The sequence below is a fragment of the Lethenteron reissneri genome, chromosome 4 (genome assembly GCF_015708825.2).
Source record: "Lethenteron reissneri isolate LAM-NWPU_2019-01 chromosome 4, ASM1570882v1, whole genome shotgun sequence".
Classification (NCBI taxonomy): domain Eukaryota; kingdom Metazoa; phylum Chordata; class Hyperoartia; order Petromyzontiformes; family Petromyzontidae; genus Lethenteron; species Lethenteron reissneri.
This window is the reverse complement of record NC_083782.1, coordinates 1866087-2090244: the sequence shown is the minus strand read 5'-3', so window position 1 is coordinate 2090244 and position 224158 is coordinate 1866087. Positions and strand designations below refer to the sequence as shown.

The following is a 224158-nucleotide window of genomic DNA, read 5'->3' as shown; positions in this document are numbered from 1 at the left end:
ACCTCGGTCCACAGCGAATCGGACATGCAACATGACTTGCTCGAGCGGCACCACAGTGGCGAGATGTTAACTACCTCGCCTGGTATACAGGAAGTCGTGGGTTCATTTGTGTTTAGATTATTTGGCTGCTATACATTTCCACATGATAAGCATTCATTGAGCTATGATTTGTGGCCAGGTCGCTTCTGAAAAAACGCTATATAGCTCAGTGGGCTTATCTAGTAAAATAAAATAGCTGAGTTTAGTTTCTGCGCTTCTACTCGGGAGTCTGTCTTTGCTGCCTCAACATCAAAGGAAGACATTTTAAGCATTTCAGTCCATCTCAAAAAATGAAGATATTCCAGAACTTGTGACTTATGTTTCCCCCGCAGAAGTGCTGCCTATAATGCGACAGAGGCTGTGCACATGAAAAATGTGAAAAAGAAAAAAAATCACACGTCTCATCTTGAAAGAGGAAATAGGGTGAGCTTTAACATCCAAGTACAAAAAACACCCATCGACACGAAATGGCTCCAGAACTTGCCACCGCGCACATAAAAGGAAATGGTGGAATCGGCACTTGGAACAAACAACGCACGCACACAACACGCACGCGCACACGTGCCCGTCTTGCGCAACAGTCAGAGGGTTCTCGTGACCACAACGACTGCCACCACTACAGACAGACAAGAAACGTGTCCACTCGGGCTCAACAACAGGGGTAGTTTTGTTGGCTTTCAAAATAATAAAGTCACGATAGTGCTAGGCGCATGAGTAGTAAAGAGTGGCCCATAGGCGTGCCACCATAATTGCCATCACGTGAGCGTTTTTGGACACAAATCCATGATGTTATGTATACCGTACCATGTAAAAAAAAAAAATTCCCGGTTATAATTTTAAATCGCTCATGATTGATATATCCGTTCTCTCGGTTGCAGGATCTGCTTGCTCTGTCAAATAACGTGGGAATAACCCTTATATGCCTTTTGAAATGGTCCTTTAACGCAGCACTGTGCCATGCGGTATACGAAACATTTTCCATAATATAGGCCTTATGGGTTAGATTGCGTAAATACAAATGTGTCGTTAAACCCGCCAGCACCCGACACAGCCAATTAGTAAGGTTTGTCACGTAAACAGAACATGCCAATTCGTTACTAGTGTAGTGCCGTACAATGAGGCACTGGAGCGCGTACCGCCGGGAGATTAGACAATAGAATTAGGGGTAACAGCGCGTTCTACGAGTTGCACATGTGGGCAAGGCACGGAGCAATCTGGGGGATCCAGAGGTGTGCGGGGGGGGCCTGGCCACGCTGTTCAGTATATAAGGCGAGCTCCGATTCAGTCGAGGCTGTTGCGGTGGGGAATGAAACTGGTCGTGTGGTCGGCGTCGGCGCAATCTTGGCCACGCTGCAAGCCGTGGGTCTGGCAGCATGCTGGCTGTCCTGTCCCAGTATGGAGTTACCCCGGAAGGCTGTGAAGGCCGGAAATAGAGAGAGGACCTCCAAATAGTGTCTCGCGTTTAGAACACTACACTAGTGTAATGGGTTCGATTTGAGACGCACACTCAACTTGGAGGCGACACTTAACGCATAACAACCAACTGGAACATCACTAACACTCAGGGAATACTATACAGCGTGACCAGGGCTGGTGATGGGCTGCCTGGTCACAGACGAAGGTCGGAGACTTCCAAGACTGTTGATGGCGTCTTCATTCCGGGGTTGAACAGCCCAGGCCACGCCCCCCTTCTCGATCCTTCGAGAAGGTCTGGGCCCCCAACCACGTGACCCCCCAAGCTCCCTCCTGGGGTCATGTGTCCTGTTGGGTTCACGCAGAGTGTCACGGCCTGACACGACCCCTGTGACACCCGCATACAGCCCCCATATTGAGCCAACACAATAGTGGCGTCGTATGTCCCTACGCTCGTACAGTCCCGACAGTAGTGACGTCTTATGTCACTACATCACCCCCCCCCCCCCCTGTGTAACACACAGCCGTTGTGGCTGTAACGCAACTGTGAAATTTTTTTTAAAGGTGTGCTTCCCAACAAGCAACATCAATATATAACCGGCGACCGATAATAAATACCGCATATAAAATATGTACACATTCTGAGAGGGTGGGGGGGGGAAGAAAAGGGAAAGGAGAACGCATGAAAAGAGGGGAATTAACAACAACACAAAACAACAGTCCAGACAGTAGTGATGTCGTATGTCACTACACTAGTACAGCACACCGGTGTGTTGGAGAACGGATCCACAACATTTACAATCCGAGTCTGACGTTTCGCCAGTAATTACAACTCGCATCATCAGGCGGACAGCCAGATTTATGGATGCTTTTGGTCGCGAAAGCCGACGTGTTAAATTGACGAATCATTGTGTTGGAATGGGGTTGTGTAATCAGAGGCAGTGCGCGGAATGGTGTTTACGCGAAGCTGCTGTTTGCTCACGAACTGCACGCGAGAAACAACGAAGCAGCACTACAACTACCACCCCAACTTGCTCTGCCACTGCTACTTACTGACATGATGCAGTGGCAGGGGTGGGGATGAAATTTCAGAAACCTGTCCATCGTTTTCGCCAGCAGATCGAACCAGTGTCCTCTGGATTGCAAGTCGCATCGAATGCAGGAGATCGTGGGTTTGATCCCGACTCTGACGCCTCTATTTGGAGTTTGCGTGTCACTATCTTTCTCTCTCTCCCCATGGTTGCGTGCACTTTTCTCGGGGTCCTCTGGTTTTTCCCTACACATTTAGAATCAACATTCATTTAGAGTATTTGGCTGCTATACATGTCCACGTGATGATAAGCCACTTCATTAAGCTATCATTTGTGATGGCCGTTTCGCTTCTGAAAAAGAGCTACATGGCTGCTCCAGTGGGCCTTACCTGGCACAATAAAAGAAAATAGTAAACACGGTGGGATCTCATTACAGGAAATATAGCGTCTCTCACTGAACGTCCCAAACTAGGGCCTCCACTAGAGGGAGCGCTAGAGGGCCACTCCCGCGATGTATTTGGCCTGCTCTTCCACGCCGGCCAGATGTCTTGGCAGGGGGAGTACTCACACTTTACCCCACCACACACGGCCTGCCATTGACTGACACTGGTGTACACATGTATACTCGTGGCTCTGGACAGAGACCGGAGGGAATTACAAAATGCGCTCCCATTAGTGATAGGTTTTTACCCTTTCAACTGGTACAAAAACTGACACCTTTATACGAGGCATCATGTTTGCAATAACCACAACACACGCAGTCAAAATGCAAACAAAAAGAAACAACTCTGATGATGATAATGATATGCACTGCCCTTGAAGTTGATTGGTCCACACCCGAGACAGCTTTTCTTAGAGCCTAGTCTCCATTGGTGTTGGACCAGATGACGCCAAAAGACGCCTTTTGGCGAACCCGTGAACCTCTAGATTGCAAGTGCAGTGTGTGCTGGCCATGGATGACACCAGGGCAGCATACATACATCTGCCTTGGCGTCATTAAAACTGTACCAAACTAGCATTGATTAACTTCACACAGGGAAGACAGTGTGTTATGTTTATTCTCAACAGCTGCCCCCCAATACACTTTAGAGAGCCAAATGTCTCACAGAAGCCATTTAATTTATTATCTCCAATAATACCGGTGTTTTTTTAAATCAAAGCTTAGCCAGCGTCGGAGTTTTTTAAACCTCTAAACAAGAATAACATCGCGGCTTTTCATCCAGCACCTCACTACTCCGAATTACTATTTTGCAGTGTTTTAAAGTTAGTGTGGTTTGCATACTTGTCAATCCCTTATCAGTGCCCTACCTTATTACAGACCAATTCAGACCTTATTGGTCACCGCGTGCCCTAAACATCTCAACGTTCATCCTACAAAGTCCCATCACAATGGAGAAACACAAAAACACAGCTGTATGCCATATGGACCTGAAACTCAATTTCACTGTACAAGAATACGTACGGGTAAACCGTATGAGTTGACAGGTATGGGTTTGTACAGAATATTGTTTGGGGAAGCGTTGACCCAGTGGTTAGCACACTTCACCGTGAACCCGGCAACCTGCCGAGTGATATGTGAGTGGTGTCGAGTGAGTGGCGAGCCATATCTGATCCAGTGCTGGGCTTCTTCATTATCAACCGGCAATTATCAGTGTGGTGAAGTAAGGTTAAACAACCTCCATGGCCTGTATGTATGGACGTATGTTGAACTGCTTGCGCACCGTACGGATCCAATCGTGCTAATCGGAAGTGCGGGCCTACGTGGCGTGGGGAGGTCTTGATCCTAAGTGGATTGACAAAGGCCTTAAAATATTATTTATTATTATACGAAGATTATGTGCAAATATTGGTTGTTTACTTTTAAATACTGAATAATGCTCGTATTGTAATTGAATGTAACAAGGCAAAAAGTTGGATAAACATTCATCATCAGACAATCTATTTACCGCTGAAAGAAGGCCTCCCTAAGCCATGAACATCTCTTAATCGTCATTTGGCTGCTGATGTAGAGCAACGGCGATTGATTTACCGTGAGGCGGTCGAGCCAGATGACTGCGTCAGGAGCAGCAGAGTGCATCGCTGTGATGATGCCTCCTTCGGATTTGTGAATCGGGCATTGAGTCGTTGTATGTTCCGAGGTGCTGTTCTGGGTGACCACAGTCTCCGAACACCGGAGAGTTTATTTATTTATTTTATTTCCATTTGTGCATTACGCATTCGCATCTGCCATGATTTGTGCAGTGGATGCGGTTTAGTGTTTGTGCCCATTAACTTCGCAAAAGATCCAAACCATCTCAATCTCGTGATGGATCAATCAGTTGAGCTCTGGCACACAAGCTGATTTCAATCGGTCCATGTGCAAGATGGATGTCCTCTCGTGCGGCTTCACTCCTTTGGCCGCCACTCCGTCTGTATTCTGGACCAACGATCATTGCTCCTTCTCGCGACGCGTACTGCCGAAGCACACTGACATTTTGCTCAACGGTCAATATCATCTTGCTACCTTGTGCATGTCCCACTGATCCATATGTTCAAATTTTTTTATCTCAATGTAATTACAAAAGTGCGCTTATTTAAATGCTTCTGTTTCACTTTTAAGCATTCCATTAAAAAAAGTATTTTAATTTTACCAGGTAAGGTAAGCTGTATAGCTCATTTTCTCAGAAGTGACATGGCTATCACAAATGACAGCTCAACGAGTGGCTTATCTTCTGGAAATGTATAGCAGCCAAATACTCTAAACGCATGCTTCTAAATGTGGAGGGAAAAACCGGAGGACCCAGAGAAAAATCCAAGCGACCACTGGAGAGAGACATGCAAACTCCAAATATACAGGCGTCAGGGTCGGAATTGAACCAATGACCTGCATACTTGGCGAGGTAGTTTACATCTCGCCACCGTGGCTTTGGCAATGTACATGTTGCTGCTCATAGCAGGTAATGCCTGCTGTATTTCGTTGTGTATTAGACCATGTAAAGATAAGAGAGACACATGAAATAACAACTTGTAATGTTATGCACGGATTGCTTCTCCTGGTCAATATTCTGGCTTACTTGTCTTAAGAGTCTCCCACAGAGAGCTAATTCGATATTTTAAAACCTCAAAACATTCATCAATAATACCATAACCTTAAAAGGAAATGTAGAATAGGTGACGTTTTAGACAATAGCCCTTATTTAGAGCACTTACATAATTTCTGTTCCATGAAACACATCCGATAATTTAACCAGTGCCAATGCAGCGTCGTCAAATAATGTACTTATATATTCGGTAGGATTATACATTCTGTACACAGAAAGTGTATCCCCATCATCCACACATTTTCTATGCCATGCAAACTTTGTTTGAGATGGGGACCTCTAACTATGATATGCAAACATTAACATCGCTGTCAGTAAACTCTTTGGTTATTTCGGTAAAATCACGTAGGTAAAAAAAACAAAACAAAATAAAAAATAATATATCACGACGTTTCGATCGCAACACAACCGGTCGTCCTCAGGCGTATGTACGTTGAACTTCTTTCGCACCGTATGTAGCCAACCGTGGGCGCCACGGTGGCGAGATGCTAACTTCCTCGCTAAGTATACAGGAGGTCGTGGGTTTGATCCCGATCCTGATATCTGCATGTCTCTCTCTCCGTGGCCGCGTGGATTTAGAATCAACGTGTGTTTAGAGTATTTGGTTGCTATACATGTCCACGTGATGATAAGACACTTAGTTGAGCTATAATTTGTGACAGCCGGTCGCTCCTGAAAAAGAGCCACAGTAGACTCTCGATTATCTGCACGAATGATGGGGAGGACGACCGTGGATTATTCAAAATCGTGAATAATCCGAAAATATAAATTTTCCACTGATCTCTATGCCAAAAACTAACGATCGAACGATCGACCGATCGATGCGCGTGCTCAGTGATAACAATTTCCTGCTCCCGTGCAGAAGACTGCCCACTAAGTGGATAGCAGAGCCACGCCAATCAACATCAATCAAACTCTGCCCACTATTGTAGAGGTATGCAACTACTGTACTGTAGGGGCGATCACGTGGATTTCGGATTAACCGGAGCACATATTTGGTAGATTTAAGCACGTGACTTGTAATACACATTTCAAAGAATAACAATAATAGCTTTTTTAGATAATTAATTTATTTGAAAATCCACGAGTTATTAATTTATGTCAAAATCTCAGGTGCAAGGTTATTCCGCTAATCGGATGAACAGCACACGGGTAACCGAGTCTACTGTATCGAGCTCAGTGGGCCTTACTTGGTAAAATACAAAATATAGTTTAAATAGTTCAACCGTGATAATCGGAGGTGTGGGGATAATAGGAGGTATTTGACAGGTAAAGGGGCAGTCCTGAACTATCTTGCTCAGGGCACATACCACGTTTAGGATACTTTAGACCCCAATGTCAATGCCAACGGCTCCAACAGCCAAACTAAAGCAATGTATCTGAGGTCATAAAAGTCGGGAGACAGATGCCCCAAGCCATCCTAATGGCTCTCTAACCGTGGTGGTAGTGAAGGCGGAGGAACAGTGAAATTCAATAGGAGCTTGCCGCAGCTTGTTTAAGAGGTGCGTGCAATGATGCCAAAAGCACCGCGCGTGATTGTCCCTCGTGTTGCTTCTGTGTATTGATTCGATGGGGATTAGGTAACGCTTGAAAACTGCATTATGGCGAGGTGGAGAAGCTGTGTCTTGAGAGCCCATAATGCCGAAGATGCCTTGGGTTTACGGGGGTTATAAATATAAATGTTAACCTCCCCCGCCCCCATTATTGTATACCTGAATCCTTAAGACATCCTTGACTCGCACCGTTTGTAGCCAACCGTGCGAAACAAACTAAACACAAAAAGCAGTTATAAATAAATGGATCTCCGTGTGAGTCTATGGGTCTTTGTGTGAGTCTATGGATCTCCGTGTGAGTCTTTGTGTGTGTATGTTGAACTTCTTTCGCGCCGTACGCAGCCAACCGTCCTAATCGGAGGTGCGGGAGGGAAGAACAACAAACTAAAAATAAATAGCAGTTCTAAAGCAGTGCATGCCGGGTATATGTACTGTACTGGATATTCAAACTCATTTACAGAATCCATACAAAGACGAAAATCTCCTCTCAGTCTGGTTGTATTGATGAAGGTGCCGTTGTTGAGCACATATTAAGTCGAGTACAGTGCACGAACAAATGCATTCGGCAGCACCAACACGTATCTACATTCTTTTGTATCCCGTTCCCTAATGGTTACTGTCGTTTTGTAACTCACACTCGACTGTATGCTACATAAGGGCAGGACCATTGCTGGTTCCGACGCCAATTGCAATAATGTACAAACTGGAGTGCATAAACAGGAGTCGAACTTATGTACCTGACATTATAGCACAGGTGCCTTCATCACCGCAGCACTCCTCAATCATCACCATTATCAGCCATGATCCATCCACGGCTGAAGATATCCTTACGCCGTGTCGATCATGGGCGTTAGTTGACCATACTTCACCATCCCTGCTGGTCAGTGCATCGTGGAGGGATGTACAGGGCTGCTTCAGATATCACAACGTCACTAACATTAGCCATGGCTGGGAATTGAACTCAGGTGGTAACCAATACTATGGCGCCACTGCTCCAATCTTTCCCGCCCTGCATTCGACAAATATAATCACGCTAGCAAATTAATTGGCACGTGTATATACGCCTATTTAAGAACTTCTCCCACCAGGATTCACGTTTAAAGCAGTAACTGATTAAATAAATAACAAGAATAACAACAAAACACGCACACAAAGTGCTTGAGTCAGTTGGTGCCCGGCTTAAAATCCAGACACATTCCCACGCACGGTTCCCTGGGGAGACACTGTATACGGTGTGTCGTGTCGCTGTTTTGCAAATCAAGAAGCACACGGGTGGCGTGCCGCACGCATCAACAAGCAAGCCCGAACAACATCCATTTTGCGCCGCGAGGTTAGAGGTCAACCGAAAGAAGAAGAAAAGCCCCCTCGGTGGCAAAAAAAAATACCCAGCGACTATTCTTGGGGAACGGTAAATGTTGCGCAATACCGCAAGACCTCTCTTGCCGCAAGACCTCTCTTGCCGCAAGACCCCTCTTGCGGTGTACCGCATGACCACTGTTGCGGTATTCCATGGTTAGTTATCCCCATTGCTACCTGTAAATACTTCAACTCGATTGAGAGATGTGTTGTTGCTCAACCGATAATCCCAGGAAGACTACCATCTGATTTCCTAGGACAGCAGCTGCCTCAACAACGAGAGGACGACCCGGGGAGAACACGTACAGGTGACAACCGAAGTCGCGTTACAGTTTTCCAAGGGCATCATCTGCTGTGCATGGAAATTTATCAGTGGGGTTTATTTAAAATTACAGCACGAACTTTGTTCAATCCACTGCTTCACCACACTGGTCATTGCGGGTTTATATTAGTACTGGTCGAGATATCCCCTTACTTTGCCACGCCCTCCGATATATTCTATGCTCTTTAGTAGTGTGTGGTCTGTCAGCGTTCATGTCCTTACCCTTCCTGTTGTGTTGATGTCTTTTCGACACCTGACAATCTTAACGTGTCGAGACGGTGGGAGTAGTGATGCATTGGTTAGCTCGCAGCACTGTGAACCAGGCAACCAGCATTCGATTTCTGGCCACGGCGAACATCAGTGGCGAGTGATATCCGAACCTATCCTAGTAGGCACATAACTTCAGTCGCCCAGCACTGACCAGGGTGGGGAAGTAAGGTCAAACAAAACCCCCCATTGACCGACGCGTCATGGGGATCCCTTCATCTAGCAGTGCATTGACAATGGGCCTGAAATAAAACAATGAGGTATAAGATGGGACCTTTTTTCCGGTATCAAAGTGTAGTGACATATAATGGGTCACGATGGCGCCTAGCGCCAGTTACTGGTAGAGAGGGTAACTGGGAGTGTAGTAGCCCTCTCTGCCAGCAGGGTACGCTATGTCATGGAAAGGGTCCCTCGGGGAGCATGGTTCTGGTGGCTGGCAGAGAGAGGGGATCTGAGGACATAGCAGCCCAGTTGGCTGGCAAGGGAACGTGACAGGACAGGGTAAGGATGTGGGCCAAAGGTGACAGAAGGGACACGTGGTGTATGGCCCAGAACCTTCTGGTAGGTTCCAGAAGGGGGCGTGGCCGAGGGTGGAGCCAGGCCACGCTGGGGGGGATAAAAGGGAGGTCCCGGGATCCCATCGGGGCTGTCTGCTGGAATGGAACCCGCCGTGCTGCGTCTTCTCCTCGGTCTCCGCTCTTCGTGCTCGGCATCGTGGCTCAAGCAGTGTGCGGATTGACCTGACCCGTTTATATACTTACCCCGTGGTGGTTACTGGTTATGTAGTTATCCCGTTGTGGTTACTGGTTATGTAGTTACCCCGTTGTGGTCATAGAATACACGTTTTGCCTTCTGAATTAGTGTGTGTCTAAAGTGAACCCACTACAAAAGTATGAAAATTAAGAATAGGTTTTACCCTTTCTGGCAATGAGATGATATAGCTGCTCACCTCGAGCTACAAATGCTCTGAGAGTGCATTGTTCATGTACAATTCGCCTTTTGGCGTCCTCTGGTCTAACACTGGTGAGACTAGACCATAAAGAAGGCTGTCTCTGATGTAGGTCAATCGGTTTCAAAAACAATGCATACCTTATCAGAGTTTGATTGCATGTTAACGAGTACCTGTTGTTAATGCAGACTTGATTCATTGCAAAGGGTATCGATTTGGTGTTTTAACTTCTTAACACCTCATGTTTTGTCGCCAGAAAGGGTAAAACCTATTCTTATTTTTCACACCGAGGTATAAGATGTCTGCTTTAGTGAATGTATACAGCTTAAATATAAAAAAAATACAAACAGGGGGTGTTTTTTGTTTACATCGCTTAGATGAAAGACGTATATAAACACTTTGTCTGACCGGCATTATTCATGAAACTATAGAGCTTCACAGCAAGAGAGTCTTGAAGAATACTGGAGAGGATGTGAGAGGGTTGGGTGATAGATGACGCCAGATTTGATGAACAGGAAGTGGTAAACTCACTGAAATGAGTCCTCAGGAATTTCATTTCATAAACGCCTCTTCGAAATTGGAGCAGTGGACGCAGGGGCTAGTCCACTGCATTACAAACCCAGCCACCAAAATGTTATTCCAGGTCAGGGCTAAAATGAGTGACGAGTGATATCTGAAACCTATTTTGCTTTACACGTTGTGTAAATATAAACTTTAAGCACTTGGTATTTATCCAGTCGTGGGTAGAATGGTGGTGCTGTGGTTAGTTAGCACACTGCGCTACGAAACCCAGTGACCTGAGTTTGATCATTACGGGCCATGGCTAACATGAGCGGTGAGAGACAGCGGAACAGGATCTGGGTCCCTCCTTAACAGTAAGTTACCACCTCTGAGGCTCAACAAAAACTGGGACATATCATCGAAAGAAGAAGGGAAAACTCCATGTAATTGACAGGTGGCAACCCAACTTCATCGAACCCACACTGAACAGCATGGAGAAGTATGGTCAAACAGACATCACGACCTGCACGCTGTTGGCAGGCCTTCATCCAGGAGTGGATTGACACAGAGCTGTACATTTATTTTGTTATGTGAGTCAATCATCTGCACAGCACACAACTTCAACACTAAATCTCTCCATTAATTTATATTTAAGATTCTCCCAGTGCAAACCATGATACAGTATTTAGTGAAGAAGACCAGCCTACCAAACCATAAACATCCTTATTTACTCTCAACGACAGTGAAGAAACCCTGTCATTACTTGTAATGAGCTTTATTGTGCTACAGAGCTTTAACTTAACAGTTTAAGTTAATAAAATTTACAATAAATTATAATCGACTACTGGTTTGTGGTTTCTGTTTAATGGCAGCCGCCCTACATCCTGTCTTCTGAAGGTGGAAAAGCCCCATACAAGGCACGCCCAGTTTAACACGTAGGATTTTGCGACCAATATCATCCATAATATAGGGTTTTTTGGGTTAGATCGCGTAAATATAAATGTGTCGTTAAACCCACCACCACCCGACACAGCCAACTAGTAAGGTTTGTCTCATAAACAGAACATGCCAATTCGTTACGAGTACAGCAACACCGGTGTGTTGGAGAGCAAATCCACATTTACAATCGGAGTACGACGTTTCGCCAGGAATTACAACCAGCATCATCAGGCGGAAGCCAGATTTGTGGAGAAATCCTCCTCCTGTTTCGTTCCTTTCATAGAGGGATAGATGTGAGCCCTTCGTGTGCGAAATCACAATGGTTATCCATTTCCGGTTGGGTATTCATATGGTAATCAACGTATATTATGCATGCACTTGTGCATGTCCAGTTTACTGCGGCTAATTATGCGATGACATCACCGAGCCACGCCCATCACCTACCCGTCCAGCGGCACACGTGGGAACAGGGACGAATACAGCGCAATTGTTTCCAGCGTTTTTGGGGTTGTTGGTCCAGTGACAGAACCAATTGTGGGAAAAATCAACCTCTTGCTGCACTTAAATAATCTCAGAGCCCAACACTGTATACATATACAATACGGCCCCTGTTCCCAATCCACTGCTGCTTGAGTTCGTAGGGTTTATTTCGCCATACTTCATCATGTTGGTCAAATTAACCTGCCATTGATACAACCATGTGCCTACATTGTGACGTACGTGTGAAATAGAGTGGTTTGTGCTTTCAATAAAAAGTGATTCGATTTTTTTTAAACGCCATCCCTTCTTCTAAGCAAGTCGAAGTATATCGAAGCCAAATACAACAGTATAATTTCCTGAGTAACCCGGGGACTATTTCTGGAAATGACGCCACCACTTCCATGTGAATCTGTAATGACATTGACTCCTGCCAAGCATTCTGCTTACGTAACGTTCAGCATCCATTAAAACCTGCAGACAGGCGGTACATTTTTTTTGTACGCAGCCACGGTAGCTGCTATTACATGGCCCAAAACCGCACACAATATACACCGCCTGTTAACTATCGAGTAACCAAAATCACTTTGTGATCAATGAGCTGACACTTTGTTCACGGAAAGATGTTGTGGCTTCCGCCAATTTCCGCCAAGCCGAGGAACACTCCAGGACTGTACAGTTGCCAAGTGTGGCATTCAATGCATTGCGTGAGCAAACTCCTCTTATGCTCCGTGCACGTAATTATTTTCGTATCTATCATATATCAACATCGTCAGATCAATTGTGACAATTCGTGGGCACAGGCCCACACACCACCGTCAGTATTGGGTGCTTAAATCATCAGCTGGGAACAGCTCCTCGAACAGACGGCGCGAGGGAAGATGATGCCTATGGCTCTTCTCCGCAGACTTAGTTCGTATGTTGGGCCTGGTGCAGATGGCCTCACCTCCTGAGGTTCACTGCGCATCAGCCGTCCCCTTAGCAGAGGCGATTCGGGCATCGCCAGATTTGCGCGTGGCTCTTCAGACGCTGACTGAAGAGTCTCGCGGTCTCATCATCTTCGCAGTCGCGGAAGTCGCTTGCAGTCGTGTGTTCCACAGTCGGAGTTGCATGCTCTCCACCGTCGTGCTGAGAGGTTCATAGGAGAGGGTAAAACCATTACGGAATCTGAGTATACTGGCAGGAGCTATGTGACTTTACTAGCAGCAGCTTTGTGACTCGAATTTGCTACATTCACATCAGCTATGTGAATTAAATTAAGTGGCAGCAGCTTATGTGCCTTGAGTTTACTGACAGCAGCTGTACACTGGTAGATTGGATGCCTTGAGTCTACTGTGGTCCGGGGCGACCGTTCTGCACACGACCCGGGCGATGAATATCGTGGATCCCGTTAACCGCAAACTTACTCCACTTATCCGAGGAAGAAAAGTTAAAGATACAATCCAATAATAGGAAGAAGAGGACTGCAGATAATTATTAGGAGTTTTCACAGATCCGACAGCCCCTGCGGTTCATAGAACTTGCGGGTAATAGGGCTGAGGATAAGAGGAGTTCTCCTCTGATAAACATAAACAAAGGTAATAGGTCAGAGTGTCTCTGCTCAATTGCACAAGTGGTAGTGCTCACCTCAATTGGTGGCCCTGAATCAATGTAAGAAAGTGTCACGTGGTATTATTATAATTACAACTTACAGCCCTTTGTCAATCCACTGCTGGATAAAGGCCTCTCAACTCGTGGTCAGTCATGGGCGTTGTGTGATCATCCTCCCTCACGCTCATCAACTGAGGGTTTGATGAAGTAGGGTTGCCACCTGTTCTAGTTTTGATTGTCAGTTATATGGAGCTCTCCCTTCTTCTGTCCATGATGTGTCCCGGTTTTTTGTGCCTCGGAGGTGGTAACCGTACTGTCGATGAGGGACCCAGCTCCGGTTCCACCGCTATCGCTCACCGCTGACGATAGCCGTGGCCCGTAATCCAACTCAGGTCACTGGATTTCGTGTGCTGGCCACTGCACCACCATTCTACCCACGACTGGATACACACCAAAATGCTTAAACTTTATATTTACATACTGTGTACACACACACACCTAAAAACACGGTTCCATTTGCTCTAAGCATTAAGGTTTCCAAACGGCCGCCGATGTTCACCGAAGCCACAAATCGAGCTCAGGTTTTATCCGGGTTCATCGCACGCGGGCCACGTGCTAAACCGCAGAGCCGCGTTTGTCCGCTAGCGACAAGCAATCGGTGCTTTCGACTCGAACGTGGGGCCGCATCTCGAGGATGGATGGGCCTCGTTGGAAATTCAACAGAGGCGTGGGTGAGGCATTTACAGAGGGGGTGGATGGAGGGGGCGGTCGGGAAATCACATCGGCGTGCTTGAGACTGCAACTCGGAGACAAGTGGTCTAACTGCTGAGAGAATTCCTTTGTTCGTCTGGCCGAATGCATAAATGTCACTGAAAGCGCCTCCGTATTTCCTAACCGATTCGGGTCAAGTTGACCTCTTCCCCCCTCCCCAAAAAACGATGTCGTGCTCTTGTGTACAAATACCGCGCGTAATTGTTGCTTGTGAAAGGTTAGGCGTGCGCATGTCCATAAAAAAAAACTTTTTTCTATCCCTTTGACTTTTATACAGTATCGCTGCCATCGTATAATGGTTAGCTGCGCACTGAACTTGCAATCCAGAGGTCATCTGTTTGATAACCTGGAAGGTGAGAAAAAATGCCAAGTTTTTGAAATTCCTGCTTATTGCCAGCCAGCTTGTGTGGTCAGGATTTCGTGACTACTTTGCATGCAAATCAACAAACAGTTTATTTACGAATATCGCAATCGCTCGGCTTCTACACACGCAGTTGCGAAAGCTAGCTAGCTACACTCCGTGACCTGTGAATTTGGTTAGAGTGGCTTTAAGGCTGTGCATGTCAAGGCATGCCACAAAAGGAATTGCAGACGTTGAATGTCACCTTCGAAATGTAATGAAGAAATACTCTGCAACCCGCTGCTTGGTCTTTAGTACAATCATATATATTTTAATTTGTTTACAATTTCGTCACTGATTTACTTGATCTAAATCACGGTAGCTGCCTCACAGGGCACAACGTGACAAGTGGGGACCGAAACAACATGGAGCACTACGAAAGGTCAAATAGATAAGAGTTATTGATTCTTGAATCGGGCGAGGTTATGACGATAAGAACTTTCGAAAGGGGACGATGGAAGAGGAATTTGACGATTTTTATTTTACCAGGTAAGGCCCCACTGAGCCATGTAGCTCTTTCTCAGAAGCGACCTGGCTATCACAAACGATAGCTCAACGAAGTGGCTTATCAAGTGGAAATTTATAACAGCCAAATACTCTAGACGCGTGATGTTGATTCCAAATGCGGAAGGAAAAACCGGAGGACCCGGAGAAAAATCCACATGCCCACAGAGAAAGAGACATGCAAACTCCAAATATAGAGCTATCAGGGTCGGGATTGAACCCACGACATCCTGCATACCAGGCTAGGCAGTTAACATCTCGATGCCGCGAATTCCAAAGTGGAGCAGTGCGAGCAAAAAAGCAGACAGAAGTGTTTTGACCTGCAGTGTGGTGAGTGGTTGAGTGAGTAGGTGATTTAGTGGGTAGGTGAGTAAGTAGGTGAGTTGGTGAATGAGTGAGTGAGCGGTTGGGTGAGTGTGTGAGTGAGTGCGTGGTTGAGTGTGCTGTTGTGACCTGCAGAGTGGTGAGTGAGCGGTTGGGCAAGTGAGTTGGTGTGGCTGTGCTGTTGTGACCTGCAGTGTGGTGAGTGGGCAGGTGATTGAGTAAGTGAGCAATTGGTTGAGTGATGGGTCAGGTTGTTGTTGTGGTAACCTCTCGTGTGACGGCTACACGCGGGAGGGAACAATCAGTTTCGATAGACCGAGTACTCAGTATAGGTGCACTGATATGTAAATTATGGAATACAGCCTTGCCAAACTAGACAGAGCAACCAACATTGTCTTTGAGATGCTGCCTTTATAATCACCACCAGTGTCATTGTCATCAGCAACCGTGTTGTTGCCATCCCCTTCACAGAGAGCCACAATCCGCACGGATGGAGTACAAGGTCGTGCTATTCTCTGCCACCGCTCCCTCTATTCCGATGTTAGCCATGGCTGGGAATCGAACTCAAGCTGGCTGTGTTTAGCACAATGCGGTAAACCTCCGATTATCGGAGGGTTAGCGGGTCTCCGATGAGCTTCCCGCATCTGGTTGGCTAAGTACAGTGCGAAAGAAGCTCAACATACATACAACATACACACCATGTTCTTAACTAAACATCTTGCATGTGTCTTTGCTGCATCTGTCAACACTATCGTGAACGTGTAATAGTGTTCTACTGTTCAGTGATGGAGCTGATCCCTCCATGAATATCCTTCTTTTCATGACATCAGCATAAGTCGGCAAGTGTGTTGACCTGATGAACTTTGTTCAATGTTAATAAGTATACAGTACAAACGACTGTACATGCATATGTCTGGCCATGAAGTGACCATCTGCCAGCTGGTTATTAATCTACTAATATTTGTGGTCGGTTAATCCAGAAAACTCATGAATCATTAACTTTAATACATCTGCTGATATTTAGCAACAGGGCTAAATCACAGTATGCATATTCTTGGTTCTTTCGGTAAAGTCACGTAGATAGAAAACAAAATTTTAAGTTAAAATAAAAAAACCCACGACGTTTCGATCGCAACACAAGCACTCTTCTTCAGGTGGAGATAAAAGAGGTGGAAAGCTTCCAAATGCAGCCGCTTATAAGGGTTCCAGAGTGAGTGGGCGGGGGAAAGGGCTGCGAGAGAGACAGGGGGAGAGAGAGGGGGTGGGGCAGAGATGGGGGGGGGGTAGAGATGGGAGGGGGGGATTGCACCTCGCTACGCCCATCCACACTGCTGACGGTAGAGGTTGTTAAGGAAACACAAATTCAAATCATGACCCAAAGTGGTTGATGACATCTTTCCAATGATTGCTGAGTTTAAAACTGTCGTCTCGGTTGAAATTGTGTTTGTGTCTGTATATATGGATGGCTTCGTGAACGATTCTTTGTTGATAGCCAGTCGGCTAGCAAAGTACCATCGTTTTAGAGAAATACATTTCATGTGAGCCAGCCGCATTAAAGTAATGGTAAGCTACGGCAGAAGTATTGGTCCTGCAGTGTTTCAGATCGGCTTTGTGTTCACGAAAACGGTCCGAGACATGTCGCTTAGTTTCCCCAATGTAACTACTGCCGCAGACACAGCTTAGTTTGTAGATGCCGGGGTATTTCATGTCAGGGATCTTGTCCTTCACAGATGCGATCATGTCATGAATTTATTGTACTGTGTTAAATCGGACCTGGATCTTGTGTTTGTTCAAGATTTGGAAACATTTTTGGTTATCCCTGCTATGTAAGGTAAGGTGACGGTTTTGATTGGATCTTCAGATGGCTCCATCCTCACGGTTGGGTTGATGGCTTTGCGGATTGTGTCGTCAGAGTATCCATTCGCCTTGAGAGCTTAGTGTACGTGTTTGAGTTCACTGGTCAGGTGTTCATGGTCGGAGATACATTGAGCTCTATGGTGTAGCGTTATGATGAGGGAATTCTTCTGGGATGGATGGTGGTGGAAATCAGGTTTTAGGTAGGCGTCAGTATGGGTTACTTTCCTGTAGACAGAGTGGCTCATTGAGCCATCTGGTCTCCTTTTGATGAAGACATCCAAGAAGGGTAGCATGCCATCCTTTTCTACCTCCATGGTGAATTTGATTGCTGGGTGAATGGAATTGATGTGGTTGAGAAATTATTTCAGAGCCGGTCGGTGCTGTCGCGGTGGTCCACTTTACTCCAGTGACCCGGATGCTGCTGCGAGGTCCACTTTCTGCCCCCCCCCCACCTTCTCTCTTCCCTCCTACTGCCGAGGCCTATATAACCTCGTGCCACGGCAGATCTCTCGCCTGCTTCAGCAGTTTTTTCTTGCTGTGGTTGTCCCACCTGATGACGATTGCTTGTGTTGCGATCGAAACGTCGTGATCTATTATTTTTCTACCTACGTGACTTTACGGAAATAAGCAAAGAGTATGGATTCCTGCAGTCACGAAAGCTTAAAATCAAGAATGATAACACTGTGTAACAAAACATTTTTCCTGTGTAGTAAGTGTTATTTCCTAATTGCTTATGTCTCAAAAGTACAGCAAATGGCTATTATTCCCCACAAATCAAGAATGATAACACTCTTCTTGGTTCTTTCGGTAAAGTCACGTAGAAGGGAAATAATAAAATAATAAAAATACAACATAATAAAATACACGACGTATCGGCCGAAACGTCGTGTGGCCAAAGCGTCGTGTGGCCGAAACGTCGTGTGGCCGAAACGTCGTGTGGCCGAAACGTCGTGTGGCCGAAACGTCATGTGGCCGAAACGTTGTGTGGCCAAAACGTCGTGAGAATTATTTATTATGTTTTATTTTTATTATTTTATTATTTCCCTTCTGCGTGACTTTACCGAAAGAACCAAGAAGAGGAATCCCTGCAGTCACGAAAGCTTTAAATCGAAATTTAATGATAGCACTGTGTAACAAAAAAATTGTCACTGGGTAGTAAGTGTTATTTCCTAATTGTTTATGCCTAAAAAAAATGGCTATTATTCCCCAAAAACTTTTATTTTGTGACCAGGACAGTGATGTTTTGAAATTGACCTATTTTCAATGAGAAAACGTGTGCATCTGTGTTATTCCTTCACATAAAGTCCTGGTCACAAAAGCAAAGTTTGTGGGGAATAATAGCCATTTCTATACTTTTTAGGCATAAGCAATTAAAAAAGAACACTTAATACCCAGGGACATCAATCGTGTTACATAGTGTATAATTAAAGCATGGAAGTACAAATTGCACACGAGTACATGCCTTCCTCCCGATTTGGCAACACAAAATACAATAAAACAACAACAGTCCCAGACCACACCAAGACAAAACACAGTCTCTCAAATAAATTGCACAAATCACATTTGCAAGGTTATACACTCTCACCAAGGATACATGGAGCGAAAGAAAGTATTTTATGAAATGGGTTGGAAAAACTCGTAGCGATTTTAGATTCGCTAATGACATCGTCAATTGTAACGACTCATTAAATGATTAACGGATTTGTTATTAGAACTTACAAAAGAACGCTGCAAAGTTTCAACTCTTAAGGTGACTTTTATCAAAAGTTGGTGTTGCAGCGACAAACTGTAATACAGCATACTGTTCATTTTTTGTTCATTATCAATGTTAATGTTTCTCATCCATACGTCATTGTACGTAATATGCACCGGTTATATATATTAATAAAATTCTCTTTAGGCCACATGGGGATTTTGATAATTATCATGTTCAAACGTCCAAAAGCACTCTCAACATTTTGTTCTGAACTTTTAATTTTGTAATCGTTTACTGGAATGCTTTAAATTCCCTTACCTAGACACAATCTGGACTCTGATTACAGGACAAGGTTGTATAATTCAGGTGCGCAAAACGGAGCTGAAAACCTGAAGAGAAAACGTCGCAGATATATATTACCATCTCTCTTGTTACACCGTGAAGGACAAGGTGTCAGCAGCGATTCACCTCTCTTGGGGCGAGGCTCAATATGTTGCTAAGGACAGGAACATGTGGAGGGAAGAGGATTAACTAAATAACTTGTTACACTTGATACCCGGTACGTTCCGTGGCTCCAGGTCGGTTTAGCACCAAGCTCCGTTTCAGGTTTTCCAATCAGAAGATCCCATGCAGCCTCCCGGAAAAAAAAAGCAGATCTGGCAACCTCCCAGTTAGCCACTCACCGGTGCATGAGACATTATTTCGACTTTCCAACTGTGCTCGAATCAGTGACTTGCTCGTCATGAATCATCATCACACCATCAGCTATTGCCTATACATTGCTGGTTGAAGGCCTCCCCATTTCTTCAGAACAGATTTTATTTGCACCTCTGATTGGCTACGTACGGTGTGAAAGAAGTTCAGCATACATGCACACAGCCCTCACGGGCCAGTGCTGCTGCCAATCCATCTCACAGCTGCACACGAACTAATCGCTTCGCTCCATCTCTTCAATAAAGCATCCTGATCACTCAACTGTGATCCTTAGCACCCCCTCCTCCTTCACCTACCCAGCTGGCACCACGGCTGGGTGAAATAATCGTTGCTGGAAACTGAAGGCCATGGCTGAAATGCGGGGGGTAGTTTGGGCCATTCTTCATGGTGCTGGTAAGTGTCGGTTGAAGGGAGCGCACTTTGTCTCGCCACTCCCTGAGTACCTGTGTAGTGACATAGAATCGGTCACGTAGCAGCAGTAGCGCTGGCCTGCTGGCAGGGAAGGGGATCTGCAGCTTACAGCAGCCCTGACTGACAGCAGGCCACATGATAGACCAGAAAGGGATTTAGGGGAAAGGTCACCGAAGGGGCACATCGAGAACCCCCTGGTAGGTTCCAGAAAGGGGGGGGGGGGGGGGCGGAGCCAGGCCACGCTGACAGTTTAAGAGAGAGGGGACCTCGGGGCTGTCGTGTGGAGTGGGATCCCGTCTTCACCTTCGTTTCCTTCTTCACCTTTTCAGCGTCGCCAGTCAGGCAGTCAGGCAGTCTACCAGCCGTCCTGACTGGGAGCCGTAGTTCATTTAGTGACGAGTTATAAAGTGTTAACAGTCAGGCCGTGTTAATAAACAGAGTGCCTCCTACTCTTAGTGTTTCCCGAGTCAGTCACTACACCTGTTTCGTGTGGCGGCCCCTATCCAGTACATCTCGCCACCGTGGCCCCCCACGGTGGCGAGATGTTAACTACCTCACCTGGTATGCAGGAGGTTGTGGGTTCGATCCCGACCCTGACGCCTGCTGTTTATTTCGAGTTTGCGTGTCGCTTTCTCCACGTGGTCGTGTGGATTTTTCTCTACGGGTCCACCGGTGATAAGCCACTTCGTTGAGCTATAATTTGTAATAGCCAGGTCGCTTCTGAAAAATAGCTATATCGGCTCAGTGGCCCTGTTTAATAACTAAAAATTGTTTCGTTTAGTATATCTCCCCAGATCTCCTAACGGCTCTCAAGCTTTTTCACAATGCCAAGGCAAGTGCTCCGTTGACAAAATGTCAAAGCCCGAGGAGGAACTTCTGCACAAATGAACTGGAGCCACGGACACATCACTCACTGACATCTAGCTTTTTTTTTATTACCCTGTGAGCCAATACGCTCTTAAATCGGGTTTCATCAACATGGATATTGGCAGAGATCGGCCACCACCAAATGGAACGTGGAGTCTTCACGTGGCAGTGACTCCCACAATTACAACGGGAGGCACTGGGTGATACCGATGCGTTCTGGGACAGATAATGTAGATTTGTATGTGCACTTGCAAATGCTTATCTTTGACCGAAGACTCTTTGAAGAAGTAAAAAAAAAGCTCCCTCCCACAGCCAGCCTCTCCCCCTGCCCCGCGCACCATAAATAGTGATGCTGCACTTGTTCGCATCATTTAAGATTCACTCGACTCAAGGCCAATTATAATTATTTGTGTCGGGGCACACGCTCCAAACTCTCTAACAGAGTGACAGAAAGTTTCACGAGAGGCTTTTCGAAAGAACACTTGTTTTTGTGTGTGTTAAGAGAGTCACGTGCTTTGACAATGATGCGGTCCCGTGAGAAGATTACGAAAGAATATTTGTATATCAGCAGACGGCACATTCATACGAGGGGGGGGGAGGGGAACTGTAGACCAGGATGGGGGGTCAGACAGCCTCCTTCATAAAAGCCCATTCACTGTCAATTGTCCATGTACAAGTTTGATCTAATGCAGGGGCCGGCAACCGTGAGACTAGTCCTCGACATCTAGGCTGGCTTGAGGACATTTACTCAGGGTCTCATCCGTCACCTTTGCCTTAGGAGTTTGGCCTCGGTCCGAGGATTTGGCTTAGAAGCACTGGCCTGGAAACTGACCTCAGCTTAGACGATCCAGCCCTGACTGGCCCATGAAAATTATATCACCTTTACTAGCACTCCGCATGCAACTGAGCAGTATATACTTGAAAGGAATGACAAGTGATATTATTTTTTGTTATTTGTTTCCAATGACGCTCGCTGGCCCACTTTCATTCAACAACAACAACGACATAACAACACTAACAATAATATCAACACAAATAACGATGTGGCATATCAAGAAAAATAACATCAACAATAATGACATATCGTCAACATCAATAAGATTGTTAATGTCAATAACATCAACAATATCTCAACAGCATCAACAAACACGGTTATATATTACCATCAATGATAACATCAACAGCACGTGTGTGTATGTTGAACTTATTTCCCACCGTACGTAGCCAACCGTGCTAATATAATTTTTCGAAACATCAGCGCAACTGTTAAACAGCCACGACTAAAGCCACAACATAACCAAAACCGTTATAACTACAACTACAACCACATTATAACCAGAGCCAGAACAGCCACATCGTGACCACTGGACTCTCTTGTGCATTGGTGACCGGCGCAGCTCCTTCAAAAGCTTGAAAGATCTCGCGAGATGATGGGGCCAGACACGTGGGACGCGTTTAACAATCATCGGCCACATGCAGCGTAGTGTGGTGGGCCGCAAAAATTGGCGTTTGGGAAACTCCGCGGCAAAAGCATTGCGACCAGGGGTCGAAAACCTGCGGTTCCGGAGCCACATGCGACTCTTTAAGGACTGCTTCGTGACCGTTATTTATTGAGGGCCACCGTCTCGTATTCACGTGGCATTGTGACTCTAGAAATATTGAGTTTCTTGTACGAAAAAAATGGCACTTCTTGTTATTTTGATTGAAAAACCCTGATCTTAGCTGAGGTCAGTGTCTAGGTACACCAAGTGGTCATCCCTCACTTTTATGAGAGGCACTCAAGATCATTTTCAACACCAGCCGGACATGTGGAGGAAATGTAGAGATTCACTTTGCCCCACTGCAACTGTCTCTTCCTTTACAATTATTGCTATGCGCATTTTACAAATCATTGGGGATAACAAATGATGAGTAATAATGTACTTGTCAATAGCCTAGCAAATCACCACATATTTTAATTCTAGGCTTTTAGTTTTCACAATTTCTGGCCCCTTGCCAAACCACTGCTGGATTAAGGTCTTAGCACACGCCGGGCGATTATGGGGGTTGTTTGACCATATTTCACCACATTTATCAGTGTGGATTGGTTTAAGGTCGTTTTACCCACGGTGCCAAGGCCAGGAGCCTTGCAGGGCGAGGCCAGTGTCAAATGCCAGTCAAGGCTGGATCATCTAAGCTGAGGCCAGTAGCTAGGCCAGTCAAGGCTGGATCATCTAAGCTGAGGTCAGTGTCTAGGCCAGCCAGGGCTGGATCGTCTAAGCTGAGGTCAGTGTCTAGGGCAGCCAGGGCTGGATCGTCTAAGCTGAGGTCAGTGGCTAGGCCAGTTAAGGCTGGATCGTCTAAGCTGAGGCCAGTGGCTAGACCAGTCAGGGCTGGATCATCTAAGCTGAGGTCAGTGGCTAGGCCAGTCAGGGCTGGATCATCTAAGCTGAGGTCAGTGGCTAGGCCAGCCAGGGCTGGATCATCTAAGCTGAGGTCAGTGGCTAGGCCAGTCAGGGCTGGATCATCTAAGCTGAGGTCAGTGGCTAGGCCAGTCAGGGCTGGATCATCTAAGCTGAGGTCAGTGGCTAGGCCAGCCAGGGCTGGATCGTCTAAGCTGAGGTCAGTGGTTAGGCCAGTTAAGGCTGGATCGTCTAAGCTGAGGTCAGTGGCTAGGCCAGCCAGGGCTGGATCATCTAAGCTGAGGTCAATGTCTAGGCCAGCCAGGGCTGGATCATCTAAGCTGAGGTCAGTGGCTAGGCCAGTCAAGGCTGGATCGTCTAAGCTGAGGTCAGTGGCTAGGCCAGCCAGGGCTGGATCATCTAAGCTGAGGTCAATGTCTAGGCCAGCCAGGGCTGGATCATCTAAGCTGAGGTCAGTGGCTAGGCCAGTCAAGGCTGGATCATCTAAGCTGAGGTCAGTGTCTAGGCCAGTCAGGGCTGGATCGTCTAAGCTGAGGTCAGTGGCTTGGCCAGTCTAGGCTGTATCATCTAAGCTGAGGTCAGTGGCTAGGCCAGTCAAGGCTGGATCGTCTAAGCTGAGGTCAGTGGCTAGGCCAGTCAAGGCTGGATCATCTAAGCTGAGGTCAGTGTCTAGGCCAGTCAGGGCTGGATCGTCTAAGCTGAGGTCAGTGTCTAGGCCAGTCAAGGCTGGATCGTCTAAGCTGAGGTCAGTGTCTAGGCCAGTCAAGGCTGGATCGTCTAAGCTGAGGTCAGTGGCTAGGCCAGTCAAGGCTGGATCATCTAAGCTGAGGTCAGTGGCTAGGCCAGTCAAGGCTGGATCGTCTAAGCTGAGGCCAGTGGCTAGGCCAGTCAAGGCTGGATCGTCTAAGCTGAGGCCAGTGGCTAGGCCAGTCAAGGCTGGATCGTCTAAGCTGAGGCCAGTGGCTAGGCCAGTCAGGGCTGGATCGTCTAAGCCAGGGGTCAGCAACCTGCGGATCTGGAGCCGCATGCGACTGCTACTTCGTTACGTTATTTATTAAGAGCCACCGTCTCGTATTCACGTGACATTGCGGCTCTTGAAATATTGAGTTTCTTGTACGAATTCGAAAAAATATATCTCGCCTTGCTATTTCAGTTGCCGACCCATGGCCCTATCCAAATTCTGGGACCGAGACGAAAACCCCCAAGGCAAAGGAGCAGGATGAGACCCTGAGAAAATGTCCACAAGCCAGCCTATATGTCGAGGACTAGTCTCACGGTGGACCCAGGGCTCGGTGAAGGGGCTCATCACTCGCCACTGGTGTGTTCACCATGGCTCGAATTTAACTCAAGTCTCTGTGCATGAATCACCGCACAACAACAGAAATTCCTTACACACTGTAGTAGTTTGTCATTGGAGCAGCACTGCACATTTGAAACACATTACGGTATTGTATATTAATACGTTTAGACTCCAGTGTGGCTTATCGGAGGCTCGCGTTTCTGGAAAACGTATTTTAATGGGGAGAACTTTATTTGCAATACCGACAGCTCCAGCAATTCAGCAAATTCTTATCCTGAACTTAACCACCTATGCCATGAACCAACAAATAAAAACCTGAATAGTAAAATAGAATATGATGTGGTGAGTTGTAAAAGTAATCACATAACTCGACTGCCTAGATAAATCTAAGGTGTATATTGTTTTACAGCATGGGACATAAAACAGGCAGATGAGAGAGACGGTGAAGAAATCAGTGCCGAGCTTGTTGAATTCAACGTGGCAGGATCTCATATCAGCAGGCGCTGTACCCTGGACTCATTGAGTCAGCCAAAAAACTACCCACCACGTGTGTTCATGCAGCGGTGCTCTCTAAGCTTGCCAGGAGGCTATCTCTTACGGTCAAATCAAACAGCTGATGCAAGCTCGAGACATTCAATCCTCGCGGAGGATGGCACACGGTCGGTTTTTCTGTTGTCGGTCATCCAGTCGATGATTGTTCATCCCTGCACGTGGCTTCTCGGAGCATCGTATCGCATCGGGTGATCACAAGATATTATTTTTACTCTTTTATGTTGCCCCACCGTCCAAACTCGAATCAAACTGACACCTCTATGGCCGAATCCACGTGTTGCCAGCTTTCACCGCTATGTTCTCCCCATGGTCGCGTGGATTTTTTTTTTTACGGGTACTCTGGTTTTTTTTCCTTCCACATTTTAGAATCAACATGCATTTAGAGTATTTGGCTGCTTTACATTTCCACGTGGTAAGCCACTTCGTTGCGCTATAATTTGTGGCCAGGTCGCTTCTGAATAAGAGCTGAGTGGGCATTACGTAGTAAAATAAAAAAAGTTTATAATTTGGTTGGTGGAATACAGCCGTATCGCAGGTACTTCTGCCAATTTAACTGCCTTTCTGTTTGATATAGCCAGAAGCAGTGGTCTCGCCAACAATTTATCAAATTTGTTGCGTATTCAAAATTGATAATAATTCTGCCCAGTAGTAGTTTACTTGTATCGTTGGTCCAGTTTGACACATATTTGTCCACAGGATATGCCAACTTAATATGGATCGAATGCATCTAGGCTGAATGTTGCTTAATCTTTAAAGTTATATAAACGTGCATCAAAGTGGCCTGTTACTCTTTAACTCGCGTCTGTTTAGCATTTTACCAAAGGTAAGATGATTGTTACGTCAATCATACGTTGCTTTAACGGTTTATCAAACACGTGGTTTGATGTATATTTTTACCGTTATGGTGAGAATTGCGTGGCTTTTATTTCGTCTTTTTTGCAATCTATTCAAATTGTGTACTTGACATCGTGTCATGAGCTGAAGAATCAAGTAAAACATCTAAATAACTAAAACTCTATTTTATACGGAACTATTTACACAAGGACTTACATAAAATAACCCAATCCATAACAAACCCTTAAATAACACTAAAGCCGTTATCAGATGAACCCCTTAAGAAATAAAACTGAAAAACTAAATAAAAGGCATGACATCCACACAGACGTTTATGTAAGCAATGCAAACATTTCTTAACACGGGACAATAATGAGACTCGAGACAGAGAGGCGCGAATGTTCTGGGGAAGAGCGTTCATCCACACACTTGGCACCCTGGCTGCTACTGCTGCTCATGCTGTTCCTGAAGGCGCTATCTATATCGCCCGCTGATTGTAAGCTTGTCCAAGGCGCACGGCGGGTGATGCGATGATTCTAGCAGACCAGTGCACCGCACGTCTCAGAGAACGGCTGCAGCAGAGATTCTTCACAGGGATTCTGGAGAGAAAGAAAGAATCTTTCAAGTGACATGTTTATCTCCATATATATCAAAGGCAAAGTTGTGAATGTGTGTCTGTTCAAAATGTTTAGTTTACTTCCCGACATGCAACAAACTGGACATTTGCCATGTGGGTACTTTCCAGACTGCACACCATGCAAACATTATAAAAATACACTTTTGTGTTTTTTTTGGGGGGAGGGAGCTCAATAATGCATTTATTTTTTGCACAGCAAGTGAGCTGTGACGTCACATCTGCCACGTGACCCGCGCATGTGGAAGCGTCACGCATTGTAGTGTAGCGGGTAGTGCGCTGCGCTACGAACCCGGCGACACGAGTTCGATTCCCGCTAACGGCCACCACCGCTGACGATTATTTGAACCGGTCCTGGGCCTCCCCTAGGTCCACTCATCCTCAAACAATTAACTGGTGTGGTGTGTGAACATTGCCACTGGGGAGACAAAGGCGGCCGGGCGTGGTGAATTAAGTCCCGGGCGAAGCCGGGGTAGTAAAGCTCGTCATTTATACAGTAGAGGGGGGACCCTCTTCTCTGACACACTCTTACTATGATAATAATTCCCCAAATTCTCACAAATGGAATTCAGCCACAACCATTTGTATTATATATTGGGGGATTTTTTTTGTGACCGGTCATTACTGAATAGACTTAGACCATTGCCTTACACTTGAAAATCCGGTTAAAGCACGGGTGGCTGAAACCCCGATTTGAATCAGACTGTGGGATGTTGCTGGGGGGGGGGGGGGGGGACACTGGATGGAGGTGGTGGCAAGCAGAGACTGTAAAGAGTGGAATCAGATGCAGGCGTAGTCTCATGCCCAGCAGTGGCATGTTCATGTCTAAACTAGTTTGAAGTACTTAGCTCCTACCAATGTCCGTGTCTCATGGGATGGGGCTGTCCTTTGCCCCCCCCCCCCCCCTCGTGGCGTCTTCTTGTTTAGAGGAGGTTGGGAGGACGGCACACGAAGAAGTGGTGACACGGCGATCAGTGTTCATACGTCAAACAAATGTTGAACGCTCGACGGAATGAGCAACGATTATGCGATCTGCGTGTCCATCCTGCCTTCTGCTCCAGCTCTCATCCCCTGTGTGCGCATAACCAAAGGTTGCGTGGCCCATCGCTTAATTGCAACGCAGTAAACACCCCGATTCACCGCTCCCCCATTGTGCATCGTTTCGCCAACACGCCGTCACGATCAGTGACACCGCTGCTACTCGGCTTGCGTCGACCCCGCGCTTACGTCGCTGACAGCGTCGTCCGTCCGTTCTCATTATCCGTCGCCTCTCAGCCTTCGCCTCCAACTCCCTTGTACACGAATTGCTTTGAGTCGCGCGTCAAGAAATTGACTTTACCGTACAGTTTATTATTTACGTTCGGTCATTTTGATGATTTGGAAGAAAAAAATCGCTTTTATTTACGTCCTTACGATATTCGTCGTACATTTCCAGGAACGCATCCCCTACGTAAACCGAGGTATTTTACTGTATGTGTATTTTTATAGAATTTTGTCCATTCTACTCTCCCAGTGTTTTTTGTTACTTTAAGGATTTAGAACTGGGAGTCCGGAGTCTTCAGCGGGGAGCAGGAGGCTCATTCCCCCCCCCCACTCCAGGCCCCCACGACGCTACGAGAGGAGGGCTTGCACAATGTGCGTCCGATTTGTGCATCCCGCTGCCGCCACCAGAGCAGTCCAATTCCCACCGCGCCCGGCCCGGTTCCAAGCACGGAGCAGAGCTCAGCGTCGCGGACGGTGCGGTGGCCGTGGTGCGGGACGAGTGTGAATTTCGTGCGCGAAATTACGGCTGGAAGAAAAGTCGTGGGGGAGGGATGAGTTGTTTTGGGATCTCGTGTTGGGGTTGATGCTCGGTTCAAAGCCGTCATTTCCTGCCACCGGCCAAGCCGGGAGCGCACGTGTGCGCGCGTGTACGCAGCACACATACACACAGAGTCTCGCGTTGACACGCACTCACTCAGGCACGCACAGGCGGCCCACGCAGAGCCAAGCGCTGCTCCTCCTCCTCCTCTGGAGCAACAGCGGCAGCAGCGGCAGCGAGGATCGTTCCGTTTCACATCTCTGCTCCACGTCTGCCCGCCAGTCTCACGTCACGGTGAGATGCGCGAAGTCGCCGCTTGACGCTTTGCTGACACTTTTGTGATGATGTTGGTTATTGTGAAGTTGTCGCCGGTTTTCTCACGTCATTGCGGTGGAGATGATGGTTATGATGATGATTATTGAGGTTATAGAGACGATGGTTATTTTAGAGATGATGTCACGCTAACAGTCGTACTGCAGTATGATACGGGTGTGTGTTGTGTATGCGTAGTTAGTATCGTGTTATGGTTGGATAAGTTCTTCCTTACGAAGCCTAGCTGACAACCCGTTTTCAGAATTGAGTTAATTTCGGGAAAGCGCAGAATAAATCCACTGACGATATTTCTGAAAAAAATGTGCTGTGTTTGATAAACATAGTTGCATTACAATTATATTTGATGCGTTGCCTTGTTAACTGCGTTTGAAGGACTGTAGCTTCAATGCAGTACAGTGTATTGCACATTATAATTCCTCGGGCAGGGGAAAACAGATCATTGAGCAATCGTCAAGCACTTTAAAGTTAAAGTGTTGAACACGTTACGTCCCACTGTGTTGTCTACAGCCCACACATCGCGCAGAATTAATTTCTGGGTCCCAAATGCAACCACGAGCTGGTACAAGTTGGTTCTTGGCATCGTTAACGTTCTTACACCTCGGGTGCTTTGCTGACGAGATGAAACTCATTCACGGGATGTACATATTAATATCGCGAAGGGCCAAATTGTTGGAACGTTAACTCGTCTCTACTAATTAGGCCTGTTAAATTGTTGAGGAGTGTGGCTTCTGTGAGCGTTGGCAGAGTTGGAGGTGTTATCGCCCTTGGGAGAATCTATTGTACGATTATCGTTGCTACAAATCCTGGATCACAAAACGTCCATTTGAAGGTGGTCTCAGTTTTAACGATGATGATGATGATGATGTATATCATCATCTTCTTCAACAACACCACCATCATGACTTTATTCCGCCTGGCTGAATTGACATGACATTTCTTAGTAAACATCGTCAGTCACTGGCCATCCTTAGCATGCTACAGTGCATGACGGCATAGCTCTGGATGAATCAGTTACATCATGAAACATCAAAACGCCTCTTAAAATTGAATTGCAGATTTTGTTCTTTCTAAAGTCATGATAATGTATGCACAAGATCATATTAACGATCGGTAATCCATTTCCATGGTGCAGTAAACATTTTTCATACCTTATTAGATATTCTAATAATAGATATTGTATACGCTCCCACGGATGTCCTACTTTTAAGCAGACGAGAGCCCATTTATAATCTGCAGTTTCCCCAATGCTGGGTAGTAAACAGGGGAAGGATACATACAACACACTATGCTACGGCGCGATACAATATCTATACCAATTTTACTTCTTGCGCACATTGTTACAACACGGAGGTTAGGTTATAACCGTGAGATAATTTCTGGTGAATATCACCGATGCCTCTTTTTTAGAACTGCGTGTGTACGAGCGGTGGCGCAATGGTTAGCGCGCTACGAACCCGGCCATCCCAGTTCGATTCCGGCTCACGGTCAACACCAGCTATAGCGATTATCTGAACCGGTACTGAGCCTCCTCTAGGTCGACTCAGCCTCAAATGAGTACCTGGTGCGGTGTGTAAACATCGCCACTGGGGAGACAAAGGCGGCCGAGCGTGGTGCTGGTCACCCACCCCCTCGTGTGCCGTGCCGGCCTTCATAGGTGTTCGCTAACAGCACTTGCCCCGACAGTCTGTTAAGGCTATACGGGGGTTATTTGTCTTTGTTGTTGCTCAGCGTTGTTGTTGTTGTAGTTTGCGTTGTGTGGCCACGAGGTGGCGCTGTCACTGCCGTGCTTCTGGGTTGATGGAGGGGGGTTACTGTCGGCCAAGATGTGGGGTTACTGTCGGTCACACAGCGCTGCGCTGTTATTGCGGCTGTGAACGCAGCACAAGTGCTGGGCTCCTATGGATCAGCAGAAGTCTTCGCTTCTATGAAGCAGCATAAGTCTTCGCTCCTATGGAGCAGCAGAAGTGATGGGCTTCTATGGAGCAGCAGAAGTGATGGGCTTCTATGAAGCAGCAGAAGTGATGGGCTTCTATGAAGCAGCAGAAGTGATGGGCTTCTATGGAGCAGCAGAAGCGATGGGCTCCTATGGAGCAGCAGAAGTGATGGCCTTCTATGGAGCAGCAGAAGTGATGGGCTTCTATGAAGCAGCAGAAGCGATGGGCTCCTATGAAGCAGCAGAAGTGATGGGCTTCTATGGAGCAGCAGAAGTGATGGGCTTCTATGGAGCAGCAGAAGCGATGGGCTCCTATGGAGCAGCAGAAGTGATGGCCTTCTATGGAGCAGCAGAAGTGATGGGCTTCTATGAAGCAGCAGAAGCGATGGGCTCCTATGGAGCAGCAGAAGTGATAGGCTTCTATGAAGCAGTAGAAGTGATGGGCTTCTATGGAGCAGCAGAAGTGATGGGCTTCTATGAAGCAGCAGAAGTGATGGGCTTCTATGAAGCAGCAGAAGTGATGGGCTTCTATGGAGCAGCAGAAGTGATGGGCTTCTATGGAGCAGCAGAAGTGATGGGCTTCTATGAAGCAGCAGAAGTGATGGGCTTCTATGAAGCAGCAGAAGTGATAGACTTCTATGAAGCAGCAGAAGTGAGGCGCTTCTATGGAGCAGCAGAAGTGATGGGCTTCTATGAAGCAGTAGGAGTGATGGGCTTCTATGAAGCAGCAGAAGTGATAGACTTCTATGAAGCAGCAGAAGTGAGGCGCTTCTATGGAGCAGCAGAAGTGATGGGCTTCTATGAAGCAGTAGGAGTGATGGGCTTCTATGGAGCAGCAGAAGTCCTCGCTTATATGAAGCCACACGTCTCCCCAAAGGATTCACTTATTAACAGTAAATCCCAAAGCAACCACGCACGTTACAAGCAATCTTGAAAGTAATCCGTATCCGATTACAGATTATTCCGGGGCATCTACCCTATGGAAAGTAATCCCAATGTAACCTCGAACATTACATTTGATCTTAAAAGCGGTCCGCCTACCCACCAGTAGGGTTGATCATGGCCGATTATGATGAATGGATGCATCAATACTTGTGACACTGCGTTATGTATGCACAGTAATTATATAACCGCGTTATCAGGGCAATATAACAACACCACTCCTTCATTTGTTTAATTTATATCAACGTCTGTCATTTTAAGGCCAAAATTTGTTTGTTAATAATGAAGAATTAAACAACATTACTACTGGGATAGGCAACGGCATATTTATACAATGTGTACAAAAAATGTATTCCGTCTACTCTCACTATAAACATATTCCAAATGCCACCATGTTCTCTCTCTTTTTATACATTTGAGCTTCTTTAAAGCTGACCAGAAGTCATTTTAGATAAGTACCAGTTGGTGTTCTTCTAGATATAAATAATGTAAAGTGTAAATGTTGAGATAGGGGTCTTCAGAGAGAAAAAGCGAGTGCAGAGGGCATGGTTATTTAGAATGTTTTCCTATCGGCAAAGAAGGAGAGTGGTTTTTACTAGATCACTCCCGTCTGAAATGGATTTTTGTGGATAAACTGTGAGGTCACATCTGTTTTAATATATAGGAATACAGTATACCTACGCAGCGGCGCTTTGGATAGATTGACTTGTGGATTTCAGTTTTTAATGACATTTGATTTAATGCAGAGAGCTGATCCTCATATCTTCATTTGATTAGCCATGGTCAATCCACTGCTGAACGAATCGCCTCTTCCCCCCAGCCACTCCCATCTCTCACGATCGTAAAAGGTAAAACCCCTGCAATTACTTGCTCACACCACTGCTGCCAGAAGGGCATTCAAATAAGAGAGCCCCGCCTGATGATATTTTGGCCTACTCGTTTCCAGACTGGCCCAAACGTCTTCGAGGTGGGAGTAGCCCACACTTTGGCCCACCGCACAGTACCCACCCACACGACTAACTCTGGTGTGCGACATTTTATTCTGCTGGGTTGGACAAAGGCGGAGAAAAACAATGAAATAGCTGCACCGTTCTTTCAACTGCCGCGCCCGGAGATTGAACCGATGTTTTTATGGATTGCAAGTCCATAATAATCACGGCAGCATCCACGATCCTACGCAGATAATTAGTTTTGTTTAATGATTTGTTTTCCTCTCCTATACTTTGCACTGCTGCCGTGATTTTTGTATTGTTGTTGTAATGTTCTGACCCCATGCCCCTCCTAGACATTTGTGAAAAAGAGCGAAATAGCTCATCTTGATTCCTCTAGTATAAATAAATATTCTGATTCTCAGATAACATTCTGTAATAAATAAAAAAGAATACTCTCTTCACCCAGAAAAATGCTCGTTTATTTTATGTTGTTGGCGTTTGCCTTTGCAGAGACAGTTAACTGCCGTGCGTGAGCATGGCGGAATGTCTACATTTTGGCTCAGGGCTACCAACAGAGATGAGCACCACTCGAAAACTCATTTGAGCTCTGAATTCGACTCGTTCAACGTTGAGTAGGGCTTCGTAAGGAGTTCTCGCTGCTCGGTCGTCCGTTCGTTGAGATGGTCGAGGAGGCACTTGCTGTCAATCAGTTGCTGGCCTATCATCCTGATCACAATGACAGAAGGAGTTAGTGGAACCTGGGGGTATCCGATTAATTAAATCATCGATTACTCTCCCAATTATCAGCTCGATTTTTGTGTGGGAAAAAAAACGTCTCGCTTCTGTCTACGCACATGCCGCGCTCATTGGGAGATGGTGGGCGATTCTGGGTGACAATATTTATTTATACTGGAGGAATCCGATGAGCTATAAAGCTCTTTTTCCCCCAGATGTCCAGTAGGTGCCGGCTCCATCAGTCACTTCGTGCTGGCCATGGCTTGTAAGGGCCTCGCGTAATCAAAGACAAACAGAGCAGTTCAAATATTTTCGTCGAATAATCAATGTAATCGACGTATCAGCGTGGCTCTCGACACAGGAGTGCAGGTCGTGAGGTCACAGCCACCGCATGTCCCTTTTTCTTTACCATAAACCAGCCGACTACTGTAGCACTTAAGTAAGTGCTGCAATAAACTCGTAATGATAACGGCCGCAGGTAATAATGCTTGTTATCTTTTAACTATGTCCTGCGTTAGCTTCTGAGGTTTTAGGTGACTGCGTGTGCCGCAAGGGGCTCTCGTGCGGGGGCGTTTGAATTTCTCCGAAACACCCGAGTTGTTTTCTAGGCACAGGTGATGACACGTCATTCTGCCCACGGGTCCAATTTAGCCCGGGGTAGTTTGTTGCCAATAAGATTCCTGTCCTTCCAAAGCAACAGATCACGTGAATTGTCACCACCATTTTTCGTTGTTATTAAATCTTGACCTTTTGAATTGGTGTATCATCTGTATGTTGATGGTCACCCTGTTCAGGCCTGTAATTTCAGGGAAAGGTGTGGTGGGTCAAGGACGAGGGGGGGGGGCTGCAGGTGGTTGAGTTCCCCCCTCTCCCTTCTGAAGGCTTCTAAATTCTCAGTCAACAAGAGATTGATGTCACAGCCCTTCCTCCTACGCTTCTACAAGAGGGAGTCGGGAACAAGGGCAGAATGCTCAACAGACAAAAGCAAAGAATGCCGCACCTCTGGTTAGCACGGTTGACTACGTACGGTGCGAAAGAAGTTCAACAAACTATGTTTCGTATGTAACATTTTGCCTAAATTTTTTTTGACATTGGCCGTTTCGTGCCCCGCCCCCCTTTAGAACCAGTATTTGTATTTAGGCTGCGGGAGGAATCCGATGAGCTTTGAAGCTCTGTTTTTAATGTCCAATAGGGGCATGGGGTCAGCAAGTCACATCAACAAATACAAACACGACGAGTGCGAAATAGAGAAAAGGTAAACAAGCAACTATAAGTAAATATAAAGTCACCCTCTAGAACAGGGGTCGGGAACCTTTTTGACTGGGAGAGCCATAAAAGCCAAATATTTCTAAATATATTTCATTGACAGCCATATAGTATTTTTAATGTATAATAAATTAAATATGTCTTACTTTTAATGCGACTTTTGGTCACGGGACCCGTGACCCGAGAAATTTTATCTTCAAAACTAATTTCTGTTTACTTTAAAATGACACAGTATTATTAAGCAATATCACAAGTATTTTAAAATCAGTTCCAAACTGATTTTATTTGTATTTTTTTATTATTATTTTTTTCAACTCAAAATTGTCTGGGAGCCATATGCCGTCACCAGAAGAGCCATATATGGCTCGCGAGCCATAGGTTCCCGACCGCTGCTCTAGAAGTACAAATTGAACAAGTACATACATTCCTGCCGATTTGTCACCACCAAATGTAAGCTTGGGGCAAGGCAGCAAAACAACAACAGACCCTGATCACACTCAGACAACACACACAGTCAGCAAATTAAATTGCACATTAAAATTGAACTATGGACTTACAGGTAAGGTTTAAAGTTACAAATCACATTTGCAAATGTGGCCGTATCCAGCACAATCGGGGCTCTGACTGCTGCAGTGTTATGAGTGTGACGTGACTGTTTTAATACAGTTCCACAGTGGTTGGTCTGAAGGAAATTGTTCTATGCAAATTTACAATACTTGGCAGAACCTTTCTCACCTGTGAAGTCAACACCCTTTGACTTGAGGCCTGCATTAATTTTGGACCGTCCGTGTTTTTTGTTACATTTCAATCTCACGCCACCCACACGACACCCCTGCTTCGAAGTGATGCAAAGTAAATAAGTAATATTTAAAAATACCTTTTAAAAAACACGCTTTAATGAAATGTACCGTACGAGTAATGGCAGAACTCCAAGACTCCAGGAAGTGGCCCCGAGGCTTGCCATAACGTAAGGGACCGTGGTGACTTACAGCCAACGTCAGTTGAGCGTGGACAATTAGACCCAAGGCGAAACATAACATATAAAAAAGAAAGTTTTAAAAAATAAAATAAAAAATGCATGATAGAATATTGTATTGTCATCAGTATGACATAAGTATACCAAGTTTGCAGTCGATACCATATTGGGAAGTGGGTTAAAATTAAGTTACAAGATTTGAGGATACGACAACAACAGACAGTGAGTTAATAGAAAGCGTGTAAAAAGATTGTTTAAAAATATATTTTTTATTTTATAGAATATGGTATTGTCATCAGTAAGACATAAGTATACGAAGTTTTCAGTCGATACCACATTGGGAGCATACGACAACAACGACAACAACAACAGAGTGAGTTAAATAAAAGCGTGTAATAAAAGCGGCTAATAAATAGCCTCTCTCTGCTCATGTGACGATGACGCGGTGCTCGCCTCCTTTGGTGGACCTGAGCTCGGATTAGAAATTCCACATTCCTATGGCAGGGGTGGTGGATGCGATGTTCGGTGAATAACCATGTTACTAGTTTCAAGACACTGTAGAGGGGGACTTTTGGCTCAGTTGACCCTGAATTGGAATTGAACTTGCAACTTCGGCACTCATTGACCTTCACCAATTTTCAGTCCGAAATTGGTGAAGGTGCAGCTTGTGTTGGGCTCAGAATTGCTGTCCTTCAACCGTCTCCGATTCCACTGGTTTAGAGAACCACTCACAGGCAGATGATGAATCACAAATGCCTCGTATAACCACTATGAGTTTTGGTTCTGGATATTACTTTTTCAATTGTACAGTGTCTAATTATTTATATTGAGTACTCTTGCCAATAGCATCTGATCGTCGATCACTATTTATTTAACAGGCCTGACTGCTGATGATACCCAGAATAGTCAAAACCAGTCCTCTCTTGCTTGAGTAAATACGGCTTGACTGTGTTGATCTGGAAAGCCAATAGGAAGATGGACTAAAACATGTGTGGAGACACAGAACATAGGTCTACTTTGTACGTTCGTTACACAACCGCAGTTGTTTGCAGCTCTCATGGATGCATCCGATTAAATCGTACATTGTGTGTTTTCTGAAATGTGCAATTGCGATACTGTAGCTAGGCTTTCCAAGAAAGCGGTCATGGGATGGCATACCAGCTGTGCCCTGCCTACTACTACTACACGCTAATGATCAGTTGGAAGCATTCTAATTTTCTTTTTAAGTCACACCGTTCATATTGCAAAAGTTTGAAATTAACCACAAACAATGCCGTATCTGCTGTGATCACCATCAGGGAGGTCATCTGGCAATGTTTGTATTTTTTAATTTATGGCTGTGTTTGGAATGATGTCCGACGTTTCGGACATTCCTAACAACACATGGAGCGAAAGGTCAGACACCGTGCCGAACAAAGGCAAATATCCCCCGTGTAGCCTTCACAGACTTTTGAGGCAAGTGCTGTTAGTGAGCACCTATGAAGGCTGGAACGGTACAAGAGGGGGTGGGTGGCCAGCACCACGCCCGGCCGCCTTTGTCTTCTGAGTGGCGATGTTTACTCACCGCACCAGGTACTCATTTGAGGCAGAGTCGACCTAGGGAGGCCCAGGACCGGTTCAGATAATTATCACTGGTCTTGGCCTTGAGCAGGTATCGAACTCGGGTCGCCAGGTTCATAGCAGGGCGCGCTGACCGTTACGCTACCACTGCCGAGGAACATGGAGTACAACACGCAATGATGTTGAACGTTGAGCCAGCCGTACTGAAAGCGGTCGTTGGGATTAGTCCTTTAAACCAAGTGAATTGCCTTCACTTGGATAATGAATGAATTCGCTGCTTACATTTAGATCACATTCTCACTTTATTGGGCAAACCGATCATACCCGAACAAGGGTTTTTTAAACCACAAGTGCTAAACAATTCAAATAAAATTATATATTTGAAATATTATCGTTAGTGGCAGTTTTGCACCTTGGTATCAATGCGTAGCCAGACACGCGCATCCGCACCTACGATTAGCGTGCTTGGCTACGTACGGTGCGAAATAAGTTCTACATACATGCAGGGATAAATCATTTTAAAGTTGCATGGTGCACGCAAGATATATGTATACAGCGTCGTACAGTATAGCGTGTACAATATATACGGTACAATATTTCAAATAATTACCAGTACTATAATGTCACTGACGCCACACGCTGAAGCTAACCCCACGTCAATGATGAATTGTATTCGTGGCAGACGTAATGGATTTTGGGACCAGCAGAGTAATTGTATTGTTTTTCTGGTTCTTTAAATATTGACACACATTTAGCGACGGACACTCAGTGGATTAAAATTTCAGTTCCAGTATTTTTGGACCATTCCCTCTCACCGCTGATTTGGCAACAAAAACAAGTTTTTAAATTATCTCTGGAAGATACACGGTACCTTTGCTAGGTAAGTGAATGTTGGACACAATGGAGCATATGACACACGGGTGGTGGATAGTACATCAGCGACATTGTACACGTGATTTAGAAAAGAGGCAGTCTAACTCGGTCAATGATTGGTTCATATGGATGCTGCAATGGGTTAGACACATTTCATAGGATAAATGTACTTCATACTAATAATAATTTACGTCCCTCATTCAATTCACTGCTGGATAAATGCCTCGCCACGCCGTGCTGACCATGGGGATTATTTAACGATACTTCACCGTGCAGGTCCGCTGGTGAAAGATTGGGGTGGGTTGCCCAAGAGCGGTTAAGGAATCGTTTAACCACTCATATTAGCCGTGGCCCAGAATCAACCTCGGGTCGCATGGTTTCAGAGCACGGTGTGCCACTTGGACCCCTCTCAATCCCTTCAGAACTCCTTTATAGTGTAAAAAAAACGCATAACAATGATTACGTGTAAAACGCAATGTCCATAACATTCCAATATCAAAGAGACTTACAAAATATTACAATGTATTCGTGCCAACGTGTCGCTCATTAGGGGGACATCACACTCCCCCGAGGGCCATGCATTTGTTTGTAACCCTGCGTCAATTTAGTCGCATTGCCTTGCACTCTGCTCTTAATGTTTGCTTTTTGACCGGTTTAGCAGACGTACTTGGCAAATAACGTCATGTGATTTTGAAACACGTGGCTTTCCCACTTGCGTTGCGTCACCAGCTGGCGCCAGCAAGAATATTTGCCACAAAGACAAAGATCCCCCGTGTAGCCTGTAAACAGACTGGGGCAAGTGCTATTATCGAGTAGCAACCTACGAAGGATCGGAAATGGCCAGCACCACGCCCAGTCGTCTTTGTCTCCCGAGTGGCGATGTTTTTACACACCGCACCAGGTACTAATTTTGAGGCCGAGTCGACCTAGGGGAGGCCCAGCACCGGTTCAGATCATCGTTACCGCTGTTGGTGGCCGTGAACAAACACGGTCACCGCATTGCGGCACTTTGCGATGCGCTTCTGCGGCCGTCTGGAACGCGCTCTTCCCACCAACATGAGGAATCCACTGGGAGGCTATGGGACTCTTACATCATCTCGAGCAGTGTGGTGAACATGGAGTGCACGCATCCCCTGGGGGTGCGGGATGCCCTTTCTGGGGGGCGGGGGGGGGGTGCGAGACACGGCCAGATGTTGTTTTCGAAGGTAAATAATCGAAAACACAAATTAAGCACGGGCACGTAAGAACAACTACTTTGTTTCATCAAACATTGTACATTTATTTTTACGATTGTGAAACAAAGGTACGCCAGGCTGCGGTAAACATTAAGAACCCACTGATCTAGACAAGCTCGCTTCTTTAGAACTACTGCTTGTTGTTGTGTTGTTCATTCCCCACACACCCCCGGATTAGCGCGGTTTGGCGACGTACGGTGCGAAAGAAGTTCAACACACGTCCAGTGCTGCACATGATTTCATTGTAAGCGGGGTGGTGGTGGTGGTGCCCCATCGCTCACTCCATCTCCCCCCCGCTCCCCCGGTGGGGGTGTCTGTGCGAGACCGGGAGTCGTCCGAGACGGCTGTTGCCACGCCGTGTTGGGGTCGCAGCTGACTGCAGAGACACGCAAGCCTCGGCACTCGCTGCCAAAACAAGCGGAATGGCAGAATAAGTAGGGGAAAGGTCACTGGCGCACACGCACGTGCCTCTTCACACCCCCCCCGCCTCACGGAGCAAAGTGGAGTCGTCCAATCTCAGGCTTGTTTTGTTTATACTAAAAACGAGACAAAGACAAAGATCCCCCACCCCCCGGGGTAGCCTTGGCAGACTGCTGGGGCAAGTGTTGTCAGCGAGTATCACCTATGAAGAGCACGGCACACGATGGAGTGGTGTGGCCAGCAACCACGCCCGGCCGCCTTTGTCTTCCTAGTGATGTTGTTTAAACACCACACCAGGTACTCATTTTAGGTTGAGTCGACCTTGGGGTGGCCCAGGACCGGTTCATTTATTCGTCACTGGTGTTGGTTGGCCGTGAGCGCGCTAACCGCCGCGCCACCACTCCCCGCGCACTCAGATACTCGGACACAAAGACAAAGCTCCACCATGTAGCCTTTCCAAATGATAGGCCACTTCGTTGAGTTATTGTGTGGATAGCCAGGTCGCTTCTGAAAAATAGCTAAATAGGTCAGTGGGCATTACCTGGTGAAATAACAAAAAATATAGTCTCCCCAATGGCGATGATGTTTACACGTCGCACCACGTACTCGTTATTTGAGGCTGAGGCGACCTAGGCGGAGGCCCCCAGGACCGGTTCTAGATAATCGTCACCAGTGTTGGTGGCCGTGAGCCGGAATTGAACTCCGGTCGCAGGGTTCGAAGCGCAGCGCGCTAACCGCTTTACCACCGCTCCTGTGTTTATGCCCGCACACATGCACAGCCCCGCAAGACGCACCAGAAAATCAAGAAAAAAAAATCACAGACGCCCTAAGTGTGTCTGTTGAATTTCTTTTGCACCGTACGAAGGACAAACTAAAACAAATAGCAGTTCTAAATTAATGTGTTTGCCAATCCAGATAATTTAAAAGTGCATATAGCTCCAATGGCTTCCAAATATCGTAATGAAAATCGTTCCAGACGCCTGCAGAAGAGCTAGTGAAAGCCCGCGATGCGGTCACCGTCTTTGTTCGATGGCCAGCCAAAAGTAGCTCAGGGTGCCCCGGATTCGTGATAACCAAAACATCCACACAAAAGCAACCCCCTAACCAATACACGTAAAGATGATTAACACAAAGCAGACAGTTACTGTAATCTCTTCTCTCGCGTCTCTGCATCTCTCTTCTCGCCACGTCTCCGTTTTCGTCTTCATGTGTTTTATGATTATCTGGCTCGGGTTTTATACATTGAAAAGGGGATTTGTGGTGCCTTAGTTCGTCACCCAGTGAGCCATAGCGACATAGCTGCACGTATTGCGCGGGGCACGGCTCACGTTCGCAAACAAACTAAAACCAAGCAACGTCTTATTTTACACGTTTTTATTTAACTCACTCTGTCTGTTGTTCTTCTTGTTGTTGTTGTCGTTGTTGTATCGTCAAATCTTGTAACTAAAAAATTACACACTTGCCAATCTGGTATGGACTGCAAACTTGCTATACTTATGTCATACTGATGACAATACAATATTCTATCATAAAAAATATATTTTAAAACATTATTTTTATATGTTATGTTTCGGCTTGGGTCTAATTGTCCACGCTCAACTGACGTTGGCAAGCTTCGAGGCCATTTCCTGGAGTCGTGGAGTTCTTCCATTACGGTACATTGCATTAAAGCGTGTTTAAAAAAAAGTTGTTTAAATATTACTTATTACCAGGTAAGGCCCACTGAGCTATATACTGCAGCTCTTGTCTCAGACGGGACCTGTGTATCAAGTGATATCTCAACGGAGTGGCTTATTGCGTGGAAATGTCGAGCAGCCAAATACTTTAAACACGCGACGTTGATTCTAAATGTGGAGGGGAAAACCGGACGACCCGGAGAAAAGTGCACGCGGCCACGGGGAGAGAGAAGCAAACTCCAAACATACAGGGGTAGAGATCAAACCCACGACCTCCTGCATACCAGGCGAAATAGTTAACATCTCGCCACCGAGATGTTAAACACCTATCTTTTAAACAATCTGTACTCTGAATATAAGATAAGGCGTTGCGGTTGCTTCTCTGATGCTCGATATTCAAAGCGGATCGTCGTTAGTTGGCACTGCTAGATGAGAAAAACAATTCAGTGCGGGGGATGATGGAGAATCATTTAATTATTTTACACTGATGAAACATCTCAAAAATAGTCTATGGAATACAAAGAGCCATCTAAAGGTTTTGGGGCCAGGGGCAACCCTCTTTTGTGCCATACTGGTGGTTGCTCCTGCGAGGGTGGCCGTAGTTGAATTGTTGAAACTGAACGAAAAGGTGGTCAGAGTTCGACCCAGCGAAATGTAAAAAGGAACTCGCTTTTTCTCAGAAGCATTTGGCGCCAGTCCTGGCAATATAGCACAGTCAGCTGGCTGCCGGTTCAAGGGAACCGCTGGCTGAAATAAGGAAGCGTTGTGAACAGCGAGCAGCAGTACAATGGGGTCTGCTCATGTCATGGGAACTCACTATCTTTTCTGACGTTTTTCATGATACAATGTTGATTTGAAGCTTTTGTGACTGCAGGAATCCATTCTCTGGTTCTTTCGGTAAAGTCACGTAGGTATATTTTATTTTATACCTACGTGACTTTACCGAAAGAACCAAAGAGTATGATACAATGTGTTAAGGGGAGTTGTTTTTTCCTGCTTGATTTAGGTGGGGTGGAGGTGGTAGGTTTATGTTCATTAAAGGAAACGCATCAACCTACGGTACTGAAGTGTTAACATACCAGTACCTTAAACCAAATGAAAATAAAATCGCAAAAACAGGGGGTGGCACTTAACTCCATGTGTCTTAGAAGCTGTTCTACGGTGGTGGAACATGTGCAGGCCTTTGTCAATCCACTGCTGCTTGAGAGCCTCCCCATGCTGTGTGAGTTCCAGGGAGCTATTTGATCACTGGTCGTTGTGTGTGTGTTGTAGGTGGCGGCAGGTCACATAGATGTGGAGATGTATGTATTTTGAACTTATTTCGCACCACACGTGCTAATCGGAGGTGCATCTCCGAGATATAAAAGTTTTGTACAACAGTGTAGCCGCCCGTTGTCACGTGTTTATACATGGTGGTTGACTCATCCGATCTCAATGCTCTGCTTGCATTCTAAGGTTTAACAAACGTGGGCATACACACCCACGTTTGTTCACACAATTAAATGTAAAAAAAATAACCCGCAGCAAAAGCACACGGATTATTGTTAATTGGGGTGGCTGGCCCAGAAAATATGAAGCAAAACACTGTTTGCCCAACAATCAGGCCATTACTTGTTATGAAACCTTGCCACGTGTTGGGTGTTTTTTGTTTTCACTGTCTGGTGAGAATGAACAACGGTAAAGGTTGCAGCCCTGCAATTTCTTGCTGTTGGCAGAAGGGACAGACTCGTCTGCTCGAGAGAGTCCCACCTCAAGGAGGTTACTTGTTCCACTCTTCCATGCTGTCCCCGTGTCTAGGAAAGAGATGGCAGTACCCACACTTTATCCCACCCATAGACCATGGCGTACCCATTTATATGTGTCGGTGTTTCAACTGCCGCGCCAGGAGATGGAGTCGAACCGGGAACATCTGGCTTGCAAGTCTAGTGCCCTGCCAACCACAGCATCAATGTGGCGACGTAGATAGAACGTAACTCAGAGCGTACATACAGTAGCAGAATTGCATCTTTGGCACTGCGTACAGGAGCCCAGTTAAGGATGTGGCTGCTTATACACTCAACAGTTTCGTTTGTGGTATCGCAATAAAACAACACTTTTTGTACTTCTGCTTTTTCTCAGAATCAGAATCTTCATGTAGCCTGGAGAAATCCGATTAGCTATGAAGCTTTTTTTCACTGACGTCCAGTAAGGGGCATCTGTTTATAGTTTGGACGCGAGTGTGCAGGCTAAGTAAGTGTATGGACGCTGATGGTTGTTTTTTTTACATTTCAAAAAGTTTACGTTTTCTAACTTTTTCCCCACAAAGCCAAACCAGCACTGGGCAATAATTACCTTAATTATGCGGGTCCGGAAAGGGGGCATGGACGGGCTGAAACGAGTGATAATAAACAATTCCACAGAAGCAGAAGCAGATTGAGCATCGGCCACTACTTTTTTGCCTTCCCGCAAAAGTGGCCCGAATTTTCTCAACTCCGGAAGGATGATGGGCTGAGTCATGACCGCTTCCCCCCACGCCGGAGATTTGATCTCGTGGCGTTCCACTTGGCCCTCCACGTTTTTCACAACCACCGCGCCGCCCTGCGTCGTCTACACAGCATCCTCGATTGAGAGCCACTTGTTTATGTAGTGCTCGAGTGTCTGGATGTGCAATCGTGGTGCACTCTGCGTGTACTTCGCGTGCGCTACGGTCACAGACGACGGACTAACAAGGCTACCGTGGGTAAAGCGGGGAGCGCAGTGGTTAGCATCGTGCCGCGAACCCGCTGACCTCAGTTTGATTCTGCGAACATCAGTGGCGACTAAAATCAAAACAGGTTCTTGGCCTCCCCAAGGTGAACTCGGTCTTAAATGAGTACCTGGTGGCGTGGTGTGTAATAATACATCAGCGATGGGCACAATGCTGAACACAACACCCATTCGTGAGCCGCTGCTCGGCTTCGTGATAAGGTGCTCGCCAAGAGCATTTCTCCCAACAGGCTTTGTAGATTGCACGGGGGGATCGTTATCCTTGCGTGCCATGATAATGTCTGCCTCTCCATTGCGTCGACAGCATTTGCTCGTTTGTGATGCTGGATGATCCCTTGAAAGATACTCCACGTATGTACGAAGGCCCTCTTATTCCTAAAGACCTCGGCTTCGGCATCATTATACGTCTTACGCAAATCACACTGAGGACATTGGACAAGGTGCGTCAAGGTGAGCGGTAACATCTTTAACAAGTGCTTATAGATTGGTGGGAGACATGCGAAGGTAAAGGCGCAGCGCTGCAATTGCTCACTCAACGGCACTGCTGGCAGAAGAGCCTCCACTCGAGTTTGCTCTGGAGAGGCCCTCTCGACTGTATTTGGCCTGCTCTTCCACCCTGACCAGACGTCTCGGAAGAGGTCAGAGTTCCTCCCACACTTTACCCCACCTCACGCGACCTGCCAATAGAACCCCGCCGGGGGAGATTTAACAAACTCGCCCCATTGGTTAAACTGCCGCTCCGGGAGATCGAATCGAACCGGCGAACCACTTTATCGCAGGTGCAGTGCACGAAGCGATTACACCGAGAGAGAGAGATCTGTATGGCTTTGAAATGTATTTATTTTGTTGTCTTGTTGTTGCGACGTTCTGACGGGCCCCGACTGGACATCTGTGGGGAAGAAAGAGCTTCATAACTCATCGGATTCCTCCTCCCGTATTGTGTCAATAAATATTCTCACCGATTCCGACATATATTAGTGGGGTATCCATAAATGGATTGCCCTGTGGGTTATTTTTTTGCTGTTGTCAAGTGCGCTCAGTTCCTGCTGACGAGCAGCTGTTCCATTGTTGGTGGAAGTGGGGGGCGGTGGGGGGAGACAAGGCGAGGGGGGGGCACCGGGGGGTTGCACAGGAGGAGCTTTGTTGAAGCGGAGCAGGAGCCTCCCCTGCCCCAAGTGAACGGGCACCCGGGCAGCACTTCCATTGGACGGCTTCCCCCTCCCTCTGGCTGGCCCTCCATTGGCCGGCTGTCTCCATGCGGCAAGCGCTGGAGTAAGAAGAACGCTGTGGCATGCCGGGTCGGCGTGGGGGGGGTTACCATCGGTCAGACCGCTGTGTTACTTCAGGTCGTGGCGGTAATAGTCGGCCCAGGGCTTTGTACGAGAAAAGACTAAATAAAACCAGGCGTACGTTTTTGCTTAATTCTCACCGTACTGGTATCGCAAGTTCGTTCAGCTTTGGGATTTTTGTGTGTTTTTCTCTCTCTCCATCCTTGTGCATTAACACCGTGTCAACCCACACGGCAAACCCCGTGTTCTTGTACAGGGAAATTGAGTTTTCAGGTAAACGCGGCGCACAGCCGTTTCAATGCAGGCAAATGTTTTTGTCTATTTGTTTGTGTTTCTCCCTTGTGATGGGACTTTGTTGGAAAAATGTTGAGATTTATAAGGGCACGGGTTGATCGATAAGGTCGGAATTGGTCTGTAATAAGGCTAGCCCTGATGAGGGGTTCACAGATATGCGCATTTGCATCTAACTTGGCCAAAGTTGAACTGGGTTCTCCTGCACTCATCCAGGGCCCTCCGCCCCCCAGTTCATCTCTCGCACGCTCTGCAAATAAGTGAGGGCCATCGTTCACCGATACGGCGGGAATGGCCGTATCGGTGAAGTAAGGGGTTGGCACGGAACTGAGCGGGATTTTTTCTGCGAAACGTGGGAAAACAGCGGTGTGGGGGGAAAGCTGTTCCTCTTCCGATAGTCGGGTGGCGTCCCACAAACTAACCAGTGGCGCAGTTCAGTAAACAAAAAACAGGAACGTTTTGTCCCCTCCCCACCTCCGGGTGCGCAACGTTTTGCCCGATGACCCCTTCCCGTTTTCCTTTTCACGATAGTAACGGGCGGAACACGGCACTAGAGAGACCTATTTTCTGTTCAGGTGGGCGGCACTACTCCTCATGCCCCAGTCCCGGAGCCGAGCGGTGGAACAATTCCACGTGGGACTGTGGCAGGGACTTTGAGTGGCGCAGGGTTGGTGCTTCGTCTTGATGATGTTTGTGTGCGGTTACTACCAACTTCCAAAGTGGAAAGTCTCCACCGAAAGAGCCTCAAAAGGTCGCGAGATGTCGCGAGCTAGACTTTACAAAGTTATCAAACGCGCCACGGCGAGGACAGTTCACCCAATTTTAGGCGAAGTAAAACTGTCACTGATCCGTAATACACACCAGGCATCGTTTCACTGGACGGTTACGCGAGTTATTGACCAAAGCGAGCTGAGACTGGAGCCACACGTGGGGCTTTCACGTCCGACGTCGCAATTCAAACTCGGTTTCCTTTACCGGGTTGGACCGTGTGGGTGGGTGTGATGTCATCTAGAGTTGTGTGCCCTCCACCACCTGACACAGCCAAACGGTCAGCTTTGACCGTGTGTTTTTCTCACTTTCTGCAGAGAGCGGCGACTTGTCGCGCAGAAACACGGAGGCCCCGTCGTGTGGTTCGCGCTCTCCGGATTGCGTGGCCTCGTCGTCGCGTTTCGCTCGGTTAAAGGACTTGACCACATTGTGTAAATCCGCTGTAAAAAGAGAAACGAATTTGCTCGCTCACACCCCAGTGCCAACCAAAGGGGGCCCTCTCTCTCTACTGGAGGCAGCCCTGGAGGGTGTTTTTGGCCCTGCTCTTGGAAGAGATGGAAATACTGTGCCCACACTTTGTCTCACCGCACATGACCTGCCGATCGACTAACCGTGGCGTACCGTTTGACGCTGCTGGGTCGACAGCAGCATCAATTGAATCGAACCAGCGACCCCTAGATTGCAAGTCCAGTGTGATAACCATTACACCAAGGAGTGTCCACAATTGCATTGTAATTAAGAAATGGAACTGCTACCATACCGTATCTAATATCACTGAAGTAGGTCAGACTCACAGCCTTTGTCCTGTTGCATAACCAAGACAAGCAAAGTGTATCTACAAAGTATCTCTACAAAGTATCTCTACGCCACCTATGGGTGTTTGCCAGTGTTTGTGGGGAGCGGTAGTGGAGCGCTTTTGGTGCTGTGTTACGAACCCGGCGATCCGGGTTCGATTCTCGCTCACGGCCAACACCAGCGACGATTATCTGAGCCGGCCTTGGGGCTCCCCTAGGTCGACTCAAATGAGTATCTGGTGCGGTGTGTAAAACATCGCTACGAGGGAGACAAAGGCGGCCGGGTGTGGTGCTGGCCACCTAACCCCTCGTGTGGTATGCCGGCCTTCATAGGGTGCTCGCTAACAGCACTTGCCTCGACAGTCTGTTTAGGCTATACTGGTGATCTTTGTCTTTGTTTGTTGTCCTGAGTCAAGAGTGAAAATTCCACGTTCCTTATAGCAGGGCTGCGGTTATAAAATGGGAAGCAGAGGGGCAGTGGAGCAAAACCATCCCCGCTGTGCTGACATTCTGTGCTCCTACGTCCGTCCACGCTTCTCCGTCTTCACTAAGCTGCCTGCATTGACCCGCACGGCGTGGGGAGGCCATCATCCAGCAGTGGGATTGACAAAGGGGTTGCATGCGCAGACGTGTGTACAGTGGAGACGAGTCTCCATAGGATATTGACAGAACCGTCTTCCTCTAGGCCCCTGGCGTTCTGACCACAGGCACGCGATAGTGGGGATGGGCATGTGAAGGCACGGTCACGGGCGTGTTTTGCACTGACCTGGCACGTGACCGAAACGCAAAGGTCTCGCCGTATAACCGGCAAAGAGTGTCTATGGCGAGTGCGGTGAGTGAGCGAGCGAGCGCATGTTAAGGCTGGCATGGCATGGGTATGGTGTCACCAACACCCCGCGGCCCAGTTGCCTTTGTCTCTCTGAGTGCTGACGTTCCTAACCGCTAGCGCACATCAGAATTCCAAGTGGCAAGCGTGCGCTTATTGGCGAGAAGGCAACTGGTCTTTCGGTTGCAGTGGGAATGTGGAACGTCCACCACTGACTCAGGATGCCTACGACAAAACGCGCCACAGGAGTGTCCACCTGATCAGGTCATGGAGTCACTCAAACTTGACTCAAGAACTCTGTAGGTTTGTTTCGCCACCGTACGTAGCCAACCGTGCTAATCAGAGGTGTGGGGGAAGGACAACAAATTGAATGCGAAAAGCAGTTATAAAGAAATGAGTTTTCCCATCTAGATTTAAAAGTGCGTAGCTCCATTGGTTTCCTAATATCGCGTCTGAAAGCTTTTTTTCTGTCGGGTGACTTTTTCCTTTTTTACCGGAAAGCCATCATCGGCACATGATGTCTGATGACTCCCCCAGACCCGGACAGAGCGCGTGCCAGGGACCGAGTGTGCGCACGCGTCGAGGGCGCGCCACCCTTTGGATGGGGTTCAATAATCTTTCCAAAACCTCAATTCGTCATCCTTTCTGGGCTGCCCATACCCCCCCCACCCCCTGATCGCTGTTAAATATTTTACGAAAGAAAAGTTTGCGTCCCGGTGTCCCGCTTATCAAACCGCCTTTCAAGTTGATATCGGCGGTCGAATCGTAGTTTTGCAGAATCGAGAGTGACGGGGGGGGGGGGGGGTGCGATTTCTGGATAAATAATGACACGTCGCCAATTATGAAATGATGGGGTGGAGCGGTGGCGACGTGGTTAGCACACAGCACTATGAATCTGGAAACCTGAGCTTGATTCCTGCATGCGGCTAACATGTGACGAGTGATTTCTGAGTCTGTCCTGATTACCCCCTTTCACAAATCTGCACTGATTCCAAGGCTTGGCGAAGTATGGTAAAATAAACTATGTATGGTAAAAAAACTCGAATGACTGTCCTTAGTTCCTATAAAGTCACTTATTTGAAAGAAAAAAACACATGTTTGAGCTTCCACTATGACTGACACTTCGTGGGGAGGCCTTCGTCATGCAGTGCATTGACAAAGGGTTATAAACATGAGTAATAATGATTAAGCTATAGAATAGTGATCTGTTAGTTTCTGCTATATATCCATAAGTTAAATTGTTTATCTCAAGAATACTGGTTGGAGATCAACGCTACCCATTTTCCATTTGGAGTCGATTAAATCAGGTACCACTTTGTGAAACATTCAACTGCGGTTGCCGTCCCAAGCGACTTGCCTTCTTCACCACCACCACCACAGCAACGTGGAATGTCCACCACTGACTCATGGGCGGTTTAATGGAGATGTCGGTGCAAGCTTTGCAATAACGAAACGAACATTTTTGTTCGACGCTATGACATGCTGGATGTATGCCGCTGGGGCGTCAGATTTTGACCGAAACCGGCGCTTCCAATCCACGTGGCCGACCGCGGCGTGTGTGTGTGTTTTTGAACGCCATCCAGCTTGACACGCAAGCGGCGCGCGTGCGCGACTGAGTGCTGAGTGTGTGTAACGGGAGACTCGTGACCGTTGACTCGGAGGGTCAGGCTCCCGGAGCTGATCGGGGCTTGGTGGCCGATGGCTTTGCGTATCGCCGCTCCCTTTCCGTTCGTCAAATTGGCCGCGCGAGCTCATTTCGCGAATCGGATCGATGTTCCTCGTCATCTCGTGGACTTCTTGTGACTCGGGGATGATTTGATTTTTTTCTTGCTTCAGTTTTATCGGGGAAGTTTGATGTCTTCTGATTTGCTAACCTCAACCGTTTTTGTTCAGCCTCTAGCAATAAAACATAAAACCGCCACGCAAATCATACGTTGTGTTGCGCCATAAAAGCGTGGTAAATTTTACACACCTTTTGTCACAGGGGTCAGAAAAACACACCCACCAAATGAAATGGAACAAACTGTGCACGCATCCACTCAACGTTCTTCCTTTAACCGTGGCACAACTGCCCACGTGAGCACATCAACATTTGAAAGCCCCCCGATGTTTGTGAGTTATTGGGTTGTCCCGCACACTGGGTGCTTCGTGAGGAATTCCCGAAGAAGTTCAAAACGAGTTCCCAGCTCGGCAGTGTTGGTTCTGCTGCACGCGGCTTGTAATCCAGCATCGTGGAGGCAGCAGCAGCGTGGGTTGGCGGATGACCGCACGAATGTTGTGGAACTCTCTTCCCGTGGGCGGCGTCGAGGAGGAGCCGTACCACTGGCTCAGCAGCAGAAGGTAGTACAGCAAGTGTGGACTAACCGCCATCCATTCCATTTCTCCGGTAGCACCCGGTCTGCTCCCACACGTATGATAAACAACTCATCATTAATTGGCTGGAAAAAAAAGTCTTCAAATAAAAACCCAATGTAACAGCAGAAGCAGCAGAAGCAGCAACAGCAGTACCCTCCTCAAAACGAGTGCCACGACTCGGTGTGGCTGTCCTGGACATCTAAGCAAGCTAAACGTGTTGCGATTAATCGAAATATTACTTACGTGGAGCGAAACGTCGGATCTCGTGCCGAACAAAGCGCAGTACGACCCGAAAACTCACCGGAAAGCCGTAAGGGCACAACCGCGAACAACAACAAAAAACCTTCACAGAAGTATTTTGCCGTTCGTGCTTTTACTCCGTCAACCGGGTGCGTTGAAGCCAGCGTGGTGGTAATGCGCCAGGGAGGAATCAAACGCCGCGTCGACCGTGGACAATGGAAATGAAACCGCGCCACACCGCTTTGAATAGCTGTTGGATGACGGCTGACTGTTGTTTCTCATGCCAGCTCAAGTCTGCGTGGCAATGCTCCGTGTGCGTATTTCCTGTCGGGGCTGGCACGCCGTTCGCTCCGGCCGCGATGGCTGGAGGTTTTATCTCCACGTGTTGTGAGATCTTCACCAGCTAGTCTCCGTGGCAACTGCCCGCAGCCACTCACGGTGGAGTTACTGTTGGGGTGGAGAGGAGCCCAGCCAGCAGCCAGTCAGGATATTCTAGGCATAGGTTATTTATTTTAAAAAATACATATTTACTTTCTAAGCCTATTCATTTACTTAATAACTGCTATAAATACGGATTATCCCTTGATGTGATTATGCATATACAGTAATTTTTGTACGGCATGAGTGACGAGATATAAAACTAAAATAATTGTTATTATAATACGAGCATGCATATTATTAGTACAGCTCTGGGACACAATTGCGAAAACCTCTGCCGTAGAAATGATGGAACTGAAAGCTCGGACGATGCCTGTGAATTTCCCGCTGAGTCTTGCCTTTGTTTGCGTGTCGTTTTATTTTCCCTTCCGTACATTTTTGGCCATGACCCCGTCGCTGCTGGAACGCTTCTTGCCCGTGTGCGTGCGTGACGCACCGCCCCCTAGCTGGCCATTCTCTAGCTCAATGGTTCTCATAACCTTTAGTGCAGCCTTGCACCACTTTGGCTCACAATCGTTAAAAAACGTTTAATTTTAATAAATACATAGGGTTTGATGAAATAAAGTAAATCTGGCCATGTCTCGCATGCCCAGAAAGGGCATCTCGCACCCCCAAGGGCTGCGTGCACCCATGGTCAAGAACCACTGCGGCCTCGCCATAGGCTGGCTTCAATCCCATCAAAAGGTTTTGTTAAAAATCGGCAGGAATTCATTTACTTATGCAATTCGTACTTATTTGCTTTTATAATGATAATTTCGTGACTTTCTTAGCTTTCCTATACTTGCTCCCGAACTGGACATCTGTAAAAAAGAGCTTCTTAGCTCATCGGATTCTTCCAGTCTAAATAAAGATTCTGATTCTGAGTTGCTGGCCAAGTCCGGTCAATAGCACGCGTCTGAACTTTCAGGCTGTCTGTGCGCAGCCGTGGATAATAGTGGGTGGGGTGGGGGGTTCGTTAGTGGGCAAGTGGAAACGAGCGCGTTCTCTTCTGGTGTTGCCATTGCAGACACGAGCGGTCGCGGCTATTTCTCTCCCTCTCTGTGCTCACTGGACCTCTTGGTTATGTGCTGGATCTGCAGGCACCTCCTCAGTGATATCAAGCCAATTTCAACGGCTCTCCGGCGCGTTTGTGCGATTTCATTTATACGCGAGTAAGCGACCTTCGCATAATCATGCCCGGAATGCGCCGCGCAAAATGTTTCCGATCTTTATTTTGTCTTCGTGTCGGCTTGAGCCACTGCTGTTATAAACCAAACATTGCAGCTGGGTAAATGAAGAGCCCGGTAGCGTTTGGCAAGCTCCGTGTGTCGGATTCCGGCGACTAAGTTTGGCCATGTAAGGGAGGGGCGTCGGATCGAGTGCAGCCGCCGTGCGTCCGCGGTAAGCGGAAACCCCACGGCAGGCGCCGCGTTCGTGCCAAACGGTGCCCGGTTCCGCCGACTCCAGCCAGGCTGCGTTGCCCTCTGTGGTGAGCACAGCTGCACAGAGACGTGAAACTTGCCAACTGCTGCTGCTGTTGCTGCTGCTGTAGTGCAGTTGTTTTTTCCCTCCCGGGCGTCGTGTGCCGTTGTAGAGCTCTTCGATGCGTTTTCTGGGTTGAACCCGCGCGTTTGTTCAGCGCGACGCCTTGACGTTTCACTTCACTGGCCGGGTGGCTTCCTTGAAGCATTTCTGAAGAAGCCTCCCCAGCGCGCGGAGCGAAACGTCGGGCCGCGTGACGCCAAACGGCGACGCGGTACGACGCGGCACGACGCGGTACGACGCGGTACGACGCGGTACGACGCGGCACGACGCGGTACGACGCGGTACGACGCGGTACGACGCGGTACGACGCGGTACGACGCGGTACGACTCGGAACGTGCTTGGGACAGAGCCGCGCGAGGCGACCCCAATAACCTACGAAGTGAAGTTGCCTCTGACACCGATGCTGTTGTTTGTAAAATATTTTTGCTTACGCTGCATGTTGCCTCTCCTCCTCTTCCCCCCCCCCCGTACTCCTCCCCCCTTCCCGCGCAGTGCGTTCACAACGTCCGTAGCGAGTTTCTCCGAGAGAGTGCGGAGTCTTCTCCGCGCGTCCACTCCCCGCGAGCAGCCATGGGGTTCTGGACACAGCTCTACCTGCTCCTGTGGAAGAACTTCACTCTCCTCCGGCGACAGAAGGTACGAGGGCGTTTGTACGCACGCACGCGGAAGGGGCGGCGACACGGCCGATCGCTCCCGCGTGTCTGCTGCCGTGGGGATGTTGTCATCCAGCAGCAGATTGACAACGGGCTGTGCATTCTTATTATTGTTATTTGTATGGCAAGAGTCAGTCTATTATTTACGACCACCGCTGTTGATTTCGCACAAAGTGGTACCAAATACACTTACCCCAGATGGATGATGATTGTCCGGGTCAGATACTTGACCGTAATTTCAAGGCGCAGCCTCTTCCGATCGTGAGTTCCGTGCCCCAAGCGCAGGGCACCACACAATGATCCGCCGCTGCCTTGCCGTCAGTGGAGAAAGATCGGCAGATCTCAAAACCGGCGCTGGAGGTGAGGCACGAGGAACCTGGAGTCGGGAGAGAGCTGCCGCTGCGATTAAAACTGAGAGCACATCCGTGGAACTGCAACCGGCGCTCCCACAATGAAAGCCTGTGTGCCAGACTTCCCGTCACACACGCCAAACAAAGTCACAAACAACAGCTCCAGGATCCAGTTTCAGAGCCCTAAAAAGATCCAGCCTGGGTTTGCTTTGGGAATATGTGCCCGTCTGTAATGATTCTATTATCAAAATACTAAAAAAAGGTAAAGGTGCAGCCCTGCATGTGCTTGCTCGCGAAATTGCTCGAGGCAGCTCTAGAGAGGATGTTTGGCCTACTCTTCCACACTGGGCCAGACGTCTTGGATGAGGAGGGAATACCCACACTTTACCCCACCACACGTTACCTGCCAATCGACTAGCTATGGTGCGTACATTTGTGCTGCGGGGTGGATGTAAGCCTGGGGATTTAAGAAACTGGCACCGTTATGTCAAATGCCACGCCAGGTGATGGAATCAAACTGGCGACTTCTGGATTGTGAGGCCAGTGTACTGACCCACTGACGCAACGTCTCCAATTGTAAATATATATTCAGCCCTTTTTTCAATGCCATGTCAATCCTGGGGCTTGATTGACCATACTTCACCATGCTGGTCAGTGCAGGTTGGAGCAGGGGGCGCCAAGGTCTGGTTCTGTTTAGCCGTGGCCTCTAATTAAACTCGGCTCGCTGGGTTCATGGGGTAGTACACTAACCACTGCACCGCTCCACCCCGTGCCCATCTAGTCCAGGGAACGGTAATAGGGCTGAGCGATTTGGGGAACATATCTATTTGCGATTTTTCTGACAGATATTGCGATTGCGATTTGATTCGCGATTACATTTTTTAAAGTCAAGCTTAAGTTCAATATTCACTGTGTAATAGATTTAAAACATGTGATGGAGCATTACCACATGATACCATCATGAACTGCTCTATATATTCTAATGCAAGGATGAGAACTTAAAAGATATGAATTGCTTCCAACATGTATTTATTAAAATGTTTTCATTGAAATAAAACAATCAAACATAGTCCAATTGTAAAGTTAAATAAATAAAGTTATAATATTACAAAATAAAACAATTATTAAGAGAGTAACAGGACTTTTCAAATCGCAAAAAATCGCAGCCTTTACGATTTGCTAATCGCATTGTTTAAAATTGCGATTTCGAATTGAAATCGATTAATCGTTCAGCCCTAGTCGGTAATCAAAATAACAAGAAGAGCCATTCGGTAGATAAACAAGAAGATCCGAATTCGGTAGATAAACTCACTATTTCAAGAGCCGCAGTGCAAAGGCGGTGGTCCCTTATAAATAACGAGTCACGAAGCTGTCTTTAAAGAGCCACCGCATCGCTCTGGAGCCGCATGTTGCCAGCCCCTGGTCTAGTGCATCCAGATACCGCTCAGAGTTCACGCACGTTGCCTTGGTTAAATCCAGCGTTGATTTTGTAACATAAACAAGACGCACATGGCGCAGGCTTTAATTACATCCATTGGGCACGTGTTTGCACGTTATTTGGATATGTTTGCTCTCTGTGCCATTCCTATTTTCCCAGAAAAGTCAGACAGGCAGGACATCACGCCGGAATTAATAACAGTACTAATGCCCCGTCAAAGCCTCATTGACTTTTTCCAGAGGAGCGCTGCATTGGGATGTTTGGCCAATTCCATTATTCATGTGTGAGGAAACCGGAGCACTTGCTGTACTGCCTTCTCATAGCGGGCCAGGGTATGGCACCCACCTCCTCAACGCCTACCGGGTCGTGCGGTGATCCACCAACCCTCGCTGCTGCTGCTGCCTCCGTGGTGCTGGATTACAGGCCACGTGCATAGCCACCACCGCCTGCTTAAAGTTTGACAGTTTTCAATACCTTCGTCGTTGTCGTTCATACAAATAGCATTTTGCCCGCGGAGGATCTTGGCAGACAAAATAAAATAAAGAAGGCGGCTACAGCAGCGTATTATTCGTAACATTGTAGAACGCAGTCTCCCGGCCGAGTACAAACCAGGCTCGAGGCTGCTGAGCTTGCGAGATGGGGTGCACTCCGGGTGCTTGAGTCCTATGAAGTCGTCCCATGTGGCGCACGCGTTTGTGGAGGCTGGCGTACGCACATCACGTGCAGCCCCGTTTGTCAGTCCGCTGCTGGATGAAGGCCTCCCCACCCGCCACGCTCGACCAGGCCAGTTAAACGCGGGTCACTCAATTCGGGGAAGCATAGACGTACGTGGGAGCCCACGAGTACAGTACAAAACCCTGGATTTTTCTCCGGGTCACTCCGAGTTTGCCCTCCACATTTAGAAACAACGTGGGATTAGAGTATTTGGCTGCTATAAATGTCCACATGATGAAAAGCCGCTTTGTTGAGCTATCATTTGTGACAGCCAGGTCGCTTCTGAAAGAAAAAGAGCTGTATAGCTCATTGGGCTTTTTCTGGTGGTAATTATAAAAAACCTATATTATGAATAAAAAAGTAGTTTAGAAGTTTTAGTTTAGATTGTGACCGCTGTGCCCACGGTCCTCCCCGTGCCCTGGTGCCCTCGCTCGCACCACAGCGCTCGGTAATTGTATTCGGTGTAAACATGGGGGAATAAGCGGCATCGCCACGGGAGGGATATCTGCGTTGTTGTTGTCCTCTGCTGCCGATGCTGGTTCACTCAGCGGGGGAAGAGATTTACACGCGCTGGTTAATCTCTGGGGGTGGTGCGCGGGTCACGCAGTGCATAGAAATTATATTACACTGTGTCACAACCGTCACCCTTTGTTTGTTAGCTTCACTGCCCAGAGTTTGCCAGGAAGGTCACACTTTTTCTACATTGTTAAAATCTCTGGTTAGGTAAAAGGTCAAGGCGCAACCCTGCAATGGCTGGCTCAGGCCACCGTTGGTAGAAGGGCCTCCACAAGGAGGAGTTCTAGAGAGCCTATTTGGAGGGTGTTTTGGCCTACTCTTTCACGCCGGCCAGACGTGTTGGAGTAGGTTAAAGTACCCACACTTTACCCCACCACATCCCACCTGCCGACTGACCAACCGTGGCTTATCCACTTCCACTGCCGTGGGTGCAAAGGTCAGCACACCGAACTTGCAATCCAGAAGTCACCAGTTGAATTCACGTTTATTATTTTATTCATTGCTTATGCAATACAATTAGCATTCACTCTGCAATATTTTTGGGTGGAGTGGTGGTTTAGTGGCTAGGGCACTGCACCATAGACCCGGCCACCTGAGTTTGATTACCTGCCACGGCTAACATCAGTGGTAAAGCACGGTCAAACAACCCTTAGGGCTGACATAGCATGGGATAGTTCTTCATCCAGCTGTGGAAAGAGCACAGTGCACAAACCACTGGTGCCACTGCTTTCCCCCATGACACGATTTCTTTGTATCTTTATCCTCATCCCAACAACCGAATGCCCTGGTTGTCATGGTATACACGTGATTAATCCTTTACCGTTCCAATGATGTCTTCGAGTCACTGGGTAGGGTGTCCCGTTCACCGCTGAATCGTGGAGCGCGCAAGCGGATTGGCGTTAATTTGATATAGAGAGGCGTAGCGCCGTTCTCTTTTAAAATACATTATACCGTGCTCAACGGAGAGAACCTGAGCGATACGACCACACTCTATGACAGCTGGCGCCAAACTGTGCCACGCCCTCCCAGCATGACGTTGTGGGAGCACTTGGTACATCATCCGACCTGCAGAATCACGGATAAAGTTGTTTATTTTAGATTTTCTTCAGATTCCAATCTGACGACATACATACACCTATGTAACACAGGGCTTCCGTAAGTTTAATGAGATGAGAGCAGAACTGCGACGAACCGTGCACAGATGGGGAAAGTGAAACGTTCTAATTGTGAATTTATGGTGATGTCATTTCTCGCGCAGCTGCGGCTCTTAATGGAGGTGTTGTGGCCGCTGATGATCTTCTTCATCCTGATCTCCGTGCGGTCATCGTACCCTCCCCACGAGCAGCACGAGTGTGAGTCTCCTGCACCCAGCACGAATTTAAACCTTCCGCTCGCTCCGGGAGCTTTTCCAGCTCCTCAAGAAGCTCCCCGGCGCGTGGAGCGAAAGGTCGGACGTTGCGCCGCCCCGCTGATCGAGCTGCGCGGCAAAAGAAAAAAACCTGCGCAGCGCGAGTCGCGTAACGCGTTCTGATCTTTTCTGCCGTTCCCCTCCTCCCACTCGCGTGCAGGCCATTTCCCAAACAAGGCGATGCCATCGGCGGGGCTGGTTCCCTGGCTGCAGAGCCTCGTGTGCAACATGAACAACCCGTGCTTCCGGCACGCAACCCCCGGGGAGGCTCCTGGCACCGTCTCCAACTTCGAAAACTCGCTGTGCGTCCGTCCGTCTGGCCCTTTCTCTCTCTCCGCCGCCGCCACTCGCATGCCCAACATACGCTCCGCAACCCCGCAGTGTGGACCGCATTTCAAGAAGGGGGTGGGGGGGGGTGGTTAGGAGGGGACGATACAAAATACCGCAGGGAAGGCACAACACGGACAGCACGAAACAAACCGTAAACAAATGTTTAACGCCAAACAGGAATGAGAACACGATACGGTCCGGGTTTCGTCTTATCGTGCGTTCTGTTGTAAGCGCTCGCCCCCTGTGTAAATAAGCAAATTATACTCAGTTTTGCAATTTTGTCCATCGTGCCAGCGAGCTGGTGGGGCTCAGCCCCCCGTAGCCCACCTACTCCATGCTGTGGGGCTGGCCCTGTCTAACATCATCATCATCATCGCGAGGACCTCAGTACCCCTGTTACAGTGCCTTGGCCACAGTCCAGACGTAATGTAGACACGAGGTTGGATGACGAATGAAAACGAGCCCAGTGCACATGCGAGACTCCTCTGAACGTCGTCACGTAGTTAAACATTCGTTACATTAGGGGGGGCCCGGTCATTACAAGGCCCCAGTCTTTTCTCTCCAAGCTCTGGGAAGTATTCCATGCATTTTATTTTTTGCCACAGCAGCGGTGTGAGCCTCTCTTGCCCAGGCCCATCGCCGGCCACGCACCGTGACCATCTTAACAACTCGGGCCCGTTTGACCTGGCCGTCTCTTCCGCTTCTCCCCTGCCGCCGCCGCCGCCACAGGCTCTCCCGTCTCTTTGAGGAGCTGCAAGAGGGCTTCGTGAACCTGACGCAGAAGGGCAGCGTCGAGGAGCTCCGTGGCTACGAGCGGCTGCTCAGCCTCATCAAGGACCGCGACGTCCGTCGAATATTGCCAGGTGGGACGCGTGGCCCGGGGTTGGTGGATCGCGTGAGGATGGGAGCGGGTGTGGATTAAGGTTCGAGAATAAAAATTTCGGGAAATAACAAATATGCAAGAGTCTAACCGGCCCTCGTCAGTCAATCAATCAGCCATTGTTTTACGTGCCAATATCACCCTCAATGAAGCAGGCATCGGTGTATGTACGTACGTTGAACTTCTTTCGCGCCGTACATATCCATCCGTGCCAATCGGAGGTGCGGGGAAGGACATCGGTGGCACATTACAACAGAAGGGGAACGGTTACAGGGGTCACGACCTCGGCGGCTACCACCGACTTGAGCAAAGTAAATTGCAACCGCGCGCAACGAATCGCCCGAACAAAAGTCAGTAGTAAATCAAATAAACAAATCAAATAAGAGCTCATTGGGGTTGCTGGCAGAAGTCACATTTCACATCCCTGTGGCAGGAGCTGTCTTGCCCAGAGGATGTCCACAAAGAGGAACTAATGTGGTTGATGGGTTGTGTCAACGACCTCTCACGGTGATTTAAACTCACAAACTTGTACATTGTTAGTTGAGCTATCTGGCATTAAGTATAATACTGGGAACAAAGTATTAGTGTCAATGCCATGTATGCATGCCTATCTATTTCTCTCTGTCTGTATGTATGTCTGGCTGCTTTGTTATCCCACATCCTTACATCTTTCCATCTTTCCATCTGTCTATCCTTCCATCCTTTCGTTTATATTTTTGCCTATCCATCTGTCACTGAGTCTATCTGCCTGTCCAGCTATCTCTCTATCCATATGACCACCGTGCCCGTCCACCATTCCATTGCAACACGTCCATCGGTCTGTCAAAACCGTCCGTTTGTCGACCCGTCTCGTCAATGATTCCCATCCTCCCCTGTCCGTCCCCCTGTCTGCTCACCGATCCCCGGAAACCCCTTCTCTCGTTCCGCGTGTCAGTGGTGCGAGTGCGGGACATGCTGACGGACGAGGAGGGCCTCTCCTTCTTCGCTCGGCAAGATAACCTCTTCTCGGAGGCCGTCATTGCACAGCTGCTGGAGGCTCACATTCATCCGGGCCAGGTGAGGCCTCGGCTCGTCCTGCTTTTTACTCTTCGTGAACTGGCTGTGCTGGGAGCTTTGCCGTCCCGGTTGATATCGCCGAGCGTATTAATCGGGCGCCACTGTGGCGAGATGTTGACTGCCTCGCCTGGTATACAGGAGGTCATGGGTTTCATCCCGACCCTGATGCCTGCTGTATGTTTGTAGTTTGCATACCTTTCTCTCCCCATGGTCGTGTGGATTTTTCTCCAGGTCCTCCGGTTTTTCTCCTTCACATTTAGAATCAACGTGCGTTTAGAGTATTTGGCTGCTATACATTTACACGTGATAAGCCACTTCGTTGAACTATAATTTGAGGCCAGGCCGCTTCTGCAAAAGTAGATAATATAGCTCAGTGGACCTTACCTGGTTAAAATAAACATAGTTTGTGAGATACGTACCGTCTGCTTCACGTTGGACGTTACAGATCCTGTGACGTAATTGTGAGCATAGAAGGGCGTGTGTGCGGGTGCGATAGTCAACATCTTTCGCCATGCAGTATTTCAAATATTACTCAATTGTCAGACCAAAATCCACATGAACTCACACAGCCTGCCGGAGGCTATACTGGGGGACCTTTGTCATTGTGATGTGTGCCCCCCCTGCCCCCCTCGCATGTACCAGGTGCTGGCCAACCTGACGGCGGCAGGCATGCGCGCGGGCGTGTGCGACCCGGAGCTGCTGAGCCACGCACTGGTGCTCCCCGACCCGGCTGTGCAGCCCGAAGCCCAGCGCCAGCTGTGCAACCTGACCGAGACGCAGACGCGGGGCTTGCTCACCGCCTTCGTCGCCAGGCTTGACCGCTCCAAGCTCATGCAGGTGAGGTTGGGGAGGGGGGGGCCTCTACGGGCAAAGTCTTATCTAACATCCGTGGGATTAAATAATATAATGGCACAGAGAGTAAATGAATCCACATTTCGCAGAACAGATGTGTGCCCGCCCAGCAGATGTAATTAAATCTCGTGCCATGTGCATCTGCGTTTGTTGCAAAATCGGCGCTTGATTTAACATGAAAGCGATGCGTGCGTGAACTTCGAACGATATTCCGGACGCTGTTGTTGTCGCCGCTCGGTAACATTTGTTCCCTCAGCCCCGACTCATCGCGCCAGTTTGACACCATCTGCTTTTGTTTTTCTATTGCACGGCTCTTGACCAGCGGCGGTTTTGTCATTCAGGTGATGATGCCTGGTGTGGATCCCAAAACCTTGGACGTGGTGGGGACAATGGTGGGAAACCTCCAAACGGTCACCAGGCTCATGAAAGAGGTGCAAAACAAATTCCGCATGCCACTACAGCACCGCCTATCCCCTGCTTTTGTTTCTTTAACTCTAATGCTGAGCCCATTGCCCGTCGTCAGTGAGTGGCTGAGTGAGGGAAGGAGTGAGCGAGTGATTTGGCTGTCGTAAATTCCAATGGTGTTCTAGAGGGAAGGAGACACATCTGAGTTGTGCAGGCGATTGTGAATGAGCGATTGATGTAAATTGCAATGAGGTTGCTGGAAGGGCAAGGATATTGACATTTGGGGCATTTATAGTCAGGTCAGTGCTTAAAACAAAAATTATCTGAAGAGCAACATTTTACATTTTTGGCCTTCAAAAGTGGTTGGAAATCTTTCAGTTTGAAACACCTTAACTTTGGCCAATCAGTGTTTGAGTCTGTACATACAGAAGGGCCCCGACTCCAAATACGGCATCAGATATTTGTTAACTCAGCTCTTAGGGTACATTCTTGAACGGTGTGATGCTAAAGCTGTGATAGAGTGGGCGAAAATTGCTTTCACTTAGAAGTAAATAAAAATAAATTCGTGTAATAGGTGGGCACAATGTTCGTGTTTACCAATGATATGTATTTGTGTATATTGAACCTCTTTCACACCAAACGTAGCCAACCGTGCTAAATGGAGGTATGGGGAAGGACAACATATGAAGAAGTTCTAAGAAAAAATATTTTTCAACCGAGATGATTCAATAGAGATGATGATTGTTCTTGCTTTTCGTTAAGTAAGCCATTGCCATTGTTGCCAGACCACCTTAACCAGGACTATTTCTTACTGTACAGTTGGCAAGGTAACTGAGGAACCGCAGGAGGCCGTGGGTTGGATCCTGACCCTGACGCCTGCTGTATTTGGAGTTAATTGATTGGGTGCATGGGGGGGCGGTGGTCGGTCGGTCAGGGCGGATACGGGTGCGGTGGGATATGCAACATTGCATCGTGCGTGCGCGCAGTGACGCCTGTTCTCTCTATGTGGGCGGTTTTTCGCGCAGACCTTTGAGGAGCTTCAGGACGACTCGGACGGAGGTTCGTCGGCCCCCAACGGCACGATGGGGCTGATGCGCGGCTTCCGCTCGGTGTCGCGGCTCGTGTGCGGCTACCCCGAGGAGGGCCTCATCACCATCCGCTCCATGAACCCCTACGAGGAGAACAACTTCAAATCCTTCCTGAGCAGCAACATGTCCGAAGAGAAGGCCTACGTCTACGACAACTCCACAAGTGAGTTGGACGTAGTCACCATTCTGCCGTCGACGTTGTCGCGATTATCGTCATCATCATCGTTAGGCGTCTGATAAGTGTACACCCCAGCGGTTCGATGGATTGTCACCATAGGCCGAGATGAGATTCAAAGCTCTCTGTTGGATGTTTGGACCAATATTCGTGCATGAGTGTCTGGATTCATGTGGGAGGAAACCAGAGTATCTGGATAAAATCCACCCTGCGTACTGGGTGGAGAGGGGGGTAGAGGAATTCAATCCACAGACAGACGCAATCCAGTGAGGGTACCAAATCTAACCACGGGCTGTGCCCACAGCTGTTCTGCCATCTCCAGGCATCTCATGGCGTTTACATCCGTGAGATGAGACCGAGAAACCCATCCAAGCACTAACAAGGCCGAACCCTACCTTAGCTTCTGAAACCTGATGAGACCAGCCGTGAACAGAATGGTTGGGCCCTATTGCTCTTGGGTGAAAATGCCGCCCCCCAAACGTCCGCTTGATACAATCGGCGACGCAAATATGTGATTTTTAGTTTTGATGTCCGGTTGGCAACACTTGGTCTGTGCTCTCCATTTGATTGGGTCAAAAGTGGGCAAAGTTTTGCTCAATCCTGGCCAGCTGACTCAAAAACCTAACAAACTAAACTAACTTAACTAAGCAACTCTTCCCGTGTGTGACGCCCTTGCCCTCAACAGCTGCGTACTGCAACAACATGATCCAGAGGATGGAATCAAACCTGGCCACGCGCTTCATGTGGAACACTGTCAAGCCGCTGTTCATGGGAAAGATCCTCTTCTCTCCCAACACGCCCGCGGTGCAGCGCATCGTGCGAGAGGTGCGATTCATCGATTTCACTGGAGAACCGCTATCTGTTTTTCTTCAACTAAACTATGAGCTATGGTGGCATCAACTGCGATTGCAAGTCAATTATCATAGATATACATTTGTCCACCACTCCTCCTGGTAAAGCCAGATAATGGCAAGAGACAAACAAATACATACTTGTACATCGTCTTTGCACAAGAATTCTCTGTCTCGATTGGCTGTCGCCTGGTTATAGATACAGTCCGTATATGAAACTAAACTATTAAAACTATTCTTATTTAACCAGGTAAGACCCACTGAGCTGTATAGATTTTTTTTTTAAAGCGACCTAGGTTTCACAAATGATAGCTCGAACATAGTGGCTTATAACGTGGGAATTTATATCAGCCAAATACTTGAAATGCATGTTGATTCTAAATGTGGAGGGAAAAACTGGAGGACCCGGAGAATAATCCACGCGACCACGGGAAGAACATGCAAACTCCAAATATGCAGGCGTCAGGGTCGAGATCGAATCCACAACCTCCTGTATACCAGGTGAGGTAGTTAACATCTCGCCACATTAGAGCCCCAGTTACCTTTACAACTGTACGGTAAGAATTAGTCCCGGTCAAGGTGGTCTGGCAACAATGTTAACGAATTTATTAACGAAAAGGAATAACCAACTATGCACTTTTAAATCATCTACATTGAAAACTCATTTGTTTAGAACTGCTCTTTGAACGACTTTCACTGTCTTCTGCCTTGAATTTTCCCTCGTTGCTTCTGATAATTGAAGTTGTCTTTAATTTTAGATATTCACCACATCTCTTGGTCTGATTCTTTTATCTCATATTTTCTTCAAAATTGGCCCAACTTAGATTGTGACAATCTATGTTGTCAAATCTAGCCTGGATCTATTATCTAACCTTGATTAATATCTGTAATTGTTTTATTCCTGCTCTCTTATACCTGTTAGAAATAGCATATTTTTTACACAGTTTGCGTTGCGTTGTATTGTCAGGCCAATGACACGTTTGTGAAGATGGGTATGCTGGGAAATGTGTTCGAGGCCTGGCGGGCGGTAAAGCCTCAACTCTGGGAGTTCATGCAGAACAGCCAGGAGATTAACGGCTTGAAGGTGAGTTACAGCAACAACAATAATAATCATAATCACTACAGCAGTATCATCATCATAACCATCATCAGCCATGATCAATCCACTGCTGGATAAAGGCCTCCTCAAATCAAGCACAGTAATATAACAAATGTAAAATTATCCCGTCTCTTCCCCTCATCTCCTCCTCCCCTTCCCTCATCCTCTCCCCGTCTGTGAGCGCAGGACCTGCTGCGGACCCCAGAGGTGGCCTCCGTGCTGGATGCCGCTCTCAACGGCACGGGCTGGAGCGTCGACAGCCTCCTCTCCTTCCTCAGCGCGCAGGTCGGCGGCATGCCGGGCATCGCCACGCACCTCCTCCAGCAGAACTGGCAGGTCCTCCTCAACGACACCGACGCCGTGCTGGAGACCGCCACCCAGTTCCTCGAGGTGGGTGCCATCTTGGTTCAGGGCGGGCGCCATCTTGGTTCACGGCGGGCACCATCTTGGCACATATGGGCACTATGGCAACCAAGCCGAACACCAGGCAGTTTTGGCCCCACTCGCATGCCTTCATCTCCTCACCTCCTCCTCACCTCTCCTGCTTCCCCCCTTGGCAGTGCATGAACCTGGACAAGTTCGAGGGGCAGCCGGACGAGGAGCAGCTGGTGTCGCGAGCACTGGAGCTGTTGGATGAGAACGAGTTCTGGGCCGGGATCGTCTTCATGGACCTGGACCCCAACTCCGAGGAGCTGCCCGCGCACGTCCGCTACAAGATCCGCATGGACATCGACAGCGTGCAACGGACCAACAAGATCAAAGACAGGTCAGGAGCGAGCAGCAAGGCTATGACGGCGGGGTGCGCGGATATGATATACGGCTCGTAACTGACTTTATACGATACAAATAATGACCTTGTAAGTGACTTTATACGATACAAATAATGACCTTGTAAACGTACTGCTGTGTGCAAGTACGCAAAATGTATTTTTCTCTGCATTCTCCCACGGTGCTAATTAAACATTTCCAAAGACAAACACGTTGTGGAAAACGTTGCATCATCCGCACGTATCGTGATTTTGTCCCAACTATTAAAAAATATTCTTATTTTACCAGGTAAGGTATACTAAGCTACATAGCTCTTTTTGAGAAGCGACCTGGCCACAAATGATAGCTCAACAAAGTCGCTTATCACGTGGAAATTTACAGTGGCCAAATCCCCTAACCTTAGCAGGATGCTGCATTGGGGATGTTTGCCCAACTCCAAGCAATATGCCAAACATCACAACCACCACTTGACCCTTTAGACACGCTGATCTCTGCCATGACCTTTCCTCTGGGTGCGTGCTTGGGTGACGATGAGCAGGTACTGGGACCCGGGTCCCAGAGCCGACCCCTTCGACGACCTCCGCTACATCTGGGGCGGTTTTGCGTACCTCCAGGACTCCGTGGAGCAGGGGATTATCCGCGCCCAGACCAACGGGAGCCTCTCCGTGGGCGTCTACGTGCAGCAGATGCCGTACCCCTGCTACGTGGACGACATGTAAGCCGTGTCTCCGCGTTTCCTGCGTTGTAGTGCGCACCCCGCGTTGTACCGCGCATACACAAAGCTCCGCACGCAGCGAAAGCATAAGAATGCATTTTTTTACTCGATTCATCGATGCGTCGTTAAACACGTGTGAGGTATGAAAAATAAAATAGTTTTTATCCTTTTTGGCAATAAAACAGGTGTTTAAACAGATGTTCAAACACCAAATAGATACCTTTTGTAAGTAATCATACTTTGATACTGGAAAAAAGGTCCCATGATATAGTGTGTGAGGTGTTCGTGGTGCAGCGTGCTGTCGACATTGTGTTTAAGTGGAGTACACCACCAACGCCCAATCTGATATAAGGAAGGTGTCACGGTTTTTAAAATCAGGTTAAATATTATTTTGTAATTAGTGTATACACTTTTTACCATTTTGTGTATGTCAAATTTTAATTCTGTAACGTTACGTTTACTTGTGGAGCGCTCTGTGACGATTGTATCATTGAATATTTGCACTGCTTTTGTGCTCTTCGCCTTTTGGTGTTCTCTGAGACAAAGCCATGAATGAGGCTGCAGCTCTGGTGTAGACCGATCAGTTCCAAGTACAATGCGCAACACTATTATGATCAAAGCACGTTTGTTTGCATGTTGTACTACAAGCATGTGTGGTTAATGCAAATGTATATTTGGCGTTTGAACATCTCAACACCTCCTCTATTCTTGCCGGAAAGGGTAAAGCCTATTCTCTATTCATTATCTACACAGGGGTATTCGCCAGACCTGCTTGTCTGACGTTTCTGCGCACACGCCGGGAGATTCTTCAGGATTACTGATGTTTTGTTGTGGATAAATATTGAACTTCTTTTGCAACCTACTTAGCCAGCCGTGCTAATTGGAGATGTGGGTGAAGGACACAAAACTAAACACAAAAAGCAGTTCTAATAACTGACTCCTCTCTTTCCAACCCTGTCTCTCCCCCCACCCACTCCCCACCCGACTCGTCGCGGCTTCACTCCAACAGCTTCCTGCGCATCATGAACCGCTCGCTGCCCATGTTCCTCACGCTGGCGTGGATCTACTCGGTGGCCATGATCCTGAAGGAGGTGGTGCACGAGAAGGAGGCGCGGCTCAAGGAGACGATGCGCATCATGGGCCTCAGCACCAGCATGCTGTGGCTCAGCTGGTTCATCAGCATCCTCATCCCGCTGCTCATCAGCGCCGTGCTGCTCACCGTGCTGCTCAAGGTCAGGGGTCGTCACGCGTGCGTCCGTGCCGCCCCGTTGACCAGTAAATGCCCCCCCACCGCCCCCTTCTTAAACCTGCCCACTTATCCACCTGCCCACCCAGTTCTCTGCAGCACTGACTACACAGTCATAGTTTACATGGTCATGATTTACGCAGTCATGGATTGCACAGTTATGGATTACACAACCACAGTTTGCTAATCCACACATCCCGCCCGTGTGCCCGCCGATGCACGTGTACACATTCGTGTGTACATGTGTGTGTATGTGCATGTGTGTGCGCGCGCGCGCGCGGTTAGTGCACTGCGCTACTAACCCAGAAAACCCGAGTTCGACTCCCGCTCACGGCCAACACCAGCGATGATTATCTGGACCGGTCCTGAACCTCCCCTAGCTCGCCTCAAATGAGTACCCTGGTGCGTTGTGTAGTGAACATCGCCGGGCATGGTGCTGGCTCGTGGGCCGTGCCACCAGCCTTCATAGGTGCTACTCGCTAACAGCACTTTCCACAACAGTCTTGTAAGGCTACACGGGGGATCTTTGTCTTTACGTGCGCGAGCAGATGGGGAACATCCTGTACTACAGCGACCCCACGATCGTGTACCTCTACCTGTGCGTGTTCGCCATCGCCACGGTCATGCAGTGCTTCCTCATCAGCACGCTCTTCTCGCGTGCCAACCTGGCAGCCGCCACGGGTGGCATCGTCTACTTCTCTTTCTACTTGCCCTACGTGCTCTGCGTCGCTTGGCAGAATCAGATCTCCTACTCCGTCAAGATCTCCACGGTAGGTGCCCGTGTCTGCAACCTGCGGCGTGCCTCGGGCGTAAGGTCCCCCCACCCCCACCTCTTCCATGCCGTCCGGCCAGCCGCGGAAGAGTAGGCCGAAAATAATCTCCCACACGTCTTCTCCTACGGGTCTGCATCAGTCGAACGGACCTTGATGTGTATTGTAGAATGTTGATCGTTTACCCAGGGAAGCTCGACCTGAGTCTCGTGACTTTTTTTCAGGAGGGTCCTGCCAAGTTTTTGCAGTTTTGGGGGGGTGCCGATTTGCTGCAATCTCAATTGAGTCATTTTGCGAGTAATTATTTTCTTTGTTTTACCGTAAGAATGTGCGAGTGCCTCGTTTGTGTGAGTGGCTTCTCCTTTGGAGCGGCAGCGGGAGGCCACGTACGACAAAAGTGCGGTCAAAAACGATGGTGTTGTTGTCGTCGACAGAGCATCTTCTCCACGGTGGCCTTCAGCTTCGGCTCGGAGTTCTTCTCCCTCTACGAGGAGCAGGGCGTCGGCATGCAGTGGGAGAACGTCTTCTCCAGCCCCGTGGAGGGCGAAGACTACACCTTCATCTCCTCCATATTCATGATGCTGTTCGACGCCTTTATCTACGGCCTCCTCACAGTCTACATCGAGAACGTGTTCCCCGGTACGGGGGGCCTGCCCTTGCCTAGTGGAGCCTGTCCCACCCTGCCACGTTTTAATGTTTTATTCCTCCCCAATCAGCGTTTTCCCGATCTTGCTCCCGGCGTTATGCCATGATGCTTAGTTTCTGCGGAGCATCCAATCGCATCTCATGTATTTGCAAGTGGCTCATCACGTTTTTCCAGTTGATTGGTTCCTGACACGTCCATCACCTCGCCAAAGGACATTTTCTCGTTAAATAATTTTTTATCGTCTAAATTTTTACAAATTTTAAACATTTTCTGCAACTGGCATGGATTATAATACGTGTGAGGGAAACATCTGGCGAAAAGAGAGGGGCGTCAGTCAATGGAAAACTCTTGGGAGCCCGATGGAGATTCATAGCTGAGCATCAGTGGACGCCACAGTGGCAAGATGTTAACTACCTTGCCTGGCATGTGGGAGGTCGTGGGTTTGATCCAGACTCTGACGCCTGTACATTTGGAGTTTGTGTTCTCTCCCCGTGGTCGCATGGACTTTTCTCCGGGTCATCCAGTTTTTTACTCTACATTTAGAAACGTGCGTTTAGAGTTTTCGGGCTGCTCTAAATTTCCACACGATAAGCCACTTTGTTGAGCTAACATTTGTGGTCAGGTCGCTTCTGAAAAAGAGCTACATAGCTCAGTGGGCCTTACCTGGTAAAATAAAAAATATTATTAGTTTTTAGTCTATCTGATACTGATGCCATTGCTGCTGTTGCTGCTGCCGCCACCGCCGCTACCGTTGTCGTGAACGGTTGTTTGGTTTTGCTCGTTATAAAGTGTCTGTGTTTCCCCCTGGCACATTCTCAGGCCAGTACGGAGTCCCCAAGCCGTGGTACTTCCCCTGCACCCGTGCCTACTGGCGCGGCGACACCATGGAGAAGGAGCTGTACGAGACGATCGCTCAGAAACAACCGCAGGGTACGATCGCGCCCGTGCACTCTTCCGTCTCACTTCCGCTCGCGCGTTGACGCGTCCGTCTTGTCTTCTCTCTGGCCGGTCTGTCTCGTCGCAGTATTCACTCGTGTTCCTGTGCTTCCGTCCGTCAGTCTTGAGTGCGCTTCAGTCTGTTTTTTTCGATAGATTTTCCTTTTTCCGGCACCTCCGATTAGCACGGTTGGCTACGTATGGTGCGAAAGAAGTTGGCTACGTACGACGGTGCGAAATAAGTTCAACATACATATATACAGATGCCTAACGAGTAGCCTTTCGCGACCAATGATACGGAATTGATAAACGCTCCAGCATTACTGGCGCGCGAACTGAAGCAAATATGAAACACCACACCAGAAAGGCCCGCAAGGCTGATGGACAAAACATATTTTTTTATTTTTGAAAAGAAACTGACTTTTATACGTGAGACAGTAATACAGATTAGAGAAGACAGTCACAGGCAGAAGAGAGGTGGGAAAGCCTTAACCCTTTTCTACTCCGATGACGTACGTGTACGTCAGAAGTTTCTCTTCCAATTCCTTTTGATGACTTCCAATTAGCACGGGTTGACTACATACAGTGCGAAATAAGTTCAACATACATGCAGTACATGCAGCCAGCAGGGACGATCGGCGGAGCCTTCGACATTGGGAACAGCACAAGAGCGGCAGCAACCATCGTAGGTGACCCCCGCCGTTGACTGCCCCCTGTTTTATTCACCCTGCAGTGGACAACATTTTCGTGGAGGACGAGCCGGGCGACCTGCCCGTGGGCGTCTCCATCCAGGGCCTGGTGAAGATCTACAATGCGGGCAAGAAGCTCGCCGTCGACGGCCTGAGCCTCAACTTCTACCAGGGCCAGATCACCTCCTTCCTGGGCCACAACGGGGCCGGCAAGACCACCACCATGTACGTCATGCCGGCCGGCACACCGCCACCACGTCACATCATGCCACCCTCCCCCCACGCCTCCACGACCACTCCCTGCCGCGGTGGCGACAGGTTAACTACCTCGCCTGGTGTACAGGAGAGGTCGTGGGTTTTATCCCAACCCCTGATGCCTGCTGTATATTTGGAGTTTGCGTGTCTGTCACTCCCTGTGGTCGCGTGGATTTTTCTCCGGGTCCTCCGGTTTTTCCCTCCTCATTTAAAAACATGCGTTTAGAGTATTTGGATCCTGCTATACATTTCCTCGTGATAAGCCACATAGTTGAGCTATTATTTGTGACCAGGTAACTTCTGAAAAAGAGCTATGTAGCTCAGTGGGTCTTACCTGGTAAATTAAAAAAATTGTTTAAATGATTTTAGGGCAGTTGTCCAGGGCCGCAAAGCTGTGGGAGGGCGCTGACAATTGTGTGAGGGCTCAGAAAACGAGCGGAGATAGGAGACACAGATACGAGGTAAACCACATCTGCTTTTTTCACGTTGGATAAAGTTCCATTTGTTCAGTCGAAACTTGTTTGAAAAATCAATAGGTTGGATAAAACTGCACAGTAGCACTAACCTTATTCTTTCTCACGGAGGGAGTAAATGTTTATCTGGCATGTTCCGTCGTGGAAAACAACAAGTTATTCAGCTTGTACAAGTACATTTTCACTCAAGCAAGCCGAGTTGTAGCCAAATCACCCAGTCTCATTAGATATCGGAAGCTAAGCTGCGTTTTAGCCTGGATAGTGCTTGAGTGGGCGACCACCATGCATGCCAAGTTGCTATTGGCTGCTGCTGTTGATGCTGCTGCTGCCGGGCTGCGTTGTGGGCAGCAGAGGGCAGTGCGGCAAAATCCGTTGTTCTACCGCACTTGGCTACCTGCCTTCTCAAAACCACGCTGATAATTATCGGCAGTCAAGTCCGGTTGAACGACCCACACAACCTGCACGCACGCCGCTGGGGAGGAGGCCCTCATCCAGCAGTGGACTAACAAAATGCCCACGCGTGTCTGTATTTTGTCCGTGCTGTCGTCAGGTCGATCCTGACCGGGCTGTTCCCTCCAACGGCCGGCACGGCGTACATCCTCGGCAGAGACATCCGGACGGACATCGATAAAATCCGCAAGAACCTGGGCGTGTGCCCCCAGTACAACGTGCTCTTCGACCAGTGAGTTCACGCCCCATTCGTTTCACCGGAACATGCCCGATCATGTCAGGTCTGGGAAGCTAAGAAGATTAAAGCTTGGAGAGTGTTCATCATTGCGTAAAAACGGGATTTATAGGCTGCTCACGGCAGTGCCGGATTAAGCTAGTGCGGGGCCTGTAGCATATGTTATAAAGGGGCCCTAATTTAAAAAAGACACTTAAATAATTAAAACACAAAATTTTAACTTGCATAGTAAAGTATTTGCATTTTTTCATTTGCTATACAGCGAGATAATACGACAAATCACTAACCTTAAATACCCAGTCGTTCATAAAAATTGAAGGCAGTATAGTACTATAGTAATAGAGTAAGTGCAGAATCACTGAACCGGAATTGATAGCTTGAAAGCATTTAGTGCGGGGCCCTTGAAAGTACGGGGCCCATAGCAAATGTAGCTTGTGCTACTAGGATAATCCGGCACTGGCTCACGGTTACGCCGTGGTGACGTGCGGTGAAATGAACCCACGCAACCCGGGCACGGTGTGGCGGAGGCTCTCATCCAGCAGCGGATTGACAACTGGGCCCTAGATCCAGGCTAGATTTGACAACATAGATTATCACGATGTAAGTTTGGTCTATTTTGAGGAAAATAGGAGGTAAGAGAATCAGACCAAGAGATGTGGTAAAGATCTAAACTTAAAGACGACTTCAATTATCAGAAGCAACGAGGGTGATTCACGGCAGAAGACAGTGAAAGTAGTTCAAAGAGCAGTTCTAAACAAATGAGTTTTCAATGTAGATGATTTAAAAGTGCATAGTTCATTGTTCTGGCTTTTCGTTAATAAAGCCGTGACCATTGTTGCCAGACCACCTTGACCAGGACTATTTTTTACCATGCAGTTGGAAAGGTAACCGGGGTTCGAAAGTGGTTCAATGTTAACTACTTCGCCTGGTATACAGGAGGTCGTAGGTTCGACCCCAACCCTGATGCCTGTATATTTAGAGTTGGCATGCCTCTCTCTCCCAGAGTCCTTGGCTTCTAAAAAAGAGCTACATAGCTCAGTGGGCCTTACCTGGTCAAATACAAAATAGTTTAGTTTAATGAGCAACTCTAAGAATTACACATTTTACATAGCAGGGTGGGTAGGGGAAGTGCTGCTGCTCCCTGTTCTGTGGATCGGAGGTCATGTCGAGGTATTCCAGAAGCTGCTGCACATTTTCCGCTACCGCGGGTCATTCTCTCTGCTCTGAAAGATTTCCCAGCAGATTATTGTCCTCGTGGTGCATGTACGTAAGTTTCTTGAACTTCTTTCGCACCGTATGTAGCCAACCGTGCTCATCGGAGGTGCGGGGGAAGGGCAACATAAAAAGCAGTTCTAAAGAAAGGAGTTTTCAATCTGGATTTAAAAGTGCATAGCTCCACCAGTAGCACAATCGAGAGTTCAGTTTCTTTTAACAGTATCTTATTTATCGTTTTACGGATTTGATTCACTCGAGTGGTGCTTGCCACTCCTCTCTCTGCCGACAGATTGACGGTGGAGGAGCACATCTGGTTTTATGCTCGGCTGAAGGGTCGCTCCGAGCAAGAAGCGAAGCAGGAGATCGAGCAGATGATCCAGGACGTGGACCTTGCCCACAAGAGAAGCGACATCTCCAAGAGCCTCTCGGGTGAGCAGACGCACAGCGCAAAGGTCACACGATGTCTCTGTGAAACTCCCAGCCTGCTGGGCTGACCGATGGGCCTATAGCGGATGGACGTGACAACGCAGGGGGCCACTGACCCGTCCGTACGGGTTTTCAGGGGTCGTGTTACTGCGCCAATGTGATTTTTTGGGTCGTGCTGTTTTTTGCACGACGTTCCCTGACGTTTTAGGTTCATAACAACAGCCGTGTGAATAGAGACCCGCTCGTTCCCCACGGGGTTCCCTCCAGCAGGGGAGGCCCTTCCCGCGATCGCAGCATCGCTCGCCCCACTGCGATTGTGGTGTCCGATCCCTCGACCGTGTCAGCGCGGTGTGAGACGTGGACGTTCACGACGCTCCTTTGCCCACCGGCAGGCGGCATGCAGAGGAAGCTGTCCATCGGCATCGCGTTCGTGGGCGGCTCCAAGGTCGTGTTCCTGGACGAGCCCACGGCCGGCGTCGACCCCTACGCCCGCCGCGGCATCTGGAACCTCCTGCTCAAGTACCGGCACGGTACAGCGCTCCCGCTCCACGCACACACCGGCAAAGATCCCCCGTGTAGCCTTGAACAGGCTGTTGGGGAAAGTGCTGTTAGCGAGCACCTATGAAGCCTGGCACGGCACACGAGGGGGTGGGTGGCCAGCACCATGCCTGCCGCGGCATTTGGAATCCCTCTGCATCTCCACCATGTCTCCCCTGAGTTCTTCCTCTCGTCTCATATTTTACCTGCATACACCATGTCTCCCACATGTCTCCCCAGCGTCTCCCTCGCGTCTACCCCATGTCTTCCCTGTGTCTCCCCCACGTCTCCCCCACGTCTCTCCTGTGTCCCCCCCACATCTCCCCATTGTCTTGATATCTCTCCACGTCTCTCCTGTGTGTGTCCCCCCCCCCGTCCATGCTCCCTATACCCCCCCCCCACCACCGCCGTGCTCCCCTCCATCCCCTGGCCACACGCAGGCCGCACCATCATCCTGTCCACGCACCACATGGACGAGGCGGACCTCCTGGGCGACCGCATCGCCATCATCTCCCACGGCCGCCTGCGCTGCTGCGGCTCGTCGCTCTTCCTGAAGAACGCCTTCGGCGCCGGCTACTACCTCACCATGGTGAAGCGCAGCGGCAGCGGCGGGAGCAACTCGAGCTGCCTGGCCGGGCTGGCGCGCTTCGAGGCTGACAGCAGCTTCACGGAGCGCACGCGCAGCCTGCTCATGCAGGTGTGGCACGGCAGGCAGGCCCCCGATGTACGCGCACCGTGACACGCGGTTTCCACTGCCGCCTGCCGCCCCCCACCCCACCCCCTCCTCCCCAACGCCACCTTTCTCTCCGCTGCCGGCAGCCGCCGCCGCTTTGACACTTCGCTTGCGCTGCGGGGACAAGAGTGGTACGGGGTCGCGGGCGCGATGGGCACAATTTGCTGGAGGTTGTGACACGTATACGTTTTAAACAAGTTTTTACAGCAGTAGCTTCCCTGGGTTCCACCGATAGTCAGTTGTCTGTGTTTTTATTTTATATTTTGAGTCGTTTTTTTGTACTGTATTGTGATTGGGTTTTTACTGGTGTGTCAGTGTTTTATTTTTACAAGATTTCTTTACATCTGTTATACAGTGCTTCGAGAAAAGGCTCTTTGCAAAACGGAGTTTCTTTTTTATTGTTATCTAATTCGAGTGCCGCCGGTTGGTTCACGTCCTGGGAATGTGGAGTTTCACCTCTTTGGCGAGGGCCCGCCCTTGAAGCTGCCAAATGCTAGCTAGAGTGAGGAGATGCTGTGTTGAGGTGTGGGTTTTTTTCGAATTGTTAAGTTTTAAGATAATGCATTAGTAAGTTTTATTTCGATTTAAAGCTTTCGTGACTGCAGGGATTCATCTTCTTGGTTCTTTCGTTAAAGTCACGTAGAAGGGAAGTAATAAAATAATAAAAATAATTTTATTATGTTTTATTTTTATTATAAAAATAATTTTATTATGTTTTATTTTTATTCTTTTATTACTTCCCTTCTACGTGACTTTACCGAAAGAACCAAGAAGAGTAAGTTTTATGTTTAGAGCTTTCCTCTACTATGTGGACCAGAGATACTTTACAGTAGTTCTGTCATAACTACTTCCAGGCGCTATTTTTTATGGTCGAGTAACACCCACGATCCGCATGGCGTGGGGTGGCCATCATCCATCAGTAGATTGAGAATGCACTTGACGTCTGCATGATACCGTTTCTGTAATGGTTAAATGCATTGTGCTCTTGTGTCGTATGAGCAATATCATGAAGAAGCCATGAGAGATATTGCTGCACTTTCTTACCGGCCTGATGGAGAGAGAGAGAGAGAGGCCACGGGAGAGTGAACGGGGCTCGCTCCGTTTCCTTTAATCGTTTTCATTGCCACGTTTGTCAATCTCCACTCGATGCAGGATGATCGCCACTCAGCGAGCAGCTCAGACGAAGGATTCGGAAGCGATGAATCCAACCCCGACTCGATCGCAGGTTAGTACAGAGCCGTCCTTCTTCTTGAATTATGCCCACTTGTGGCGGGGGGGGGGGGGGTCTGCATTCCCTCTTCTTCTGACCATGAATTCCTTTCCTGGGACCGTCAGATCCCCCATCCACTGCGCAGCCCTTCACATCCTGACTCGACACTTCGAACCGCCTCTTTTGTAAGGTGGCACAACAAACATAATTGTCTGTAATGGATTGCCACAGCTCCCAGCAGTGGATAGAGCATGGCTGATGATCATGGCTGATGATCATGACTATGATGACTGCGGTGCGTAGACACAAATGAGACTGATGGTGGAGTTGCCATTGTACGTTCCACCCAGAGGCGCGCTCTGTCTAAACGTTCAACGCCATTCACGAATACAGGCCGCTGCACATCCAGTTGCTTCGGTTTTCTTTACAATTACAGTAACTTCAATTCACATTTTGTCATTAACTATCATATTATCATCATCATCATCCATGATCAATCCACTTTTTGGTAAAGGCCTCCCCTTGCCATTGGCATCTCTCAGAGTCCTGTGATGCAACATTTTACCCAGCATCTGTAACTTCATAATCACCACCATCATCAGCTCCGTCATTGTCCTTTTTAATTCCAATGCAGTTCAAGTGGCCAATCACTCAAATTCAGAACCCGTTTATCACCTTTGTGCTTGTAGAATAATTTCAACACACGTGCTCCACACTGCCAATCACAAGTTTTAAAACTCGCGTTTTTAGTGGCACTGCTTCCCTTTAAGCGACGTGACTTGGATCTCCGGTGGTGATGGTGGTGTTGCCGTGCGGTGTGCAGACGTGAGCTCGGTGACGCGGCTGTTGCAGCAACACTTGCCGGACGCCCGGCTCATCGAGAACTTTGGGCAGGAGCTGACCTACTTGCTCCCCTCCCATGGCGCCAAGGACGGCAGCTTCGCGCTGCTCTTCAAGGAGCTGGACGAGAAGCTGGCGGAGCTCGGCGTCTCGAGCTACGGCGTCTCGGACACCACGCTCGAGGAGGTTGGAACGAGCGCGCGCACGCACTTGCAGACGCACGCACGTACAAAGACAAAGATCCCCCGTGTAGCCTGAACAGACTGTTGGAGCAAGTGCTGATAGCTAGCGCCTAATGAAGACTGGCACGGCACACGAGGGGGTGGGTGGCCAACACCACGCCTGGCTGCCTTTGTCTCCCCAGTGGCGATGTTTATACACCAGGTACTCATTTGAGGCTGAGTCGACCTAGTAGAGTGCCAAGACCAGTCCAGATAATCGTCACTGGTGTTGATCGTGAGCGGGAATCAAACTCGGGTCACCGGGTTCATAGCACACCGTGCTAGCCGCTAGACTACCGCTCCCCACACACGAACAGTCATACACATACATACACATACAGACCAAAAACAATACACGCCATTTGCCACAAAGTGACGGTGACGTCACCACGGTGCCTGTGCCAGGCCAAGTGCACTTTGACGCCACATGAAGTGTCGAAGGCTCGCTGCTGGCAGGAGGTCATGGGACAAACCCAGGTCCCATGGGTTGTACTGAATGATGCACCAGCTGTGCCCCACGTGGAATATATACAGACACGCACACACACACACAAGTACAGACACGTGCACATGTACAGACACCTAAAAATACACACGCACGCACATGTACATACTTGCGCACGCACACGCACATATATATACAGACACACACACATACGAGAAGCTGGCGGAGCTGGTCATCAGCAGGTACGGTGTCTCCCCAACGCCACGCTGTCATGTTGTACAAATTCGACTGTATCTCAAGACACTCCTGAGAAACAGTGGGCATATTTATTTAATAGAAAGCGAGGAAGAGGCGGTCAGTCATAGGCAGAGGAGGGGAGGAATGTCTTACGATCTGGACTTGAACAGGGGCAGGGAATCGGCAGCACGGATGGCGGGGGAAGGGAATATCAGACATTGGGGGCCAGCAAAGGAGAATGAGTGACCTTACAGATGCACCACACCGCTTGCGCTCCTGTCTGCCACCTCGCTGCGTGTTCCACACGAGTACGCGCGCGTTCAAGTGGTGCGTCACTCACCCACGACCCTTTGTGTCTTTCCCAATCTTGCAGATCTTCCTGAAAGTAGCCGAGGAGCCTGCCACCAACAGTCACGCAAACAGTGAGTCGCAACAAAGCCTTTGCCGCGCCTTTCGCGGAAATTCCAGAGCAGTCCAGCAACGAGCACGCGCACAGCTCATGTGACCTCCGCCGTTTCGACCGAGCTGGGGTTAAGGTCGTTATCTGTGGGACCCTTCTTGGCAGTACTCTATCAAAAGATTACACTCAAAATAAGGGTCCCATAGATAAAACAGCTTAACCCGAGCTATCAATGCCTTGGCGTTTGGATCGTCCTTGTGTTGTTCGCCTCTTGGCGTCCTTTTAGTTGATAGCACCGGTGAGACGATGTATGTATGTTGAACTTCTTTTGCACCGTATGCAGCCAACCGTGCTCATTGGACGTGCGGGGGAAGGACAACAAACTAAACACGATAGTCAGTTCTAAAGAAATAAGTTTTCAACCTAGTTTGATAAAGGAGGCTGTCTTTGGTGTAGGCAAATCATAATACATAATCAAAGCGTATTTTGTTTGTGTGTTTTAACAAAAGTAATGCTGACTCAATGCCTTGCAACGGATGTTTTATTCAGCATTTAAACATTTAAAACACCTGCTGTAAAGCATTTATTATGGTTATGGTCGTGTCGTGGTTTCACTTCAGACGGGGAGATTCCGAGGAAGAGACACAGGAGGATACGTTTCTCCGGATGTCATCTGACGACCCACGCCGAGCCCGAAGTGGACATGGAACTGGCCGAGAGGAACGTGTTTCAAGGTGCTTTGCGCTCCCCTCGCCTGTTGGCTCACACAAGCCTCTCGGGTTTAGGCGAGAGAATCAATTCTCCGCCGTCTTTGTCCAAATAAAAACTGCTCGCGATTTTCTTCAATTCGGGGAAGCCACGTGGAGACGCGGGGCTCTCCCCGGTAACACTTTTACCCAGTGCCCGCTCGCTCATCGGTGCTGCGTTCCGCCTTGTGGCACACAGGGACAGCTGCCAGCCAGGGTGTTCCCCTGCCGCAGGGCGCCCCGAGGTGTACTACCGTGGGAGGCGTGGTATTGATATGGAGTGTTGATGATGATGAAGATGAGTATTTGGCTGCTATAAATGTCCACGTGATGACGAGCCACTTCGTTGAGCTATCATTTGTGGCTAGGTCGCTTCTGAAAAAGAGCTACGTAGCTTGGTGGGCCTTACCTGGTAAAGTAAAACATAGTTTATAGTTTTTTTTATTAGAAATCCAACTATCGGGCGAATTTTTAATGTATGTTTGTATATATGTTCAACTTCTTTCGCACCTTACTTAGCTAAACACACGTAAAAATGTGCTGGAATGCGCGGTGAAACGGAAATACAAACTATGCAGTTCAAACGACTGTCTAATAATAAGTAGAATTCAACATTTAATCTGGGTGACACCGTGGTGGATGTCTACTTAGATATTGCTTTTGACTGATAACGCTGAGCTGTTACGTTATGTGTGTGTGCACGTTGTGTGTGTGTGTACGTTGTGTGTGTGTGTACGTTGTGTATGTGTTCTCTGTGTGTATGTACGTTGTGTGTGTACGCGTTGTGTGATTGTGCATTGTGTGTGTACGTTGTGTGTGTGCGCGTTGTGTGTGTGCACGTTGTGTGTGTGCACGTTGTGTGTGTGCGCGTTGTGTGATTGTGCGTTGTGTGTGTGAAATTAACGTTATGGTGTGCTGTGCATTTCAACTACTGCCCCTTTTTGTAAACACATGCATGCCTAAAGGATACAGAATCCCAGAGCTCTGGAAGAAAGGTATATCGAGTTCATTCTTAAAGCCTTCTTTGGAATTACCTCTTCGTGGCCTATCGCTGACTTTGATTTGAAAAAATGTGTTGTGTGTTTTTTAAATTAAATATTTTAGCAAAAAATATCCACGAATTTCTACAATACCATTCATTGGCTGAAATCTATAAATCGGCTACGTCTCGGGTGCAGTCGTGTCGAATGCTTTTGTTGCACGCTGCTGTTGTTGTGTGCTGGGTTGTGTTGTAGCGGGGGTTGCCGCAAACATGTTTACACGACGTATATAAATGTCGTACGATATGAGAGCCACGGTAATTTGTATCGTCTGTTTTTGCAACGATCCTTACAGCGTGATTATTTTTAGCCGATTTAGCCTTCCTTAAACGTTTTATTGCATTGACAAAATAGCAAACTCGGTAACTAAAGTTGTGAATGTATGGCTGTTATACGTTCAATCAATGCTTTAAAAATATATATTTCCAGAATGATTGAGGGCATGGCGATTATATGACTTTCAGTGGTGGTGTATTAACCATAAATACCATGTGCCACCTGCTTCGCAGCGGACATTAACTATTATTTTTGTAGTTCATTGAATTTTACTATAACTGACAACATCGGTCCATTTTAAGTGTAACTGAGTGCAATGATTACAACTGCTTACGTCAGGCTCATGGAAGTAAAGCCAAGTACAAAAAAAACTATACAAATGTGAAATGTAAATAACCAAGTTTGGGGAAATTGATAGCATGATGATCGTCATATCGTCAATTTTTAAATCCTATCGCAAAGATGATCGCGCAGCAACCCTGGTTGTGACCCCTGATGTGCTTTACAAAATGATGAATGGCAATGATTTAAAAATAACCTGTGGGGATATAATTAATTAATGATTAATCCTCTCCACGAGTTCATGAATTGTCTCGGCTGGAAATTGCTACTCCATTTGAAAATTAATCATTTGAAAAAAAATCCCGCATCACCCTCTTGCTGGTTTGAATCTATACTCGATGAAGAGCTGTTTAAATACACGAATCAGTCGATTCCTGCATGCCAATGCAATTGAATGCCATTGTGTGTTGACAAACCCGAATTTTGCTGGGAGCCCATTCATTTCTCTGACATTTGACACTGCTATGGCACTTTTACCGTCACCACCCCCACATCCACCGTTCGCAGTTGGCAACCGACGTAAAGTCGATGTTTTATTGGTTATATTTCGGAAAAAATATTTGATCATCTCCCTTATATTTAAAAAGCCCTTGACACAAGCATCGGCTTGACTCATACATTTAATACGTGTCTCTCAATTAACGAACGGTGTTAAGTTGAGTGCCAGAAACAGTAAATATACGTATTTACAACCTGTACATGCAGGTTGCATTTGTAAGAATTATAGTACTTGCAAAAAAGGTGAATTCTAAACAGGCAAGGGGCACGATTGTGTTTCCATTCGCTCTTCCCATCATGCCTTGCATGTCACACGGCATCACCACACCTGAGTCAAAAAAAAGCAGTAATAGCAGCAGAGCCTTGCTTTTACTTGTTTTGGTTTTTCATAATATTTTTTTCCCGCCCCCCTTCCACCCCAGCAGAGCTGGGAGAGTTGGAGAAGCTGAATGAGCTCGATGGGAAGGGCACGCAGCAAATCAGCGGCATACAGCTCATCCTGCTGCAGTTCAAGGCCCTCTTCATCAAGCGCTTCCACCATGCCCGTCGCAGCCGCAAGGGATTCGTCGCCCAGGTAAGGCCTCAGATTCCAGGTCCAGGTCTCCCCTGCAAAATACACTTTAGCCTCAGGGGGCTATCACCATCTTATTCTTCTTCATCCCCTGCCAATCTTGGACCATTGGGGTAAGGTCCTCTTCTTCCTTATAGGTGGGGGGTGGGGGGGCTCTCCAGAGTTTGCACTGATGGACACCCTTCCACTAGCAGTGAGCAAGCAACTAATACCCGACCCTGACGCCTGTATATTTGGAGTTTGCATGTTTTCTCTCCCCGTGGTTGCGTGGATTTTTCTCCGGGTCGTTTGGTTTTTTTCCACCACATTTAGAAACATGCATTTGGAGTATTTGGCTGCTATAAATTCCCACATGATAAGCCACTTCATTGAGCTATCATTTGTGGCCAGGTCGCTCCTGAAAAATAGTTATGTAGCTCAGTTGGCCTTACCTTGTAAAATAAATAATAGTTTAGTTTAAACTACAGGGCTGCACGTTTGAAGGACCACTTTGTGTAAGGTCAACATTAGCATTTGTATGGAGATTCCAGCGTCTGCGATAGGAATGTGGAATTTCCACCACTGACTTGTAATACTACGGTCCCCTGATTGAGGTGAACACCACCTCGCAGGGGGATGCACTCTGACTTGGTGTGTAGGCTTGACGGGTGATTGGTTCTGCGTTCTCAATTTATTTTTCAGATCATCTTGCCGGCTGTGTTCGTTTGCTTGGCACTGGTCTTCAGCCTCATCATCCCTCCGTTCGGAAAGTACCCAATGCTTCAGCTGCAGCCCTGGATGTACGGAGAGCAGTACACGTTCCTGAGGTAGGCCTTTCCCTCCTATCAGCGTCTACAGAGGTCGGGCAGCAGCCGTGGCCGTGTGGATTACGCGTTCGCCGCTGGTTGCAAGCGGTTCGCTCTTCGAGCCCAGTGGCCTAGCCCCCTGGTTAATAACGCTGTGGTGTAACAACCATAATACCATGCCACTGCCTGCTTCGCAGCAAGCATTAAAAATCCCCAAAAAGAGTTAGACCATGCATGCCCGCATCACGATCCAAGTTTTTGCTACTTGAAAATTGCTTGGAAAGTGACGCCATCACATGTATCCCTCTATTTAAAACCAAAACAGGAGGAGGATTTATCCACAACTCTGACTGTCGCCTGATGAGACTCGTTGTACATTCCGGCCAAACGTCATACTTGAATTGTAAATGTTGTGGGTTTACTCTCAAACACACCGGTGTACTATACTAGTAACGAATTGGCATGTTTTGTTTACGTGATAAACATTACTAATTGGCTGTGTCGGGTGGTGGCGGGTTTAACGACACGTATATTTACGTGATCTAACCCAAAAAATCTCTACTATGGATAATATTGGTCGCGAAAGCCTGCGTGTTGAAAGCCCCATGACTGTGAAACTCCTGCAAATGTCACTCGTCTGGGAAACGTAGCACCTCCGTCAGAGCCTTGCGCGATAACAAACAATTTCCAAATGTGCTCATGATTTGTTTAGATTTTGTGAAAATTGTTCTTCGGGGGGGGGGGGGGGGGGGTTAAAATTGTATTTTATCGTTGTTAATCACTATCACCTCTCTCAATCCTCACCCCCAATCCAATTGTATTCTCATCTCTGGACCTGTTACCAACCTTTTAAATGAAAGTCACTAATCATAATGTTGTGTTGCATTATATTCTTTCGTTAGTGATCGGATAATTTGATAGTACATTTAATCTAATACTTCACCATCATGACTTGTATTTGCAGCACATACTTGCATGCTTTTTTTACTTTCAATAAATGGGAAATCTAATTTTTTTTATGAGACAATAATGTCCAAAAAGTAGAGAGTACAAGGTTTCAAATTGTCAGAAAGCGTAGCGGACTGACAACATCCAAGGGCGGCACGGGTTCAACGATCGTGCTTGGCTAGTGGTGGCCTTGTGCTCACTTTCGGATATCGCCTAAATAAAAACGAAATGACAACGGGTTCACGGAGTTTGCGTCAGTCTGAGCCTCTCAACGCCGCGTATCGCATGGTGGCCCAAGTGCTCGGTGTGTTAATCGCCCTCACGGGGCTTTGTGCGTGCGTGACGTTGCAGTAATGATGCTCCAGAGAACGTGAAAACGAACTCCCTGTACGACGCGCTGCTCAACAAACCGGGCTTCGGCACGCGCTGCATGAACGGAGAATCCATCCCGTGAGTTGCATGTCGAACCTTCGTTTATTTTTGCCGGTGGAGAATTCTCACGCACACGCCTGTTGCTGAATGTACGACAACCTGCACTGGCGTCTCCTCCATTGGCTGCCGGTCTGGTTTTGAGTTGTGGTCAATAATTTTCTCCTCACCCTACAAGGCCCTCAATGATGGTTTTGCAGTGTGGCCTGTTGTGTGTGCTGAGGTTACGTCTCTGTAACGATGATGGGCGACCAGGTCTTTTCTCGTGTAGGCCTCAGGCTTCCACTGGATGCTCGTTCCGTTGACTCCTCACTTGCTTCATTCAAATTGTGCCTTGAGATGCAACTCACTTATGAGGGCTTTTGCTAATTCGTGTTAGTTTTGGGGTTGGATTTTATTGGCGTGAACTTGTGTGTATGTGTGTTTTATATAGTGCCTTGTGACCTCTGGCTGAAATGCGCTTTAGAAGTGTAAACTATTATTATTACTATTGTAAGAGTGAGGCTGACGATAGGCAAGTGAACTGGAGCGAATCGGCGAGTGCCTGATCGTCAACCAGCCTAACCAGCTACCTAAACAACGAGGCGGGAACCGGGTTGCTCCTCCACTAGCCGACATGTCAACGGTATTCCAACTTCACGTGTGCTCTGTACGCCGTAGGAACGCCGCCTGCATGGAGACGAAATCCGAGTGGGTCCAGCCACCGATGTCTCCGGCCATGGCCCAGACCTTGCAGTCGCGGAACTGGAGCATGGAGGAGCCATCGCCGGAGTGCCGATGCAGCGGAGAGGGGCGCCGAGTCATCCTGCCCGACTGCCCCGAAGGGGCTGGGGGGCCGCCCCCCATGCAGGTACCTAACCGCGGCCCGGTACGCGGGAGGTCGTGGGTTTGATCCCGACCCCTGACTTTTTATATATATTTGGGGTTTGCATGTCTCTATCTCTGCCGGTCGTCGTGTGGATTTTTCTCCGGATCCTACGGTTTTTCCCTCCACATTTAGAATCAACATCACGCGTTTAGAGTATTTAGCCGCTATACATTTCCACATGATGAGCCACTTCGTTAAATTGTAAATATATATTTAGATTTACCACTGTGGAGGTGCTTTTCGTTACATTTTCTCAAAACGTTCAGAAAATCGGTTGCGCCGATGCCTAAAAGCGGCTCGTAACATTTCCACTAGGTGGGGCTGTTGTGAGTGACCCCTGAAAATATGGCGTTCTAATTAAGAAAAACCTCGTCATGTTATTGGCCTTCCCGTGAAAGTGATATAACTGTCTTATCTACCAACGGTAGGCATTTATAAACAATACGAAACAAAACAAAAAATCACTCAAATGCTGGCCCCATGACCCTCAAGTGCACACTACACAACCCCTTTGACACTTCATGGGACCTCCCTTGCCATGATTCCTTACAAAAGGTTTCAGTTTGGTGTTTTAACATCTTAACACCTGTTCTAGTGCCAGAAAGAGTAAAACATATTCTTATACCCTTTGACACTGCCTTCTAGAGTGTGTAGGCCGTGACCTGCTATATTTGCACAGTGCAACCTCGCGTTGTGACATAGTAATTACAGCCATGGGCGCCTTTTTCACCGCCCAGAATGGGTCTCAAAGGGTGTGGCTAAAATGCGAAGCTAATCACAATGAATGAAGGGAAATCTCTCACTCGGACACCTTCACAGCCACCCTGAGACCTCCACGAGGCACAAATCAGACTGTGTTGCAGAGGTTTCTAATGTGAACATCTTAAAATGTTATATTCATTAGACAATTCACGTTAAAATAATCATTATATTTAAGTAAATGTAAACACAATCAAACAATTTATAGAAAAGTATTTTTTATTAGAAAAATAATTTCTCATCTCCAGCTGCTTGGTGGGGCGATGCCCAACGCCCCTAGTGGATGAACCGCGCCTGCCTAAAGGCATTTGCATGGAAATCAAAGCCCCATCTCGCGTGTTTAACATGACCACTTAATTATTGTTGGTCTTGAGATGCGGCTGCATCTATGGACATCGTACAAATCCCAGCCGTGTTGTTGCGTCTGAAACACTTCACCTGTCTCCTGTTGTGCTGTTATCTGCTGTTGTTGTGTTGTTGTTCAACCTCCACCTTGTTTGTTGCAGAGAGTGCAGAACACCACGGACACCCTGGAGGACTTGTCTGGGCGAAACATCTCCGACTACCTCGTCAAGACCTACCCACAGGCCATCCGCAAGAGGTGCCACACGTTTGTGTCCTCTGTACTCAGTCTTAATTCTAATAATTATAATAGTTAGTACATTTGGTATTAATGCCTTTGCTATAGCACGAGACTATCACAAAGGCACTACTTTTCACAGGTGGGAATAGCGTGTCATCAGAGGGCAATGTTATAGCGTTATTTACCAATTTAGTCATTTGTAAGTGATTTTTCTAGAATGTATATCATGTATGTATTTGGACCGTGACAACGACACATAGGGCCGACTCTTTTTCAAATAACGTCACTGGGATCTTCGAACGTCCACGGTGGAGTAGACGAAACGTTTTTTTTTTGTTCACCAGAATTCTCGGTTTTAATTCAACATCTCATCACAGAAGAAACCTCGCAATGGAATGGCAATGGTCGAAGGATCATCATTATTATTATTATCATTCATCCACATTCATGTTTTGTTTCAGGTTACATTTTGTTAAGAGGTGGACAGTAGATAGCAGCAAAGTGAACAGATTTCTGGACGGAATATTGTAAAATATCTATATATATATATATATATGTGTGTGTGTGTGTGTGTCCCCTCACATTCCTGGGTTGTGTCCGGGTATTTCAGTTTCTTCCCACATGTTCAAACAGTGAGGAAACGGCCAAACATTCCAGTCAGCATCCCTATTCATAAATTTGGAGACTCGACGAGAGGCAGTTATGGATAAGTGAAATGCATTTCAGGAATATGTTATTTGTGACTGTTTTATTTATTTCTATTAAAAATATATATTTTATGCACATTTACAGTCTGAAGCACAAGTACTGGGTGAATGAAATCAGGTATGTTACATAATGCCTGCTCACACAAACCTAAAACAATGAAATGTGCACTGATATATGTACGAATATTATTCTTGAAATGACCACTGTGAAATAATAAAGTACAAACATAATTTATAAAATCATATACTAAATCACCACTTGATAGGTTTATGACTTGCCATTTCTGTGTTAACACTTCATGTTTATTGTTTAGTCTGTTTTATATTTTGTATTGTTTTTTCCCCTCAGATATGGGGGCCTGTCTGTTGGCAAGAAGAAATTATCCAATTCTGCCTCCCCCAAAGACATGGACATCGTCTTCACGAATGTCAAGAGGGTCTTCCACATTGAGGTAATAATAATCATAAGAAGACACATTTTATTCAGGTCTGACATTAGTGGGTAGGCATGATAGGAAATATAATGATGGTGACATCAACCGCGATTGCAAGTCAATTATCATAGATACACATTTTGAGTCACCCCTCCTGGTAAAGGCAGATAATGGCAAGAGACAAACACATACTTGCACATCGTCTTTGCACAAGAGGCCTCTGTCTCAATTACTTGTCACCTGGTTATAGATACAGTTCATATATAAAACTAAACTTTAAAAAATATTATTTTACCAGGTAAGGCCCACTGAGCCCATATAGCTCTTTTTTAGAAGCGACTTGGCCACAAATGAGTGCTCACCGAAGTGGCTTATTATGTGGAAATATATTGCAGCCAAATACTATAAAGGCACGTTTTTAGATGTGGTGGAAATAATCGGAGGACCCAGAACAAAATCCACATGACCACGGGGAAAACATGCCATCTCCAAATATACAGGCATCATGGTTGGGATCGAACCCACAACCTCCTGTGTACCAAGCGAGGTAGTTAATGTCTCACCACTGTGGCACGTAGAGCCCAGTTGTCCATCCGCTGCTGGATGAGAGCCTCCGCCACACGATGACCGAGTTGCGTGGGTTCATTTTACTGCACGTCACCACAATGTAGCCGTTTGCAGCCTATCAATACAATTTTTACGCATTTATAGTCATTCATCTAAACACTCTCTAGGCTTTAACCTTATTAGAGACCTGACGGGATGGGGCATGTTTCAGGTGGCTGCGTCATAGGCACATGTATTTTTGCATGCGTACATATGTATTTGTTTATGAGCAGCAGTTAGCATGCTGCGCTACAAATCTGGCGACCCGAGTTCGATTCCCTCAGCCTCAAATGAGTACCTCGTGTGGTGTGTAAATATCACCACTAGGGAGACAAAGACGGCTGGGCGTGGTGTTGGCCACCCACTCTCTCGTGTGCCGTGCCGGCCTTCATAGGTGTCTTGCTAACAGCACTTGCCCCAACAGTCTGTTAAGGCTATATGGGGATCTTTGTCTTTGTTTGTTTGTTAACAAATTGTGTGCTATGTTGTTAATGTTTTCAGAACAAGGCTGTTGATGTACTGTACAGTGGCGTCAAAGACATGGTGTCCTTCCTTGGGCCAAAGGAAACTATCAAGGTCAGTTCACCATGGATACGGTCCAACGTAGTCTGAAACGGCAGACCTGGATTTGATGGCGGCCATTTTAAAATGAAAACAAAATGTCGCTGAGCTCCTCTTGATCATGGTCAGTTTGGTTTTATTCCTCAGCAAGGAATGAATGCAGACCACAGCAAAAACAAGAAGTGTAGCCAATATGCACAACAAATGAGAATAAAATAAATCGGAAGCCATACTACTTGAGACTGCTCTGCTTTTTTGATCCACTCCATTTGAGTTATTCGTACCATGTTGGACAATAATAAGCGTTTAATTTAGTTTCAAATTGCTTCTTTTTGTGGGTTAATTAATAATGTGTCCGTTTCACAACCTTCTTACCAAAAGACCAAATGTCAGTTCAGTCATTCTTAATATCTGCATTTCTTATATTATAATAAAAATCTCAATCACTCGAGTCCGAGGGGAAACAGAGTCACGTGTACAGTTTGTTACTTATGGTACGTAATGTCACCTCGTAAAGAATTCTGCAAATTGCACTGACCCCCTATATTGTGTGTGGCAGTAAAAAAAAACGTATTTACCTCCTGTTGTTTGCACCGTGTTTGTGCGATCTCTCAGGTTTGGTTCAACAACAAGGGCTGGCACGCCATCGTGGCCTTCATGAACATGGCCAACAACGCGGTGCTGCGCTCGAGCCTGCCAGCGGGCACCGACCCCTCAGACTACGGCATCACGGCCTACAACCACCCGCTGAACCTCACCAAGGAGCAGCTGTCGGAGGTCATGCTGTACGTAGCTCCGTCGCTGTAAATTACGCTTTTTGTGCAACGGGGTTGGGGGGAGGGGCGAGCGGGCAACAAATGCAGCGATGGCACTTCATAAGCTGGCTTGTGGGGCCAGGGGACCTGTGAGCGAAACGAGAAAAATGGAAGGAATATATCTCAACGACCCTGACCTGCTCATTATACCGATTATGGACTGCGTACACCTCCCTTCCTGCATCCGTCCCATGCTGCTCCACCTCCTTCCTCCGACCTGACCCCCCCCCCCCCCCACCGGTATAAGCTAAGTTAAGTGAACAACCAAATGGAAATATTGTGGGGGGGTTGTAGGTCATTGGTAACCAGCCGGAACTCATCAACTCACTAACACTTGAGAACGTAGAAAAGGCAATAATACAGGTGTTAAGATTTTAAACCACTAAATAGACATCTGTTACAAGGCATCAAGTCTACATTAACCACGCACACGTGTGGAAAAACGTGCAAATAAGCATGCTTTGACAATGTATGCATTGTCCTTAAAACTGATTGGCCTGCACCAGAGACTCCTTTCTGGTCTTGTCTCACCACCGGTGTTAGACCAGAGAACAACGCCAAAAGGTGAATGGCACAAGGACGGTCTTGTCAACTAGTATAAACCATCACGCAAACTCCGGTAATCCTCACAGCAGCAGCTTTTAAATAACCATTGAACAAAGACAGTCATTGCATCGCGCCCTTTCAGACGCGCTTCCGCGGCCGTCTGCAATGCTCTTCCTTCCGATATTAGGAAGCAACTGGAGCTGTACACGTTTAAATGTTGATTGAAAACTCATTTCTTTAGAACTGCTTTTTGTGTTTAGTTTGTTGACCTTCCAACAACATACATAAAACACGGATTCGAATTCAGGATCGCAGAGGTGAATGTTTGGTACTTAAAAACAGCATTATCCCGCCCTGAGCCACCTGACTCAAGAGCTGTTTCGTCTGAACGGGCCCCCGGAGCTCACAGTGTTGCCTGTACGTGCGCCACCTCTTTACCTGCTTCCAGGCTGACGACCTCGGTGGATGTGCTGGTATCCATCTGCGTGATCTTCGCCATGTCCTTCGTGCCGGCGAGCTTCGTGCTCTTCCTCATCCAGGAGCGCGTGAGCAAGGCCAAGCACCTGCAGTTCGTGAGCGGAGTGAACCCGACCATCTACTGGATCTCCAACTTCGCCTGGGATATGGTGAGTGGGGGGTGGTGGAGTTGGGGGGGCACTCATAATCCTGTATAATCTACTTTTTTCACATTTATAGAGCACCTTCACTCAAGGCGCTTTAACATAGGTAGCAAAACGGTGACACAAACTGAAATGATTTAGATGACAGGGGCGTGCTACAAGGGTCGAGGAATGCATGACAGCGATAGAGGGGTGCTTAGGGGATCACGAAAGAATAGGAGAGGGATGGGAAGGAGTGAAGGGGCGAGGAGAAGGAAGAGGAAGGGAATGGGCAATAGAGAAGAATTGAGGATTTAAGAGAGGAATGGAAGGATGTTAAGGCTGGCACTTCTCAATGTAGGAAAGGGAAGTTTATTCCAGTGAAAGGGGGGGTACTCATAAGTGGAACTTCTCTTGCACGTGCGGTTAACAAACCGCACGCAAGTTGCTGTAATATTTCCGTGATCCCTGCTGTCAGTGTTACTAGAATGGTGCAAGACTCGAATGTTATTGGCTCCCTCGATTGTTACCACTGCTCAGTGTGTGCAACGTTATGATGTATTCGCTGCTGTAACTTGAAAAAGTTTTCAGCAAGATCCTCCGCGGGGGTCACCCTTGTATGTATATATTTATATAACGCCTTCACTCAAGGTGGTTGACAGCTTACGACTGAATGTTTAAAACAACAAAGATTAAAATCAACCAATCGATTGATCTGTCGGGTGTCTCTTCCTCTCCGTAGCTGAACTACACAGTGCCGGCGACGCTCGTGGTGCTGATATTCCTGTGCTTCCAGCAACAGTCGTACACATCCGCTGCCAACCTGCCCGTGCTCATCACCCTGCTGCTGCTCTATGGGTGCGTGCCCTCCTTGAGTCCACCCCCGTCACTTACCAAATACAATTTGTATGTACTGTATGCGTGTTGAACTTTTTTCGCACCGTACCTAGCCAACCTCACTAATCGGAGGTGCGGGAGGATAACAAGCCAAACGCAAAAAGCAGTTCTGAATAAATTCGTTTTCAATCTAGATTTATAATTGCATAGCATCAGCGGCTTCCTAATATCAGATGGAAGAGCGTTTCAAACGGCCGCAGAAGCGCACCTGAAAGCGCGCAATGCTGTGATCATCTTTTTTCGATGGTTAGCCAAAAGCCGCTGCTGTGAGGATGAGCGGAGTTCACGTGATCATGGTTTATGTTCCTTGACAAGGTCAGCAAGGTTTTTTGAATCACTTTTGGTGAGCACTTTGTGACGTACAGGACAAGGACATGTTTTTGTTTGCATGTTCACCACATGTGTGGTTAATGCAGACATAATTCCTTGCAAAAGGTTTCTGTTTGGTGTTTGAACATCTTAACACCTGTTTTTTTGGCAAATAGGGTAAAACCTATTCGTATACTTTGATACTGGCAAGAAAGGTCCCATGTTGTACCTGCTCACCCCTATAAAATTTAAAAGTTTAGTGTTTGAATTGTTTAGAATGGCACTAAATTGGTTGACTATGCCTAATGAGCTGACTTAGCTGCTAACCTGGGTTGACTAGCATTAAAACTTGCATCACTGAGCCTAACTTGGGCTTTCTTGGCCCAACCTGGATTGGGTTTGGTAGGCAAATCCTGGGCTGACGATGCCCTGCCGGGTTGCCGAGGCTGCGGTTAAGCTGACCGTGTGGCGCTTCGTCCGTGTTTCCCCCTCCCCCCCTCGTTCGCTGCAGGTGGTCGATCACCCCGCTCATGTACCCGGCGTCGTTCATCTTCCGCGTGCCCAGCACGGCATACGTGGTGCTCACCTGCCTCAACCTCTTCATCGGCATCAACGGCAGCATCGCCACCTTCATCCTCGAGCTCTTCGAAGATGACCAGGTGAGTCCCTGTAAAAGATGGAGAACGTGAACGGCGTAAGCCGGTCGCCATTGTAGGCTATCGTCTTTGTCCTCCATTTTGTTTGTATTCCGCTGGTGCGTTATGAGGCGGTGAACATGACATTGCACGGTTGGCATTGTACGGTCACTGGTTGGCATTGTACGGTCACTGAAGCTATGCACTTTTAAATCTCGATTGAAAACTAATTTTTTTCGAACTGCTTTTTGTGTTTAGTTTGTTGTCCTTCCCCCGTACCTCCGATTAGCACGATTGGCTATGTACGGTGCAAAAGAAGTTCAACATACAGCAAACTTATATATTTTTTTTTTTATAACATTACCATTTTTTTATGTGATCTACCATGATCCGGAAGGCCATGTAAACACAATGTACAGACAGATGCTGACACCCATTGCACAATTGAAAGATGAAAGACTCTCCTGGCAGTAACTGTGGCTACGAACACCAAACCTTAGCCGTAACTTTGCACTGCCCCAAATATAAAAGCGGTGAATCTGCAATTCACCAACTCTCAAAGACAAAGCAATTGATTGGCTCTATAACTTAGAAATGCATCTCTAATAGTTGCTCTTGATTGGCCATACGAAATTTTCATCAACAGACAGATCAGTAATATTAATCGCAATCATAAGCCACATACATGCTGAGGCCCCTTACAATGTACAATCCTTCACATGTCTGTCCCGCTATTGTTCAGTACCTTGAGTCTACAATTTAAGTTACAACCAGGCACTATTCAATTAAAATGCTTTAAAAGTTACAGATTTTAGGAATTAAAAAAATGACAGCCAACACCACATTGTCAATGATTGTTAATCACATTAAACTTCTTTTTTCTTTAAAATCTTTCTCTTCTAAGCTACAAGTTATTTGAATCGCCCGTCACCTCCAAGTTGCTTTAGTGTGTTTTCTTAGATAAATCGCGTATTTAATTCTCCCGTCAATGATTTTGCAAAGTCCGATCTTTCTCTCCCGTTTATTCATTCGATGTGAGCTTGGCCGGCCTGACAAAGTTGTCTCAACTCCCCCTGTTGCAACAGAACCTCAAGAGGATCAACTCCGTTCTCAAGCAGATCTTCCTCATCTTCCCGCACTTCTGCCTTGGCCGTGGCCTCATGGACATGGTGAAGAACCAGGCCATGTCGGACGCATTTCAGCGATTCGGTAAGACAGTTGTTGAAAACCAAAACGTGAAAATTAGGTGTGGCCCTTGTGTGGGTAAAGAAGAAGGCTATTGAAGTGACTTCAGGCCTATTATTGCGACGTAATCTTCTGGCCATTTTGTGTCAGAGGGCGATGGACGGCTAGCCGCAGAGTTTTAAACGGAAATTTCTTCGGCCCGTCACATAATACTGTTAGGACAATCGGAGCATAAATTGGGACAAAAAATTGTAAACAAGAGAACAAAGTTTTTGTTTGCAAATGTAGATAATTCAGAAGGTGGTGGGTGGAGTCATTCCATGTGCATGAGCAACAGTGTCTTTACCGTTTAGTTTCACCTTATTCATCGTCATCCTCACTGCCAAAGAAGTCCTGTCTCAACCGTGGGCTCTTGCCTGGTAAAATAGAAGCAACTCCCCAACTCGGTGGTCGAATGTCACCCATTTACTTAGTTTTTTGTCAATGAACACCACAGGACATTCAGAAATCACAAGGTGCACTTTGTCCCACCAAAGGGCAACGTTCCCCTGCATAGCCTTTAAAATACTGTTGGGAAGGTGCTGTTAGCGAGCACCTATGAAGGCTGGCACGGCACACAAGGGGGTGGGTGGCCAACATCACGCCTGGCCACCTTTGCTTCCCTAAGTGTTTACACAAAGCACCAATTACTCGTTTGAGGCTAGAGGAGGCCTGGGACTGGTTCACCGGCAGACTAATAGCCACTTGCGGGTCAGTGCAGCATTCACCTTGTACCTATGTATGTTGAACTTCTTTCACACTGTACGTAGCCAACTTTGCTAATCGGTGGTGCGGTGTGCCACTTTGGGCACAGCTGCCATCAGGGAGTCTCCTAGGCGAAAACTACAGCTTGGCATTGCGATTGTTGAGATGGGATGTGACGACGCAAGGCACGCCGAGTTTGCCGAGGCATTTGCAAATCCTTGACAGTTTCTTGCACGCTGTCGCCCCCGCGCGTCACCGCAGGAGAGAATCGCTTTGTGGACCCGTTCAGCTGGGACATGGTCGGCAAGAACTTGTTTGCCATGGCCGTGGAGGGCATGGGCTTCTTTATAATCAACCTGCTGGTGCAGTACCGCTTTTTCTGCAAGCCTCGGTGAGTTGTTGCACCGCAGCCCTGGCCCACACAAAATATCACGCACCCCACGCAATGTCGCTTGACCGATCGACCGAACGACCGATTGACGGACGGGCGGATGGACCCCCGACTGTCTCGCAGGTCGCACCGTGGGAAGCTGCAGCCAGTTTCCGAGGAGGACGAAGATGTGGCACGCGAGAGGACTCGGTTGACCAACGACGAGGGAGGGAGCGATACGCTTGTCATCAGAAACCTCACCAAGGTGCCTGCAGGGTGTGACGCACGCTTTTAAGGGTTGTGCCGTATGGCTGTCGGATGCTTTCTTTATGGTTGTGCTGCAAAACTGTAAACTAAACTATCAAACTTTAAACCTTACCAGGTAAGGCCCGAGAGTTACGAAGCTCTTTTTAGGAAGCGATGTGTCCACAAATGATGGCTCAACAAAGTGGCTTATCGCATGGAAATTTATAGCAGCCAAATACTCTCAACGCGTCGACGCTGATTCTAAATGAGGAATGAAAAACCAGAGTGACCCGGAGAAATCCACGCAACCACAACAGCACACAGTACACCCTGACAACAGCACACAGTACACCCTGACAACAGCACACAGTACACCCTGACAACAGCACACAGTATAACCAGCAACAGCACACAGTACACCCTGACAACAGCACACAGTACACCCTGACAACAGCACACAGTACACCCTGACAACAGCACACAGTATAACCAGCAACAGCACACAGTACACCCTGACAACAGCACACAGTACACCCTGACAACAGCACGCAGTACAACCTGACAACAGCACACAGTACACCCTGACAACAGCACACAGTACAACCTGACAACAGCACACAGTACACCCTGACAACAGCACACAGTACACCATGACAACAGCACACAGTACACCCTGACAACAGCACGCAGTACATCCTGACAACAGCACGCAGTACAACCTGACAGCAGCACACAGTACACCCTGACAACAGCACGCAGTACAACCTGACAACAGCACACAGTACAACCTGAGAACAGCACACAGTACAACCTGACAACAGCACACAGTACACCCTGACAACAGCACACAGTACACCCTGACAACAGCACACAGTACACCCTGACAACAGCACGCAGTACAACCTGACAGCAGCACACAGTACACCCTGACAACAGCACGCAGTACAACCTGACAACAGCACGCAGTACAACCTGACAGCAGCACACAGTACATCCTGACAACAGCACACGTATAACCAGCAACAGCACGCAGTACAACCTGACAACAGCACACAGTACACCCTGACAACAGCACGCAGTACACCCTGACAACAGCACGTAGCAGCTCCCGCTTCCCGTAAGAGCCCGGAGTGACCTGCCGGAGCCTGGCACGCGAGCTGGCGTCACCCGATTGGCTCATCCCGACTTTTGTTTTCTCGCCGCAGGTTTACAATGGCAAAAAGAAGCCAGCGGTGGATCGCATCTGCGTTGGGATTCCTCCGGGAGAGGTGAGAGAGGGTTTCGTATAAATCCTCGTACCATGCCCGGGGGTTCCTATGGACCGTGGTTCCAGACGCTGTTGCCCACAGATTTATGCCATATGGCCCTGCATCCAAAACGAGGCTTAACACTATGAAACAGCCAGCAAGCGATTATTCATCCTTCTGCAGTCATCTCAGCCACACTAATTGGGGTACCACTTCTTTAACTGTTAGCACCTCTTACAGTGACAGACATGACTGAAGTATGTCTGTTGAGTGGTGACCGGCTGAGGGTATTTGAAATATCTATTTGACTGTCAATAGGGGAAAAACTTTCCCAATTCCTGCCTTCTACAGCAGGGTGGAAACAATTAAAGCATCAGATTAGTTGCTAAGTTGATGCTCGGTCACAACAGGCATCTGTAAAAAATAAAAAAATGGGAACAACTTTCAACCTGGTTGGACATTCCGTACCATATTCAGGGCAAGCCTTGACAAGTATGAGTGTGTGTGGTGTCGAATGAGGAGCGGTAGTGTAACAGTTTAGCACACTGCGCTATGAACTCGGTGATCCAGGTTCGATTCGCGCTCACGGTCGACACACATGACAATTATCTGAACTGGTCCTGAGCCTCCCCTAGGTCGGCTCAGCCTCAAATGAGTACCCGGTGCGGTGTGTAAAAATATCACCACTGAGGAGACACTGGCTGACGGGCGTGGTGCTGGCCACCCATCCCCTCGTGTGCCGTGATGGTCTTCATAGGTGCTGCTCGCTAACATTACTTGCCCTAAAATAATTTTAAGGCTATATGGGGAACTTTCTCTTTGTCCTTGGGGTTGAATGGAGACACTCAGTTGGATGGAGAGGAAGAGAAATTCTAGAGCAGGTTCAGGAGGAGAGAAGTCTGTCATTAGAACGATTCAGAGAGAGGTCGATGAAGGAAGTTCTGGGAGTGAAGGCTGCTGGGAAAGAGGCCAAGAGAGAGAGAGAGAGAGAGGTTCTGCTTAATGACTTTTAGGAAAGTAGTCCATACGGTGAAATGAAGAAGCTAAGGATGAGACAGAAGGATGGAGAGAGTTCGAGCCAGAGAAACCTCTGCCATCTGACAGAAGAGCAAAGAGAAACGGTGTTTGATTTTTGTTGCAGTGTTTTGGCCTGCTGGGAGTGAATGGGGCTGGAAAAACCACGACATTCAAGATGCTGACAGGAGACACGGACATCACGAGCGGGGACGCACTTCTTAACCGATACAGGTGAGACGAGCCAATTGCGGCTCCATTACGCACCTCCGTTGAGCACGGTTGGCTGTGTACGGTGCGAAAGAAGTTCAACGTGCTTTAATACATCAGAGCGGTCATAGGTCAGGCGAATCATGGTTGGATTGTCAACGGGCATGTTACATGGGTACCTGTACAGCCCCTTTTGCCAATCCACTGATGGATGAGGGCCTTGCAGGTTGTAAGGGTTATGTGATAATAACATGAATTGCACTGATCTGTGCGGGTTGGTGAAGGCAGGAAACACTGGCGTAGGCACATAGACGTACAGTAAGCCCCTCGTTTAATGCTGTAGTAGACGCATTCCTGGCAAGTGCCGCGTTTAAGCAAAAACCGCATTAAGCGAGGAATTACTGCTTACTGAATCACATTTGCACAGTAAAACTATCCCGCAGTCATTCCATGGCGGGACAAAGATTTGAAATGACGATACGCCACCGCGTGCTGTCTTTAGATGTCCTTCCCCGTACCTCCGATTAGCACGATTGGCTACGTACGGTGCAAAAGAAGTTCAATGTACATGCATACATACATACACGGTACTGTATCATTCCGCAAACTTTATCATCCACTGAGCCGCATAGCTCAAGAAAGTAGTTCGTCGTCAACCGCTTAAAAACCGTGCGTTCCGTGTTGTGCAAAAAGTGTGCCCTAATGGAAGAACCGGGTTATGGCGAAAACGCACTGTCGTGCGAACGCCGCGACGCGTGAAGCGAGAACTTGATGTTTGGAACAACCGTACATTCCGCAACACTGACCCGTACTGCCCACAGCTTAGCCCGACAACTTAGGCCACCTGGTAGGCACGGTGGCCACCCCTCCAAGCATTTTCCAGGCTCAATGCTGCTTAGCTTCCAAGATGTGACAAGGTCAGGTGAATTCCGAGGTAATTTAGTCGTGGGCATCAAATTGACAGAACCCACCACATAAGTTGCGTATTTATTAATGAACGACCACCACGAAATTCCCACTGTCTCCTCTGATCGTCCGCTTGTTTTCTTTCGTGTGCCAGCATCCTGACCCACAAGCGGGAGGTGCACCAGAACATGGGCTACTGCCCGCAGTTCGACGCCATCAACGACCTCATCACGGGACGGGAGCACCTGGAGTTCTACGCACGCCTGCGTGGGGTCCCCGAGAAGGAGGTGTCCAGGGTAGGTGCCGAGTGGCGACCCTCGGTGTTTCCCTACAGTGCCGCCTCCATTCCGTGCCATCTCCTTTCAGTGCCGCCCCCTTGCCGGGCCACTCTGGGTAGTCCCACCCCCTTTCAGTGCCGCCCCCTTGCAGTGCTACTCTGGGCAGTGCTGCCCTCTTTCAGGTGATTGAATGTTTTTTGTTTGTTTTTTGCTAACCCCAATCAGGTGGCAGCGTGGGGCATCCGTAAGCTCGGTTTGACCAAGTACGCGGATCGCGCAGCCGGAAACTACAGCGGTGGGAACAAGCGGAAGCTGTCGACAGCCATCGCCCTTGTGGGGTGTCCACCCATCGTTTTCCTGGTCAGCGTCAACCCCCACGCCCCCTCCTACCCCTCATACCCCCCACCTTAACGGCCATTTATTATCATCATAATCCTCGTTGTCATGATCACCACTCAATATTCACACCGCTCCCCCTGAGCCACTTGGCCACTCTCAAGGCTTCGTTTCAGCCGGGTCTGTCCGGGTCAGCGACATGGAAAATATTTCCGATCCTAGCACACCACATCCATAATAGAGGTTTTTTGGGTTAGATTGCGTAAATATATAAATGTGTCGTTAAAACACGCCACCACTCGACACAGCTAACTAGTAAGGGTTGTCACATAAACAGAACGTGCCAATCCATCACGAGTACAACACACCGGTGTGTTGGAGAGCCAAGCCACAACATTTACAGTTTAACAAGTAGGCTTTCGCGACAGTCAGCGATGGCGGTGGCGGTGGAAACGCGATGGGAAACGACGTCAATTTTAGCTTTTCAAAACGGCGTCAACGTCGCATCCGAAGGAACACGTCTCCGCACGTCGTGTAGGTTTCCACCCCGTCCACTGCGCGCACTGTTTGCCACTAACGAGCAACTCTTTCCTTTTTTTATTAACGAAAAAAAACAGCCAGAGAGAGCGGGGGGTAGGGATTGCGGATTTTGTGGGGGAGGTGGAGGATACGATTTAGTTTGGGGGGGGGGGGGCGCCAGTTACAAGCAGCGCAGAGGACACTAAGGCGGTCGCTATCCGCTTGGTTACAATTATTTATTTTTCTTTCATTTTCGATAGATTCTCTAATTAGTATTGGCCAGTAGTTTTTTATTTTATTTTTATTAATTTTAATTTCATTTTTTACCTACGTGACTTTACCGAAAGAACTAAGAGTATGAATCCTTGCAGTCACGAAAGCTTCAAATCTAGAATCAGTAGTAGCAAGTTTTGCACAGAACTTCAACATTATCAAATCAATTGAGTGTCCTTTTTGGCATGCGTGTTCTGCTACTGCTGACAGTTGTTTTGGGAGTATTTAATATTTCTCTGATGTTCTTTTAGTCTCGTGCTGATCATTCGTCCTGTTTGCCCAACATAACGCCACACGTGTAGTTAATCCTGTATACACCTTCTGTTGATAGCTTCGGTAATACATCTTTTGTACCAGATATTAAATTCTGTATTTCATGTATCGTGCCAAATCTGACTCGGATGTATTTTTTTCCAAACATCTGGCCAGTTTATCAGTTACTCCCACAATGTACGGTATTTTTATCGTTTTAATTCCTTGGGCAGTTTCAATGCTTTTAATTATTTGAGCCGTCAAATAATTAATTGGTGAGAAATCAAGCCAAGCCCAGGTTATGACTTTTAAAATATGTTAATGGGTTCCGAGTGATTTCCCTGACCCCTGACTCTTGCCTGGATGAAGACAACAGGGTGCATGGTGGCTAGATGTTAACTATCTCGCTTGGTATGCAGGAGGTTATGGGATCGATCCCGACCCTGATGCCTGTATATTTGGAGTTTGCATGGTCTCCCCGTGGTCGCCTGGATCTTTCTCCGGGTTCTCCGGTTTTTCCCCTCCAAATTAGAGAAACACACATTTCGAGTATTTGGCTGCTATACATTTCCACATGATAAGCCACTTTGTTGAGCTATCATTTGTAATAACCAGGTTTCTTCTGAAAAAGAGCCATCTACCTCAGTGGACCTTTACCTGGTACAATAAAAAGAACAGTTCAGTTTAATAGAGGGTGACTGTAAGCTGCTCTGTCTGTGCAGGACGAGCCGACCACCGGGATGGACCCGAAGGCACGGCGTTTCCTGTGGGACTGCATCCTCAGCATCATCAAGGAGGGGCGGTGCGTGCTGCTCACCTCACACAGGTACAGCCCGCTCACTTCGCATGTGAATACCCGCTCGTTGACTCGCTCACTCAGCCACTCACTCACCCGCTCGCTCACCAACTCAGGCAACTACCCACTCACCCACTCCTTACACACTCAATCACTCACCCAACCACCCATTCAATCACTCACCCAACCACCCACTCACTCACTCACACAACCACCCACTGACTCACCCAACCACCCACCCCCACTCATTCACTTACCCAACTACTCACCCATTGAATCACTCAGCCAATCGCCCTCCCACGCACTCACCCACCCAATTATCTACCCACTCACCCACTCAATCAGTCACACAATTACCCACTCACTCACCCACCCACCCGCTCACCCATTCGCTCACCCATGTGCCCGTGTGCAGCATGGAGGAGTGTGAGGCGCTATGCACGCGCATGTCCATCATGGTGAACGGAAGATTCCAGTGCCTGGGCAGCGTGCAGCATCTCAAGAACAAGTGAGTGGGCGCTGCATGTGACAACACACTGAGACACGCACAGAAACAACAACCTCCGTTCACCACTAAGTAGTAGTGACGTCACCACGGCAGTGACAAAGACACACACCAACACTCACAGCACCGTCTGGTTTCCCTGGTAACGGCACTTGGCCGTGGTGGTGACGCTGCAGGTTTGGCAACGGGTACACCGTGACACAACGTGTGGCCACAAAGAAAAAGATCCCCCATATAACCTTCACAGATTGTTGAGGAAAGTGCTGTTAGTACACCTATGAAGGCCGGCACGGCACACGAGGGGGTGGGTGGCCAGAACCATGCCCGGCCGCCTTTGTCTCCCGAGTGATAATGTCTATACAGTGCACCAGGAACTCATTTGAGGCAGAGTCGACCTAGGGGTGGCCCAGGACCAGTTGAGATATTCGTCACCGGTGTTGGCCATGAGCAGGAATCGAACTCATGTTGGCCATGAGCGCACTAACCGCCGTGCCACCGCACCGCGCAGACTCACATACACGCACACACAAAGACATGGATCCCCCATGTAGCCTTAACAGACTGTTGGGGCAAGTGCTGTTAGCGAGCACCTATGAAAGCCGGCACGGTACACGAGGGAATGGGTGTCTAACACCACGCACTCACAGCACCGTCTGGTTTCCTTGATAACGTCGCTGGGTGGGGGTGGTTGTTCCGGTGGAGGTTTGGCGACGGCTACACGGTGACGCTGAGCATAGCCACACTCACACACTCACACACAGTCACACTCACACACTCACACACAGTCACACTCACACAGTCACACTCACACACTCACTCACTCACAGCACCGTCTGGTTTCCCTGATAACGTGGCTGGGTGGCGGCGGTGGTGGTTTCGCCGCAGGTTTGGCGACGGCTACACGGTGACGCTGCGCGTGGCCGGCTCCCCGCCGGTGCTGCCGCCCGTCGAGGAGTTCATCGACTCGGCGTTCCCCGGCAGCCTCCTCAAGGAGCGCCACCACAACATGCTGCAGTACCAGCTGCCCTCCGCCGAGTCCTCGCTCGCCAAGATCTTCAACCTGCTGGCGCTGCGCAAGGAGGAGCTCAACGTCGAGGACTACTCCGTCTCCCAGACCACGCTCGACCAGGTCAGGACGTCTGCTGGCACGACGTTAAGTTTGGAGGCCCACCCGGGGTGTTGGGGCCCGGAGAGTCCATACGCGGCGTTGGTGCAGTTGAGCGAAGTTACGGGCAGATCACCCGCAATGTGCCCGATCGCAATCAGATCTTCGGTAGCCAAGCAGAGATCGAACCTGGACAGCACTTTGATGGGTGACCCCCAAGGCGTGAAACAGGAGTGGTTAGGCATCGTGGGCAGCAGAGAGGGGGATGTGTAGCAACATCCCTTGCTGTACTCTACTCCCCCCCCAACTTTTCTCATCCCCTCCCGACCTAATAGTAAACAAACAATAACTTTCAGCCCCCTGTCAATCCACAACTGGATGTAGGCCTCCCCCTCACCGTGTTGTACACTGGGATTGTTTGACCATACTTCGCTGCCACTGATTAGTGCTGCCTGGTGAGGGGAGGATGAACCAGAGCCGGTTCAGATATGGCTCGCCATCAGGTGACGGGTGGAGACTACCTGAGTAGATCAGCTCGGCCTGAAATGAGTACCTTGTGTGCGGTGTGTAAACATCAGCACTGGGGGGGGATGAAGGCAGCTGAGCGTGGTGCTGGCCACCCACTCCCTTTGTGTGCCACGCCGGCATTTATAGCTGTTGCTCGCTGACACCGCTAGCCCCAACAGTCTGTTAAAAGCTATACGGGGGATCTTAATGGTTATGTAAATGTGGACGGGGGATTACAGAGTGGGGGGGTGTTCTGCTTGAGCCCGCCAGAAATTTGGTGGCTTTGTTCGCTGACCCCTGCCTTGCTGCTTGTCGTTTGTCACAGGTGTTCATCAATTTTGCGAAGCACCAAAGCGACGAGGATCACAACAGCATCATCCAGACGAGCGTTGTCTGAGCGGCGCTGCGTGGAAAGAGACTGCCAACTCAAATTCCAGTCTTGGATGAAGATGAAAAAAGTTTGAAAAAAAAAGTTTATATATTAAAAAAAACTGGTAACCTGCAGAATCAATGCAATGTATGTTGAGAGTAACTGTGCAATTAATGCAACGTATTTTCCAAAAAAAGAGTAGGTTTGCACTTGTTCACGCACCGTATATTAACGCGATTTTCTTGAAAGCCACATTGTTAGTTTTAGTAAGACTTTTTGACGAGTTTGCGACGCACGTTGTTTAAAAGGATAGCATAGTCGCATGCCTGGGGTTTTGCATCTTTACGCCTTCCACAATAATAAATTGTGAGGGCTTTTTTTTCCATTACATATTTAACAACACAATTTGATTATTATTATAAATTTTATACTTAAAAAAAATACCCCAACATTTAACTTACTATTACTGTGCTTCAGTATTGGCACCAAAGTGTGAAACGCCATTTTGCTTTTTGGTGGACACCATCCCCAAAGTTGGGTTTATTTTCATTTGTCCGTCGTTCCAGGTATTTTGCTAAACGCTTTCGAAGGTGATGGGCATGTTGGTATTTTACTGTGCACAATCTGGGGACCATTGATAAAACTGCAGATGTCAACTCGTGATTATGGACCGAGGCTCCCGTTGTTCTTCCTGTAAGAGATCGAAAACAAAACCAAGCGGCTTCCTTTGTGGATCGCCCATTGTCGGCTTGATCGAAGTTTTGCTAAGGGGGTGTTTACTTGAAAAATCCTGAATTAGTTTCTTTTTTATACAACAGGGCACCATGTAACGTAAGCAGCAGCTGGTCTGCTTCAAGGTTGCAAATTATTATGTCATATGTGGACATCTGATCAAAACTGAAATCAGGACTTCTTTGTAATAAAAAAAAATACCCAAAGTGTTTTTGTTTTTAAAACACCCTCCACCCTGAGCAAACACTGTCGACGTTACGTTGAAAGAACAGCAACGGCTACTTTTAATACATTTCCATTGCGCTCAACTGTGCGTTTTCTTTTGGATTAATGTTTGCAGAAACTCTTCGATTTCTTGCACGGTCATTTTTTTTGTTTGGTATTCCCCCCCAAAACGATTCTTTAATTGATGGATATCACGAACAACTGGAAACTCCGCAGCATAATCAAGTGCGAGGCGTCCTTTTTGTTTTTTTATAATCTGTGGTATTGCTTTGCGCGTTGAAAAAAAATCAATGCAAAGAAAATTTTTGCACATGGTCAGTTTTTTTGGTTTAAACAAACAAAAAAATTCATTGTGCTGCGTTTTTTTTTTGGTGCTTTGGTAAATTGTAAATTGTATGCTCTTAACGTTTTTGGCTGTTTTAATTTTAAATAACCGAAACCAAGCGTATGAATAGTATTTCATATCTGTGCGCACTATCAGTGCCGAACATAATTTATCGCTGTGTTAACAATTCTTAAGGATTTTTACGATTGGTGAATCAGGAAATAATTGTTCTGATTTATATAAATGTGGGTGTATGCACGTACGGATTTTGTACGCATCCTGCACTCAAATATAATACACTCTCTAGTTTGGCCAAATTGTTTATGCCACAATGCCTGGAGTGTTTTGTAAAGTGAACTCAATTGCAACGAGCTTTACGAGTCTTAACCATTAAATTCAAGTTCAAGTTCATTTATTAGGTATAGCCCTGTGAGCCATTGGGCTCTTGAATGCAACCTAAACGATAAGAAAGTACTTCCAAAGATTGCCATTCAGAAAAAAATATAAATTATGCACCGGTTATAAACTCGTCGATGAACAACATCACGGGGACTCGCTGCTGTATTTGCGTCAAATTTTTTCATTGGAACATACTCTTTGGTTATTTCGATAAAGTCATTGGAACATCCACCGGAAAGTGTTGAAGGTTGTTTTACAAAGACCCTGTGGTTGAAATTTCAAACTGTAGTCATTAAGGGAATCTAAAATGTCCCAGCAGGTCTAAGGCACTTAAACTATCCATTTTATAACATCTGTCCCATATTATAACGTACGGCCATTACACAATCCAGTGCGGTATGGTCTCCCAACACTGTCGGTCACAGGGGTTGTTTGATCACACTTCACCATGCTGGTCCACTGCTTGTTGGTTAAGTTCCCATGGACTGGTCCGGATATCCCCTTTGTCGTCGTTGCTAATAGTGGCCAGGTCATCGGGTTCATAGCACAGTGCAATCACTGCGTCACCTCTCCACCCCCCTAGCGTATTATATGTTACATTTCAGCAAAGTGGTTATGTCATCCTGTTACATGGATGATTTTTGTTTCTGAAAATACATGTTTCCATCATCCGAATCTCAGCTCTCATTCAATTTAGAAATCTTCAGGAAAGAACACCCTTCTTCAAATGTTCACACTTTGTAGTATCTTTGCTCTGTTGGAGCAATATTAATACAATGTTAACAAGAAGCAAACCCCATTGCGCAAAGATAATTACACAGTCATTATTGCCTTCATAACCCCCGATTGTATATGATGGCATATTGCAGTCACCAGCCGCTAATGTGCAGAGGACTTGAATCGACTTGAATCCTGGACGAAATTTGGGTTCAACTTCTGATGAAGCCTGTGGAAATGTCCAACCACATTGCTGCTGTCTAACCGAGAGTGACTGCTATACGCTTTTGGATTTCATGGGTGTCAGGACAAACCCGTCTTTATTTAGATATGGCTAAGTGACACCCACTCAAATGTTCGCCACTGAACAGTGCGCTCACGCACACACACGATCAACACACACACATTCACACAGTCATCACACAGCATGTGAACAGCACAGTTACGCCACACTCGACACTCTTACAGTCAGCACGCTCACTAACAGTCAGCAGACACACATTAAGAGTCAGCAGACACACATTAAGAGTCAGCACACACAGTCATACAGTCAGCACACAGCACACATGCGTGTTAGGGAACCCCCAACTTCCAAGGTGTCTGTTGTAACCATGCTATGCATACACACAGCGAGAGATGGCCATTTACGGCATTGTTTACCATTCTATCCTGTGTTTTCATGCCACAGAAATAAGACTTACACAGTTGTTATCCAGAGGGTGGCTTTGGAAGTATTGCGACGGATTACACACACTGTATTAGCGGCTTGCCATCAGGTACATTGATTGGTCAATATTGTCATTTTCATTTGCACTGTCATTTTCGCCACTTATAAAACATACAACTGACAACCACTTTGAGTGGTGATTTCTCATGTTTAACTTTTCGCTTTCAATTAACATGTTAGTTTATTCGAGTGACAATTTGGTAATTATCGACTTGTGATTTCTTTTTTTTCTTAATTCCTGTGTATTGTAGAATTACTGTAATGTGAATAAAATTTGGTGTTTTTGTTAAATGTAATGGGTTGTCGGTGTTTTTATTATCAATATTCCAAGAGTTGTTTCCATTTCACGTGACCGCAATTCCCATAGACCTGCCTGCTTTAGTATTTTATTTCGCAGGTTTTAAATTACGGAAGGGTTTGCATGTTACTCAATATATATTAGATAACCACTGTATTCAGGTGTCCATTAAAAATATTGGTGGGCCATCAGAAAGGGTTTTCAACATTTCATCATCAGAATGGCCCACGATTTAAACGAGTCGTGTAGTGTACAACTCAAGCCATCCACTCTCTGGCCTCTATTCATGTGCTTTAAAGAAACGCGCTTGCCCGACACGTTATCTATTATACACGTATAGTACTTCCTTTGAAGGATGTGTTCAGTTTATTTTAGCTTTTATTCTGGAAAAATATACAGTACGAAACTTTTTTTTCCCAAAGTAACAGGATTGTAAACGTACCCCCTCAATATTAATAATATAAATATATTCTGCTGCACTACACAAAGGGATGAATGTTATGCCAATGTGGCCAGAAGTTATACGGTAATAAATTAAATTATGTCAGCCCTCTTCCAATCCACTGCTGGATGAAGACATCCCCACATTATAGGAATTCATCCATACAGGCTATGATCAGCCTGTCAAGCTAACATGAGTTAACCAGGGGAGAACAGAGTCCAAGATTAGTCTCATTTGCAAGATTTGGACTTGCTCACCAACATCTCAAAAGCAAACTAAAAGCGCAAACCGCAATGACGCAAGTAACGGTCACAGCAAAAGCAAGTCACGCGAGAAGTTGAAACTCGCAAACAAATCAACGTTAAATAATACATTAGTCGGCTCGGGCACATTGTTATACCCGTGCTGATCATTGTACAATTAATGTACAGAACCATGAAGCGTGGCTATTGTACCAAGAGCACTGCCACTTCGCTACGAACCCGGCCACCCGAGTTAGATTCCAGCGCCAGTGACGGATTATCTGAACCCAGTCGTGGGCATCCCCCAGGTCGTATTCAGACTCAAATGAGTACAGTACACGTGTAGTGTGTGTAAACTATCACCACTTGGGAGACAAAGTTGGCCCGATGTGTGCCGTGCCGGCCTTTTATAGGTGCTACACGCTAAAACAGCACTTGTTCCCAATAATCCCTTAAGTTTATGGGACCTTTTAACTGTACTAATCAAAATGATTAAACTATAAAAATAGGGTTTTACCCATTCTGCCAATAAAACAGTTATGTTAAGATGTTCAAGCACCAAACAGATACCTTTCGCAAGGCATCCGAGTCTGCGTTAAACCACACGTACTTGTGGCAAAAACGTGCAACACAAACGTGATGATGATGATGATATTTTAATTGTCTTTTAAACTGTTGCGGCTTCCCTGTTGTGTTGGCTGCCGCAGTCGCCCCCCCCCCTCTGTGGGCGTGTCTGTGTCTGTGGGCGTGTCTGTGTCTGGGGGCGTGTCTGTGTCTGGGGGCGTGTCTGTGGGCGTGTCTGTGTCTGTGGGCGTGTCTGTGGGCGTGTCTGTGTTTGGGGGCGTGTCTGTGGGGGTGTCTGTGGGCGTGTCTGTGTCTGGGGGCGTGTCTGTGGGCGTGTCTGGGGGCGTGTCTGTGGGCGTGTCTGTGTCTGGGGGCGTGTCTGTGGGGGTGTCTGTGGGCGTGTCTGTGTCTGGGGGCGTGTCTGTGGGCGTGTCTGTGTCTGGGGGCGTGTCTGTGGGGGTGTCTGTGGGCGTGTCTGTGTCTGGGGCGTGTCTGTGTCTGGGGGCGTGTCTGTGGGCGTGTCTGTGTCTGTGGGCGTGTCTGTGGGCGTGTCTGTGTCTGGGGGCGTGTCTGTGGGGGTGTCTGTGGGCGTGTCTGTGTCTGTGGGCGTGTCTGTGGGCGTGTCTGGGGGCGTGTCTGTGGGCGTGTCTGTGTCTGGGGGCGTGTCTGTGGGGGTGTCTGTGGGCGTGTCTGTGTCTGGGGCGTGTCTGTGAGCGTGTCTGTGTCTGGGGGCGTGTCTGTGGGGGTGTCTGTGGGCGTGTCTGTGTCTGGGGGCGTGTCTGTGGGCGTGTCTGGGGGCGTGTCTGTGGGCGTGTCTGTGTCTGGGGGCGTGTCTGTGGGGGTGTCTGTGGGCGTGTCTGTGTCTGGGGGCGTGTCTGTGGGCGTGTCTGTGGGCGTGTCTGTGGGCGTGTCTGTGTCTGGGGCGTGTCTGTGGGGTGTCTGTGGGCGTGTCTGTGTCTGGGGGCGTGTCTGTGGGCGTGTCTGGGGGCGTGTCTGTGGGCGTGTCTGTGTCTGGGGGCGTGTCTGTGGGGGTGTCTGTGGGCGTGTCTGTGTCTGGGGGCGTGTCTGTGGGCGTGTCTGGGGGCGTGTCTGTGGGCGTGTCTGTGTCTGGGGGCGTGTCTGTGGGGGTGTCTGTGGGCGTGTCTGTGTCTGGGGGCGTGTCTGTGGGCGTGTCTGTGTCTGGGGGCGTGTCTGTGTCTGGGGGCGTGTCTGTGGGCGTGTCTGGGGGCGTGTCTGTGGGCGTGTCTGTGTCTGGGGGCGTGTCTGTGGGGGTGTCTGTGGGCGTGTCTGTGTCTGGGGGCGTGTCTGTGGGCGTGTCTGTGTCTGGGGGCGTGTCAGTGGGCGTGTCTGTGTCTGGGGGCGTGTCTGGGGGGGTGTCTGTGGGCGTGTCTGTGTCTGTGTCTGTGGGCGTGTCTGTGTCTGGGGGCGTGGTCAGGACGTGGGAGTATAAAAGGAGAAGTCGCGCGGCCTGGGGCCTGCGGTCGTTCTCTTTCATTATGGTGAGTGATGGGGATGATGATGATGATGACGACGGTGGTGGTGCTGATGGTGCTGATGGTGGTAGTGTTAGTGGTGATGATGATGGTGAGTAATGGTGGTGGTGGTGATGATGATGGTGCTGATGCTGCTGATGGTGGTGATGATGCTGTTGATGGTGGTAATGATGATGATGGTGGTAGTGGTGCACACGCAGGCAGGCTACCACTGTATGTACTAAGTCGGCAAGTCCGTGGCTCTGAAATTTGACATCGCGGAGAGCCGCCACCCTACAGCGACTTGAGATCGTTACTGAGTTGAATCATTTTAAATCTTAAGCTCGTCATTAAATGTTAGACGTGTGTGGTTGCAGCGATATCAGTACCGCAGTGACCCGTCTCTTGCTGCAACGGATTGCACAATTAAGTGTCCCTGCTGGATGACGAGTGTCTGTGCCAAGGCCGCGTCGCTCACGGAGGGCGGTGGGTTCCGCCGTCCGCGTAACTTCACCGCCACGCCCGCGGCGTCGTTCGTGCGAGTTCGTCAGAAGCTTGATGGTGATGATGATGATCGCCGTGGCCGGGAGTCGAACTTATTTGTCGGTGGTCTTGGTTCTTTCGGTAAAGTCACGTAGAAGGGAAATAATAAAATGATAAAAATATAAAACAATTCTCATGACGTTTCGACTGCAACACACAAGCAAGCATCACCAGGTGTGAAATCCACAGCAAGAATTTGTTATTGTTTATATTTTTATTTTATTATTTCCCGTCTACGTGACTTTACCGAAAGAACCAAAAATATGAATCCCTGTAGCTTTAAATAAAAAAGTTACATCGCTTGTTAATGACATTAACTGCTTTAAAGTTAATCGCATCATGAACCTTCTAAACACCCCATGTTAGAATCGCCCGGAATGTGCCCACGATCACGGAATCTGCATGTCTACTGGAGGAATCCGATGAGCTACAAAGCTCTATTTCCCCACAGACGACGTCCTCTCGTTTTCGCAGATGTCTCGGAAGCTAAGCAGGCGTTGAGCCCGCAACGTTGTTTGGGGATGGGCAACCACCACGCATAACAGGTGTTATAGGCTGCTCTGGCGCTACATTGCAGTGAAGCAATATCGAGTATTGCAGTCTCTGTGCTGAAAGCTCTATTCAAGCCACCTCTGTCTTTACCAGGCCTGCGTGCTGAAGTATGATGGTCGTATAACTTGCGCCGTCATGTCTTTCTATCAGTTGCTTTATTATTTGCTACATTTTTTAAATTAAAAAATTCAATATTTCCGTGTGGAAAAAAACTAATTGATTAAAGGTTTCCGAGTTTGTTAAATATCTATGTATTGTAAAGTGTGTTATTAGACTCACTTTTGAGGGCGTTCTTAAAGGAGCACATCTTGCTAACGCAGAAAAAAATATTGAACCAAGGGAAATTGGTGAAGGTGGATCGGGATCGAAGTGGTGGCGGAGGCAAGGTGCGAGCATGATGGAAAGTGCTTTTGGAAATTTGATCTTTCGCAAGAAATGAAAAGCAACGTAACGATGTGCCTAAAACGTTGAGTTGCGCCATTTATTCGCTTTGCCATTTATCAGAAACGTGAACCACTTGATAAAGTAAATCCGAAAAGAATGCAAAGAAGCATGGTAAGGTGGTGCATGCTTGGGAAATACACAGATGGAATAGGGAAAACGCCTGCATCAGAGCCAAAATATTTGTACTGGAGGAATCTGATGAGCGATAAAGCTCTTTTATCACAGATGTCCAATAGGGCCGGGTAAGAACGTTACAACAAAAACATGATAGTAGTGCATTCCCTGTCGAGAAAAGTGTAAGTGGTTAGGTTATGGAAGGAGTGATGGCTTAATGGGCAATCTTGGTGACAATATTGCAGCAGTCGAAGGGGAAAACGCACCCCCAGACTCCTCAAGAATGACCACACCACAAACGTGGAGCAACGAAATCTGCTCCTGTGCAGGATCGAGAAGCGGAATGGCTCATGTGTGCGTTTTTGCTAGAATATAGTAAATAGTTTTACAATGGCTATGTGTGGCCTGGTTAAAAATGACGATTTCATGATAAATGTTACAATGGGAGTAAAGTAAAACAGTAATGCAGTGTTTGTAGTCTTTTACATATTAACCACTGCGATAATGATGGATCATGCAACTGCGACTTCCATTTAGTGTCAACACCAGCGATTCTTTATCCATTACTGATTGGTTGGCGCCTGGGATACCCCGTTTCCACGCACAACAGAGCCACACAGTTGAGATTCCCTGTCCGGTTTTTTCCACCGCATAGCCCCCCGAGCTTGTACCTCCTGGTCACACCACGTTAATGTCGTGTGACCTCAGCATTGCACATGTTCCAGTGTAGGACTGATGCAACAGCACGGCAGAAATTATTAACCGCATCTCTCCCCCTCTGCTTGTCCCAGAGCTAGATTCAAATGTGTGACGGCTAGCCGTTTCACGATTTTATTCTGGCTCTGCTCTGCCAACAGCTGAGGACCCATTAACTGAGGGCCCCGCGATGGCGTGGCCCTGATGGGCCAGCGGGGAAAAAAGGGGGTAACGTTGTTGATGGAGTTGCCATCTGTTGTAGCCCCGTTAGAACGTATTCTGGCAACAGGTCAACTTGCAGCAGGTCTACCCAGGCGAGGAAGAAAAATTCTACTTGATTAAACCACATTTCAACATTTCCAACCAAGGTAGCATTAATATATGATTATTTTCTTTCACGGATTATCAGTGTTTTTGTTGAGCATTTTAAACTATAAATAACTGATGGCCCATCAGTTATTTCACATTCACACACTTATTGAATGCAGGTGCTTATATTACGTGACGTGAAAATCTTTGATAAAGTGTTTGGTGTTCCCAATGGGTTTGTATAATTCTACTTTTTAAATAATTTGGTTTCTTGTTTATGAAGTAAAATGTATGAATTATTATTATGGTGAGGTGGCAGGATGGTGATTTGTGCATCGCGCTATAAACCTAGAGACCTGATGAGTTTGATTCCTGGGCACGGATAACATCGATGGTGAGTGTCTGAACTGGTCCTGATCAAATCGCCTAGACAGACACAATGTCACCAGATCTCGGAAGAGAAGCAGTGTTGAGCCTGGATCGTGCTTGGATGGGCAACCACCAGGCACTACGGTTTGTCATAGATGCCTGTGGAGGTATGTCGTGGGCAGCAGAGGCCAGTTGCATCAAAATCTGTTCTTGGAATATACTTCTACGCTACCCTCCTGCCTTGATGAACTCAAACTTACCACCGTGGTGACGTATGGTCAAACAACTCATTACTGCCACAGCATTGGTAGGCCTTCATCTATAAGTGTATTGACAAAGGACTGAATAATATTGCAGCCCGATGTGATTTTTGAATGTGCCGCGTGTTTTTTGGCGAGATGACCAACTTTTCGTTGCGCACGGTGATCACGCTTCTTCATCGACTGAATATTATTGGAAATATGAACGGAACCATTTTCCTCAACTCGAGTAACCTGCCACGTGAGGTGCTTCTGGAGTGTGCCATTTGGTGCACAGCTGACAAACATGGCCATCAGTCCGGCAATACAATTTAGCGGACTGCACAGATCTTTCGACGGTATCCCAGTCCTCATCTCAAGGGTGGATGAAAGTGGTCCATAAATTCAAACACTCCCTTGCTGAAGAAATATACTTCTTCATAACAGTTTGCTTCAGAGTGGTGGCTGGTGTGCTGAAGCAATTTGTATTGTATGGTGCTTTGTGCTCTTTTCAAAATCAATTCCCTTGCAAATTGCCCTTTAATCAGCTTACTGCATTCATGTGTGCATGGCCGTTCTTTGCTGGGCCAAAGCAGGACACGTGGCGCATATATTTCAAGCATTAGATTTCACTGTTTACAGCCATGACCCAATTTATTGTTTAAAAAAGTAATCGGCAGTTGTCTGTCCTTGACCAAGTATATTTAATAATGTGTGGCAAGATTGAGCCTGGATGTGCAAATCGGTCATCTGCTAACTTGCCAAACAGTTTATTTCTCTCAGGAACGCTCAGGATAATTGTTCACACACCCCGCAGACTGAGTGAGGAACCCGGTGACGTGAATTGGCCATACAGGAATTGTTTTTGTCGCTCCAGCGTTAACATGGTTATTTCTTACAAATTGTGCTGCTTGTTGGTAATGTCTGAAATTACCTTTTAAAGTACAGTACTCGCCATATTCTTAATTAATTGTCTTTTTATGACATAAAAGAATATCGATTATCCAGCGGCTTTGGTAGGGATGGGGGCATCGGATTTCCAAAAACGCCAGATAATCACTAATCATTTAAAGTAACTTATTTTGCACATTCTTACATGACATTGTTTTTAGGTGTTATGTTTTTTAGTGTTTAAAATGTGTTTTACTATTTGAAATTGGCATAAAAAAATTCAAATGGGCAAAAATTAATATCCTACTTTCAACAGTTACTGTATTTACTGTACTATACTTAACACTCCAAGACTGCATGGGGTGATTAATATACCTTCAGTATTTTTAATTATAATGTACTATATATAATATTTAACACCGAATCAAGCATAGCTACTTTTTTGTCGCAGTGCCAATCGCCGGACTGGTTTCAGGCTTCGGAGCAGTTTCGCCAGATCGTATCGCGACCACCGGATAATGTTGGAAGCCAGATAATCGATGGCCAACTGTAGATAGGGGGGGGGGGGTACTTTTTGCCAGTAAGCCCTCCTTGAGAAACGGGGAGATTTATGTTTTGAGAACATGTGGCCGGGCCTTGAAAAATGCCCTTTGAGTTGTGCCTTTCGGTATCAATAGGCCCGTCCATGTACCATGTGTATCTTATGCGAGAGGACATCCACCACAGAGGTGGAGTGGTGAAATCTCGTGTGTAGGTCTGATTGATGGATTTTTGTATTGCAGTGACCATGAGACCTACACCGCTGCGTTACACTACATTGCGGAGCAAACGGAAATACAAAACGCGTTCCTTCGGAGTGGGCAGGTAGAAACTTGGTTGGACAGCGCATTCGTGCACGACAGACAAATAATCCCTGGTGGGCAGTGTGGAAGCTGTTGTTCCTACCTGTGTAAGTGTAGTGTGTCGTGTCGTGTATAGTGTAGTGTGTCGGTTAAACGTTGAGTTTTATAAGGGCACCACGGGGTGACCAGCCCCACCCCATCCCCAGCCCCACCCTCCTCACCCAGCCCCTCTCCACCCAGCCCCAACTGAATCACCTTAATGCTGGGAATGTTGAAAGAAACACGAGGCAAAAAGATCCGCTTTTTAAATCCTTTATATTAAGTTCACTTGCTTGCGCGCTTACGACCGTGCAAATCTTTCGGTCGTTTTTTTAACCCACTTCCCGTGATCCAATCGAGCTGACATTTTGCACACAGACTCGTTGTGCGTGACAATTTATTTTCGTGAAAATTTTTTTCCAAAATGTTACACTTTTTACGAAAAAATTTATTATATTTAATTACCAATTGCTTAATGGTGGCAGGCAATCATCTGACCCATAGGTGGCAGCCATCTCAAGCCAGAGGACGAGAGGACTCTAGCCGCCACGCATATAATGGATTTATAGTGAAAAACTTTGTTTTTACGGGTTAATTTTTTTCTTTTCAAGGCTTCCATTTTATGCAGGAGCCATCCTCCCCCAGTTCCATTTTGTAATTGAAACATCGCCCGTCTCCTCACGGCGGTGCCCCCCCCACCGCTCCCATTGGTCGCCCCCCCCCCCCCCCCGAGCAAATGGGAGGGCTTTGGTGGGGCGGGGCCATGCACGACAGACAGACAAATAATCCCTGGTGGTCAGTGTGGAACTGTTGTTCCTACCTGTAAAATAAGAGAAATGTACGCCCTGTTCTTCACCTGAGGACGGCTGCTTGCATTGTGGCCGAAACGTCGTGAGAATTGTATTTTATTATGTTTTATTTTATTATTTCCCTTCTACGTGACTTTACCGGAGGAACCAAGAAGATGTACGTGTTTTGTTTATATTTAGCGGTTGCTTTTATTTATTAAATACCGAATGCATCACATGTTCATGAGAGGTGGTGGTGGGTGGGGGGGGAAAGAGTCCTTCGTCCAGTAATGGCTTGATCATAGCTGACAATAATGACCGTATATAAATACTTTTTCTATGCGATAATTTGCTAGTGTGGTATTCTTTAAATTACTTGAAATTGCTTTTTGGCTTGCAAATTAACTCCAGGGCCGTGGTGATGTTTTGCAATGAACTTTGGCAACGGTGAAAACCTTGCACAATCATTGCCATCCCGCTAGCGTGTGTGTTTTTTTTCTGGCAGACTTTGTAGCCAACGACTTGCCATTGCTGCGCAGGATAAGATTCGCAGGTAGGGTTTGTTAATGACTTGAGAATTCGATGTGCCCTGAGCTTCAGAGTGAGAGGAGTAGCCACAACCTGTACTCTCCCTCACCTCCCACAGTTTCCCCACCCCTAGCCTAGTAGCCCATCTTGATACGCCAAAGTGTAAATCTGTTATTCTTGTACCAAAGTTGGATTTTCATTTGTGGGCACATTACAGTTGTATTAATAGATTTAAGCCTCATTTTATGCTAAAGCATTATCGTACTTAACACTATTTGTATAACACGCATATTTGAGTATCTAATGTTCAGTTTAAATTTTACAGAATGTTACAGTTGGCATAATTGAGTAAACGAGATTCTTGCATCAAAATGGATCATGGAAAGACATGGGATGTAAAAGTGAGCATGAGACGTGTGAGTGTTGGGTGTCTGTGTTTGGTGGTGTCAGGCGCGTCTGACGTGTGCGGTAGTGAGTGGCTGGCGAGGGTCGAGCGGTGAGGGTGGCAATGTGCCATCGTTTTAATATTGGCATTTGTGCGGAGCTTTGGGCAATCATCTGTTAGGTTCTAGACGATTCGTGGTTCTTTCAAGTTATCTTTGTCCTTTGCCGTTTTTATAATGGCAGTAAATTTGTATCGTCATTCGTGGAGGTTTTGGATGGTGTCTGTTCCAAAGGTTCGTGTGGAGTAAAGCCCCCCCCCCCCCCCATTGGCTCTGCCACCTCGGGTGTTTTGCGCAACACTGCAGTACACTGTGCATCGGTTCATTGCTGCTGAGTTAAGACTTTTGAGTGCCTTTTTTTAAAAACAAGCCACTTCGTGAATACCGTGTTGGTCATGGTGAAGTAATAGTTTAGTAACGTTGCATGTTGTGTGTGTGTTTTTAAGAGGAGCACTGTTTTGATTTTAAAAGAGAAATCAATATACAGTAAATATACAGCTGCATGAGCGGGCCTCCACGTGTCGTGGGGGTCCATTAGACCATACTTCACCACACTGGGCTGTGCGGGTTGGTGAAGGCGGCCAGCAAGATGCAAGAAGAATTTTGCTCCACTGTCCACAATGGAGCTCCAGCAGCCCATAGCAACCCGCTTTACTCACGCTGGTCACCTATGGTTGCATGCCAGATGATTTGGTAATGCGTGCTTTTTTTCTCTCATTATATTGGTATTTAAATGTAGAGTGATGCTTGTTTGCAGAAATATTGGTTCATTTTAATATTTGGTGAATATGTATTTAAATAGTGTTAACGTGGGAGTTTTTTCTTATATTACTCGGTGACGTCAAATTAACATTGCCCTTCATTCACTTGCGAGGTTGAGCAAAAGGGGTAAATGGGCGTACAAAAATTAAATATAAATAAATGTAATGAAGAAATGACTACCGCGCCTTATTAAAAGATTTAAACCATGCGTCGTCGCAGCATTGTGAAAGATCGCAGTGGCTTAAGGAGGCCTTCATCCAGCAGTCAAATGGCCATGGCTCACGATGGGGAAAGCCAACCAATTTGGACTTGCGTCGCTTAGCAATGTGGGTTTTTATATTAGGATTTTATGAAACAACACAAACATAGGCCCAGTAACAACGCCTTAGGTGACGGAAGAACCAAACGGGGACAAACTCGGGGGCCCTCTGACCCGACGCGACCACTCTATATGGGGGGGTGGGGCGGAATGTAACGGCGGGGGGGGGGGGTGTAGGGCGGAGGTTCTACATCTATCGATCTATCGCCTCTTTCGCACAACGGGTTTGCATCCGGGAACCAATATGCTTTTACCTGGGGGGGAAGGGGTGGTGAGGGAAGAAGGTGGGGAGTGGGGGTACATTTAACTTACGGAAGGTAGTCTCAGGCCCGCAGGGGAAACAAGAGTCAGGGGTTGGGGGGGGGGTGCTGGGGGCTGCCCTAAAATTGTAAAACCATAAGTGCAGTCGTTGTACGTCCACGTTCCCCCACCACCCACCCGAAAGTCTCCCTCGCCGGGACATGGGTTAATTACCCATCTCATTCGATCCCTGTCTCCCAAGCCACTCTTTCCTGGTTCATTCACTTCAGGTGTTGTGCCGAAGAGGACCACTTGGCATCACACTCATTCTTAGCAATGTGTTTGTAATGCATTCTGTGATCTTCAGCGGTGACAATTGTACCTGGTGTGGAAATGTAATGGCTGAAGGGGGAGCATGCTGAGAATTGCATTTACAGTTTTTGTAACAGGAACACTTTATTGATTTCCCCCCTGTGCTTCCTCCCCCTTTTTGTTTTCCATGTCTCCCCACTCAGGCCGAATCTGCGGATCCTTGGAAAGATGCGAAGAGCATGTATGAGTTCTCGGCGAAGGACATCGACGGGAATGAAGTGTCATTAGAAAAATACAAGTGCGGGCTTTTTAAAAATATTTTACACAATCCGTAAACGGCGTTCACAATAATTCTCAGACAATCCAAAGTTGATGACATTTGAGCGTGCAGTTTGTGTTGCTGTTGGGCATTTTCCACAGGGCTTCATTGATCAGTGGCGTGCCGAACATTTGGAAGAGTCAGAGCAATTATTTTAAAATCCGTTTGCCCTGACACTGCCCATCAGCTTCCATGTATACATGTTGAACTGCTTTCGCACCGTACGTAGCCAACTGCGAATCGGAGGTGCCGCTATTTAAATACTTCCGAAGACGTGCATGTTTGAAAGCGTTACATCGTCTGTTCATAAGCATGATTCTTTTTGTTTTATTTTCTGACACTGGCAGAGGGCCAAGTCTGGTCTTGCTTACAAATGCCATGGCTATTTTAATTGAATAATAGCTGAAGGTCACCTTGAGTTGCTGACTTTCATTATTGATTTTAAACAAACAAATATATGGCCTTTTTTTCAGGAACGCAGTCACCTGACCACTTTATTATAATATTCGTTGCATCTTTCGGTAAAGCCACGTAGATAGATTCAAATAAAATAACGTGACTTCACCAAAAGACCCCAAGAATATGAATTTTTGCAGTCACGAAAGCTTTAAGTTAAAACTTTATTATCAGTCGTAAGACTGCATCTTATCCTGTAAATAACCCACATAGTTTAATTGCAGTCACCCTCGTCATCTTTGAGTTGTGACAAAGTTACAGGCAAACAGCACACAGTGCTCATTTGGTATTTGTCATGAGTACTCTCTCTAGAAACAACAGCAGCACAAACCACAAGAAGGAAGTGCGCGCATATTTCGGTGGTTAACCATGCTGTGTAACTGGGACTGGTGTACGTGGGGAGCGGTTCGCGCGCTGCACTACGAACCTTACCTCCTGAGTTTGATTCCCGCTCATGGCCAACACCAGTGACGATTATCTGAACCATCTTGGGCCTCCCCTAGGTCGACTCCGCCTCAGAGGTACCTGATGCGGTAAGCATCACTGGGAAGAGGCAGGCAGCCGGGCTTGGTGCTGGCCTTCATAGGTGCTCGCTAACAGCACTTGACCCAACAGTATGTTAAGGCTATACGGAAGATCTTTGTTTTTGTGGGTGTGTGTGGCACAAGCGTTGTGGTGACATCACCGCTACTTCGTGGCGAATGGCGGTTGTGTTGGTTTTGTGGCTTGTGTGTGCGTGCTTCCTCTGCTGGGTGAAGAATTGGTTTGTGCTCTGCTCTGTAAATCCAGCACCATGATTAAAACTCCCGGCCCACAGCTAACATCAGCGGCAAAATAATCTTAACCGTTCCTCAGCCTTGTCGCATTTAACTCGGGCTTAAACAAAGTGGCCCGATGCAGTGTGGACCAGACCTGAGACCATTACAATTGTAATTTGTATAATCACATTGTCATTGTAATTTGAGTTGACAATACTGCCGTGATTGTTATTCTAATAGACTCCAGGTCTGGAATAGGTTTGTACACTGAGACAAAGGTGGCTGGGCACAGTCCCGGCCACAACCTGCTGCGCGATGCTGGCCTTCATAGGTGCTCTAACAGTCTATTAAGGCTTTAAGGGAAACTCCTTTTGTTCGGGTACTGGTGTACTATCTCGGCGACCTGGATTCCATTCCCAGCGATGCATGACTTCAGTGGCCGGTGGTGTCTGGACCTGTTTTGGAGTCTTAAATGCGTGCAAAGGAGAGACAAGGGTGGCCAGCTGTGGCGTTGGCCACGCAGTCTGCTCTCATGTGCTGTGTTGGCCTTGATAGTTGCTCACTAACAGCAGTTGCCCCCAACACTTTGTATGCGTATGTACAAATTATTTTCCACGTTGCCAGTGGGGCACAAGTAACAAAAAACACGACACACTTGTCAACAACGGCCTTAAAATATATATAATCGACCACGTTTTCGGCAATAGCCCTTAATGTGTCATGAACTACCATTCCCTGAAAGCTTGCCGATTATGTAATTGCTTTTTATTTTTTAAGGCAGTTGTTGAAGTTTTTAATTTCCTGTACAAAGCCATTTTATAATCCGCTTAGAGTTAAGGCTTCCGTGTCGTTTGTCGGGGTTGTTTGACTGGGTGGGTTGGTTGAAGGCAGGTGGGAATATAAAAGTACATTCCACAATCAGATTTTGCTGTAGCTGCCCACAACATAGCTACCCATCAAAGCGCTGTCGATGTTTATTCCTGTTTGGCCTCTGAGATATGTTGCTTGGTCATGATTTCAAGTGATTTGCTAATTTGGAAATTATTTATGGACCGCCCTAAATTTCGCAGCGACCAGTCCGGTTTATGTCCTAGTCTTGTTTGATTACCCTTAGAATTAAAGAAAAATATCTTAACGTTCCAAATTTATTTTTTGATTTCCCATCGCCTCCCCATGTTGTAACGGTTAGCGCGTTAGACTTGCAATCCAGAGTTTACCGGTTTAATACGATGCCTGGCCATGGCAGTTTAAACAATGGTACTAGCTTCTTAAAACCTTCGTGCCTCTGACCACCCCAGCAGTGCCAATGGGTACACCATGTCAGTGGATTTGGCAGGTTTGTGTGTGGCGGAGTAAAGTGTGGGTGTACACCTCACTAATACATTTGACAAGCGTGGAAGAGCAGACCAAATTACCCTCTCAACCTAATAAAATTTTAAGTGAAAAAGGCCTTTCCTCTAGCAGTGGTGAGAACAAGTAAATTGCAGGACCTACTCCTTTACCTACTTTTACCCCCCCCCCCCCCCCCCCACTTACAGAGACCACGTTTGCATCGTGGTGAACGTGGCGTCGAAGTGAGGGAAGACTGCCGTGAACTACACTCAGCTCGCTGCTCTGCACAAGCAGTACGCTGAGAGCCACGGCCTCCGCATCCTCGCCTTCCCCTGCAACCAGTTTGGCAAGCAGGTAGGGGTATGCCATTATACAGGAGTTCTATCCTGACCTGAATGCCTGTATATTTGCATGGGTCCTCCGGTTTTCCCTCCATATTTGGAACCAACACGTGTTTAGAGTTTGGCTGCTATACATTTCCACATGATAAGCCACTTCATTGAGCTATCATTTGTGGACTGCTCCCTTTTTGAAAAAGAGCTTTTTCTAGTTCAGTGAGCCTTACCTGGTAAAATAAAAATTTAAAGCATAGTAATTCTCTAGCTCCATTGCGAGCCCAAGCCGTGGCCTCCGCTCGGCTTTATGTATCATTGCAAGAGAATCTCGCAGTACTGGAAGGAGGGGGATAACTGCATATAAATGTATGTTCTTGAGTGTATGGTTGCTCAACTGACACTTAACGGGATTTTTTTATGCATGCATGTTTAACTTATTTCGCACCCTACGTAGCCAACCATGCCAATCAGTTGGCTATGGGAAGACTTGCTCATTTTCCAGAATGTCAGCTACTTTTAAAATGGGGATACAATCCCGGGAAAACACGACTGATGGAAGCCACCCTTGTGTTGTCACAAGTCAACACACTCCATTGGGTGGAACTACCAAGCAGTGAGCAGGTGGCTGTATGACGGCTGGTGGCTCATGGGGCTGTTAAAGCTGCAGACACTGATCCGCACGCGCTGACGTCCTGATTTCTAGGTCATGAACAGGAGAAGGCAGTGCCAGAATTTCCCAATTTTGTACTGTACAATGCTCCCAACATCCATGTTAAGCTGCAATGACCAACATGGTGAAGTATGGTCAAACAATTCCCACCAACGTGCATGGTGTGGGGGAGGCCCTCCTCCAGCAGTGGATTGATAACGGGCTGTACGTGTACACATGGCACTTATGAGCCAATGTTTTCTCGGTTAAGCAGGCAAACTCTGGGCTGGAGTCGTATATTTTTTTATCTCATCAGCAGTGTGGCCTGTTATGCACACGTTTGTTTTTCTAGACCAGGGGTTGGCAACCTGTGGCTCGAATTCACCACCGCAGTACATTGCGACTCTTGAAATATTGAGTTTTTTACCGAATAAAAAAAAAAGCTTTTCTTGTTATTTTAGTTGCCAACCCCTGTTCTCGATGTTGGAGGCCAGAGCACTCCTCTTGCACAGGTGGGGTGGGGGCTTGTTTCAGGTCTTTCTGTGTACGTGACGGACACCAGGAACCGGGCACGGACGCGGAGATAAAGGAGTTTGTGAAGAAGTACAATGTGGAGTTCGACATGTTCTCCAAAATCGACGTCAACTCTGACAGTGCGCACCCACTGTGGAAGTGGCTGAAGAGCCAGCCCAACGGCAGGGGCACCCTGTACAAGTGCGTCTCGCTTGCTGCTCTTTCACTTGCTTTGTCTGCAGCGTTGCCAACTGATTTTTTTTAAAGCCAAAATATTGATGAGCATACCGTGAAAAGTCACTCGCTCGGTGGATCTTCTAAAAATGCCACCAGACAAATTACATGGGCGGTGTCGCGGGTTCAGGGGTGGTGCATTTCGCCACTCGTTAGAGGTTCAGAGTTAAAATCGAGTAACCACCCTGGTTGCCACAGTGGCGAGATGTTAACTACCTCGCCTGGTATACAGGAGGTCGTGGGTTCGATCCCGACCCTGACGTCTGCTGTATATTTGGAGTTTGCATGCTCTTGACGTGGTCGTGTGGATTTTTATCCAGGTCCTCCAATTTTTCCCTCCACATTTTAGAATCGACGTGTGTTTAGAGAATTTGGCTGCTATTAATTTACACGTGATAAGCCACTTTGTTGAGCGATTTATTTGTGGCCAAATCGCTTCTGAAACAGAGCTATATAGCTGAGTCGTCCTTACCTGGTAAAATAAAAAGTTTGTTTTTAATACTCCGGGTGTAATTTTATGCGTGCTTCGCGTGAGACCTGAAAGAATCGCCTGATGTAATTCGCAAAAATAGGCCATTTGTGTGTGGGAAACAGGGGTACAAATTTGAAAATTGTCCCATTTACTCATTGGGGATTATGCATAGTAATCACCGCCTCTGCTGGCAGACTAATTCCCCAGGTCACTCTTGCAAATTAGACTATCCTGGTCTCTCCTGGGTTCTCACCTGGTTAAACAAATAGACTTGAAACATGACTTTAAATGTTGTCAGCTGATACGGGATCCTTGGTACATACCTGCAATCATATCCACAATATGCTTTACTGAGTATTGAACAATAATTTGATGCAGGATCCTGAACACATACTTGGTATTGCTTCTAAAATCCGTATAATGTCCTCAAAGTCTTTATTTACTCAGCCCATCTGCCTGTGAAATGATGTAGCTGCCAAATGTATTGCTCCTACAGATGAGAAACCACCTGCAATGCGCCTAAACCGGCTATAAAACACGGGAGTGATTTTCTGTTAACGCACAGTTTGCGCTTGTGTAAAAAACATTGTTTTGTTTGCGATTCATAATTTTAAATGAATTGCAATTCTATGAAAGTTAAAGTACAGCGATACTGACAGTAGGTGGCGCTGTGTGTACTATGTTTCTATACGATTTTTAAATGTTTACATTAACTTAACAGTTGCTAATTAACATCATTGGTGGTCTTTATGCAGTGGGGGAGAAATGTTGCTAACATTATAGCCATAATGATTTTATTAGGGTCCATTGTAATGTTATTTCTGTAAACATTGAAGTTTACATTTGATTTTCATTCCTTCTCAGTGCAATCAAGTGGAACTTTACCAAGGTATGTTGTCGGTCATACTTGTTGACGTATATTTCTAATAAAGCGTGACACATTGCTTATATTCATGGAAGGTATTGGTGTAAGGGTATGCGAGGTTGGAAACGACCCTTTCTGCGGCTGGGCATTTATAAACCCTGTATTTGTGCGAGTCGTAAACTCTGCTCGTCAAAATGTTTTGACCACCCTCGTTTATCAACTGAAGGTTGTTGGGGCTTATATTTTACATCCCGTGTGTTCGGTGGCCTTCCCCCCCCCCCCCCCCCCATCTCCATTCGTCCTCAAAAAATAAATGTCAATTCCTGGTGAAAGATTTATCATCAATTTCACATTTGGCATGTATGTACGTACGTTTAACTTCTTTCACACCGTACGTCGCCTAACGTGCGAATCGAAGGGCTTGCATCCTTTCTCGGGTCCAGTCTGTACGCTCATGTGATTTAATGATGTCGAACGACGCCTTGCAAAAATTCAAGATTGGTCAGTTCACAAACACACCTTTTATAAACGGTGTCCATGATGATAAACTGCTAAATTCTGTATCCTGTGCGTGTTTTCCAGTTTCTCATCGATAAGCATGGACAGGTGGTCAAGCGATACGGCCCAGTGGATGATCCCGTGGTAAGCATCTCTCCTTACTTTAGTGCGAATAATACTTGTTATGCTTCTTGATAGTTTTTTTTTTATATACAAAGTAAAGAGATCTAATTTTGCTTATATTTTGCACTGCTATTCAAATGTTATTAAAAAGAGCTACAAATGTTAACTTATTGCTTACTTTAGTGGTTCGTAGGGTTGTTTCCGTAAATAGAGTTGTAATGTTTCTGTCACGTGTCGACAATATCGGTTAAAAAAAACATTGCCTAGCACAGGGTGGCCAACCTGTGGCAGACCAAAAGCCAAAAAGTAGCCATGAGTTATGCACAGAGCCAAGTATATATATTGACAGTTTTCGCACAGCATAGGAGACATTAATTATTCTTTTGATACCGTGATAGTACGTTCTATGTTATGCCCCGTTTGATTGAGCCACGTGTGGTGGCTTGAGCCACATGCGACTCTTGAGATACCAGTTGGCCCACCGTTAGGTCTCGGGTGACTCCCAGGGCTCATGAACAACATATCCAGGTTTTTCCACGAGGTGGCAGATGTTGCACGAGATGAAACATGGCAACGCCCCTGCCACAATTGCTCATTTAGATGATTAGTGAGATGTTAATTACTGAGGCTAGCAAGGCCCTCCCTGCTTGCACGTAACAAAGAAGGCAACAGAACCCACTTGCAAAGGAAGCCACCAGTATTGAGTTGAGGTGTGCCTGTGCTGAATGTGTAAAATGGTTCATTATTTTAATGCATGTTCCTACACAAACTTCTTGTATTGCAGGGGATTGAGAAGGACTTCCTGCCCATTTTTTAGGCTTTTCTTTTAGGCCTTGCCAGATTCTCCCCTCCGACATTCCTACCCAAGCCCGGCAGAACCTTCTTCGTCTTGACTTTTGGCTGCTCATTCGCCAGCCTCGCCCACGTGCTTGGAGCCAATGAAGGGTGGCCCCACAAACCAGGAATCCTGGGAGGGCTGCCCTGAAAGAGAGCGGCGTGCAGTCCGCTCTATCCAGCAGGGGTGACGGCAGAGCGTGCGTGGTCATTGTCATGCGAAGGCCGGCAAAAAACCGGCTCTGTTGCTTTCTTTACAAAAAAAATGTGTTTCTGCTTTAGAAATGCTTGTCTGTGCTCATGGTAGGATTGAACTTTTGTGCTCTCTTTGAAACTCGATGGTTAATTGGCTTGTAATTTGCAGGCAATAAGGAAACGCTTTGTAAAAGAGGTAACTATTGGATTTCAACAAGCTTTGGGCTTCCGTTATTAGCGGCTGCCATGTGTAGTTTAGCGTTATCTTGCACAGATGTCGCGACACAATTAAGTTTCCTTAACGATGTTAGATACCAGGGCACCATTAGATTACAAGTGAATTCATATTGCCAAATCATTTCAACTTGAATAGAGTAAATTATTGGTTGTACAGTTGCTTTTTTTACTTTAAAATGGCTACTTAAATGTGCATGTTATTTATAAAACTGAATGAAAAATTCATGTTTATGCATGTTTGTTCAATTGGACAAAACATGATGTTGATGCTAAATCATAACTTGCACATGGTGTTTCTATCTATCCCAAAGTTGCGTGATTTTTCAAGACCGCAGTTGTATCAGTCATTAAGACAGATATTGTATGCGTTTTAATAGTTTGCCTATTCCACCACACAACATTGGCAGGGATTGTCACGTGCTTTTGGATCCCACAATGCCCTGTGGTCCTTGTACCATTTTGTTTGTAAATTTCACTGTGCCGTAAGAAATCACAAGTCTTAAACAATTGTTTGCTAGAACCAATAAAAATCAAAGTGTGGCCATTTCTGTTGCAATGTCATTTGTGTTTCCTCTGACCATTATTACCAGGAACACATCCTATCTTGTTCGAGCTTGGACATTGATTGTCTTAATGGGTGTCCATCTATAAACATCTAGCTTGCAAGAGCAACATCGTGGGAAACGGGCCAGTGCAGTAAAATCCATTTTTGTATTATACTCATGTGTTCTGCCTTGGAAAACCTGCAATAAACAGTGTGGAGTGTCATATACTATATATCGTACTGCATTAGAAAAAAGTTTGGCTGGCTGGCAACCGGTACCTGCTTTCCACAGCGTTGAGCGCAAATGCATCAGCAGTGTTTGTAATAAATTTAAATCTCCAATCAAACCAAATCATTCGGAAGGCACTTAATATTGTCACATCTAATGACGCTAAGTAAGGGTGAGTGGCTAGAGCAACTACTGTGTGAAAACCTTGGTGCAGACTCCAACGGGGCATCCAGTGTATTGTAGTTTGCTACCTGCCTTCATACCACACTTGGCATGTTCAACTACTGTATGGCCAAGTGTATCCCCCACACTGGGGAGGCCCACTCGTGGTAGAAACTCAATATTACTGTGGTAGGCGGCGAGTCTCCGTCGTGCAACCCCTCTTGGCAAGCAAATTGTTCGGTGCGAATACTTTCCACTGGCGGCCCCGAAGCCGTGATTGCAATTTCACGTAGCTATGGGGGGAAAACTTTGCCGACTTCAAACAAAGTGGTGCACATGTTATTGACCCAGGAGGGATTATGGGATTTTAACTCTAACCTTCCAATTGCGAGCCCCCATGTCTACCAGAGCTGGATAACTGCACATCATGGCTGCTCGTAACTAATTTACTGCCGAGTCCTAAGTGATCCCCAAATTGGATAGAGTACACTTATCCTGATGGTCAAAACATCCATAATGAGCCCACATCTACGCAATAGCCTTCATCCACCTGCATTGGCCAGCGTGGTTAAGTCTGGTAAAATGATACCCACGACCTCCAATGGTGTAGGATGGTGTCATCCAGCCGTTGATTGACGAAGGGACTACGTGTACGTTCTTTTCGCATGTGAAATGCATATACTTAAATGACGCATTATTTTGTACGGACGTATGTGGAACGTTTGCACCGCACGTAGCCAAACCGTGCTTATTCAATAAACGGCTCTAGAATGGGGAAAAAAGTGACTTAGAAACCCAACAATTGAGACTTTCAGGAGGGCTCTGCATTGGGACGTTTAGGAGAAATCCACGCGTATAAGGGGTTAGCACATGGCACACAAACCAAGTAAATCCATGTGGACGGAGAACCATTGTTGTACTGCCATCTCCTGGCCACTGCTTATCTTGCAACGTCATGCCCGGATCGGCTGGTATGCACTGGAAGTGGCCGCGTCCCATGTTAAAGGCTCGGCCACCCTTCGAAACTATTATATTCAAGTCCACCGATGTTGGTGCAGTATTTAACACCAGTGACAATTAAGTGATGGGCATTGCAGCCTTTATCCATACACAAAAGAGGGATCACTCCAGCTGAATGCATGATATACAAAAGCAGGTGGGATTGTTAATCATTATTTACATATTTTAACTTTTGTTGAGGGTTTGTTTAACACGTAGTCTTTCGCGACCAATATCCATAATAGAGTTTTTTTGGGTTAGATCGCGTAAATATAAACGTGTCGTTTAACCCGCCACCACCCGACACAGCCAATTAGTAAGGTTTGTCACGTGAACAAAAGATGTCACTTCGTTACCAGTTCACTCGTGTGTTAGTAAACCCACCCCTAGTACTCGAATTGTAAATATTGTCGGTTTACTGAACTAGTTGCAAATTGGCATCTTTTGTTTACACGACGTACTAATTGGCAGAGGTGGGACAAAGTGATTGTTATGCAAGTCCAAGTCGAGTCTGAAGTCATCAAATTCATGACTCGAGTCTGACTCGAGTCCAAGTCACATGACTCGAGTCCACACCTCTGCTAATTGGCTGTGGCGGGTTTAGCAACATTTAGATTTACGCGATCTAACCCAAAAAGATATCTGTTGAAGGTTTGTTTACACTTGACTATTGTGTATCCCACTCCCCCTGAGTTTTATATAGGCCACTCTTTTCAACAAGGTCACAACTACGGGGCAGACGAGTGTCAGTCCTCCATCTCGGCACATTCCGGGTGATTTGGGTCAGAGGCAAACCACGTGTCTGCTGGCAATCCGCTGATCACGCTGCATTCGCGTGTTTGAGTTAATCCCACCTTTGCCACACTGTGTGCTCCCGTATTGATGAGATAACAAGCCCGAAGGCACATTCCTTTTGAATAAAAAAAACGTCAAGAATGTAGACAACATCACTGGACGGACACGATATAAACCCACTTCATCTGTAGCCCATTTCATTGCGCCACAACACGATACCAGATTTTTTTTTTTGGGAAAGAAACGTAGAAAGGAACACGAAGGAAAACAATTGATGTGGGACAATTTTAGAAGCTTCACGAAACTCCTCGAGACGCACTGAACATCGCAAACGATGGAAAGCATCTGTCATGGACATCAAACTTCAGTTATGAGGATGACACAAGGTAGATAGATCAACAGACAAAAGCCTGCATGTTTTGAGAAAAAGTGAATGAATTAAAATAACAGAGAGAGGATGACGTCTACAACTATCTGCGATAATAGGGGTTTCCCCCTTTTTTCTAGCAATAAAACTTAAACCTTTTTTACAAGGACTAATGTCTGCATTAACCACAATACTTGCAGTCAAAATGCAAACAAAAACACTTTGATTTTGATTTAAAGCTTTCGTGACTCTGTCGCCTCGACGGACCTGGTTTTCACCTGAGGACGGCTGCTTGCGTTGTGGCCGAAACGTCGTGAGAATAATTTTATTATGTTTTATTTTTATTATTTTATTACTTCCCTTCTACGTGACTTTACCGAAAGAACCAAGAAGAAAAACACTTTGATAATATATGCATTGTCCTTGAAACTGATTGGTCCACACCAAGGGACGGCTTTATTTTGAGCCTCGGCCCAATTGGTGCTCGACCAGAAGACGCCAAAAGGCGTACAGCTCAAAGACAATGCACTATCAAAGTAATGAGGGCTCGGGGTGAGCATCTATAACATCAAAAGGGGAAAAACCCTATTATTATATTTTGGTACTGGCAAAGGAGGTCTAATGAACTATCTGCGAGAGAATATGTCTTATCTGTCTCACACTCAAAATTAATCTACACAGAAACATTTCTCCTTTGAGCTTATTTTACTGCATACACATGTTAGATTTATTCACTTAATCGGGGGGAATGCAAGTAAACCCTGAAATAAATACCTACCAAAACGAATGTCTTTCATGTCAAGTCAATACTAATTGATGGACTTTGTAGTGGTGTAAATACACCACATTTATCGTTCAGTTCGAAAGCATTCTCACAGAGATACAGGATGTGGCATATAGGTGACTTGCCCCAAAGAGGGAAGGACATGTCATCACAGGCAAGTAATGTGTGCCTCAACATTTCGCATTTGACATTTAGGGCCGCGATTATGAACTCATGGGGAAGTGCGTAAAAGCTTTTCAGGGGCAAGGCAGAGGCTGCGGGCATTTTGCGTCGACACAACACAGGAATACACAACGTAAAACTAATGCCTTACTGACACCACCAGGTTGACCAAATATGTGGACGTGTTGGTTGCTGTGGGAGTGCAACGATAACCAGTGGTAAAGCTCCAATCTCAGTCCCTCCTGTTCATGGCGTCGAGCATCAGTGTTAATTTTCTAGACCCAATCAAACAAGTATTTTATATATTGAAACATTAAATCAACTTGAATATCAAGGTGTTGTTTGTGAACATCTTCACCGCCACCAATAACTCAATCAACAGTCAATTAACCTTACCGAGTCCCCTGTCAGTCCATTAACATTCAAGTAATATGAATGTAACATATTCTTGGTTCTTTCGGTAAAGTCACGTATAAGGGAAATAATAAAATAATATTAATTTTTCCCTTCTACGTGACTTTACCGAAAGAACCAATAATATGAATCCCTGCAGTCACGAAAGTTTTAAATAAAAATAATGAATGTAATAGTTACATTTAATTATCAGTTTAACACGTAGGCTTTCGCGACCAATATCATCCATAAGAGGTTTTTTGGGTTAGATCGCGTAAATATATAAATGTGTCGTTAAAACCCGCCACCACCCGACACAGTCAACTCGTAAGGGTTGTCATGTAAACAGAACGTGGCCAATTCGTCATTAGTAAAGCACTAGTGTGTAGTGTAGTGTATAGTAGTGTAGTGTATAGTAGTGTAGTGTATATTGTAGTGTATAGTGTAGTATACTAGTACAGCACGCCGGTGTGTTGGAGAGCCAAGCCACAACATTTACAGTCCGAGTACGACGTTTCGCCAGTAATTACAACTAGCTTCATCAGGCGACAATTAATCGATTTCAAATCGAAATTTGAAACAATGCGATTAGCAAATAGCAAGGGCTGCGATTTTTTACGATTTGAAAAGTCATATTACCGTACTTTCTTATTGGAATAGTTTTATTTTGTAAGATTATAACTGTATTTATTTAACTTAACAATTGTTCGATGTTTTATTGTTCTATTTCAATTAAAACATTTTAACAAATACATGTTGGAAGCAATTCATATCTTTTAAGATTCTCATCCTTGCATTAGAATATATAGAGCAGTTCATATTTTGATGGTATAATGTGTTAATGCTCCATCACACGTTTTAAATCTACTACACAGTGAATATTGAACTGAAGCTTGACTTTAATTTTTTTAATCGCAAATCAAATCGCAATATCTGTCAGAAAAATCGAAAATTAGCTATTTTTCCCAAATCGTTCAGCCCTAGTTCCAATTCACTTGGAATTTAAAACGCCGCAGCAATCACAGGAACACGTGGCCGGCAAGAGGCGGCACAACTGCACGTGCGAGATCCATCACGGACAAAGAGCGTCGGGATTGCGCCTCCTGCCGACGACTTGGCAGTGGTGAGTTGCCGTCTTCACGTCGATTGTGGTCACGGAAGTGTTGAAACATACGGGAGAGAGAGGGGGAGGGAGGAGGCGACATTGTGTGTGCGGGTTTTTGTTCTACTCCGGGCAGGCGGGCAGGGTTTGTGATCGCCACGAGGGTTGGTGCCCTCTTGGGTTCGAGGAATTGTCTGCGTCCTGAAGGACAACCTGTGGGCCAAGGCTTTCGTTGTTGTTGTTGGTGGTGGTGGTTGTTGATGGTGGTGGTGGTTGCGTTGGGGCTATTCTCGTCTACTTACCAGCGGAGCGATCCCCACAGAGGAAGACCACGAAACTGAAGTTTGAATTCTCCAATTAAGTTCCGTGCAAAGGTAAAAAACAACTTTGTTACAGCACTGACAACAGCCCTCGGTAATCAACACGGAAACTTGCCTCGTACAAGAGGCGACGTTTCGGCCACTGGCCCTTGGACGTGGTGTGTTTATTATGTCTCGTGTCTCGTTCTGTGTTTGTTGTTGTTGTTGTGTTGGTGATGTGTATATGGAGCTCTGATCGCCCTTCCGTGGTTCATTGTGTGGCGGTGTTTGGAACTTTAAAGGAAAGAAAGTGGATTAGTTTGCGAATCGTTTCGCACGATTTGTCTGCGATTTTGTGAAACTCCTTTAACCTTTAACACTGTAACGTGAAACCTTCGTCTATGGTAAGAGGCTAAGAGCCACGCTTCAATGATTCTGATACATCACGGGGATTGTGTTGTATTATTGTGACCTTGCTACCCCCGTGTGTGTGTTTAGTTTGTTATCGCGGCCCCATCCTTGGGCTACTTTGTTGCTAATGTTCCCCATTCAACACACACTTGGAAGATGTGTGTACGAATACAACACTGAAACTTAGCCAACCTCGTCGTTGTGCGAGAAATATGAAAGTTGACGACTTACCTCTTACTACACTTTATGAAGCTTACCAAGTGTGTTGTAGTCAGTTAAGACTTCAACCACCGTCTCCTAACATTACATTGTGTAACAGCGAGTAATTATTTACAAGCGACTTGTGTTTAAGAGCTAAAGTGGAGGGGGATGCCTTCATCCAGCAGTGGATAAATGTTAAACATTGGGAGCGGTGGCGCTGTGGTTAGCGCACTGCGTTATTTATTGATTACTCCCCACTTGACCAGCGTGATGAAGTATGGTCAAACATGACCCACTCATCCAGCAGTGCATTGACAAAGCGCTGTAAATTACTTTAAACAATATAACCATGTGTTCTTTAAAATATGAAGTTAATTGCACATCTATATTTAGCATTGTATTCCTTTTTTAAACGCCCTTGTAAGTACCGTTTCGGAAGAGTTCAATTGTGAATACATCAACACCTGTTCTGACACTGACCAGCGTGGTGAAGTATGGTCAAATAACCTCCCATTTACCAAGGGCTGCTTTATGGACGACTTTTGTTGTGGTGAATCACGATACTGGGAGATCATCGGTACATCATCAATGTGATGACTTGTGCACGTGGACTTTGTCCATGAGACGTGGATAAACGGGGCCTCCTCATACGATGCCTTAATAAAACTGCGAACACAATGGGTTATTTGGTGGTGATACTCTGGTTTGCAAACCTCAAACAAGCAATTTAACAACTCTTTTTAAGCGAAAAGTATATATAGTAGTAGTAGAGGGTTTGGGCAATGACCCTCTTTCATTGCACTTTGTGTGCTCATGAAGAAGGCCCTTTTGGGTTGCCTAATGTTTGCATATTTTTTCCTAAAGGCAGTTGTTTGACGAATGTGATTAGTCTTTGGTTCTTTCGGAAAACTCACGTAGAAAGAAATTAAATAATAATAGAATAAGACGTTTCGATTGAAACACAGGCAACCAACATCAGGTACAAATGAATGCGAAAACAAACCTAGTAAACTTGGAAATGTAATGCAATACAACACAGAGAGTCGGTTAACATAACAGTCAACACCCTACCTGGTTGATTACGTTCTTCCAAAGATTTCTAAATTTGAGAGATACAAAACAGCGACACAGACAGACACACGTAGGCCTATGTGTGTGTCTCTCTCTGTGTCATCTCTCTCTACTTATGTGTCTGTCTGTGTGTCTCCGTGTCTATATTTTGTCTCTCTCTCAAATGTATCAATCTTTGGAATAATGTAATCAACCAGGTGGTGTTGACTTGTTGTGTTGGCCGACTCTGTGTTTGTATTGCATTATATTTCCAAGTTTACTATATTTTCTCTTTCATTCGTACCTGATGATGGTTGCTTGTGTTGCAATCGAAACGTCGTATTCTGTTATTTAATTTCTTTCTTCGTGACTTCACCCAAAGAACCAAATAATAATTCCTGCAGTCACGAAAGCTTCTAATCTAGTTTGAATGGTGAGTTAGATCGTATTAACACACAGGACCAACTCCTAAAGTCCATTCCAGTCGAACCTTTGCGTGACAATGGGGCTTTTGTTCTAAGCTGTTTATAGGAGACCTCCATTGTGTTACAAACCCATTCAAAATAAACTCCTTGAAGGCTCCGATGATGATGATCTTGTAAGAAGAGTTTACAGTTAGTTGATTGTCCAATCTATTTAATGGGTGAAGGCCACCCCCCTCCCCAAAGCGCCACGTGTTTCGTGGTCCAGATGTGTAACGAGTCCACCTTGGGTCGTGGACGAGTGAAACGATGTAGAGGTTGGTTGCAAGGTGAGCGATTCGCCGCTTCTGTGGCCGTCTGGAACGCTCTTCCTTCCGATATTTGGAAGCCACTGGGGTTATGCACTCCTAAATCATATAGATTGAAAAACGCTTTTAGAACTGCGTTTTAGTTTGTCCTTCTCCTGCACCTCCCGATTAGCACGGTTGGCTACGTATGGTGCGAAAGAAGTTCAGCATGCACGTGTAACACCGTGGACTGCATCATGCTGGTTGACACCTCGGCCGTCACATTGATGTGACCCAACCACAGCGGTACATTGTGCCATCATACAGTGTTCTCCCACATGGTCAGAAAACGGTGCCCAAGCTCCAGTCCAAGATAACCTTTTGTTTACAAAAATGTTACAACAACGTTCTGCTTCTCTACATGGTACACAAACCGTATTAAATGGGAAAGTCCCCAAGTCTCGCCGAACTTTCATGATGGTAGCTTTTGTGATTATGATAGGCCAATGTATTCGTTTAACGTCTGCCAAGCTGCAGGCACGTGATACGAAGTCCTGTGCTTGGCGTGGTAAACATACTCTATGGAAAGGCAATTTTTGGACTAGCCATTTAAGTATAAGGTATCTCAAAATAAACATTACAGTCCAGTGATGATAATGTATCGGAAAAATGGTGCCTATTTTTCGTGTAATAAACTTGTAACAAACCCAACAGGATGGAATTCTAATAGATTTTTCGTTTTTATATAAGGAAATATGGCTTTTGGCCCTTCAACCCACTTTGACGAGCTTGGCGAAACTATGGTCACTCCTGACATTCTTCCAGGAGTGACAGAGGACTTGTATCTAAACAAAAATGTCCCATGGCCTAGAAGTCCACGAGCAAAATGGAAGCTCAATTTGAGCTGATGTCCTTAAATTAATTTTAAAAAATTCTAGGTACGGTATGGGGCAATCTTTCCCAAAACTACAGTTTAGGGCCACTTGGTAAGCTGTGTGGTAAATTTCGTAGGCCTTTTGGTTTGTTTTGTAATCTGGTATTGTGAATGCAGGGTTGTAAACAAACATCAGAACAGATGGTCAAAATAACAATGAAGAATCCAAGCTTATTGCTTAAAAAATGTAGGGTAACAAAATCGGACAACATCACACTTTAATCAGGTGAATTATTCTAAGTTCTTGGGTGTAAATTTTGATTTAAAGCTTTCGTGACTGCAGGTATTCATATTCTTGGTTCTTTCGGTAAAGTCACGTAGAAGGGAAATAATAAAATAATATTAATTTAAACAATAACAATTCTCACTAATTGTTTATTCGTGTTGTGAGAATTGTTATTGTTTTATATTAATATTATTGTATTACTTCTTGGGTGTAATATCGTTTTATCTTACTGTATACAGTATTATTTTATTTTGTCAAAAACGGGATTGTAAACAACCCTAAATCTGCATTCAAATTAAAAGCTATGGCACACCCTGCTGTTTGAAACAATGGCTTTGGTTTGGTAATTTCAGCCGCCTCATGGATCCGTGCAGCTGCGTGTAGTATTTCGCGGATTTGCTGTTTTCCAGTGTTTGTTTTCCTCAGCACTCTATATTCCAGGAGCTTCGTTAGGAACTGAATTCAATTGTAAATAAAAAAAACTCATAAAGATAAATCCATCTCCCGAAGAAGCACCTATCCAGCACGTGGAGTGACCTTCAATTAGCACAGTTGGATACATACAGTGCTAAATATATTCTACATGCACATGATGCCTAACAACATGAGATACAACCTGACAACGCATCGAGACAGGCTCTGCAATGGTGTTGTTTTTCACGTGGTCGCTGTTTTCCCCCCTTGCCCTCTCCTTTTTAATGACCCCTAACCCTTGCTCCTGACCCCAAGCCCTTGCCAGATTCCTGCATAATGGGTGGCCTACGCATAGCAGACATGTTCACCCTCGTGACTTTGCTGACGCTGGTGGCATGTGGAGGCGTCTTCTCATACCCAGGAGGCCTAAAGCCAGGTAAGTCCCTCACCATTTAATTTGTTTAATTGTGTTTTTTTTACTGGGTGAGAAATGAATAGTACGTTTTTTTTTGTAAGTGATATCTGGCTCGCCAACTTGACAATCAGTTAAACACGTCGGCTTTCGCGTCCAATATCATCCATCTCCATAATCAGTTTTTTTGGGTTAGATCGCATGAATATATAAATGTGTCGTGAAACTTGCCACCACCCGACACAGACTAGTACTATTATTAATGTTTGTCACGTAAACAGAACATGCCAATTCGGTACTAGTACAGCACACTGGTGTGTGGGAGAGAAAAGCCACAACATAAGGACACATTTAAGCGATCTAACCCAAAAAAACCTGTCATGGTTGGCAATAATAATTTAAGTCAAAATACGACATTAAAAACATAATCTGAGCAGACAACCACTGCACAGGAGAAATACTGTGCACATGTATCAATATTAAATACATGTAAAAAAAACAACACATTCTTGTAACATAAGTTGGCTCTCTAAAATTAAAAATTAAATTGTAAGAAAATTAAGGTCGAGAAAACAATACCCAGAATTAAGGTACTCGTGTTTCAACCACGATTGTGTGACCATACTTCACCATGCTGGTCAGTGCAGGTTGGTGAAGGTGGAGTGTCTTGGATTGGGAGCATAGTCCAGGACTGTTTAGGCTGCACTTCATCTCTAAACCTATAAACCATTTTTTTTATTTTGCCAGGTAACTCCCACTGCTGACAATGTAGTCTTCTAGCAGTCTACACCGATTGTATACATGCCAGTGACTCATCCAAGCACGATTTATGCTTTTTTCTTCTTGGTTCTTTCGGTAAAGTCACGTAGACGGGAAATAATAAAATTAAAAAAATAAAACATAGTAAAATAATTCTCACGAAGTTTCGTCCACAACGCAAGCAGCCGTCCTCAGGTGAAGAACAGGTCTGTCGGGAAGACAGCTTCAACCGGCTTGGCCCCGGAGATCTGACCAAGATGGGGTTCATTCCGGGGGATTTGGTCTCGGGCTAGATGAGGAAATTATTAACAATAATAACTTTTTTGACAGTATCAAGATGATGATAAACATAAATAATAGGCTTTATCCTTTCTAGCAAGAATACAGGTGTTAAGATGTTCAAATACTAAATAGACACCTATTACAAGGCATGAGGTCTACATTAACCACAATCACGCGTGGTGAAACATGTAAACAGGCTTTGCAAATGCATGCATTAACTTTGAAACTGTGCTGTAAGGCGTACTTTCGTCTCGAAGGTGAGACAAGGCCATACATAAATTGTTATATTTGTGTTACAAGCACTTTAATGCGACTGGATCTCAAAGCACTTTACATATGCAGAGAAGTGATAACAATTACCAAATGGGGCAGTGGTAGAAAGGCGAAGGGAGATGGACAATAAAATAGTGGAGGTGAGCAATACAGCCATTTGCTTGCTATTACCATCTTGTTTGTGACAGGTCCTCGGCTTCCATATGACCTTTAAAATAAATAGGGTTGCCTTCGTTTGAAATAAGAGGGCACATTGTGCAATGCGCCCCCCCCGCCCCCATTGTAATCGATGTAGCTGTTGTAATAAACTGGCAGTGGTGTAGAAACTCTCTGAAAACACTACTGATAGCATTCACAAAGAGACTGCCTTGTTGATAAAAAAAAGTGTGCGTTTTGCCTTGCTAATGACTGATTCAGAAATTGATTTTCTATTTTCAAGCTCCTCCACCCAGAAGATGTGTCACTTCCCAAAGCACTAACTGATCACTGAATACATTGCAAATAACAAAGCACGGCCCGTTAATTACGATTGTGTATAACAATATATTCTGCCTGTTACTATGCTGTGCTGTATACACACAAGATTAAGTGTTTGTGAGTGCAAGTCTCGGCCCCATTGTTTTGCATACATTATAACCACACGCTTGTTTATGCAGTCGGAGGCGTTTGACGCAAGACAACCACATTCGCAAACAATCAGACCCACATTATACGTGTTTTTGTATGAGTAAGCGGTCTTTATATTGCAAATCCCTTTCGTGCTGATTTTGCATTTTGAATGCAAGCTGAACCTTTTTATCCCACAATCTCCAGAGCCCTAAACCTATCCACGTGTACCGAATTCTGGCCCAATCCACTGCTGGATGAGTGCCCCCTACCCCCCCCCCCCAAAGTGTGAGTCATGGTACTTGTTTGACCATAACTCCACCACTGGGCAGTGTGGGTCGGTGAAGACGGCATGCATAGACATGGGAGCAGAGAAGTCCAATACCATCATGTCTTTGTTTTTATGCACTGCCCTCTGCCCAGCATGTAGCCCCGACCGGCTTGATTTTTGCATTGGTGGTTGCCCACCAAAGCACTTTCTAAAGTGCAAACCTGCTTGGCTCTGAGATTGAACACATTCCAGGTGCTGAGGTCATAGACTCTCCACTTTTTTATGGCGTAAATTTCCTTCTTGATGCGTTACTGCTGCCAACATTTGCTTTTGCCGTAACGGCTCATTTTATAATGTGATGTTAATCTTATGTGCCATACAGAAGCTAAGGCTTTTGGCGTAGATAGTGGTGTATATATTCTTGGTTTAAGAGCACGTGCATGTCCTGCGTCGGTGTTTACACTTGCCCTGTAAACATCTCGCAAAATGTGTTGTTTTTGAAAGACTGGTACATTACACACAGCATCTGAAATTTATTATCGATAGATTCCAACAGCTGAATCCAGTCCAGGCTTTCAATTCTGCCCAAACAAAAGTTTCTGAGTAATAGATTACATTTATACGTGAATGTCTAAAAGAGACTTCTGATATTTTTGGAAGAACACCGCTGTAATCGTGTGCTTAGGAGACCAGGAGATTACGAATTGCACATTGTGATGAACACAAATCTGGATGGCAGTGGAGTAAACAGGTTGGTGACTTATGTAGATATTTTAGAATTATCCGTTCATAGAGTTCAATCATCTCTTGACATCCCCTCTGCATTAACAATGATGAATTGGCTCTGCCAATACAGGTCCTTGAGACTCAATGAGTATTCCCTGGATAAATAGCATTAGGATTGCAAACAGTTATTTTTTCTCTCCGGTTTGTCTCTCGAAGTTTTGGCAAACCCTTTTATGAATGTGTCCGGCTTTCAATTGGGTGAGTCCCAAACAACAAACACCGCTTTACAATTTGGTTCATTTTTGCATCATCTTTGAGAGTTATCGTGCCCCCTTGTTACAGGTGGACCGACCGATAGAGCTAACGTATAAAGCTTATTTGGGTGAAAAGCGTTAAAAAGGAGCAAGTTGGAAAATATTCATAAATCTGAATTACCCACATTTGATAAATTACTTAAGTGACTTAATTGGGAAGCTACGTGGCAACACTGCCTCTTACAAGCAGACTCGTGGCCATTTGCAGGCTGGTGCCGTGTATGCCTTGTGCCGCACAGGGACGGCTGTCACTGTCCCCTTGCTGGATTGCAACACGTTATTGGAGCGTTTGTAATGTGATGCAATGTGCTTTTGTGGCAGTTAAGTGCCCTATAATGTATGTATGAACTTCTTTCGCACCGTATGTAGCCAACTATGCTAATCGGGAGGTGCGGGGGACAATGTCAATCTTTATTCCGAAGCAGTGATGATGGCAGCGATGAAGTAGTGAGCTAACTTGTACGGAACCTGTGCAATCTTCGGTAGGAGATCAGCTTAAGCCGGCACTGCGTTTCATCGCCGTTGGGGATTGGGGCGGCCTTCCGCTGCCGCCCTACGTCACGCCGCTGGAGGTGGCCACGGCAAAGGGGATGACTCGCGTGGCCCAGACCATGGGTGCCGACTTCGTGCTGGCGCTTGGAGACAACTTCTACTTCACAGGCGTCCGCAGCGTCGATGATCCCCGCTTCTCGGCGAGTGCTTCGGGTGCCTAATGGCTCGGAACTGCGATTCCATTCAAGAATAAAACTACTTGTGTGGTGAAACTGTGTTCGTTGGCAGTGCTGCGCAAGTACAAATAGCACTCCAACGTGTCACACTTTTCTGTCAACAATGCCTTTAAAATAAAAAGTATATAATTGGCGAAGTTTTTGGGATATGGCTCTTCCAGTGCTGTGCAGATGTGCCATTGCCTCAAAAGTAGCCATTTTTAATGCTTTTTCTATTCGGGGAACGCATCATTTTTTCCCATCTTGTACTGTCTAGTTAGGGGTGCTGCCATGGTGTAATGGTTATAGCACCCTGGCTGCAGGTTCAATTCGATCTACAGGTAAAGCAGTTCAAATATTGGGCAAGTTTCTTAAACCCCCTTAATGCCTGTTCACCCAGCAATGTAAATGAACGGGTGCACCCGAGTCGATCGGCAGGCCATGTGTCTGTGGTGGGGTGAAGTGTGGGTACTCTCACCTTTTTCAAGACCTTTTTGCAGTGTGGACGATGAGGCCAAATACCCTGTAATAGGGGCTGTCTAGAGCTACCTCGAATGAAGGCCCTTCTGCCAGCATTTGCTTGCTCAAGAAATTGCAGGGCTGCATCTTAACCTTTTTACTGTCTCGTTTATATTCATGTAATTTATTTTCTGTCTCCATTTTAACGATGGCTCCATCACAGTGCGGCAACCGTGATGCACTAAAATAATTTTATAGCGGTTATCGCTACAATCACCGGCAATGGTTGATGGCCCATTTTCCCGCTGTATAAAAATGTAGTTGCCCTAATCTGGACCAAATCTAGTTTGCTGCCTATCCCCCCACCCGAGGCTGTATGGGATTCATTGGGGAGAGAATGTGGTGGTTGAGTTGGAGCATGGTGGATGATATCTGGAAGGGTGAAAGTTAAAATCTTCCGATTGGTTGCTTCTTGGGTAATCAAGTTATAGTTAAATTTGCTTTAACCATTGCCATACCAAATTGCAATAGTGGCTCTCGTAGGAAACACGATGCATGTGACCTATTTCGACAACTTCTCCTAAAATTGCATTGTAAAAAAAGTGCTTCGCCGCCATAATTTAGTGCTTCCATTGTCGGCAGATTTGTCCATTTTTGTCCCAAACAGGATAAACAACTTTTTCCACCAGCAAATAAATCGTGACGGTGCGCTGGTGTTAACATAAAAAAAAATCCATCCTCCAGGAAACCTTTGAGTCCGTGTACTCTGCGCCAGAGTTGCACATTCCTTGGTACGTCATCGCTGGCAACCACGACCACAAAGGCAACGTGTCGGCGCAGATCGCCTACTCTCATCGCTCCTCTCGCTGGTAATGCTGCTCCCCAAGTCCCTTGGGCACGTTTACAAATCCTTGGGTTGTTCCCCAGCACCTATTAAGCAGAACTCGGTCCTGTCTCTCCCACTTGTCAATACAGTCTCTTTATTCATGTAGACTTGAGAGAAAGAAGACAGGGTGCTTGAAAGAAGGGAGTTGAGAACGATAAGGTGGACATTGGGAATATCTTTAGAGAGAGAGGGGGGAGGAGGAGGAATGAAGGTGGAGGCTTGGCAAGAAGATGAAGTTAACCCTTTACTGTTCTGGAGAATGTGTACGTCAGCGTAACAGAACCAGAAGTAAAAAAAATATTTTATCGTTACCGAGGCTCCCACAAAGCCATGTGGAAGGGCCTGTCGCATGGTTTGGCACCAGCTATCATAGAGCGGTCTTGTCACTACAGTTCTTTGCGGTGAGTACAAGGTCTTAAAAACAGTGCTCTACCACCTCTAATATAAAATTAACGCTGAACGGCTTTGCACATTCCGAGATTCGGCGGTGAACGGGACTCGTCCTGAAACATGCAGTCGTCTCGGAAAGGGTTAAGAAGGGCTATGGAGAGCTGCTGCTGGTGCAGGGCAGAAAAAGGGGGAGAGGGAGATCGAGGGGGAGATGGAAGGTTGTGGTGACGATGTGGTAACAGCAGATGTGACATAAGAGAATTGGTACACGTGCCTTAGGGGAATTTCAGTTGTTCAAGTCGGTGTTTTTAAAATGTGCAACACGTGGGCAGTAAAACCCGCTTCGCTACCCGGCTACTTCCCACAAAAAAATCGACGCTCAAACCTGCTGCGTGTACCCTCCCCCGAGCCCCGTAGCATTGGCTGGCCTGGAAATGGGCCCAATCCTCCAAGTTGAAGGCTCAACCCTCCCCTCTTTTCTATGTTTTTATCATCAAGTCAAACATTGTCGGCGCAGAAGTTATCACAATTTAAGTAAGGGGTCACCGCTGCCTTTCCTCCGACACATAGGGGGAGAGAGAGCTGAAGAAGAATGCACGATGATACAAAACCAATAGCATTGAATTATTCTTGGCATTGAACGTTTGTTATGAAGCTTGTTTAACATTGTCTTGTCATACTGCCCCCCCACCCCCATGATGTTTTTAATGCCCCCTTTTGAAACTGAGGTATAATGGTCTAAGAGTTGCCCTCCTTTGGGATTCTGAACGACTGCAATTCTGTGCACAATGCACAAAATCCTTAACGTCGTCATCGTCGTGCAGGCACTTCCCGGACTTCTACTACGACGTGGTGCTGCCCATTCCAGGCTCCAATGCGAGCCTCACCCTGCTCATGATCGACACGATCACGATGTGCGGGAACACCGATGACTTTGGGCACGGGCAGCCTGAGGGTCCCGAAGACCTCGAGCTTTCCAACAGGCAGTTGCAGTGGCTCAAGGAGAAACTCAAGGCGGCCAAGTGAGTGGCTGCATAGATAGCGCTGCACGCCACGGCCCGTGTGTGTGTGTGTGTGTAGCGGTCGCATCATGGTTGGCGCATTACACTATGAGGGGAACCCAATGATCTGAGGGAAAATCAAGAAACGGAGGGGAAAAAACAAGAGCATGAAGCAGACATAACCGTCAAGCAGCGAAAGGGGAGCCTACCTTTTGATTAAAGTGGGGGCTGTTACTAAATGAGTTTACATAGCAGCACTAGGCTAATGCACAGCACTTGGTGAACACCATTAAATTAAAGAAAAATAATCACCTTGGAGTTATACATTTTCCATGTTTTCTACGTAGAAAGGCTGCGTCGTAAAGACAAAACTTGTGTAGCTGACCCTTGCACGAGACATGAACCATTGGCAGCAGCAGCCACGGTGAGACGCTGCAATAAATAATGGCCGACTGCATTATTTACAACAGGGTAAACAAAATGTCAAAATGTGGGAATCCGTAGCACGGCAGAGACACTCAACATTGTTTAAAACCACGAGTCTCGAAGGTGATCATTCTTGAGACTTTACAACGTATGTCTTACCTCTCCTGTGGTGAGTTACAAGTTGCGCCACCTTGCCCAACTAATGCGAGGGCACAGTTTCAACAATGAAGTTCTGGCCGTAGACTGTAAACATCCATTATGAACGAAACTTGGGTGTAAAGTTGTTGAAAGTAGGAATATACCCTCTTGATAACTGGTCATATTGATCAAAGGGGGTTGTGCAAAATGTAGTGAAGCCTTCCAGTGCAAAAAATGCAAATGCTTTTTGTTCTTACGGCTACCCAACCTAAACGTCTGGCGGGAAAGCACTGCGTAATCCATACGTGTGCACGATTTTTGTTTCCGAGCTCTGGTTTTATTTGCAATGTTTAAAGTCCCATGGTGGGGGATGATGTTTATGCCACCCAGGTCGGAGTTTGTGGTGGTCGCAGGGCATTTCCCCGTGTGGTCGGTGGCTGAACACGGCCCCACCCACTGTCTGGTCAAGCATCTCCACCCGCTGCTGCAGAAGTACCAGGCTACCGCTTACTTCTGTGGGCACGACCACAACCTGCAGGTGGGGCATACGGGCACCACCGCACTGCACGTTGCATGTGCTTTGCGTTGAGCCGCCCTGTATCAACAAACCAACGTGCCGAGGCCATCGTTGGTATCCGTGTATATACCCTTATGATCTGTGAACCCGATCCGCATACTGCAGGCAGGGGGGCGGCTTCGTGATTTGGTCCCGGGCAGTTGTGGCTTTTCCGCACGTGGCCTGTAATGAATAATTCTGCTGCTGTGGAGGTAGCAGCGAGGGTTGGTGGATAGCTGAACAGGGCGTCGAGGAGGTGCTGTACCCTGGCTTGCCAGGAGAAGGCGCGTGCAGCACTGGGCTAATATCTTACGTGTTGAACTTTCGCACAGTACATAGCCAACCGTGCTAATCGGAGGTCCTATGGGATTGAGTTATTCCCTCGCGTTGGTTTTCTCCTGGTGCCCTGATTTCCTCCCACGTGTATGAACACTCAGTAACTGGGTGATAACACCTTAATATAACTCCTCTAATGCAGGATCCTGAAAAAGACCTTGGACTGTGTGGTTTACCTGGATAAATGAGTATTATAACATGGTACATCCCTTTGATGAATAGATGAAACCCAGGTCCACAACCTGCTTGCTGTTCTCTGGTATGCTACTATCCATATCACCTCGCGGGTTGCTGTCGCACCTGATGGCTGCGTGATCCACTAACCCCAACTTCCCAAGTCCAAGTGTGTGCCGCCGCTACACTGCAGTAACTATACTGTGCGTGCGCTTTGCGAGTGTCTGACATGAATGATCTGTACTTGTCTAAAGCCTGAATCCCCATTGCTGATGTCTTGAGTGGTTGTTTGTGCCGGATCACCGCGTGGCTGCTGCCTTCCCACTCGCCTGTGGTTCCCCGCGCCTCCCGAGTTCCCTCTTGTCGAACGAGCGAATGCTATGCATGTTACATATTTTGAAATGTATTGTGGAGATAGCAACAATCAACTTTAAAGCTGGGCTATATGACTATTTTAGTCATCAGTTAGACTACTCAATTGGATAGCACGAAATTACTTGGGGGGATGGGGGGGGTGAAAAGTCTCCTGCATGGCACATGTGCTGCAAGATGCGAAGCGGTGGTCACGTCTGGCTATTTGTCTTTGCGTTTTGTTGTGATGCTGCCATGGTGAGTCAGGCTTAGCTCACTGGATACGCAATCCTTGGGCCGCTGGTACAAACTGCCAACGGTTAAACCAAGGGCAAGTTTTCTTAAATCCTCCCACCTCTGTCCACCTAGCAGTATAATTGTGTGTGTGGGGTACCTCCGACTTTTTCTAAAACATCCGGCCAGCATGGAAGAGTAGGTCAAATGCAATCTGGTGGGGGGTAAGGGGGTGGGTTCTGCAGAGGCCCTTCATCCAGTAGTGGCCATGAGCAAACAGTTCCAGGGCTTCACCTTAACCTTTTAACCCCCCCTTGCCCCCCACGTGCAGTACCTCCAGGAGACCGACTCGCCCATCGGCTACGTCTTGAGCGGCGCCGGCAATTTCATCGACGAGTCGCTGAAGCACATGGATGCGGTGCCCGAGGACTCCCTGCGCTTCCACTTCTCCGACTTTGAGTCCCTTGGAGGCTTCGTCCATGTGGAGGTGACGAAGGACATCATGACCCTGACGTACATTGAGAGCCTGGGAAAGTCTCTGTACCGTACTACCCTGCCCAAGCGCAAACGATTTTAAATTAGGGGGGTGGGGGGCATTTTCCACCATGGCCCTCTCTCAGGATTGGTGGGTTTCTACCATTTGCCGTTTTTCTACCTCAGCTGGACGTGGCCGTCGACCCTGTTTTTATAAATACCTCGGTTCCACTACGACCAAGCCATGGCAGGCCGTGCTGAAATGGCTCGGCATGGTTCAGGATTCAAGTTTTTTTTCCACCGTTTATACGAAGCCGTGGCGAACCTGATTCAAAATCTTATGCAGACTTCACAAAAACGTCCGAATCTGGCCTAAGGTTATGTAGGGCCAGAGGCAGACATAATGACGCTTCCATTGTTTGTGACATCAAGCAGTACGGCTCTGGTTCTGTGGTGGAAAAACAACTTCAGATGTCCTGAGCGGCTCTGGCTTTGCATGGACTCGGTGTAGCTCTGATGTACAGTGGAAAAGAGGTATAAACAGAGGGTTGTTTCGGGCACGGCAAAGATAGAAATGCCCTTGTGAAGAATTGCGGGGGGTTTTTTTGCATGGAATTTGGTAAAAATTTGCATGGCTTTTTATGGCTTCTTGAGTTTAGTAGTTTTTTTAGGGGCGTTGAGGATATTGCAGAGGATTAACGAGCGTATCATGCGACTGCCTAGTAACGTATGAGGATTGATTGATTTATGTGTTGGCAGAAAGAGCTGTCAAAAGGTAAAGATGTGGCCCTTCAACTTTTTAGTGCCACTGTGGGCGTCTTAACCTCCACTAGAGGGAGCTACCAGCATAAAAATAAGTTAACATTGGACAAATCGTTTAAATTTTCATACAGGAAGAAAATAGTTGACTATTTGGCAGGAAATAATGGTACGGATTTCCATTCTACTAACACATGACTGGCTTGTTTTTATGCAGTAAACTCTGTGCTGCTTAGCAAGAGTGGATGAGGCCTTGTGGCATTTTTCTTATCAGGCTAATTTTAACATTGTGCCCGTCAATGTATGGACGTGTGGTGGTTTTTACGCCAAAGATTTGATTGTGTGGTTTTCAGATTAGCCTTAATTTTTTGACAAATCTCTGTACGTGTGATCCTAAAAACTTGATTATTTTTTAACTGACGATTACTTTATTTAGCCTGGTTTTGTTGAACACTTGCACAAACAGCAATACATTGTGAATGTAAAACAACATACCGTGTTTCTTTGAAGACCATATACACTTTTTATGATTGTATTTGGTAGATAGTCATTTATAATTGCTGTACTCGCATCTCAATAATTCCAGATGCGATACAAACAAATGGATGATTACTTTAGGGGTTGTGTTTATTCATCAGTGCAAAGCATGTTTTTTTCTCCAGAATGTATAGAATGTGTAGTTATGGAAATGTTTTAAAATGGCAATTTTAAGTGAATAAATAAACATTACATTTTTTATTTAGTATAGTTTTAAAATTGTTTTTTAAACAGTCGAAAGTAATTTTGATTGATTCTTAGTCCTATTTAGCTATATCGAAATCATTTTGATTGTCATTATAACTTTGAAAGAATGTCTGTTTACACACTCGAAGCCATTTTAATTTAATAAATCAGTGTAATAGTTGGCTAAAGTGTGGCTGTCCGTTTTTATTCATGTATTTGTGAAACATAACCCAGTGATAATGCTGCAGTGTGTAATGCTTGGCACACTGAACTTGCAATTCAGAGGTTCACTGGCTCAATTTCTCGTCACAGCAATTAAAACAATGGTACAAGGTTTTTTTCCACCCGCCTGTCCACCGTCCACCTGGCAGTGTAAATGGGTACAGTAGTCGATCATCAGCCGGTCATGGTATGATGGGTTAGGTCGAGTGAGGGTATGATGGGGGTGCCACTGGTGGTGATGTTAACTACCTCACCTGGTATACAGGAGGTCGTAGTTTCATCCCGACCCTGACGCCTGTATATTTGGAGTTGTCATGTTCTGCCCGTGGTTGCGTGGATTTTTCTCCGGTCCCTCTGGGTTTTCCCCCTCCACATTGCATAAACATGCATGCTGAGTATTTGGCTGCTATACATGTTCACATGATAAGTCACTTGTTGAGTGATCAATTGTGGCCAGATCGCTTCTGAAAATTAGCTATTGAGCTCAGTGAAGCCTTACCTGGTAAAACATTTTTTATAGGTTTTGACAGTGTGTGCAATCCCACCTGATACAAGACACCCTGGCCATCCTGCAAGAGTAGGCCCTCAAATACCTTCTGACAAGTCTGCATGAGCAACGAATATTTATGGCTAAACTTTATTTTTACCCAGGGAAAACCTTGGAGTTATTCAAGATTCCTTTACAAGAAGTTGACGGTCCTGCTTGGTTTGGCAAAATCCTGTTTGTGTTTGTTCCACGTCACGATGCAGCGCTGTCGGTGAGAATTCCACACGGCAGTTTCTACATTCACTTCACAATGATGGTGGTACAGCGCAAGTGGGCCTGGTGGGTTAAAAACAATCGATTTAACCCTTCCGTTATGTATGAGCTTTTGAACCATATGGAACCCAATCCATACTAATCAGAAGTGTGGGAAAAGGACAACACAAAAAAAGCATTTCGAAAGGAATGAGCTTTCGATCTAAATTTCAAATTGGCTCTAGATGTGAAGATTTCGTGACTGCAAGGATTCATACTCTTAGGTTTTTTCGGTAAAGTCACATATTGGCTGGCTCCAGTGGCTTCCTAATAGTGGAAGGAAGAGCGTTCCAGACGATCAGCAGAAGTGCACCTGAAAGCACGCGATGCGTTGGCCGTCTTTGTTCAATGGCTAGCCGAAAGCCGCTGTGAGTGACTGGATTAAACCGGACTGTGTGATGATTTATGCTCCTTGACGAAATCGGCAAGGTATTGTGCTTCATCTGTGTCGAGCAGTGTGCAATGCAAGGCCGTAGCCATGGAGTCCAACATTGGGGGGGACCAAATCTTCCAGGGGGTCTGGGGTCTCCCCCCCCACAGAAAAAAAAATCTAAATTTGAGAACGAATTTCCTGCCTAAAATATAAAAAATGCACTAACACATAGGATGGACTTGATTTTTTACAATGATGTCTAATAGTGTATTGTATTGCATTGCTCTGTTTTTTTCTTTTTTACCTTTGTTTCATTGTATGTAATGGCAGAGATTAGGGATTAATAAAGTACAACCATAACCACAATAATATAAACAAATCTATTTTATAGCAATATATTGGAGGGTACATTTTTAGCATATTTGAATATATATTATAATAACGGCCTTGGTGCAATTGAGTGCGACCGTATTCGTATGTCACGTTCATCGTGGTTGCAGTGTGAAGAGAGGCCCACTTGCCGCTGTGCTGTGGGGAATGAGCTCTGTTGCACATTCAACTCAGTGGGAGTCCGAGGTCATGGTGAATATGTGAAACGGTCGGATATGTGACCATCTATAAAATAGGTGCACCGACGGGTTAAAGGACACAAAGCACAACCTGCTTTAGCCGTGGGGGAATGCTGGACTGGATGTCAGAATATACGCAAGGTTAAGAATACATTACTGAATGTGTACGACTTGTGAACGGCTATAAAAAATATATATATAAACCGTTAACCACGCACGTACTGCACTGGGTGTTGTTATTTCATGATTACAATTTAGCCAAGGAGAAGCCTCCATGAGTCTCAAGACTGTTTTTAAGAAGGTTCTGATAACTTTTTGCAACAGGTGGTGACGATTGCTGTGTAAGTAATTCGTGAGTATTTTTTTTCTCCAAATACACTCCAGCAAAATTGAACCGTGGCACGGGATCTTTAATGTCTGCTGTGAACCAGATGGCGTGTACTTTTACGGTTAATACTGCTGCAGTATTTACCAAGGCTGCCCCACCAGATTGAAACCTCGGCAAACAAGATGCCAACGCACTCCTCGCAATGCCATATCACGCCGTCTTTAATGGGTACGTGTGGTTAACTGGTCATGGCAAATACTCCTGCATGTGACGGACAGATATGCGACCGACTGTAATTCAATTCCTTCGCCTTAAGCCTCGGAGTCTCGAGCCATTTATAGGAAAAATTCCTGCTTTGAGATGGTCTGCAATTTCCTTGAGTATTTTGCATGTAGTTAAACATAGACGGATGTAGCACACAGCACAGATAAAGACAGAGATCCCCCGTATAGCCTTAACTAACTGTTGGGGCAAGTGCTGTTAGCGAGCACCGATGAAGGCCGGCACCACACGAGGGGGTGGGTGGCCAGTACCACGCCCGGCCGCCTTTGTCTCCCTTTGTCTCCCTAAGTGCTGAGTCGATCTCGGGGAGGCCCAGGATCGGTTCAGAAAATCGTCACTGGTGTTGGTCGAGAGCGTAGCGTGAACCACTACACTACCGCTCCCCGAGCCACATACACACACACAGCCACACAACAACAACAACCGCCATTCGCCACTAAGTGGCGGTGACGTCACCACGATGCTTGTGCCAGGCCAAGTGCACCTTGAGGCCACGTGAAGTGTCGAAAGCCTGCTGGCAGGAGGTCACGGGGCAGACCCAGGTGCCACGGGTCGACTGACCGAGATGACCGAGATGACTGGCTGATGCCCCACCTGTGCCCCCTACTGTACCAACTTGCTGTGCTTTAGCCACCCGGCGCTCCGCTCGTTGTTGTGAGCGTCGCTCCTCCGCCCTCCGTTGTTGTTGGAGGGCGACTGCCTCCAACTGCCCAGTAGCGTCCTTCACGAGCCTCCTCCACTGAGGCCGATCTTGACACCGCTGGTACCAGTCATCGGCAAGTCCACTCAGCTCCACGTCCTCCTGTACCACATCACTCCATCTCTTCTCTAGCCCGTGCCGCGCCCGTTTAGCCCCCTCGATCCGGCCGAACAAAAGCTGTTTAGGCATGCGGTGGCTGGGCATGCGGGCTACATGACCCAGCCAACGCAGCCTTGCCTGCCGGAGGAGCTCACTGATGGGACTTTGCCCAGATCTTTCAAGGATTTGTGAGCTCCTCACACAATCCAGCCTGGTTAAACCCAGGATGGATTGTAGGCAGGCCAGCCTAAATGTTTCCAACCGGCGAAGATGCTCCACTAGGGGGGTCCACGTTTCGCAAGCGTAGAGAAGGGAGGAAATGACCGTGGCCGAGAAGACCTGAAGCTTCGTGCGGAGCGACAGACCAGGTAGCTTCCACACAGCGTTACGCAACCGATGAAAAGATATTGCCGTTCGACTGATTCGGAGTGAGACCTCTGCTGATAAACTGGAGCCGGTCATAAGCATACTGCCGAGGTATGGGAAACTCTCCACTCTCTCCACAACTGCCCCATCACCAATTGGGAGTTGTGGGGGTGGAGTGTCCGATGGTACAAAATACCCAGGCAGGTGCTTAGTTTTGGTGGGGCTGATGGTAAGGCCCCACCTCTTAGTGGCACGCTCCAGTCTCAGCAGCAGCGTCTCCAACTCCTCTTCTGAATGAGCAGCTATTACCAAATCATCGGCATACATAACGTGGTTGACCAATAGGGAGCCATCCATTGATCGCACCCGGGCATCGATCAGCCTCCCATTATATCTGTACCAAATGGAAATTCCCCCGGTACAGCTATTGAAGGCTTCACGAACTACGCGGTCAAAATAGATGTTAAATAATGTGGGAGCCAGAGGACATCCCTGTCGCACCCTAAGGTGTACAGGGAAAGGCTCCGACTCCCGGCCACGTAGTTTTACCCGGGCCCGCTCACCATCATGAAGGTCCTTAATGATCGGGAGCAGAGGGTCAGGGACTCCGAAAGCACGAAGAACAACCCAGAGCCCAGTCCTACTGATGGTATCATAGGCCTTGACCAGGTCAATAAAGCAGAGATGTAGGTCTTTTTGGAATTCCCTACACCTCTGCTGTAGCAGACGGACAGAAAATATGGCATCTGTGCAGGACCGCCCTTTCCTGAAACCGCATTGGGGCTCCGCAAGGCTCTCCTCAGCGTGCCTAGCAAGGCGATGTTGAATAATCCTTGCCAGGACCTTACCCGGCACACTGAGGAGTGAGATGCCCCTGTAGTTGTTACAGTCAGTACGGTCCCCCTTCTTAAAGAGGGGGACCACCAGGGCATCCTTCCAGTCCTGCGGAACCCGTCCAGTGGTCCAGACTGTTGTTATGATGTCATATAGGGCAGTCTGTGCACAAACGCCACCCTCCACAGCCACACACACACACAGCCACACACACACACAGCCACACACACACACAGCCACACAAACACAGCCACACACACAGCCACACAAACACAGCCACACAAACACAGCCACACACACACAGCCACACACACATACACAGCCACACAAACACAGCCACACACACACAGGTAGGTCGGCAACCAACTTGTTGCAAACCGTCCATCTTGGTCCAACATGCCGCTGACGATTTGCCAGGAGTTCATAAATAACACATTGTGGAGACTAAGTTAATCTTAATCTGCAGACGATTCACGTGAATACATGTCGAGAGGGAGCCCTTTGTCTCTAAGTTTTTCAGTCGTGTTTTTTTGGAAACGACAGCGATGTAAAGTGGAATAAATGATCGTGGCTGGGTATGCAGCTTACCCAGTGCTGGCGAACGTGTCCCGATTTATCCCAACCGTGAACATTCTGTCAAACTAAACTTTTAGCGTTGCACACTGTAAAACCCAATAGCCTCTTTTATACATACAAACCCTTATATGTCCTGGCGCTTTAAAAAAAAAAACCTAAACACACTTCAGGGAGCCGCATTTTTTTTGCCCGGAGCTTATAAATAATTCGAGGTTTATCCTGATCGGACGATGAAGAAATAAATGTTTACGGGCACGCAGAGTGCGCCGTTGACAATTGTGGCGCAGTCCGAGGTGTTTATGGCGAGGACCGGCGTCGCAGCCCCATCCCAACCCAAAAAAATCGGATGCGAGATGGAGGAAAGAAGAAAAATCTCCGCAAGGTCACAGACGTACGACGCCCAATGATTTATTGTGAGAGCAGTGGAACATTGCTCTGCCCCCCCCCCGCTACCCCTCCCCTACCCAACCACTTTTAAAACCTAAAGCCAAATGACACAGTTTAGAAGATTGCGTGCTGTGGAGCGAGGGGAGCTAGCGAGCTCGCTCGCCAGGCCAGCCAGCCAGGCAGGGGTAAGGCGGCTCCTTCTCTGGCTTTCTAGACCCTCGGTCGTTTGGAGTTGGCCCTGAGGGTTTGCTGGAGGTCAGGTGAAGGTTTACATCACTGCTGTTGCTCGTGTCGGCTGTCCCAACTCTGGAGTTGGGGGTCGTGAGGTTGCTGTAGGTCAGGTGAAGGCTTGCATCACTGCTGTGGCTTTGTGTCGGCTGTCCCGAATCTCCCACTTGTTTCCACGTACACCCTGCGTAGGTTGCGTTGCGCAGGGCCACTTGGCAGTGATAACAAATCTCTGTTGCAAAGCTCGAGCCGGACGTGGCAGGAAAGGTCGTTGGGGCTAAGAGAGTGCCAAACTTTCATCCTCCTTCGATCTCATATTCAAGGTTAAACGCTCAGGGTAAGTACATTACATTATATTTTGTTTATGAAACTAAAACCATAGCAAAAATAGGATGATCATTTTGCGTAAAAAAAAACTTGTTGAAAGTGGTAATGGAGCAATTCCATGAAATATATTTTCGTGACAAGAAAAAGTATGGTTGTGTGTGTATTGTGTTGTTAAGATATATCTTATAAACGTTGCTAATGTGTCATTGATTCACTAACTACACCTTGGTACACTGGTTTGCTTGCATATACCACCACACTTTCCTTTTTAGGCTGTTTAGGGAAACATCAGTGATTCTTATTCTTCATAATACAAGTCAGCCAATTAGTAAGGGATTTGTCACGTAAACAAAACGCCAATTAGTTACTACTTCAGCCCACCGGTGTGTTGGAGAGTAAATCCACAACATTCACAATTTACGCTCCAACACAACGGCGGGCTGAAGTCGTCACAAATTGGTCTTTTGTTTACGTGACAAATCCCTTACTAATTGGTTGTGTCGGGTGGTGGAGGGTTACGATACATTTATGCTTATGCGATCTAACCCAGTTGCTTCTTGCTGTGGTTGTCCCACCTGATGACGGACGCTTGTGTTGCGCCCGAAACGTCGTGATTAAAGATAAGAAATAATATATATTTATTTTATTTGATACCTAGAGTATGAAGTATTGGTCGCGAAAGCCTACGTGTTAATTATAATTCTGTGGTTTAACGATTCGGAAAAGCCTCGGTGAGGCTCGTGAATTTTTCAAGCGGGCTTTGCGCCCGGACATTGTGTCACGAGTGATTTTCGTGTGGGTTTAAAGCAGAGCGGAGCCAGAGAAAACCTCGCTGCATTCGAGAGGACATCAACCCAGAGGGTCCACGGGGGTGGGTGCTCAACCTATTTGCTGTACTGCCATTTCCAGGCCACGGCATAGCCCCAACGGGTTTGGGAGATTTTGCGAAACTCACCGACTGGTGTCATGAAAGTGCTTGGGTGCAGCTGTGAGCCACCACACTAACACTCCATCTGATCGTTAACAGTAGCAGTATATACTACAATAAGACGTAAATTGTATTAAAATATGAGTGTATAATATTATTATATAATTCTTTATTAATTATAATCTACAGCCGTTTTTCAATCCACTGCTAGATGAAGGCCTCCCCCATGCTATATCAATCTTGGTGCTTGTTTGACTGCACCTGACTACACCATGTGGTCAGTATGGGTTGCTAAGAGCGGTGGGCATGTTAGTCCTAAGTTCAAATATCACTCGCTGCTGATGTTAGCCGTGGTCAAAATTCGCTCTCAGGTCACAAAGCGCAGTACACTTACCACCAAGCTCCAAACAGTATTTACCGGTATATTTTGGTTACAATTTAGATATATATGACAGATAACCGTAATCCAGGCTGCTTGCATTTAGACGCTATATAAATCCAACTTTTACATTCTGAAAATCCATAAATAATAAATGTTCATGCCACTCCCAGACGCCGTCGCGAGCAGAACCACAACACCTGTGGTTGGGTGGTGGGGGGACGGTGAAACCGGCCGTCGATGCGCCAGCACCTTCTGCAAGCGATGGAACCTTCATCTGGCGGGGCCACCGTTGTCGACCTCAACGGAACCACGACGACGCCACCACCATCGCTGCTCAACCGCTCGCGGTGCCGCACCGACGACTCGTACACCTACCCGGTCTACGCGGCGCTCTACAGCCTCATCGTGGCGCTCGGCCTGCCGGGCAACACCGTCGCCCTCTACGCGTTCACTCGCCGTATCCGGAGCAGAGGCGCCGCCGTGCGCTACTGCACCAACCTGGCGTGCTCCGACCTGCTCTACATCCTAACGTTGCCGCTGCAGATCGCGTACTACCTGCGCGACGGCGACTGGCCCTTCGGCGACGCGCTCTGCCGCCTGACCGTCTACACCTTCTGCGTCAACGTCCACTGCAGCATATTTTTCCTGACGGCCATCAGCGTCAATCGCTACATGTCGGTGGCGCGGCCCGTGCAGCACTGGGGCGGCCGAGGCGGGCGGGCCAAGCGGACGTGCGTGGCCATATGGGCCTTCACGGCGCTGTGCAGCCTCCCCGTCATGATCACGGGCACCCACGCGGAGGAGGGCGGCCGCGTGCGCTGCTGGGAGCACGAGAGCGGTGCCGTCCACAAGTTCGTCATGGGCTCGGCGGCGATGCTGGTCGGCTTCGTCGCACCCTTCGCCGTCATCGTCTTCTGCTACGTCACCGTCGTCCGCGTGCTCGCCGCGAGGCCGGTGGTGCGCGGCGGCGCCCGCCCAGGTGCATGGAGGACCAGCCGCAGGGTGTGGGCCCTCAGCCTCACCGTCGTCCTGCTCTTCCTGGTGCTCTTCCTGCCGTACCACATCGTGCGCACCACCTACCTGTTCGCCGAGCTGCGGGCGTCGCGGGGCAGCCGTGTCGCTTGCGAGCAGATCGCCGAGCTGAAGCCGTTCGTGGTGGCCACGGTGTGCATGGCGACCGCCAATGGCTGCTTCGACCCCGTCGTCTACTTCTTCTGCAGCAAGCACTTCCGCAGCTTCCTCTTCCGCCTGATGCCTGACCCCTTCCCTTGGCGGTGGAGGCGGCGGCGGCGCCAGGCCTCGCAGCGCCAGGCTGGGCATTGCCTCGACGGGCGCCCTCCGCCACGACGGATGTTTGCCGCTGTCCCGATGGACACCTCCGCGAAGGCCCCCGTCGAAGATACGGAGACCGAGGCTTCCGTGCAGGAGCCTGCAACCACGAGGCCGAGGGACGTCGAGGAGGTCCCCTTGGATGTGCTTGAGGACTGGCAGACAAAATGATGCTGTCTGCAGACAGTGAGCGCCCCCCCCGCCTAAGTAAATGTGTACAGATAGACAAAACAAACCGTCGTTACCAAGACAAGTTCAACAACTTTCCAAAGTGCCTCCAATGGAACATTCCTACCCTCCTCCTATGCCTATGTGAATGTACGCGTGCAGTCAATGAGGATCCCCGTCACTTTTTTTTCTGGATGAGGGCCTCTGTAAGACATGCACGCCCGTGTGGGTTGATTTCAGCACACTTCGGCACGCCGCTCATTGCATGGTTTGTCAAAGTGAGGAGCAATTAGGCAGGGCAGGAGTACAGCAAAAAGGATCTTTCTGTACTTTGGAATGTAAACACTACAGGGTGTCTGTCGAGACAAGGCATACGTGACACGTGGGGTCAACAATGATCAATTCCCCTTCAAGGTGTAGCCCTTTAATGTACACATCGATCACAGCTGCATTCCTGGGGTGATCGGGATTTTACTTTGGTGCCCCCCCCCTGCCCAGGATATGGAAGTCCCTCTTGGTGGCCACCCAATTGTGAAGCTCCCTATCGTTGGTGATCTAGATCTTGGACAGCGTCGATATCTTTAAATCCCTCACTAAGAAGACATTTTTAAAAACAGCTTTCCTCTAACCGGCACTGTTACTCCCCGGGTCTTGTTTTGCCACCAAGTTCCTTTACCATCATTGTCTTTTTCATGCCCGACGCATGGAGACGTTGTGAAAGGTGCTTGATGAGTGCTAATTATCCTAATAATTAATTAAATAGCACGAGCAAGTGTCTTCCGAGGTGGTCAGGTGGCTCAGGTCAGTGCGACGGGCTGACACCGCTGAGATCCTGGGTTTCGGATCCAGGCAGCTGCTCGTGATTAAGCCGGGTTCTGAAGTGTGGTTAGTTAACGGTGTCAGCCCGCTCACCAAATCACTAAGATTGTACAACAATAAAACATACTCATCACGTTGAATTCGGTTCTGTGAGTAATTTGGCTCTATTGCAGCTCCAAGAATATTTAAACTGAAACTAAACCAAGCTATTGTTATTTTACCAGATAAAATCGCCCACTGAGCTATGAAGCTCTGTTTTAGAAGCGACCTGGCCACAAATGATAGGTCAACAAGGTGGCTTGTCTTGTGGAAATGTACAGCAGCCAAATACTCTAAATGCATACTCATACTCTTTTGTTCTTTCGGTAAAGTCACGTAGGTATAAAATAAAATAAATTGCTTGTTTATAAATGTGGATGGAAAAACCAGAGGACCTGGAGAAAAATCCACACGACCACGAGGAGAACAAGCAAACTCTAATTTTTAGGCGTCGGGATCGAACCTATACGACCTCCTGTATACCAGACAAAGTAGTTAACATCTCGCCAATAACATTTCACTGTCACGCAACAGGCATTACCCCTCATTGCAGAGCATGTGGGAACGCACTGCTCTCGACTGTACGTAAGTCCGAACACTTGTTATCTAGTTATCGCGCGAACTCTTGCGAGTGCAGCCTCTCGCCGCGAGTGTGCACTGTGTGGACCAGGTCATTTAAAGGGATCTCAGAAGTAGTTATCTGATATCCGCACCCATGGGTTTCGCTGGCTGTGCGACAGATCCGAACGGTTTCTATTGTCTTATGGCACGATACCAATACTCTAGCACAATCAGAATGAAATAAAAATGCAACAAAAAAAATCTACATTTACATATATACATATTTTTTAAGTTAATGTCTCCCAAGGTGCCAGAATGCAATTACATCTTAGCGTGCGGTACGTGAGGGCACTGGACAATGACGCCAAGGGAAGATGGAGGAATTAGAGATTCGCTGTGTCGAGCAACGTTGCCCATCAGCACGAGTCCGCACATTAAATGACGTATCACGCACACATGTATTTTGATATTCTTATATTGTATACTCTCACGGTGGTAACCAAAGGGGGCGTCGATTCGACGCATAGCCAGCGAATAACGCTCATGTTTATAATGCGCAAGTTTGAATGGGGGTTGGGAGCGGTGGCAGAGTGGTCGTCGCGAATGCGGCTCACGAACCCGGCGACTTTGCATTCCATTCCCGGCAAAGGGTTGAACATCGGTGGCGATTGAAATCTGAACTGGTCCTGGGCCCCCTCGGCCCTTCACCAACTCACACTGAGCAGCGTGCCGAAGTATGGTCCGCGGATTGACGTAGGACCGTAAATTATTATTTTAGCTTGAATACTGGTGAAGGGAAATGTTTATTGCGGAAGACACCACAGGAATGACGAAGTGAAGTCTCCGAATAAAGTAACGTTCTTGTGGTCTAGCAGTCCGTGTATAGGGGCGAGGACGATTCGCATGTTTAATGTTTGTGCCAGAGCACAGTGCTGATATCATTGAGTGCCTGGGTTTGAATCCACGGTTCAGACCTGTGATTCAATTGGCTTCTCAAGTGTAGCGAATCGTACTATGTATTTTATGTATGTTGAACTTTGTTCGCACCATACGTAGCCAACCGTGATAATTTAATAGGAAGTGCGGGGGAAGGACAACAATCTAAACACGAAACGCAATTCTAAAGAAATGAGTTTTCAATCCAGATTGAAAATAATTGAAGAGCTTAGACCGGTCACCATTATCATCATACGCCATGATCAATCCACTGCTGGATGAAAGTTTACCCACGCCGTTGCCACCTCTCATTTGTTCTGCGATGCACCGATCCACGTGGCACCGGCAGACGAGCCGATCTCATCGCTCTGTCTCCTCGGTGGTCGTATACCATTCCTCGGTTGCCATTCCATCAGCAGTCTCGTCCGTCGGCCGGCATCCCTTCTAGGAATGTGTCCTGTAGGAGCCCACTTTATTTTGTTAACAGTTTGAATTAAATATTTAACCTGGATGTGTGTTCTCTAATCCACGTGCTCCTATTTCTTTCTCTTCCAATGCAATTTAACTTTTAACCTCATTCGGCTTTTGTTTGTCCAGAGGACTAACGAAAAAACATTGGTTTTAGCATGGCGTGCGAGAATTGCTCCTTATAAGGGTGCAAGGGTTTATTGTCCCAACGCTAAATACAAAAGGCCGATTTAAGTACTGAACTGTATCTTGACAGCGGAGTTAAGTGTCGAGTGTGCAGGCGGTGTAACTGCACTGGGGGGCCATGGGATGGCAGGCGGGGGGGGGGGGGGCTGGCGCCGGGCTACGAAGAGGGGAGAAATTGGACGGGGTTGAGTGGGGGGGGGGGAATTCATTGGTTGCACAAAGCCCATGTTATGCAGACTGTGTATGCCACCGTGTCTTGAGAAGTTGCTATGTATGTATGACGTTGAACTTCTTTCACACCGTATGCTGTGCTTCTCGTTGTGAGAGTGTTGTAAGGAGATTGGCTTTTTTCGTCTCATAACACGACGACGAAGATGGTGTTCATGGTGACAGATTCGGAATGTCATTCGGTATTTTTTATAATCTATACATATAAAATGGAAATTTGTGAATATGTGTTTGTTCGAAATATTTAGCATACTTCCCGACATGCAAAAAACGTTTAAATTTGGCATGTGGGTAGCTTCCAGACTGTACACAATGCAAAAAGTATAAAAATAGACTTTTGTATTTGGGGGGGGGGGGGGGAATGAGCATGAAGTGTGTGGCGTCAACCCGCATCATACAGAACTGGCGAGAATCGATATCTGGTGAGCGTTTGTGTTATCGATTAAACGGGAATAGGCCAATTCTAAAGAAATCTACAACCTTCGATTCCTTTACGCGAATTAAAGAATAGAATCTTGGCGCGTGAGCGTAATTTTACTTACATTTTTAATTAATGAGGTAATGATCTAAAGTTTTTTTTTTCATTTATACATGTTATGTTTTAAATTTTTGAGACGTTTTTAAAATATATTTTTCCCCCGGGCAACGCCGGGTACTTCCCGCTAGTACCATAATAATACTATAAATAAAAACTAGTGGACGTTGCAAACGAACCGCTTGCGTTAAACCAAAAAGCACATGGTGCCACGCATACTTGGCACTGATTAACAGCGGGAAGGAAGCGTGTTGAGGTCAATCTGGGTGGAAAATGCAGAAACGACGAATTTTCCACATTCACTTCGCGCCGAGCTGAGCAAGAATTACGTTTTGATCTGCGTGAGAAACAAACGCACAATTAACCTCTTACCTGCAGGCTGCCAAGAATGATTTGCCCGTGAGAAAACAAGGTAAGCACTGCTCTCATTGCACTGTGCATAGAATAAACGATCGACTTTGCCGGGCTGATTCACCGACAGCAAGATGCCTCGTGCTGCTGCTGCTGCCGCCGGGTGTGGCCAAACACGCGCGTTTCGTCGCGCTCGGCCAGGAGCCGGCAACCTTTCAGTTTTCAGTTTCATTTATTTGGTACTAGCGGAAGTACCCGGCTTTGCCCGGGTGAAAAATATATTTCTTAAAAACCTTACATATATATACTCACGCTCACCACTCACCCTCTCTGTCTCCACTCACCCTCACCCTAACCACTCACCCTCACTACTCACTAATCACCCTCACCACTCACCACTCATCCTCACTACTCACTAATCACCCTCACCACTCACCACTCATCCTCACAACTCACCTTCACCACTCACCTTCACCACTGACCCTCACCACTCACCCTCACCACTCATCCCCACCACTCACCCCTAACCACTCACCCTCACTACTCACCATCACCACTTACCCTCACCACTCACTGTTCACCACTCACCCTGACCACTCACCCTTACCACTCACCCTCACCACTCACCCTCACCACTCGCCCTCACCACCACCAATCACCCCTCACCACAAACCCTCACCACTCACCCTTACCACTCACCCTCACCACTAACCCTCACCGTCACCACTCACCCTTACTACTCACCACTCAACCTCACCACTCTTCATCACCACTCACCCTCACCACTCACCCCTCACCATCACCACTCACCCTCACCACTCACCACTCACTCTCACTAGTCACCATCACCACTCACCCTCACCATTCACCACTCACGCTCACCACTCACTCTCACCACTCGCCCTCACCACCACCAATCACCCCTCACCACCAACCCTCACCACTCACCCTCACCACTCACCCTCACCACTAACCTGCTATGATTACAGCAGTGCATACTGACTGTGGTGGTACATACTATGATTACAGCAGTGTTTACTGCTGTGGTGGTACCTATGATTACAGCAGTGCATACTGCTGTGTTGGTACCTGCTATGATTACAGCAGTGCATACTGCTGTGGTGGTATCTGCTATGATTACAGCAGTGCATACTGCTGTGGTGGTACCTGCTATGATGAAAGGAGTACATATTGTGGTGGTGGAACCTGCTATGACGACAGCAGTACATACCGAGTGTGGTGGTACCTGCGATGATGACATCAGTACATACTGTGGTGGTGGTGGTACCTGCTATGACGACAGCAGTACATACTGTGGTGGTACCTGCTATGATGACAGCAGTACATTCTGTGGTGGTGGTACCTGCTATGATTACAGCAGTGCATATTGACTGTACTCACCACTCACCCTCACCATTCACCACTCACAGCTCACCCTCACCACTCATCCTCACCACTCACACTCACCACTCACTACTCACCACTTACCCTCACCATTCACCCTCACAACTCACCACTCACCAATCACCACTCACCAATCACCACTCACTCTCACCATTCAACTCACCACTCACCCTCACCACTCATCCTAACCAATCACCACTCATCACTCACCCTCACCACTCTCCACTTACCCTCACCACTCAACCTCACCCTCACCACTCACCCTCACCACTCACCCTCACCACTCACGCTCACCACTCACCCTCACCACTCACTAATCACCACTCACAACCGCAAATCACCCTCACCACTCACCCTAACCACTCACCCTCACCACTCATTCTCACCATTCACCCTCACCACTCACCCTCACCCTCACAACAACCACTCACCATCACCGCTCACCACTCACCCTCACCACTCACCCTCAGCACTCACCATTCACCATCACCACTCACCCTCATCACTAACCCTCACCAATCTCCCTCACCACTCACCCTCACCACTCACCCTCACTACTCACCACTCATCCTCACCAATCACCACTGACCAATCACCACTCACCACTCACCTCTCTCCACTAACCTTAACCACTCACCCTCACCACTCACTCTCACCACTAACCACTCTCTCACCCCTCACCCTCACCACTCATCACTCACAACTCACCACTCACCACTCACGCTCACAACTCACCCTCACCACTCACCCTCACCACTCACTAATTACCACTCACAAAAGCCACTAACCCTCACCACTCACCCTAACCACTCACTCTCACCACTCACCCTCACAACAACCACTCACCCTCACCACTCATCCTCACCAATCACACCCTCACCAATCACCACTCACCCTCACTGCTCACCCTCACTGCTCACCCTCACCGCTCAGCACTCACCCTCACCACTCATCCTCACCACTCACGCTCACCACTCACCACTACCATTCACCCTCACCACTCACTAATCACCACTCACAACCACCACTCACCCTCACCACTCACCATAACCACTCACTCTCACCACTCACCACTCACCCTCACCACTCACCCTCACAACAACCACTCACCCTCACCGCTCACCACTCACCCTTACCACTCACCCTCACCAATCACCACTCACCCTCACTGCTCACCCTCACTGCTCATCGTCACCACTCACCCTCACCACTCAACCTCAGCACTCACCACTCACGCTCACCACTCACCCCTCACTAATTACCACTTACAACCACCACTCACCCTCACCACTCACCCTCACTACTCACCACTCATCCTCACCAATCACACCCTCACCAATCACCAATCACCCTCACCACTCACGCTCACCACTCACCCTCACCACTCACGCTCACAACTCACCACTCACTAATCACCACTCACAACCACCACTCACCCTCACAACTCACCCTCACCACTCACCCTCACCACTCACCCTCACAACAACCACTCACCCTCACCACTCATCCTCATCAATCACACCCTCACCAATCACTACTCACCATCACTGCTCACCCTCACCGCTCACCACTCACCCTCACGACTCACCACTCACGCTCATCTTCACCACTCACCCCACACTAATAACCACTCACAACCGCCACTCACCCTCACCACTCACCCTCACCACTCACCCTCACTAATCACCACTCATCCTCACTAATCACACCCTCACCAATCACCACTCACACTCACTGCTCACCCTCACTGCTCACCGTCACCGCTCACCCTCACCACTCAACCTCACCACTCACCGCTCACCACTCACCCCTCACTAATCACCACTCACAACCACCACTCACCCTCACCACTCACCCTCTACTCACCACTCATCCTCACCAATCACACCCTCACCAATCACTACTCACCCTCACCACTCACGCTCACCCTCACCACTCACGCTCACCACTCACTAATCACCACTCACAACCGCCACTCACCCTCACCACTCACCACTCACGCTCACCCTCACCACTCACCCCTAACTAATCACCACTCACAACCGCCACTCACCCTCACCACTCACCCTCACCACTCACCCTCACCACTCACCACTCACGCTCACCCTCACCACTCACCCCTAACTAATCACCACTCACAACCGCCACTCACCCTCACCACTCACCCTCACTAATCACCACTCATTCTCACCAATCACACCCTCACCAATCACCCTCAACACTCACCACTCACCCCCACCACTCATGCTCACCATTCACTACTCACACTCACCACACTCACCACTCACCACTCTCCCTCGCCACTCACTCTCACCACTCACCAGTCACGCTCACCACTCACGCCTCACCCTCACCACTCACCCCTAACTAATCACCACTCACAACCGCCACTCACCCTCACCACTCACCCTCACCACTCACCCTCACCACTCACCACTCACGCTCACCCTCACCACTCACCCCTAACTAATCACCACTCACAACCGCCACTCACCCTCACCACTCACCCTCACCACTCACCCTCACCACTCACCACTCACGCTCACCCTCACCACTCACCCCTAACTAATCACCACTCACAACCGCCACTCACCCTCACCACTCACCCTCACTAATCACCACTCATTCTCACCAATCACACCCTCACCAATCACCCTCAACACTCACCACTCACCCCCACCACTCATGCTCACCACTCACTACTCACACTCACCACACTCACCACTCACCACTCTCCCTCGCCACTCACTCTCACCACTCACCAGTCACGCTCACCACTCACGCCTCACCCTCACTACTCACCCTAACCACTCACCACTCACCCTCACTCACCCTCACAACCACCACTCACCCTATTCCCATTAAAAAAAAACTTGCTTACGTGTCGCCAAGTGTACACCACTCACGCTCACCGCTCACCCTCACCGCTCACCCTCACCACTCACCATTCACGCTCACCACTCACCCTCACCACTCACCCTGACCACTCACTAATCACCACTCACAACCGCCACTCACAACCGCCACTCACCCTCACCACTCACCCTCACTACTCACCTCTCATCCTCACCAATCACACCCTCACCACTCACGCTCACCACTCACCCTCACCACTCACGCTCACCACTCACCATTACCACTCACCCTCACCACTCACTAATCACCACTCACCCTCACAACAACCACTCACCCTCACCACTCACTACTCATCTCATCAATCACACCCTAACCAATCACCACTCACCCTCACTGCTCACCCTCACCGCTCACCACTCACGCTCACCCTCACCACTCACCCCTCACTAATCACCATTCACAACCGCCACTCACACTCACCACTCACCCTCACCACTCACCCTCACCATTCACCCTCACCACTCACCCTCACCACTCACCAATCACCACTCACCCTCACCACTCACCCTCACCACTCACCTTCACCACTGACCCTCACCACTCACCCTCACCACTCATCCCCACCACTCACCCCTAACCACTCACCCTCACTACTCACCATCACCACTTACCCTCACCACTCACTATTCACCACTCACCCTCACCATTCACCCTCCCCATTCTCCCTCACCACTCACTCTCACCATTCAACTCACCATTCAGCCTCACCACTCACCCTCACCACTCACCGTCACAACCACCACTCACCCGCACTACTCACCACTCACCCTCACCCACTCTCCACTAACCCTCACCACTCAACATCACCACTCAATCTTACCACTCACCCTCACCACTCACCCTCACCACTAACCAATCTCTCACCCCTCACCACTCACCCTCACCACTCACCCGCACTACTCACCACTCACCCTCACCACTCTCCACTAAATCTCACCACTCAACATCACCACTCATCCTCACCACTCACCCTCACAACAGCCACTCACCCTCACCACTCACCACACTCACCACTCACCCTTGCCACTCACCCTCACCACTCACTAATCACCACTCACAACCGCCACTCACCCTCACCACTCACTCTCACCACTCACCCTCACCACTCACTAATCACCACTCACAACCGCCACTCACCCTCACCACTCACCCTTACCACTCATCCTCACCAATAACACCCTCACCAATCACCACTCACCCCCACCACTCACGCTCACCACACTCACCACTCACCCTCACCACTCTCCCTCACCACTCACCCTCGCCACTCACCCTCACCACTCACCAGTCACGCTCACCACTTACCACTCACGCTCACCACTCACCCTCACCACTCACCCTAACCACTCACCACTCACCCTCACTCACCCTCACAACCACCACTCACCCTATTCCCGTTTAAAAAAAACTTGCTTACGTGTCGCCAAGTGTACACCACTCATGCTCACCGCTCACCCTCACCGCTCACTAATCACCACTCACAACCGCCACTCACCCTCACCACTCACCCTCACTACTCACCACTCATCCTCACCAATCACACCCTCACCACTCACGCTCACCACTTACGCTCACCACTCACCATTACCACTCACCCTCACCACTCACTAATCGCCACTCACCCTCACAACAACCACTCACCACTCACCACTCATCCTCATCAATCACACCCTCACCAATCACCACTCACCCTCACTGCTCACCCTCACAACTCCCCACTCTCCCTCACCACTCACTCTCACCATTCAACTCACCATTCAGCCTCACCACTCACCACTCACGTCACAACCACCACTCACCCTCACCACTCACCCGCACTACTCACCACTCATCCTCACCAATCACCACTGACCAATCACCACTCACCCTCACCACTCTCCACTAACCCTCACCACTCAACCTTACCACTCACCCTCACCACTCACCCTTACCACTCACCCTCACCACTAACCAATCTCTCACCCCTCACCACTCACCCTCACCACTCACCCTCACAACAACCACTCACCCTCACCGCTCACCACTCACCCTCACTACTCACCACTCATCCTCACCAATCACACCCTCAGCAATCACCCTCACTGCTCACCCTCACCACTCACCAGTCACGCTCACCACTTACCACTCACGCTCACCACTCACCCTCACCACTCACCCTAACCACTCACCACTCACCCTCACTCACCCTCACAACCACCACTCACCCTATTCCCGTTTTAAAAAACACTTGCTTACGTGTCGCCAAGTGTACACCACTCATGCTCACCGCTCACCCTCACCGCTCACTAATCACCACTCACAACCGCCACTCACCCTCACCACTCACCCTCACTACTCACCACTCATCCTCACCAATCACACCCTCACCACTCACGCTCACCACTCACGCTCACCACTCATGCTCACCACTCACGCTCACCATTTACGCTCACCACTCACCATTACCACTCACCCTCACCACTCACTAATCACCACTCACCCTCACAACAACCACTCACCACTCATCCTCATCAATCACACCCTCACCAATCACCACTCACCCTCACTGCTCACCCTCACAACTCCCCACTCTCCCTCACCACTCACTCTCACCATTCAACTCACCATTCAGCCTCACCACTCACCACTCACGTCACAACCACCACTCACCCTCACCACTCACCCGCACTACTCACCACTCATCCTCACCAATCACCACTGACCAATCACCACTCACCCTCACCACTCTCCACTAACCCTCACCACTCAACCTTACCACTCACCCTCACCACTCACCCTCACCACTAACCAATCTCTCACCCCTCACCACTCACCCTCACCACTCACCCTCACAACAACCACTCACCCTCACCGCTCACCACTCACCCTCACTACTCACCACTCATCCTCACCAATCACACCCTCAGCAATCACCCTCACTGCTCACCCTCACCACTCACGCTCACCACTCACCCCTCACTAATCACCACTCACAACCGCCACTCACCCTCACAACTTACCCTCACTATTCACCACTCATCCTCACCAATAACACCCTCACCAATTACCGCTCACCCTCACAACTCACCACTCACCCTCACCACTCACTAATCACCATTCACAATCGCCACTCACAACCGCCACTCACCCTCACTACTCATCCTCACCAATCACACTCTCACTACTCATCCTCACCAATCACACCCTTACCATTATATTTTTGCCCCGGTCAACGCCGGATATTTCCCATTCGTAGCAGTTTATATCGACTCTATAACCAACTTATATTAAACGGGGCGATTCTAAATGAATCTACAACCTTCGATTCCTTTGCGCGATTCAGAGAATCGATTCTTGGCGCGGTCGGTTTTACATTTTAAATTACACAGTTGTACTTTCATTGGTATGTTATGTTTTAAAGTTTTCAGAAGATTTTAAATGTATTTTCCCCACGAGCAACGCTGGGTATATCGAGTTTATACCACAAAGTCGTCACCTGACACGGGTGAGGTGTCGAGGCCTAGTACCGTGCAGAGCCTCCGGCCTCGCCTAGATTGCCCACCCGGCCGAGGCTGGGTGCTGTGGCCGTTACCCCCCCCCCTCCCCCTGCGCTACAATAATATTGTCTAATCGCTATAATTTTATTATCTACCGACCCTATGATAGTAATTCCACACATTGGGGTGGGGGGGGGGAGTGAAGAGGACGTGAAACTTTGATGAATTTACCTCAGCGTCGCGTGTTAATGCGTGCGCATATTTTTAACGGGAATAAAAAATGTCGTCCACCCCGCAGCGACGGCGTTGCTGCCAACCGCCCGTTGCCAGGGGCAACCGCCTTCCCGCATGCCAGTCGGCAATAGTAAATAAATAAATAAAGAGAAATCACACTAAATCGATAATCGGTCCGATTTAAAGTTTAGAGACGAAAAATCGGAAATGCCTAAGTTTACCGCGGGGCCGGGGGCATGCCCACCTGCAAAATTTAATATCGGTGAACCCCACGGTCTGAGAGCTACATCCCCCGGAAGCGAGCGTACGCAGACGGACAGACAGACAGACAGACGGACAGACAGACAAAAAGTGATGTTTATAGGTAAGATAGCCCTAGATTTGAAGTTTTCGTTACTGCAATGATCCATGCGCTTTGGTTCTTTCGGTAAGGTCACGTAGGTGAAAATAAAAATTATAAGAAAGATAAAAAAAAATACAAATTTAATTAAATAAAAATGAAAATAACTAAATTAAATCATTTTATAAAAAAAAATCACCTACGTGACTTTACCGAAATAACCAAAGAGTATGGTATAGCCATGTGAGCTATGTGCAAACAGAAAATCCCCCAAAATGTGCAAAATATTACAGTAAAAGCATCCGCGACTCTGTAGCTGCATGCCGCTCTTGCTGGGGGTTTGGTTTTGTTGTTGCGAATTTGGAAAAAAATTGTTATTTTTGTTATTTATCGTTGCAGACCCCTGCGCTAGATATATAGAAACAAAAATTTGGGAGGGGGTTTTCAGCGACAAAATACTGTCAACGCCTCCGCAGACTTTCAAGATGTACGTATGTTGAACTTCTTTCGCACTGTACGTAGCCACCGTGCTAATCGGAGGAGGTGCAGCCGAGCTGAGGACATGATGCCAAGCGTGTATGTAGAAGCGATGCCATGTGTGCATTGAGGAACTTGTATCGGTTCACATACTCTCATACTCGCTACATTGTCTGGTGATGGTTTTTGATGGCTGTACAACGTCTATCTGTCTCACAAAAAAATCAATATATCAATGCATGTGGTGAATACGAGATGGTGGTCCTTACTAAATAACGTCACGAAGCAGTGCTTAAAGAGCCGCATGCGGCTCTGGAGCAGAAGGTTGCCGACCTCTGGTCTCGTGAATCTCTGGGGTTCGTTTGGCAATCCCCCATGATAAGGAGTCGGCAACCCTGATGATATCCAATCCTGAAGCTGAATATAGCCTACGGTGGAGTTCGAATAGTAAATTACATCCAGCATACTACTCCACACGCCTACGAACCCTGACCCTACCAATAAATGCCCCAGAATGTGATCGATCTCATCCGCTCTCAGAATCTTGGCAGGGTTGTGAGTCTGGATAGTGCTTACAGGTGACCACTGTGCGCAACAGGTTGCTAAAGGCTACTGCTGCGAGGCTACGTTGTGGGTAGCAGAAGGCAGTGCAGAAAATCCATTGTTGTACTCTACACGCATGACCCCCCACCCAAACCCTTCGGCTTTCTGAAATCCACACGAACCTGTGCTCCGAAGTGCGGTCACATAGCTGTCCATGATGTACGTTGTTGGGGGCTTTATCACCCAGCAGTGCTTCGACGAAAGGGCTGCACTTGTGCGTGAGCGTTCTGCCGAAGCATTGCACGCTACGGCATGATTATAGCAACGCGTGGACAAGTGCAGCGTTCAAATTGCGTCGCATCGAACTATAAAGCTACGTATTAACAGGTAGTCTCGTGCTGTGGAGCTATTTACAAAGCAGTGCGTGATGAAATTGCAGATTTGATTACCACGGTTGGCAATGTACGGTGCGAAAGACGTTCAACATACATGCATAAAGACGTGTCGTAAGGATATTACAGTTCGGCCAGACCTTTGTCAATCCACTACTGGATGAATGCCTCTCAAGGCCCTCTCAGTCATATGGGCTATTTGACCATACTTCGCCACGCTGGTCAGTGCCGGGCGGAAAAGGGGGCGAAGCCCAGGACCAGTTCAGATATCACGTGCCGCTGATGTGAATTGGATATAACGCGACTGTGTTGCGGGGGATTTGGCTCTCGGGCGGTGGGGTTTAAGACCGAAATAATTTGCCAGCTGGCATGCCCTAAGCCCCGCGGTGGGAATAGGCTATTTCGTTTTCCCATCCCTAAACTTTAAAGTAGTTTAATTAACACATTTGTGGCGTTTCTATTATAAATTATTTACTTATTGCGCGACATCGACCGTACCAACTGATGCCAATTGCGTGGGGGGTGGGCGGACCCTACCAAGTGATGCGCCTTCGCTCCAGCTCACGGGACATTTCCTTTAACGCGTTTAAAGCCAACACATACACTCATGACGCTGCGGATATTTCTTCACAGTGTCACGTCCTCTTCGCCCCCCTCCCCCCCAATACGATGTGTCCAGTTTATACTACAGACTCCCTAGATAATAATTTTTTTACTGCTTACATAACATTATTCTTGCACGGTCGGGGGATGCTGGGGGGGGGGGGGTAGCGGCCCAGCCCCTAGCCTGGCAACGTACCAACTCTGGCGCCTCGCCAATGTATGCCAGGAGGGGGGCTACGCATGCCACAAGGCCTCAACACGCCTTTGGTAAGTACAAATTTCCAAGCTTCTTACGCTAACAAATCAAGTCCATTCTTTGTTTTTTTTCGGTAAAGTCACGTATAAAAATAAAATAATAAATTAAATAATAGCATACGACGTTTCGATTGCAACACAAGCAATCATCATCAGGTATAATGAAATAGCGACATAGAATATAACCAGAAAACTATAGACAGACATATAAGCAGACAGATATCACCAAGATACATAGAGAGAGCAACCCAGGTACAGAGAGAGGTGATCGTCTCTGTGGGGTGGCCTTAAATAGACAGAGGGGGGCGGAGGCAGAGAGAGGGAGGGGGTAGGGAAAACATTTACATGTCAATGAGTACGAAGGGAGGGGAGTAAGGTAAGCAGGCTTAGAGGGAGACAGAACACACTAAATTAAATAACCTAGCAAAGTAGACTTTGCTCTCTCTATGTATCTTGGTGATATCTGTCTGCTTATATGTCTGTCTATAGTTTTCTGGTTATATTCTATGTCGCTATTTCATTATACCTGATGATGATTGCTTGTGTTGCAATCGAAACGTCGTATGCTATTATTTAATTTATTATTTTATTTTTATACGTGACTTTACCGAAAAAACCAAAGAATAATTCCTGCAGTCACGAAAGCTCCAAAATTAAGATTAAATCAAGTCCAATGTTTTCTATTATTAAACACATTTAGTTGACAAACATTAATATAATAATGTATGTGTGCAGATAAGAACTCACGTTGATTCGCTTACTATTATTAAACAAATACGTTGGGAGATATTACAATAATAATGTTTGTTTGCACAAAACTCCTTATTTTTAGCTTGCTAAATTTTCCCTTTTTTGCTGCGCTTTAATGGCGCTGCGACGGTCTGCCAATCTGTGATGTGGCCATGTACGTCCATGTGTATGTGTGTGTCAGTCCGTATGTGTGTGTGTTAGTCCACATGTGTATGTAAGTCTATACATGTGTGTGTCACTCGATGTGTGTGTGTGTGTAAGTCAATGCGTTTGTGTGAGTCCATATGTGTGTGTTCATCCATGTCTGTGTATCTCAAGTAGATGTCTGTGTGTCACGTGTATGTGTGTAGGGCTGTGTGTCAGTCTATCTATGTGTGTCTAAGTCCATGCGTGTGTGTCTTAGTCCATATGTGTGTGAGTAAGTACATATGTGTGTTTACGTCAATGTGTGTGAGTCCACGTATGTCTGTGTGTGAGTCGCTGTATGTGTGTACGTCGATATATGTGTGTGTAACTCCATGTGTGCGTATCTCAAGTGCATGTCTATATGTGTGTGAGTCCATATGTGCGTGTGTCTGTAAGTCGATGTGTTTGTGTGTGTCAGTCCATATGTGTGTGTGTGTCTCAGTCCATGTGCGTGTGTGTTAGTCACTGTGTGTGCATGCCTCCATGTTAATCAGTGTAACTCCATTTCTTTGCGTGTCTGTAGGTCCATGTGTGCATGTTAGTCCATGCGTGTGCTTTATTGACCTGCTCAAGGCCTATGATACCATCAGTAGGCCTGGCCTCTGGGTTACTCTTCGTGCTTTCCGAGTCCCGAACCCACTCATCACCATCCTTAAGGACCTTCATGATGGTGAGCGGCCCCACGTCTTAACTACGTGGCCGTGAGTCAGAGACATTCCCTTTACACCTTGGGGTGCAACAGGGATGTCCTCTGGCTTCCACATTGGACCACGTAGTTCGTCGAGCCTTCAATGCCTGTACCGGAAGAATTCCCATCTGCTACAGATACAATGGGAGGCTGATCGATGCCCGGGTGCGGTCAAGGGATGGCTCTCTATTGCTTAACCATGTTATGTATGCTGATGCTTTGATGATTGCTGCTCACTGCTGCTGAACCTGGAGCTTGCCACTAAGAGGTGGGGCCTTACCATCAGCCCCACCAAAACTAAGCACCTGCCTGGGTATTTTGTACCATCGAACAATCCACCCCCACAACTCACAATTGGTGATGCGGCAGTTGTGGAGAGATTGCCGAGATTCCCATACCTGGCCAGTGTGCTCATGACCGGCTCCGGTTTAACAGCAGAGGTCTCACTGCAAATCAGTCGAGCGCCATTATCTTTCCATCGGCTGCGTTACGGTGTAGAAGCTACCTGGTCTCTCGCTCCGCATGAAGCACCAGGTCTTCTCAGCCATGGTAATTCCCTCCCTTCTCTACGGTTGCGAAACGTGCATCCCCCTAATGGAACATCTTCACCGGTTAGAAACATTTAGGCTGGCTTGCTAACGATCCATCCTGGGTTTAACCATATATGTGTGTGCGTCTAAGTCGATGTATTTCTATGTGTGTGGGTCAATGTCTGTGTGCAAGTCCATGTGTGTGTCTGCTTTTTTCGCTCGAGCAACGCCGGGCACTTACCGCTAGTTATATATGAATTACTAGCAGGAATTTTTTATAACCTGGTGTTCTTCAGAAATGCAACTCTCGTCTTATAGGAGAACAGACAGCATTATTGAATGTATTTAAGCATTAAAAACGTGATGTTCAAATCGCGCAAGAATAATGCAATGAATGACCATAATTTTTGTAATAGTTTTCTGTTCGTTTTCTTTCTTTCCATACTGAGAGAATTGCAAAGACCGCCGCCACACAAGACTCCGAATCCATCCGCGTTGTGAAATGGATCTGCAAACCGCTGACACAACTGTGGCCACCCTTCCCTACGAATCGAATAGCTTCGTGCCACCCAGCCTGTGCCAGCTGCATGACTCCTTCAAACACGACGTCTATACGGCTGTGTACGCCGTCATCGTCGTTTTGGGGCTGCCCGCACACTCGCTTGCCCTCTACGTGTTCACCCGCCACTACATCCTCACGCTGCCGCTCCAAATCGTCTACTATTCGCGGAATAGCGACTGGCCGTTCGGTGATGCCCTTTGCCGGCTCACGATTTACACCTTCTACGTGAACCTCTATGGCAGCATCTTCTTTCTGACAGGCCATCAGCGTCAACCGCTACCTGGCTGTGGTGCGCCCCATGCAGCAGTGGAGAGGCCATGGCAATTGGACCAGGGTGGTGTGCGTCTTCATATGGACCTTCACTGCACTGTGCAACCTTCCCATTGTGTTCACGGGCACCTATGAGTCCGACGGCCGTGTGCGCTGTTTGGAGCCCGCGAGAGAAACCGTCAACAGAGGGATCATGAACAACATCTCGTTCGCGATTGGCTTCGTCGTCCCGTTGGTCGTTATTGTTTTCTGCTACGCAGCGCTGCTCAAGCATTTGGTGCAGGGCAGGGGAACCGGTGGTGCCCAACGGAGGATGTGGAGGACCAAGAGAAGGATCTGGGCCCTCAGCATTACCGTGGTGTTTCTCTTCGTGGCTCTGTTCCTGCCATATCACGTCGTGCGTTCCATCTCTTTGTACGCTGGACTGCAGGCCGAGCTTCCCGACGCAGTGGCCTGTGAGAAGTATAGAGCCTTGCAGCCGACTGTGGTCGCGACGGTCTGCATGGCGACGGCCAATGGCTGTTCCGATCCCGTCATTTACTTCTTCTGCAGCAAGCATTTTCGTAGTTTCCTCTGCCGCGTGGTGTATGTCCCCATCTTCCGAGTAAAAAGCAAACGCGATCATTTGCAACACAACCCTGCTGAATATCTCAATAGCCAGTTCTGCAACTGTGTCATTCTGCCTCCACCGCAAACAGATGTTACAGCAACCATGCCAGACGTCTCTGCACAGGATTTTGTGACCGAGGAATCCATGGATATGAAGACATCCGAGGATGTTTGAAGGAACTGCCTGCGACGCAAGATGCATTATTAGGATACGACGTGAGGGCCCAATCCGAAGAATGTTCATTCGTGTCTAAAAAAAGTTTTGTTTATCTCACAGCACCATACGCATGGGATCCATATGCCCACATCTCAATTGTGTCTGCTTATAAATGTGGTTGACAATACTCCTTGTTCATGTACAGTCCTATGCCTTCTTTGCTGTCTCCTTTGAGACATCTTGGCCCCTATGTTTCCCAACCACCATGTAATTTCAACACTGTCGCGTCTACATCCCTGCACTACCTTGCTCAATCAACTTTTCCTTCACCATCATTGAAACTAAAATAATAATGTGCAGTCATATTTCAAAGCACTGCTGGATTATGGCCTCCCCACGCTGTTGCTGGTTGTGGAGATCATCTGATTTCAACATGCTGGACAGTGCAAGTTGGTAAAAAAAAACGGAGCAGAGAAATACAACATTCAGAACAGGGAAGGCAATTTGCTTGAAATTCAACATTGACATCGTCATAATGTTACGAGATGCAGTCTATAAATGGGTAAAGTTGAGCGTGTTCTGTATACATTATATAAAATATCTTCAACTGACAGACACTATGTGCGTCTAACCTCAATTCTCGGGTAGCTCTTTAACATGCATTACACTGAAATGCAGTCAATAGCTGGCCATGGCTGGACTTTGTATGATGGCAACTTGCATACGAATGGCTGCAATACAGCAACCTAGTAAATATGCAACGCTGGGCGAACTTTGCCATGTGGTTCAACCCGCTGGACCAATGATGGCCCAGCGTTTGTCCAACGTTCCATGTATACCGCGAACGTTGTTCAATATTATGATACTGTCTTGTGATTCTGCCTATACCAGTGTTCTTCATTGCAAGTTGCCATCATACAAAGTCCAGAAATGTTCTTCATTGCAAGGCCTACGGCCCACTGGTGGCCCCTGGTGGCCTTTAGTGGGGCCCCTGACGTGCGGTCTCCCTGACAATACACCAGTGTGAAAACACCGCTTGCAGACGGTGTGGCAGCCCTCACCCTGATGTCGTATCTGCGAAAGTGTTCCCCACCCCCCACCTCTCAGAACATGAGTGAAGAACACTGCCCAATACAGTCGTTATCATCAGGTGCATTTTCGCGCGTGCTGTTTGATGCGAATTCCATCCACTCCTGTTGCTGTTTTCAACCACCTTTGCTGCTGTTGTTGTCGATCGCATTGCGCCAACTCTGTCCGTTATGTCATTAAATTTGGTCCAAGTTCTTCCCCGCTTCTCTTTTTCGTATCTCTTTTGCACCACTGTTTGTGGTAACCTCTTGATTTCAATAAGACTGTAGGTCCTCTTTTGCGTGTGCCAAATTCAGTTTTCCTTGCGAAACCGCGTGGGTGCTAAGCCACCCACGCCTTTTCCACTTCTCTTTCTCGTGCGCACAACAACGATGACAAGCCTGCCGCTTGCGGAACTTTTACACATTTTGTGCCGATTGCCAATTGGTGTTCTGCACTCTAGAGCGGTGATAATTCAAGCATTTCCATTCTACCATAATGTGTGCATTCAAATATTCTCAACAATAATTTCTCAATTTTTAATCACACACTTTTACATTAGAGTACAATATAGCATTTTTTTCAGTGTAAATATTTGTGATCCATGTCATAGCTGATACAGTAAGTATACTACTATTGGAAATGTTCTTCGCTGGGGACGTCGGTACACTGTTTTTCGTTCTTGAGTTTTCCAAAGGCATTCCATCCTGTTTCTGTCAAAAGTTTTTTCTCGTCTTTTGATTTAAAAGAATGTACATTTTATAAATTATAACATGCTGCCTTAAGCCATTAGTGCATATACATAATTGTCAGTTGTGTCATTAACAGAGGTAATGTGTTTGTTTTTGCAACACTGTCTGTACTAAAGTCCCGAAAATCTAATTAATATTCCCATGGATTGTTGTTAAGAAATAAATTAATACCCCCGATGTACGTCGTCTCCTTTTGTGTCGTTTCGTAAATATGTCGTAACTTGATTAATACCCCTACCCGATTTTACATAGCCTCAAACCACACATCATTAGCAGCATCGTCCGACGTTTCTCATTATCACCTCTCAGCCTTCCCCTCCACCTACCCTATGAATCGCCTTGATTTACGCCGTTTCGATATTCGTTGTTGCACCTTTTAGGAACGCACCCTCGACGTAAACCAGGTTACTGCTTTACCTTCTTGAAGTTGATCCCAGCAAACATGCAACATTGCGCCAAGGCTGGCACGGAGTTGAAACCATTGGACCAATGTTGGCCCAACGTTCCATATTTACTGGGATGCTTGTCCCGCATATTTGTGGTAACTATGTTATTGTTTGAAATTATTCAATAAATTCTGATAAAATAAATACAGTTTATACTCTGAGGAATAAAGATATTCAATATCGTGAAGGACGAGCTTAGTAGCAGCGATTAACCTCTCTTGGGGCGAGGCTCAAACAAGTTGGCAAGGACAGGAAGAAGTGGAAACTCATTGCGGCCTCGTGTCCCATCGGGGATCAAGAGTATTAACTAACTTATACTCTTGGGCCATGGGCCAGTTTCTGAACATGGCTCATTTAGTTGCTGCAAGATTGGTGGGACAAGGTAAAAACATGATTTAAACACATTCCTGCGGAGGGAGCTGGTAGGAACGTTGGGTTCTTCGGTCAATGGCCAGGATCAACGGCGGCGTGGTGTATTCCGCAAATATGCCCGACTGTGAGGGCGGGCACAAGCCGGCGTGAGTAGGTTAAACGTTGAGTTTTATAAGGGCACAGAGGTCGCAACAGGGTACCCAATACCCGTACCCTACCCGATACCCGGCTACCCGGCCTGGTACGGGTACCCGTTTGCGACCCTGGTGCGGGTACGGGTAGGCCGTGAGTCACCGGTTAGTAACTGTTTGTCACTCATTTCCCAACGTCTTGTCTCTTCTCACAATTCAAGTTCCTAGAATCAACCCACCCGCGCCTGCAACATGGCTTCATCCCAGAGGTCGCAATCGGGTACCCGATACCCTACCCGTACCCGGCCGGGTACGGGTAGGGTACGGCCGGGTACGGGTACCCGTTTGCGACCCTGGTGCGGCCGGGTACGGGTAAGGAATCAAAACCCGTTTTGCGACCTCTGTAAGGGCACCACGGGGTGACCAGCCCCTCCCCACCCAGCCCCTCCCCACCCTCCCCTCCCCACTCAGCCCCACCCTCCTCGCCCTCCCCTCCCCACCCAGCCCCTCCCTGCACGACGGACGGACACAATAATCCCCTGTGGGCTGGTGTAACCAGGAGGTTCCTACCAGTATGAATTAAGATGTGTGCACGTAAACACAAACATTTAAATGTTTCCATAAATAAACTTGCACATTGAACATTACTACTATAATGAGCCAAGAATATGTCCCGCGTGTGACGTCACTCAACATGAGGCCCCCCGCGTGACGTCACTCCACATGAGGCCCCAGCGTGACGTCACCCCACATGAGGCCCCCCGCGAGACGTCACCCCACATGAGGCCCCCCGCGAGACGTCACTATATGAGGTCCACCCCCCTAATTAATATTCATGAGTGGGTGGATTAATACACTAACGCAAAGGTTGAGCTTAATTAAATAATTTATTACGCAAAGTCGCTTCAAATATGACGTTTCTTGACAGAAACGGTAAACAAGTATAACCCGTAAAAACAAAGTTTTTCACTATAAATCCTTTATATGCGTGGCGGCTAGAGTCCTCTCGCCCTCTGGCTTGAGATGGCTGCCACCTATGGGTCAGATGATTGCATGGCAGCATTAAGCAATTGGTAAGTAAATATAATATTTTTGTCCTAAAAAGTGTAAAATTTTGGAAAAAAATTTTCACGACCATTAATTGTCACGCACAACAAGTCTGTGTGGAAAATGTCAGCTCGATTGGATCACGGGAAGTGGGTTAAAAAACGACCGAAAGATTTGCACGGTCCTAAGCAAGCAAGCAAGTGAACTTAATATAAAGGATTTAATAAAAAATGAACCCGTAAAAACAAAGTTTTTCACTATAAATCTTTTATATGCGTGGCGGCTAGAGTCCTCTCGTCCTCTGGCTTGAGATGGCTGCCACCTATGGGTCAGATGATTGCCTGCCACCATTAAGCAATTGGTAATTACATATTTAAAAAATTCCTAAAAAGTGTAAAATTTTGGAAAAATGTTTTCAGAAAATTAATTGTCACGCACAACGAGTCTGTGTGCAAAATGTCAGCTCGATTGGATGAAGGGAAGTGGGTAAAAAAACGACCGAAAGATTTGCACGGTCGTAAGCGCGCAAGCAAGCGAACATAATATAAAGGATCTTAAAATACATCTACGCAGCACAGTGCTACGTCGGTGCGTGACGTCACTGCAAAAGAGCCCCCCCCCCCCCCTTCATTAATATTCATGCCCGCGTGCAAATTTACACGAACGCACAAGAAGGTCGCGCACTCCACATGCTGCACCCCTCCCCTCGTTAATAATCATGAACGGTTGACGTCACTCGACATGCCGCACCTCTCCCCAATAACCATTAGCGGGTGACGTCACTCCACATGCCGCACCCCTCCCCAATAACCATTAGCGGGTGACGTCACTACACATGGGGCAAACCCCCCCCCCCCCCCTCATTAATAATCATGAGCTGAACAATTTTTCTATTGAATATTTCAGATTGACTGCAATATACACCCATCCTTGGAAGGGCAAAAAAGCTAGTACAGTATCTAATAATATCCAATCCGGTCTCATATTAACGGCTGTGACTGACTTGTATTAGAAGGCTATACAACTGAAATTTGGCACATTGATATTCCAGGCTATACTTCTAACTAGAAAAAAAACTAAAATAATAAAAATTTGGGACTGAAAATTGAGGCGGGGGTAATATTTGATCTTTTTTTGCCAAAGCCTATAAAACTCTGTCCAATATCTTAGGGGCCGTCCATAAATGACGTCACGCACCTAGGGGGGGGGGGGGTCAGACATTTGTGACGATGTGTGACGAGGGGGAGGGGGTGAGAAATGTGACGTCACATCAAAATGCGCAACTTTAAATAAACATAGACAACACGTTCTACTTAATTAAATAGACTTTTTAATAAATGTTTTCTCCTACAACATCAGAGTGCAGCGGCACATCAAATACGCACTACAATGATAGTAGTTTAAAGCGATTTGAAGCATGTTTTATTTGGGGGGGGGGGGGGCAGAGCTTTGTGACGTCATATTTGAGGGGGCGTCTGACTTTTTGCGACGCCGTGTGACGAATGGGGGGGGGGGGGGTAAAAAATCGTCCAGAATCGCGTGACGTCATTTATGGACGGCCCTATAAGTAATATAATTGAATGTTGAACATGAGACAATAATTATTGTACAGGGTGGTCCGGATGTCTTGTGACCCCATTTAATTTCCTAAAACTTCATATTTTGTTTCAAGTCATGTTTATTTAAAACAGAAATGAAGATATTCATATTCTTGGTTCTTTCGGTAAAATCACGTATAGATGGGAAATAATAAAATAATAAAATTAAGATGCAAAGGAACAAATATGTTCGGGGTCAATGAATTGGGAGTCACAAGACATCTGGTCCACCATGTCCATGCATGGGGTAACCCCCCATTGATATATGAGAATTACTTAATGTCCATTTCATGAAAAGTGTCATGACAACGTTATTTAAACAAACTAAAGAACCCCTTTCGTATTTAGTTTCAGTAAAACCGAAGATATGACAACATTTGAAAACAAGTGAAGTGTTTCCGGGTCAATTGTTTAGCCACTAGCAGACGTGGCCTTGCACGTTCGGCGTAAAGTGCATCAATCACAAATCGTCAGCTGCAATTTAATTGGTTTCAACAATTGTAGGATTAAAAATCATAATAGTAGTGTGTACAATGTGTAGCGTGGTGTAAAAGGTGCAAAGTTAAGGGCGTTATTAGCGCAGTGGAGCCTGTTTGCTTAGGCCGCGCCGCCCCGTCGCCATGGAAACGTCGCAGCTGTTTGCCGCTCGCAGCGTGGAACCTTTAGCGTTACAATAAGTTACTCTTCATCTTCTTGTTGAATTCAAACATAAATACACGGACACGTCAGCGATTAAGCTCTCTATTACAAGGTACGCTTTGGTCTGTATAATAGCTTTTTAAAATACTGTAATTAATTTAAAGAATCGTCAAGACAGCGAGGCGTTGTTAAGTGTAAATACTTTACGTGATTAAAACATTACATTTATACTTCGTCAGTCCACTTATTCGATGAAGACTCCGTGTCGGTGGATGTGAGTTGGTTTTCTTCACCATACTTCACTGCGCTGGTCAGTGCGAGTTGGTGAGGGGCCAACACTAACGTTAGCCGGTAATCGAACTTGTTTTACAAAGGTTCATAGCGGATATTCGCCATCGTTTAATAATTATACAAACTAATCAAACGTACGATTGCAAAGATTGTGCATCGGAAGCTTTTTAAATAAGGTGTGTTTTTGTGTTGATTATTTATCAATATCGATATGTTCCTGTGTACAGGGTGGTGGTCCAGATGTTTTGTGACCCCTCAATTAATCGACCCCGAACATTTGTGTTCTTTGCGTGTTCGTTTCTGTTTTAAATTAACCTTAATTATATTGTGGGGGTCACAACACACAATACTCTCTACAGTGCTGTATACAGCTGTAAGCAACTGTACATGGTAGTTCACCATACAGTATACAAGCAAAGGGTTTGCTATGTCTAAGCCCTTTAGAGTGTTTAACATGTTTAGTCGTAACTGTTGGTGCTCATGTGCTTGATGGTCACCACTTTCCCGTCTAATTAGGTGGACATCGCCACTGGGGAGACAAAGGCGGCCGGGCGTGGTGCTGGCCACCCACCCCCCCTCGTGTGCCACAGTGCCGGCCTTAATAGCTGCTCGCAAACAGCACTTGCCCCGACAGTCTGTTAAGGCTACCTGGGGCATCTTTGTCTTTGTATAATTACAGGGCTAATCCACACGTTTACGGACGTACATCTCGGACAATTTAAAGATGCTATGTATGACCATGTAAAGATGTTACATGGTCATACATAGCATGATGCCAATTCGGACTTAATTCTGATAGACATACATCCAGTAAATGGTCTCTCCACTCGTGTTGATAAGGTCGACGTGCTCATATCCCAATGTATTCTACTGTCGAGGACAATTTTTAACCTTTGAGGTTATGTAATTTGTGACACGGCTCAGTATTTACATTCTGCATAAGAAACGTCTTACTGGTAGGAACCTCCTGGTTACACCAGCCCACAGGGGATTATTGTGTCCGACGTGCAGGGAGGGGCTGGGTGGGTAGGGTGGGGCTGGGTGGGGAGGGGAGGGGCTGGGTGGGGAGGGGAGGGGCTGGGTGGGGAGGGGAGGGGCTGGGTGGGGAAGGGCTGGGTGGGGTGGGGGTGGGAGGGGTGGGGCTGGGTGGGGAGGGGCTGGGTGGGGCTGGGTGGGGAGGGGAGGGGCTGGGTGGGGAGGGGAGGGGCTGGGTGGGGAAGGGCTGGGGGTGGGGGTGGGAGGGGTGGGGCTGGGTGGGGAGGGGCTGGGTGGGGCTGGGTGGGGAGGGGCTGGCTGGGTGGGGAGGGGCTGGGTGGGGTGGGGCTGGGTGGGGGGTGGGAGGGGATGGGGCTGGGTGGGGAGGGGCTGGTCACCCCGTGGTGCCCTTATAAAACTCAACGTTTCACCTACTCACGCCGGCTTGTGCCCGCCCTCACAGTCGGGCATATTTGCGGAATACACCACGCCGCCGTTGACCCTGGCCATTGACCGAGCAACCCGACGTTCCTACCAGCTCCCTCCGCAGCAGAAATGTGTTTAATCTGCGAGGAGTCACTTTCCATCGCAGCGCACGAGTAATTTGTGTCGTAACGAGAGTTGAGTCACGGCGGATTATAACCAGAAGGAACGAGGCCCTCGTGGTACGGACGATGACATGTTGTTATGACCTTTAACATCGGTAAAACAACTTGTTATGTTTCACCATGCTCTTCTTATGGAGTTCTAGAAGTTCACAACGTCAATTCTCATTCCGCTATTTTAGTTAGAAGTTACAAATCGTCATTAAATGAAAATTGTCCGTGACATTTCGGACACATTGATTATTTGGGTAGTGACTAAAACCATGGAATTTCACAGGTATTTTTTTGTAACACTTTGTTGAACTATCGTACTCGTGCGTATGTTTCCTGCATTGATATTTTTGGCCAATTCAGATCGAATAACTTTTTTCGTGTTTATAAAATTGGAGTTCTTGGGGGGAAAAAACAATCTCATTCAAATGATGGGATAACACTAAAAAATTATGGTGCCCAAACCTACTGGATATAGTGCCTACAGGAATATCAGTGCCATTCCAGTTGGGTGTATCAAACACGAAGGTTCAATCTCTGCACGAATCACCAACCCCGCTACGAAGTGGCTGGATCACACACACGCGTGCCACACACTAAAAAGGCAGGGAGGCAACGGAGGAATGAGCGAGCCCCAACTCCATCTGCAACGTTTACTGCTGGCTTTAAAGCCATTGTCGTAAATGTCAAAGTGCATACATCGGACACATACGACAGGCAGCCCCCCCCCCCCCACGAGCACTAATCCGGTCTTGGATGTGATGGTTTAAGATGTGCCTCTCACGGTAGGGGCGTGGGACTTGGCATGTTAGAAAAACATCTTTGCCTCTTTCGGGACCTCTCATGCAGCCATGTATCAACACACACTATAAAAAACATTTAGCACTGGACTGCTTGTGCCATCAGAGCCGCAGTAAAGTTAGAGAGGACTGCAGTAGCACGCTGTACAGAGATTTTACTTTAATATAGTCCTACTGAATGTATATTTCAGCTCTCTTGTCATTCACATTATTCATGCACGTTGACCATCAGCAGTCGTTGCTTAAACCGTAGGAATTGGCCATGTGGCATGGTGGTGATAGGCATTCAAGTAATATGACACATATACAGTCGTGAGTAAATCTCATCTGGAGTACTGTATTTGCCAGACGTTTTGGAACTATTCGCCTGTATTACAAGTGCTGTGGCAGGCTGAGTTGTTGGTTCATGGATGCAGTACAGTACTGTACCCTATTTCATTGTGTGCTTATTTCAGCCTGCAGGACCGTTGCGAGTAGATGTCAATCAAGAGAATATGTTTATTGAACTTTCTGTTCTGGCGAATGACTTATTGCCTCATATGGGCATGCGTCCAGCACAGTTGCACATGGCTCTAATTCGACACTTTCGAGGCAAGGGATGACGATTCATGTGGTTTTGTAAACTCTCAAACCGTTGAGGTTGTACTACGACTGAAAGATATTTGTTCAGCAAGTGAGTTTGTGACCAAATCTGTGTAGACCGTTGAGCTTGCAGCCATCTATTTGGTCTGGGGAATTCTGTTTTCCTCCACACGCAAACCGATCTTTAAAATGTTGTCCTTCCCCCGCACCTCCGATTAGCATGGTTGGCTACGTACGGTGCGAAAAAAGTTCAACATACGTTGTACATACATACTAAATGCAGTTGGTAAAGCATCCCACTACAGGACCAGGGCCGTATTATCCAATAGCGCCTTCGAAAACACAATTTTACCATGTTTTTTTGTTTGTATGATAAAAAATGTAACCAAGATATGTTCTGGAATAAATATATGTATATAGCAAGGATAGACGCCGTGTTTATACAAAGAGCCAGTTATGTCAATCGGTTTTTTTCATAAGGTGAGAGAAATTAACACCGGAGATTGACTTTTCAAGATTTTTTCTTTGAAAAATTAGCAGTAACATCTTCAAATGGTGTTTTTCGCACAATCTCATTCATTATTTTTGGCACATAATTTGTTGGCTGCTCGTTGCAATGTATTTGCAGGTGCAATAAGTCGTTCATCCGTGAGTGAGGCATATTCCACCTAAAATGACAGTCAAACAAAACTTTAATCTAAAACGAAAGTAAGGCAATATGGCGCTCACCATGCGGTCGTCCTATCAGAACATTGAATTTGTTATCGATGGAAATGAACGGCATCCTTTTAAAGCTTTGTCATCCGATATGATAATCATAGTAAAAGATTGTTGAAGACACTTTCGTTTGTAATATTTTCAGGCTTAACTTGTTTTCTCTCTCTCACTAATTTCAATGTAAATCTGCTTATCTACGGCACACAGCACGCTCCCATCGAATTAGGACACAGGCTAAATAATGAACGTATCAGTAACGACATCTATCCGGCGGCTGGACGAAGTACGCGTGAAAAAAGCGAGTGACAGCGGCGGTAGTAACATGGGCAGCAGCAGTGCCAACTGTCGAACGTTATCACTGAAGGCCTACGAAACAGAAATGCCGAGGACCTACAAGAACCTTAATCCGGCCCTGGACAGGACCCTCCAGAAAAAGAGGGACAAGTCTTGCAGAGGCTTAGCTGTATCAATTACTCTGCTTCTCTTCCTCACAAAAAACTCACGAAAACATTTACCAAATAGCCTAAACGTATAAAAATGTATCTTAAGAGTTTAATTCAGGTTTTCATAGGTAAAAGACTTTTGCCTGTATACATCTGGCTTGGTGATAATGTAGTTGGAGCACTTGACTCAAGTCAAAAGGTTGTGATTTCAAATTACAGTCATAAATTGACTGGCTTTCATCCACTGCTTGATAACATCAAAACAATGCCAGTCTCCTATGGGTTCATTTGGCTCCTGCATTATGAAATTGAAATTTCCACCACTGCCCAAGCCTTGCCAATGGAGAATAACCATTACCCCATTGCTCATTTTACCAGGGAGATAATTGGTACATGTCTTTTTTCTCATTGTATATGTTTATGTTTGAGTATTAATTTGATATAAGCAAAACTAAACGTCACTTGGCTTGACAGTAGACGGACTGAATGAGTTGACTTTCCATTGCGTTTTTGTTGTTTACTTTGCAGTGAACGTTAGCCATGGGCAGTCGAAAGAACAGCGTGGCTTCCATTTCAAGTCGCAAGTCAGATGCCATTGTCAAAAGGTCAGAAGTCATCGATAGGTCAGATGTTGGTGAAAAGTCAGAACTGAATGGAAGGGCAGGAGAGGAGGAGTTCTACCGGCAGTGTAGAGCCGCCTACCTGATGGTGTGCAAGAGCACGCTGGAGAAGATAACCACTCGTCAGCAGCTTTGTCAAGGTGCGTTTCCAATTACCTGTTGTTACAGGAGACCTATCAGCTCTTTGTTCATGCATATAGAGTCAGAGATTTGTTGTAATATACTTTTTTTCATATTTTCCTCCAATTTTATCCCGGTTGTGCTATTGGTGTCGTATCATGAGACGCATCGTCCGTTCGTATCTCTTTGCTAAGCAGTGCAACCCTTTATGTTTGAGAATGGCCCACAGAAGGGGATATCACAAAACTACCTCTGAGATTGCTTCCCGTGATCTCTGTTATACACAGTGGAGGGCAGCACTTTCCCACTCATCAACCCAGTGAGAGCAATGTTCGTTGGGTGGCAACCCAACTGATGTTTTTAATTATCAGAGCTGGATTTTAACCAAATTAAGCACTGGAATAAATCAAATGTGAGGGGTTTTTTGTGCAGTCAGTGGCGACCAGGCTGATACCATGTCACTCGCTATACTTGAGAATCCGGTTTAATCACAGGCAAATCTGGATTCAAGCCCCAGGATCTCAGCGGTTCCAGAGCAGCGCTCCGATCTCTTGAGTCACCCGGCCACCTCATAGATTGGACTTGTTGACGAAACAGCCCAGATAAAAAAATAGTTTGATAAGGAACGTTCGTCAACACACCAATTGGGCCCACATTCATCTGGTGGCACAGACCTGTAAGCTCTTTGAAAACAGGGTTGTATGCATCTATATATGCATGTTGAACTTCTTTCGCACCGTACATTGCTAACCGTGCTAATCGGAGGGTTGGTGCGCAGAGTTGTACTGTGCACTTGGGCCCCTTTACTGCCTTCAGCCTTCACTGGTACCCGCTCTCTCAGTTCTGCAGCATGCTGGGAGGAGCCCGTCCCGCCGTGCGCTGGAACAATACTTCCCGGTGTCGATGTCGGCGCTGGACTTTGAGGACGTGTGCGAGGTGGCACGGCAGGAGAGGCCCGTGGCACGTGAGGAGCTGCTCGCTGCTTTTCGCAAGATCGACCGCAACAGCGACGGCTTCCTCACGCTCGACGAGCTCCGGCGGGTGCTCACCACGGTTAGTGGTGCTCACCGAAAGTCACCGTGGAGGGAAAAACCAGATGGCCTGGAGAAAAATCCACGCGACCACGGAGGGAACATGCAAACTCCAAATATACAGCCGTCAGGGTCAGGATCGAACCCATGACCTCCTGTATCCCAGGCAAGATAGTTACCATCTCACCGCCATGGCGGCCTTGATAACCAGGGCCAGGGAACCTAGGCCAGCCACCTCAAAACAGCCGACAAACGATATTGATCCATTGCTGGAATATTTTTGACACTCTTAACAGGTACTAGAGGGCATTATTTTTGAACTGGTAACGCCATTTCTAATTTTACTAAAATCAATATCTGCATATGAGGAGTGTTCACGGATTGATTTAGGGCATGAAAAACAAGATTTTTGGATAATTGTATTTGTATTGGAACCCAGAATGTTGCATTGCCAGTGCAGTGCGCTGACATAAGTAGTATATCCAGCCACCCCTGTTTGTTTATGTTTCGTGTTTAGTTTATAGTTTTGGCATAAAAACGTTAAAGGAAATCTACTTACGTAAATTGGCAGTCCCAATATGACACATTTAATATTATTAAGTTCGAAATATTGTTTTCAGGAGAGTCCTGCATTGGGATGTTGGCCAATTCTATCTTTACTGGGCTATGAAATAGATGTTTTAAAGCATATTTGGGGAGAGTAATACTTGGAATAAAATGAAAACATAATTACAATTATTTTAAAGTTACAATACTGGAGGTGGGCTGGTTGGCTCAGAGGCCAGAGCACGAAGTTGAGTTTGATGCCTGGTTTATTCTCTGATTCATTAACCGTCTGGGCTACTGCAATTTTCTTCTTCTTGGTCTCTCTGCCTCTGCCCTCACTCTGGTCCAACAATTTCAAATGCTTATGCACAAATTATTTTCAAACTCCCCTTTAATTCCCACACTTTGCCTCTCCTCCTTCAATGCCACTGGCTTCCCATTTGAAACTACTATATTTTCAAAACCTTTCTCTCTCACTCTCTGTCCCTCCTTCTCCCTGTACCCATTCCCCGTTTTCGGTCCTTCTCAGAATCAGAATCTTTATTTAGACTGGAGGAGGAATCCGATGAGCTATGAAGCTATTTTTCACAGATGTCCAGTACGGGCAGGTAAGAAAATTGGCAATACACAAACCAATAGAAATGCAAAGTATTGGAAAGGTCAACAAATCAGTATAAATAAATATAAAGTATGTCATTACAAATTGTAAAAGTATATCAAATCCTTCTCCTTCCTTGCTCCCCTCCACTGGAATAAACTTCCCTTGTACACTGAGCAGTCGCCCTCCTTAAGCTCCTTCCGTTCCTATCTTAAATCCTCACCTCTTCTCTGTCGCCCATTTTCTTCTTCCCTCCCCTCGCGACTCCACTCCTTCCCGTCCCTCTCCTACCCTCTCGTGATCCCTATGTACTTCTCTATCAATGTCACTCATTCCTCAATACATGTACGTCCCAGTCAACTACAGCATTCCATTCTGTCACCGTTTTCAAAGCTATGTCTAGCGCCTTGAGGGAAAGCACTCTGTAAATTAGAGTTAGAGTTTATGGTCTCAGCCCAGTTTCTAATAACTGTACAAAATCATGCCGTCACAAAACATTTGGTTCTGCGATTAATTTTCCCAACTTCCATCTCTGACAATTAAATATTGGGTTGACTCTTCCGTGACAAACTTTACTTTCATATAGCAGAGCGAGTGGGAAAGTGCTGCCCTCTACTCTATAGACCATGTCACGTAAAGTGATCTCAGTGGTAGCTCTGTGATATCTGCTTCCATGGGCCATTCCCTAACACGAAGGGTTGCACTTGCTGTGTGAGGAATCCAAATATAAGGTTTGTCTCGCAGTACTCTTAGGATAAAACTGATGGAAAATGACCAAACAACTGTTACAAAACTAACTTTACAACATATTATTGGTTCTTTCGGTAAAGTCACGTAGAAGGGAAACAATAAAATAATAAAAATAAAACAATAAAATTATCACGACGTTTCGATTGCAACACAAGCAATCGTCATCAGGTGTGAAAACCACAGCAAGAACATTTCACACCTGATGATGATTGCTTGTGTTGCAATCGAAACGTCGTGAGAATTTTATTGTTTTATTTTTATTATTTTATTATTTCCCTTCTACGTGACTTTACCGAAAGAAGCAAGAATATGAATCCCTGCAGTCACGAAAGCTTTAAATCGAAATTTAACTTTACAACGTCGCATTCTACTTTCTGTACACATGCACAGAGAGGGGAGCGGATGACTTTGAAGGAGCTACAAGGAGTGTTTGAAGATGCCGATGTTAACCGTGATGGAAAGCTGGATTATGCAGAGGTGAGAAATACACACGTTCATCCATAAACAATTCTTACATTGAGTTTGCTCTGTACTAGTGTAAGATGTATATTACAGCCATTTAACAATTAATCCACTGCTGAATGAAAACCTTCCAACCCTTTTAGGTCATGGGGGGATTGATTCTGCACAATGCCGGTCTTGGTGAATTGATGAAAGTGTAATGCGGGCGTAAATGGGCGGGGCGGATATGACGATCCGAGAGGGAGGAGTCAGGGTGACGTGGGGGAGAAGTTATAGCGGGGAGACAGGAAGCTATCTGGGTCAGTCGGGGGAGTGAAGGGTGGTGAACACGTTGGGTGGTCGCCGTGCCTCAGCCTGGTGGCTGAGGGGCTCATGACGGCGCCAGCCAGCGGGGTGGAAGAGAGAGTGGAGGATTGAGGTAGGAAATGGCGAGATAGCCACAGAGGCCACGAAGGGCTGAGGTAGGAAATGGCGAGATAGCCATAGAGGCCACGAAGGGCTGACATTGGGAGGTGGCGAGATCGCCACGCACGGAGGAACAGGGAGCAGCGATGGAGCTGCTGGGGGAGCAGCCAGAGGGCTGTACCAAGAGCCTGCAGCGGAGCTGCAGGAGCGTGGAAGGCTAGGGGAGCGAAGGCAGATGTGGGGCTGCCAGGGAGAGAGTCTCAGGAGGAGTGCCGTGTGGGAAGGAGAACGCGAACCCCAAATAAAGGACACGGAGTCAGCGAGAAGCGTCTGAGTCCTTTTTATTACACTGGAGTCAGAAGTGAAACGGCATCTCAAAACAACTGAGAGAAAGAAGAAAAAAAAAATATTCCTGCTACATCATCCGACGACGACGACCTTCCTCAGACAGTGGACCTGCCTGCGATGGAAGAGGAGATCCGTTCTGGAACGAGTACGGGTCCGGGTGAGCAAGGTGTCGCCGCGTCGGTGGACCTGTCTGTGCCGGAGGATGCCAACTTACGATGGAGACAGATGGTGATGCAGATGGGGACCTTGAAAATCGTGCTGGCGCGACTGTGTGAGTTCACCACGCCGAGGACGACGTCGGGGAGGCCCGGTGGTGATCCGCAGGCCTCTGCCTTTCCTGCGCTGCCAGCGCCATTGCCACGTGGCACGAAGACGCCATCTTGGGCGTGGCAGGGGAGAAACGGCGGGAAGCCGCCATCTTGTCTTCACCGCGGCGGGAGGACGCCGCCATCTTCAACATCGCGGCGGAGAGGCAGCCTTGCGCTGCCATCTGGAGGTGCCGCGGGGTGAGCAGCCTGCTGTGAGCTGCTGTTTTTCGAGGGGGTGCTGCGAGGAGAAGACGCCGATGCTGCAGCTGCTGGGGCGGGAGCTTCCCGTCCTGGTTCGGGTGCGTGACAACGGAGCCGTCAAGTCGCCGAACGAGTTCTGCGAGGCGTCTCAAGTTGCCACCCTGCCGTCCTCTTCTTGCTGCAGCCCCGGGCGAGTCATAACGATACGCACCCGGCCTTAACACACACCTCACTCATCTTTCGAGGGCCGGGGGGGGGGTATTTTGGTTTTCTCTTATGACTCGATTGTGCGGAGCGCGGTTCGGACTGTCTGTATGTGTGTGTAATAACGATGAACGCGCTATCTGCTTGTTGCTTGGTGTCAATATAAGTGTGTGCGTGTGTTGAGAATGGACGGAGAGTCTGCTGTATTTGCTGAGTGTCAAATTGTGTGTGTGCGCTGCTGCGTGGAGTTGTTATCTTGATGGTGAAGTTAATTATTAACTTGGGAGCGTCGGGTATCTTGCGCTGTATTATTTGTGGGTTACCTTGTGTGATGGGCTTAATTGGAAAAAAAAATATATATATTTTTTTGGTGTATTGTGCTGCGAGGTGCTGTGTGCGATGCGATTGTTGCAAGAGAGAGAATAATTGTGTTGTTGCTGCAAAGTTACGACAGGATTAATGGTGTGTTGGTTGCCTGCAGATCTGCTTGCTATTGTGCTTAAATGTGCGCGTGTGATCGCGATATGCTGATTGCATGTGCTGTTATACCGTTCTGTATGGTTATGGGGTGCGATGCAGTGGTTGATTATTGGAATTGGGATTGTTATTATATTGTGCGTACCTGTTGGAAATTGGTAACAAATTCGAGGGGGACCCTAAAATTCGGTTGTATTGGTGTTGTGCACACGAGATTGCGTGTATATTATAGAGGGGGACCCTAAAATTCGGTTGTATTGGTGTTGTGCACACGAGATTTCGTGTATATTATGGGTAATTGCGCTTTTTGAGAGAGAGAGCGCGCTTTGAGGGTGCGTGATGACGCCGTTGTGGGTGTCTCAAAGGTTAATGCTAATGGGACCGTAAATTGGCGCCAAGTGGCGTCGCGTATTCGGTTGATCGCATGCAGCCACGAGTTGCTTGGCGAGTTGGGTTGTGTAACCAATGTGGTTGGTAAAATATTGGTTAAAAATTCCACGATATGACAGCTGTGCGCAGCAAGCTGGGGCTGTGCGTCTATCGTTGGTGGGGTTGTTATAACGTGACGGGGGATGCGTCTTGTGACCCCCAGTTAAGGGAAGCTGGGGTGCACGAATGGAGAAAACTGGCCACGTGTTCGCACGTTGGGCCGCCATTTTGCGCGCACGCGGGGTATGGTGACGATGCGCTTTGCGGAAAGGGCCGCCATTTTGAGTGCGCGCGAGATATTGCGCGAACGCGCTGGGCGAAGGGGGACGCCATTTTGAGCGCGCGGGAAAAACCGCGGTGGGGCAAATATTCCATCTGTTATGCCTGCCATTGTTGAGTGGGTGATGCACGAGTTGTGGTCACTTCGGCCTATGGCTGATGGCTGACCTGACAGCCCGGAGGCGAAACCTCCGTGGTATGTCTTAAACTAATGGGCCATGTGCTCATATGGCTCGGGGAGTCATGGTTCAGTTGTGCGGTGGCAGACTGAACCTGGTGTGCCGGGGGCTCACGGGATCTGGGTTAGGGTGTTATTGTCTCTATAAGAGAACATTGCCCCGTGGGGGGAGTCCATGGGGTCTGGCATTGCCGGGGGATGAACCTTCCCTGGGCTATAAAGCATCGGACTATACGAGGCTGGTGTGTGTCCATCTCCGATGGGATAGTAAGGGAGGAGCATGGCCGAGTTGCTGCTCATCCCCGAAATTGCACTAGCTGAGAGTATGGTCAGTGGATGTTGCTGTGGGTTGACGACCACGGTGGGGGTTAGGGCGAGTTAAACGTTACCGCTGGGGAGCGTGGCTCTCTCCACACGAGGGTGTGCGATTAGGCGTTTTGTTGGGTTGCTGAGAGTGACCGTGGGTACATGCTGTGTACGTGCGATGTCTGTGCTGGTCCTCAAGGGAGGACTGCTGGTGGGTAAGAGCAGGAAATTTTGTTGTTGTTGTTGTCACGTGTAAATAATATTGTTGTTAAAATGTAAATAATGGGGCATCCATTGCGTTATTTTGGGTATTTATGGGGAGTTTTTTTTAAGCGGGCTGGATTTACATCATCTCCACTACCCTGAGGCCGGGTGGCTGTCGTGTACGACATGCGGATGTGCGTTGTTGTGCTGTGCCTCAGGGGATTGGATTCTCCTTCTCGTCACAGATTCTTCAGCTCCCGTCGCACTGGGTGTTACCTGGTGTGCTAGCTGGATGAGGACTTGAAGGAGCAATTGAGCGCCGTTCGTCATTCTGCTCTACCACTTGCTCTTTGACGTTGGACTTGAGCCGAGCGGATGGAACTGCAACATGGACACGCACTAAAACATCACATTTCTGGATTGTGCGCGTTGGCCGTTCTTGCGTGTCAGTTGCCGTTTTTGTTCATTGTGCCATTTTTATTCTTGTTGATGTTGCGCGGAGGACAGGCCGGTGTTCTGTTCCAGTTCCTGATACCTCCCCTTTCGTTGCTTGTGTTGTTGTTGTTATAATCTCCGTTGTGTCTGGGGGACTCCTGATTGTGATGCCTTCGCCCGCATTATTTTGTTCTGTTTCAGCCGAGGACGGCTGGGATTTTCTCTACGGGGGAGGGTAGTGTAATGCGGGCGTAAATGGGCGGGGCGGATATGACGATCCGAGAGGGAGGAGTCAGGGTGACGTGGGGGAGAAGTTATAGCGGGGAGACAGGAAGCTATCTGGGTCAGTCGGGGGAGTGAAGGGTGGTGAACACGTTGGGTGGTCGCCGTGCCTCAGCCTGGTGGCTGAGGGGCTCATGACGGCGCCAGCCAGCGGGGTGGAAGAGAGAGTGGAGGATTGAGGTAGGAAATGGCGAGATAGCCACAGAGGCCACGAAGGGCTGAGGTAGGAAATGGCGAGATAGCCATAGAGGCCACGAAGGGCTGACATTGGGAGGTGGCGAGATCGCCACGCACGGAGGAACAGGGAGCAGCGATGGAGCTGCTGGGGGAGCAGCCAGAGGGCTGTACCAAGAGCCTGCAGCGGAGCTGCAGGAGCGTGGAAGGCTAGGGGAGCGAAGGCAGATGTGGGGCTGCCAGGGAGAGAGTCTCAGGAGGAGTGCCGTGTGGGAAGGAGAACGCGAACCCCAAATAAAGGACACGGAGTCAGCGAGAAGCGTCTGAGTCCTTTTTATTACAAAAGTATAGTTTTAAATATGGTATCATTGAACAGATGGGAAAAAAGAATATATGCCTACATAATTTTATAAAACACTGCTAAACTTATCAATCCACCTCTGTTAGTTTAATTCTATAGAACTATAATTAATACGTTTTGTAGTAACATTTCAGGCTTATTTTTAGACCCATGTTATGTATTATATGCGGGGAACTGCAGCCAAAATCCATTGTTATATTGTACTTCTATGCCACCACATCTATGCTGCCAGGCTTTGACAACCCACGCTGATCAGCGTGGTGATTCCAAAGAACACAGGATGAGATGTTACTATCCTTTGTGCAAGCACTTCCAAGAGTTCATGAACAGTGAGCCTGGTGAAATTTGGGGAGCGCATCGTCAGTAGTGAACCTTTGGGTCCTAGGGTGTTTCGGCCTTTCATACTATACACCCTCCCCAAAGGCGGCCAGCGACAGGGTGATCAATCCTACGCTTGCGTCCCATTCCCAATTAGTCATAGGAGTTGCCTTGTTGTTGATAGCCAACATCCCATGGGACTATGCATGGCAGGGGCGTCCTCCTCCCTGAGTCAAGCATTGTTGACTGCATACCTCCTGGCCCTCTCACTTTGGGGCCCAGCTGGAGTCTTTCCTCTTCATCCAGAGCCACTGACTGCTGCCTTCTGCCGCCTCCGATACAGCTCTGATTGCCGAACGCTGGCTCTGGCCCTTAATTCCCAGGTCTCTAAGCAGTCTGGTTGTAGATGTTGCCACAAAACCTCTGCAGCCCACCTCCACTGGTCGGACTTCTGTGTTCCAGCCATGATGCCGTGCTTCGGCAGCTAGATCGGCATAGCGCAGATGTTTTCGCTCATAAGCCTCATCTACTGAGTCCTCCCAGGGTACTGTGAGTTCAATGATGAAGACCTTCTTGAGCGAACGGGACCAGAGCACCATGTCAGGTCTTAGGGTGGTGGTTGCGATCTCCGGAGGAAACACAAGTTGCCGGCCAATGTCAGCTAGCATTTTCCAGTCGCGGGCCAAGCGCAGCTGGTCTCGCTCTTTGACGCGCGAGGCATGTAGAGGTCCTCATTCAGCAGTGCACTGATGAAAGGACTGTACATTCTTTCGTATATATATAAAATATATTGCATTGTCCATTTTTCAGATATTTAAGTGTTCTTTTCATATACTATATTCAACCACACTTTTAATATTCCATTGGCAAATATATCGACAGACCTTCCAACACTTTGGTGAGCGCGGTTAGCTATGTTCGGTGTGAAAGAAGTTCAACATACATACGTACAACATTATGCAGGTAATTTCAATGATGCATTTGTAATTTATACATCCACAGACAAAACGGAGTCATATATCAGTGTAACTGTAACACGCGACAAGTACACACAACCCAAGAGCTCTTATGAATTCACGGATGCTTCTATTCTACCTGTGCCAGTTTTGCCGGATGGTGTTGGAAACCGCTCGGCAGTGTGAGCGGATGGCGCTGGAGCGACTAGAAGCGGACGGCAGGGGTAGAGTGTGGCAACTGGGCAGCCAAGCAACGGAGAGGGGCATCGCGTCACGCACAGGCACGTTGCTCCCCAAACTCAACTACTAACACTCTCTTTATTTCGCCAGGTTAAGGCCCACTGAGAGGCAACCTGGTCACAAATGTTGTTGCTCAAGCCACGACGCTAATACAGAATTACGATTTACTTCATATCGCCCACCGATTCCGGCTTCGCTTGAGTAAGCACGAAGATCGGACTCGCTACAGAAGCCAACCAACTAATCACGCTGCCCCAGAAAATCACAGACGTGGGCCAAAACGTTAAAATAAAACTAAACTATTTTTAAATTTTATTTGGAGCTTTCGTGACTGCAGGAATTACTCTTTGGGTCTTTCGGTAAAGTCACATAGAAAGAAAAATAAATTAAATAGCATACGACGTTTCGATTGCAACACAAGCAATCATCGTCAGGTACAAATGAAAGAGTAAACAAATCTAGTAAACTTAGAAATATAATGCAATACAACACAGAGAGTCGGCTAACATAACAGTTAACACCCTACCTGGTTGATTACGTTCTTCCAAAGATTGCTAAATTTGAGAGAGAGACAATACACAGACAGAGACACATAGACAGACACATAAGCAGAGAGAGATAACACAGAGACACACAGAGCAACACACACATAGGCACACAGAGAAACAACGCCTCTGTGTCGAGGCCTTAAATATAGAGAGAGAGGGGGGCAGAGGGGGGGTAGAGAAATTAGCAGGTCAATGAGAGATTTGGAGCTTTCGTGACTGCAGGAAATACTAGAGCGACAATACGAGGACACACAGGGAGAGAAAACACACTTAATCAAACAAACTCAGCAAAATTTGGAAATGTAATGCAATTCAACACAGAGAGTCACATAGGCGTTGTTTCTCTGTGTGCCTATGTGTGTCTCTCTCTCTGTGTGTCTCTGTGTTATCTCTCTCTGCTTGTGTGTCTGTCTATGTGTGTCTGTGTTTTGCCTCTCTCTCAAATTTAGCAATCTTTGGAAGAACGTAATCAACCAGTTAGGGTGTTGACTGTTATGCTAGCCGACTCTCTGTGTTGTATTGCATTATATTTCTAAGTTTACTAGGTTTGTTTTCTCTTTCATTTGCACCTGATGATGATTGCATGTGTTTCAATCGAAACGACGTATGCTATTATTTATTTTCTTTTTCTTTCTACGTCACTTTACCTAAAGAACCAAAGAGTAAACTATTTTTATTTTGCCAGGTAATTCGCACTGAGCCACAAGTGATAGCTCAACAAAGTGGCTTATCGTGTGGAAATTTGTTGCAGCCAAAATTCTAAATGAGGAGGGAAAAACCGGAGGACCTGGATAAAAATCCACACGTCCACGGGGAGAACATAAAAACTCCAAATATACAAGCATCAAGGTTTGGGATCGAACCCATGATCCTGCATACCGGGTTAACATCTCGCCACCATGGTGCCATTGCATCAGGACGTGCATTGTAACAGGAAATGAACCCCGCGACTGATTGAATGATAAACTATGTTAAATGATGTTATATAATTCAGAGGAACCTTTTTTAGGTTAGATATCGTAAATGTAAATGTGTCGTAAACCCACCTCCACCCAACACAGCCAACTAGTAAGGTTTGTCACGTGACCACTATTCAGAACAGTGGGGATATTTTGTTAGAGTGAGAAACCGTCGGTCATAGGCAGGAGGAAAAAATGATGTTTTGAGTCTGGATTTGAAGAAACACAGAGAGTGGACATCACAGATGTTTCATGATTCATCGATTAAAATTGATCTTTATTAAATCACAATATACATACACTCATTATTTCCATCATATGTGTTTTATTTAACACATATGATGGAAATGTTGCAGCTAATTTGGATTCTTGGGGTGGGTCGTGGAGTAACTCGTGGGGTGGGTCGCTATTGGTACTTATGTGAGGGGCAGTGGTCGGCGCATTGCGCCGTGAATCCAGTGACTTGAGTTGGATATCCGGGCATGCCTGATACCAGTGGCAAGTGATATCTGAACTAGTCCTAAGCCCCTCTCTTTTACCCACTCAAACTGATCAGTACGAGAGAGTATCTTCAAATACCGCGTGACTGCCCGGGCATGGGGAGGCCTTCATTCAGCCGTGGATTGACAGAATTATTTGAAAATGGAACTCGCAACACAGTGCAAGCAATTGGCTAGTTTGATTGACTCAGAGGGAGGCATCGCCAGACAGCGGTTGGTCTGCAAGCAATGGCAGTCGTCACCCACTGCTGCCCCAAATCTCAATCTCTCGCATACGGGTCGAGAATCGGCAAAAATAATTCCCCCAATTTTTTTTTTTTACCAGGTAAGGCCCACTGAGCTATATAGCTCTTTTTCAGAAGTGACCTGGCCACAAATGATAGCTCAACGAACTGGCTTATCATGTGGAAATTTATCGTAACCAAATACTATAAACGCATGTTTCTAAATTTGGAGGGAAAAACCGGAGGACGCGGAGAAAATCTACGCGACCACAGGGAGAACATGCAAACTCCAAATATACAGGCGTCAGTCGGGATCGGACCCACGACCTCCTGTATACCAGGCAATGTCGTTAACATCTCACCCAACCGTTGGCTGTTTCCAGGCAAGAGCGAAGCCTCGCCCCGAGCGTCGCCACGTGTCACCCCGCAGCCAGCCATGCGGGCAGCCTCCAGGCCATCATCGTCGGGGCGTGATCGCCGACCCTCCGTGTCCTCTGTGGTCAGCGTCTCAGCTGGCAATGCACGTGGAAAGCTTCCCGAGCCGAAGAACCTTAAGGTGATGCGCACGCCTCTACGGAGCATGACGGACGCAATCACGCGTAGACGGGTGAATGACAATGCAGTTAGGATGTGGATCTATACAGCGCCGAAGTGTTATCGCATCCGATAACGCTGAACAAAGAGTGAGTTGTGCGTTGGAGAGACAGGGGAGATAAATGAGAATTGTGTTTTTACTGGAGGAAGATGAGGGATAAGAAGCCACAAGGCAGAGAAGGAAAAAAAAACATGTCATGCTATCGTTGAAGACACTTCTAAGGTACAGAATCGGAAGCAGAATCTTTATTTAGACTGGAGGAATCCACTAACCTATGAAACTCTTTTTCACAAATCTCCAGTAGGGGAGTGCAATCGGTTTTTGTACATATGAAGTACAAATTTCACAAGTACATTAATTCCTGCAGATGTTTCAACACTAAATGCAATCACAGGCAGAGGAGGTATGGAATGTTATATTGCAGTCATTTTGGAAACCTTGGAGATCGAAAAATATATAATTATTTTGCTTTATATACTGGGTATCTACAAAGCATCATTAAGGAGCTCTTATTGTGATGTAGTGGGTTCCACGGAGACACACACTAGAACTTGGAGGCAACACGTTTATTATAACACCCCAACAGGGTAACTGCATAAACGTACACTTAGTTAACTAGGCCACAACGGGGTAACTATATAACCGGGTGAGTCCGTAACATACTGCCTGACCCACGAAGCCGAGCGTAAAGACTGAAGATCGGAGAGACATAGCACCAACGGGTTCCATTCCAACAAATAGCCCAGTTCGGCTCTCGGGACTTCCCTTTTATGCCTCTGAGCGTGGCCTGGCCACGCCCCCTTCTAGATCCGACTAGAAGGCTCTAGGCCATATATCACGTGTCTCCCCTCGCTACCCTGTCCGGGTCACGTGCCCTCTCGGGTTCACCCAGACTGTCACGTCCTCACTTGCCCTCCCTCAGACCGTCACCCGAACGATGCCCCCTAGGCTCGCTTCCATGCCATATCTACTCTGGTGCCAGAGGGAGGCTCAAGACGTACAGTTCCACTCTTGTGACAGTAGCTGGTGCTAAACGTCATCGTGACTATTAACGTCACTACAGTGATAATAAATAATTGATCCAGGAAGAGTGTGCTGTGTGTTGGCGATCTTTAGTGTTTTAATTGAATTTCCCAAGCAAAGGCGTATATTGCAAAATAGCAGGCAACAAAGGTAACTAGATTAAGGAGCGCATGAGAATGGTACAATGTAATGTCTGTAATAAAACATTTTAAGAGGTTATAGTTGCAGTAAAGAACTCTTGCTCAAAATGTTGTTTATGTACGCATTTTTGTCACGTTTTCATTCATAACATCCCAATATATTTACATTACTTGATGTAAAAAAAGAGCGCATGAGAGTTGTCTATCTTCAAATACTCATACCTTATTTACTCCTTTATTATACTCAAACGTCAGGTGATAAGGCGAGCAGGCATTATTATTATTGTACGTCTCCCCCGCAAGCCAGTGGTTGTGAGCACATTGCATTTGCTGTGATGGGATTCTGCAGGACTGGAAACACATCCGCAGCAAGGGTTGCTTCTTCGTGGAGGAGGATGGCAGCTTGGTGAGCCATCACTACCGTCTGGAGCTGACACAGCCAACCAGTGTTTACATCACCGTGCAGCCTCTAGACCTGAGCCCAGAGGATGGTGCGTACCGATTTATTTCATACCAATAACCGCTCAAAGATTCCCCATCTCGGCAGTAATGTAGCTGTTGGTAATCTTTTTTGTTGTGTATTTTTGGAAATAATTAAAGTGCACATTTTTGACTGTTTTATTTGGAAATTCCAGTGCCACGGTAGGGAGATGTTAACTACCTCGCCTGGTATACAGGTGTGGTGTCTTCTAAAATCACTCAGTCAGACACGTTGTTACAGGTCACCTGCTGACACTTTATTACTCTACTAGCTGTACTACCCGGCTTCGCCCGGGACTTGTATCTACCACGGCCGGCCGCCTTTGTCTCCCCAGTGGCGATGTTAATACGCTACAGTAGTTAAGTTACTCGTTTGAGGCAGAGTCGACCTAGGGGAGGTTCAAATAATCGTCACCGGTGGTGGCCGTGAGCGGGAATCGAACTGGGTTTGCCGGGTTGGTAGCGCAGCGTAGCGTTAAGCACTACACCCACCGCTCCTCACACACCACACACGCACAGACACACACACAGACACACACACAGACACACGCAGACACACACAGACAGAAACACACACACAGACAGCACGCTAACCACTACACTACCGCTCCCCACACACCACACACGCACACACACAGACACACACACAGACACACACACAGACACACACACACAGACACACACACACAGACACAGGCAGCACGCTAAGCACTACACTACCGTTCCCCCTACACAACACACGCGCGCGCGTCCATTTGTAATGCGGTTGTAAACGGCCCTTCTGAGGTGCCGTCAGGGGGGGAGGAGTTAGGTCACGTGGGGGGAGAGGGGTTGAGTATAGAAGGAGGGGAACCGGAAGAGCAGGGGGAGTGACGGGGAACCAGGAACAGAGGAAGGCCACGAAGGGCGAAGCGGGGTGTGGCGAGATCGCCACGAACACGGGGGGAGCGAGGATCGGCACCGTTGGCCAGCGGTGACCGACCCGAAGCAGCGAGGAGGCTGCAGTCAGCAGCGGGGCTGCACAGAGAGAGTGGGCAGCGGGTCTGCATACAGTGACAGCCAGAGGGTCTGCACATAGGGGTAGCAGCAAGTCTGCAGGGAGGAGGTTACAGTAGATGAAGCAGAGAGTCAGAGGGGTGAGGAAGCTATAATAGCAGTGAATAGCCGGGGGCTACAAATACAGGAGTTATAACAGAGTGCCGTGTGGGTAAAGACGTGAACCTGAATAAAGACACGAAGACAGAAAGAAGTGTTCGAGTCCTTTTATTACACTGGAGTCAGAAGTGAAACGGCATGGCGAAACAACTGAGGAAGAAGAATATCCCATCTCCGGCGTCGGCTTCATCATCGGACGACGACGATCTTCCTCCTGAGGTCGGCTTCACTTCGGCGGAGGGAGAGATCCGTGAGGGCCCGGGTGTGGAGGAGGTTGCCGCTGCGCCCGACCCATCTGCGTTGAAGGACGAAGATTTAAGATGGACCCGGATGGCGGAGCAACTGGCGACCCTAAAAACCGTCATCACGGAGTTGTGTGACCTTGTCACGCCAAGGGCGGCGTTGGAAGGTGATGGTGGTGATCGGCAGGAGCCCGGGTCGTCTTCGATGGCGCCGCCATCGACCACGCGGCGTGAAGACGCCATCTTGGGCGTGGCGCACCACGGAAGGCGGGAAGCCGCCATCTTGGGGCCGCCACGAAGATCGTCCGCCATCTTGGCGACACCGCGTTGCGACGCCTTGCTGAACTTGCCGCCGGAAGAGTCGGTGACGGACGGAAGCAGGCCAAGGAGCCGCAGTCGTCACCTTACAACTGTTAAGGAGTTCTCCATCGGGGGCGATTGGAGTGCGTTCGCTTGTCGATTTTTGGCGGCGGTACGAACGGCAAGGTGGACGGACGCCGAGGCGCTGGAGGTGCTTCCGACTCTCCTTGACGATGAGTCTGTTCGTTTTTTTCGCTCTATAAAAGCTGCGAAGAAGAAAACATTGCGTGGAGTGTTCGACGAAATGGCGGACGCGTACGAGCCACCGGATGACGCCCATCGCCGCTTCGTGCAGCGGCAACGCGCACCGGAGGAGTCGCCTGTAGCGTACAGGGGCGCCGTGCTGGAACTCGCGATGGCCGCTTACCCGGAGACGGAGCCTGACCTGCTGGAACCTCTCATCTTGGGGAAGATGTTGGAGTTATCCCGGGATCTGGGCATTCCTATGCCGGCTTGCGGTCACGAGAAACTCACGTCCCGGACCGCGGCTAAGTGTTTGGACGCCCAGTTCAATCTCCGCCGCTGGAAACAAGTCACGGCGTGGACGGGCGGTCCTGTCGTCGATGGGGGGGCCGTAGGGTGGGACCCTACAAAGGCCGTGTACGTGCCGGATGCGACCGGCCCAAAGGAGCTGTCGGCCGCCTCCACTCCGTGGCCGGCTCGAAGCGAGCCGGGGCCGCGGGCTCCGCCGCCGGCGCGGCCACGTCGGGACGGGGTGCCTGCTGCGCGCCGACCCGACGTCGACTGTTTCCGCTGCGGCCGTCGGGGCCACTATGCCAGGGACTGCTGGGCCCGGGTTCCGGGGCCGCCCCAGCAGGAGGCCTCGATCGCGGACGTCCCAAAGAAAGACCCTCCGGCACAGGCAAGTCGGTGCGCACCAGACACCCGGCAAGGCCTGACACCTCACTCATCGCCGTTGTTGTGCGACGCGGATGTTCTAAAATATGGGAGGCCAGTATCTGCGCCTTGTCGCTCGATAACGCAGTGGCGTAAGTTGGCTCGGCGGGTTGTCGCGGCCGCTACAGGTTCGTCCACTGTACCGGGGTCGATCCAAGGGGTGGACGTGCGTATTTTGGTGGATTCCGGGGCGTCCGCGACCATTATTTCGGATGTCATATTCCATCTTTTGAACATCCCACCGGGGGCCGTGAGGCCGGCTTACGCTTCCTGCATCGCTGCGAACGGGGGTAGTATGGGCATCGTGGGACAGGTGGACGCTAATATTTCTATCGGGGGGGTCTCGGCCTCGGGCGTTGTGTTAATTTCGAGGTCCCTGGCGGTTCCTTGCTTGTTGGGCACGGATTTTTTGGCTAAGATGCCCATTTTAATTAGAATCAATGAAAATTGCATTGAACTGCCAGGGGGCCGCAAATTGGCGTTTTTACAGTCCACCTGGGGGCGACCGGCTCCGGTTGCCCAGGTGCAGGCGTTATCGGAAGTTTCAGTTGATATTCCACCTGGCTCGCAGATGCTCATTCCCCTACGATACCGGAAGCCGGTTCCGGGTCGGCAGAGTGCTTGTGGAATTTTGCTGTCGCCGTCCGCCGCTGTTACGGGCGGATTGGCACTGGTGGGGGCGCAAACCATTGTCCGTCCGGATCAGCGCCCGTTTTTGCAGGTGTTAAATGCGACTTCTGAAAGCGTGTGTGTGCCGGCTGGTACCGTTGTGGCACACGCCACTACGGCGTTTACGGCTCAGAGTGACATTCCGGACGGGGGGCTGGTGGGTGGTGTTTCACACGACGGAGGGGTGGACGATCGTTGGATCGCCGAATTATGTGCGGAAAATTCGGCCCTTTCCGCTGAGCAGCGTTGTGCGATTCATAAATTATTAGCGAGCTATTCCGATGTGTTTAGCTCGGACGATTTGGACTTGGGACGCACCTCGCTGCTCTCTCATCACATCGAAACGGGGGACGCGGCCCCTATCCGCTTGAACTCGCGTCGGATGAGTCCGGCTGAGCGTGAGCACGTTCGAGGGGCAGTGGAAGACATGTTGAAAGCGGATATTATATCTCCGTCTAATAGCCCGTGGGGTGCGCCTGTCGTGTTGGTTAAAAAGAAAGATGGTAAATTACGATTTTGTGTGGATTTTCGGAAGTTAAATAAAGTGTCGGTGGCAGATGCGTATCCCCTGCCGCGTATGGACGATTCTCTCGACGCCTTGTCAGGGGCTAAGTTTTTTTCAACGCTAGATCTCTCTTCGGGCTTCTGGCAGCTTCCCCTTGACGAGCCCTCGCGGGAAAAGACAGCGTTCCGTACGCCGCAGGGGTTGTTCCAATTTAACTGTCTGCCGATGGGGTTGAATGCAGCCCCTGCCACCTTTCAGAGATTGATGGAGTTGGTATTGACGGGGTTGCAGTGGGAGACATGTCTCATTTATTTAGATGATATTATTGTCTTCAGCCGCACATTTGATGAGCATTTATTGCGGTTGGAGGCCGTTTTTGCCAGAATGCGTTCTGCTAATTTGAAATTCAAGCCTAAGAAATGTCATCTACTGCAACGTTCCGTTCGATACTTGGGACATATTGTTAGTGCGGACGGGGTGGCCACGGATCCAGAGAAAACTGCGTGTGTCCGGGATTGGGCAACCCCCGCCACGGTGGGTGATGTGCGTCGGTTTTTGGGGTTCGCCTCATATTACCGGAGGTTTGTTCCGAATTTCGCTACTATCGCCAGGCCTTTGCATCTCCTTACTGGGAAGGGGCACAAATTTGTGTGGGGACCGCCGGAGGAGGCGGCGTTTCGGAGCCTGCGCGACCTACTGGCTACTGCGCCGACGTTGGATTATCCGGATTTTGAACATCCCTTCATTCTGGATACTGATGCGAGTGACACCGGGATTGGGGCGGTGTTGTCCCAGTCAAAAGGTGGTGTTGAGCGTGTGGTGGCGTACGGGAGTCGGGTTTTGTCTCCCGCGGAAACTCGTTACTGCGTCACTCGCAGGGAACTTTTGGCTATTGTGTATTTTCTCCGCCAATTTCGACCGTATCTGTACGGTCGGTCGTTTATTGTCCGAACGGACCATGCGGCCTTGCAGTACGCTCTTAAGATGGACCAGCCATCCGGACAATTGGCGAGATGGCTGGACACGTTGCAAGAATTCTCCTTCCAAATTCACCATCGGAAGGGTGTGCGTCACGCTAACGCGGACGCACTGTCCAGGTTGCCGCAACAATCCCCTTGTGCGTGTGCGTCGGGGACGCATAGGTGTGGACCGGCTCAGCCCCCCCCTCAACCTGTCGCGCGGGCAGTGGATGTTCTCGAACCTCCGCTTACACCGGGACCGGTTGAAGGGGGACCGGCTGACGGGATTTTGCGTCTTCCAAGGTCTGTGTGGATTCGGGAGCAAATGTTGGACGATTCTTTGGTGTCGTTACGGAAACGAACGGAGAAGGCGGGTAAGGAAGTCGGTGCGGGTGGTAATTCGGAAACTGCTCTCCGAGATGGGTTACTGATGTGGAGGGAAGGGATACAGGAACACTGGCGTCTCGTTGTGCCTGCGTCATTGCGCTATGAGTTGATTCGATCTTTGCACTGTGACACACTTTTACACCTGGGGGTGCAGAAAACCCTATTGACGCTGCAACGAGACTATTATTGGCACGGCATGACGACGGATGTCGTCGGTCACGTTCGCGCGTGTCCCGATTGTGCCCGCCGTAAGCCGCCTAAACATCCATATGTTCCGCCGATACAATCAATTAAAGTATCTCGGGTTAATGAGTTGGTGGCGTTAGATATTTTGGGACCCTTTCCGCCATCAGCTAAAGGGAATAAGTATTTACTGGTGGGGGTGGAGTACCTCTCTCGCTGGCCGATGGCCTGGCCCTTGCCTGACCAGTCAGCGGCGTCTATCACGGACGCCTTTCTATTTGGGTATGTAATGGACAAAGGGGCTCCGGAGAGGCTCCTTACGGATCAGGGACGTAACTTTTCGTCTAAATTGTTGGGGGAGGTGTGTGCGGCTCTTGGAACTAAAAAGATACGGACGTCCCCCTACCACCCGCAAACGGATGGTATGGTGGAACGGTTGAATCGGACTCTGTCCGCCATGCTGTGCCATACAGTCGGGGAAAACCAATCTGATTGGGATTTGCATATCCCTGGGGTGCTTTCGGCGTATCGCATGACGCCGCACGCGGCTACTGGATACTCGCCGTTTTTCCTTATGTACGGCCGTGAGAACGTGCCGCCGATTCATGACCAGTTGGGAACCGGTGCGAGGGGGCCTGTTAAGCCTCTTCCTGAGTATATTAAGGACAACGTTCGGCGTGTCGCTGAGGCGAGGGAAAATGCCCGCATGGCTACTGCCAAGGCTCAGGCCAGGAATGAGCGGTGTGCCCGACGTTCAAAGGGGGAGTGTCCCTGGAAAAAGGGGGACCTGGCCTGGCTTCATTGCCCACAGGTGCGGCCAGGTACATCTCCTAAATTACATCGACCTTGGCAGGGTCCGGTCCGCCTCATTGAGGTTCCCAACCCACAGTCGGCGCGTGTTCAGGTTGGTGCACGGCGTTGGTTCGTGCACACGTCCCGGTTGAAGCCATACATTGCCCCACGGCCGGATGCGTCATCTCCCCAAGTTGCCTTGCCGGGGTCTGTTGCTGCCGACTCGCCCTTGCCTGTGTCTGCTGACCTTGCGAGAGCGCCTGTCGTACCCTTCACAGACAAGCCGGCCGTGACAGCGCAGGGAGGAGGACCTTCCGCTTGTGGGACGCCGACCGGAGCCGCAGAACCCACGGGACCTGCAGCTCTTCCTATCCCTCCGCGGACGCGAGTACGGGATGTTTCTGGACGCGAGCGGGACAGTGGCGGGCCTCCAATGGCGACGGAAGAACTTGCGCCCGTCGCCCCTAAAACCCTTCCACGTTCCCGCTCGGCGGGTGGGCCGCCGACCGTCCGGGACGGCCCGGCTACCCGTACTCGCTCGAAATCCCTCACGTTTCGTTAGATTGTGTTGTGTTGTGTTATTGTTATAATGTTCTTCAATGCTTCGTGTCTTTTTGCGTGTTGGCCCTTTACACCCGCATTGCTTTTCAGGTTGCAATTCAGCCGAGGTCGGCTGGATTTTCTTTAGGGGGGAGGGTGATGTAATGCGGTTGTAAACGGCCCTTCTGAGGTGCCGTCAGGGGGGGAGGAGTTAGGTCACGTGGGGGGAGAGGGGTTGAGTATAGAAGGAGGGGAACCGGAAGAGCAGGGGGAGTGACGGGGAACCAGGAACAGAGGAAGGCCACGAAGGGCGAAGCGGGGTGTGGCGAGATCGCCACGAACACGGGGGGAGCGAGGATCGGCACCGTTGGCCAGCGGTGACCGACCCGAAGCAGCGAGGAGGCTGCAGTCAGCAGCGGGGCTGCACAGAGAGAGTGGGCAGCGGGTCTGCATACAGTGACAGCCAGAGGGTCTGCACATAGGGGTAGCAGCAAGTCTGCAGGGAGGAGGTTACAGTAGATGAAGCAGAGAGTCAGAGGGGTGAGGAAGCTATAATAGCAGTGAATAGCCGGGGGCTACAAATACAGGAGTTATAACAGAGTGCCGTGTGGGTAAAGACGTGAACCTGAATAAAGACACGAAGACAGAAAGAAGTGTTCGAGTCCTTTTATTACACATTGCTGCAGACACACACGACTTTCAGGGTGCATACGGCAGTAAACGACTGAAATAATAAAGCGGCAATGCTGTGTAAGGAACGCCTTAGACCCGCATTATACATTTGTGTAATGCGAGCGTAAACACACAAACACACACAAACACATACACAATACACACACACATACATGCAGACACACAGACAGACACATAACACACATACATACACACACATACAAACACAGAAACACATACACACACATACATAGACACACACATACATACACACAAACACATCCACAGACGTACATACACACATACATACAGGCACGCAGACATACACATAAACACATACAAAAAAACCCACATACATACACACACACATACATACACACAAACACATGCACACACATACATACACACATGCATACAGACACACAGACATACACATAAACACATACACACATACACATGACCCGGCTTCGCCCGGGACTTGGATCCACCACGGCGGCAAAACCGACATACATACACACACAGACATACACACAAACACATACACACACATACATACACACATGCATACAGACACACAGACATACACATAAACACATACACATGACCCGGCTTCGCCCGGGACTTGGATCCACCACGGCGGCAAAACCGACATACATACACACACAGACATACACACAAACACATACACACACATACATACACACATGCATACAGACACACAGACATACACATAAACACATACACATGACCCGGCTTCGCCCGGGACTTGGATCTACCACGCCCAGCCGCCTTTGTCTCCCAAGTGCCGATGTTAATACGCCACACCAGTTACTCGTTTGAGGCTGAGTGGACCTAGGGGAGGTTCAAATAATCGTCACCGGTGGTGGCCGTGAGCGGGAATGGAACTGGGTTCGCCGGGTTGGTAGCGCAGCGTAGCGTTAAGCACTACACCCACCGCTCCTCACACACCACACACGCACAGACACACACACAGACACACGCAGACACACACAGACAGACACAGACAGACACACACACACACAGACACACAGACAGCACGCTAAGCACTACACTACCGCTCCCCACACACCACACACCACACACGCACACACACAGACACACACACAGACACACGCAGACACACACAGACAGACACAGACAGACACACACACACACAGACACAGACAGCACGCTAAGCACTACACTACCGTTCCCCCTACACAACACACGCGCGCGCGTCCATAGGTACACATACACGCGCTTGCTGCAGACACACACGACTTTCAGGGTGCGTAAGGCAGTAAACGACTGAAATAATAAAGCGGCAATGCTGTGCGAGGAACGCCTTAGACCAGCAACACATTTGTGTAATGCGAGCGTAAACACACAAACACATACAAACACATACACACACATACATACACACACATACACACAAACACATACACACAGACATACACATACACACAAACACACACATACATGCACACAAACACATACACAATACACACACACATACATGCAGACACAGACAGACACATAACACACATACATACACACACATACACACACATACATAGACACACACATACATAGACACACACATACATACACACAAACACATGCACACACGTACATACACACATACATAGAGACACGCAGACATACACATAAAGACATAAAAAAAAACCCACATACATACAGACACACATACACACAAACACATACATACACATACATACACACATACATAGAGACACACAGACATACACATAAACACAAACACACATACACATGACCCGGCTTCGCCCGGGACTTGGATCCACGATGCCCCGCCGCCTTTGTCTCCCCAGTGACGATGTTCACACACGACAGCAGTTACGCTTTTGAGGCTGAGTGGACGTAGGGGAGGGCCAGGTCCGTTTCAAATAATCGTCAGCGGTGGTGGGCGTGAGTTGGAATCGAACTGGGGTCGCTCAAGCAGCTTAATGACTGTTTGTACAAAGAACATATAAAGAATCGATTATAATAACCAGGCAAGAGTCCACATTATAGACTGGCAGTACACGCACTCAGCTTCATAAGCAGGCTAGAGTGTACATGATAGAGTGGCAGTACGCTCACCGAGCTTAATAAGCAGGCTACAGTGTACATGATAGACTGGCAGTACGCTCACCCAGCTTAATGAGTATTTGTACAGTGAACATTAAAGTAATCGATTGTTGGCGCGTTGGGTTTAAAAGTAATATTAATAGCACACATTGTGGTGGGGGTGTAGTGAAGAGTAGGAAAAACTTTGATGAATTTACCTCAGAGTGGCGTGGTGGGTGTCGAGGCCTAGTAGCGTGCAAAGCCTGCGGCCTCGCCTAAAATTGTCGGCTTGGAAGAGGCAGGGTACGGGTGGCGTTCCTTCCCCCCCCCCTAGCGCTCCAACAATACTGTGTAATGGCTATTATTTAATTAAATACGGAGCTTATGAAAGTGGCGAAGGCGTGGCTAGCCGTTGGCAGGGGCAACCGCCGTCCAATGAAACTGCAGCCCTTGGCGAAGGCGTCGCTAGCCGTTGCCAGGTCCAATGAAAGCGGCGAAGGCGTGGCTAGCCGTTGCCAGGGGCAACCGCCGTCCAATGAAAGTGCGTATGGGCCGAAATACACACACACACACACAGACAGACAGACATGAACGATTTTATATATATAGATTCTTGCAGCAGTTGTAGGCACTCCTGTCTCTGTCTATACGGTCACCTTTGTTGACTAACTTTCCTTATCTACTTTACACCTCGCTAACCTGCCTGTGGCAGCTTTTCGTCTCAGCAGCTCCGCACTCACACCTCCGCACTCACAGCTCTGCACACGGCAGCTCCCGCTCTCGGTAGCTCCGCACTCGAAGCTCCGCACCCAGCAGCGCTCACACAGAGGCTCGCACACAGCAGCGCTCACACAGAGCTCGCACAATGCAGCGCTCACACAGAGCTTGCACACAGCAGCGCTCACACAGAGGCTTGCACACAGCAGCTCTCACACAGAGGCTTGCACTCAGCAGCTTCTCACACAGAGGCTTGACCCACAGCTTCGCTCACACAGAGGCTTGACCCACAGCTTCGCTCACACAGAGGCTGCAACGTAGCTGCTCTCCTTCTGCGCCGCTGCCCTCGCCTACGTTCCCTCAGACCCACTCACTCGTCCGATCTGGGCGGTGGGATCAACCATCACCCGCTCGGCGACTCGTGAGGGTTGAGGTCCATCCCTGGCTTGAGCGGCAGCGGCGAGATGTCTTCACCTTGGTCCCAGCAACCCGAACTCCCGCTCCGCTCCCACGCGCCTCCGTTTATCCTCCCAATTATCCAGCTCCTCCCTTGTGTCTCTTTAGGGCCAGACAGGCTGGAGCCTGTCAGGCCATCAATCACCCCTTATCGCATATCTCCCTGGCAATACCTCGGTATGAGCTTGCAACCCCGGGCCGACCCCGTCTGCACCCGATTTTCCCCTTAATGAGGTGGAGGTTTGCTTGTGCAACCTCACGTTGCACACGCGCACCTGCCTGACCTCGGTTGCCCTCGGCCAACAGTGCGCACCGCGTATGTTACCGCACTACACAGGGGTCATGGGTTCAACCCCGACCCTGACGCCTGTATATTTGCAGTTTGCATGATTTCCACGTGGTTGCATGGATTTTTCTCCGGATCCTCTGGTTTTTCCCTCTTCATTTAGAAACACGTGTTTAGATTATTTGGCTGCAATACATTTCCACATGATAAGCCACTTCTTTGAGCTATCATTTGTGGCCAGGTCGCTTCTGAAAAATAACTTTATAGTGCAGTGGGCCTTACCTGGTAAAACAAAAATTATTTTGTTTTAGTTGAATGTTTTGGGCCACGTCTGCGATTTTCTGGGGCAACATGATTAATTGGTTGGCTTTTCTAGCGAGTCTTATCCTCAAGTTGACTCAAGCGCAGCAGGAATCGTCAGGTGATATAAACAATTTATAATTTTTAATGAGGCTCGTGGCTTGAGCAAGAGTTTTGCCCATTAGTTTCCTCGAACTGTCGTCTATATAAACTTGTTCAATAGCAGATATCATCGCGGTAGGCTGCTATGGAGCATGTACTAATGATGGCCCTACCAACAGGCCCAAGGTCTACCTGGTTTGGTGTGGACACAGCTGTGTTCATACTGCGAGATAACGGTGACTCTGCTAACGCGAAGGATCTGGTCAGCTTTACCGAGCTTTGTCACAAGGAGGTAAAATTCCAGCCACGGATTTTTATTCTTGCAATATTTGTGCGATGTTTGTGTATGGCATAAATTTCATATGTTTGCTATAGAAGTTTATAACTCCCACTTTTTCATATACGGTAATGCAATCTTAATGTCGCATGTTATTTCCTTCGTTCTAATATAGTCATGCATTTCTTCTACGTTTAAAGCAGTTTCAGATGTATTTTCTCCAGTAACCTATTGGTGCACGATGGTTGTAACTGTAATTTTACGTAGACGTTCAGATACCTGAACTTTCTTCACATACCCGCCCATACCTTGGTCGCCATTGTGTTAAATATGCAACTTTGTGACGCACAGTACACTGCAGTTCCTGAAACTTGTACAAAATAATTCTGCTTAAGCCTTAGCCTGGCTCAGTGAAACCAGGTGGACCCGCTAGTGCAGTGGTTCTCAACTTTGTTTGGCTACTACTGTACCCCACCCTTGTTGAACTTTGTTTCAACCGAGTTGTACCCCCTTGCCTGACCCAACATGGTTATCTGAGAAATCAATGTATGAATAATGAACATTAATATTTATTACCAAATGTCCATTTTGTGAAGTATCAGAATTAGCTAGTAACTGCAGGCGAATAATAAAATCAACGGACGCTCTGCATGTGTGATGTAATTTTTTTGTGCTCGCTGGTTACTCTGGAAAACCACATTGTTTACAGTCCTAAGTTACAATATGGATTTAAATGTCATGATAGTTATTTTTGTATTGGCCCATTCAAATATGGTTATTCACTAATGACTCTCACATATGATACATTTTGCACATTTATAAATCACCTCACGTACCCCCCCTGGTGTAATTGCCACGTACCCCGAAAGGGTCTACGTACCCCCTGGGTGACAACCACTTTGCTAATGTACCGGTGAGGGTATGAGACACGCGTTTGCCTCCCATCGGCAGACGTTTGCCTGGCGCGGGGACCTTCAGAAAGGCTCCTACCTCCTTGTGCCCTTCACCACGGGCTGTCGCCTGCGTAAGCGGAGTAGCACTGCCGCCACCGCCAGCAAGAGCACCGCCCTCATCACGACAGCTGAGAACGGGGAACTGGAGCTCACGCGCCAGTTCCGGTCGGTTCGCTCATTTGCGTTGGGAGTTTGTTTTTAATTAACGCATTACAACTGAGGCTGTTGAAAGGACGTATGCATTTGCTCTGCCAGTCCGTTTGTCTGTCTATCTGTAATGGGAGCGGGGTGCATTTTAACTCGTGAAATTAGTCCGGTATGAACACATGTTTGTATAATGTGTTGCTAATGAAGGCCTTGCCTGATTGGAAACTGGCCAAATTGATAAAAGGGTTATGTTTGGTTTGTGTTAATTTTTCTATTCATGTTTTATGATTATATTTAATACAATGTCTGTGTATCTCATTTGTGTTATTGATAGATTCATTACACATTGTGTGTGTGCGCATGCAGGACAATCCTGTCGGATATCTTCGAGATCATAGATCTGGACGGGAACGGGCTGCTCAGCCTGGAGGAGTACAACCTGTTTGAGTTGCGCACCAGCGGGGAGGAGTGCGATTCCAGCGCCTGGGAGGTGTGCAAAGGTCAGAGTTCAATGGGTCAAGCATAATGTAGTGGCAGCAGCAGCATCACAGATACAAGGGTACATTGTCAGGCACTGTTGTACAGGGGCTATACCCCAGCATTTTTTAGGCAAGGTTGATGATTCCCAGAGAGGTTGTTATGTGCATGAAATACAAAGTATGTGAATAACTGCTGTGTGAGGTGGTCAGAGGATGGCAGTATGGGTTATTTAATAGGCCTTCAAATATTTTGAATACCAGCGATCAAATGCATTTGTAGTGAGTCCAACTGAGTCGCAGACGTTGTCTTGGGAGCAACACTATTTATTTCACCAACTCAACACAACATAACACGTACTCTTTGGTTCTTTCGGTAAAGTCACGTAGGTATAAAATAAAATAAATCACGTTTATGATGCAACACAAGCGTCCATCAGGTAGAAAAGCATGGTCTGCTGCTGAGGCAGACTTTTTTAAAAGGTTTGAAATGGGTGTAGCCCAAGGGTCATAAAGAAGTGGCCAGGGCTAGTGATGTTAATGTGTTTTCTCACATTAACATCACTAGCCCCGGCCACTTCTTGGGCTACACCTATTTCAAACCTTTTAAAACAGTCTGACTCAGCAGCAGACCATGCTTTCCCACCTGATTTCGGGCGCTTGTGTTGCGCCAGAAACGTCGTGATCTATTTTATTTTATACCTACGTGACTTTACCGAAAGAACCAAAGAATATGGATTCCTGCAGTCACGAAAGCTTCAAATCAAGATTATAACACAACACAACCTACACTTGGGTGTTGAATGCCCATTTAGCCACGCTACGGCAGAACTAGACACAGTTCGCTATCCCGGCCCGGACCACAAGCTGGGTTCTAGACCGCGTGGCTAGAGGCTTCTTTTACCCGACGTGGATCTTCTTCACCAGCAACACGAAGAACCCCGAGTCCCTCATGGAGCCCCGTTATATCGGCCTGGGCTGGGGCTGGCTCCGCCTCTCTACCCGCCCACCTTCTAGATCTCTCGAGCTCTTTCCCGAAGGCTCCCGAGAGCTCTTTTATACCACGTGACCGCCCAGCGGCCCCCGTCCACCGGTGGCCCCCCTCCAATATCATCCGGTCACATGTCGGCAGGTCAACCAGCGTATCATGCCCCAACATAACCCTGTCTGGCTGACACTCTCTCTTGCTCCCTCACCGGGAGCCCGCACCGCACACTCTACGTGGTGCCTCCGCGCTGACCAGCGCTTACCCAAGCACCGCTAAGGCTGGTATTATGCCCAGTAAGCGGGCGACACATAATGCCAACACATTATCCACCGTGGCTTCGTAAGCCCAGCACCACATAGTGACATTCACAGTCACTACACATTGATAGAGTGGTCACAATTTTATTTAAAAAAGGAATTTTTGTTGTTGTTTTTGTTTTATTATTCTTGTCACATTTGTACTACTATTTTGTGTGTACAGTTTCCTGCATTCGTCTAATGTAAGATTAGCACATTTATGGCAATTCTTATAAATTGCATATATTTAATTTATATACGAACGATTCTGATGCGTGTGTCATGAGAATGATAATTTATTTCAGCCAATGAATTTGTGCATAGTTACATGCATTTTGTTTTCGTACCTGTAGGTACGTATGTTAGTTGTTGAAGCCCCGTGTTGGCGCGGAATGCCGCAGCAGCCCGCTAATGTCACTGTGCACGTTCCCGCGCACTCAGCCAACTTCGACATGAAGAGAAACGAGCTGACCCGCCAGGGCTTCCTGGATCTCACGCTCATGGAGGCCAGGGACCAGGGTGGCGACCCTAGAGATTTGTGGGTCACCTTGGAGGCCATGGGATACAACCGGGATCTGCATCTGGATGAGGTGCGTACACAAGCATCCTCATTGCCCTGAAACACGCAAACACATCCAGTACTGTCTGTTGGGAAGTTGATTGTGGTTTTTGTTAGTTTTTTTTTTTCTTTAGCACAAGTTGTTTTGGGTGGAGTCGTGGTGCAGTGGTTAGAGCTTCGCTCTGAGTCCAGCTACCTGAGTTTATTACCCGGCAATGGCTAACATGGACGTCTCGGTGATGAGATGTTAACTACCCCGCCTGGTATACAAGAGGTCGTGGGTTCGATCCCGTCCCTGACGCCTGTATATTTGGAGTATGCGTGTCTCTCTCTCCCCATGGTTACGTGGATTTTTTTCCAAGTCCTCTGGTTTTTCCCTCGACATTTAGAAACAACATGTGTTTAGAGTATTTGGCTGCTCTAAATTCACGTGATAAGCCACTTCGTTTGACTTTCATTTGTGGCCAGGTCACTTCTGAAAAAGAGCTATATAGCTCAGTAAGCCTTACCTGGTGAAATTAAAATAGTTTAATAAAGTTTAGTTTAACATCAGTACTGAATGATATCTAAACTGGTTCTGACCCCCGCCCCCCTTTACCTGCACGATCCAACTTGGTGAAGTATGGTCAAACGACCCCATTGACTGACACAGCATGGGTAGGGCTTTATCCAGTTTTGCATTGACAAAGGGCCTTGCCTTGTTATCGTCTATCATGTTGCGCAAATAATTGATAATGGTGTATTTTGTAAAAAAAATACATGAATCTCAAAATAACTAAGTACCTTTGGTAAACATGTGCAAAGCTATAATGAGAATGCTAAGTTTCACAGACGGATAGTCTGCCAGAAGATGAGGATGTTGCTTTGAGATTTTACAAAATTGAGTAGTTTGTGGGTTATTTGTAGTTATTAGGACCATGACATCAGTGAATCAGATGGCGCATATTCTTTGGTTAATACACCCGCAGCAATATTAACCAGGGTGGCTGGTGGCCTGAAACTACGAACCTCTGCATCAACCAGCAAACGCGCGACCACTGGGCAATGTCACCACCCCTATATCAATCTTAAGAGTAATTTGTGGCCAGGCCACTTCTGAAAAATAAGTTAATAGCTCAGTGGGCTTTACCTGGTAAAATAAAAATTGCTTCGTTTTCTTCGGGAAACATTTTCTTTCGTGATTTGCTTACCTTTCCTATACTTTGTTGTAACATTCCAACTCACTCCTACCGGCTGGACATGTGTGAAAAAGAGCTTTTACAGCTCATCGGGATTCCTCCAGTATAAACAAATATTCTGATTCCGTGTAACTGTTGCACTGCCACGGGCTGACACGTTGGCAAATGTCTTCTCGCGCCAGGCGTGCCCGCTGGTGCTGGATGTGTTCGCGGAGGAGGTGCGCCCACGGCTAAGCGCTCTGCCCGTGGAGGCGCTGGGCTGGCGCCTCACCCGTGCCGTCTGCGAGGCCACGGCGGGCAAGGGGGAGGCGCGGGCGCTGGACGCCAGCGAGAGCATCGTGGTGCACGTGCATCGCAGCGAGAGCCGTGTCACCACCGTGCTGCAGAACAAGGTGAGTGCTGAACGAGCGATTACTTGGAATAGGCAACGGCGACATTTTATCTCCCTCGCCCGGTATACAGGAGGTCGTTGGTTCAATCCCAACACTGATGCCTGTTGTATATTTGGAGTTTGCTTGTTCTCTCTCTCCCCATGGTCGTGTGGATTTTTCTCCGGGCCCTGCGTTTTTACGAATTGCCATATTTTGGTCACATGACAAGCATTACTAATTGGCTGCATCGGGTAGAGGTGGGTTTACGACACATTTACATTTACGCAATCTAACCCAAAAAAGTTAATCTGAATGATTTAACATAATCCAACATAGTTTATCATTCAATCAGTCGCGGGGTTCATTATGTCCTGTTACAGCGCGCATCTTGAGGCAACGGTGCCGCGATGGTGAGATGTTATCTCCCTCGCCCAATATACAGAAGGTCATGGGTTCGATCCCAAACCTTGACGCCTGTATATGTTTTCCCCGTGGTCGTGTGGATTTTTCTCCAGGTCCTCTGGTGTTTCCCTCCACATTTCGAATTTTGCCTGCAATTTCCACAAGATAAGCCACTTTGTTGAGCTATCATTTGTGTCCAGGTCGCTTCTGAAAAAGAGCTGTATATCCCAGTGGATCTTACCTGGCAAAATAAAAAAGAGTTCAGTTTTAGTTTAATGTTTTGGCTCACGTCTGTGATTTTCTGGGGCAGCGTGATTAGTTGGTTGGCTCAGTGGCCTTACCTGGTAAAATAAAAATTGTTTAGTTATATCTTCTTGGTTCTTTCGGTAAAGTCACGTAGAAGGGAGATAATAAAATAATAAAAAATAAAATATAATAAAATAATACAATTCTCACGACGTTTCGGCCACAACGCAAGCAGCCGTCCTCAGGTGAAAAACAGGTCTGTCGGAAAGACAGCGTCTGAATGAACACCACCATGCTTGGCAGCGTATATTTAAGCTGGGTTAGGGGGGGAAGAGCGCCTTGACATAGGAATTTGCATATCAACAGAGGAATTTCGCATATTTATGGAAAATGCAGATATGGGATTAGTCACTACTTGTGGAATGTGTAGGAGGGGGGGGGGGGTCTCAAAGTCATATTATGCCCGTGCATAATGTAGGATTAGCAGCAACAAAGGGAGGAGGTAGGGTTAGCAGTAATAAAGGGAAGGAATTTTAATAGTAAGGAGCTGTAGCAGCCAAACCACCACGTAAAAAACTAAAATATAAACTACATCAATATCATCAATATACTAAATATACTCTCCAAAAAGCTGAGCTACTAACAGTAAGTCATACATTACAATTCTATGTCGCAAAAAATATAATATGCCTCCAGCTAAATTTTTCCTTACATCAGACGGATCTACCCCGTACTATATACTGCCATAGACAAATCCAACATTAAATTATATACTGCATTACTATACACCACCTTAGACTATACATTGTAATATTACACTATGTATTATTCTACCCACCCTACTGTATACCACACTGCTGTATATTCACTATACATTTACGATACTATATATTACCTTATACATTATATTAAATATTACACTTTTATACTATTTATTATTATACAATCTGCTATACACTATACCATTGACCGTTACGTAAAAGGTACTAAGAGGAAGCAACGAAATATGTCAGGTGGGTAGAATAAGACATACTGTAATATTACAATGTATAGTCTAAGGTATAGGGTGGTGTATAGTAATGCAGTATATAATTTAATGTTGGATTTGTCTATGGCAGTATATAGTACGGGGTAGATCCGAAACGTCGTGAGAATTGTATTTTATTATGTTTTATTTTTATTATTTCATTATCTCCCTTCTACGTGACATTAACCAAAACAACCAAGAAGATGAATCCCTGCAGTCACGAAAGCTTTAAATCGATGTTTAGTTATAGTTTTTCATAGCATATAAATAGACAGGCCAGAGAGATAATCTCAAAAGTTCTTACTCACTACTCTAATAAGGACATTGTACCACTCTGCCTTGATTAGGATGGTGTATTCCCTGTTGATCTGCAAGATCAAGAGACGTTGCAATTATGTATCTGTGTGGCATAAAAAAGTAGCATTAATAACATGAAGATTTTAATGCGTATTTTTGCATGTCGAATGAAACTGGATTGCCCAGTAAAAAATTCCCACGTGTATTGGATAATAACGTTTAATAAATCAGCCGTTCTATAAACACGTTGATGCTTGGCGTTGCTTTTATTTTCAGCGCGACATCAAAGTTGTGGTGCGCGTCGATTGCTCCCAGAGCAAGAACTGCGTAAGCAGTCGCGGCATGGACGTGTTCGCCGTTGAAGTCCCTCCCCACACTACAGTGGTACGATCCCAACATCTTGTGTGTATGTTGGACTTCTTCTGCACCGTACGTAGCCAACCGTGCCGATCTTACACAGTGCTGCCAACGCTCGTGGTCATTGGGGCTTCCTTATGCCCACTTCCGTTTCGTACGGGGCCCATTCTTATAACAGCATGGCACGACCAGGGTCTGGTTGTAGATAACAGTCTGTTCCTGTCTCCTGCAGATCGGGCACCATGTGATGCCCATGAACGAGCGACACGACTGGGTATACAACTGCACGGAGACTCTGCTGACCTGAAGCACAGAACGCTCATCGTCCCTCCTCTGATTCTTTCTGGGATTCTTCCCACTCATGTGGGAGTCTGTCTTCCTGATCCTTTTTCTCGATCCCTTCCTATTCCTGCACCATCTCCAAATCCACTCTGCAGTCCTTTATTTGTCGGTTTACCACTTTGAAAACTAACACTAAACTCACATTTTTTTACCAGGTAAGGCCCACTGAGCTATATAGCCCACAAATGATAGCTGAACAAAGTGGCTTATCACGTGGAAATTTATAGTAGCCATATACTCTTAAGCACGTTTCTAAATGTGGAGGGAAAAACCGGACGACCTGGTGAAAAATCCACGTAACCATGGGAGGAAATGCATACTCCCATGTATATAGGCGTCTAAGAGTCGGGATCGAACCCACAACCTGTATACCAGCCGAGGTTGTTAACATCTTGCCACCGTGAGATGCTAGAGGGAGCCACCTCTCTCTAGCCCTGCCTCGGTATGTGCGCTGGTGTTTCCACGTTCATTGCGTTTCTCCCTATGTGGGTTTCCTTTCCACTCGTGGCACGTCTTAGCCATCCGAGTTGCCTTTCAGCTTGTCCGACTGAGATGGACACCACTCTTGCCTTCTTCCTGGTACCTTAATTTCTGACCCGATCCCGTCATGTGATCACCGATTCCATCTCGTCGTCATTATTTGTCATCTGAAGCGAGCCTACCGCTCTATGGCCTCTAAAGTGGCATCTTTCATTCATACTCATTCAGTGTTGTGTGATGCGGCTTGTGATTTAACCGTTGATTTTGGTTTGTGTTTGAATGGGATTGGTGGCACTGGGGGTAGTGTTATTGTTATGTTTTAATAATTTGAATGCTTAGTGGTGGTGGTGTCTTTATATCTTATATCATCATGGATAAATGAAGGTATAAATGTGTTCACTTATTTGTTTACAAATATGTTTTTTGGCTACAAAATTGTAGTTTAATTTACCTTGCTGGATCTTAATGCACATTTCTAAACGTTGCCATATCTTCCCCAAAAGCGCACGCACACATTGTTACAATCCCTGTTGTTAATGGTGGAACGATTTAGGCATTCATGTACCAATCAGTTTTAGTGTGCCAGTCAGTTGCCTTTGAATGTTGTACAATCTTGAAAACGCAGTTCAAGCCTAAACATTCCACATACGAATGTGCAAATGTAATTATTAACTCTTGACACATGCCTGTTATATTTCGAATTGCTATGTATCCAGGTGATTAGTTAATGTGAGCTATTCTGGCCTTGCAGTGATTCTCGGTCTGCCCACCCTTTTGCAGCCAAGGAACAAACCATTCATGCCTGCGATTATAACAGCTGTGTATTTTTGGAAGAAAAAAAACCATTACAAATAAACGATGGATCACATCCCCATGGGTTGTCTTGATGGTGTTATCTGGCCAACTCTAAATTCGGAGTTGGTGGTTCGTGAGAGGGCGAGAGCATTGCTTCTAGAGGGCGCAATTGCATTAGGTGGCGAATTGTTGGTTTAAAATAGACTACAAAACGCCTTTGCAGCGTACAGCCTAAAATCACATGATGGAGTCACGTGGGGCTCTTAAAGAATCATGACACTAAATTCCAATTTAACAAATGTACAAGTGCTTGGTATCTAAATCACTTAACTATATAATATTACACAACTCTAAGAGATATGTGTATGGTAGTGTAGTTGTAGTGGCATCGTGGACTGTCATTGCATGAGGTGTGAGCCGGGCTGTGCGAGGCACGATCTACGGTCACTTTCTACGGCATGCACACTTCTGACAGCCTGCACTGCGGATGCAGTACCGGCCCTAGCGGGGGCCGGCTGAGATCGCCAATCAAGGATGGATGGCACGTGCAGTGCAGTGCCAGCCTCTAGAGGTTAGGGGGCGAGAGTGCCAGGTAAGGTGCAAGGGTTCACAGGGGGCCATGAAACTGTGTGAACCCGGAGGCCTGGTGACCGGAAGTACCAAGCCTGGGGGTCCTCAAAGAGGGGGCTGGGGGACCACGGGACCAGGAGCAGGTCCCTCTCGAAGGCTCGAGAAGGTGGGCGTGGCCAGGGGCGGAGTGAGCCCTGCCACGGACAATAGAAGCCGGAGCGCTGAACGGGTCGGGCGGCTGTCGCAAGAATCAAGACTCAAGTCGTCACCGAGAGAAGACCTGCCCGACTACGAGACCCGGACCCGAGCCGGGGTCCGGTCTGAGGTCGCCACCCAGTGTGTGCTAGAGTTAGCAAGCCCGGAGGGGATACCTCACTCGGTTAGCTGGTGAAGGGCCAGATATACCCCTTCGTGTTTAGGGCTTGATTGTTAATAAACGTGTTGTCTCGAAGAAGCCTCCGTCTCCCTGGTGTGAACCACTACATACTCTTTGGTTCTTTCGGTTAAGTCACGTATACCTACGTCACGTATACCTACGTGACTTTACCGAAAGAACCAGAGTATGGATCCCTGCAGTCACGAGAACTTCAAATCTAGATTGAACCACTACATAGTTATGACATTATTTGGTGATACTGAGTTGGGTCAGTGGTGCGCTAGCACCCAACAACAAAAACTCCACAGATTCGTTAATAACACAGTGGCGAGATGTTAACTACCTTGCCTGATATGCAGGAGCCTCGGTTCGATCCCGACCCTGACGCCTGTATATTTGGAGTTTGCGTGTTCTCCCTGTGGTCACGTGGATTTTTCTCCGGGTGAAGTTTTGCTCATCCACAATTAGAATCAACGTGCTTTTCGAGTATTTGGCTGCTATGCATTTCCACATGATGAGCCACTACACGTTGAGCTATCATTTGTGGGAACAGGTCACGTCTGAAAAAGAGCTCAATAGCTCAGTGGGCCTTACCTGGTAAAATAAAAGTTTAATATGAATGACATTTCGTGAAACCGATGAGCGAATTTCTCAACATCGCCAGCTTCTGTCCCCACAGTCAGCCGGTCGGCAGATCGCACGTGGTGGGGTAAATTGTGGGTACTTAAGCCCACAGGGTACATTTTCACTTGCCTATCACTGTTATGAGGCTTTTGCTGTGAGAGTGGGGGGCGGGGGGCGTGCGTGACCCCGGGGCTGCTGACGCAGAGTAACAACTCCAATTTCACATTCAGGTGGTCAAGCCAGATAACCGCGTGGATGAGTGGAGTGCCATCGTCAGGACATCAATGTTGATCGCGAGATACTCGGCACTTCGCTCGGGAGAGTCATCCTATCTGGCGCGTTGTTGTGTCCACGCGCTCTCAGCCACAACGGTCAGGGATTCGTGGAAATGTGTCGAGTATTCTATTGTGATATATAAGGGTTACATCAAAGCGGTTAATTGTTGGGTCATAGATTTCTGGTCGTGGATCAACCAGGAGCCCCCCTCCCTACCCCCATTGAGATCCACCAGCATGGATCATCTCATCACAGCGCTTCGAGTAATTGACCACCGATGGTAACTCTAGCAGAGATTACTCGCGTATGCATCCCATACGCGTATATACATCCAATGTGTGTACAGTACTGTATACAGAGCAGTCCCTAGGTAAGGGCGAATTGGGGCAACCGCCCGGGCCCCGCACTTTTGGGGGCCCCGTGATTCGATGTCACGGTGGTGTCAGATCTAATACTTCCAATTTAGTTTGAAGGCGTCGGGGGTGGGGACACGGTGGGGTTTGCCCCGGGCCCCGCTCCCCCTATACGGACGGCCCTGAATGCATACCTGTCAACCCAGACGGTTTATCAGTGTTCGTGTACAGGGAAATTGAGTTTTCAGGTCCATAGGGCGTAAAGCCGTTTCAATACGGGCAAAATTTTTTTTTTCATTTATTTGTGTTTCTCCCTTGTGAAGGGACTTGATAGGATGAACGTTGAGATTTGTAAGGGCAAGGGGTGACCAATTAGGCCTGAACTGGTCTGAGATAAAGTAGGGCACTGATAAGGGGGTGACTATACTCTTTGGTTTTTTCGGTAAAGTCACGTACGTAAAAAAAATAAAAATGAAAACAATTAAATCACAAAAATAAAAACAGCTAAATTAAATCACTCATTTTTTATTTTATTTTTGTGATTTAATTTAGTTATTTTTATTTGTTTACCTACGTGACTTTACCGAAAAAACCAAAGATCCTTGCAGTCACGAAAACTTCAAATCTCGGTTTGTGACTGTATCCGTACGAATCTTCGTGCCATCACCCCCAAATGACCAGATCACGCTCAACACATCCGAGGCCATTTAATTTCAGGGTAAATGAAATTAATTTACAAGCTCATTTTGTTCATATATATTTTAAACACGTGTTCTTGCTGACAATTTGTAACATCCCCCCCCCCCCCATGTGCATATACAGTAAATACATAACTTACAAAGGACGATCGGAAAAATTCGTGGCCTGATAGAGCAGGAGTGGCATTACGATGGTTGAATGTGCAGATAATAGGATTGGTGGCGTTGCAAGGGTTAATGAATGTGCAGATAATAGGATGCGCAAAGTGCAGAGCACAGAAACGAGTAAAAAGCACACCCAGCCATGTGTGTGCCTCTTGTAAATAAAACCACGAACAGTTCTTGTAGAACTGCATTGTCACCATCACAATACAATTTGACAAATTTGACCGACTGATAGGCGGCCAGTGATTAAGTGTTACTGTGGACCAGTTTCATCCTAATTATGACTCATCAGCACACCCTTAGTAACCCCCCCCCCCCCCCCAATGTGTCTTCTCCCTGAGTGCCCAGACTCGTTTGGGCCACGCTCGCCAGGCCTGGCTTCCCGTGCCATCCACAGGTCTGCGCAGTGAGTGATTCTCTCGTTGAGTGAAGGGAGGCAGCCATTTAATCTGGGCGAGCGATCATTTGTGGCCAGGTCGCTTCTGAAAAATAACCTCATCGCCCAGCGGGTTTTATCTGGTAAGATATAAAAAAGTTTATTTTTATTTTTTTAAGTGACTTATCCTATACTTTGCACTCCGATCGTGTGTTTTAATGGTTTGTTGTTGTAACGGTATAACCCTTCTAGATATTTGTGAAAAAGAGCTTTATAGCTCATCGGATTCATCCAGTATACATATTCTGATTTTGAAAATAATATTCTGAAATCCTTGGGGAATCAATGATGATGAAGACCAATCGTGCTGCCCCCCCACCACACCCTACAAGGGACCTTCATGCTTCAAATCAGGCTGCGCATTTTTCCGATCGCCCCCCCCACCCCCACATCTTCTGTAAGCCGATTTCAATATTTCAATTTCACACAAGTGTACAATTATAATAAGCCTTCACATTGTACTATTTTTTTTAGTTCAATTTTAAATATTTGTTCACGTATCTATTGCCACTATAAGGCACGCATGCTCGATCATTATCGTATCGTAATATTATATATTAATCTTATACTCATGCGCAAAGTTAAAGCAGGTGCTACGACTGAGGAGGTGTTCGTGCCGCGTGGCTCCGCATTGTGCTATCGGGTTATGCCACTTCGTGTCCTTCAGCACGATATCCGACGTTCCGCTCCCCATGCCTGGAGCTGCTTCAGAAACCGAATTGCCAATCAAACACGCGGTAGAGCCATGACGTCCGGCGTTCTGTTGCACATGCCGGGAGCTTTTTCAGAAACTTGAACTTAAGAAGCTCCCAACCACGTGTAGTAAAACGTCGGACATCGTGCCGAACAGCACGCACCGGTACAACCTGAGGGCAGGTCGGAGCGCGACACAGCGAACATCGCGAGCTACGCTGCTACATCACTCGGCGTTGTCTATGTTCTACCGAGCGGTTCATCACATCTGGTGTACGCAGTGGCGTCGTAACTACATAATTAGCCCAAGGGGTGCGGCAATCAATCAGGTGGGGCCCCAACACTGCTGAAACAAACCTCATGGTGGTTGTCAAGGGGGCCCCAACTCGTAGCTTTGGGCACCCCCTGCCTGGCCCACGCTTGTGACACCGCTACTGGGTGTACATCAAGCACTCCTCACTGTTCCCTACGTGGTTGTACATTGTGTCACGGTAAATAACTTAAGCTACGGAAGAAGGAAATAAAAACTCGATAACCCACAATAGTTCACGTGTCCGGAAAGAGCAGCAGTTGTTGGTTGAGAGTAGGCAGAATTATCGAATTGTCAAGTTTGTTTTACGGACACTTATGGAGAGGATTACAAGATA

The 224158-nt window shown here is 47.5% G+C and overlaps 5 protein-coding genes and 1 pseudogene across 12 annotated transcripts; all 6 read left to right on the top strand.

The window, feature by feature from the left end:
* Positions 1-28488: 28488 nt before the first annotated feature.
* On the top strand, positions 28489-106236 carry LOC133349078 (phospholipid-transporting ATPase ABCA1-like). 6 transcript variants are annotated; one of them, XM_061562221.1, is made up of 51 exons: positions 28489-28878; positions 53229-53372; positions 57666-57759; positions 57976-58117; positions 58875-59008; positions 59960-60081; positions 60724-60918; positions 61275-61364; positions 62364-62589; positions 63287-63426; positions 64420-64536; positions 64738-64941; positions 65112-65317; positions 65858-66034; positions 67044-67266; positions 67829-68050; positions 68485-68689; positions 69516-69626; positions 70366-70546; positions 71600-71731; positions 73239-73378; positions 73768-73905; positions 74353-74636; positions 75798-75870; positions 76679-76881; positions 77972-78020; positions 78619-78732; positions 79710-79739; positions 81323-81474; positions 82153-82277; positions 83556-83654; positions 84294-84483; positions 85767-85861; positions 86636-86668; positions 86900-87002; positions 88092-88166; positions 88767-88936; positions 89961-90138; positions 90854-90969; positions 91829-91976; positions 93038-93161; positions 94143-94272; positions 94396-94516; positions 95703-95765; positions 96886-96992; positions 98029-98170; positions 98378-98512; positions 100255-100358; positions 100744-100836; positions 101719-101962; positions 102771-106236. In XM_061562221.1, the coding sequence occupies exons 1-51, from the start codon at positions 28630-28632 to the stop codon at positions 102840-102842; spliced, it is 7164 nt and encodes a 2387-aa protein (XP_061418205.1). In that variant the 5' UTR covers positions 28489-28629; the 3' UTR covers positions 102843-106236. The 6 variants fall into 6 exon arrangements, with proteins under 6 accessions (XP_061418205.1, XP_061418222.1, XP_061418213.1 ...); XM_061562229.1 differs by having other exon boundaries at positions 28491-28878; positions 74353-74609; XM_061562269.1 differs by having other exon boundaries at positions 28828-28878; positions 53249-53372.
* Positions 106237-108886: 2650 nt separating this feature from the next.
* On the top strand, positions 108887-125752 carry GPX4 (glutathione peroxidase 4). 2 transcript variants are annotated; one of them, XM_061562212.1, is made up of 7 exons: positions 108887-108985; positions 117592-117686; positions 120460-120607; positions 121800-121951; positions 123321-123345; positions 123904-123963; positions 124727-125752. In XM_061562212.1, the coding sequence occupies exons 1-7, from the start codon at positions 108983-108985 to the stop codon at positions 124757-124759; spliced, it is 516 nt and encodes a 171-aa protein (XP_061418196.1). In that variant the 5' UTR covers positions 108887-108982; the 3' UTR covers positions 124760-125752. The 2 variants fall into 2 exon arrangements, with proteins under 2 accessions (XP_061418196.1, XP_061418188.1); XM_061562204.1 differs by having other exon boundaries at positions 108970-109070.
* A 5081-nt stretch (positions 125753-130833) lies between these two features.
* ACP5 (acid phosphatase 5, tartrate resistant) lies at positions 130834-146428 on the top strand. Its single transcript, XM_061562198.1, has 7 exons — positions 130834-131119; positions 135305-135425; positions 139119-139324; positions 140543-140667; positions 141899-142096; positions 143030-143177; positions 144622-146428. The coding sequence occupies exons 2-7, from the start codon at positions 135326-135328 to the stop codon at positions 144865-144867; spliced, it is 1023 nt and encodes a 340-aa protein (XP_061418182.1). The 5' UTR covers positions 130834-131119; positions 135305-135325; the 3' UTR covers positions 144868-146428.
* A 5479-nt stretch (positions 146429-151907) lies between these two features.
* Positions 151908-158262, top strand: LOC133349024 (cysteinyl leukotriene receptor 1-like). Of its 2 annotated transcripts, XM_061562195.1 has the most exons (4): positions 151908-151966; positions 152202-152346; positions 153147-153207; positions 153817-158262. In XM_061562195.1, the coding sequence occupies exon 4, from the start codon at positions 153884-153886 to the stop codon at positions 155144-155146; it is 1263 nt and encodes a 420-aa protein (XP_061418179.1). In that variant the 5' UTR covers positions 151908-151966; positions 152202-152346; positions 153147-153207; positions 153817-153883; the 3' UTR covers positions 155147-158262. The 2 variants fall into 2 exon arrangements, with proteins under 2 accessions (XP_061418179.1, XP_061418180.1); XM_061562196.1 differs by lacking the exon at positions 153147-153207 and having other exon boundaries at positions 151922-152346.
* Positions 158263-159118: 856 nt separating this feature from the next.
* Positions 159119-175284, top strand: LOC133350835 (cysteinyl leukotriene receptor 1-like; annotated as a pseudogene).
* Positions 175285-179297: 4013 nt separating this feature from the next.
* EFCAB7 (EF-hand calcium binding domain 7) lies at positions 179298-219379 on the top strand. The gene is made up of 14 exons (XM_061562194.1): positions 179298-179823; positions 184644-184875; positions 185697-185908; positions 188171-188257; positions 194256-194388; positions 196962-197134; positions 198686-198827; positions 210309-210421; positions 211358-211524; positions 211873-212006; positions 213708-213856; positions 215186-215395; positions 217623-217730; positions 217936-219379. The coding sequence occupies exons 2-14, from the start codon at positions 184656-184658 to the stop codon at positions 218008-218010; spliced, it is 1923 nt and encodes a 640-aa protein (XP_061418178.1). The 5' UTR covers positions 179298-179823; positions 184644-184655; the 3' UTR covers positions 218011-219379.
* Positions 219380-224158: the final 4779 nt, after the last annotated feature.

What these genes read in the sequence shown, in the direction of transcription:
- LOC133349078 (XM_061562221.1), top strand. Translation starts at nt 28,630, where the DNA reads ATGCTCGGTTCAAAGCCGTCATTTCCTGCCACCGGCCAAGCCGGGAGC. An exon ending in TTGGGATTCCTCCGGGAGAG is followed by an intron (nt 95,766 to 96,885) that starts GTGAGAGAGGGT and finishes TTTTTGTTGCAG; the next exon opens with TGTTTTGGCCTGCTGGGAGT. An exon ending in CCCAGACCACGCTCGACCAG is followed by an intron (nt 101,963 to 102,770) that starts GTCAGGACGTCT and finishes CGTTTGTCACAG; the next exon opens with GTGTTCATCAATTTTGCGAA.
- ACP5 (XM_061562198.1), top strand. Translation starts at nt 135,326, where the DNA reads ATGGGTGGCCTACGCATAGCAGACATGTTCACCCTCGTGACTTTGCTG. An exon ending in CCCAGGAGGCCTAAAGCCAG is followed by an intron (nt 135,426 to 139,118) that starts GTAAGTCCCTCA and finishes AATCTTCGGTAG; the next exon opens with GAGATCAGCTTAAGCCGGCA. An exon ending in GAGAAACTCAAGGCGGCCAA is followed by an intron (nt 142,097 to 143,029) that starts GTGAGTGGCTGC and finishes TATGCCACCCAG; the next exon opens with GTCGGAGTTTGTGGTGGTCG.
- LOC133349024 (XM_061562195.1), top strand. Translation starts at nt 153,884, where the DNA reads ATGCGCCAGCACCTTCTGCAAGCGATGGAACCTTCATCTGGCGGGGCC.
- EFCAB7 (XM_061562194.1), top strand. Translation starts at nt 184,656, where the DNA reads ATGGGCAGTCGAAAGAACAGCGTGGCTTCCATTTCAAGTCGCAAGTCA. An exon ending in AGACCTGAGCCCAGAGGATG is followed by an intron (nt 198,828 to 210,308) that starts GTGCGTACCGAT and finishes CCCTACCAACAG; the next exon opens with GCCCAAGGTCTACCTGGTTT. An exon ending in TCCCTCCCCACACTACAGTG is followed by an intron (nt 217,731 to 217,935) that starts GTACGATCCCAA and finishes TGTCTCCTGCAG; the next exon opens with ATCGGGCACCATGTGATGCC.